The sequence below is a fragment of the Dermacentor silvarum genome, chromosome 3 (assembly GCF_013339745.2).
Source record: "Dermacentor silvarum isolate Dsil-2018 chromosome 3, BIME_Dsil_1.4, whole genome shotgun sequence".
NCBI classification, from domain to species: Eukaryota; Metazoa; Arthropoda; class Arachnida; order Ixodida; family Ixodidae; genus Dermacentor; species Dermacentor silvarum.
The window spans coordinates 171,831,855-172,120,212 of record NC_051156.1 but is presented as its reverse complement, the minus strand read 5'-3'; the positions used below and the strand labels follow the sequence as shown (position 1 = coordinate 172,120,212).

The window sequence follows — 288,358 nt, the reverse complement described above, 5'->3', positions numbered from 1 at the left end:
AAATAATACTTATGTGTTGCTTGTTCTGCCTATCATGCCGCCCTGTTGTACACTTTATTCTATGTTTCTCTCATTTTTCTCTAGCCTGCTCGGGCCCGGCTAGGGCCTGCTGTATGGAATAAATAATATAAACAAATAAACACAACACGTAGCGAATGCACTATTGACGTAAAACCTAAAATGATAACTTGAAGGAATCTTTATACAATAATAAGTGATACATAGCGCGAAGAAGAAGTATGCGCAAAAGGACGCCGAATGCAGCATAATATACGACGCATATTGCAATATTGAAATGGAAAATAAAAGTTGCTGCGCAAGAGAGCTAACCAATAGCTTCAACATCATCACATTGCAATGTCAACGTTATAATAAAAAATGGTTAAGAATGCTCGAAGCAAATAAGGCACCTCGGTCTGAATAGAACATTATACTAGCCAAAAACAAAATGCAGGATTGTTTATTTCTTAACCAAATTAGGTTACAGCAGAAGCTGCAAGCTCCATTGAGGTTTTTGCCATGTATGTAGCCGTCCACCCATACGGAGGCATGCAGGGTTGTCACACACGCCACTAAAGCATAGTGAAGTTTAACCGCGAGAAATTCACGCATGTAAGATGCGTTGAGAATTCATGAAATATTCCCAGTACAATTTTGACGCGTCCGAGCCTTGATGCACGATCGAGGGGAGCATATATGCTAGTGTATACCACCTGAAGAAACGTTAATCCAAGGTAATGAAACATGCATGTCGTCTGCAATCGAGACCCGGCTCAAAAGATGCCGATTTCTCCACAATGTAATGGTGGCGCCATCTTCCCTCGTGTTTTGTCGTAACGATGAGAGATGGCGCCCCCGTTCCATTGCAGCGACATCGCGAGCTGCCTGTGTGTGACCATAGGTGAGGACTTCATCCCTCGATATCGAGAACCAGTCTCAATAAGATCGCCGCGATAACGCCCGAAATTTGCTGCCGAGGATAGAAAGTCTACGACACCATTCACTTCCTGTGAAGGGGTACAAATTAACGGCTAGGAACTGGATTCAGTATAAACACTTAGGTCAACACGTCCGTGAAATCGAAAATACTTAAAGAACTGTTGCATGCGAAAAGCGCTATATTTGTTAAAGAGAAAAAAATGAAGATGTAATTTTTGCCTGCATGTTCACTTCGCATACACAGGGATCTCGTCGAACATGTCTGGGTTCTTTCATGTGAATGGTGAAACTTCTGCACAAGTCAACGGCATCCAGCACACCCATATTTCACTCGTATTCTTCTTGTCCCTGCCCGCAAATTACATTTAAAAAACGTTGATACAGCTACATGTTGAATTCAATTCGTTGCTTCGAGGTTTGAACACATTAGGCTTATAAATACGTATGGGGTAATCGAAAGTACTTCGTTAGATCGAAAGTACGGAAGCATATGGTTTTGTTATATTCAGGTTTCACTGTACTCTGCTGGGGAACGCGAAGCAGTTTTGCGAGGCGAAATGCCAGTAGGTGGGCTTACTTTTGTGCATAGCATTATGCAAATACCCCATCTATTTAAATGAAATGTTCTGGAAGGATTTTTTGACCTTAAGGCACTAATCGATATCTGCGGGCCTTTTACAAGTGCACGAGTAGCGTTGCAAGTTCAGAATTGGCAATTTTATTTTCCCGTGCAGCGCGCCACGCGCGTCCGTTATTGTTATTGGCGCCTTAAAAGTGGCAGAATGTCACATACCTTAAGCTGACGGCCGACCTCTGATTTGGACGTGCAGCAGCGGTGTGTCAGTCGCAAGGGTACCCTGAAACATACAGGAAGAAAGAGGCTTCACTTTAATACCTCCTTCAAATGAATGATTGACGCCACATATGTGAAACGTGCATTTTACGAAGTAGTGAGTGGTTCATAGCTAATGTGCTCAGGGTGCGATACCCTGTTTCGTTGTGATTGTGACAGTGAAGTGGAAGCTACGGCTGGTACTGGCCAATAAAGAGCATTGAATTGCGAAACCGTGTGACCCTCTGCCCGAGAGCGTCGTCATGCACTCCGTTCAGAGTGCAGTCTCGAGTACACAGCGCAACGTTATTTTGAACTTACATGCTATAGGCAGGTAATTTTCATTGGGGGACGCTGATGGTGACGATGGAAGCACTTGCTTATTGTGGGGGACGCAATGTTATCCTAAAGGATCAGGTAAAAAGGAATTCTTGCTTGCATGTTTTGTATTCCTTCAATCGTTCCTCCCTAGTTTTTGTCGAATAATTATTCACAAGTTATGCGAAGCACGGATTAGTTGCTACACTGCCAAAGCAATTCATTATTCGTCGACGCACGTCTACTTAACCGGCTCAGAAGGCAGTGCAGGCCGTTTTTGGAGGCAGTGTGGCAGAGTGAGTGGTTGGCGCGAGCGCCTTTGACTACGCAGTGCTGTCCATGCACGTGCTCACAATCACCGCGATCTTTTCTCTCTCTCTCTCTCTCTCCCTTCTCCCCGTACCTCTTTTCCAATCCCGCAGCGTAGGGTATTCAATCGGACTCCAAACTGGTTACCAACCCTGCCTTGTTTCTTATCTCTTATGTACTCACACTCACTCACTCAGTTACCTTCACGATTAAGCCGCGAACGCCGGCTCACCCTCGCACGCTTTAATTCGCACGTACAGCATACGGCGCACGGCGCCGATTTTATCGCCCTTTAACTTTATGCGAAACCTCACGGCGACGGCGGCACCGACAGCGACGGCAGAAATTCGGCTGAAGTGCCCATTTACTTCCTATCGCAATATTAAGTGTTGGTTGGAGTTCTCTTTCTCCTTAATTCAGTTGTCCCCAGCCAGGCAGATATCTGCCGGATGTCTACCTTTGATTATCTGTTTGAATGTACACTGTAATTATCCTCGCTTTATTGTAATACGATAAAGGCCCGAATGAGCCTCGGTGGTGTTTGAATTTAAAGAAAAAGAAACATTGTATTTCGATTCGCAGGAAGGACATAGCCGCTGCACTTCAACGCGCATTGAATTCATTGAAAAATGTATCCTTGTCATCACCGAAACAGTGATCGGGTTACAAAGTACCTATGACGACGTATTTTCGAATCCACGCTTCTCGGAACGTACGTCTACAGTGCTTGCCGCGACGACGAAAAACACATAGGAGAAAGTTGCATGAACATCTGCATCGCCGTTCCGACGATTTCCATTCTGCAAACAGCCAGTGCAGAGCGTGAACCGACACAATGCTTCGCATATATGCTGTCGATCGCCTCACGGGCAGATTTGATCACTGACGCATTGTTCGTAACATTTCGGTTTATGAATCGTCGCTGCGCATTTTCTTCTTCGCTACCGAGAATTTAACAGTGACCTTTCAGCGAGTACTGGCGTTGATTCTGCCTTATGGGGTGACTGGAAAGAAAACGAACGGATTGGATTGTTGCAGCGTTCGCTAACTATCAATGAGACCTTGGTATTGTATATATGTTAAACAGCAGGCACCGCTTTGGCGATATGGGACCTTCAAATGTGCTACGGAGTATACTGGCGTTCCAGTTGGCAGTTTCGAAAAAAAAGCTTGCCTCTAACAGTTCGGGACGAACTTAACTGGAACCCTGAGGCATTTTTTTAGCAGACTTTGGCGACGGATATCTCGAAAGTGGTGCTAGTCCTACGATTTATGCTAAGCGGCTAACACTTCCCGTCTCCGCGGCTTCAATTTCGCAATTACAACATGTGCCCTAAGTATAGTAATTGTAAGGTTAATCACACCGTTATAGACAACTAGTGCAATGATTGTTGACATTTTTCTTGCTGCTAATGTTCGCCTAGCCACGTAGCCTATCAACGAAAACGGCCGGTGCCTAAACACGACAGCTTTGTCTTTTTCTTTCTTCTTTACTTTTTTCAAGTGATCAGCATGAGAAGAAACACTTTGGTATACACAACGAGGCGATATGCGCAGAAATGAAAGTGAAAAGCTTCTAAACTGTCTATACAATTAGTGTTGTTACCTTGTTGTGTACTTGTCTTCTTCAGTGATCTTATTTTAATTTGTTGTATACAATGAAATACATTTTTATTTATACAGCTGCGGTATTTACTGTAGCAGCTGTTCAAGCTGTGTTCAACCATCGGCTTACCTTGCTATTCAATCAGAGAGCACACTATACGAAAGAACTCACCAAGTAAACTTTATTAACGCCATATCGGAAGGTATTCCACAACAACCAGACGTCTCTTACGACTGAATCCGTTACGAAACTGTCACTGCGGGTGGCATAACATCACCCGGAAAGCATCAATTTCTGCGAAGGTTGTACAATTTTGCATAAAGCGCGTACGAATTAGTATGAAAGGTTATTTCATTGCCAGAAATAAAATAATGTTCGAGATGACAAAAGGGGTTACGAACAAGAGCACTTGAATACATACAAGCTTAGAGTGCCGACATGAAAACAGTATATTTATTTCTGCTTTTCATAGTAGGATACAAACATGTCGACATGTCTAAGGATAGATTGTTGTTGTTTTGTTTTTAAATAAACGCAAGGCTAACTTGGAACCCTATTCAACTGTGTCAACAGCGCTTGCCTGTGCCTGCTATTCATCCCCGTGTTTCTTCTCGTGCTGTGTATTACCAGTGTGTCAACAAACTGCGAATGTGCAATAAGTGGCTTATATAGGACACTCAAAGTGGCCAGCGGAGCATATGAATGAATCCTTTTTTTATGCGGATGGAAAGAGGTAAGAACTGTGGTAAGTACATATATTCGGTCACAATCGAATATCAGAAACCAAAAAAAAGGAATACACATAAAAATGGTTGAATATGATAACCACATTTAAAAGAGAGGCATTAGATGAAAAATCAAAATTCATATTATATATTTGTATGGCATTTCAATCCCGATAGTCTGTCAGTGCTTACCGCGTACAATCAATATCCGTCTTTTACGTCATAACATAATGTCAGAAAGAGCGCTTGAACCCAGCAGCGAGAAGCAGCGCTTTTACGCACGAATCATCTGCGGACGATAAAAATCGACAACGGACAAGGACGTGGCGGTCATGCCCTGCGTTGTTCCCGGGGCATTTCGAAAGGCATTTGAAACATCGCGTCGAGCGTATATGCGCACGAAGAGAAGAAATACACTTAGGACTCTCGCCGAGCTCGACGGTCGTACATTGATTAATATAGTGCGAAAGCTTCACATGACCGGGCTCCTGATTTCATATTCAGTTTTTCAGCTTGAATGTGCGTTATCAAAACTGTTCGGTTGACGTCAGCGCATGTCGGCGTCTGCGGCACTTTGGTGTCACAACGGAGCTGACATTTCGCTTCGAACCGATGTTTCAGAACGCAGTTTCTATTCGATTACGATTCAATTTTGTCACCAAAACCTTGGTCGGTTATTTGTGTTTCTGTGCAGCAACGGTGTTGCTAATCATTATATATATATCAACTAAGATTTTATTCGCCATTAAGACCCAGGCTGAAACGTCGAAATGAATGTTTGCTTTTGTTTCTGCACGCGCGCCTGCACTTCTTGCGAGTTACTAACAATGAGCTCCAAGAAAGAATTACTTCTGTATATATCCAACGGCGGCATTTCTCCGCTACCTCTGGCTGATGGTTGAAGGGCGCGTTCGTCGACCGCCAAAGTCCGCTGCGCGTCTCTTATCGATACGCGACAGTTTGGTCTTGCCGGTTCACCGTATAGCTTCGCTTACATCGAATCCTACAGTGCCTGGGATCTGCATGATTTTATTTTTACAGCGATAGCTGTCATGGGGCTCTCTCTCAGTCATTGTGACGTCCGTCGCTGGCGCCGGTGTTTCTCAAAGAAATCCAAAAATTCTTTGTGAGAACCTTGCAAAAAAAAAAAGAGAAATAAATGAAGAAAGAAACAAGAACTTTGGAGGCTTCCAGTGGATTCTAATTCAGGTCGCACAAAGTAGCACACAGAGGTTTTACCTTTCAGCCACATCGCCAATGCTGAAACAGAAAAAGTTTAGTCGACCTGGAAAGCGCGGCCAGTCTGCTATTGCCCGACACCAAGTTCTGCAGCTTGCTCAGAAGCTAGCACACAGGCGAAATAACTTAAGTGAAGCCAGCGGGAAAATGCGAACGGCAGAGGAGAACAAAATAGCTGCGCGGATCTCCATGTTAAAGAGCGGAGAACGCCACCTCCATCAATGAATCGAGTCGTTGCTCTTCTCGACAGGCGATTGCTCCGCGCGCACCTGCGAATGTTTACAACAGATACGCCAGAAAACTGTGAAAGACTTGCTGCACATGCTATTGCACCGACGCTACGAAAGAAAGAGGAAAATCTTTCTCGAGAGCGACAAATGGCTGACGGCCACGGTCTGCCGCTGATCAACACCGAGCTGGAAGAATTTAAATAAAGAAAGAAAGCGGTTTGAAAAAAAAAATCACGCAGAATGTTAAAGTGTGCGTATGCACTGTGCCACTTGCTCACATCTCCACGCAGCCCAGTGTGATAATCAATGTCATGAAATTTCTTGATCCGATCATTATAGACGCCAGCACTGCGGCGACACGAAGTGCCGCGGACGGCGGCGCAAGTTGAATTGACGACGCAAGCAAACTACTGCGCGTGGCGGCGTCAGGCGTGCTGATGACGTTCCTATCATTATAAGCTGATATCGGCTCGTTAGCGCCTTATCCATCAGCGTCGAACCATTATGAACCGTGATCAACCGTACTCCGACGGCGGCTGCGCATGGCGCGGCCGCCCGGGCCCTATCTTGGAGCCTTCTGCGACGGGGACAGAGTGCGCCGAGTGCAGCTAGCTTCGTGTGCGCTGTGTTCTCGCCGCTTGGTTCGCGTTGAAGCGAGACGCGCGGGCCCTATCTTGAAAGCGATCGTCTTACGTGACGGACGGGCGGACGGACGGATAGGTTTCTTCGTTGGGTAGGCATAGAAATGCTCACACATTTAAAGGAGAAATGCAGGATCTGAAACTTTAGCAAGAAGCCGCGTCGCTCCACCGTATAGCAGCGCCACATTTACAAACACAGACGACATAGACTTAAAACAGTCGACATCGAAGAAATACTTTTTCTCAAAAGCAGATTGCGCCCGCGCACTCATACGCATACTTACGCCAACAGTTATTAGACGAAACAGCGCAACACTTACTTCCTATGAAAATTGCACCAATTATGCCGTCACTGCTTCGCATTATGGACGAAACAGCAATTTCCTTTCCTTCTGTTTTTCGCGACTCTCACTTCAGGTGTACATTTCCCCCCTTCACTTCGGTCCAGGAACGGTATAATGGCAAACTTCCTCCAATTTTTCATTTCCTTTTTTATATCTCTAAGTGGCACAAATCACATATGCCGAGCGTCGACATCAGGTGAACTTCCGATATCTGTGTCATTTCTGAGAAGGTCCTGCTACTGAGTTTAAGGAAAAGAACAGTGCTTTGTACCCGTGTTTTTGATATTCCCCGTGATGATATTCTGACTATACAAAAGTAATACCAAGAAGAGACGAACGAATGACAGTCATTAAAGGCACTTGTATATATCGGAGAACTGTGGTCCGTGTTCGGCTTCGGGATATAAAGAACGCTTTTCCGCGAACACGCTATCTCGTTACGTAGCCATCTTAGAGAGAAAAAAAAAGTTGCAGTTTCTCTTTAACGCCGAGCAGTAAAGTGCGCTACCTGGCGTAACATTGTACGCAGCAAGTCTTGCAGTATCGGTTGAAGTAAAGAATTACAGATGCGAGCGAGGATTTTTTTTCCTTCTTTCTAGAAGCAGAAGAGAACTTTAGCCAATGACTCTATATAGTCCGAGTCGTCTTCGCTTGCGTCGATGGCGCTGAGTGGCAAAGGAAAAGCGGAGGGACACGACCTGTTTCTTCCTCCTCTTTCCTACACTGCATTTCGCTTATTATCGCCGGCTTACTTGTACTCTTTCACCACCGCGCAGGTTGATGGAAAAGAGGCCGAGCCCGATGTCAGCCAATCACTTCTGCGGGTGCTCGAAAGGCCAGTCACAGTATTGTCCAGGCACACTATTTTTTGTTGCTGCAGCATCGGTGGAACGACTTGACAGGTATAGAACCTTCGGATGGCAATAAGTGGGTTCGGGGTTGTAATTCTCGCGGAGCACCACGGCTTTATTTCTTCACAAAATATTACGCAGACCAAACGCAAACATTGGAATCCATCTAAAGCGAAGGCTTAGTGAAGCAGTGATTAAATGCTATAAGTTTGCTCAGTTCACTCCTGCGTTTCTAGCGTAATGGAAAATGGCGCGCGCATGTGTAAGTGCGAGCTATTCCGCAACAGAGCACCAGCACTAAACAGCCATGGTCAGGAAAGTCCGCGAGGGTTCTCAAACTTTGGCATTCTCGCGAAGCACTCTGTCATACCGGCGACACACAACAGCGGTTATCTAAACGATTAACGGAGCAAGCCCATAACGCCTATTGCTGTATAGACAGCGAATACACGCTAACGTTCGCAGTGACATGGCACTACCTGATGTCGAATAAAGTCGCGACATTCTCTTTCACGGACGTGCCTTATCTAAATCACATTATTGTCGTGTCTCGAACACCTGTTCTTGACACGAGTGTTATTTAGCTCTCCGCATCGCGTCATTTTTTTTCTGCGCATCGTCGGTATGATGCATTGACGCCTCGCGCGACGAGGTCCTTGCGTACCTGCAGTGTCCTAAAGGCCGTTGTCCCGTGAGGGACGTAGCTGCAGTGAAAGGTGGCCTTCGCGCCGCCAGATACAAACGTCGTTTTTGTTATGAAGCGTTGCATGCGAAGAGCTATGCGGCCATAGCACAGATTGTAAAAATGCTTGCTCCTGCAAGGTGCACTCAGTTGGGCCTCGACAATGGTTCTCGTAGCACGTGTAAGAGGTTCTTGGTTTTGTGTTTGTTGCCTCAACACGTGGCTCATGCCCCCGAGCGGAATATGACTATACTGGAGACAATGAAGTGCACACACAACTAAGAATGAAAGAGAGAAAAACAAGAACGAAAAACTGTAAGCCCTTCCACTGGGGTGGAGATGGAAGACCAGCGAAGCTTTACTATGGTGGGATTTATGCATTTCCAATTATGACTATTAAGATGTGATGTTGTAATTGGTTATTTGAACTAATAAATAGTGAGAAATATATATGATCCGGCGGTTTTCATTTATTTAGTGGCCACAGGGACCATGGCCTTATGGTCGCTACAGTACACCGCCATAGGGTGTACGGCAAAGGCTGGCACGTTCTTCATAAACACGTCACCAACGCCGCAGCACTCTTGAACAGCAGGACTTGCGAGAAGTTCGAGGGGGCAGCAAAAGCTTCACGATTGCACGTTCGTTTGCTGACAGCACACAGTGCAGTAGTTGTTTTGGTGTATTGAAAGGCGTTGCTGACACTTCGTTCTGAGGACCGTGAAGAGCCCAAAAAAGAAAAAAAAAAGAATAGATGAGAAATTTGTTCGTCGCAGCCAATCACTTCTTGACGACTACATTCCAGCTGAACAAGAGCAGTGTGTGGATCCGATGAAAGTTTCTGGAGCAACTACACGAATTTCAGACTTGTTTATTGCACCTGTTCTTTTGCACTAATGCCCGCCTTCATCTACTTTGTACGATACGGCACAATGACGCTTCCGTATAGGGAAGCTGTCATCATAACAATCCCGCTTGAATAACAACATATGACTTGGTGCTGGTATTTTCTTCGAACACGAATGATCAGACTAAATATAGCACAATGAATAGAAAGAAAAGTTTAAAACGATATTTCAGCATGCATCTCCATGGTGGGTAAACCACCCCGAGGGAAGGTGTGAGCAAATTCAAATTGTTGTTGTCACACAACAACACCGCACTCAATACTTATTTAATTCATTCATTTAATTTATTGACCAACTATTTTTTTCACATCATACATGTTGGATGTACGGTCTAAAAGCAATTGCGAAACTTGACAGGATCTGTATCCCAGCTGTACAAGGCAGAGTGATCGCTATGGGGCTCAACACAATACGCCAGGAGGCACGAGGGCGAATCAGAAACTCTTAGCCCCTATTTTTATTTGACAAAATAAGGTACATACAGGTAATTACGAATATACATACTATTTTATTCTACGTACCTGACACTGTTCAAGCGAAGCTTGTATATGCTAGCCTGCGCCGGCGATGTAACGCTGAAAGTACTATGGCTCATACCCGCATTGGATATCCGGGTATGAGCGAGGGATCAGCGGGTGTGATCGAGGGACAAGGAATAAAGAAGGAAAGACAGAAGGAAAGAAAGAACGAAAGAAAGGCAGAAAGGAAGAAAGAAAGAGCATGTGCGGGGAAAGCTGCGCCGGCGCCGGGTCACGTGGCGCGCGCGACCAATCAGCGTCGTTTGGTGTGTCGCGGAGAGGGAAAGGGAAGGAAACGGGGTTGGCGCGCGCTCCGCCGGGCTTCCCTCGCCTCAGATCAGTTTCGGCGCTCGGATGGGAACATATCGCGTGGTGCGTTCCGCCGAGGAGCAGGCTGCGTTTGAGCAACGGCGCCGCGAACTCGCTCGGGAAAGGGCTCGTCGTCGACGTGTCGATTCTAGCGTGAGGGCTTCCGAAGCCCAGGCGAAACGTCAACGAAGAGCCGCGGACCCCACGTTGCGGGAGCGCGATGTTGAGGCCAAACGTCAGCGAAGAGCTGCCTACCCTGAGTTTAGGGCAAACGAAGCGGAACGCCTCCGACAGCGTCGTCTTGCCACAAGCTTCTCTAACCCCCATTTCCTCGACAGGGGAAGGGCTCTTAATTTTTTTTCCACGTAGTCCCCACCCTTCTGCAGCGCACACTTCTAAAAGTGACACCTTTCCCCATTCGTGGGCTTCATTTCCCTGTGGATTTCGATGGACGTTCGTCCGCTGCTCCATAAAAAACGAATGACACTTCGTCGGTCGTACGCCATGGACGTGTGAAGCATAACCGCCATCACGAAAAACTGAAAGCAGTGCCGTGCCACGGAACTACCGGTAGATAAGGCCTTGCCGGTAAAAGAAAGGTCCACCGCTAGGAATGGATAGGTTGACTTCGAATTTACAGCCGTTTTTGACAAAAAAAGGAAAATAGGGGCAATGACTTTCTGATTCGTCCTCGTACAATGACTTCGTCGTATCTAGCACAGTGAAACACCATTTAGCAGATAAATGACAGCTGAATGCGCAGACAAATTCACATTACTTTTAGCAAGAGACTTCATGCCGAACAGGCTCAGAACACAATGTTCAACGCACTTAGTGTATTATTGTGCATGCAGTGGCGCGCGCACGTGTGTGTGTGTTTCAGGTTCAAACCGAACAAGGTACTTTCTTTTACAGCGAAGCTGTTAAGGGCTCAGTCTCCGATGGTCGTGTCCGCGTGTAGAAAAAAAACTCTAATTGGCCGTATGCTGTATGTGCGGGTGAAAGCGCGCGAGGGACGCGCGCTTTCACGGGGAGGGAACGCACGGCGGAGAGCAAACGCGACTTCTTCCGTCACGCGAAGGGCCGTGGGGGGACGGGAGGGAGGGAGGGGAGCAGCACTAACAACGCGCAGAACTGTTGTCGACGGCGGCGGCGTTTTGCCCGCTTCCGCACCGAACGCGCACGGACGGTGTGGATGACGTGTCGATGAAGAACGTGCCAACCTTTGCCGTACACCTCATGGCAGTGTACCGTAGCGACCATAAGACCATGGTCCCTGTGGTAACTAAATAAATGAAAACCACCGGATAACATATATTTCTCACTCTTTAATAGTTCAAATAACCAATTACACCACCACATCTTAATAGTCATAATTGGAAATACATAATTCCCACCATAGTACAGCTTCGCTGGTCTTAATTCCATCGCCCCCCCCCCCCCCCCCCCCTTCAGTGAAGGGCTGAAAGTTTTCTTTTTTTTTTTTAGTACAAGCGATTCCATAGGTCACACTTGTTCAGTCACTGTCTTCTGTACGCCAGGTTCAAGCTAGTTCGATTCTTTATTAACTATACTTTCTTTTAGACGCAACGGAATTGGCGAACTTCTTCGGGGCAGAGGTAGGTTTATTTTATGTATGTACGAGTGTGCACTTCAGTAAAAGCAATGGGAGTGTAGAAACTTGGGCCATATTGTTTACCAACCGTGACGTCCCAATTGAGTTGCGACATGATGATGATGATCGATGGGTTTTAATGGCGCAAGGGCATCTTTGGCCAAAGAGCGCCAAGTATCGAGCATCAAATTAAATTAAGCTGTTTTGATTATTAACGCTCTGCACGAGAGCTATTTGTCCTTTACAGGTTTCGGATCAGTTATACCAATCAATCAATCAGTCAATCAATCAATCTTTATTAATGCAACAATAAGGGAATACAATTAAACTGAATATGCAGAAGGAGGTCCCATGGTTACAAACCGCAGGCGGGACCTGCTATGTTAATAGATTAGAAAACTAACAAACCGAATATATAGTAACAAACAATTTCAAAATGTTACTCGTAACAGAGACAACGTGGAATATTTCAGTGATTACATAGAAAAACGTAATGAAAAACAGAGAGTAAAGAGAGTTAATGGAAAGCATCAGTTAGACATTGAATAAAAAAATTTTCGCTTTCGCCTAAATACATGAATAGGCATTACTTCTTTGAGTACAGATGGGAGTGAGTTCCACAATGAAATGGATGAGAAAACAATGCTCATTTTTCCATAATTAGTACGTATTCTGGGCAGCAGAAGGTTATTATGGATCGCAAATCTAGTTTTGTTTGTATTAGATAACATGACAGCAGGGAAAATATAATTCGACATAATTTTCATTTTATGTAAAATAAACGCAGCTAACACGCAGCTGAGAACTGAGACAGCCACCCCTATAAGTCAAGAGCGATCAACGCTGGCATGTAAAAAGCTATATAATATAGTTGAAGCCATCGTTGCGCAATTAAGACAAACACCAAGAACAGAGGACTGGATACAACGGGTGCTGTTCTTCCGTTAAGTTGACTGAACAGTCTCCTGTTTTTTGCGTTTGTATTAACTACGCTACAATGGCTTCAACAAATATCCTACAAATATCACCTAACTTTCCCCTATGCCAAGCTATAATATGCTAATTTCCCTCGAACCACATACAAAAAATGAGGGACTATCTAAGCCGTCTCTCGCGTACTTGATACAACTTAATAAAGTCACATGGAATAAGAACTGCAAGAGAGTATAGAGAGGAAGTGCAGTGTAAACGGCAAATAAAAATTGAGAACTGATAAGATGTAACTTGTAAGATGTACAATTATACATCATTATTATTAATAGCAATATTGTATGATATTATTCACTTAATCAACGAATGTTCAGGGACAACTGCCTCATTGTTGTTGGTACTGGTGTACTTGAAATCGGGGATGAAAATTTTCCGACCATTGCGCCACAAAACATTTCCTGGATACCCATGCGTTCAACAAGATAATTATTGGTGTGATACAGCACTTGAACATTAAACTTCCGGTTACACGTTCTGGTTCCATGTAGGATATATAGATCGCGAAGTCTTTTTCAGAACGTCGAAATGTGCGCCGTTAACTTAAGGCATGACGGCGTCGTCACAATACTAGTGTAGGGATTCCTTACCACAACGTGCCTGCTAGAAGTCGCATAAAAGGCTTATGTTTCGGCAGCAGCGTCAACTGAAATAAGCAGACTACACAAACTGCCCCTGTAGAAAAAACATGAAATTATAGGTGACCAAGAAGAGGGAAAGAAAAACATTAATTGCCATTCTACTCTGTGAAGGTGGATAACCAGCGGAGCTGCATATATGGTGATAAGCTATATTAATTTAAATAAAGACACATACCGCATCAATTGTAATTTTCTACCTTCTTTATTATTTTGTCACTCAGGTGACTATAGCTTTGTGATCGCTGTGGTAGACGGCCATAGGTTCTGTAACGACGCTGGAAAGGTTCTTCGCGAACGTCAAGTCTATGCAGGGCCAATGACGTGTGGTAGGCCCACCGATGAATGCCGAACCTTTCCAACAGAAACGCCAAGAACCACTTTCGATCTGGCCAAGACAGGTATACGTTGAAACCACCCACAATCACAAATCACCCACAATTACGATGGCCATGGTCATGGAGTCGGCTTTAGCAGCCTTCCGTCGCCGCCTTCGCGTCCATTCTCGCTTCTGCTCGAGCCGTCGTTCTTCGTAGGCATGCTCTTCTTCCTCGGGCCACACAATACGCGGCCTACCCAGCACACGGCCGCAACGCAACTGAGATAACGTGCCTATGGAGTGCGTGACGTCACCAGTGAAAGAGAGACACCCATTGGCTATTTTCGGTTTTTTGCACAACGGGGCCAACTGTGGAAGAAAATGACGACGATGAACGGGCCAACAGCGGCACGAGCGCCTGCGCGCGGTTACGCCGAGGAGCGTCAGCCAGCCAGCTGTGGAAGAAGACGACGACGCTGGAGCCATTGCTGATGATGATAGTTTTTGGTCTACGCGCTCGGTCAACGCACGCAGCGATCCGCTGGAAACTAGAGTATAACAGCTCCACTGTAAAACTGACGGCATGTGTAACCAACTACGTGACGAGGATGCCTATCAGTGTCAAAATTTCAGCGTTTAACACAAAGTAACTATTCCAGCGGAAACTTTATGCGCTTCCAGTTTCTCCCTTTTACCGGCATGGCATTGCCATCGCGTCCAGTAATCAGTATTGCGGACGTCCATATACAGTATTAAGAGACTACACAGATAAAAAAATTACACCATCTTCCCATAAGGGAATCCTGAGTAGTATGCGAAGCAGCCATGGGGTGACTCAAGCTAGTTTTATCAGCTGTATAAACTTGGACATGCAGCAGCACCACCAACGAGCAGAACTGTTGTCGACGCCGTCGGCGTTTTGCCCGCGTTCGCACCGAACGCGCGCGGCGTTGGTGACCGTTGCCGGTGCCTCTGGGGCGCCTACCGTCGCGTCTCTAACCTAAGCTGCTTCGCATCATCGCGCGCGGAGCCGCAGGTGTTGCCAATCGTTGCGCAATCCGGAGAGGAGAGGAGTGTCGGAGAGGAGGAATGCTGAGAGGAGAGGAGATGAGACAAGGAGAGGAGAGGAGGTTGAGGAGGGAGGAGAGGAGATGAGACAAGGAGAGGAGAAGAGGGGGAGGAGGATGCGCATGCGCAGTAGGGGTGCGGACGCCGCACCGCGGAGGGAGGGAGGGAGTGACATAACCCCGACCATAAGCCGCTTCGCATCTAAAAAATTCTGTTTTAAATATTTCTGCTGGTGTTCCAAAGAAACCACTGCATGTAAACACTTGGAATGGTAGGCCTTCTACTGAGCGACAGAATAGGAGATCCTTGAAAAGCGGTAGACCGTCCCTTTAACAAACGCACTTGTAATTGTGAATTATCTTCAAACGCGGCTAGACGAACGCAGCGCACCTATCGTAACAATAAGAATAAATTTATTGTTCTGCAAGCACAGTAGCAGCTTAAGGCTTCCTAAAGCAACACCACGAATTGAAGAGCAATGCAAGAAGAAAAAACGCATATTTCATATATCCAGTAGAATTGCCAGTGGAACGAATACTCATGCATATGAAGAATTGAACTCAATGCGTGTTTTATTAAAGTTCACTGCATTTGTGTCATGTGAAAGCTCGTTTAGAATCAAGGGTACACTACGAACGCTCGTGAAATTTGTATCTTAGGCGCCGCATACGGGGTAGGACAAAATGTTCTCTTGGACGAAGCTTTTCCACAAGCACAGTGAGATTCGTGGTTGCAACAGCGTGACTAGACAATGACTAAGAACCTTCACCAACTTTCCCGATTGTCCGTATTCTTAAGTATTGAAAACACAATAGTTCGAGGACTCTTTAATTTTCAGACAACCCAGTCTGCGCAAGTATTGCTGCACAGTTGGGCATACGCGGGAATGATTATAAAGAGATGCTGGCTGACGTCGTGATCATGATCATGAACAGCAGAGGTCGAAGTTATTTTCAGTATACAATCAGTATTATATTCATCCAACTGCTTCCTTGCTGGGTTTCAGTCTTTGCAATATTTCGTCTTCAACAGAGTTAGGGTGCGCGCTATCGTTTTACTGATTACGAAAGTCCATATTAGCCGTTTCGTTTTCTGTCCAGCATATCTATCTATCTATCTATCTATCTATCTATCTATCTATCTATCTATCTATCTATCTATCTATCTATCTATCTATCTATCTATCTATCTATCTATCTATCTATCTATCTATCTATCTATCTATCTATCTATCTATCTATCTATCTATCTATCTATCTATCTATCTATCTATCTATCTATATTAGCGCGCATCGCAAATCGGGTACGTATGAAAACACGTATGGTGATTAAAATAAAAGTTCGCTGAGAAGCCTGAAGCCATGCTTCAAGTTGAACCATCACATGTTTTAATTTTCTGCGATGCTCCGGCAGCACCTGTTGGGGGACAGCGGTGGAATTCGCTGTTCGTACTGAGTTGACCGCGGATCAATTCATGAAAACACCTAGGGCATTCTTTTTTATTTCTCTTATACAAACCAGGGGTAAGAGCTCATGGCAGTTCGCGCTCTAAAAAGGTACGATTCACGATCCGTCTTTTTCATGAAAGGTCGCAGTCGCGAAGTGGCGGTACAAAGCTACATCACGAGTACTCGTTGCAATCGCGGTATCTGCTGCATGGAAGGAGAGATGCACTTATTTTGCGCTCAAGGTCGCTGAACGAAATGCGGCTGCTTCAGCATTTGCGACGGCGACACTCGGTATACATGTGAACGTCAGGTACTTACGCGACAAGGTACAACGCCGCTTCTACCACGTCCCCCTCTTTCCGCAAATACGAGCGTAAGCGTGACCTTTCGATGGTCCAATTCTTGGTGTCTGCAGGCCAACAACATCCATCGCTCGTGAAGAACTTATCGCGAACTATCGTCGCATCCAGGAAAAAAATAAAGGGCTGGCTGGGCACGATTCGTTCAACATCGCGTAATTCGCTGGTGCTGTACCATTCTCCATCGAGCGCGTTTCCAATAGCGTATAAGGGTGAAAAGTGGAGGCGAAAGGCAAACGAACATCTGCGCCAGCAAGGTATACAATACAGCACTTTGGCGTGATACATTAGGCATACAATTTTTCTAAGCTCCGTCAGGACATTGGCTACACAAATTGCATGCTGTGCAATAGACGAAGCGAACATATAATTACAAACTTGCCACGGTAACATTCCTGCGGACATTTTAAAGATTCAAATAAAAGCTACCGTGCAGTAATTACGTTTTGGTTACTTTTTGTCGTCGCATGTAAAATTAAAATTGATCGCAGTAAATGTAACAAAAGGCACTTAATATTAGTCGTGGCGCGAGGTGTCCCATTATAGGCGAGAACGAACTACAATCGTACAACCGCTGCGTCATTCGTAACTTTTATTTGCCGCTTTGGCTCACACTGTCGCGTGATAAGGCAATTTAACGCCAGTCTATCTTCAACATGACAGTACGTCAAACTATAAGAATGATGTTTCTGGCAGCCCGGCAAAGCATGCGTCTATATAACGTATAATGAGACAAGCTGATGGCAATTAAAAAAAAGCGCGAGGCTTGACGCAAAAAAATTAACGAATACAGCACAACATCGGGTCAGGCGTATTATTGCGTAGCCCAAGTTCGAGTGATATGATCGAGCGAGAGAAACAAAAGGCGCAGCGTTACGTTATGTTACGTTGGGTCTGTATGTCAAAAAAAAAAAAAAAGGAAGAAAGAAAATTGAGAGATCCCATGAAGTGTAGGAACCGACTTCACACGGTGCATTTGGCTGGTTGCTGGCAGCCCAGCATCATTTAGGATTACGCAACGCGGTCCTACATGAGCCAATGAGTTAATGTACGACGAACAGAAATGTGTCTGACGCGAGCGCGTGTGCATTTGACGACAGCATGCAGCAAGACGACGGTGACGACGATCGTGCCAATGCCGACGACACGATTTCTACTCCAGCCGTTCGACGCGATCCTACGAAGTGCCTGTTCCGCGTACGTACTGGACGGGCGTAAGGGAGAGAAACACGCATTGTGACGTCATCAGCGACTACGCGTAATAAATCGCTCTTACATATATGGCTATGTTACGTGGCGTCCGTTAAAACGACGATGACAGTTGCGCTGCGGCGATGAAACGTACGGACGTATAAAGAAACGCATAAGGAAAATAAATGCATGACCGACAGTGGAATCTAACCTCTGCGTTCGACATGGACGGATCAGGAATCTGGTGCAGAAGCGCGCATTTTCTACGTAGCGTTATCTGCGGTGCTGAAAGTACTGAGGAATGTGGGCCGATCATGGAGACGGGGAAACAGTCTGCTAACAGAGGGCCTCGAAGCGCGAGTTATCAAGAGGTGAGATCACGAGAACCTGGCACGTAAACGTCTCAAAGAGCCAGTCGGCTTTCGCACGAGAGCAGTATGCGTGCGCTCGTGACCAAGTGGTTTGAGCATCGAGATTGCTGTGATCGAACGCAGAGACTAAACGTAGAGGTGCACGTTAAAGAACCCCAGGTGGTCGAAGTGAATCCGAAGTCCGCCATTACGGCGTGCCTCATAATCAGATCGCGGTTTTGGCACGTAACAACCCGGAATGTAATTTAATTATTCTGCATTGCAGTCCAAACAACGACCATGAACAGAAGAGTGATGGGAACGAGGCTATTTTCGAACTATTGAGACAGCCAACATTATGTTATTTCTTTCAAGGACTCCGTTTTAATACATTGCAGAGCACGCATATATCCAATCATCCCATTTCTTCCCACGTCTCGCCTTTCGCAAGCACTGATTTGGCAACCTTAGTTGGAGGCATTCGCCGAACGGCGGATTCTGCGAACGAGCGCTGTTCAGATGGCGCAATGCAAGCTGTGGTTTTCTCCACCGATCTAATTTTCTAATGCGAAATTTCTCGTCGTTCGATCAATAGCGCATGCTCTGTCTTTTCGCTCTCGGAACAGAACGACGGCTTGCAGTACGAAGGACAGAACGACGGCGCTGAGCGTTAGTTCGCGCATAAATGAAAAGTACGTGCGCGGGTGGCGAATATTTGCAGTCACTAAGGTAAGCATGCTGAGATGGAGATAACGCAGGCGATGTCGCGAAATTGAAACCGAACAGCCACCGCCATCTTACCCTTGGGCGCAAAAAAAAAGAAAAAAAAGAAATACCGTAAGCGTACAACGGAGAACAGAAAGTACTTGCTTCTGACTTGCTGCTAGGTTAGGATGACCAATTTTGCCAGTACAGATCCTGTTCCACGTGTTACGTTAACATATGTCTCGGAAAAAAAATTGTTCAATTTTTTCAACCTCCTTCAGAAGGAGGTTGTGATTTCCGCATCGGCATTTCAGCTATAAACGACGAACTTCTATCTTCCAATCGGCAAAACACTTACATTACCCGAGTAATAGCGCTTGAACTGTGAGCAAGCTCAAGCTGGAAAGACTGTCTTGCAGATGTGAAGTTGGGGAAAACGCAAGCTTGACCACTCCTGGTAAACAGTAATTTCTTTTACGCTGCGTGCTGGTTTGTTCCAGGCTAACACCCTTACGTTTAAGCCTGTAAATTGATTATTGAACATAACAGCTACCTAATATTACACCAGCACGAGATATGCAGTTGTTGAAGACTATGTGTACTAAATTACGACCTCCTGGTGTGCACAGAAACATCTGATAAGAGTGTTCAACCGCGATAGCTAGTAAAGATTATCTCATGCGGTGTTCGTGTCGTTTACCCCACCTGTAATCCCGTTTACTTGCACACAAAATGTCGCCAAGAAGGTAAACTTCATTTGTCCTCATCGACGATTCCATCTTAACCCTTAAGTATGACAGTGTTGGCCACAGAACCAACGGTATCTTTTTCTTTTCTCTTTTTTTTTTTTTTTTGTAGTTGGCATTTTTGCGAGTTGGTACGGATCTATAGCGAAATTAGGGTAGCGCGACAAGCAAGGACGAAGAAAAAGAGATACCACAAAACGCACCCGCAGGTACCGTTAACGTTTTATTTACGCAGGTCTCGCCTTTGTCTGCTCTGTATTATGTTCGCAATGTGCATGAATCTATAGAACATTCTTTCTTTCTCCTTTTCTCTCCTGCCGCCAATTTTCAAGACAAAGGAAATATCTGAAGTTCCACTTCGGGAACTTGAGCTATCACTAATATCGCCGGCCATTGTCTCCCTTGGGGCGTCTTCATTGGCTTTCAGCCACAGGGACGCTTTTCTTGCAATTCATAATTTTATTAGGCACACAAAACGACTGTCTTAATAAATTTTCAAAAGTACCTATACACTCTCTCACTTTATCTCTTGATATTTAGTTATTTTATCTCACTCATATTCCTTACAGCTTTCTTCTCAGTATTTTCTTTGTGACCCAAGGTTTAATATTCTAAGTATAGATATGTTTGTTGTACTGAAGAAGGAACATTACAGAATTTGTATTTTCTTTACAATCGTAATAAAGAAACACCTGTAAAACCAGCCACTTCTTGGCCAATCTCCCGCAGTGCTTATAAACCATTTTTGGCAAAGAATAAAAAGTAGGAAATTGGGCAAACGTTCGAGTACTCGGCCTCTCCGATACGAAAGTCAAATCGAAGAGGAGCAAAAAACGACACCCTTCGTACACGCGCTCTCGACAAATTGACGAAATACAACAGCGTCATAGGGGCGCGACACACGTCTTGTGCCGCATTCGCCAACCTTTTATGCACCTGTTATAACCTCCGTCGTTATATCTTAAGGCCGCTGTTCCTGTTTCATGAGCTTCCACCTCGCGCGTGCTATTGCAAGTTTTATTTTTCTTGCAATCCTGCCCTTATTAATCTTCTCGAAAGCTTGTAGTCAGCGTTCCTTAGGCAGAGGTCGTTTCCTCTTGCTAATGAGATCAAAAACAGGAGAGACGTTCAGAGGAAGATGGAGGGTTGAAGTGATTAACAGTGGTATGTTCCTTATTGTACCACTATAACTTGATCAATGCTCATCGTTTCTTCTTTTTCTTCTCTTCTACGCGGTGTGCAAAAATTCTCAATTTCGAATACAAATACAATCTGATTGCTTCTTTTTCCCGTAGAAATTTAGGATTCGAGAGTTCCGAATTCGATTTGTTTGTTCCTTATGTTATCCTGGATTATACTATATTTTTATATTACGTTATCGAAAACGGTTGTTAGAGCCTGCCTTCTTTGGAAGAGACCAGACGCATACGGACAGCCCCGGCCACTTCGAATACCCGTCGTAAGCCAGCCGATAATTGTGATTACCTTTCGACCTATATACACTTACAAGCTTCCAGTGGAACAAAATTCCACAAGGCATTGCGTGCAATAAATAAATGTAAACTTGATGTTTTTTATCCTTTTTTGCTGTCTTCACAGCCTTGTTTGCAATGGTCTGTAGAAGACAAACGAGATGCGAACAGACAGGTCAATTAAAACTAAAACAGAAACAAAAATGCGACAATTCGGTTGATGAATTTCGAAATAAGCGTGCAATCCGTCTTTCGTAATAAGAAGCCTTATATGACACGTCAAAGTTTTTGTGAAGTACACTAATATTTCTACCCTCCCCCGCGCAGTCCTGCAGTTCTGGTTTTCCGAACTGACGTCTCTCTTTTTTTTCTTTTTTTTGTGCTAGAAATTCATTTTCTCACGACAGTATACTTCTTCTTTCTCAATATTACGCGGCCTACCCATGTTACTGTTAGACCTTGCCTCCGATATGTCCGCGACTGCGACTCTAACGCTGCTTTAAAATGACACCATATGGAATCGAGGAGCTTCCACTGCTTTCTCGTACTACTTCAACATATCTATCATGATCATCATCATTATAACCATCATCACCATATTTATGTGCACTGCAGAGCGAAGGTCTCTCCTATGGCGATCTGCAAATGCCCCGCTCTTGCGCCAGCTGTATCCGTCTTCTGCCTGCGAGTTTCCTAATTTCATCACACCAGCCACTTAATTATCCATCGTTGTCGACTGCACTTCCCTTCGCTTGGCACCCACTCTGGAACTATCATAGCCCCCGGTTAATTACCCTACGCAATACATGGCCTGCCGATCTCCATCTAGTTTTTCATTCTTAATGTCAACTAGAATATGGGCTACCCCCGTTTGCTCTAAATCCACACCGCTGTCTTTCCATCTCTTAACATTACGCCTAACATTCGCAGAACAGGTAGAACATCGGGTTTCCATGATCCAACAAACGCCTCTTTCATAGATTCGCCATTAATAAGCACGCGGCGTGCTGAGAAAAGATATATACACCAGCCAGCTAGATGACCCTTGTTGTGCCATCCTCGCCAATAGACTTTGATCTGTGTGTATTACGAAGACACCAAACACTATACCGCAGCTGATAAGTGGCGCTCGAGCAGAGCGATTGCCGAATAGCTATAGGTCAGCCTGCGCCTATAGCAGCGCCCTCCTCCTCAGCAAAGCGTGAAATAAGAGAGCTTTAAAGACATGACAGAATAAACAAAACAAATTATGCTTTTTGTTAGGCGGTCTTTTCGCTACCCCGCTCATTAAAACTCGATCAGTAACCACTAGTATATCATAACCTAAATTTACTAATATACTTTTCGCTTACAACGTAACAGAGCTTGTCGCAATTGCGAAACCGTAGCTATTTGTTGCCGGTGATACGTCCATATACCGAGTTTAACACGAGTTTCAGATATCCACCCCGCCAAATGTGCAGCGAAGCTGCGTCTTAGTGGCTCTCACATCATTTTTCACAATCACACTGCTACAACACAATGTACAACGCTGAAGCGTTTCGTGTACAGTTTCCCAACCGGATACCCCGAAACCGGTTTCTACTCTGAATTTTACTCGTAGATAATGGTATTTTTATCGACGTCGAACTCCAATCCAGTAATTATACAGCATGAACGATGACGCCTCAAGCTTATATTGTATACATCGATAGCGCACCAAAACCTTAAGCTCTCTTTCGAAACAATTCCTGGATTGTTATATCCAGAAGGCACCGAAAGGAAAGTATTGTGCGTATAGTTCAAGTCGTTCTTATTTGAACTCAACGGACTTCGTAGCGCAGACAGGGTACATGCACTGAAATTTCACAACTTTTTTATAAAGAAGCTACGGTTGGAAATATTCCTACTCAATTACAATTGTAATGCCGAAATGTTCTCATTTGCTCTCAGTAAGAAGCCGACGAAGTGATCCGAAAGAAGCATGATTTAAATAGAAACAAGCAAAATAAAAGTTCCATCCAAATGGCTGGTAATCGGAGAATTTGGACTCGTGTGCCGGCAAGTTTGACAGTAACAAATTGGCAAGTAATAACAACGGAACTGGGTTTTGTCAAATTCAACAAATAGTGAGTTTAAAATAAAAGATAAAATGTGACATTGCAGTTTGAGAACACTTGTTACTTTAATTATGCGAGCTTAGCGAAAGTTAGGTTTAAGAAATATAAACGGCTCCTTAATACCTGTGCTTCCCGTCATTGCAGTACGCCTTAAATGCTGTAGTAAATTCAACTACCAAAACTCGTAACTATTCGTAGTGTCGAGAAAGTGTTTATTTTAAACTTGGCACTTGAATTATTTAACAAATTCGGCATTGCCATCTACTTTGTCCAAAATCTTAAAGGGCGGAAATCAAAGTTATTTGACAATCAGTCACTAAAATGTAACTTTGCTTTCGGATGCAATAAAGTTAAATGCGTGGTATACATCTGCCTTTATGCATTTGAACACGGTAACTGGAATGACTGGCCACGACTGGCTTTGGTACAGAACAAAGTGACCGTAGAAACAGCAGCCGGCGTATACGCTCAGCTTAATTGACAGAATTCCGCCCTAATTATACGAAAGCTGTGGGTTCAGCTCCCACAAGCGACAGAGCTATATTTCAACCCCCCATTTTCTTTTATTATTAATATGAAATTTATCGTAACGTCAACAGATTCATCTATATGAAATAATGCAGTTTCATAAAAAAGTAAAAACGAAACAATAATTTTTTCCAGAAAATGAGTTTCTTCAAAAAACCATGACACTCTCACATGAAATGGAAGCTTACTGAACCAGGGGCGCTATAACGTAAAGCTATTCCAAACTGTTTCTATTCCATTTCTGCAATCAGCCCTCCACGATTGGTCAAACATTTTTCGGGCTACCCCCGGCCGCTTCGCCTGTCACGAAAACCGCGAAAGCTCACCATCTGATATGACGTGTGTGCACTGATTATGCGTGATTAGACTGAGCAGAAGAAAAATAATTATTTCTGATTTCACGCCTATTTTCGTCATTAGCAGCCCTCCGTTACTCGTCAAATGTTCTTGGGCTGCGCGCCTACTTCGCCTTTCTGTCACGCGAACGTCCCAAAGCCACGACAACTCGCTACGTCAAAGTAACGCGTACGCATTAAAGGTAAATTAATATGCCGAACGAAACTTGACTTTCATTTTTTTTCTTTTTTTTAAGACACAGATTGCCACATTCTGAAATGAATAGACGACGCCTGCCCACCAATCGCTCTGACACTAGCTACTTGGGCCTGCCAGGGACAACGGATTTACACGCGTATAATAAACAGTTTTACGCAGCAGTATAACTTTGTCGAGCTCTTTTGGCACGTATACGAAATCGGTCTGTCACCTGCTCTTGGCTGAGGATTCGTTTTAGCGGCATTTTTAGCCTTACCATTGCACACCACCGCGTTTTTCGACCAGCCACCGCAAGCTACGCGGGGAAGCAGTAAAATCGCATAAGCCGGCACCACCCTTCTCATCCGGTTAGCTGTTTTCACTGTACTAGGTTGACCCCACCGAAGCACTCTCCACTTCTGCGTGGTTCTCACCGCTTAGATCAGAAACAAATCTATCAAAGTAGGCAATGCTATGCGCTTTGAAAGCACAGAAAATTGACCTCCTATATATATATAAACGAGGAGAGCATTTGATTGGGCGGTTCAGACAACCCTAGGGGCCACCGGTTACACAAATCTGACGTCACGAGATCCGAACAAAATCAGATTGGAATGGTTTTACGTTATACGGCCCCAGTTAGCGTCAGAGAAGAAACGCTGACGCACGCCGTGTGCATGCTCAGACGACGCATAATACCTCTACAGTACAGTTCTCTATGAAGTTGACTGCAAGCCAGTCAGCTCAGGCGAAACGCGTACGTGAATTCCAACAAAGTGTTCGTTGAAACGCGCCCTTTCCTTCTGTATGACGTTCGTTCGTTTGCCCCGGCAATATAATTTGTCTTCAACCTATTCCAGGCAAGTTAGAGAGCACCGATGGATTGAATATTTATCTAATGTTCTGGTATGTCGGTTGCAAAAGACATTGACGCCCGCAGGGCGCCCGGGCTATCAGCCGAGATTCATCCGCAAGTCGCTCAGGACACGACATTGGCAATCGCGTCAACGCTCGGGAAAAGTTCAACGGAGAAGGAAACAGGCGCGGTCACCTTGAAAACGAAGGAGAAACAACTTCCAGCTGCTCGCGCTATGCACTAACGTCATAAGCTACAAAGGCCGCCCTATGCTATACAGCTGCCGTCCGCTGCTTGCTGCTGCTTCTGCTGCCGTTTGACGGGCATTATGAGATTCTTGCATCGAAACACAATGCAGCCCTTCTCTCGGTGCGAACACCGCGTTGCGAGAAAAAGCACCGCAATAATGCAACTCACGCGCGACCTTTGTCGGTGTGTCTCGTTTAAATAAACAAAAGACGAGTTTTAGAGGTGTACGTAGGACACCCAGCAATATACCACAAACACGAGGGGGAGAGAAGACCAAAACCGGGGATTGGCAGGTCGCGAGGGTGTCAGCCGCATGCAGCTTGGGAATGACTCGGAAAACAGGCAGGCGGAGGCTTCGTGCAGGTCTATTGTAATTGACCTACGACCCTGGACTACGGCTGTTGGAAAGGAAAAAGGAAACGCCGCAGCGACGTCGCAGCCAGACAGAAAAAAAAGATATTGACCTGTAACAGCGATGGTTACGCTTATGTTAGTCATGTAGAAAATTAGTTTCGAATCCCCTGACCTTTCAGAGCTTCTAGGTTTCTTCCTTCCCCCGTGTAGGGTAGCAAACCGGACGTGCTTCTGGTTAACCTCCCTGCCTTTCCTCCTTTTTTTTCCTCCTCCTCCTAGGTTTCTTCAAAAATCCTAAATGATTTGAGCAACATTTTCGTGACCGAAAACTACGGCAAATGCTGCTGGCTGTGGTAAACGCAGGCAGGCTTTTCTTAGATGCGCCGTAGTAAACGCTAAAATTTCTAAGTCAGAACTAAGAAGAAAAAAACGCCATCTCTTCCCTTGTCGAGACAATGGAGTTAGTGAAGCTTGTCGTGTGTTATACCTGACCTACTACTTTTGCTTCTCTTTCGTACTACTTGTCCTCCCCTTTTTTTCTACTTTTTCTTCCCTTTCCTACTGGTTTTCCTTCCCTTTCGTACTACTTTTCATTCTATTTCCTACTGGTTTTCCTTCCCTTGCGTACTACTTTTCCTTCCCTTTCCTACTGGTTTTCCTTCCCTTTCGTACTACTTTTTCTTCCCTTTCCTACTGGTTTTCCTTCCATTTCGTACTTTTTCTTCCCTTTCCTACTGGTTTTCCTTCCCTTTCGTACTACTTTTCCTTCCCTTTCCTACTGGTTTTCCTTCCCTTTTGTACTACTTTTCTTCCCTTTCCTACTGGTTTTCCTTCCCTTTCGTACTACTTTTCCTTCCCTTTCCTACTGGTTTTCCTTCTCTTTCGTACCACTTTCCCTTCCCTTTCCTACTGGTTTTCCTTCCCTTTCGTACTACTTTTTCTTCCCTTTCCTACTGGTTTTCCTTCCCTTTCGTACTACTTTTTCTTCCATTCTTACTGGTTTTCCTTCCCTTTCGTACTACTTTTCCTTCCCTTTCCCACTGGTTTTCCTTCCCTTTCGCACTACTTTTCCTTCCCTTTATACTGTTTTTCCTTTCCCTTCCATACTACTTTTCCTTCTTTTCCTACAGGTTTTCTTTACCTTTCGTACTACTTTTTCTTCCCTTTCCTAATGGTTTTCCGTCCCTTTCGTAGTACTTTTCCTTCCCTTTCCTACTGGTTTTCCTTCCCTTTCTTACTACTCTTCCTTCCCTTTCCTACTGGTTTTCCTTCCCTTTCGTACTACTTTTCCTTCCCTTTCCTACTGGTTTTCCTTCCCTTTCGTACTACTTTTCCTTCCCTTTCCTACTGGTTTTCCTTCCCTTTCGTACTACTTTTTCTTCCATTTCCTACTGGTTTTCTTTCCCTTTCGTACTACTTTTTCTTCCCTTTCCTACTGGTTTTCCTTCCCTTTCGTACTACTTTTCCTTCCCTTTCCTACTGGTTTTCCTTCCCTTTCTTACTACTCTTCCTTCCCTTTCCTACTGGTTTTCCTTCCCTTTCGTACTACTTTTCCTTCCCTTTCCTACTGGTTTTCCTTCCCTTTCGTACTACTTTTCCTTCCCTTTCCTACTGGTTTTCCTTCCCTTTCGTACTACTTTTTCTTCCCTTTCCTACTGGTTTTCTTTCCCTTTCGTACTACTTTTTCTTCCCTTTTCTACTGGTTTTCTTTCCCTTTCGTACTACTTTTTCTTCCCTTTCCTACTGGTTTTCCTTCCCTTTCGTACTACTTTTTCTTCCCTTTCCTACTGGTTTTCCTTCCCTTTCGTACTACTTTTCCTTCCCTTTCCTACTGGTTTTCCTTCCCTTTCGTACTAATTTTCCTTGCCTTTCGTGCAAACTTTTCCTTCCGTTGCGTTGTGCGCTTATCTGCTCGCCGCTGTTGTCGCTTGCGTTCGATGTCTCGAGTTTGCTCGTGGCGTGGTTAGCAGCATTTGCCCGCCATTGGTGCTTGTGATTATTTGAAATTAAATTGCTTCCCAATTTAATCTGTTCGTTACGTAAGACGATAAATGACTCATACCCCTGTAAGCAATGACTCATACCCCCGTAAACGCGGCCTTCCCATTAGGAAGACAGAAGAGAAGTGAAATTCTACGCTGGAATGATGAGCGGCAGCACAGCCAGCTGTGGAAGAAGACAACGACGATGGACCCGGGAGCAGTGGCCCGAGTGCGTGCCGAGCTCGAGCGCGAGTGCAACCCGAGGAACGCCAACAAGCCAGCTGCGGAAGACGACGACGACGCTCGAGCCAATGGTGATGATGATAGTTTTCTGTACACAGGCGTTTTCGCCTAGACATATAAAGCTTCGCTTTAAAAATAAACATCACCAGCCTTTCTTCTGTCGAGAAAATGGGGGTAAGCGAAGCTTGTCGTGTGTGTATTAGACGTTCGTCAGGGTAACCTTCGGAAGCCGTCACCTCGGGATTCTTTGATCGTCGCTGACGGCGGGCCTCGGCTTCGGAAACCCTCGCCTTGGGATCGTCGGCTCTTCGCCGATGGCGAGCCTCGGATACGGAAGCCCTCACGCTAGAATCGCCACGTCGACGACGAACCCTTTCCCGAGCGGGTTCACGCCGGCGTTCATCAAACGCAGCTTGATCCTTTGCAGAACGCACCACGCGTGGCCTTCCCATCTGTTCGCGAAAACTGATCTGAGGCGAGGGAAGCGCGGTGGACCGCACGCCAACCCGCTTTCCTTCCATGTCCCTAGGGTCTCGCGACACACCAAACGAACCTGATTGGTCGCGCGCGTGTCACGTGATCCGCGTGTCAGGTGATCCGTGATCACGCGTGTAGCATAACCAATGCGGGTGTCCGCCGCACGTGATTTCTTCCTCCCGTTCTTTCTTTTTTTTCTGTCTTTCTTCTTTCCTTTCGTTCTCTATTTATTTCTCTTTTATTGCGATAGCAATTATATGGACACTCAAAAGCAGATTTCTGCCGTCGCCGTCGCCGTGAGGTTCCGTATGACGTCAATGGAGATGAAATCGTCGCTTGTAGAAATGTCCTTAGACCGCGCGCCGAACGCTGTATGTGCGAGTGAAAGGGCGCGAGGGACGCGCGCTTTCACGGGGAGTGAACGCACGGCGGAGAACAAACGCGCGTTCTGCTCTGTGCTCCCTTAAGGGCTGCAGAAGTAGGCGTCTCTTTCCTCCTCTACATTCACCATATATGTAGGGCAAACGTGCCTTCTTCCGACGCACGAAAGGCCGTGGGGGGGAGGGGGAGGGAAGGGAAGCGACGTTTAGCTGCGGCACCAAGAGCCTATTTATATCAGAGGCTCCGGCAACAGTCACCAACGCCGCACGCATTTTGAGCGAACGCGGGCAAAACGGCGACGGCGTCGACAACAGTTCTGCGTGTTGCCGGTGCTGCTGCATGTCCAAGTTTATACAGCTGATAAAGCTGCTATCATTACTCCGTATAGCTCTCTTCAAATTTGCTATCGCAATTGATGCTTCACCTTTCAGGTGAAACTGCGACAACTTTTTCTTTCTTTCTTGTCCCCGGTATGTGCCATTGAGCTTGGACCCTTTCTGCACTATCGCCAGGAGCGGCCCACTTTTCAGCGTGACACCACCACCACCGCCGAAACTTGCGAGCTTCGCTTAAGAGGAGAAGGCGGGGCCCATGTCGCATTCTTGACGCAATCCTCCGGCTCCGGTATAGGAGAACGCAGGAAAGGAATTCCCTTTGCAGTGGCTATTCGGGGAAGGAGAAAGTGTTTTTGTTGTTAGAACGTTTATTAAAATAATCATAAAAAGTTTCCGCCCCCAGGAAGTGAATCCATCAGGGCGCGGGGGGAGGGGTAAAGGGGGAGGTTCAAATATTATCCATCATTTTTTACTCTTTCTATGTTGGCGGTGACGCTCGCCTCCTGAAATCACGGGTTCGCGGAGCTTCAAATATTTCTGTCTCTGCTATTATTGAACTAATCTGAAAAAGAAATTGCGGTAGAACACTACTTAGAGGACACGTGACACGTTCCAGCGTATAACCAAAATCTGCTATGTGACCTGGCGAGGGGTCCTTTAAGGGTGCAAAAAGATCTATTACTCACATCTTTACACCTTTATGGGTGTGAATGAGACCCACAAAACACCTTTAAGGGTGTAAATCGGTTTACAGTGCACCCTCGTATTCCACGCGCTCACGCGGCATGCAAGTTTCGCTGCACCGAATAAAGATGGTAAAACGAAGTACAGGCGGGAAGACTACAGAGGTTGGGAAACGACACGCTACGGGCAAATGTATTTCAAGACGACACTGTATAAAAATAAAGGAGACGTGCTTATCACGCCTGATCACAGGTACGAATATATAGAATTTTAATGTGTATGTTACTTCCGCCTGCTGTCTAAAATCGTGCTTTCGGACAGTAGTTCATTGCTCGCTCGCCTGCACACCACTTCCATTTGTCTGCTTTAATGAAACTATTTCTCTGTCATTCATCGTAGTATAAATTTAGCTATCCGGCTTGTAAAAATAACTACGCCTGAATGTCCTTTTGGGAGAGCACGCGTCCTGGAATGTCTTTTTTTTTCTTTTTCCTTTTGGTTGCTGTTAGTCGAGTTGTTTATTTCTCGTATATTTCAGTGTTGGTGCCACCGTACGCAGTGGTATTTTGCATTTGCGCGAGCGCTCATGTGATTGTGAATGTTTTACATTTTCATCATAGTTATCTTTGCTCGGCTGGCTTTTGAAACTAACAAAAGAAGTTCACCCTTGCTAAAATTCTTGCCCCCTTTTTTTTTACTGTATTGCTGCAACATGCGAACAATAATTTATTTATTTATTTATTTATTTATTTATTTATTGTTAATTGTAACACGCACTTCTATTTTTGTATTTATTATCTATAAAATCTCACCTGACTGTACATCACACGAAGGGCAGTGCCTTGCTATTTGAGGCTGGCGCCGGTTGCCTAAGGACAAAAAGATACCGGAGCCAATATTCGGAACTAGATGAGGCATGTGTATGCTGCAGCGATACTCCGGAGACCACTCAGCACATCCTAATGGAATGCGAAGGCATTCACCCAGTGAGAACCGTAGGTAACGTATACCTTCCAGAAGCGCTTTCCAGTTACTTTTGTGCTTCAGTGCACAAAACGACGTTTTGTTTAGAAATTAACCGGAACGCAAATGCATTTCTGCGCAAAGTTCGGCAATTAATATCTCGAAACTGGTGTCATCCTGAGAATTCGTTCCGAGTGGATCTGCCTTGCGAACTCTACGGCTAGAATTTGTACTCTGCAATATGGTGCTTAACTTAATTAGTTAAAAACTTAATTAGTTAATTTTTAATTAGTCGATTATGGATTTCAATTTTTTTGTGCAAGTAATATCCGCCTCTTCGAGTAGACCAGCTCTTGAACTGGAATTGTGCTCTCTGCCACAGGCAACCTTTAAAATTTTTTGGAAGTGGTCGCTGAAACACCTTGTATATCACGGATAGCGCAAAATGCGCCAAACACTAATGCCTCAAGCACCATCTAGCAGTCGAAGGCATGCTATAGTGCAATGCGCGAAGCATGGAATATAAAAAAGGAATAAAAGAAAAGGCAAAACACAATCCAATAGTTTAAAAGAACAGAACAGTCGCCATGACTACGAGCACTGGGGAGAATAAGCAAACAGCTCTAAAAGGCTTCAAAGTCACCCCGACTTACGTCAGTGCTGACGTTAATAACGCGCCAGGCATTGGCATAGAGTGTACAAGGTTAAAAGCACAAGTGTTGCCGACAAACGCACAGCCCACTCAATGCTGAGTCAAGGGACACGTATACAACGACAGAAGAAAAAAAAAGTAGTACCGAGAGCCTATGAGATCAACAGAAGAATGAATAGAAAGAGGGTCACGTGACTGTCGTCTTGATTGCGACAGTGCAGTGAAACAGAGAGCGGGATGCAGCGCTGGGGGCGATGAATACGCATAGTTAAAGAAAGGCAAAAGTAAGTACGGAAATCAGAATAACTTCTGATTTTATACAAATCAGAAGATCATGTTAAGTATGCAAAGTTTATGATCATCAACACATCTAGGAATAGAGTTAGTATACCGTGAGGGGCAGCATCACCTCGGTTGTGCGGATAAGCCGAAAGGGAGAGAGAGAGGGAGAGAGAGAGAGGTCGGGTGTCTGGCAACAGGGTCAAAAGTAGTTAGCAAAAAGGAAAATAGAGCTATGTGTAGACGATGAAATCATAAGTTCGCTTAGCAATAAAAAGACACTGCACCCCGTGGCTGTCATGTCCGACAGCGCGAACAATCTGGGAGACAGGGCGTAGTGCTCGAACGAAGAACACGCATAGGCGAAAGTAAGTAAAATCTTCGAGAGCACAAACCCAGTTGATGATAAGTAGAAACAGCATCACGCTCAATAGTTGTCAGAAGATGGAAGACTGTTGAGATAATGCCCGGGCGTTACGGTGTTGGCATACGCTTGATCCATCGGACGGACATTTTTCGCAAGGGCATTGTCTTCCAAGAAGTCAACGAGGCCTTACGAAATGATAACTGCTTCGTGTTACTGCATGGGCGATGCAACCAGGAGGAATCAGGAATGTCGAAAACTGACTAAATCTAATTATGATACCTTTCATCTCTTTGTTCTTTTCGACGTAACTCTTGCTCTTCTGGAATCGCGCCTATTCTTTCTTTCCGTGTATCCCGTAGTGTCTTGATGTTGCCGTGGCTCGTGTGTCCGTGTTCGCGAGTGCTGTGCATGGAATGTCGTGCAAATGAGGAACCTCCTTTGCCCATTCCCAGCAACATTTGTTGGATTTAGTGAACTGCGCAGGAACATTTGTTCATGGGATTTGTTTTGCGTGGAAGCTGTAGAACTGATGTACAATTTCTAATTATCGTTTCTATAATTTTTGTGTTATCGAACAGAGCATAATAATCCTTTCAGAGAAGCGGAGTCACCAGCGATACCTCTATAGGCCCCAATATGTCCAGGAAAACAACTAAGAAAAAATAAAGAAAAAAAGGGGGAGGGGGCGAAGCCCATTGCGTCCACTCAATAAAGGTTTGTGTTAAGAGGTAAGAGCTTACACCATTGTACGTATCATATAGATTTGACTAACTTCGTAATTACTGCTCGATTTTCTAACGTAGTGCGTTCTCCTTCGCGTGGTACTAAAGTTAATCTGTAAGAACTATATAATATTACGTAAACGCGTAATAATGCATTGAAAAAAAAAAGCTCTCCATTACATACTTTACACACAATACTCTAAGCTGGTGGTCTATCTAACTCATATACTGCATTGTGTAAGTATTTTTCTTTAACACAGTGCTTTATGACAGCTGTTTTAATGAATTAGCGGCAGGATTTGCGCTTGTATAGTGATGCGAGCTTCCACTACAAAGTATGGTCACGAATTAATTACCTCAGCCCTTCTCGATGTTTTGAATAAACCCATTCCCTTGCGGGATCATTCAATGGCAGACGATCCCCACCGTTCGCAGCCAGGACTGCGGCGCTGTCCGCCAATTGCAACAGAATTCTGCGCCGCGTAAGAATACCTAGCTTCAGATAGTGCACATAAAGAGCAACCTCCGTGCAATATTTTACGGTTGAAATACAAGTGGGTGCATCAGGATAGGCTCGACAAAGTTGATGTTTTTGACACCGTAACTGAGAGAAAGAAAAAAAAAGAAAGAAAAGCTACCGCACCGGAAGTGACGCATGACTAAGAATGCACGGCTTTTCAGCGCAGGCCTCCGAGATTGCCCGCGACGCACCGAAAGAAATCTCGTAGGCGACGTGAGCTGGGACTTGCGTCATTTCCGTTAAACCTACCAGGTGCAGGCGTAGTCTGCTTAGGTGCTATTTATAGGCTGCTAATGAGAGAAAATTAGACAAATACAAGCCCTGCAGCTTAGCCAAGATTGTTTCCGTAGTATATACAACTAATTTATTACTATTTAGTCACAGTGAAACTACGGCCTTTAAAAAAACGGTCATTGTTTGTCGTTATTTGCTAAAGAGGAAAAACGCACGAGACGGTTTGCAAGTTAGAGGTACCCAGAGTCCTTGTTAATTAGAACTAATGACGCCGTGAAACGACTCTGAAAAAAAAAGAAAGAAAGAAAGAAAACGGACACGTTCTTTCATTCGCAATCCAGCATTGGATAAGTCATTCAAATAACATTTACTGCTCGCACTGTGATGTTTGCTAAATAAAAGAACCGGTATTCGGTGTCCTAAAAAAAAAAAAAACGGAAGCGAAGGATTCAAAGCAGCCACGACACGCGCGCAGCTGCCTTTAGAACGAGCGCATCGTAAGCGGCTTCGCCTTGGGGCACAGCTGTCCGTGGGCACCCATAAAGTCATGCACAGCTGGTTATGCAAATCGCGACGTGTGCGGCAGCGCAGCTCTCGAGTTCAGCCGGCAAGCTGAGCGCCTCGTGTCCCTCGTGCCATCTACAGTCTCCGCCACGTGGTCGATCGCTCAGCTGAAACGAGCCGGTCACAGTATCACACAGATTATGTGTGATACTGCTGGCGTGATACCTCGTAGACACTAAATGTGATTCTGTACACGTTTAATGTACACATTTAATGTACACGTTTAATGTGACCGATTGTGCCTTATACTAGACGCGTGTGCATCAGCGCGTGTCAACTTACTAGTAATGATGCGAATGCAGTTGCATATGTTAGCATTAATTGGTTTCACGCGAAGGAGCTAGGTGAGGCACGACTAAAGATATGCTGGGTCCATACATTCCCAAAAGTGCTCTTACACTGGAATTGTTTCGTAAGGACCAATTCCAGGTAATCCTGATACTAAAACATCTAATTTGCGGAGGGGGGACCAGCCAATGGCGACAAAAAGTTCCGTGAATTAGGCCCCTTGATGTTCTTGGTCTACACGAACACAAATTCTCGCCCCTTTCAGCCCTCTCTTTCTACTTGACTTGACTTGCCACACGTTAGTACAAGGGATCACTGATTTTTTCTTCAGCACTGCATAGTACAACTTTTCATGTCGCTTGTAAACACATACTTACGGTTTTTTTTTTCGTTTTTTCTTTTTCGTTTTTGCTTTTCTGTGCGCTTGTTTTCCTTCATATCACAGGTGTCCTTATCTTTCTGTAGACATCGAAATGTATTTTGAACATGACTTACTGTTCTGGGTTGTGTTTTCTTTTACCGGCCAGTTTCTGCCTCAGCCTCTAAATACACAACTGCAAGTCCTACGTATGAATGAATGAATGAATGAATGAATGAATGAATGAATGAATGAATGAATGAATGAATGAATGAATGAATGACATCAACATCATAACTTTGTCTTACTAGTTGGCGACCGTCAAATAAACGACGTTCAATAAAACAAGAAATTGGCCGCGAGAAATAGTAACAAGATCTGCAATGTCACGTTGCGAACATCGGTTCCACATACCCGATGCAGTATACGCTTTCTGACTACTGGTGTAAACATCCTTGGGTGTAGCTTATAACTTCGGGCGAAATTGTGGAATGCCCAGCGGACGTGGAGAACCGAACTACTGCCTTTTCTTTCGTTGTCTCCTCTTTTATATATATACTTCTCTCTCTCCTTTAATTGCACCGTCACATGTAAAGTTGTGAGCAAGAGTCCGGAGACGACATCGGGAAAAAAGAATTCTGTTCTCGCAACTATACAGTCACGTAGCAAGAAATAGTGATACAGTCTACGTCTGCGTGTTAGTCCAATGCACTACACCTATAGAGAATGCAACGGTGCATGGCGGCCCCATCACTTTCTCCTTTCTTTTCTCTCTTTCTTTCTTTTCCTTTCTTTCTTTCTTTCTTTCTTTCTTTCTTTCTTTTATTATTATTATGTTTTTTTGTTTTTTTTGCTGAAGCCATGTTCTTTGAGCTTTTACTACACATAGGTATGCGTCGTTATTTCTTGCTCGCGACATGGATGCGTTCAGAGGATTCGTATATGATGCTTATTTTTCGTTGTATGGTGCGTTCTGCTTTTTTTTTTTTCATTCCCTTATTTATTTACCTGTTTTTATATTTCCACCAAGCCGGCGTTATGTCCCTCTCGGAAGAGGATGTGCGAGCCACTCACACGCCAGACTCTAATTTACCTGTCACCAGCAATAGCTCCTCGCAAACTACCTCGGCTTGCAACTCTGTTGTCGTCACGTACGTCCACACGCCTGTCAGTACACGCATGGGCCAAGCACCTGCGTAATTGTACAATGCGTCCTCTGCGTGCCAGTGCCGTTCCCTTGCAGCAAAAACACCACCACGCAGCCTCCGCATACAAGCAAACAACGAGGCGTCGTTTAATGATCCCGGCGCTTAAATAAATCGCGCACGCCATCCAACCGCAACCATGTAGCCCCTGGCATCTCTCCTTGTACACTCCCGTGTAACCCCGCTAAAAGCGAAGAGGGCACGCGCTTGCACGGCGTGAAAAAAAAAAAAAAAAAAAAAAAAAAAAGAAGACACTAAATCGTTATTGCTGAATCGCAACGAGGGCGAAAGGGAGCGGCCAGAAACGCGCGCCTTCGTTCAGTCTCGCTCAGGCGGCCAAGCGAGACGACGCGAGCCCCCTCGCGTCGCTGGTTGCGACTTCAACGACGACGACCTCCACTGACGCCGCCGCCGCCGCCGGCGACCAGCAGCGCCAGCGGCGAACGCGCCGTCTAAGCAAGGTCGGGTCAAGAAGCGCGCGAGAAAGGGACAGTGTGTGTCATCGCCGCCTTCCCAGTTCGCGCGCGCCGAAAAACAAACCGAAAACGAGAGGGTGTGCCGCGTTTTCTTGTATGTTACTCGCGTCTTCGCATGAAGTCTTATCTTCGGGACCCGTATGGAGAACCTGTCGCGGCTTAATGCAGATTCTTCCTCCTCAAATGTAGAAAAGAATTTGCAGCGTTTTTAGGGGGGAAGCCATCTTTTGCCGGGGACAGCGGGAACTGGTGGAAATAACGGAAGTGCAACCGCGAAAACGGTCAACCGGTCAACCGCCAGCGGTCGCTCGTCATGGCTTTGTGGTCAACTCCCACTTCATCAAATCGGCGGCCCAGCATGGGCTGCACCGACAGCTGACGACACGAGTCGAGATTAAGTGCGCTTGCTTTGAAGGCGTGTGCGAGAGTAGGAGATTCTGGGCTTGTATTCACAAAAACCTCTTGCGCTAAAATCGTTCATAAGAGAAAATTCTAGCCAATCTTGACGCTGGACATATCATTACAGAATGCGGGCGACCAAACAGCAAAGAGCACTTAAGAATGAAAAGCTAGTGTTTAATTTCATTATGTTCCAAAGTTGCACAGTGAACAATGATGCACGCCTCAATGGAGGGTTCCTGTTTAAAGTTGACGATATGAAGTACCATTGTATGGTACTTGATATGGCCGAAATTTTCAATGCCAAGATTTTCACGGTCAAATGGTTAATGTCGGTAGTGCGTTGAAAATTTTACACCTGACAACAAAAGAAAAATGGCAAGCAAAAGATAAACGCGTAAGCATACGCCTTAGATAACCCGATATATCATTTAGCTGAAGCGCAGAAACAAAAAAGATAAAGAGGGGATAACGCTGGCCACCCACATGGCCCACAAGTGCAAGAAGGGCAGGTGCTACCCTATCGTCAAATAATGCAAAAGAGGAAGTATAGCGTGAACAGAGCACATGCGAGTTCTTTGAAGCCTTCGCAATTTTTGCACGCGGCGACCGCTGCGTCAGTTCTCCGTTACTTTCCCTATATACCAAAGAAATAGCACGTCTTTCGTGCTGATTGCCTTTTCGTTTTCCTGTGCAATCTTTCCGCGTGGATTAATATACCACTGCTGCAAATAAAGTAGTTGGTTGCTAGTCACTGCTCTTCCCGGTATTTCTTTTGCTGTTTCCTGTGTCGCGCTGTTTAAAACGTTATTTTACGAAAATGCATCGCCTAGGGCCACAGCAGAAGTGCAATGCAGCCTGGTACGCGCTCCTAGTCAAAGACCAAGGCTGGCAGGTGAATCGTTGACGAGGTTGGCATGGCTCCTGGGATAATGGAGGAATGGCGGATAACACACACGGGAAACGAGGGTGACCTACATGGTGGGACCATTCCCTCGAAACTTGCATCCACAGAATTACGAGGCTAGACGTAAAGCCCGTGCACGAGCCATCTTGAAGAGAGTTAGGGATGACATAGACTCTGCGGTCTTTGTCGATGCGGCGCAGTACGGGAACAGGAGCCTTAGTCATGAGCACGTTCTAAGAGTTATCAATCGCGATTTTGACTCAAAGAACGCACACGTAACCCGAAGCATACATTTAAAAATTTAATGTCCGCAGTAACAAAGAAAAATAACACCGGTGACAGAAGCAAACGTGCCTGATAACTTACGGAAACGCAACATTCACTATACACTATTCACAAGGAACATCACAATGAACTGTAATATAAAAGTAATGTTTATTAACACGAAAGTGTTCTATCCCGGGTTTCACGACTGATTTCCGGCAACGGATGTAACTGTTACGTAACGGATGTGATAGTCGCCATCTAGGAGCGGTGAAGCGAAGCACTGCATTGTGACACTAACGAGCGCCGACAAGAGCGCTTCGGTAGTCACAGCACAGCGGAGGGTTCAACGCGGCGTAGCCATAGAATAAACCAAGTATAGCCTCGCGCATTGTTTCATACAATAAATAATCATACAATAAAAAAGTTGTCGCAGTTTCACCTGAAAGGCGAAGCATCAATTGCGATAGCAAATTTGTAGAGAGCTATACGGAGTAATGATAGTAGCTTTATCAGCTGTATAAACTTGGACATGCAGCAGCACCGGAAACACGCAGATCTGTTGTCGACGCCGTCGGCGTTTTGCCCGCGTTCGCACAAAATGCGTGCGGCGTTGGTGACTGTTGCCGGAGCCTCTGATATAAATAGGCACTTGGTGCCGCAGCTAAACGTCGCCTCCCTCCCCCCCCCCCCCCCCACGGCCTTTCACGCGTCGGAAGAAGGCGCGTTTGCTCTACATATAGGTGATTGTAAAGGAGGAAAGAGACGCCTACTTCTGCAGCCCTTAAGGGAGCACAGCGCAGGAACGCGCGTTTGTTCTCCGCCGTGCGTTCAGTCCCCGTGAAAGCGCGCGTCCCTTGCGCCCTTTCACTCGCACATACAGCGTTCGGCGGCGCGCGGCGACGATTTCATCTCTATTGACGTCATACGGAACCTCACGGCGACGGCGACGCCGACGGCAGAAATCTGCTTTGGAGTGTCCATATAATTGCTACCACAATAAAACATTGTTAATATTGTCCGACGGCAGGATTCGAACACAGGAACAATGGCAAAGAACCCCGATGTTCAAACCATTACGCCGCGTACGAACGCCTCGACACGCGACATAAAACGCCCTTGTGAATGTATCATGGGCAAGCCAGTGCATTGAGACGCTTGGCGCGTTTCGATTTGGCCACCTCGCCAAGCTGAACCGTTGTAATTAGTAGCGATTGTGCGTGTTCGCAGCGTCTTTTACACTTCGAAAAGTATACATTGTTCGGAAATTTACGACAATGAAGGCATATGAAGCCCAATAAACAGTCACAGGAACGTCCAAATCCACAAGCATGCACGAAGATCAGACAAATCCATGTAGTGCTTCCCAACATTCCCATGGTAGCTGAACGATTGCAACGCCAGAGTATGTGTCCCCGTGTATAGTATAGCATGGTTTGGCCATACAGCTGTTCTGTGGTTTGGCTTTCACGTCGGATTAGCCTGTGGCACCTCGTCGCCTACGGATTGCGGCTTCAACGTGCATCAGGAGTGCATCGCCTACTGCTTCGCTTGCGATGGCACCACCTAAAGCAACTGCTGCGCTAAGCGGCGCATTAAGGCATCGACGTCGCCCGGCGAATCTCGCTTCGCTCCGGTGAGAAACACTCCAGCGTGAAGCAAAACGCCTCGCCAGCATAACGGCGCTCGCCAACAGGTCGCCGCGCGCCAAGCAAACCTGCAACACGGTCGCCGATCGACTAGCAAATCGTGCATATTGTTGTTCCTGTCTTCGTATTATATGAGCGGAGGCTTAAAATATAAATTTAAACATGTTGTTCTATCGAATATACACTCTTATCCCTTATAATTGTGCAATCATTACATTTTAGTGGTACTGACATTTGGGACAGTTACTTGGACGTTAACAAGGAAGACTGAGAAGTTAAGTAGCGCGCAACGAGCGGTGAAAGGAAAAAATATAGGCGTAACGCTAAGCGACAGGAAGACAGCTGTGATTGATTAGATATTGATTAGATTGATGAATAGAGATTAGAGATTCATTGACAGATTTATTAGACAGCAAACCAGAGTAGCAAACGGGAGAGATGAAGAAATGACGTTTGGCAGGCCATGTGAATGCGTAGGGCAGACAATCATTAGACTTACAGAATGGATAACAAGAGAAGGAAAGCGACATCGAGGACGATAGATATAATTAGGAGGTGTCAGGAAATTGGGAAACTTCGCAGACATAAGTTAGGCTAAGCTGGCGCAAGCCATGGGTAAAACTTGACATCACCGGGAGAGGACTTCGTCCTGCAGTGGACACAATTATGCTGCTGCTAAAATGACGATGATGAAGATGATGAATTCGTCTGAAATTCTCAGCCAACCTTGGCCATGATGCTGTGAAAGAAAGTACAGCGGTACGCGCGAGAACACGGGACCCGGGTGTTCGGGGGAAGGATGAAAGTGTAGAGTGCGCGTGGAATGGCACTGGCTGTCGCGGCACGGAGCCAAGAGGGAAGAGAGAGGGGGAGGAGGAGGGCAACCGTGGGCCGACGTCGACGCCCCAACCGACAACGACGCCGGCGTCCGGGCGAACGCCCTCCCCTCGCGCGCAGCCTAGAGAGCCAAGCGAGGGGCCTCTTCCGCCGCTCGCGTTTGCGATTGCCGCATGGACTGCCCGATGCAGGCCGTTGCCGCGATGATGCTGGCGGAAAGACGCGAGGCGCCGCTCTCTCGGGAATCATGGGAGGACCGCAAGTGCCGCTCGAATAAGGAGGGGGGGTCAGCGCCCAGCAATTGTCTGTGTCGGTCGGTGCTCGGCAATACGCTGGTTGGTCCTCGTGGTCGTGTGATCGTGTTCGGACGGACAGACTCACGCGGCTCCGCGGCCTGAGCATAAGTGTCTGACCGCAGACTGCACCTGAAGTTACGAAGTACTTGTCGAAGTGTGATGAGGGAGGGGTCGAGGGTGGGGGGAAAGGTTTGAAGGGTTAAGAGGAAGAAGAGCGGCTACTTGTCCTTCCCTGCGATAAACTAGCAGCGCCAGTCATAATGTTACTGCGGAAACAGATCGGGAGAGAAAACAAGGTGGCAACTAGTTTATTTTCGTCTTTTTGAAGCATTTTGCCCTGCGGTGAGGATATCTTCGTGAAGGTCATCTTCGTGAAGCGTGAAGGATATCTTCGTGTAGCAATTGCAGTATTCGCTTAGCGCACCTATTTTTCCGTGAGCCAACGCCTATAACTGTCTGTCTCATCCGCGGAACGTTGTTTGGCAGCTCTTAGAATTCTCTCTCGAAAAGCACTCCTTCCTGCATGGGCAGAGTCAGATATGCAAGTTTGCGACCCTGCATGCAGGGGAGAGGAAATGTTGAGAAGACCAGGTCAAGAATCATAGGAGAAGGTCTCAAAGAAGGAGGTCAGTTCTGACGCTACTGTGAGGTCACATAGATTCATGCTGTTCATTAATGCCCTCGGAATCCAACGTTTGTTAAGGGAAGACCATTGCCGAGTATACAATACTCATTAATCATCAAGCGCAAAGCATAAAGCGAGGACATTGTATAAAACCGGCACTATATTAATAAAAGTGCCTTAATGTACGCACCAAAACGCTTTTAGGACGTCAGTACTTATTTATTATAGAGAACCTTTGATTGCGACGAATCATCTCGGCGCCAAAGATTTATGAGGCAGTTCCTGGAGGGGACAAGAAAAGGCTGCGAAGTTCTATATCATAGCTTAAGAAGGAATATAGTAGCGTCGTCCTTTGGTTCGTGCTTTCCCTATTAATTTCTCTTGCAAAACTCGTTCAGCTCTGCACAGACAATGCGCGGATTTCTGTGTGAATAAGTGTGTCGCATTCTGCGCTCGTATTCTTCGATGGGCAGGGTATTTCTGCTGGTGCCTCTCCTCGAGTTATCATTAATCATTGATGAGCCTAGCCCTCACGCGTCCGTCCTCGTGACCTTTGCGTACTGCTCTCGTTGGTCCGGGTCTTTATAATGCGACGATTTGCTCCTGCATTCGAGCGTACGTCCTTGTCACTGATTACAGCCGTTTTATCGGGCGACTATGACGCTGAGCGCTTCGGCCCTCCTGCGTTTAGCTTAGTCCGCGCGCGCTGATTGCGAAATGTGAGTGGTTCGATTCCGACGTGTGCGCTAACAATGCGCCGCAGAGTCGCTGAGAATTGAAGTTTCAAAATTGGCTCTCATTATAACACGTGCTCTATACTGCCATTAGATCGCGCATATTAAACACACAAACACATACAGCAGAGTAGACAGACAATACGACGCAATACACCGACCGACCGACCGACCGACCGTCTATTTCCCGCCGACCGGTGCTCTAACCATGGTCGAATGGCTAGAGCATCGGGTGGCTGTGATAGGGTCCGAAACCAACCGTGGTACCACTGCCAACTGGCCATTGCTGCAAGCGGCTGCAAGCGACTGCGAGAGGTCGATGAGGAAGAAGACTCCGTCCGGAAGCAGTATCGCGAGCCTGAATAGTCTTTGTGAAGTACGTTTCCTAATTGTCGAAAATGTCTACCTTACTGTGATTTACTCTCTTTCAAGTTTCCTCTCCCTCCCTTCCGTTTAACCACCGGCTTCTCAGCCAATGCCCCGTAGTAGGTAGGCGCCATGAAATTAGCTGCAAGCAAGCAAGCAAGCAAGCAAGGCATCGCGGGATACCGTTGATGATACGCTATTGCACAACAGTATCGGAGACGTCTGCATGGGTCACGTAACATACAACGCCCAAGACATCGCCGTCGCCGCCGTCTACGTCAGTACAGGGGCCACCAAAGAGATGGTGCCGCGATCCATGTGAATGCACCTAATAGTTCGAAGCATGACTGCGTTCATATCTTGCTACTATACAACGGTCGCGAGCGAGACATGCCGTGCGCCCCTCCGCAGGACTTCAACATTAATTAACCTCTCGAAACCACAAAACGCATGGTTTCCGGCGTACATGAGGGAGGCGTTTGGTGCCGAGCACGCCTCCCTCGACATGGTTGCCACGGCAAGGACCGGCATTGTGATCGATCACATCTTTGTCCGCAGAATCAGACACGTTGGACGCCACGCGTACGCATCGTACTTCTCTATCTATCATCATGTGCTCGTCGCTTTCGGCGACAGACGAGAAGACGATGCGCTGCTGTCTACTAGCGCTGCCAAAATGATTGACATTTCGTTCTACATTGTACTGATGTACATAACATACATATCGTCTGAATGTATTAAATGTACACTATTGAATTTAAAAATGTATATAGACAGCAACCAAATCACATCAAAATAAACATTCTGCAACTGAAAACATTATGCAACCCTCTCTCTGTGTCACTAATTTTCATCCCAACGAGAATCAATCACGTATAATCCCTAATTACACACCTGTAGCGAGAAGGAGTGCTAATCGCATAACCGTCGCCAAATATCTAGCAATATATCGCAACGCTATCGATATCAATATAGTAATTCTATCGATAGTATTTTTTACACTATCAATAGTTTCAAAGAAAGATAGTTGCAAGCAACTATCAATATTATTGACAGTCAATTTATTGATAGCTTTGCATTGCTAATGCGCATGCCATCCCCTGCAGTGCTCCCATTACATTATACAACGCTTGCACGAGCACAAACAGAGCCCGAGTATTTCGACTTCGCGAGCTATTGGCGTATATGCAACTTCGTCCTTGAGCCCGACACGCAGCGAGTCCGGGGTCGCGACGGACGGCTCGTCGCGCTGTCAATGATAAGATGGATGCGCTGTCGAGTGAGGCGCTTCGCTCCAAAGGCGAATGGTGAAGGTTTGCGCGTTGAGGTCGCGTGGTGAGAATCGGTAGGTGCCTCTTGCGTCGCAGGTTCCTATAAGGCGCGTGCGTACTCGGTAAATATAACGCCAGGCCTCCAAGCTGAAGGCTCGGATGCGCGAAAATCATTAAGTTACTGCTGCTATGGAGAGTAGAGTTTGTAGAATCGCTCCTGTTTTCTCTTTTTCGTTTTATTATGATGGAAAGCCTTAAATGTTTCTTTGCGAGAAATGCTTGAGCCATAGTGTATCCCAGCTAACGTTAGCCAATCTGTTAAAAAAATGGAAAAAAAAGAGATAAAAAGGAAATCATGGCGCAAGATACAATTACAAGATGCACTGCGTTCAGTCGTCAAGAGATCTGACCACCTAATACCGTATAGTCTTAAAATCGTATAAATCGTAAGTCTTAAAAGCGCCTCGCTTTTTTAAGTCTTTCTTTTCTTTTAGCAGCTTGACTAACGTTAGCGGAACATCCGATGCGTCTCAGAAACAGGGGCGGCACCGGGATTTATCTGTCGGTGGGGCAGAGCAAGAAAGAACCTTCATTTAAGGTGGGGTTGCAGGAGGGCATTTCATCAGGTGCACTTCAGGGTGGTAAATTGGACACTATACATTATCTTATATTAGGCGTGGTTGCCTCACCTTTAGCTTAACCTTAAGTGTGAAATATGGTGTTGCATGTAAAAACGTAAGTGCGTCGACGTTGCTATTAATAGGCACTGACAAAGCACATTCGATAATCATTGTCGTTCTTTGAGCACCAATTGTGCCGTGTGCTTGCGTAGCAACTTTCCTTCGGAGAGTCAGGTGCTCACCATTCGCGAATAATGCATCTCGTTGCGCAGTTTTCAGCCTATAAATATGCCTCTACATTTCAAAACGGGATTGTCGCTAGGTATATAGTCGTTCTCTGAACAGTACGACTTACAACGGGGAAAATATATTTTATCCTGTCACCTGTAACAATATTCCAGGAACTTTATTTTTTCTGTAATGCCTTGAAAGCATTAGACTGGAAGCTGCTGTTAGGTATTTTGCAAATGAATGGCTGAATCCGTGTTCTCTACATCTATACTGGACTATCGCGAAAGACGTGGAAGAAAGAAAAGTCGCAGCTTCGCCCGAAAGGCGAAGCATCGATTGCGATAGCAAATTAGTAGACAGCTATAAGAAGTAAGGATAGTAGTTTTATCGGCCGTATAAACTTACTAATTAACGCTTACTAACTAAGTCAACAAGCATGGTGTGATGCGCGCACAAGCAAACATGAACACACCTCTCTTGATGACCGCGTAAACTCGCTGTCAAAGCGATGGAGTGAGGAATCGCGGCACAGCAGCGAGCGAATTGACCTTCGTGCTACCTCTCGCTTCAACACGAACTAAACGGCGAGAACACAGCGCATGGCGGACTCTACCCCCGTCGCAGAACGCTTTCAAGATTGGCCCGCACGGCCGCGCGCGGCCGCGCCATACGCAGCAGCCGCCGGAGTAGATGAACGCCCCCGGTGCCTTGGGCGCGACGGGAGACGGCGCGCTTCCTCCCCGCTTTCCTCCCTTGTGCGTGTGAGACTGAGCCGCCATCCTCGGCTCACCCTCGCACGCTTTCACTCGCATATACAGCATACGGTAACGGCAGAAAGACGCCTGGGGTGCCCATATAATCGCTATCGCAACAAAAGCAGCCGGTCGCGAAAAGCATCGTGTTTGAGGAGCACGCCATTCAAGATATATCGACCGGCAACGACACCTGTGATCGCGGAAGTCATGCTTCAAGATTAGACGCGGTGCTGTATTATTGCGCTGGTACAAAAAGATCAATTTGGTTCAAAGGTTGTCCAACTTGCTGTTGTTTTGCCATCAGCAGAATTCTCCATGCACTATACGAGTCCTGCATAGCATGAGTTATGTGCTCAAAACATGGCCTTCGTGATCTCAATCACCTCTGCGCTCCCGATAACAGATATAATTTTCCCAATAAAACGGTAGTTCTGCACCTTTTTCTAAGTTGTTTTTTCTTTGTTTTTTATTCATGTGAAAATACTGCGAGTCATTATATTGACCCAAGCAGGAGGGACAATATAGCATACAAGAGCAGGCTTCCATACAACACGTCGTAACTGAACATCGATACATTTGGAGGGCATATTAAGTCTCCAGTGCCAAAACATCAAAGATAAGTAACGCCCATTCGAAGGACGTACCAAACATATAAACCCACATCGGCAAACAAGTCGAGCATAACAAGCAACAGTAACAAAAAAAAAGTAAACACTTTGTACAGAAAGAACATTATATAAGATGAAGATTTCAATTGCCCTCATAGAATTTCGGGAATTAAACACGTTAACTGGCAATAAATTTCAATGAGCCCCACTTCTGGGGAAGAAAAACTGCATAATTCCCTCATTGTGGGTAAACGTAGGAGCGAATAAGTATTCGCGAAATTCCCTCGTTCTCGTTTTGGCGGCTGGCTTAACACATTCAGGAAAACTAACCTTGGCTTCCCTAGAAATAATGTTGTGCAGAAAGGCTACACCACTTCCGCGAACCTCCTGCGACGGCTAAACGAAGTGTGCGGGCGGGAAGCTAAATAACCCGCCTCAGAAGCATCGCGCAGGGCAGCGCTGGCTGCAGATGGCTTCAATGAGTCAAGAAACGGTTGCCTGATCCCGAGAAGCAAGTACTAGTCCATTGAGTGCGACTAATGTTTTCGTGAATCTGCATTCAACCACCTTCGAGTACCGTATGATCAGCGGTTGACAGTGGAGGGACTGAGATGGACAGGATGAGAAGGACATGGATTCTCCCTGTCATGAAGGTGTGGGGGGGGGGGGGGGGGGCGCCGCATGTGCAGCAGCAGTTTGTAACAGCGCTAAACAGGACGACAAAAAAAAAAAAGCACATTTGCAAGTTAGGTGCTGGTTTTGCCGCATACCTTCAAAGCGGATCTCCCATTCCAGGCCTGGCCAGGATAATTTTGACAATGACTAGGGACGACAACGGACGCACAAAGAAAAGCGAATAAAGCAGTTCGTCATTCGCCGAAGGACAAAATAATGGTTCGAAAGAGTATATACTGTTTGTTAAAGACAACAAACAGTATAACTCACCCAATTGGGCATTTTGATGTACTGTTTTGTACGTGTCCTGTGCAATGTCGCGATAAACTGAAAAATAAAAATAAAATGAGATCTAGTACAGCCAAAAGAAAATATCCTACAATAATTCGTTATTCCGAGACGGGTTCAAATGTGATCGCGGTTTGCCTATTTTATTTATTTATTATTTATTAGGCATACTGTTGGCGCGGAGGCCGTTACAGGGTGGGGTACAGCACAGAAAATTAAAAAAAAATAACATACTGTACATTACACACAATGCACGCAAATTATACATCAAATACTGTCTTTTTGAGCATACATTCATAAAGCACCAGGGAACTAGCAACAGTACAAATACAACAGCAATATGCAGAGACAATGAACACAGTCTTTTTATATCCAACATAATGTACAAAATCGTGTTTAAGACACGATTTGCTTCAGCTTGTTCTCAAATTGTGTTACGGTATCACTTTGAATAATGGTGGTTGGTAGTCTGTTCCATTCATTTATTGTTCGGGGGAAAAAAGAATTGGCGTATGTATTAATGTGTAGTTGAGATATCCGGAAATTATGTTCATGTTTACCTCTTGAGGTTCTGCCTTGTTGTGGCAGTGAAGTTGTGAGTAGTATTTATGTTAAAATGCCGTTTCCAAAGCACGAAAAGAAACTTAAGTCTGGCTACATGGCGTCGTTCTGCTAAGGAGGGTAATTTAAGTAATTGTAACATTTCTGTAACAGAATCAGTTTGCGAGTAACGAGACAAAATAAATCGAGCAGCTCTTTGTTGGACTCTTTCAATTGTGTTGATCAATCCTGTTTCATAAGGATCCCATACAATACTGGCATATTCCAGTGTCGGTCTTACGAGATATAGGTAGGCAGTTAACTTAGCGTCTTTCGAAGCAAGCTTGGGCTTCCTACGCAAAAATCAGAGTTTCATTTCTGCTGTCGAACAAATGTTTTTAACACGTTCCTTCCAACTCAGGTTTTTGGAAGTAGTTACGCCTAAAAATTTGAGGCTATCAACTGCGGCAAGTGTGAAAGAAGCCAGTGTGTAGTTAAAGTCAACAACATGTTTTGTCTTGTTTGTGACACGAAATACAAGTTTTATCTCTGTTAATTTTCCTTTTTGAAATTTCGCACCACTCTTCAACCACTTGGAGAGCGTCATTAAGACTTTTCGAATCGTCCTGGTTGTTTATTTCTTTATAAAAGAGGCAATCATCTGCGAAAAGTCGCTCCCTCATGTCTTTGTTAATACATTGCGCAATATCATTAACATAAGAAACAAGACTGGACCCAACACAGACCCTTGTGGAACACCCGATGTGACGTCTAATAATTCTGATTTGGAGCCATTAATTTCTACGCACTGAATTTCTGCCTGTTAGGTATGCACGAATCAATTGTGCTATATTGTAGTTTATGCCAAGATGAACCAACTTATCTATTAGCTCTGAATGAGGGACTCTGTCGAAGGCCTTGGACATGTCAAGACAAATACAGTCAATTTGTCCCTTGTTGTTCAAGGCCCTCTCAAAATCATCAATTGTTTATACCAGCTGCGTCAGTGTCGAAAGATTTCGCCTAAAACCATGTTGATTGGGATATAGAAGTTTTTTCGTCTTCCAGGTAGGTGTATATTGATTTCGATATTACGTGCTCAAGAAGTTTACAGCATACACAAGATAAGGAAATGGGGCGGTAATTTTCAATTTTTTGCCGGTCTCCAGGTTTGAAAATTGGAACAACCTTGGCCACTAACCAGTCATTTGGGACGCGTTTTTGTTCAAGTGATGCTTTAAAAATGATCGTAAGATAGTGTCCAATCAATTCCGCATATCTACTTAAAAAAGCATTTGGTATATAATCAGGGCCATTAGATTTTTTACATTAATGTTTAGAAGGAGGGAAAAGGACACCTTCGTACGTTATGTTTGCTTCCGGCATTTCCGAAGAAGGATGAGCAGGCATCTGTTTTTGCGACGCATCACCGCCCGACCGCGGGGAAAAAACTGCTTGAAAAAACGTGTCATAATGTGACGATATCGTCCTGTGATCGTGCAGAACCGAACCGTTCATGATAATGCTATGTGGGTTATTTTCGACCTGCGATAAGTGACGCCAAAAACGGTGTGGGTATAGGTGACCATGAAGTTGGACAAGGTTTCGGTGTGATACTTCTCTTTGGCTGTCTTAAGCTTAGTTCCTAACTGCCGTGATAACAGAGCTATTTCTTCCAGGTTCCTATTTCTCTTCCGTCTTTGGCGGGCGATCTGTCTCTTTAAGTGAATTATTTCTCGGGTTACCCACGGATAAGGCACAAGGATATGTCGGACGCAGACAGCTGATCCTCAAAGCCGTTGCACTGATGCAAAACAATAATACCGATAATAAAAATGGTATGAACTCTGCTTGTCTCGTAAGCTGCTCAATTTGAAGAAAACAAAAACAAAAGAAAATAAGTAAAGCTCATGGACTTTCCGAGAGCAACTTACAGAAGGTGACCTCCGTAGCCGTCAGAGGAAAAATGACGAAAAATTACAAAAATAAAGGAAGACAAGCTGTGACATCGGTTCAGCCTGCGGATGACAGGATAACAAACGACGCACGCCGCTAACACATGGGCTTGAGAGCCATGAAATAACAAAAGACCAATGCGACGGCCGATGTAAGTCCGTACTTTTTGCTACGGGGCTGCGTTGAAAACGGAAACTAATGAAGGCAGTATAGTGGGATAGTGCGCACCTTCGATAACAACGCTGGCAAACTCAAATACGAGTTTTTATTTGGGATTAAAAAAGTTAAGAAATACGGTCACCCCGTACTTCGCACGCTGACGACGCGTGAACACGGAAGTTTTCGCTCCGTACGGGAAATGCAATCTTCTTTCTTTCAAATCGCTGTCTCTGCCTTTTCTACGCTGACGCACAAGAAAAAAGAAACAACGGAAAAAAACACAGCCTCTATACTGGCGAGCTCGTAGTGCTCGAGCAAAAGCGAACAAATAATTACACGTAAACTAAAAAAGATAAAAATATATCGAAAGTGGTTGAATCGATAAAACCACGCACATCGCCATTCTGTGAGATTTAGCGCTGGCGTCGACACCGCCAAGCTTACTGCCGTTCATTTTCTGGCTTCACCTCAGTAAAAAGGAAAGTATCGGCTATTCGATCAGAACGATGTTTCACGATGCGTCATATTTTCCCACGAATATGTCTCTGTACAGCGCACGGGGATGTCAACGTTGAGTGGTATATGCGGACACCACAGCGGAAAGCTCAAGAAAAAAAAACAAGGGAGCACTAAGGAAAGCAACAAAAACAGAAATAAATAATGGCTGACACGTTTTAAGCTCAGCAGGGAGTTTGACGACATCTTCGCAGTAACGACGTAGTGTACTAGCCGGTCACCTTCAGGTCAAGGTCAACAAGGTCACCTTGAGTAAGGCAGGGGCCTACGCAAAGACATATGTCCTCCTTGTTCAGACCTTTCAACTCGGTTATACATAAGTAAGCTTTCTTATAATGCATCGGGCCGCATTAAATTAGAAGTCAGTTCGAAAATTTAGTTTACCACTTGCTCAAGCATCTCATCTTCGAAGTTCTACAGCGCGAGACATTTAAGAGGACGTGACGATGGTAAACACACGCGCGAAGCTTCGAAAGTATAACGAGCCACACTTCATCTTTTCGGTGTATATCAAATATGCCACGTCACACTGACAAAAGGCCAGACACTGCAGGGATGACGCAAAACATAGATGCTATGACTTTCGCTGTGATAATGTACGCGATCCGATGCAGCAATAACACAAGAGTCGAAGGACCGCATTGTTCGAGTGGACAAAGCAGCATACAGGCGAGACGTGTGAGCCTTTTGGAGCGTTATTCAGCTTTCGTTCTTATTTCTCGAAACTTGGTGTTCCTAATGTAACAAAGAAACTTGCCATGACATCTACGCCTTACATGTATTGATTGGCCAAAGATCAGCCAGTGCAACACAAGGAGACCTACATGTGCGTGGGGACTATATATATATATATATATATATATATATATAATATATATATATATATATATATATAGGAAAATCAGAAGCACAACTTCGCGGTTATCTTAGGTTTATTATTTACCCAACAGTTTCGGTCGGTGGACCAACTCTTGCAAAAGGTCGGTCCACCGACCGAAACTGTTGGGTAAATAATAAACCTAAGATAACCGCAAAGTTGTGCTTCTGATTTTCCTAAATACGCTTGGCCCATTGAAAAATCCAGTTACTACTATATATATATATATATATATATATATATATATATATATATATGTATATATAGCATTTAGTTTAACTCCTGGGAATCCTGGTGACGTATCCTCGAGGCTATCTTCTTTCGTTCATGACAGTCCATCATGCGAGTCTAAATGTGCACTTTCGCCAACATGAGTCATGAATTAGTGTTGTTGTTTGTTTGCTTCTTTGCTCACCATCCTTCCGTCCTTCTTGGTTGTACATTAGTGAATGTACGCTCCTTCTGCAGCGGTATATAAATGTGCCAACGGGAAAACGTGACAACTTAATGCCATGCGAATTGTTTTTTTCTTTCCGTGCTTCATCATTGGTCCGACCGACGCTCCGCCTACGTTATCACAGCAGCATCGGCCAGTTGTGAACAGCGGATCATAAGAAAGGGGGATAGATTCGAGCGAAATTAATCGTTACACTATTCCGGCCCCAGGCCAGAAAATTGCTTTTTTTTTCCCCGCGCGTACACGTCGATGTGAATGCAGCGGCACGGACGTGGATCAGCACGATCGTGATTCAGATTGGCTGATGCCAGCTTCCACATGCAGTGCCGCATGATTGAGAAACTGAGTGCAGCTGTGAATTAGTGCCTTTCAATGGTGCGCGGTCGCTCGCTCTTGCTGTTTACATCTAATCATCCGAGTGCTCAAGATTCTGTCACGTGCGAAACTCAGGCTGTATTCCAATTCTAGCCAGCATTGGAGATAGCCTACTTTGACAGCTTCGAGCCATATGGATAATGGAACGCATATGGAAGACGTATCTGCGCCTTGACGCCACCTCACGTCAACAACAACAAAAAAAAAAAAAAAAAAAGCTAGGAAAGGTACTTAATACCACTCTTCTTTAACCGTTTTTTTCGTGCGCGAACCTATGAAATACACAGCGTACCTTACATCAGGCGCATAAGAAAGCCTGACTAGGTTTTCTTATGCACAGACGACCAATTCCCGTCCAGTTTCCAAGCATTATGCTCAGGCGCCATTACGTTTGAAGAGCAGAGTACCGTGCATCGTTCTTCTGGACTTCAACACTGTCTTTGTGAAGCTGTCTTTTTTTTTTTTTTTTTTTGCTGGCCTCATCGGAATCGGAACGACACTTAAGATGGCCCGTGTCCAGTTAGTTGTCTTTCTAGCCTCCTACAGACCAGTACTGGAACGTCACCCCAGTCAACATCAAGCGCGCGAGAATCGATTCTAAGGCCACAACGTTCCAGGATTGCGCGAAAGCGTCCTCAAAGACGCGAACCCGCCGCAGTCTTCACCCACTAGTAGGAGTATATATGTATAAACCGAGTTCCCTCGGCGAATACCAACAGCGGTGTCTCGCGTGGCCGTCCTTAAAGGGCCCCTCACCAGGTCTGGCCATTTTTGAGCCGACAAGCGCAGTGCACACAATGCGCGCTAACGATCGTGTCTGCTAAGTATTACACCCCTATACCCGCCGCGGAAAGAGCCTTAAGTTTCAAACCAAACGCCGTTTGTCCCTTCCCCATTCGCGGGCGCCGCGCTCCCAGCCGGAGAGTCACACGACCGAAATTGACGCCGCCGCGTGGCTGGATTGCGCCACGCGCACTTCGTGACCTTGTTTATGCCCCGACGAAGGTGCTGCGAACAACAGCAAGAATACGAAAAACAAACAAACAAAAAAATCGAGAGAAGGCCACGTGGCGACGGCTGGATCTTCTCACCGCGCGATTCAAAACCGCCAAGGTTGAATTATTGCCGGGAAGGCCTTGCGGCTATAGTACACACTCAAGTATATGTAGACGCCCGCCGCACCGTCTCACCATGAACTGCGTCAAGAAATGAGTTCGTTTCGCCCTCGTCTGAGAAGTGATTCGACCTCATCCTTTTTAAGATGGTGCCCCGTAATTCAACGCCCCGGCAATTATAGGTGACCCAATCTGCATTTCCTTGGCTCGCTTCTATTCTACGCTCTTGTCTGTTTTTCTTGAGGCCGACCTCAAAACGCCATTCAGTTCGCCCGCTCCGCGCGTATACTTATAATCCATCATAGGCATACCGAGCACCGAAATCCGGTACGCATGCGATATGTGGATCACGTATGCGCAGCCCTTCAAGCTTGTGTTATGATTATGACTTTTTTTTATTGTCAAACATTCTTTGCATTATATACCAGGCACATTGCGGTATGTAGGTAAGCATATGCACCTGTCGTACATGGTTTCGGGCCCCTTTAATAAAAATAATGGTTAAAAAAATGCTTGCCTGATGAGACGATTTAACCAGGATGCCCTAGCGCGCGCGCACGCATGCACGCACGCGCGCACGCGCGCACACACACACACACACACACACACACACACACACACACACACACACACACACACACACACACACACACACACACACACACACACACACACACACACACACACACACACACACACACACACACACACACACACACACACACACACACACGCACGCACGCACGCACGCACGCACACACGCACGCACGCACGCACGCACGCACGCACGCACGCACGCACACACACACACACACACACACACACTCACTCACTCACTCACTCACTCACTCACTCACTCACTCACTCACTCACTCACTCACTCACTCACTCACTCACTCACTCACTCACTCACTCACTCACTCACTCACTCACTCACTCACTCACTCACTCACTCACACACACAAAGATGATGATTTACCCTTGAGGCCACACGCATTTCCTTTTCCTTAAGGTTACTTATTACAGAAAAAAAACATGCATGCAGTATACACATAGCGGTCGAAACAGCATTAGGCCACAGGCGCATACGTACTTCTCTCATGCCAACAAGAGTCTTATTTTTACCGCATACATATTTACACGGACTGCTCCACCAATTCCAACAACTCTACCGGAGTAGTCGCTGCTCCATCGGACGTCGTCTCCTTGCAATTTAAATACTCTCACAACACCACGTCGACCAGCAGCAGAAATTTGCGGCTCTTCAAGGTGCACTCAATTACGTGCTCCAGCAGCCACCAAATCGTTGGGCCATTTTCTGCGACTCGAAATCAGCCCTACAAACTCTGCAGTTTACCCTGCGTTATGGGTTACACGAGCAGCTATGGTGTACGAAATAAGGCAAGCTCACCACCACGCGCTCGAGAAAGGACACGACATTGTATTTCAGTGGTTGCCGAGCCACTGCAGAATTGTCGGCAACGACAGCGCAGGTGAAACTGCTCGCTCGGCTCATCAAAAACATCAGCGGGTGCCTATACCGCCCTCAAGAACGGATTCTGCGCGGCAACTTGAATCACTTGCTCGCCACATCACACTTCTACGATGGAATTCACCGTGTTTCAGTGACTCACTCTTGCACTCTCTCGATTCTAACTTGCGACTTTGCCTGCCACCTGGACTCTCCCGTCGCGAAGCAACTTTACTATGTCGCGTGTGGTTGGGCGACGCATTTACAAATTCCTATTCATTCTTAATAGGAACGGCGAACAGTGCGGGTGCGATGAGACTCTAGGGCCTTTTGTGTCATTGCTTCTGTGTCATTGGCCATCCTTTGACGCTCAACGACGTGCTTTACAAGATAGGCTCAGCCTATTAGATAATAGAGTGCTCTCGGAGGAAAAGATCCTGGGACCATGACCTGTGCATTCTTGCGTACGAAAGGCCACAAAAGCCCTTCTGCACTTCTTGAAGGCGACTGGAATGTGTGAGTGCTTGTGAAAGTGGACACTTCTCTGCGACTGACTCTGTGAATGACTGCAGTCTATATTATTTTTCTTCTCGACCCCTTCTTACCTATCCTTCGCCTTTCCCTCTCCCCAAGAGTAGGGTAGCCAACCGGGCACGTCCTTTGTTAACCTCCCTACCTTTCCCTTCTCGTTTTTTTCTCTCTCTCTTTCATGCCTACGCCACCGAGCGTTTGCGACGATGGCCGCGGTATGATATGTAGCACAGAAAAAATGCGCTTTAAAGCGAAAGTCCCACATTTCCACATTGCCTAAAGCGCCACTTTCCATTATGTCCCAGGCGCAGGAATGGGCATTCTACCGCCATTCGGTATCGGGCCAGACTGTAATGGAACACGTAGTAACGTTTCTTTGCCAGAGTACAACAAACCACTGTCGTCATGTCACGATCATCGCGGTGGCCTTGTTGCTGTCGTCACGCATATGCAGTTCTCGCCTTGCCCAAACATGGTGGTTCGTTGGCTGACGCTTTGCAGAACACAAAACGATGTTGAATAGCCAGGTATATCTGCAACATGCTCAGCATAACATTGCTTCCTACAGTTCGCGAGATCTGCACTCTTTCTTTAATATTAGTACCCATTGGAACGTTTATTTTTTCGTGCTGTGGGTACTAAACAAGCAAGCAAGCAGGCAAGCAACCAAACAAACCAACAAATAAATAAATAAATAAATAAATAAATAAATAAATAAATAAATAAATAAATAAATAAATAAATAAATAAATAAATAAATAAATAAATAAATAAATAAATAAATAATTGTTTTGCTGTCACAACAGGCGACCGTGGTTTCCCACGAATCCTGCACGTCTTTGATACAGCTGGCCAGCATTAATTTCGCCTTCCGAATTTTCTCCGGGTAGCGTTAGCATGAAACAGGATTGAGTACGTAAACCGACTACTTTAATGCTAAAGCTATGGATATAAGGACGCTCATAAGCAACATGATACGCGAGCAAATGCAGCAATAGAGCTTATTCCGTCATCGTTGTATCAAATTGTTGTCAAAAGTTAAGAATTGACCGACACGAAGACTCTGAAAGATGCCATGATCATGGACAGCACGTTCTATAAGTCACTTTTGATATATCTGCATAGAACTGGCCTTCAGGCTTACATTTAATTCCATCCTAAAGTTATGCCGCGTGGCAACCGAAGCGAACAATAAGTACAGGGCGATCATTTTTAAGTTTTATAGAATTGAAAGAAAAAATAGCCTGTTGGAGATAACATAATTCTAGTCCTTGAGCCGGATTATTCAGAAAGGCGGACATTACTTGCACGATAAATCGAAACACATAATCAACTAATTAACAAAAATGCACTAGTTATCTTTTGAATTAGTTACTTTACGGCACATGTTGCAATTTACGAACTGTAGCCAGTGAGCTTGCAAGGCGTAACCACTCGAAATAAATTTCCAGAAAAGAGAAGGAATGGAAGAACGAACGGTCAGTCGTACTGCGCCTATACCTCGTAACAAGGACCACCTATAATATGTAGAAGCGAAAAATGGAAAGCTGTGAAGGCTTCGTTTTAGTGTCTGAAGCGTTGAGACGGTCCCACGTAAATACTTCCGCGGACACTTCACTGCGGGCTGCCCCTCGCTCTTAGCAGATAAGGAGCCGCACTTATTTCGTGACTGCTGCTTACAGTGATCACTGAATCCTACGATAGAGAAGACACTCTTTCTCACTAGCTCTGCGTCTGTATAGCCAAGACCAAGCTGACAATAGCACTTCTATCGGTTATGCAAGGGCCCCATTTAAACGCCCGTTGTTTTGCACTTACTAAATACTGCACACGCAAGTTCGTAAATCATGTACAAGTTTGTCGAGTGCCCGCCGATGCTTAAGTGGTGCGCTGCTACCCTTTTTTTATAAGTCGTATGCGCATCCCAAAACACATTTTTATTAATTTTATTATTGCTCGCATTTTGTCTCTTCATCTTTTTTCAATGTATGGCGGCAGTTTCCAACCACCTACTTCGTCTTTCTGCTTCTTCTTTCTGGTTATTTGTATCTTTTGCAAATCCAATAACCACGGGAATACACTTTCTACGACTCGATTCCCGTGCTTCTTGCCCTCGTATCGAGAGCTTTGACCCTTACTGTTCTCGTACGTACTCACGTCCGGTATCGATAATTATGACGACGCGCGCAATCTTCCTCACCGCATCCGGAGATTAGCACCTTCGCGGGATGCGTCGTCGCCTTCTTCACCGAGGTTGCCGCTCCGCTGGCCAATGTCCAGCTAACACCCCCCCCCCCCCCCCCCCCCCCTCCTTGAAGCCCCCCGTACCTCCGCCTTCGGCACCATAGTCAAGGTCGGCCCTGGACCGCGACACTCGGCCCTTCTGATCCTTTTTATGGGGATCGTATTTCTTATCGGCGTGTCTGCACCCGGATTTCTTTCTTCCGCTCAAGGGCGCGTCGTAAGTACGTTTCACAGGCGAACGCACGCCCCCTGCAAGCCTAAAGTTTGTTATAGCACTAGTTTTCAGGGTGAAAAAAAAAGTCTAACAATAAAAATCGATTGGCGAGCGCCATTGTTCTCTGATTTTGTATTAGTTGTTTGCTCTAGCAATGTTTTCATCCAGAATCTCTGACAATTGAATTGTCTTCGCCTCTAAGCAAACGCATTCTACGAAAATTCGCGAGATGGATGACAATTAGGGTAACCGGGGTCATACACACAAAAATCTATGTGTACGAAGCTACAACGGGCTTATTGTACCATCTAGCTGTCTTAGTATCAGGCGGTTGACAGACGTAACAACATAATTGTAGCGTTTAGATTTCCGGTTCTTGTTCTTGCTTCTTCGATGAAACGTGAAGTTTCTTGGATGATGATCGGCGGTGATGATGAAACGCAGACAGGAAGCGATGTAGACCATTTGGACAAAAATGTTTACGGGTAAGCGTTTCTATGCAGATACATGGCAGGTGAAGTAAATGAATTACAACTTGAGCATTAGAGGCACCAGTGTTTCACTCTTCCACTCTCTCAATGACTGTTAGAGCCGAGACCCATTTTAACGTACGCTGTACGGAGCCAACCTGACCTATCAGCGATCCTGATTTCAGCCCAATGTGAGAGACAGAATGTCGTCCGGATTAATATAGCTAAAAATACAAAGAAAAAGACCGGTTGGACCGTAGGCACGTCCCACAGATGCAATTGCCAATGAGACTTAAGCGTTTTGTAGGTCACAACCCACGGGGATGGGCTTACTCTTACAAAATTATTTTCTTTCTTTATACAACTACGGTTCCCTTTCCTATTTCCACGTAGTCAGTCACAGCACGGCCGCTGGATAAAAAAAGGTGGATTTTCCTTTTTTTTTTATCCCGCGGCCGTGGTCACAGCTTCAGCGAGAAACGCTAGGTAAGCACAATTTATTGTCAGGCCATTTAAAACCTCAGTGGCGTCGCTAGCCAGCAGAGAGTTCGGAAAACGGCGCCGTAACACCGCGAACACCAGTCTCACTTGTGCCTTGCCCGCAGGCACAATTTATCACCATCGGTGTTTACAGGACGAAGTTCTCCGAATGCGTTCTTCGCAACCATACCACGTCTGTACGGCGCGCATTGGGACTCGTCACTCGAGACCACGCGAGCTTTTCTCAGCACTCAAAAACTAAAATAATATCCAAGCGTGGGCACGTGGGCAACTCGTGATGCTGTGAAAGTACACAAAACAAGCATTACAATAATATTTCAATTATTAGCGGGGTACTGCAACGTAAGCAATAAAGAAAGTGCCGACAAAAGCTGTGGCGCATGAATAAGCCGAAATTACCTCTATTCCGTTGTACTTTCCGTTGTACCATTGCGGCACCTTAATGCTCTTGCCTGCACCATCGCGTTAAGCTAAGGTTAACAGCCTTATCGGCTGTATAAACTGCTGTAAACGTTCGCTTACTAACTAAATGAACAATAACGGTGTCGCGCGCGAACAGGAAAACATCAACACACCTATCTCGATTACCGCGCGGATGCTCGCTGTACGTACGGACACTGGCGTGAAAAGGAGAGCTGCAGAATCAGTGAGCCAATTCCCCTTTGTGGTGTGTCTTGCTCCCACGCCAACTACACGCGCGAGAACACGGCGCACACGAATCCATCAGGCTTCTCGGGTGGTGTAACGTTAGCACTCCCCGCAGATTACCTCCACGATAACGCGCGCACGGCCGTGATCAGCCGCGACCGGAGTAAAAGAGTAGATGCACGCTCACCTGCCCCCCCCCCCCTTTTAGTGCGCGCGAGAAGACGGCACCGCATCATGCCACCATCCTTCTCGGCTCACCCTCGCCCATTTTCCCTTGTACCTATACAGCATACGGCGCGTAGCCACGATCTTATCGCACTTGGACTTTATACGGAACCTCACGGCAACGCCGACAGTGGAAATGCCTTGAGTGTCCGCACTGTTGCTATCGCAATAATGTTTTTGCAGTGCAAATTATCCTGGGACCGCGGATCGTGCGTCTGAGATGTACAGAGCCACGAAAGCTCGGCCGCACTTACCCTTGAGATTCATCCGCCTACATGACCGCGTGTGGCTGACTGAACGATGAACGCTTGCGCTAAAGGTACGGTTTGGTAAGGCACGGATTCGTTTCTATACTACGTAAAGAATCGTACGTACGTAGTACATTTAGCCCGCTTAGAAGTGCACGTATATATACACTTCTGCGCTTATTACAGAAGCGAATCATACCATGTCTCTTCCGTTTTACCGATTACAAGGGGCTCACCACATCTCCACTTTAAGTCAGACCCGTTCTCTACTAAACCTCCCAATCTTTCCGTTCGCTCAACCCCCCTCTCTCTCTCTTTTTCTCTCTCTCTCAATCCGGGTCTCGCTGCTATTAACATCTGGCCCGATTCAAGCGAAACCACATCTCCGCACCAAGAAGTACGTATACCGTTCGCCCATACGTGTGATCAGCGTGTCGAGTTCTCCGAACATCGCCTCTGGGGAAATCGAGTACCACGTGAAACTGACTCGGGCACGTCTGTGTCAGTGCGCTCGCCCCCACGCAGTCATATAGAGAGGCTCGCAGCAGCGACCCGCTGATGACGCGTCTATTAGCAAATTGTTTTTGAAAGCGCGAAGGGTTGACCTTCGCGCGTGACGAGCCGGAGACCTCGACGTTCCGTTTCCAGACTCTCTCTCTGCTCCGGGTATAACGACAGCCGTCGAGAGAACGAAACAAACGAACGAAAGAACAAGCACGCGCGACCTGGAAGGCCACAATGCGGCGCCAACTCGTTAGGGCCCGCACGAGAAATTAGCGTGGATGTGGTGACATATACGTGGGGTCAGTGGCCGTAGTACCCACGGGCCACGTTACCTTGCGTGGCTTCGCGGCAAGAAATATCCCGGACGCTTCGTGCGCCTGCAGCGGGAGAGCTAGAGGCCAAATTTGCACGGGTGTTCTCGTGTAGGAGATGAATGCTTCATGATTGAGCAGCGCCAGGAAACGACGCACAATAATGCTGAGTGTAATGGAACACACAGCGAAGCAACGTCCTTAACGTCAAGAGCCTCTAGGGAATGATTTCATTAAGCATTTCATTGAATGAACGCGTTCTATACTGCGATTCCATAAACTGCTTCGAAGCTACTTAGATGAAGTACAGATAATAACTGATAATGGTTTCGATTCCAGCCAGAGTGTTCAATTTCACTTGTTAGAAGCGGATAGGGCATATCGTTTTTCGCCGAGTAGTTCGCGAAATTCTCCAGTCATTCATCGCTCTTTATTAGGGTTTTTCGGCGCTCACGCATTCTTTTTTCTTTAAGGAACTTTTTTTTTATTGTCTAGTGGTGGGCTAGTATGAAAATAGTGTCACCTTTATCAGTCTTTTCATACGATTACGCCTGCACGTTGCCTCAGCAGACATATCAATTTCTATGCATAATTGACGTCAGAAAAGGCACTTAAGAGCACGAACTATTGTTTTATTAGGTTCTTAGCGTAATTTAACATCCAGCTTCATGCAAGAGATCATCCACCGTCGCAACTAGATTACGAATAATTTGTGCGAGCAATTGTGGACCCAATTGCGTCACACTGCGTGCGAATGATTCCCAGCTACCTGTGCACGTGTGCATGAAAAGTGTGGGCATGTGGTTTATTCGGTTCGCGTCCACCCTAGTGCGTATTGCCGAACGTTGACCCAACTCCGCTGTCGTTCACAGCGAGTTTGTCGTCCGAGAACCACAAAGAAAACTGGTTGCCACCATGGCAACAGGGCTGACGTCACGTGCTTAGGAGTGGACGAACTTGGAAGGGGGGCGGGTGTGTGTGTGGGGGGGGGGGGGGGGGGGCAGAAGAAGAAAAGCCCATTTTCCCTCGGGCGGGGAAAAAAGTGCTTAAAAAGCAGCAGTGAGGATGTGCGAGGGATTCCTGAGACTTTTCGAGCGCAGCGCTGATTCTGCTGCCGCAGCTCCCTCGAGAGCATTCATGTTTCTGTTCGTATTTTTCTCTTCTTGGTCCTGGTCCCTGCAAACGTGTAAAATAAACTGAAGTTAATCTTCCGTACTCGAGCGTCTGCGTCCCTTCGGCACGCTTCAACATCTGGGGACGGATAGCGTCGGAGGTTTCGAGCATCGTCATGATGGAGAGAGTTACTGGGCGAGTAGGAGGAAACCTTCCGACCTTTCCTGAAATTCAATAGTACAAAGCAGAATGCTGGCTTAGGCAAGCTGTATTTTAAAGAGAGTCATTGTTTTAAAGATTGCGTTTGACTTGGCCTTATTTTAGATAAGCCACGCGCCGCTAATTGGATATTGCGTTTTAGATAGATATGTGCAACTGCGACCGGTATCGTCGGATCATTCTGATTCCATTTAAGTAGCGATTAATAGACGCTCTACAGAAGGGCTATGGTCTGTCTTCTGCCGTGTGATTTTCAATCTCAAAGAACGGGGAATATTTTCCAGAGTGCGGCGGGCCAATCTAGGAATTAAATGCGCGGAGCTCCAGAACGGCCGAGATACTGTGGCTGGTTTAATCAACAGCGTAGAAACGCTATCTTGGATTTTTGAAGAAAAAAAAAATGGATCAGCAACGTCTCAAATGCGTTTGCTTCGTCTCAAAAAACCCTATTTGCATACGTCTTTTGTGTTTATCTTTTGTATTCATCTTTTTTTATTACTCAAGCTACTCGAGAAAAAGCAGACCACATCATCGTGTGCACGACAATAGCGCAGTTTTGACGTTTCAGGGTCACGAGTGACACGCGGACGCAAACAACAAACTGTGACAAAGAATCCCCTTAGTTTCGAGACACAAGCTGAGCGAATCTGCAGACTGCAGGAAGTCCAATGCAGAAAGCAGAACGCAACAGAGATCTTCGACCATCCCTGCCCTGTTATTAAGCGAACCTACTCTATCTAGGCGGATTTGATGACCTCACCACTAACTTTGCCTGACAGGGAGACGGACGGATATGTTAAGCAGCACTATTTTTCTGTACACAAAAGAACCATCAAAAATTGCTCATCAGAGAGAAAAAAAGCACTAGGACAAAAAAAAAAGCTACTAAAACAGCAGCTTGACGGGATTCCTATCCCGTAGTTCTCGGCGCAGGCGCAACAGACAGTGCAGATTACTGTGCAGGTAGAAAAATAGGTGGAAGAAAATTACAGTAATCGCATATCTCAGCCTGCACACTTGCATTCAAAGCATGTAATAAAATGCTCACTTGCATAAAAGAAAGCCAACATATTTTGTACAGTATCTGTACATTCAGAAACGCCACAAAGGAAAGAACAGGGGGATCACACAACTCGAAATCCAAAAGAGCAGTTCCAAGATAGTAAAACAACCATTTGCGCTGAGCTTCACGATGCCGCATCTTCCGGACTGAAAATATTGCCAAGCAGAAATATGACAGAAACAGTGACGTCATGAACAAACTAGCACACGCGAGCGTGCCTAACAGATTTTGAGGGTTGTTAAGTCAAATAGCTGATACCACGGGATTGAGTGCACAGCTCAACACACCTCCCCCCCCCCCCCCCAAAAAAAAAAAAAAAAAAAACTTTCTTAGTCTATTTTGATGAATCAGGCGTCGCTTGAAAACAGATACGTTTTTCACTTCCTTCTTGATTACCTCGATGTCCTTACAGTTCAGAAAATTGTCTACTCGCTAAGACGGTTTCCCTTTAGTTGGCACCCAATCTTGAAGCCACGGCATGGAGGCAACTCCAGACCAACACTTATCCTCACCTCACGCTCCTCCACCAATGTACCCCACCCTTTATCAACCCCTTTGTCCTTTCTGTACAGAGGGCGCTACCCTCTACCATACCCCATGGGAAGGCCAAAAAATCCCTAATAACTCCCCCAACCGAAACGCAACGCACGAGCAGTGGGAGATGGTGATGACCGGATGCGCAGTGGAGGATCAGCGAAAGCTGATCGGCAGAGCCGAAAGTGCTGCCACCGCCGCTAGGACCCCGGACTGAAGGCTCCAACCACCACGGGGATCCACCCCTCTCCGTGTCCCACCAAAATAAAGTTTCCTCTCTCTCATTGCTCTTGATAGACCACTAGTTATCTGTTCTGCGCATTGCGTGCGTAGCCAACCTCATCTCAGCCTATCATGCCCCAACTCAGCCTGTAATGATATGTATATATACATATATATATATATATATATACATACACACACACACACACACACACACACACATACATACATACATACATACATACATACATACATACATACATACATACATACATACATACATACATACATACACATGGGAGTGGTGGCGCTGGCTGACACTCCCAGGATTATGTCCAGTAGTAAAACATAAATACCCCAGAAAGTGGATGGGAAAATGGCGCCACGGTAGCTCAATGGTAAGAGCATCGCACGCGTACTGCGAAGACGTGGGATCGTTCCCCACCTGCGGCAAGTTGTGTTTTCATCCACTTTAATTTCCATTAATTTATCATTTCTTTAAATCACTTCGTAAGTACAAGTAATTTCCCCTATGTTGTCCTTGGTGTCCATGTTTATTAAGAAAAATCGGGCCCCTAGGTTACCTTTCTTCTCGTTCATATATATATATATATATATATATATATATATATATATATATATATCATTGGCTTGCGTTTCCTCTTTAATCAACACAGCCGGTACGAATTAAATCCCTCATCGTTATGTCTATAATTGTCCTTTGCGTAGCTCCTTTCGCCGTCCTGCTTTATTTTCCCCGTTTGTTTGTTGTCCTCCCAAAATCCTATCCGTTTGTATTTACAGAATACAACAATTAAATTTTGTTTCAAGGGCATTGATAAACTGACATTCACGACGGGAGTATGCGCCGCATGCCAGGTACGGTATACCACATATAGTGTAAAAGCCAACGCTATAGACACCAGAGCATTGCAGCTCCTGGAGGCTAATGCCACGGTCACTGTCCTTTGCTGGCGGCGAACCTAAAGCCCCAGTGACATTACAGGCAAGCTCTGACGACTGCAGCGCCAATACACACGGCTAAACAAGCGGCGGACTTTACACTTTTGCGACGGACAGCACTGCTACATTGACCAAACTTAAATGGAACAGCTAATTCGTCTTCTAAAGCTCCTTGCAGTTCGGATACGGGGTAAATACCTGCGGAGGACAGTGTTTGATGTCTACTCGGCGCTTCCTGGTAGATAGGTAGCCAATGCTCGCGTGCTCCTTCTCCTTCAAGGAAGCGCACGATTCCTGCGAGCTAATTGTACTTGATCGAAAATCAGTTGCTCCTCCTAAGAGTGGCCCAAGCTGTAAATTGCACTATAAGACAACGATTAGAGTTCGGCTAAATTATCAGGCTTATTATATAAGTGGTATGCTACAATTCACTAAGCAGTCACAATTAAACTTATGTCGAAGCAGGCAAGTAAACAAAATATTCAATATCTCTAGCCGTTGTAAGTGCTTCCTCATCTTATATACCTCGAGTGTTTTCCTATCAGCCGACGTTGCCACTAACCTCTAACGCACTTCGGCAGTCTAGTTTCCTGGACCGTCTATCGACATGTCTGCACGACGAGTCAATGCCGAGATAAATTGGGCAACACTGAACGTTTACAGCCGTATAGTCACCTCTGCGCATATATACAAGCGCGAAGCTTATGTCGCGTCTCAAAAAGAAAGAAAGAAAGAAAGAAAGAAAGAAAGAAAGAAAGAAAGAAAGAAAGAAAGAAAGAAAGAAAGAAAGAAAGAAAGAAAGAAAGAAAGAAAGAAAGAATGCACTGTTCGCTGAAAAAAGGAAACTGCACTTGTTTGCTTCTTCTATCCGACGTCATTACTTGATTTTCGAGCCTCAAAGTGGATAATTTCTGGCACGCATGTATTCCTCGTAATGGAATACTTTGTGGAGTCCGCAAAGGAAACAAAAACTGCGTAAAGTTCAAGCTGAGGCTAATGGAGTGTTTTGCACAATGCTCAAAGGTAACGCGAGCCTCTAATCGTTCAGGGCAACCAATGGCGAACACGTTAATCGATACAGAGCTTGGTACCGAGCATCCTATACATGCAGCTATAGTATCACAGGTAATACATTCTTAGTTACAATCGCCAGAAAATTACGCTCGAAAACGCGCTTGCAAGCATGCAGAGAGTTTCATAGTCACGCTATTTAGGTTTTCATTAGTGCATGACATATTACATCAAACTGCCACCGCTGTAACTGCTATCACAACAGTCTGTAGCAAACATAGAACATGCTCACTCAAAGAACGAACTCATAATGTATCGGGTTAACTGTTAACAAACCTGCTTAGTCAGAAAACAAGGAACTTCAGCAAACTACGCACTTATATTCAAGTGACTTTTCTTGTTACGCAAGGACACGTCCGGTGTGTAAAACCAAAGAAAAAAAAAGGGCTTCAGGTGCTCTATTTCACTTACTGCGTGATTTGACGATGAAATTCATAGAGCAGCATTCAGGCAAACTGACTAACATTCCCATGCATGTCATTTCGCTGCGTCCAGGCGCTGTAACCTTCATTAACAAAGCTGCGCCGACTTAAACTTTTCTTCCGCGCCTTATCTCAGCACTGTCCAGGCTTCCCGATACACTGGCTAAAATTTCATTTCTGTAAGTCCAAATATATTGTTATTTTTCTAACTTGAACTTTTCCCTCCATTTTTATATTTTAGATGAAAACGGAAGAGAATATGCTGTCTCACTCATTTTAATGAGCAAACCTGCATACCTCTCGGTGCCTACAATGCGAAGCAGGAACCTAAGCCTCGTCGTTCTAGTAATGTTAATGTGATCACGCCTAACCATAGCAAGTCAACTTGGAGACAAAACACTGAACACTTCTTTTTCTACAATGTCACTCGTTTCTAAAGCCACGCGCGTTCAATTTATTTGGATCACTGAGATGAATAATCTGCACTTCGTTAGCCGGCTTTAATGAGCGCTTTAGCACAGCAGCAGTTTTTTCATTCGTCAATAGCAGGTACCTGCGTATACGAAAGGCGAACCGAACGCCGAAGTTTGCATAATTTAGCGACTGTGGCCGTTTCGCAATCAGACCGAAATAGGCTTCGAAAGGTCATGGAAGAAAACAGAGAGAGAAGAGAGAGAGTGACAGAAACATGCAAACACGCATGTGCATGTACTACGCAATAATGATTATAGCGCAATGGCTGAAAGCTTTGAGTGCGTCATTGCGATGGCATTTATGTGAAAACACGCGATAGGGCGATCACTGCCTGGAGACGCTTTTAAGCAATATGTGTCTCCGTTTCTCTCTCTCTCTCTCTATTTCTCTCGCTCTCTTTCAGAACAGCACACTCATTTCCAACGTGTGGGTGTTCGCCGAATGCGCCCGAGACCCTGGAAAGAAAATATTTTCGCCTCATTCGCAGCGAAGGATAGCTGTTCCTACAATGGAGAAAAATATGTTGTTTCCTGCTGCATGCATATACATAGAAGCAAGGCTTGCGATGATTCCTTGCGTCAGGAAAAGCTGGACAGGTGTTTTTCTGCTTGACTTTGCATAATGCGCGACTACGGAATTGGGCCGTTTCCTCGCATAATGTGAACTGCATTGTGTCTGTGTCACACTGTGTTCGTGAGTGCGCACTTTCTCTGCATATGCGTAAAAGTATCTCGACCATCCAGTGTCGTACACGTGTTTATACTGGCAGTAGAAAATACGGTGCAATGACTATACGACCTTTAATTGTATCTATGTTACCGCGCAACGGCACCAAAGCGCGACAACCGATATTAGTCGATTCCACAAAGGAAGGCTCACTTTCAAAAATGCAAAATTGGCGAAGCACAACGAAGTTGCAGAGCTGGCACGAACGCCTCAGCTCACAACTTCTACAGCTACAGCGACGCCCGGAATGAATATCGGATTAGACGACAGCAATTTTAAGCGGAAATGACATAGTTCCGACGTTCGAACCACGAGAAATCGCTGCCCTCGAGATTTGTGTTCATTACTCAGAGCCAGACTTGTACGTAATGAATTACATGTAATGAATTAATTGTAACCAATTACGTTTTTTTTTGTAATGTTGTAATTTAACGATTGCTTCGTTTACTCAGGGCCGTCCAGCGAGCCGAGGAAGCCGCTTCGAGACAAGGTCTCGGAACCGCGTCCGCGGCGTGTGGCCAGACCCACTAAAGATACACCGGACTCATATCTTATTGATTTGATAATAAAGTTTACGTTCTTCGTTTACTCAGAAACGCACAGTGTAATTCAATTACGTTTTTCAGTAATCAATTACATGTAACCAATAAAAGTTTTGGCAAAACAAATAATAACAGGGGGACGCCGATTTGAGCACTCAAACTTGGCGGGTACTACAGTTTGCGAAGGAATGAAAACATGTATACATGCTATCATGAGTCACCTCCTACCCACAATCAGCATCCTGCGTCTATACGCCTAGCTCACCTGAACATAGCAGGCTTGCAGATTTGCACGCCTCACTTGGAAGTCCGACCTCTGAGATTTTCACTTATAATACATTTCTTTCTCTCGCTCTTCTCTGGAAGCGGTTTTAAGCGGCCTTCATAGGCGGCACGAGCTGCTGCCAAATTCTTCTTCGCTTGGTGCAGTCTATGACTTCTCTGATAGAGATAGAAGTGATTGGCCGTTAAGCGCAATGGTTTTATCTGTTTAATACATACGTGACTCAAGTACACCTATTTTTGAGGATTGTGACACATGAACAGTAATCTTAGGGCTGAATAATATGCAGCCTTATATTGAACTAGATTACACGATTTGGCCACCTTTTTCAAGGGACATGAACGTTTTCTGACGTCCATTACAGTTAGTCGTTAAAGACTAAATGGCACACAAGTGGAAGGCACCGGGAGGATGTCGACCAGATGTCGGTCGACAAAATGAAATGACGCTTCTGTGGCTCGACAGCGATGGTAACTTCGGCACGTTGATGCCAGGGAATCACCTATGGATGATTTTTCAGCTTCTCACGGGCGCTTATCGAGAGCGCCTTCTCCTAACCCCAGCCACAATGAAACGCTGCGCTTCAAAAAGAGCCCAGACCCGAGCATCGCGGTATTGAGTAACCACAATCTTGTGCACAAGTTGTTCGTACGTACAGGGTCGACCACATCTAAGCTGAACTCCTCATTAGTATTCGAGACATCACAGAAGCGGATGTTCAGTACATAATTCGAAAAATCATTATTGTGTTTATCGACACCATGATTACACGTCGTATAACGAACATATCACTCGTGAAGTAGAATAAATGCTGTAGTTTTACCGGCTTGAATACTAATGAGGCGTTCACCTTAGATGTGGTTGACCCTGTATCTTAGAACACAGCCCTACATTTTCCCCAGCGCTCCCATTGAGCGAGTTTCCAGTGTCGCAGCAGGGGTCTTTACAAGAAAAGGAGGGAAGGTCACCGAAGAAAATTTTTAACAGAAATTCTTAGCGAAAATAAAAGAACGCGTGAAGGGCTGCAGAGGACGCACTGAAAGAGCCAGGCCATGTCGTTCTATTTACTGCATTTGTGCAAGGTTAATGAAGGGAGCGCGGAAAGTAACGTTAAAGTAATCGAATACTTTTTAGTACTAGTTCCATTATTTTCGTAGGGCAGCGAGTGGTAGCTGTGATTCATTTCATTTTTGAAAGAAGTAATGGTAATTTGTAATCGGTTACTTTTCTCTGTAACGTGTACACGTTCGTTCTGAGATCGCTGAAGGTGTGATTTGGACACCAGCTATTGGTTGTGCCCAATGATGCCTCCGGCGCTCGCAGGAGTTTCCGGCACCTGCAAAACGGCAAAGCACGGCCTTTGGGATTAGAACGCGCGATTGAACTTTGATTTGAAACCACCGATAGGTGGCTTTCAAAACCTGGAGCCCACGACGTGCTTCTGCTCCGCATTTGCTTCTGGCGCATGCCGTCAGCAAAAGCGTGACCTTCGAGATTGGTTTCTGTTACCCGGAGGGAACTGTCGCGGGGATGCGGATTTGGGCAGCACGAAATCGTAGAATACGGCCGCTCGAACGACTGCGAAAAAGAATGAGAACAGGAAGTCCACTCGCTCTACGTGTTCAGTCGATAGTCCCTCCGCGACTATGTGACAATCAAGAAATTCAGTAAAGTAAGTAAATAAATAAATAAATAAATAAATAAATAAATAAATAAATAAATAAATAAATAAATAAATAAATAAATGTGCCCAGAGAAAGAAAGGAAAGATTCATAAAAAGGCAGGGAGGTTAACACCAATTAGTTCCGGTTGGCTACCCTACACAAGGGGATGGAGTAGACGGATAAAAAGAGAAAGGCAGCGGAAGGGGAAAAAAATATAGAACAACGCTGAGCTCTGGGTGCTGGTTAACAGAAAAGCAACAACAACAGAGAGATGGATAAACAGCTACATGTAATAATAATAATAATAATAATAATAATAATAATAATAATAATAATAATAATAATAATAATAATAATAATAATAATAATAATAACAACAGAAAGCAGAAGAAGAAGCAGATGAAGATGAGGAAGTAGTAGAAGAAGAAGAATACACAGAGGTGCAAATTTACGCGCTCGATGTCAATGTATCCTCCTATCGGTAGGGAGGTGGTGGACGTATTTTTCTTACAGGAAGCGTATGATTAATGATCAAGGGAGACGTTAGTTCCGTATACCTCGACCGATAACATGCACGAAGGTCACCTACTGGGGAATCGTTTAAGCAAGGTCCACGCTTGAACCACGAACAGGCTTACCGTCCATTATATAAGTTGGACTAAGCAGCATATTTCTTCTTTTTACTCCTGAAGAAAGGTACTATATACATAGCACGTCATTAACCAAAGGAACCGTCGCTTCCTTCCCGTAAATTACGAGTGCTCTGTCTTTACAAACGTACCGAGGTCAGCCATAAGCGCGGTGTATAAATTACAGTCGGCAAGGCTATAGGTTCATGGAATACGTGTTATGGGACGACAGTTGCCCTCTCCGCCACTATACATCATCGAAAAAAAACCAGTCATGGTGGCTTAGCAGCTATGGCATTGTCCTTCTGAGAAAAAGGTCGAAGTTTTGATTCCCTGGTGGCAGCGGCCGCATAAGAATGAAAATGAAGCGTCGAAAAACACCCTCGCACAAAGATACAACAGCGAATGCGGAAGAATTGCAGGCGGTCGAAAACAATTCAGAGCCATCACATCATAAGGTGTCCCGCACAGCCCGTGCAGGCGGGTTTTCGGGGAGTTAAATCCAACCATTTACTGTCGTTATGCGTCTACAAGAGGTACACAAGACGTATTTGGGGGTGAAAACAATGCGGGCGCTCTAAAGCCTAATGTTACCACAGTGTTAACCACAGTGAACAGGCAGTTATGGTTAGACCAAATAAGGGTGAGAAAAGATGCCTAGGGCCCCTATAACTGAAGGAGAGGAAATAGCAAGCCTGAAATATTCGGAGAAAACGAAAAAAAAAAAGAAATGTGATAATAAGGAAGACAAAAGCGTGTAGAGGTGAGAGAGGAATGCAGTGAGGGAGAACATGGAAAAGAGCTAAAGGAAGCAAGTTCCCGATTTTCTTCAATAAATTAAGATGAATTAAGGGAAAGGGAACAATTTACAGCATTTGCATAAATACCGAGCAGACGACAAAGAGGGTTGCTTATACCACAATCGCACGGGGAGCTTTCAATAGCGATCAAGCCCGATCCCGATCATATTACCCGATCGTGATTGGCTCCTTTGGGCAAACTGCAGAAGGGAGCCAATCGGGGTCGAGTAATTCGATCCCGATCGGGATTGATCGCGATCGCAAGTGCCCGCCGTGTGACCTTGGTACTAGTCTTAACTGACCTGAGCACCTACTTCTTCATTTTCCTAGGCCTTATGCATGGACCCGATCGGTTGTTGTCCAAATTCTAGCTGTCGCTTTCCATCATTTTTTTTTTCTTTGTATATAAGGAGGAAGGAGAGCAACGCTGCTAGCGGCATCGCGCCAACGCACAACTCAAGACGAAAGCGCTCAGACTCTGACTGAATGCAAATCTTAGGCCTGGCACCAGTGGTTGCGTATGCGGTGAAATAAATATCTTTGCATTGGCTTCCTCTTTCCTGATCCCTGTGCTGTTTCCGACTTTTGCTTCTTGTCTCCGCTTCACCACCCCTGCCCTTGGAGCAGCCAGAACAAACCGGCCGTCCGGTTTCTTTGGTCAAGTCGGAGGGGACCGCCACAGAAGCACTCATAATATTAGCGAAACGAGAGCACATACAAGGCAGCAACGTGTACCAGTACAATATATAGCCCAGTCACAGCAGTCGCCTTGCTCTTCGGTCACGTTCACACGGGCACAGCACTACCACACGGCCGGCGTCGGCGGGCTCGAAATTTGCCTCATCGTCATGCAAGGTCACGTAGCGCGTTTTATAGGCGTGACGTGTCTCGTTCGTGGCCGGGAGACGAATCGTTCGCGCCCGCCGCTTTAATCAGCGAGGTCAACCGGGCATGTCGGCCGCAGAAGGCCGAACGGCGGGCGTCCCGAGTGGAACTACTATACCAGCTACGTAACGGCGCCCCCGGCACCGCAGAAACATGCAATGCTCGCTTGGGAACTAATTATCCCCCGCTTGATAACAGGGAACGTGACATGCTGGGCCAAATTTGAGGTCCCACCACTTCGCTGGAACGGCGAGAATCGGAGTAAGGAGGAAGTGATAGAGGATAGTTCAGGGTTGCGAAGCCCAGACGTAGCAAACTTTTTTTTTTTTCGGGATTAGATCGTGTGAGGTTACGGGTGTCCTATACAGAACGCCATTTCTGCCTATTAGGCTTTGAGTCTCTGCAGTGCGCCTGAATGAGCAATTTAGAAGAAGACACGGTTTCTGTGAAAAAAAGAAAGAAAAATGTAATATGGTTTAAGCCTAAATTGATTACGTGCTCGAAGAGAGCATGAAGATAACAGACAGACGCGCAGTTTTTACAGTTTAAAAAAGCGATCTAGCCATGGTATGAAGTTGCCAGGAAAACGTACTGCCTCGGGGCTTCACATATCATCTCTCTATTTAGCATCTTGATTGCGCACTAAATGTTTTGAGGACACGTTGCAGCACGAAATGGGCAGGCTCGACTGAATTAATGATGTAACTTCAAATACTTTGTGTTTGTCATCACTTACTCATTGCCGATACGCATATGGCCCATCTCAATCTAATGAAACAAGGTTATTCGGAATACTAGCCTGCAATCTATAAATGTGCCCTGCTTTGCCACGTACAACATTAAGTGCTCGTTTATTAGCGGAAGCAGAGCAAACCTACAGTTCACGTTTTTTCCGATTCAAGAGACTTACCTTCCCTTCATCTTATATACTGTCGGCCCGACATAAAGACCATCCGCTTTGTAACAAGCCGCTTCGGTCGGCCCCGTCCACACGTGGCGTTGTAATACGGCGATGCTTATCGCACTCAAGTTCAAACTGTTACACATGGGAATATCAACGGCGACAGAGCTCGCAGCCCTGCGTGCTCATTAAAATAGGTCGTGCAAGATCAACATCGCCAACGGGCCCCATTCTGCGACTCTCAGCACTTGAGAGTTTGAAATTTGTCCTACGTCACAGGGGCTCGTGAAACGTTGGTACCACCATCAAGCTTTCGAGAAAGGGCATGAAATCACTTCAGTGGTTCCCGGACGCACGGGCATTGCTGCTAATGATTTTACGAACAACATGGAAGATCCCGGACTGCTTCCGATCCCCATTTCCCGAACCGACGCTGCAACAAGACGTTGCGTCCTGGCTCGAAAGATATATGACATACTCCTAACCTCTAGAACTGTCGTCTGTACACACTGGATCCTTCGTTAAATCTGCAAGTGCCATTACTTTTATTTCTTCTTATTTTTCTAATGCGACATATGTGGCGGGTCTTACTCGTTCGTCCCTGGAATGAGTGACATGCCTACTCGCATGTGCAACTCTCGTGAAAGCGAAAGAACTATATTAAACTCCTCCTGTGCTTTGCACAATCCGCCGTGGTTGCTTAGTGGCTATGGTGTTAGGCTGCTAAGCACCAGGTCGCGGGGTGAAATCCCGGCCACGGCGACCGCATTTCAATGGGGGCGAAATTAGACTGAGAGAGAGAGAAAAAAAAAACGTGCACTTAGATTTAGGTGCACGTTAAAGAACACCAGGTGGTTCAAATTATTCCGGACTGCCCCCACTACGGCGTGACTCATAATCAGATCGTAGTTATGGCACGTAAAACCTCATGTTTCTTTTTTTTTTCTGCTTTCGTTACGACGACAAGCGCAGACAGCGTCAAACTCCAGAGAGCGTCATACTGGCTGGACTCAAGACCGATTTCGAAAAACGAATCACTCTTGCACAATCTTTGTTCACGGTGTAGCTAACAGGTTTCCGCGGCACTTTCTGAACTCGGTGTGAACCTATACAAGTGCGCGTGCAACTAGTGCTTTTTCTCTCCCCTTTTGTCTGTCTTTTTTTAATCTCTTTATCTTCTTTCTCCATAGCAGGGTAGCAGTCCGAACGTGCGTCTGCTTAAACTCCCTGCCTTTGCTTTCTTCTCTCTCTCTTTCACTTCACAGAACTGGCTGGTTCGGTGGCTCAATACGAGCGCATCGGGGTATTGTGCTCCAGCTTCATCATACCGTTCAGTCTGAACCCCAGAACTCCGGTTGGCGACTTTCCGAGGCTGTCGAGACATTGATCATTCCTGGCGTTGATAAAAAATCATCTACCCAAACCAAGGGAGCGAAATACCTAGCATTTTGTCAAATGAGTCATCAACAAGATTTCTATAGATTTGTTTCTAAGGCGGTTGATCTCGGGTGAACGTTCGACGGAGACATTCTTTTAAGATAGCCGGCTCTTCAATATTTTTCTCGCATCATTTCAGAAACAAGAAACAAGAACAGCAAGAGCAGCAGCAGCAGCAACAACAACAACGGCAAAAATCACGAGAGCGACGACGACGTCAACAAACAAACAAAAACAACTTTTCATTCCTCTTCTCGGCACCGGCTAAGTCCTTGTATAAGCACAAAATACTGCGCCGAGATCTTGTTGAAAAATAGGTCCGTGCGGCTATTATTCTCGTATGCATAGAATTGTGGACACGCGGCCAGCGCTCGGCGTAAGTCAGGTGTTTGCTTGCAACCATTTGTTACGAACGCTCAATTGCACGTTGAGGAAAGCGAAGATAATGGACAAAGCACAAAGGCGTGTCATTACGCGATCCCTCAGCGGTCTAACGTCAGTGCTCGAATGACCTTGCTCTGCCCGCAATGACTTGTCTTCCCCAAGGCGAAGCGTTCTTTTCCAGCTAAACAGTAAGGCTAGCTTCTCCATCTATCGTTATGCCGAGTAACCGCGAGCAACAATGAACGTGTCAGTCACGCTGAATAAAACGGTAGGCATTTTAAAAGAGCCGTGGCCCTCGAGTGGTTCAAAGCGGTGTAAGACAAAAAGACAGCTGACGCCTGGTGGCACGTCTCCTCCATCACGACTACCAACGTCGATGACCATGAGCAACCGTCGTGCATATGGAAGCTGCACTACGCTGCACACGCTAGCACAACGCGAAAGACGAAGCACGTAACTGACACACTAATACAACGCGCAAGACAAAGCACGTAACTGAATCGTCACCGAGTCAAATCAGCGCGTACAGCGCGTCGTAATTGCAGCCTCCGCGATCAACTTCAGAAACATTTTCAGAGCTAATTTCGGAGGCCACGCTCCGCTGTGCTGAGTACGGTGAACGCCACCTAGGTGGCGTTGGTAGTGCTTCTTGATGCCAGCGTCCCTTCGAATGCTGGCCTCGAGGCGTCGTAGTGCTGAGACCACCGAAGCGTTCACTGTCGGTGCGCGTTAGTGTCATAATGCAGTACTTCTCTTTTCTGCTCGTAGGCGGCGGCACCGCCCCGAGCAAGAGCGCGGGTACACGGAGGAGTGTTAGATATATAAGGCGCGTCTGTGTAGCTCTCTGCAAATGCGTTTGTGGCGCAATGGGTTAAACGCCGGTGTAAGACAAAAAGGCAGTCACAAGGCACACTCTCGTTCTCCCAGCGCGGAGGAGTAAAAAAATATCCTGGCTTCTGAAGATAAACCTTCCATTCCTTACAGTGATTCCGTCCCACCCCCCCCCCCCCCCCTTAATTCTCAACTTCCACGTCTCGGAAATTAGTCTGCCTGACCAATCGCAGCCTGCTTTCGGGCCAAGGTCAAACGACACCGGACGTTCTGTCTTCTCTCTACAATACAATACAATACGAAATAATAATAAACCACCGTGAAAGAATTCCAGAGTATCATGTACTCCGTGCTGGATTCCTTCCTCTACATCCCGCAACCGCTAGAAGCGTACATGCTCTCTCGGGTGACAACGACGCTGCGCGGGGTGTCACATTCATTACCCACTTCGAGCGGCGACATCGCCACCGGTCTCCGGAGCTTGGTTCATTTTTCCGACAGTTCGTTCCTCCGTTTTCGTCGCGCCGCTTACTTCTTCTTCTTCTTGTTCTTGCTTCTTTCCTACTTATTTTTTTTCTTCTTTTCCTCGCCATCTGCGCCGATCGGTGGCGACCTTCGCACCGCAGCGCGGCGTACTCGGCGCTAAGGCGGAGCCTGTGGTGGCGGCGAGTGAAGGAGGTCGAAGGCTATCGGCCGCACGGCCGGAGGCAAAGACCCCTGGTCTTACGCCCCATGCCACCGTCGGTGACCCGGCGTTCGCTCAGAGGAAATGAAAGAAATAAAGTAAAAGAAGAAAGAAGAAGAAGGTTAAGAAGGATAAGGGGAAGGAACGAGGACCATCGATTTCGCCGAGCAACCGCTCGCAAGCTAAACTCGCGCTCTCGACTCTCCCGGGTTTGTGTGGCCGTCGGGTTCTTCTCCTTTTGTGTGCCTTTTTTCCTGGCGTCCGCACAGCCATCACGGAAGCGAAGGCACGAGTGAGCCCGTGTGTCTGAGGCGTGCGATAGGCGCGCCGCCTCTCAGACGGCGTCCTTCCGTGCGGGCGCAAACGCAGTCGTCGTCGTCGTCGTCGGAGAGGCCAAGTGGTGGCGGTTTGGCCCCGAAAATCAATCGCGCTCCAGTGGGTAACGCGGAAAACCCGGGTGCCAGCGCCCGGCGGCCGCGCCCCCAGACGGCTCCTTCTCGGAGCCTCGATTGCTCGTTCCGCTCTCGATACGCGACTTTATACGTCAGCAGCCCTCCTCTATGGCTTTTGGTCCGGCTGCAGAGCTGCGTTGTGATTTAATGGGAAAGAAGTAGGAAATGTTGGGAACTGTATCCTACCGCCGCGGCCTTTTCGCAAACAATACATTTTTCACTCATCACCGTATTGTAACACTAAGTTAAATGACAGACGTTTCGGCGACAAGGCACGCTTTGCAAGTGGTTAAACAGCCTTTATATAATCAAAATATACATATATCAGCAACGACACTGCACGTTCTACACTTTTTGCGAAGAGGCGCCAATCAACCAAGTCAATACAATTGTACAAAGCAAATAAACACACACAAGGACACGCTCGAGCTCAATACATCTAGATACAATATCGCTTCCAATAAAGAAGGTTTTATTAAGGCTTTTAGAGCAGATGGCAGTACTGACCAGGTACTTCATGGCCCTAGCAACTTTTCCCGACTGAAAGAACCATCATCAAGGTGATTCACTGCTAACCTGAAAGTATCTATACATATTTGCTGCTCAAACATAGGACACAACCGCTTTGCACTTTGCACAGTATAGTGTGAGCGATCACTGATGTCGCATCCGATTAGTTTTTTTTCTTCTCTCTCTCTCTCTCTTTGCATACCCTACTCGCCCTCTCCAGAAGCCACTTCGCATGCTCTAAACGCGTGTCTTTGTTCGAGCTGTCAGGTCACGCCAGTGCAGGTGCTCGCTTTTTTTATTTTTTATTTTATACCGAAGCAGAAAAAGACGCTGAAACGATTGGAGCGTCGTATTTATTTTCACGCATCGAGTGTTTGGTTGACCCACATGTTGGTTATACGGTGGTGCAGTATACAGCGAATTACTTCCAGTACAGCTAGCGATCATTGCACAGCGTTCAAGCCGAGAATGGAGGACTGACTTCCTTTTCTACCCCAGAAACGTCAGCAGTTCGATTTTGTTCGCCGACTTCTTCGAGGGAGTTCAATATGAGACAGTGGGACAACGCGTCATTCTTTTGGGGCGCAATGTTTTCTATTATTTTCGGCATTAAGCTCATTTGCAGATCACGGGGTCACCGAAGAATTCTCCTTTAGGTCTACAGTTTCCTACTTCCTTCTTCACTTCTTCCTTTCTTTCTTGCTTTCTCTCTCTATTGTGGACGTGTAAGTACACAATAGCGTGTGCGTGTGCGCACCCGCGCTCCGTATCCTTAGTGGTCAATTTTTTAGCGGTCATGATACAAAAGCGCTAAGGTCGCGAATGCGAGTAAATACATCATACACGTAATACATACATCGTAATACACGTAACAAATACATCGAACATGTTCTGGTCACCTTGTAACAACCTTTATCATCTTTTAACATCCGTAACACTAAGGCAATTATCATGCCACGTCAACAGTTAGAAAAGTTGTTACGTCGCTTCGGTAGCGCATAGCCGGCAGACCTAAACGGTATAACGTTTACGGACAAGCTAAACGCTAACGTTATACCGTTATACCGTTTACGAGTTAGCGTGTTACCAGGTTACCGGATCTATGGAAGGCAGCAGCAAAGTAGGTAGTGAATGTCTGATTACACCGTGTCTCACTGCAATGCGTTTGAAACGTTTTCCTGTTGCGAGATCTTCTCGTCGAAGGAAAATCGCAAGCGGACGACTGATTATGCCACTACCAACACTTTACTCCAGCAGTTAAATATGGTAGGTCACTGCTGCATTAGCTGCGTATGCTCTCTGGTGTTAAACCTTGCGTCACAAGATGCCACTACCAGCATATGGTGTTGCCGTACACCCTCTCCGGTAACGCCGGTATTCCGCGAACGGTGACCGGGGACCAGATATGTTGTATGAAAATATTACAACAGCAAATATACTGCGAAAAAAATAAATAAACATCAAACAATGCTGGCTGCATAAGGTGGCAACTTTGATAAATCATTGTTAGTCGCAATAATCATTTCTTTAATAACTGCTCATTGGTCACCCATCCTTGCACATTTCTTGGTCTCTCGATCGAAACGGCATCACGTACAATCTACGAAGGTCGTGACGACACGGGAGAATTAGCCTCGCTAGAGGAAAGTAAGAAGTCGGAGAGCAGACGCATGAAGAAGAACTCTGCATGTATATGCACCTCACGGTAAGCAGCAGTTTTTCGGCCGTATCAGACAAGGAGCGTCGGTGTTCGTCTGACGCTTCACAAAGCATTATTGCTTGTAAGACGCAGAAGGTGCCCGCCCTTCAGCTAGGAGCCGTCTGCAGGCATACCCCATCCCTGCTCCTTTTGAAAAACCGATATCGAATACCTATCGGAATAGAGTTGACGAGTGAAAGGCATCAACCAATCGGCTAAGACCACGCCGATGCAAAGATGCGACGTTGGTGTTACTTTGTAACGTCGATGTAGCACCATCGATGGATCGGTGGCATCGGATAATCGACCGCCATAAAGAAGACGGCGACAATTCGATCGGACCAGCTCGTCTATGAAACTGAATTTCAGCACCCGAAGCGCACGCGTAGGATATACTTCGGGGCTCACTTCTCAGACTATATGGTCCCTTTCTCGCACAGTATGCGTACATACAGTTCAGCCCGAATATAAAGGGACCTTGGAAATTGGTTCCTCTGAACAAATGTTTTCCTTAACAGAACTGAATCTGTGATCACAAAAATAAATTAAGCTAAACAGATTTGAACTCATCGATGACTTCGGCTCAACAGAGTTCATCGTAACGGGACTCTGCTCAGTGTCGAATACTACTATTTCCTTTACTTTTGGGCGTCGCCATCTTGAATGCGCCCAGATGTTAACACGAGCGTGTAATTGTTTCGCCCAATGGCGCTCTGGCGGCAACAAATTTTTGCGGGGAAAGAGTTACCGTATATAAGACTGTTCTGGCGTTTGGACCAGGCCTTATATATACAGCTGCAAGCCGACTTCCCCGCGGATATAAACCGATTATCTATTCACGTGTCACTTTGAAGAAATTTTCTGCTGCGTAAACGGAAAAGTCACTATTTGGCTCGAAAGATCACAAATGAGTGGTGGCTCTTCAAGCAGGGCTTCGACCATGTTGATTATGTGAACTCGTATGTGTATAAGTTGACCTACTGACGGAGTTTCGCATACATTTCGAGGGTGTCGTTAGAAAACAGAATGGCTGCACAGTTATGACGTAACAACAATAAATTACGCTCGCAGACACTCTAAAGCTATGAGTCAAAATCGTCTGCGCATAACAAGGGCAAAGAGTCAACAAATAAAATCAGAAGCAAAAGACGCTGACCTTTGTTGTCTTTTGCTTAGCACTAAAATTATGCTGTCAGGGGGTTGATATATAGGTCCGCCTTCCTGCCTGCATCCAGAATTCGCACCGTCCCACCCCATCCTACCTATTTTGCAGCCCTGAGAGCAGGCATATACGACGGACGCAGCCACACTGCAGTTCCGCACGTGAAACCTCTTGTGCATGTTCAGGTGGTGTACGGTCACCATAGTGCATAAACGATGCAACAGAATGCATTAAGTTACATTCATTCACGAATTAGAAAGCTTACATGCCCAACCTATGTTACAGCTAGTGGGCGTGCGTATCACGGTCTAATTTTACAATCGTGCTCGCCTGCTACTCGTAGTGGGCCCGTCTTGTCTTGCAGAGGGTGCTTGGGCACTACGGTAAAGTATTGACTCCTCTGCTTGAGGCAACCGAAACTATCCTGCACCGCTCGAGCCTGCCGTACTCGTAGATGGGTTTGGGACTCCTGCGCTTGCCTCCATTTCCAGCGCTTGCGCTGCCTTTGGAGACGTACCACCATGGTCAAAAGGGTTGGCTACTCCTTTGTCTTGGTGCCCCAGTCTCTTCACGCCATTTGTGGACCGTGCGAAGCTTCAAATGTGTGCGAAACTGTGCTCTTTCTATTTCCTTTCTCTCTCTTTTCATTCCTATACCTCCTTTCCCCAGTGCAGGGTAGCAAACCGGACGTACGTCTTGTTAACCTCCCTGCCTTTCCTCTCTTCTATTTCTCTCTCTTTTGTGGACCGTACGTGTCGAACGCGGGGAGGGGGGGAGGAATAGCCGAGCAAGCGTGAAATTTCTACAACAAATTGCGCACTTGTAGGGGCCTTTAAACTTCTGATAAGCACCAGTATGCGTTTGACAAGTTATACCTACCATAAGCCTAGTGAGCTCTCTCAAACTCGCCATTCCTGCTCGGACGCACAGCCGAGCAACGCCTTTCCGTATACGCCGCGAGCGAGGCTAAATTTAGCTCCGATAGCGTCATGCGTGGCGCGACATCAGCGCTGTCTATACGCACACGACGCATGCATGATCGAGTAATGGCTTTTTTTCCCCTCTGCACAAAGATACCAAAGTAAAGCGCACGACATCTATTCACGAATTAGGAAGATAATATGCTTAACTTATGATATACAGCTAGTGGGGGGTGCTGCGGCGTAATCTTGCAATCGTGCTTGTTGCCAATCTTGCTCGCTCCCTACGAAGTTTCCACGTCAAGAGAAAGAAAAATATGCAGACCCCACTGTGTAAGCGTGATCAGTGTAAGCGTATATCTTTGACAAGTCGACAAGACAAATCGGCACGTGACGATAAGAGACGCGCAGCAGATTCCGGCGACGATCGCGCCTCGTAACAGTCTTCAGCCACTGTGGCGGACCTTGCAGAGTTTATTCAGCATTTAAACGTGTTCAAACTTTAGATATACGACGTGCTGGACTTTGCAGAAATACGCTACAGCGCCACCACAGAGTACACGCAGCATCTAAATCTCCTACGTCACAAAGAAAGCTTCACTGTAAACACGACCACCCAACCACATACAGTTTAGTCCCGTTAACACTGTAGGCTTGGGCGTCCTTGTTTTCTTTCTGTCGCCCATGTGTAACGTTACGGTGACGGAACCACTACATTCAGGAGCAGAACGCAATAAGAAGGAAAGATTGGAATTAGATACAGATCACCTAGTATAGGAAGTCCTGGAGATAGCGGTCAGCTATGCATTCGTGAAGCGACTGTTCTAATAAAGGAAGCAGGACTTGTGCAGCTTTACAATCAGATCACCCGCGTTCTTCTCAAAGCCAGCAGCAATCAGTGTGCAGTGTGACATCTATTTAGTTAAAATCGATGGCCACGGCAAAAACACTCCCTTAATTCCAGCACAACACAGGCCCTACAGTGCGCATATAAAATGTTTTATCAAACAGCATGCCTTCATCGTAAAAAAAAAGACAATAAAAGAAAACAATACATTTATTGTTTGCAGTAAATGATGTTCGCATATTATGGTTATATGAAATGGTACCTACTTGAAGCGTACATCTGTAGAAACATCTGTACAGACGAATGACACAGGTACTCTGTTATGCCCATATTTCACCTGCACGCCCCTATATATATATATATATATATATATATATATATATATATATATATATATATATATATATATATATATATATGTGTGTGTGTGCCTGCACAAATTTATATACAGAGCTCTAGAATCACCATAAATTACGTATACAGACAGGATGGTGATCTTGGGTATAATGCGCGCATGAATAAACGAACGTCTAGCAAAATACATGTAAACCATGAGGATGGCGAACATTTGTCGTGTTTGCCAGAGCAAGTGTCACAAGGCATAATTTACTCGCTGGATTGCGACAGTCGTCGCGTTCAAACATCAGAATTTCTTTTTATTTTGCGTTACGATCATGGCGGCGTTGGGCTCCCTGTTGGTACTGGCTTTTACTATCCTTGTATAGTCTATCCACACAACTGCTGAAGGCTAAATGTTAATTACAATCTACACTCCTAATGATCAACCCTTATCAGCTTCTCTATGAATTAAAATTTTGACGTCGTGACCATTCATTACTTTCATTCATGACCATTTCAGTACTTGAACAAGAAAACAGCTTCTTTTGCGAACTAAAAGCAATGAACACGACATCTATATTAGTGTTCAAGATAAGTGTACTATATATCGACAGCCTTCGCACCTGCAACTAATCGCTATAATGTCGGAAGTTGGAATAGCCCGAGGTGAAAAGACTCTAAGAATAGCGCACTGAGAGAAATAAAGCAAAATGGCAAATGTAACGCTATGTGGCACAAAGACAGCACTGTCAATCATAGATAAAGTAGAAGTATGTAATATTCTAGATAAGATAACGGAATGAGAAAGTTGACTCTGGCTGGCAAGCTACGTATAACATACGTAAATTATACACGGTGATCGTTTTTCATTTCTTTGAATTTTTTAAAATAGACTGTTGCAGATAGCATAATTGCAGTCGTTGAGCTGGATTATTCATAGAGGCAAGCATTACTTGCACGAGAAATCGAAAGACATTCAACTAATTTACAGAAATCCGCTAATTATCTTTTGAATTAGTTTCTTTACGGCACATATTCAATTTACGAATAGTAGCCGGTGAGTTTGCAAGGCGTATCCCCGTGGAATGAATTTCCAGAATGACGCCAATTTGGAGATATGCGCCATCAAAGTTACCGTAAAATTGCACTTTTGCTCCTCTTTTTACCAAACGCTCTTTTATGCATTGAAACACAAAAGTAACTGGAACGCCCGTGCACGTATTTCGTTCCACACTTTGGGGAAATAATATCCGAAACTGGTGTAATCCTGGAAATTCATTTCAAGTGGATCCGTCTTGCAAGCTAACGGGCTACAATTCGTAAATTTAAGTACGTGCCGTGCAGTAATTAATTAAAAGTTAATTATTACACTTTCGTTAATTATATGAATATGTGTTTCGATTTCTCGTGCAACTAATGTCCGACTCTTCAACATTTCCAGGTCAAGGACAAGAATTATGTTATCTGCCACAAGCGATTCATAAAAATCCCATAAAACTTAGAAATGATCCCCCTACATAGCCGGTGGTCTAGTAGAGGTACAAGATTGGTGTCAAGAGGACAAAAAGCGCAATGAAGAGCCGCAGAGGATCATATATAGCGATAAGGTTGAAAACTTTCTCTGAAGAGGTTAAATTTAGTTGATGCAGTACAGGATTACTTGCAGATTTGTTGCAGAGGCCTTCGTCCCAAAACTCCTTCAATTAAGGATACGACAACGATGACGACGTCATGACAAAAGGCTAGGTGACCTCTCATATTACAGATTAAACAATGAGTCAAAGCCATAATAAAAGCGTGTTATTATTACCACGCATAGATTAGTCTTGCGTCCAAAAGAATAGCCACGACGTGTACGAATTTCATTATATGTTGGCATTCCCGGCAGCAACTAAACAACCACTGCAAAGTACAAGACAGACACAAAAGCAATTAAACCTAGTTTGAGGTGGTCGTCTAAGCGTAACCTAATTAATGCGTTTAGCATGGAGAAGAAATCTTTCTTGCTTTTTATTATTTTGGCTTTTAAGACAAGGAATTTTCTTGGCTTATCCAATTTTATACAGGAGAGGCGAGTCGACTGAAGCGGAAATAAAGGGGAAGGTCACGAACGCAATCTCGACCAGAGCACTCTATTCAAACCCTCGAGGCTCCGGTAATCCAGCTACAAGCCACTGCCTTTCGGTATACCAGGCCTGAAATAGAGCCATAGGGGAGGTTTAATAATGGCGGACGCCAGCGGCTTAGTGTGTACTGAAAAAAAAAAAGACGGGCCAGCGACATCGCACTATGCAAAGAACCTTAATTTCAATCCGGTTCTTTTCTATCGGGGGCTGATAGCGTCCACTAACTCTCCTTCAATGCTTGGCGAAACAAAGCGGACGGACGTCTTACAAAGACCGGTGAGGCACCCAGCCTCTCATGGCCGGAAGAATAAAAGCAAAGATACAGAAGAGAAAAGAAGACGCAAATAAAGCAAGCAAGGAAACAAGAGAGAGACATTCAGAAAGCTTGAACGCCACTGCGGCAACTAGTCAGTGAACAACATCATCGGCCGGAACGGGGACACTCATCACTAAGACTCATCGGTGTTCTTCCCAGATCCGTTGAGATCCGTATACCGTCGCGACCGCTTAGCAACGAGATCGAAAGCGGCCTGTCACGCAAGGAAGAACAAAAGAGTGCCTAAAGGGAATCCGCCAGCGCGAGCTGACGTCACAAACACGTAAAAATATAAATATCAATAAAGCATCCGCGAAGGTAAGAATAACAACAAAACCGCCAAGACCGGAGGTTTAGGCGCCGGCGTGGCGGTCATACTCGCTGTCACAGCCGTGTCTCCCTGGGGGACGACGTGTTCGAGGCAGCCGCGGGAAACCCAGGTTCGATGGGTATGACTGCGCGCGGTCGTGCTTTTTTTCGGCGATCGTTCTAACGGTCGCTCGCAAAAGAGCGAGCCAGCGTATTGTCTAGAGCTCGTGAAACACTCGTCGCGTAAAAAGATTGCCCCAAAGCCGGCAAATGACAGGTGGTAAAGGGGGACAGCTTGTAAAAAGTAAAATAAAATAAAAGAAGGGGTAGGTGGTCGGTGGACACGGCTTCCGAGCGTGAGACATTTCTAATGAAGATGAAAGAGTAACCACATTTCTTCTCTTTTTCTGTTTCGCCAGGAAAAGCAAAGCGATCGAGAACTCCACTTTCATGTGAGGTGGAATGATGCTCAAGAAACATTTCCTTCTTCTTCTTCTTTTAGATGGGAATGCACAAATATGGTGAGCACTGAAACGCACCTTTGTAGACTCAATCATGTATGGGTGCAGCATTTCGACTGAAAGGTTAGACTTTTATTGTATTTACTCGTGTGCAGGGCTTCTCGGCGTATCTGGTAAGTGTACCAAAGCGTCAATGAGCAAGGCATGTGAACAGGCCATCAATTTCATCCTGAGAGGGACAATACGCCTACCCTCTTGAAGAGGAAGTAAGAAAGAAGGCAATGAAAGAAGAAAGCGCAGCACAGAAATAGCAGACAGAGGATGATCACAACAGAGGAGAGTCCAGCCCCGTAGATTAAAGTAATGCTAGCCTAGAACACTGGGCATAAATCACCAGAAGATTGTCAGCCGTCAAACCTTTTTACTTTCTGTTTTCTTTTAATTTCAAAGCCAGGCTTTCTGTGTGCGAAAGCTTTATGTACCATTGGGTGTGTGCCCAATCCTGGTCAATCCTCAAGAACGTGCATGTCACACTGTGACAAATGAGGTACGTAATCATTAAGTTGTACTTGATACATGTCGTACATCCTTGTGCATGCAACTGTCATCATTCTTCTCTCCACAGCGCCTTCAGCCTCGTGATCTCGCTGCTTAGGTGTCCCACACTGTGCATCTGCCCGATTTATTGCGTGCATGCACATGCGAGACTTACAAGACTTACAAGAGTGCATAATGTTGAAGTTGTCATCTCTGCGGTGTATAAACGCAAGCATTGCGCCATGTTACACGTTGCGTCGAATTAATGTAAACACAATTGCACGCACCGCATTTAGCTTTAAAGCATTTAATCAATCGCTTCAGTAAAGTTTCACTTCGCATCAATTCTGTTGCTGCTGCATTTTTTTCGTCGCGGCTCTCTGTTTGCGCTCCTACGAATCTGGAAAAGCGAGCGTCTCGCAACTTGTCTTCAAGAACACGGAAATGCCCAGTGGCCGTCAAGGCCAGTGGGCTCCCAGTGTGCTTACGGGCAACCTCGCTGATAATGCAGGTGATTATCACGAGACGATACTTTAAATGTTGCCAATCGCGTAGCACTTAGTTCTTCCCCCTAAACAATTAGTACCTGCAGACGTTCATATTTATGCTACTCAGTGGAGGCGAAGGCGGAAATAACATTTATTAGCCCCAACGGAACTGAGCGCGTATAATAAAAATTCCCTAGCGGGACAATGGCAGAAGAGACAAAAGTATAAAAGGTCGACATAAGTTAACAATACTATAGATGGCTTGCATTGACGTCATCGTGGCCGCCATGTTGAGGCACTATAGCACAGTGAAACGTAAACGAGAAACTCTAGATTCGGTATGATGTACCGCTTCCTTCTACTCAATTCAATGCCACACTTATCATCCACCGTTCACGGCCGGCTGATTCCGTCGATAAGGCGGATGAAGCGCTGCTCTTACATGCGCTCTGACCACTGGCCGTCATTTTCGGGTACTATAGCACCGTTAGCAAGCTGCGTCCATGACCTCACGCGAAAACTATAAGTGTACCAGTTCCATTAATTTCGCCCTTTTCGTCATTCTATATACACAGCCGCGCCTCTTCTAAAGCAACGCCTGTTTATTTCACGTGACGCGCGATACGAAGTGCGTAGAAGACTGAAGGAAAAAAGCACAACACGAATATTTTTTGAAGACAGTCTTTCCACTGCCCCCTCGCACGCGTGTACTAACTATACTAAGCGCTAACGCGGGGCGCCAGAACCCCAAACGTAAACGGTGCGGCACACCATCGGGCTGTTTCGACACAGCCTGTTTCTTTGCCGCTTGCGCAGGGTTGGCCTCTGCCCCATGAGATTGCTTTCACAGGAGGCGGTCAGTTTGCCACGTGAACGAGGTCGGCGACGAGTTGCAAACGACGCCGCGGAGGTGGAGGGGAGGCGTATATACACGCAAGCGCTTCATTCGGGGCTCCCCCGTCGGCCCCTCCTGCTCGCCCACAACGTCGGCCAAACAAACCGCCCCGACAAAGCAGCAGACCAAGCGCTCGATGCCGGAATCGCGAGCGGAAACAGCCCAACCCCGGTGCCGCGCATGCTCTTCCGGAAACCACCCTTGGAGCGCGAGACGAGGAAGTCGTGCGGGTGTCGCGCCTTCTCGTAGAATATTTCGCCCGGGTCGCTTTGAGGGTGCCGTGGCGGCGCTTCAGAATTCGTGTAAGCGCGCAACTACACTTTATTACGAGACTCGGCCACAATAGTTTGCGCGACACGGTTTCTATGTACGACAAATGCGAATGTTACCCAGCGCCGCCCACGACCAAAGAGGCGGTGGTGGCTAACACTACTAGGACTATTCTTGTACACAAACACAAGTATTAAAGAAAATAGTTGCTGAATTGGTAAAGCGAGCTGACTCGCTCGCATCGTATAGTCACTAAATGGTCCAGTCTTAAATATTCTTCCTGATTTCGCTTTTATAACTGGAGCTAGATTTAAACGCATTTTATTTCTAAATTGTAACGAATCATCCCTACTTTCCGCAGATGATTTTGGACAACTAAATTTCCGGTGGCACACAAGCAAATGCCTTTCACGACAATGAGAGGTGACCTTATCAACTTCCGTTGTAGAGTTCCCCGCCTAAATTTTTACCTTCATAGATCTGGTTTATGCATAACTAACCTCTGCTCTTTTTTTAATGTACCAAAAATTATTGACCGTTTCTTTCTTTCTTGCTGCCGCTTCTCCTCTCTCCACAGAATGTTCCGCATATTTCCAACTACTAGGCTAGGGTTAGCGCTTACTACACCAAACATTTTGTCCTTTGGCGCCTGTCAATTAGGCACAAGCCATGGGTCGATGATTACTGCTATACAGAAGTTCATTGAAGCGTCAGGAAGGTTTCGCTGTTAGGGTACCGACCGTTGGACGCATTACTTTATTTTCTTTTTTTTTCACCGTGTATATAACCCTCTCAAAATTTCTGTTAGCATTTAGTTGCTAACGCTTTGTTTGGAATGTTTGCCTTTTCTTCCCTTTTGGTACTTTGTTAGATGCACTTTTCATTAACCCAGTGTAGGCAATACCCATGTGGGTATGATCCATGTTTTGAGGCAACAACAACAACAACAACGATTCTGGGGTTTTTGCGTGCCAAAACCACGATTTGATTATGAGGCACGCCATAGTTTTATCCGCAGGTGTAACGTAGTACGTGATCTCCTGATCAGGCGCAACTGGCCAATAAACCCCCGTATGTTACCTCACGGCATCAAGACTGCCAAATTCAAGCCCATATATATATATATATATATATATATATATATATATATATATATATACCACGTGTCCCACCACAACTTGTGCCAAAATGTAAAAATACGTAAGTAGCTGGACAGACCCAACGTAATGTTGCTTGGCGTCGCTTGGAGGAAGTCAGACTATATTTCCTTGCATTTCGCCTAATAACTTAATTAGTTATCATTCATTTATCAACTTCTTTAAACTTTATATTCGGAGCAATAGTGCCAATGAGGAAATTGTAGACCATCCTGAAAAATTCCCGATCCAGCTTTTTGTTGCTCAATACGTGCTACATGAAAGTTTTTTCCAACCCTGAAAGAAAACGCGTAAAACACAAAACGGTGCCGCGCGATTATAGTCGCGCGGCACTTTTCTCATGAACACTATTGCTCTGAATGTAATAGTTAACGAAGCTGTTTAATTATTATATCAACTAATTCTATAATTTGGCGCATAACAAAAGAAAAAAAAAAAGCCTGACTCGCTCCAACCGAAGGCAAACAACATTCACCCTGGTTCTGTCCAGCTATCCGTGGCACTGGCATGTTTTTTCTTCTAAATTTTGCCACAAGTTATACGTGGGACACATACGGTACATTACGGCAGCTTCCGAAGACAGCGTATACGAGCCTATTGACTTCTCCGTTATACGGCACACGTCACTTCTACGTCCCCGCCCCTTCGCACTCCTCACTTTCACTCAGCAATACTTAATGACCTCCGACCACAGCGGTGCGGACGCCACACAGCGCCGCCTGCCGAGCGGAAAGGACCGACGACGAGAACCGTTCTCGTCGGCTAATGGAGTCGAGCACGGCGGCCCCTTCCGTGTCGCCGCACTTTCACGAGCTTTTTTTTTTTTTTTCGCCCTCTTGCCTCCCCCGGGCCGCTTTTTCAAGGCCCCGAGGGCAACGCCCTGGTCGAGTGAGTGTTCGCCAATAATTAAATGCCTCGTTATCGGTCTCCAACCTTCTTCGCGCGCGTTACTTCGTTCTCCTATACATTAGGTTCCGACAGCTGCTGTACGCCGGCAGTGTACATCTGTCTCTAAGGAACGTCTCCGAGAAAAGCGAGAACTTGTATAAAGCCGTGATTGCAGTTTTTTTTTCTTACCCTTATACGTCCCGGTGACGGAAAAAAAAAAGGCAATTTTATTCGTCTTCTTCCTCCTCATCTCCTACTTCTTCCTTCTTCTTCTTCTTCTTCTTCTTCTTCTTCTTCTTCTTCTTCTTATTATTATTATTATTATTATTATTATTATTATTATTATTATTATTATTATTATTATTATTATTATTATTATTATTATTACGTTAATAAAACGTTCTGCATACACTTCAACAATTTCACAAGTTTTCCGCATGATCCTTATGAAAATTACAGGCAAAATATATGGAACTATTGCAGTGGCAAACCGAACTTTCTGTAGGGGACTGTTATGAAATTACATTAATTAAATAAGGTGGTCTTACGTGCCAAAATGGCGATCTGATTATGAGGCACGCCGCAGTGCGGGACTCCAGATTAATTTTGACCACCTGGTCGGGGTTTTTCAACGTGATCCCAATGCACGGCGGCACACAGGCGTTCTTGCATCCCGCCCCCATCATTTAGATGAAGGCGGGATGCAAACGCAATCAAAACCCGTGGTCGGGTTTTGATTGCGCGACGTTGTGTTTAGCAGCGCAACGCCATAACCCCTAAGACACCCATGACGGGTTATTATTATTATTATTATTATTATTATTATTATTATTATTATTATTATTATTATTATTATTATTATTATTATTATTATTATTATTATTATATAAAAATTGGTAAGCCTGTCTAAATTCCAACTATGCAGTTTCTTCGAAGGCAGTATCGCCTTACATCAGTGCGCAAAGAACACATATCATTGCATGTTCTTGCAATGCACTGCCGGCCTGAGTGCTGGCAGTGCGAAGTTTGTCCAGGCTAAAGTAAGAAACTAAAAAAAAAGAGAAAAAAAAAACATAACTTCAATTTTTATGCCCACGTCAACAATGTCCGCTCGTGCAGCAATTTGTAGCGATAATTTGATTGTTCCGATGTCTTCTTCATAAACTGATTCTCTAATACTTACGTTGATACATTGAGTGCAAGCACAGAAGCGTTCATTTCGGAAAATATTTCGGAAATTATGCTCGGTAAATATTTTCGAACACGTCATTGTCTGCAATTTGCATGTTTAATCTAGCTATATCTCATGTTGTTGCCTTTTTGTTGCACTGCGATTTATGTAACTACTTAAGTATTCAGTGAACCATTGTAAGAAAAAAAAATACTAGTGCTTTTATGTTGAAACAACACTTACACCTTTGCGAACACAAGTGAGGTACACAAGTGAGGAAACTCGATTTAACTGCGCGTGTATATAGTTCACGGAAATTGTTCTCTATAGCGCTCTAAAATGAGTCATGGCGTAGTTGTCGTAACGCCAAAAATGGAGGGAAACAAGAAAACCAGGATTTCATGCTGCAGAAAGTCGGGGTGGGGAATTATTGGGACCTCATCCACAATCTTTTACGCGCCGCCCTCCGGCAGGACAAAACCAAGCGCACCTAAGCGCGGTGCACATTTCTCGAGTACATCCTATTCGAAGACCTTTACGAATTTGCATCTACGATATAGCGCCGTCGAAAGGTACACGGCGGCGACCGCTATTTAGACCGGCGTCAACGAACTTTATGCCGGACTTTTCGCCGACGTCGTCACGTGGATTCCACAAGACCAGCACCTATATTCGTCGTTTCATATTCCCGGACGTAAGTAATTATAGCCTTAGCGCACCGCGCTGTTTAATTGTTTCTTTTTTTTTTCAATATGCGCTCATGCAAGAGGTGCTGTGAAGTTATGTTGAGCTCACACAGGAAGTGCGGTTCTTTGGAAACGAAACGCCCACTGAACACGCGCCATCAGCATAAAATGAAACGCGAACAATTGTAATTACTTATCAGAACGCCTGATACGCATTATTACATGGAAGTGCGATATGTAATAACTTTGTAGCCAGTTTCTAAGCCCGCACTATATTCCTAACCGTGCGTTTCGGAGTCTCAATTAAGCCACGCATACTGCTTCAAATGTACGTAAACCTGCCAACGGAACGACACATCAGAGTTGTTGCCGAGATGTTCGCGTTTGAATCTATGTTAATAAGTGTGTTGTGCACGCGATGCACAAACACACCGTTTTCTTTTTGAATTTTTTTTTCACTTTATCTGCAGAAACTCGCGATACCCTCCAAAACGCCCTAAAGTCGAAGCTTTCAAAATACGGTTAACGCCAGCAACAGAAGAACAAAAGCTCTCGCACTAAAACACTGCAGTGGCGCTTAAGCGACCGAAACGGCTCTCTTTCCGGTGAAACACGTACCTTTCCGCTAAAACAAAACGAAATGGAAACCCCGTAAAAGCTACGTGGTAGAGACAAGGGAAACGGCAGCCCCACGTCGGCATAGCTCTTCTTCATATTTCATTTTTTTTTCCTTCTTCTATTTTGCGCAACCGGCACTCAAAAAAAAAAAAAAAAAAAGAGGCTCAACGCATAGTGTGTCCTTCACGCAACGTCAGAGCGTCAATGCCAAGGTCGCGGTACTGCGCAACGATTTACGCAAGACGCAGTCGCTGCGCAGATGTATACGTTTCGTAAAGAATGGAAAACTGACAAAAAATAATTCGAGATAAGAAAATTGTCACAGCGAAGCAAAGCGGTAACATCTTTGCTCTCCGATTTTCGTCATCTTTGCACCAGTTACGCCATGCGGGTCAACGCAGCGACTATAGTATACAGCCCGGCGCTTGGTGCGATGAACACGTGTAAAGAAGAAAAAAAAAAGAAAAATAACAGGCGGGTGTTCTCTGGGCGAAGTACCACGCTCATATATGGCTTTGGTATGATCGCGTGGGTCGTTTATGACTCGATCATTTCGCCACCACCGGAGCACAGCTCCATCCGGACGAAGTGTCGAAGCGCGCCAATGCCTCATCGAATAGCGTTCGCGACGCGGGCGACGCAAGCCTCGGGATAACGAGGGGATAATCGAACCTGTCGCAATTGCGTCGGAATTACGTCACGGAGAGCGCGAGAACGGAATAAATTAACTGCGATCTGGATCCCAGAGGTGACCTTATTGAATATAATGGAGCGTCTTTGTATTATAGTACTTCATTCGCCACTCAACGCTGGCGCGGAGAACGGAAATTGCTCCACGCACTGTGCACACAGGGTGTTCGGAATATCACGCACCGTAAGCTTTAAAAAAGACAGATATATCATATTACGCGAGCACAGTCAAGTTAAACATATTGTTCGCATAATGACATATTGTATAACGCGAAAGGCACGATCACGAAGGAGACAGAGACACACGTCACAGGCACACGTCATTACAGTGACACGCATCACGACTTACAACAGCTAACAATAAACCTGTTAGCAGCACCTGTGACGTGTATCTGTCTCCTTTGGGATCATGCTTTCGCGGTACAGAATCTCCTCATGTAAAACACAAACCAACTCAAGTCCTCTTGCAGAACATTGTTCACAGTCAAGTTGAGCAGTCGCCAGTGACATTATTGTCAATTTAAATATGTCAGCTAATAATTATAATTCATTACTCAGAGCGTAAACTATACTGTTGGTATAATCTAGGTGTGAAAGAAGCTTTAGAAAATTATAAACAACATATAGAACTTGAATGCTTATTAAAGCGACATACTATTTTCGTGACTTCTATTTTTCACGGGCTTTCGTTTCCAGCCGCAAAAACATTCACACGGAAGTAGTGTCTTACTCAAAACATTCTTGGGTGATGTTTCTTACAATTGTCTCCAAATTATTCATGTGCACCTTGTCGGTCAGAGCGGTATTTCACGAGCTACATAATTAAAGTACTAACTAAATGCGATCAACAGCAAAATTACGGACGGCTGCCTAACTCTATTGTGAACAGTATGTACTCGTTTTCCTTTATTTTTTTCTTCTTGTTTTGGAGTAGTATGACGCACCTCTTCCTTTTCTTTTTTTTTTTGTTGGGTGCACATTAGTTGGGGCACAGGGTATATATGAGGAGACAAATTTTCTACGCGAAGGTCTACTTACAACGTCAACGCGTCACATGCGATACTTGGTATTAGGCGTACAGTACAAAGTTTAAAGCAGATAATTTATGCAAAAAGTCTTGAGAATTAGGATACAAAACACAACTAAACTCAACTTAGATTTTGAATTGCTGAAAATGCTGTAATTATAACTTTTTAAGGCAAGCGGTGAACTGATATAAGTTCATTGCATGCATGCGTAAAGCAGACGCCAAGCATGTGCAAGCACGCCGTAGAGCAGTGTATGACAATACACTTGTCATAGTGTATTTTCATCCAGCAATGATGTAAAGGAACGAAAACATCGATAAGTACCCTTCAAGTGTTTTTGCATTTTTCTTTCTGTAAGTTTACATGGTTAGTTTAGTGATGTCATCGCATGCAGCCTCAGTGCTCTCATACAATTCAAAACTCGCTGAGAATTAAGCTCGTCACCGAAGGAACGGAAGACAAACACAAGCACGTACACAAACAAACGAGGGCTCAGTCAAAGAAGAAGTATAGGTGCTGCGAACCGCAAGAACATTGTAGAGAAATACACTCACCAGGAATACGAAAGGCGCAGGCAGCTAGAATTTCCGATGCATGAGATCAGGGATGACCTTTCCACCCACGCTAGAAGACCTGCGTATAGAAACGAGGACTCCATGACCTTTTCGTCGTCTATCCTTCTGCATTGTGTTTAATTCTACAACAAGCTTCTAAATAAATGGCAGCGATGCGCACGTAATGCCCAGCGTTCTATGCAAGCACGTCAACGGCCGCCGGAGGTTCGCAGTGTGTTCCTTAATGAATTAATGCCTAAGCTTTGATGCTCGTGCCTACTGGTTACCGTTTCTTACCCAGCTATTCACTTCTCCAGCACTTTGCGCACATGTGCAGAATCTATATAGTTTTTTTTAACATATATAGAAAGCGCCGAACAATGGGTACTCACACAAACGGCGCCGTCAAAATTATGTCACTTTCGCGACGCTGACAGCGCGTTTAGCGGGTTATGCGCGTGACTTGGCCAATTTTACCCGCAACACTAAAAGCGGTGTGCCGCGTGAACGAATGGCTTTTATGAAACATTCAACGCCCTGTTGAGCACCTCGTAGCTGGCTAAAAAAAGCTGGGCTTTTTCAAACTAAGGTTTAAGACGTCGGTCCGCGGGAAACTGTGAACAGCAGACCGGCCTTTATTTCTCGCGCGATGGCTATAGTATCGCCGTAGCAGTGTACCCAGTGCGATGACATCAGTTGTGAGGAAGTAGGTCCCATAAACAATATTCTCGATCTACTATCTACTTTGAGATACGTTATATACACGAAAAACGTGTGTATAAGCTGCGGCGTGGGACTTCACAATGTGGCAAGGTGCGTTCCGGCATATCGCTTGTAAATGCAGCGCATGTTATCGAGAAGCCACACAAAAATAAACACATAATATGCGCGGACACTATACACGTCAATGATAATGCAGTGTGGGCAGTTTATAAGCGCTAGCGGCTGCGGCACGCTTAGTATAGTACGTTGCAAGTCGTCTCTGCATGCGTCTACGTCGCCAATGCGCTACAAAATGCGGTGCGATGCGTCACTGTCACATTCAGTCACGTTTACATCAACGCGACAGCGGCGCATAGCGTATATGTCATCCATATAAATGGCGGTAATGCGTCATAAAGGTGAAATTACATTTGTGCGCCAGAAGTAGGTAGATCTGGACGGTTACAACCAATGCCTACTAGATAGCAGAAGATCTGTGCACTCTGGCTTACGAGGTCATGCTATAGGCTAGAAGTTTTCATTGACAAGCCCCACGTGACGAAAGCGGTGACGTCAAAATCAACGCGGCTTACTGCGGAGCATCCGCACTGGATTACATATGACAGCCGGGACCGGAGGCACGATGTCGTGGAGTGGAGTGCACAGGCCTCGTGTTATTTATAGTAGGCGTTGGCATAACTCGTCTCACGCGGTACGTGTAAACGCTGTCGTGTCGCATTGAGGGAAAGATACTTGCGCTCCTCCGTTCGCCAGCAAAACGCGCCTCGCCCGAAACAAGTTTCGGCTTGTTTCAGACGAAAGCGGATGGACCACGTTTAAATGCTGTCGCAATGTATTACCTCGATTTGCTAACAAATGCGATACGCGATTGTCGCGCTCACGTAAAATGTAAGCCACGTCTACATGAATGTGACAATAAAGCATATCGCACTTAGCGCATCACGGGAATGCTTCAAGCCAGTCATAGCCTAAGACCGCAGATAGAGACATGTATCATTCTATACGCGGCGTCAATAAACGGCTCTTCGGCGATGCGAACAACGTAGGCGTATATAGACTGTAATGCTTAGCCTGTCTTTGCCTCAGACGCAGACTAACCTTGAAGCTGCAATAAAATATTCGCCTGGAAATTCTACGCACGTCGCCGGCGTACTGTTTCGGCAAGCAGTTTTGCGTCACTCGTCCTCGGTAGACCGTAGCGATTCTCAGGCTTTATCTTCGTATTCTTGCTCGATACACTACGAACCATTGGTGTCGAAATGTAAGACAAGTACATGGTACGTGAAGTGCCTTATAATCGCGTAAGAGACAATGCAGAACACGCAAGACACGATTACGGCTCACAGGTATACACTGTAGAATGCACTATAGTGAGGCTCGCTGTCGTGACCTACAACTGAGCACTCTTTCTCTTGGAAGGACTGAAAGTTGGGAAAGTTGTACAGGGATTCACGCTACTGAAAGACAGGCGTGCAAACATGTAGTACACAAGAAGGAACGAAGAGGACAACACAAACACCGGCATTTGTGTTGTTTTTTTTTCGTTCCTTCCTCTCAGCAACATGAATTCTTTCTCTATTATGTGAATCGATTTCCGAGACCATTGAAAAGACGACTGTAACACGTTTACAGCGATTGAAACGGTTACAAGGATGAAATTAGGATCTATTAAATCTTGGGATTTCATGCGCCAAGATCTTTTTGGTCGATCAACTGGTTGATCCGACGGAAATGCGTTAGCATTAACCCTTCGCAAGTCTCGTTTGAAGGCGTTCGTTGCTCCAACGTGCAGAAGACATTGGCGCTCCTGCCTCTGCGGGCTTTCCCGCTCGGCGTTTAGCCGGCTCCGCTTGCCCTTTGGGCCAGGTTACCTCAGTCTCTACACGTCGTAATTCGGCATATGCGTGACGCATTGCAGGGTCCACGCGACGCTTAGCCCGCTTCGCTTCAGCCTCGCCTGCTAACCGGCGTTGGCGTTCCTCCCATGACTCTACAGTATACGCTTGACTCTGCAGCTGCTGCAGCCAAGCGAGCCTTACGGGCTTCCACTGATTCTGCCTGTCGCCACCGTGGCATCGGCGACGTTCTGCAGCACGACTTTTCATACCACATCCATGTATCCAACATTTAAGCACATGAGCGTTCTTGCATTTTTTACACGAGTGGCGCGTACCCGTTTTACACGTATTCGAAGCGCTATATTCGTCGTGTAATTATTGAAAAAAAGAATCGCTCACCTGTTAATCGGTAGAGGTGACGCGCTTCGGAACCTTTCACCCCTGTTCCCTCACTTCTATTAAGCACCCACGATGAAAGCTATCGACGACTAAAACTGCTACACCTGTGGGTTTTTTTTTTTTCACAGTCGTATGCTTCCATGCGTCAGCGTGCAAGGAATAATGAGCCAAGGCGAGACAATTCACGCCCGACTCTGCGGCGCCTCGTTCGGACGTGAGCTCGCACATTCGGCCGTGGTCTGAACAGGCTATACACTCCTACCACGTCCGCTCGTATCTCTAATTTCGGCACCAGCGCACACTATTTTGACATCCACGGCTCTTCGCACAAAAAACGCCACGCATTTAAGCACAGACGTCAATTAAACTATAGTCCGGACGAAAGGCAAGACGCTATACCCGCCGTATAGGAATGTGCGGAGTGCGTGCGTCACGCAGTACTAAGCACGGCACGAGGTGTGCTTCTTGACGCCACTTTGTTTTATACGCCTCGCGTCGACGTAAGTGTACAAAAAAATGAAAAAAAGAGAAAAAAAAAAAACCTTTTACAGGGTAAAGAAAGCGTACCGGCGCGGAAGATTTCTTGGTGAGAAGACCAACACTGTAGCTCTTGACATTTCTTATAAAAGGCAGGTCAAACGTCGTATGCCAACGAAGACGCGCATACGCTGCCAGCGCGGCAAGCGCTTTCGGGTATCTCTAATATTTGGACAAAAATGTGCCGACGGAGCTCGAACGGCGACGAATGCTGCGCAACGTCGCGATCGAGCAATCATGCTCCCTCTCATACACTCCATGGACTGCCGCGAAAGCTACGAGTCACTCCTGCCAGCCATAAAAGAGAACCATGCAGAAAACAAGCTGCCTCATTGTCTGCCTCCCACCGGCGCGTCTGAATGGAAGCGTCACGGAAAGATTAGTAGCGCGCATTGAGCGAGTCCACTTTCTTTCTTTCCAACGAGCAGTCGACTCTCGTTACTGATCGGCCCGGGCATTCACTCCTCTTCATGTATAGTTATTGAGACACGGAGCTTTCAATGTGCGTGTGCGTGTGTGCGTGTGTGTGTGTGTGTGTGTGTGTGTGTGTGTGTGTGTGCGTGTGCGTGTGCGTGTGCGTGTGCGCGCGCGTGTGTGTGTGTGTGTGTGGTGTGTGTGTGTGTGTGTGTGTGTGTGTGTGTGTGTGTGTGTGTGTGTGTGTGTGTGTGTTAGCCTGTCGCAGACAGCACAAAACCTACACGCATTTGATCGCCACCGACCTTTCTCATTCGTTAAACTGCTCGGCCCTTTGCCATCGAAACAAACAGCGAAAAAGCGCTGGACGCATCATGAACATTCCTCTTAAGGCATTTCTGAAGAACATTTCTCTGCATACTAAACGATGTACTAGGTGCCACATTGCAGGTATAGTGTCACCCAGTGCCATCCATTGGCCAAGAATGTTTCCCATACCCAGCGGCACATGGCCCGTTGCACAAATCCAGTGTCCCAAATTGTTGTATAATCGGCAAAGCAACAGCATGCAGCAGCCAGTAGCCGCAGAGCGGGCAGAAGAGGTAAAGAAAGCTTTGCTTTAAAACCTCGCTGTTGTTTTTTCGTAAAACATAAGAAGGCTGCGCTGTCTCAACGTGCGGCAACACGCGAGATCGCCGCAACCGCGACCGGCTCTGACTCATCCGCGGAGGATTTGCTCGAGAACTCATGGAGCGTTGCCTCTTCGCCTGAATGAAGCCAGAAATAACAGGGCCGCAGCGAAAACAACGAACCGGCAAGGAGAGTAGGCCCAGTCAGTGATGCTAAGAATAGCCGCGGTGCCCAGACGTCGGGAGAAAAAAAGACATCACTCGCAGCGAGAAAAGCCGCTGCCTGTCTCGAGGGCTAAATCTGCAAAGTCGGTTAGCTCTCCGGTACAACGGTGCTGTTATACTGTTCACTCCTTCTGATGCTTCCGTTATTTCCGAGCTTATATAGTACGACATCCCTGGATCACGGAAAGCACTTTCCGGTAGGAGGCCGCCGAAACTTAAAAAAAGAGTTTTGAACAAATCCGCTAGTGCCGCAGACAAAGGGATTAGGGAGCACTGGATTGAGAGTTAAAGGAAACGATTTAAAAAATCGCCAGCGTGCTCGTAGAATCAAGGAATCGCAGAAACTAGAAGACAATCCTGCCTTTAAAAAAATTATGAGGGTTTAACGTCCCGAGAAACTGAACAGTGGGGCTATGAAAAACCACGTGCAGTGTATAGGGCTCCGTATTACTTTTGACCACCCGGAATATGTGACAGATGCGCTTAAACAAAAGTTACATGAGTGCTCACTTCGGCGTTTCTCGCCCAGCGAAATACGGCTGCCGTGGAAGGGAATCGAACCCACCACCTCGTGCTGATCAGCAGAACGCCACAGAACCGCCGTCGCGGTGCGGTACGTTGTCACTGCATTTCCATGCCGCACTTCGCCGATTTCTGCGCGATATTTTTTTTTTTTGTAATCACACACTTTCAGCCTCTGTTATTTAAACTGATAGTTACCGAAGTGAATAAGAGGCTGTCCTCAATCAACTCGTCATTGAAAGAATATCTCGTAGGCGAGCCGATTCATTCGGATGCAGTTCAAAACGTTATCAGCTACTTTGTCATCGGTATACGCACACTATGAGAGGGTAATGAATAAAGAATGATTCGATGAGGTGAAATCAAATCATTAAATCAGCAAGCGTTTTTAGCAAACATGCGTAAATAGTCAATTGAATGAAGAAAAATAAATTAATAAATGAAGGAACAGCAACAAAACAGCCCATGAATGTTTCAGTAGGTGGTGTCCTTCATCTGGCCTATTTCATAGCTTACAGCCTTACGCATCCGTTAGAGAGGATACGGTTGTCATTCCTCATCGTTTCTGTTCTTTTTTTTAATATTAATAAAATAATTAAATATTAGTTTACCTATAGTGGTGACGGCTCTTTTCTTTTACATGATTGCATTATAATAAGGCAAATATTGTAAAATAATTGTAACAGGTTCCGAAAAATATAGAGCGGTGTTAGCCAAGGAGAACAAATGAATACCGCATATAGTCCCCGACGCAGCGCAACTTGCACAGATAAATGTCAAGGGCAAATTGCACTACAAGCTTGATTACTGAGTCCCGACACAAGCGCAGATTTCCGACCATTTACACGAGCCCACGATGCGGTCCGTAACGAACAGGTGCACAGAAGATCGAAATGCACAGATGGCATCACACATGTACGTACAGAAACAGAACATCCAAAAGCGGGATCGATCACACAAGACGCACAAAAACGAGTATGACACACACATATTAGACAACGAGTGCATATAAGTGGAAATAGCAAATAGAAAAGCAGGTTTCACTTGCATAATTCTACCCAATGCGGCACGTATAGTGATTAACCGTCTAGTACACCTGTTTCTTTAAAGAACTGTTCAAGTGCATTCAGTGCTTTTTTTCGTGCTGTTTTCGATGGCCAATGGCAGCGCAATTTTACGAGTGAGAAAGATCAATGTCAATCAATTAATGCGGAGCTCTTGTTCTAACTGCCCTAAATGCATAGCGCGTCTGGGGCAATCGAGGACACTCACCATCACTCTCCTTGAAGCCAAGAAGCCGCATCGTGTCAAGGAACGTTCGTGGATACAGAGCCTGGCTTTTGGGGGTATTTATTTGTTCAAATTAGAGACGCGTCGCGTTAACAAGTGTATAGAATCAGACCTAAGTATACCATGCCACTCATGCTGAGCGCATCTCTAAGAAACATTTAGGCAAAAGGACACAAGATAACGGCGCAATAGCCACGGAGGTTGTACGAGCAGCGACTTCAACAGCAGCATCATGCGGCGCGAATGGACTGCATGTACGCGAGCATGCGGGTGAAATAATAATTCTGTGTTACATCAGCAGTCTATGCCATGCCGCTTTTTGCACTTCTTGTGTTTGCGTTCTGCACTGCAGGGCAGATAACCTATCAAGAACAAACATCTCTATCAAGCTTTGATTGACGCAGAAGCGTCATATAGGTTACAAAACTTTCCCAGTATACCGCACAAAGTCGTTTTGATGTCACGTCAAGCAGGGGCCCACCGCGAGATAACTGTTTAAGAGAAAGGGCAGTAACTCGTAAAGTAACGCATGTAATCCCAGGAGAAAAAAAAAAGGGGGAGTGAGAGAGAGAGAGAGAGGGAGGGGGGGGGGGGCAAAGCTTAGTGACACGTAGGTATAGCGGTAAGATGAAAGGTTTTGTTGTTTAGAGGAGAGCCAGAAGAAAGGACTCCTAACTCCTTCTTTAAGGGCGTTCTCAAACCGCGCATGCACTGATTACATAAGAATACTAGAAAGACTGCACAAAATAGAAGGACTCTCCGGTCATGCTGGTGCCAAAAAAAAAAAAGTCGCTGTATACGACGGCTGGAAAATGTTTTCAACTCAGCAGGACCGCACGGGCCCTTTTTTAGGCGGCCGAATAGGTTTGGTGCCGCTCACTCGCAGCTGTTTCTCTTCGGGAAGCGTTCAGAAGTGGAAAACCTAAGTTTCAACTCCGCACACTCGGTGTTAGCGGCGCGAGCGAATTCCTCGAAACGCGAAAAGGCAGCAGGTGCTGTGTCCCCGCTAAGCTCACAAATTGTACCGCTTGCTCGCAACGGTACGCGCCACTCTCGCGACTTCAGCATGTAGAGAAAAAAAGAAGACAAGATCCGGTATAAACGCTGGGAACGAATTTATGATTTCGTGTTTCAATTACTTTCTTGTGAATGTTATCATATATATATATATATATATATATATATATATATATATATATATATATATATGTGTGTGTGTGTGTGTGTGTGTGTGTGTGTGTGTGTGTGTGTGTGTGTGTGTGTGTGTGTGTGTGTGTGTGTGTGTTTCTATTTACTTTTCGTAAATTAGTGCAAATGAGCGCTTTCTAAATTTATAGCTTCTTTATTTATTTATCCGGCAGTTTCAATAAAGTGGAACACTCTTGAAACAGTATAGGCTAAATCCATTTTTTTTCTTAAATTCATTGTACCATCATCTCGTTCCAAGTAACAGCATTTCTTGTGCAGAAACCAGCATACCTGCGGCTCACAAGTGCGGTTTTTAGTCTACCGTAGACTCGACGTTTCAGACAACTTGATCTGAGCTTGCGTAACCATGGAGGCGGGCCACCGCCCGCCGTTGATCCTGCTTCTGACTCTGCAAATGGCCTACGCATTTTTCAATGACCAGTCACACCGCCATAGAGAAGGCAAGCCGTAACATTCGTGAAGCTGCAAAGCGATTAGCGTGCACTACGGAGCCGCCTGACCTATTTTAGACAGCCGCCTTCGTGGCTCAAAGAGGACAGAGCAACTCCACCTATTCACACTTACAATCCAGTGTGCGAGTTTCGCATGCTGTGTGGTCTTGAAAGCTGCGATTGGGCGTGTCTACAATGTATTCAGCTAAATATTACTGATACAAAATATTCCCTGTTTAAAAATGGGCCCATGAGATCGCCACTATAGCTGTGCCCTGCGGGCAACGTACTACTGCAGCCGTTTTTAAAAGTATCGGGACTGTATGAAAAGACTGTGGTCGTTGTCAGTTGCCTTCAGACGGGAGGGATCAAGGCGTTTGTGCCCAAGCAGCGAAGTCATTTTGGGGCTAAAATAATAGATCGCGGGGGACTGAAATGAGATAAGCAGGAAGGATTTCTCGTGCGGAACTGTTTACTACCTGGCAATGCCTGCAATATGCGCTCAGCTCCATTTCTACATATACCGCCGGGTAATGACCCAACTGCACATTGCTCTCGTTCTCTACAAGTGTGCTGACGACTGTTTATTGACTGCTTTGCACTCATATTAGTGCCGTTGTCACGCAAACATGGCATTTTTTGTTGTTGTTGTTGTTCTTAGCTGGTAAAGACTGAATACTTTTGGACGTATGTAAGCGTCTGAAGAAACTGACAAAAGACGAATAACTCGTCATTAAACACAGAGCCCAGAACCCACACAGGCACAAAGAAAGAAACAAATGCCAGTGGGCGCGCAGGCAACCTGATCCTCCCGTTACGACTCCATCTAACACCACATAGAGCTGGCACGTACTAGTGCCTTTACATGCGGTCATGCGCAACATATAACAAACAAAATCTCAGCACGCCAGAGATTTGTATAAGAAAAAAAAAAGGCAAGAAACACCTGTAGCAGTGTTCATTCACGCAAGAAAGCAGGTGGAAAGCCCAGCACGATCACCGGATTTCACAATGAAATAAAAAAAAAAGAAAGTAAGTTTTATGAGGCGTAACTTGCAAAGCGCGCGCGTACTACGAGTTTTTATGAGCCGTTTTACGAGCATTTCCACGCTGCTGGCTGCTGGGTGAGGCTTCTAAAGAGGGTCACTTTCTTGCAACAATGTACTCTTGCGTGATAGGCAATCACAGAACGCCGTGCCATTATCTAATTTTCGGGCAGACAGAGAGGCACCGGGTTAGGGGCTTCCTGAACTTCCTAGTTTTCGCTCCTCCAACTGACGTGGCTGTGAGAAAACGCAGGTAAATGAAGTTAACCAGGTGTATACTCTCAGACCGTGCGGCTATATATATACAGGGTGTCCCAGCTATCACGCAGCACTATTTAAAAAAAGAGGAACGGCGTTACCCGAAGCAAACCTAGTGCGTATTGTTTGCAGTACAGTGGAGTAGCCGCCAGCAATTTTTTCGTTACTGAGATTTAATTAGGTAATTGTAATTAATTATCTAACTAGAGAAGTACTGCCCTAATTATCATAGTGTCAATGATAAGATTGTAGAGCAACATGAAAAACTCCCGATACAGCTTTCTGTTGCTCAATACGTGCTACATAAATGTGTTTTTCCGAGCGTGAAAGAAGCCTGCGAATACACGGAAAATGCTTCGAGCGGCCAGTCGCGCGGCAATTTTCCGTGTATTCGCGGGCTTCTTTTACGCTCGGAAAAACACATTTATGTAGCAGGTATTGAGCAACAGAAAGCTGTATCGGGAGTTTTGCATGTTACTCTACAATCTTCTCATTGACACTTTGATAAGAGGACCACACTTCTCGAGATAGATAATTAAGTACAATTACCTAATTAAATCTCAGTAACAAAAAAATTACTGGCGGCTACTCCACTGTACTGGAAACAATACGCACTAGGTTTGGTTCGCGTAACGCCTTTCCTGTTTTTTTTTTCAATCGTGCTGTGTGATAGCTGGGACACCCTGTATATATATATATATATACAAAGTGGTGCGAAATTACGGAAGGCATTACAAACGTTGCGGCGGGAACTGTTTACAAAAGCCAACAAAGACATTTGCTGAACACAGAGCGCTGTCGCAGTGTAAGATTAAAAGTCAGCGAAAAATGAAACACAAATTAGGCTACTCAATCTCGGAAAGCAAAACCAAGTGACTTTGACTGAAGGTAGCTGTAATAACAATGCAGTAAGGTTTCAGTAAGACTTCATCTTGTCGTGATACAACTTAGAGATAAAGCAAAAGGCAGCAATTTTCCTGCCACATTAATGGCACCATACATACGTACATACAGATTAGAAGCCCGGTGTTCTACCTCTGCTCCATGCCACCACCTCAACCAAGAGAACAGGCATGGATTCAGGAAGGGATATTCCACAATGGATCACATCCATGTCATCAATCAGTTAATATAGAAATCTGCGGAGTACAACCAACCTCTCTATATGGCTTTCATATATTATGAAAATGCATTTGATTCAGTAGAGACACCAACAGACATAGAGGCATTACGTATTCAAGGAGTACAGGAGGCCTACATGAATATCTTGGAAATATCTACAAAGATTTCACAGCTACCTTCGTTCTCACACAAGAAAAGTAGAAAGTTACTTATCAAGAAAGGGGACAAGCAAGGAGACACAGCCTCCAATGCTATTCACTGCATGATTTGAAGAAGTATTCAAACCATAAGACTGGGAAGGCTTAGGAGTGAGGATCAACGGCGAATATCTCAGCAACCTTCGGTTTCCAGATGACATTGTCCTAATGAGCAACAATGGGGACGAATTACAAAAAAAAAAAGATTGAGGATCTTAACCGAGAAAGTGTAAGAGTGGGGTTGAAGATTAATATGCATAAGACAAACATAATGCCTGGCAAGGGAACAAGAATTCAGGATTGCCAGTAAGCCTCTAGAGTATGTAAAGGAGTACGGTTATCTAGGTCAATTACTCAGGGGACCCTGATTATGAGAAATAAATTTACAGAAGAATAAAATTAGGTTGGAGTGCATGCACACGGCAGGCATTGCCAAATCCTCACTGGGAGCTTACCACTGCCGTTGAAAAGAAAAGTGTACAATGATTGCGTTCTACCGGTGCTAACATATATGGGGTAGAAACTTGGAGGTTAACATAGAAGCTCGAGAACAAGTTAAGAGACCGCGCAAAGAGCGATGGAACGAAAAATTTAGGCGTAACTTTAAGAGGCCGGAAGAGAGCGGTGCGGATCAGTGTTCAAATGGGGATAGCCGATATTCTAGTTGACATTAGGATAAGAAAATGGAGCTGGGCAGGCCATGTAATGCGTAGAGTAGATAACCGGTGGACCATTAGAGTTGCAGAATGGCTGCCAGGGGAAGGGAAGCGCAGTCGAGGCCGGCAGAAAACTAGGTGGGGGGGGGGGGGGGCCCGATCCGGCTGCGTACACGTGCCTGTACGAGCGTTGATCTGTCCCTTCTGCTGCAAGTGGTGTGCCATCAACAGCAAGCGACTATCTGCAGCCTGGGCCCTGACGTCACGCACCTCAAGCTACAAAAGGAGCTGTTCACCGGTGGAATCTTCACTTGGCGGCAGCGGCGGCTAACTGCAAGCAGCAACTTAGTGCGTCTCTGCCTTTTTGCTGCAGGTTAGTGCCAGAGCGTCTGTACGATATTTCTTTTTCTGCTTTTTGCCGTCGCTGCTGCCAAAGTCTAAAGTTGTTTCTGCTTGTGAACTGGTGTCGAAAATTTGACACCATTGTTTGTGTGTACCTAGTGACATGGCTAAGGAATTGGCAAAGCTCGAAAAGGAGATGAAGGCAGAAATGCTTCGGCTTAAAGATGAATTCCGGCTAGAAATTAAAACATTACGAGAAGGCTTTGAAAGAGAGCTGAGAGCAGAAATCCGTGATTTGAAAAATGAGCATCAAAGCATCACAAAAAGTCTTGATTTTGCACATGAGTCTATAGAAGACTTGCGAAAGAAACTTGAGGCCGAAATGTCTAAAAATGCTGCGTTACAGAAAGAGAATAAAGGTCTGAGGGAAAGGTGCACATTCGTGGAAACTCGAAATAAAGAACTTGAGGGGCGTGTTGTACAAGTGGAGCAGTATTCCAGGAACTCTAACCTAGAAATAAAGGGCGTGTTGAAAGAAGACGGGGAGAACGTCAGGGACATTGTTTCCAAAATAGGAAACGCTGTTGGTGAGCCGATAAGGGAAACTGATATTGAGTGCTGTCATCGTGTCCCGACTCGTAACACTCAGGAAACAAACATAATTGTTCAATTCAAGTCACGTGCAAAACGTGAAGCGATACTAAAGAAGGCAAGGAAGGCTCGGATTACTAATTCTGATGTTGGTCTAGATAACACAGCATCGATATATGTAAACGAACACCTCTGCCCGGCTCTAAAGAAGTTGCTTGGCATGGCTGTGAAGCGGAAACATGACAACCACTGGAAGTCGGTTTGGACCTTCAATGGAAAAATCTTCGCCAGGAAGTCTGAGACTTCTGATGCCATAAAGATTGTTTGCGAGGACGACCTTGAAAAGATAATTTAAACAGTGCGTGTTTTTTTTTTTTCCGGCTGACTGTAATGGCTGTAAATTACCTAGAGTTTGTCTCCCCTAATATGATTACCTTTTGCTCTAGGTCCTTAAACTCTGTATTGCATTTTAATGTACGATCTGCTCAAGGGAAACACGACACTATTACACGCTTAATAAGTGAATTCTCTTTTAAATTCGACATAGTTATGATGACAGAGACATGGTATAACGAAGGATGTGATACTTTATGTCTTGAAGGATACAAAAATTTCTTTGTAAACCGCACAAATCGGCGTGGAGGTGGTGTCGCTCTTTACACTGATACCTGTAAAAACTTTGAAATTCTACCAGAATACTCGGAAATTACCGATGACTACGAATTTTTATGTGTAAAAAATGGCTCTGAGCTAGCTACTGTGGTGTATCGCCCTCCAAACGGCAACCTAATGTTGTTTATGAATTATTTTGAGGCAATGTTAGAATACGCTCGCTCAAATAATTTTACATTAATTTGTGGAGGTGATTTCAACATAAATGTTCTTGATGACACACCTATTGTACGTGACTTTACTACGAGGCTACTTTCATCAGGCTTTGTTAATATAATCAAAACACCTACTCGAGTAACGGTGTCCACTTCGTCTGCGCTAGACTTGCTAATTACAAACTGCGAAACTGTAATTTGTGACGCTGGTACATTAGCATGGGAAATTAGCGACCATTGTCCAATTTTTATGCGTTACCATGCTCCTGGGAAAACCGGAAAACGTCAGTGCGACGCAGTTACTGTTCAGTGTATCTCCTGTGATGCCTTAGAGGCTTTCAAATCTAATATCTCTTCGCAAGATTGGTCCTGCGTATATGAAAAAAGAAATGTTAATGACGCTTATTTAGAATTTCTGTCAACATTTACGAACATTTACATGAAGCATTTTCCTTTTAAAACTTTCAGACCATCCAGAAAAATAAGAAAACCGTGGGTAACGCCTGCACACGAAAGAGAAATAAATCGCAAAAACAAGCTTTTCCATGCTTTCTTAAAGACAAGGTGTCCTACTGCACTGAAGAAGTTCAAAGACGTTAGAAATAAGCTAAATGCGGAACTACGGCGAGCTAAGGCAACTTATTACGAAAATATTTTTGGTAACATTTCAAACAATGACTCCTCTGCAGCATGGAATGCAGTAAATAAATTTTTAGGGCATGAAAGAAAGAATGCGTCTCCGGAAGAAATTACGCACGAAAACAGAGTGTATACTGGTGATGCTCTCGCAGAATTTTTTAATAAGCACTTCATTGGCATTAACACTCCTGCTACAAATCCCCTACTCGGCGATGACTTGGCCAATATCTGCACTGAAAGTATGTTCCTTCATCCCACAGATGAAGTCGAAGTTTATAGGACTTTCATGTCATTAAAGAATACGAGAGCACTAGACATAGACAACCTCCAAATTAGACCAATCAAAACAATACTTGAATTCATAGTGCCCGTACTTGCATACATATTTAACTTGTCGATAGAACTAGGTGAATTCCCAGATGCAATGAAACGATCCAGAGTGTCTGTTGTATATAAAGGCGGAGACAAAAACGTGCCTAAAAATTACCGACCTATATCTATCATACCTATCTTTGCTAAAGCCTTTGAAAAAATCCTGCATTATCGGCTCAATAACTTTTTTCAGAGGACACAGCTTCTGTCAGAATCACAACATGGTTTTCGTAAGGGACGGTCAACCGAATCAGCATTATTAGAATTGAAAGAACATGTACTAATAAACATTCAAAAGAAACTAATAACTCTAGCCTTATTCATAGATTTCAGCAAGGCATTTGATTCACTTGACCATAAAATTTTAGCACATAAGTTATCAATCTGTGGAATACGAGGTAAGCCTTTATCTTTAATTCGATCTTACCTTACAAACAGAAGCCAGTATGTATGTATCGGCACGCACAAATCATCTTTACTAACAATAACGACAGGCGTACCGCAAGGAAGCGTATTGGGACCGCTTCTGTTTAATGTTTATATAAATAGCATAGTTAACATTGATTTGACAGTAAAGTTCATTATATATGCGGATGATTGCACCGTGCTTCTTTCTGGTCCTGATGCGACCAAACTGGCGGTTGACTGTAACAATATACTTGACAAAATTGTTCGCTGGTCTTCCTCAAACTCACTTAAAATGAATCCTTCAAAAACAAAAGTTATGTTTTTTCGAGCCAGAAACAAGGCTATTAGGCTGGAACACGTCATTAGATTTGGTAATGATGACATTGAAATAGTTGAGGAACACACTATTCTCGGCATTACACTATCTTCAAATCTTTCATGGGATTCACACATTTCAAACCTTTGTAAAAATCTTGCGTCTGTCAGTGGTGCGATGTCACGTTGTCGTGCGCTTCCTTTAAATATTAAAATTAAAATATATTATGCATTGTTTGCTTCTCGAATTAATTATTGTAGTTTGGTCTGGCTAACAACAACTAAAACGAACATACAAAAAGTTGTAATATTGCAAAAAAAAGTTATAAGACAGATCGCCAACCTTGAATATTGTGAATCTACTCAGAGCGCTTTTCAAATCTTCAACATAATTCGCATAAAAAACATGTATGACTATCGTGTTCTGGCGTCTTTTTATCATTCAAATAAAATATTTAGACGGTTCTTAGAAACAACGGCGAGCTTAACTGTACACAGACCTGTGTTAAATACACGCAGCACAGACACGTGGTTTCTGCCACGTTTTCGAACAGATTACAAATTTCAAATGCTACAATACAATCTTCCTTTACTGCTGAACAAATACAAAGAAACAAAATACATGTCGAAATCTCAGTTGCGAGCATTTTTTGTAAAAGTGTTGTAATAAATATCTTGTTGTATCAATTTTTTAAATGAAATACTCATATTTCTACCAGTTTTTTCTTGTGTATTGATGACACACTCTTTATATTTTGATCCTATATTATTTTTATTTGCTGTTTTTTTTGTTTATCAACATACACGTATGCTTAGATGTCCACTTCATTATTGCTAAGTATCTTGTTTTTGCCGTTTCGTTGTATCTGCCTTGTAACGGCTACCTGGGCCTCTGTCAAGCTGTCTACACAGCTTTTAGCCTAGGTAGCCATCCAGTACTGTCTGGTAAATAAACTGAATGAATGAATGAATGAATGAATGAAATTAGGAAATTTGAAAGCGCAAGTTGGTATCAGCTAGTGCAAGACAGGGGTAATTTGAAGTCGCAGGGCAGAAGCCGTCGTCCTGCAGTGGACATACAAGTATGATGATGATGATAAAATACGTACGTACGTACGTACGTACATACATACATACATACATACATACATACATACATACATACATACATACATACAATACATACATACATACATACATACATTACATACATACATACATACATACATACATACATACATACATACATACATACATACATACATACATACATACATTTTATAACGTCAGAATCAGGGGTTGCTAGCTAATCATCTTGAAGTATGAACGCCACCAAACAGCAAGAGGACACACACAGTGCTGTGTGCGTCCTACTGTTACCGCCGTGCCCGGAGCTGTTCAAATTTCGAGATACCGTTATCGGAATGTAGTGGAACAAAAACGAACAATTCCACCCGCATAAGTGGAATAAGCTCATAGGCGGGCCACTACAGTTACGAGACGTGCGCGCTCGACATACAGAAATGACAGCAATGCAGAGGCAAAATAATTGAACGGATAATATAACGCACGATGAGATCAGAATACAAAACGCGGATGTTTATGCGTTAGCGTTCGAACTGTTGTTCTTTTTCCTTTCTGTCTCATCGCCGTCCTACCGCGCGTTTTCTGAAATGAGATATAGTGATGGGTGCTTGAACTTTGCCGACTATACTACGTAAATGAAATGTCAACCTTGCGAACACTGATGCAAAATGGGTGGTGCCCAAATCTACGCCCCAGCAACGGCTACTTCTGCGTAACAGAACAAGATCTCGAAGGCGTTCTTTTTACTCGCTGCAGGAGGCGGAAGTGATTGAAGAAGCCGGAAATACGTCATCGTTGCCAACTTTTTAGGATCAGTTATTGCTGTGAGGGCGCACTCGTGCGTATGGGGTGTTCCAACAAAAATGTTGCATGGAAATGTCATTATCACACTTATAGGTGTTACATCAGGGTGGTTTGCTTCTGAACAGCGCTTCTCTTTTTACGTTACTTTCGCATGCCAGAAGGGTAGGCATATGTCATAAAGAAAAAAAAAAAGAATGAAACGAACATATACGAAGCAGAAGAAACACGCAGCTTGGAAAGTGTCATGCTCGCCGTAATGATGGCAAATTGCAGGCAAGGAATATCTGGTGCTTTCCAGTGAGTGGCGTGTGTAGTGGCGGAGACAGAAGAAAAGTGGGGTGGCTACATTCTGCACAATTCATCGCAACTCAGAAGAAACAGTACAAAGTACCCATAATATCACAAGGGGAAAAAGAAGTCGGGCGAAGGAAACTACCCCGACCCAGCCAACTAACAAAACACGCAGTACAGAGCGCGAAGGTCATCCAAGGTCAACCCGAAGCCTGCACGAGTTCTCTCTCTCTTTCTCTCGGAAGTTTGTATACAGATAGGCATCACCACCGCCCCGCCCCCTCTTCCGCAATACGCATAGAGGGGCACACTTCGTAAAATTTCTCGCCCCCCATGTTGCCTCCATGACGTCACACGCAGGCTGGCTTCATCCCCGAGAGTCAAGAACCCAGTCGTAAAACGGCGCACGCCAAAAAAACAAGCGTCAAGGACACATCCTCCGGGCGGCGATGCCGTGGAAAGCGTACCACGCGGGGTGGCGGGTCGGTTTCCCCTTTGAGCGTGCCGCTTCCGTCTACGCCGAGTGCGAGAGGCTGGTCGATCGCCGCCCCGCCTCCTCTCTCGGAATCCGTTCCTTCCTTCACCTTTTCTTTTGAGAAAGAGCTGCTTTCTACTGTGCGTGTCCTTTCCTTTTTCCCCCTCGTTCGCCTTCTCGCTCCAGGCCGCCGACCTCTCGCCAGCCCCAGCTTTCTACAGTCCGTGACCCGGACCGCTCTATTGTTGACGTCCGGGGCTGACGTCTGCACCCTTGGGCGAGGGAACAACTGTCGTTGCCAGCAGCGGTCGGGGCCTATCGGGGTTGCCACCGTTAAAAGTAACGATTCGGAGGTCATCTGTATTGTCACGCAGGCCTCGGCGACCGCGGTCGAACGTTCCTAAAGACGTCGTGAGACAAGCCGCAATGGATCACCGCGAGGGCAGAAGAAGTAATAAAGAAACAGCGACGGAAAGTGCAGCGGATGTTGACGTGGAAAACGCGCCCGACATTTGCGCCAGTCGTTGCTAGAGCACACTAGCCGAGCTGTACTGTGCCCTAGCAGGCCTATCCTGTAAATAAATCTGTCTCTTCTTCGTGGAAATCCTAAAGTGTCCGTCATTTCTTCAAACTCTAACGACTGGTGTTACGAGCGATCCTTGGGCATCAAAACGGTTGTAATGACATGTTTGAGCATTTTACGAAGCACGTTATAATGTCATTCGAGAGCGCCAAAAGAGAAAAAAAGATATAATGGTTACAATCCAAGATTACTCCCATATAAGCCGAAGACAAGATCATTCAAACAGGCGCGTTGTCGATCGAGACTGCGGTCGGGCACAATGGTTGACTTCCTCTTGATAAAATCGCGAGGCGTTCAAACTACGTTAACATTGGATGGAATTATGAGTTTTCCAGGAGTCAATAGAATACGCTTTTTTTAATAAATGAATTTTTGTCATCACTGCTTCACCTTCATCATCACCTCCTTCTCATTTGATTAAATCAGCCAACTCACACTTAGGTGGCCAACTTTATTTACGGTAAATGCGCTCTCTTCAACGTCACGCCCCCATTCATTATCGGAATGTCACCGCTTGTCTTCAAAGAGTGCTTCGGAAACTTCGTTAATAAGCGCTGCTTCTACATGGTGCCACGACACCAGGTTTAGTTGCATTGTATACACAAAACGAAACGTGGCCGGCCTCCTGCGTATAGCTTCCTTGCGGTACATGTGGGTGGACGGACAAGTTGAACCTCTCGATATTTTACCGAAATGATAAACGTATAATCTCTGTGCTCCACTTCCATGCGCGTACTGCATGGCAGTCACAGCAATCTACTATGTGGTTCTTACTGTTCCATTCCCATTCTTCGCATAGCCCCCTAAGTTAATGAAGAGAAGCATAGAGCTAAAAGAAACACCAAGGACGGTTTAAACCTTTTTTACAGAAACTGCACCACAACACTCCTCGTACCGCTTGTCTGCCACCGTTAAAGTCGCTGTGCTGAAAGTGCTCGCATCCAGAGAGTAATGAGTCAATCGATTTTTGTCGTCCAAAGAAGCACTGAAGGATGTAATTAACATCCGCTGGAAATACGGCGCACGAGGGGAGGGGGAGGGGGCGAGGGGAGGGGGGGGTGTTGCGGCAGCACCTAGGAACATACGAGCTCTTTGAGCGTTGACTCGACAATGTTTCGTGTTCTAAAAGCATTTCGGGTTAGAAAATTACCTGCACCTTCTTGACGATGAGAAATCGCTGCTCAAAAATGAATGCCCCTGCGTTTCTTGAACGCATGGTACGACGTTTCAACATTTCAGGAGGCGCTCACTCAATGAAACATAAAGCATACCACTATGTGTGTATACATGGGGCAGAGCAAACAATAATCTATCATTATAAGTCTTCTAAATTTGAAAACTTCACGCGCGCGTATATATATATATATATATATATATATATATATATATGTGTGTGTGTGTGTGTGTGTGTGTGTGTGTGTGTGTGTGTGTGTGTGTGTGTGTGTGTGTGTGTGTGTGTGTGTGTGTGTGTGTGTGCGCGTGTGCGTGTGTGCGTGTGCATGTGTGTGTGTGCGTGTGTGTGTGCGCGTGTGTGGGTGTTTAAAAGCAGGCAGCTTCCGCTGCCTGCATGACCATTTCCGCTGATCCCGAAAAGTACAGCAGTGCTTGCGTAATGTTGCAGAAGTAAATCTTCCGGCAAAAGCCGGTCGCCCGAGTGGTTGAGCTCACTGCAGTGAGCCAATACCTCTGCACAAACTAATACAGGCATAGGCATAGAGGTAACGAACAGTTTCTTATACTGCATATATTTTTTTAATATGCACAAATATTTTGAGATTTAGCAACACAGTATAGTATGGAGGTACAGCACCTCCTTACGGAGGAGCGCTCTCTGCGATGACTAGACAATGCTTAGGAGTTGCTTCGTAGGAGCTGGATGAAAGTGTTGTACGCAAAAAGAACAAAAATATATCTGCGCGTGCGGAACACCTCATTCGGTCACGCCAGCGCTTCCGTGTCGAAAGGAAGACATTGATTGACAGCTCGGATAGACAAAGCTTTCCACGTGCGTACGTGCAAGCACCCGCCGCGCTAGCGCAGTCGCTATGGCGTTGCGCTGCTTAGTTCGAGGTTGCGAGTTCGATCCCGGCCACAACGACTTTCGAAGAGGGATTAACTTTGTTCACCTATTGGTTCTTTAACGGGCGTTTTACCATTTCGCCCCAACCAATTTGCGCCCCCCCCCCTCCCCCCCCCTGGCCGGGATTCGATCCCGCGACCTGTGCTGAACAGCGCAACCACATAGACACACGACGGGGGGAGCGAAACGATACGAAAAAAGGGAATTACGGATGGCGACACCGCCGCCTAGGAATTCCCGCACCAATTAGCCATGACGTCAAGGATTTGTGGATTTTGCGGCCTGTGCTCGGGGCTATAGTTCACTTTTTGATCGGTAAACATGAACTAAACTATATCTTAAGGGAGTCAAAGAGTGGACGTAACAAGTTTCAAGAATATTTATATACTGCCAGTCTGCCACTATGGCGTGCCAAATACAAAAAAAAATGGGGAAAAAAAAGAAAAAGAAAGCTTTCGAAGTCTGTGACGTCGCACTGACGTACCGGCGCCGAGGGCGCGAAATTAAGAAAAATATGTGTAAGTTTACGGTTCATTTTCTCCACGATTAATTAATTGCCTCTTACCCGGAAACTGGTAAAAAACAGAGTTTTGAGCAAACACTTTGTCAGTCTAGACTGATTTATTGCTTCTGCTTAACGTCCAATTATAAGCACAAACTTATATTATCTTAAGCTGCTTACTCGAATTACGCTTCTGCAATAGCAAAGCGGCCACTCTTTTATCGTGAGACGAGGCTCGGTAAGTCAGAAAATAGGTAAAAATGAAGGAGGTGCAGTGAATTAATTAGCCGAACTGAGCTTCCTCAACCAGCTCGCCACGACGTCTTGGATTTTGACAGTGTCTAAACAGGTGTAGTTAAGTGTTTACCAATAAGTTAAATGATTTTTGCGATCCGAAAGAACCAGAAGCTCCACATATAGCAAGTTTAGATACTGTCTTATTGCGATAGCAATTATATGGACACTCCAAAGCATATTTCTGCCGTCGGCGTCGGCGTCGCCGTCGCCGTGAGGTTCCGTATGACGTCAATGGAGATGAAATCGTCGCCGCGCGCCGCCGAACGCTGTATGTGCGAGTGAAAGGGCGCGAGGGACGCGCGCTTTCACGGGGAGTGAACGCACGGCGGAGAACAAACGCGCGTTCTGTGCCGTGCTCCCTTAAGGGCTGCAGAAGTAGGCGTCTCTTTCCTCCTTTACAATCACCATATATGTAGAGCAAACGCGCCTTCTTCTTTCGCACGACTGAACGGAATCTCCGCCCATCGCTAAGCGCTCGTCCCTAGCAGGGCACCGCCTCCATCACCAGCCTCCTCCATGATCGGATGAGACTTTTGCTGCTTCTTCTTCTCTTCCCTTCCTTTCAACATCTTTATCTCCTTTTCCCCTTCCCCTGACGCTGCGCCGTGCTCCCTATTGGGCAGCAGAAATAAGCGTCACTTTCTTCTTCAATAAAATCACTACTACTCACGAAAGGCCGTGGGGGGGGGGGGGGGGGAGGGAAGGGAGGGGACGTTTAGCTGCGGCACCAAGTGCCTATTTATATCAGAGGCTCCGGCAACAGTCACCAACGCCGCACGCATTTTGTGCGAACGTGGGCAAAACGCCGACGGCGTCGACAACAGTTCTGCGTGTTGCCGGTGCTGCTGCATGTCCAAGTTTATACAGCTGATAAAGCTACTATCGTTACTCCGTATAGCTCTCTAAAAATTTGCTATCGCAATTGATGCTTCGCCTTTCAGGTGAAATTGCGACAACTTTTTTAGGCATACGAAATGTGCATACGAAATGTTATTAAAGCTATCGTTGCTTTTTTTTCCTTTCCTTTTTATGATTAGAGGTGCATATTTGTACAAATTTAGATGCCGCTTTCAAATTTCTGCAAGATGCCTTGGAGCACAGAAAAAAAAAGAAAAGCAAAAACAACACACAAACACACACACACACGAGCGCGCGCGCGCGCGCATCCCGGCATGCACGCACTTGATAGAAATTACCCTTCAAGCGTTGTCACAACCTTGACTCGATCCACTCATACAAATGAATGCAATTTTCTTCTGGTTTTTTCGCCGAGTGGCAAGCTAAAAAAAGTGCGCATACTGTTTCTCGCCAGCTCACCAGGCCGACGGCTCCCGGGGCCTCAGGGCATCGGCAAACAGGAGAAGTGCAGTGACAAAACGGTTGAAACGCTTCAATACTACAGCTTACCCGTCATCGTCGTCATAACCATCATCACTGTACATATAACGTTGACTACTTAGGACGCAACGATGATAGTCAGCGTCAAAAGCCAGTCGCATTCTCCACGCTCCGTTGCTTTTCGCGTAGAACGTCCGTCCCATTTTCCGAGCTTTCTACCGTGCGACGCAAATGGAAAAGCGGCACATAATACAGCGACAAACGCCGCGCTATGGCATTTTCTCGGAGTACCGCCGTCACCTCCCGCCATTCTAATCTCCTTTGTCGCGTCGCATCACAAGAGGCGCACACAACTTTCGCTTAAGCCGGTCGAAAAAACAGTCCGAATATTTTTTGCGCCGTCTTGAAAACGAGTGGAAGGCGTACTTAGAGAACAGCAGCGAAAAAAAAAAGAGCACGTGAAAGTCACTCGCAGACTAACACATGCACGAACTCGCAGACACTCCGTATAGGCAGCAGCTCTAGGGAGCCTACATGCAAACAGCGTTGCATGTATAGGCTCCCTGAGCAGCTCGCGTTAAGATAACGTTCTACTATACCGCTTCTTGCTTCCACCGGCTCCACGCTCAGAGCAGCAAGAGCGAGAGAGAGTGAGAGAGAGAGAGCAAAGCGTTGCCGAGCCGAAGTGCGCAGTGTACGATTGCGCGACAATCGAGTCGACGGCGCGTTGTTGATGGCGTAGCCGTGCAAATGCAGGCAGCCGCAGCCGGCGCGTTCTCTCTGGGCGCCCGCCGGACTAATTGGGCGGCGCCGTTTCGGGACGCGGCGCGAGCTGCGCGACATTCTGTTCGGGAGGCCCGGGGTGCCGCAAGCGGCTAAGTATATACCGAAGTAAAGCGGAGGAGGAAGCAAGGCGGAAATTGATGGAGGGGGCCTCGGAGGAGGGAAGAACTGGTCACACACAATGGGCCGCCGAAAGGAGGATATCGCGATAACAGAGATTCTTTGAAGTCGCCGCGCTTGAACGAAGAAGAACGTTGCTGGGGCGACTCGCCGGCGAAGAACGCGCGAAGATGGAAAAAAAAAAAAAAAGAAATGTACGAGAGAGTGACTTCTTTTGTCGATACAAACTAAGCGGGGAGATAGTAATAGTAGTTCTCAGGTCTATAAATTTCGTTCGCAACAGATATCTTAAAAGCCGGAAAGTTTATGAAAGTCGTGTGATTTGCGATCTTCACGTTATTAACAGAGTACACAGGTAAAATATAATGCTGCTGTTAGTGTATCGCTTTCTTTCTTTCTTATGGGGCAATCTTGTTGCTCTGCATTTCCATGCATTTGTGTTCGTTTTTTGTCTCGCCTATTTTGCTATATAAGATAATGTTTGCTAGATTGTAAATTGCGCTGAAATTCTTTGCTTAGTTTCCGTATTTACTCTATGTAGACCTCGGTGGGGTGCTCATACACACGTTTCACCTCTCCTTACCTCGCAATGTGAACTAGAACGCAATATAATTTTTTTTAAATTAAAGAAAAGTAAAAAAAAAAAAAAACGGGTGGCGCTGGGCCACCTATAGCGCGGAATTGGTTACGAATCCTTGGCCAATTAAATCGTAGTACACCAGTTGTATACCACAGCTGGCGTGATGAGCCTCACAGAGACCAAGCCCGACTCCGTCTAAAAAAGCCGCCACATTTACGACGTTTGTACAGCCAGCCTTATTTCAGACTGGCCCCTATATATGGCCGTGACACCACGTGTCCGCAAGTGTATATAGCGGTTACAGAAACGTGGTATGTGTAGTCATTACAGGCATGTAGCAGTGATATGGGGTCACGTGTTGTATAGCAAGCGATTACGCAGCTGGTGACTTGTGCTGTAAAACAACGGTCTTTTTTGAAGCCAAGCAATTAACAACCGCAACAATTTCACCCGTGATGCATGCCCTGCAAGATGCCTTGTTAAAACCGGACAAACTTCTCCGCCGCTGAAATTGAAAGGGTACCATAAATTTTTCTTCTCTATTCTAGAAAGACCTACATAGAGCCGATACGTGTAGTACTAATTAAGGACGCTCTAGTGAATGCTCCACTTTCCGCCTCATGTACTAAGCAGTCAAATATAGAAATATAGACATACAGTGCAATAGCGGACAACCACGCAATAGCAGCCGTCTCCAAGGAGCTCTTCAAAATAGTTTGCGACTCGCTGTTGCATCGGAGAAAATACGCTATAGGTGCTCCCGTGCCGATAACGAAAACGTTTATCTCAACATTCATACCCAAAGGAGCGTCTAAACCGGACGCCTCACCGTCAACGAGGCGCATTAAGGGCTGAAAGCAAGTAGGGCGATATAGATCATCGAAACACAACCGCGACCAACAGCCTCGGCTTAGCTGCTGCCGAGCAACGGGTGCGGACATCGCGGAACTCTCGAGGCCTAATGCCAAAGATTAAGCGTGACCCATTTCCGGGCCAAGGCGCCGAGCCGTCTCCTCGGTTCGACCTGGGGCTCTCGCTCCGTTCGAAAAAAAGTATAGGCGACCGCTGTATTGATATCCTACAATTTTTGTTGTTATTCTTGCGCTCTCTCTCTCTCTCTCTCTCTCTCTATATATATATATATATATATATATAAAGAAAGTAATAAATAGAGGTGGCCGTAAGAGCGGTTCAACGTTTCTTCGTAGCGTTGTTTTTTTTCTTTTTTTTTCACTTTCTTGCTCTCGAAACCCTTGAAATGAGTCGTCCCAGAAATACGCTGCGATTTTATTTACGTCAGCTCATATCAACACACATTCTGTGGCCTTATGTGAAATGTTTGCAAAGAAAGCCTGCTCTATGTCGACGAAAACCTGCAAAAACCAGAACGAAGTCACGCGTACTATTGATGAGATAACGTGTAGACCCACTAAACACACTCTTACACCAACGTCCGAGGGGCACTATTAAAGGTAGAGCCGAGCAATGCGTTTTAATTTTATTTACGGCCACTCGTCTCCACACACATTATGCGGGCTCACGTGACATGTCCATACTAAAAGAACCTGCTGAATATCGACGAAACTCTTCAAAAAGTAATGAAGTCACGTATATAGTATTCGTGCGGAAAGTTGTGCCCGCATTACACACATCTTACGCCAACGTCGAAGGGACAATATTTTTGCACTTTACTCGGCAACATCGCTTCGAGAAAGCACAGGCTGCGGTGACAGTGGCAGGTCCTGCAGTAAAATTTTGCAAGCAAGTTCATGACTTGCTGCCACGAAAACTGCTTCTCAATGCAACGTTCCGTCTAAAGCAGCAACACGTACAAGTAGTATAGGGATGAGAGATTTCCAGTTTCCTGCGCAATTAAAAAAAATTGCAATGAAAATAAAGGAAAGAGATGTAGTTACCATATAATGGTGACGGCTACTGTCCTTTTCGCATAGCTGAAACAACTATATATATATATATATATATATATATATGAACGAGGAGAAAGGGAACCGAGGGGCCCGATTTTTCTTAATCATATCATAAGAAGCCAGCAAACAATGACACCAAGGACAACATAGGGGAAATCACTTGTACTTACTAATTCAATTAAAGAAAATGATAAATTAACAGAAATTACAGTAGATGAAAGAACAACTGTCCGCAGATGGGGAACGAACCCACGTCTTCGCATTACACGTGCGATGCTCTCACCATTGAGCTACCGCGGAGCCGTTTTCCCATCCACTTTCTGGGGTAATTCAGGTTTTTTACAACTAGAACTCACTCTGGGAGTCTTAGCCAGCGCCACCACTCACAAACCTTCGAGCTCTCGTTCGAGTCCTCGTTCGAGCCCTCGTTCGAGCCCTCGTTCGAGCCCTCGTTCATTACATAACGATGGCTCGAATCCGGCAACATTGATGCCTTCAGGTAGCATATGTGGGTTTATTGACCAGTTTCCATCACCCAAAAAAAGATCACGTGCTCGTGACGCCTGCGGCAGAAAGGATGTTCCACATCCGCCGCTAGGTTTGTGAGTGGTGGCGTTGACTCCAAGGGTGAGTTCTAGTTCTAAAAAACATAGTGAGAGCATCGCAGGCGTAATGCGAAGACGTGGGTTCGTTCCCCACCTGCGGACAGTTGTTTTTTCGTCCACATTAATTTCTGTTAATTTATCATTTTCTTTAATTGAATTAGTAAGTACAAGTGATTTCCCCTATGTTGTCCTTGGTGTCATTGTTTGTTGGCTTCTTATGATATATATATATATATATATATATATATATATATATATATATATACTAAGAAAAGAAAGGGAAACAACGACCTAGGAGCAAAAATACACAGCACACAGTTCTATACACACATGACCATAAAGATATCACAGGAAAATGCAAGTCGCACCACAATGAGTCCGTAAACACAGTCACAAACATACACAAGCGGCCACGATGCGGACTGCTATGAGCAGGTAAACATATGAGGAATACACAGTGATAAAAGCATGCGCGCACAAAGACATCTATATGCATTAGCCTGAGCAAGCGTCACTGCTGGTGCCTTTTCTGACGCATCATTTCAATCTGAAAGAACGTCTCTATTATCTGAACGCTGGCGAACGAGGTATAGCTGATGTTAGTCAATATTATGAAAAGGTATGACAGTACCCGAAAATTAAACTGAATGAAAACGGGTTCCAATATCAGTTTTTATTTAATTAAAATGGTTTGCCTTAAAGTGTAGTAGGATAAAATAACTAATGTTATACAGAAGTAGGGTGCAATCTCACGTCATGCAAGAAGTTAGCAGAGTTGTGTCGCAGCGGTTCAATTGACATCGGCATGCTGAAGTCAGCAGGCTTGTTGAGGATCATGTGCCACCTGTGCTCGTCGACTTGTCTTTTGCCTCGGCAAGTCCATAGTAAGCGGTAAACATTCGTAATCACGCCTTTGAAGCAAAGTGTAACTATCACACCGCTTCCTCTTCGTTTCTCCCCTCAGATAATGCCGGGTGTGAGTCCTCAGCCAAGCCTCCGAAGTGTGCATTACTGCTTTGAGTGGCATCATCACTTGCATGGAACGGCATAGCTCGCAAACGGGTTGAACAATGTATACCTCTCCTCTCTTCAGCATTTGCTTCAACCATTCCATTGTCTCGGTACTCTTCGAGTATCCCAGGCTCTACTTTCTCCGTGGAGTTCGATCTCAACTACTTCGGTCACGCGATGCTCGGGAGCCATTCGCCTTTCAGTTTTTTCGATTTGATTTCCAGGGGAGCACCAAACGACGAGAAGATAAAAGCGGCGTCGACGGCGGCTTTCAACGAAGGCAACCCCACGCGTTCCGTTTTCTTAAACGAGCATCAGCGCGATTCGATCGGCCATCAGCTTTGAGAGCTATTTCGCCTCCAAGCGCGGAATTCAATCCGACGCGACAGCGCGATGTAGCGTGGCAGGCCAGTGAAGCTACAAATGCGCAGTAAGCTGGTCAGGTTGCTGCCAATGAAAAGAAAAGAAAAGGGAGTCAAAATAAGCGAGCTTTTCCGGACAAAGCAAGCACATCTAGTCCACGGAAATGTTCTCAGCCAGATGAGCATTCTGATCATTTCCGCGGAAAAAAAAAAAAAAACTTAGCTAACTCACGCTCACGAAGTGGGATATCTCCCATCAGTGGGGATTATTTCGAACTTGGGAGTAAAATATGGTGGCTTCGTGCGATTGTAACTGAGAACTAAAAATCGCGCGCCTCAGTTCTTCTTATCTATCTATCTATCTATCTATCTATCTATCTATCTATCTATCTATCTATCTATCTATCTATCCATCTATCCATCTATCTATCTATCTATCTATCTATCTATCTATCTATCTATCTATCTATCTATCTATCTATCTATCTATCTATCTATCTATCTATCTATCTATCTATCTATCTATCTATCTATCTATCTATCTATCTATCTATGTAATCTCTACTAATCCCTGTGAACGAAGAACTTCACAATAAGAAAGTTATTATTGTTGATTTATGTTCTTTGCGTTCAACCTATGCTCGCAGTACCTCGAGGTAAATGTGTTTCGGATGTATATATGCCTTATCGACGGGCAAAATTCCTGCTTCTAAAATAAATAAATAAATAAATGAATAAATAAATAAATAAATAAATAAATAAATAAATAAATACAAGAAATACAAAAAAAAAGGTATTAACGTTTTTCATCGCATGCTCATGATCGATATTTTCCCTTCCGTCATGTTATCTAATACAAACAGAACTAGATTTGCGATCCATAATAACCTTCTGCTGCCCAGAATACGTACTAATTATGGAAAAATGAGCATTGTTTTCTCATCCATTTCATTGAGGAACTCACTCCCATCTATACTCAAAGAATTAATGCCTATTCATGCATTCGGGCGAAAGCTATAAATGGATTTATTCAATGTATAACTGATGCTTTCTATTAACTCTCTTTACTCTCTGTTTTTCATTACGTTTTTCTGTGTAATCACTGAAATATTCCACGTTGTCTTTGTTGCGAGTAACATTTTGAAATTGTTTGTTACTATATATTCGGTTTGTTAGTTTTCTAATCTATTAACATAGGAGGTTCCGCCTGCGGTTTGCAACCATGGAACCTAGCTCCTTCTGCATATTCAGTTGAATTGTATTCCCTTATTGTTGCATTAATAAAGATTGATTGATTGATTGATTGATTGTTCTCGCTGATATTTTTTTTCTTCTTTTTTGCATGTGTGCGTGAAGTTTGTTTAATTTATTGGCTGCATCAAGATGTTTTGCAATCTTGTACGTCACTGCTGCACTTAATTGGTACGCGATGATTTTTTAGGCATCTTTCGGCAGATAGCTGGTAAAATACGATGAAGCAATTTACTCTATGATGGTGCTTATTTTGCGCCCTGTATACCGTGTACCAGCCGCATACACCGTCGCGCCCGACTTATAGCCACTCTTCTTTTCAATTCACCGACTTAGCCGACTATGTTCCGAATGCGTATGAAACGGCGAAATCCCTTCAACGAGGCAATAAATATGCAATGAATCGTGATTAGGCAAACATAATGCACGCATTTACTTATGCCAAGAGAGAAATAGCGAGTTTCAGCTCAAAGAAGTTATCGAAAGCAAAGGGAGACTATGCAGGCCACCCAAATCACAGTTCTCTGGGACATATGTAAATAGTGCAGTGAAGTGAGACCGCGCTTCCGTGAATAATGAAAGCCGTACTTCCTGTAACGCTGGGTCATTATTTAGCGAGAACTGGGATACGGAAGTTGCCCGACCCATATTAGACGCGCACGCATAAGTGTTCTTCAGCCACCATATTCTGTATGACCATTACAACTCAAATAATGAATGGCCCTGTTTAACGCCCGAAAGCACCTTCTGGTCTACGAGAGACGACGTGCAATGGATAACGGACTAATTCTGATCGCCGGGCTTTCTTTAACGTGCACCTAAAACTCCTTGTACTTTCTATGATCTTCCAGTTGTCTGTAGTTGTTATGGGCCTGTTGGTTCGTCAGTTCCATCACTTCTTGTTATTCCAGCTTCTTGTCCCAAATTTTTTAGATTATATCCTTTGTTTTTTTCTTCTGCTGTTGCTAATAGCTTGGAATACGTATGTAACCATTCCTTTAGCGCGGTCATGCTTCAAGCCCTTGGCAGCAAATAAACACTACATGATGGTGTCTTTGAATCGCCCGACCCTGCACTCCATTCCCTATGAAAAGCAGTCGTCATTGCTTGCTACCAATCAACTCGCGACCTCATGATTCACCATCAAATCACTTGTTAATTCAAGCTGTTAGAGAATACCCATCAACAAAAAGATAACGAAATAATTGCTATAAAATGCGTTCCCTGGACACGCAGGCACATACCTGGCAACGAAAGACTGCACTACGCTGCTCGAAAAGCCCTACAGCCGACAACAGCTGTCACGGAGTCCACCAACTGCAGAAAGAACACGACGCTGAAAAAGCCCTCTTCTAACATGCGCTTTAACGAAGACGAACTCTGGAATAGTGTTGAGAAGGTGGCAAACGCTTCCGGACTTCTCAGCCTTCCTTTACCGGGAGGCAACAAACCTATCCCACGGAACCTACGATGTGACAGGGCCCTTACTCGATCTCTAAACGCATGTTTATGTTTATTAGGATCTTAGCAGACCATTCGTGCAAACCAATGAGCAACACCGCAAACATCACACATCATTGCATAAAGAGGAAGTGAACAGAGATATCTCAATATTATTGTAATGACCATCATCCTCGTCATCCGTCCGTTTATGTCCACTCTATAAGCGAAGGCCACTCCCAGCACGCTCCAGTTTACTGCTGCCTTCCGTAACCTGATTCAACCTTATACCTGCAAATTTACTAATTTCGTCACATCACCTGGTTCTCTTGCAGCTTCATTGTGTTTTCCTTTCCTGGGTACTCATTCTGTAACAGAGAAATCTCTTTACAGGTTATTAGCAATATATATATATATATATATATATATATATATATAGAGAGAGAGAGAGAGAGAGAGACAAGGGTACAGCAGACTTGTTCCCAGAATTTTCGTAATAAGCTCAGGTCCCTCAAAGTTGTGCAGTGCGTTCTAAAACGTATTATCCAAATTCGCCATTTTTGAACAGCATCGACGGAAATATGCTCACGACAGTGTCTGCGGAGAATAATTTTGAGCTTTAACCACAGGAAAAGGAGAACGAAAAGAAAAAAGTTCAATAAAGATATTTTTCACAAAACTAACGCGAAAAGGCGCACTCTTCTGAACTCACAGTCGGCGCTGGCTGCCTCTTTTCCCCCACTTTCTTTTCTATTTTACACAAGGAATAGTGAGTTTAAATAGGTCACTGAAATAATAAAAAAAAGAAAGACAACATTGAGGTTACCTGTACATATTGTAAGCTACCATTTGTTAGCGTCCCGTAACTCTGATTATTTCACATGAAAGTAGCATTGTATAACTAGAAATATTATTGCTCACTTGTTTTCACCCTCTCCTACACGCAAAACTACTCAATTTTGTATCTTTTGTACTCTTTATAATATATTTTCTTATTTTTTTATGAGCAATATGATCTGTAACGTCTCTGACTCTGAGTCCACTGCAAATAAAAAGCAAATAAATAAATCCTTGGTAGTCCGAAACCGTTCACTTCCGCCGCCATCTGGAAGCATGCGGCGATAGCGGGACAAGGATGGGAATATATTCTATCCACGGTCCAAGAGCGCCGGCGTCTGTTTTTGAGCGCCACAAAACTGCGTTCAGCGAAAGGCACGTGTTATTGCCTCGCTTTTATTATCCAATTCATTTTTTTTGCTTTACTTTCTCGTTCGCTAAAACAAGTCAATCCCACATGTAACCGCTAGCTGGCCTGCGTCGTTCGACTCAGCGTACGTTTGCTTCAGGAAGCGGAACTCGAAATAAAAGGCTAGCTCGCACACGTTTAGCTATAGCTTGTCCCCCGTTCTCCGAGCTAATCGATAACATACTTTCCCGGTCCTTTGCGTATTCCTGGAAAGTTACCGCGACCTAACCGGAAGTCAGACGAGCTTAAGAAAGGAAGGAACAGTAATCGAAAGTGCCCGCATTAAGCAACTGGCGCGCGATGAGTATAAGTTAGCGATCGCAAAAGGTGCTTAACGAATCCGCCTTACTGCGCGATGTCTTTTTTTTTTTCAAACTTTATCCTCGCTTTTACGACATTTGCACACATTTATGAATGCAGGGATGAAAGAAAACTACACCAAGATGCGAACCACGAACAAACCCCCCTCCCGCCAGGAAATAATGTCAAGAGTAAGGCTGGTTGCTTGGACTAGTTGGTAATTCATGGTAAAAACGACGTACAGCGCGAAGGACAAGGACTGAGAGAGACGACAAACACTGCTCTGACTTCCAACAATATTTATTGCCGTTGCCACATCATGCATGTATATATATATATATATATATCGATCAATCAATCAATATTTATTTTGACGGCAAAATCAAATACAGGGTGGGTGTAAATACACATTCGGAGGTCCCGAAGTAACAACTGTGGGGGACCTCCTAACAAGACCCTGAAACAAACAAACAAACAAACAAACAAACAAACAAAAAAGAATATATATATATATATATATTATATATATATATATATATATATATATATATATACAAGAAGGGGCATGCGCAGAAAATGAAAGGCGGACAAAAAGGGGCGCTCTAACAGCATGTAACTTGTACTTAGTATATGGTCACGTGAAAAAAAAACGCACATTACTATCACTATCTGTTCAGATACATGACTTCACTAGATGTCAGCGCAATATAGGGAGCACTAACGCACAAACTACCCAGTTTCCTGTTGAAATCTGTTTCTATTATTTGTCGCGTAAGCTGTGAGCTATGTCTCGCTAAAACTTCTGTATCTTCAAGGAGGGGCACGCAGCCGACGCAGCCGCAATCACGGCAATGGATGCACAAGTGGCCTTGTACAGTGTTATGAACGTTGTTTTAGTGCTCTCTTAAGCGATCATTTAAGCACCTGCCGGTCTGTCCATCATATTTACTGCCGCAAAACAGGGGAATCTGGTCAACCACATTAGTTGCGCGTGTCACGAAACGTTTTCTGTGCGTGACAGAGCAGAAACTCTGATGTGGTGTAGGCGCATTGCCACGTTTACAGAGCCTTGCCAGCTTTTCCGGGGCTGAGAAAACCACAGTGATTACTACACAGTGCCCGATATCTTTTAGCCTATCGGAGACATGATGAACATACGGGAGCACCGCAAACCGGCGCCTTTCAACCGCGGCCGGCTCCGTGACTGAGCGGGGCTCATCACGTTTGGTGCACTTGCTGTGTGCGCTCATCACTTGCTGTTAGAGCATCCCTTTTTTTTTTTGACCACTTATAATTTTCTGCGCATGCCCCTACTTGTATATATACACATGATGCGGCAACGGCAATAAAATTTTGTTGGAAGTCTCTCTCAGTCCTTGTCCTTCGCGCTGTACGTCGTCTTTACTACGTCATGAGTTCAACCTGCTGCCGTCAGCCGAGAAATAAAAAAAAAAAGCATTCCGTCACGTGTTCCAGTGCACCGCGTGCGCACTGCGCCGAGCGGTATAGCGTTAGTAAAAAATTAAAAGATACTCGCTCATTAGTTGCCGATGCAAGATTAAAGAGAGATGGGGTGGGCAGGGGGTGGCGGATAGACCGAGGTCCTTTCTCGAAGTAGTGTAAAACTGGTAATGAGCTTGTTTTCGCTCTACGCAGTATAATCATAAATTGTTCGATCTTAAATAGAGTCAGGTTATATTGTGCCGGCTTCACGACTGTAGCCTCTCGGTGACGGGAAACGCGGGAACGCCGCGCGCGTATAGGGCACGAAAGTGCGGTTCTTGTCAAAAACAGGCACGCGCCCACACACGAAGCGTATGTACACAGGACGGGTGGTCCCAATCGATTCTCGGCGCTAAACGGTTCGAGGTCCGCCGTTTTTTCCTTGTACATACAAGCTCCGTATCGCCGTATATAGGCCTGCATTTGCATGACGTAGCATAACGATTCTTGTCGTTCCACAGCTCTGCTTGATAACCATTGTTCTTGCTCCTCGATCGCTGCTCGTAGAAAAAAAAAGAAAAAGAAAGAAGCGAACTGTGTAAGGACTAGAACTATACGCAAGAGCGATAACGGGGTTCTCTTTCACTATCTCGCTGCCGGTTGGCCGCCTGGTTATTAGTCTGTGCTGATTGACTTCGCTGCAAGCACCACCGGTGTATACATTCACTCCCGTTATAAATATCACCGCGGAGAATAGAAATCGCGGCGTTCCGGTTTCTCGTGCTTGTCGCAATTTGGCGTTACGGTTAAGCTCGAGCGTGTCTGCTTGACGCGACCACCCGCTTCGCGACATCGATTGTTTTCGAAAGATCGCCGCTCCACAATGTCCGCGGCCCGTTTTGACCCCGTTTTTCCCTTCTCTCTCTCTTCCTTTATTTCGCCAGTACAAATCGTTCGGAGTCTTCAAAACAGACAAAAAAAAAAGAAAAAGAAAAAAAAAGAAACTTTCCGTGGCTTATTTAGCTCTACCACGTCCTTAGTCTGCGGATATTAAAAAAAATCAGCTGCTTTTGAAGACCGAAGTTACAAAGTACTAAGCTTAAGCTGGTTTAAAGTACCCTATAGTACCCCGCTTAAAGTACCCTGCCGGCTGCGTGCCCTATAGGGTATACGCAACTGGCAACTATCGGAGCACTTTTCGCAGTGAAAATTGTACATTTTTTTTTCGACACGATGCAACATATATATACCCCAAGATCTGTTTATCAATCACTGCACCCCTGGAGGTGCAGATTTTGAGAAGAAAAAAAAACGAGAAAGTTCCGTAGGACAATTACAGCGAGCCCGCCAAACGCAGTGCCACACAAGAGCGCGAGGAACAAAAAAATAATAATAAAGAGCGCCCAGACAAAGCCCGAAGTCCACTAGGAGACGGCGAGACCAACAAAACACGTCGAAATTGATCGCCGAGCGTGAAGCGAAGGATATAGGCATGAATAAATAAAATAACGTGACCCGTTTCCGACCTCTCGAGCCGAACCCATCGATATATAATATTCCGAGACATTGAAAGGCGCCTAAACAGGCCAGCTTGAGCGACGGTGCTCGCGGAAGCGTCAATCTCCTGTATATCGGGACCTTTGGACCACGCGCAGAGGAAAAAAAGGGCAAATCTCGCGCGGCCGCGACCACCGGCGAACGCGGCCGCGCCGTTTTGCACAAGCAGGTGGAACCACAACATGAATAATTCAGTGGCTCGGGCAACCGAAAAGGTGGAGACCGGAAGCAAGAAAGAAAGAGTGAACGAAAGAAAGAAAGAAAAAGTAAGAAAGAAAGGGAGAATGAAAGAACGAAATATTACGAAGAAAGCAAGATAGAAAGAAGCAAATAGAGAAAGATAGGCAAGCAAGAAAGGATTAAGGAAAAAAGAAAGAAAAGATGAATGAACTAAAAGAATGAAAGCAAGAACGAAAGAAAGAAAGTATACATATTTTGGGGTTTTTGTTGCCAAACCATGATCTGATTATGAGGCACGCCGTGTACTGACGGACTCCAGATTAATTTTTACCAGCTGGGGTTCTTTTGACGTGCACCCAATGCACGGTACACGGACGTTTTTTTTTTTTTTTTCCACCCCCCATCGAAATGCGGCCGCCGCAGCAGGGATTCGATCCCGCGCCCTCGGACTTAGTATAGCGCAACGGCATAGCCACTACGCCACCACGGCGGCTGAGAAAGAAAGTACGAGTAAGAAAAACGCGGGTCGCGGACGCCGATGTTATACGAGAGCCGGGGAGCGTGGCTACACGCGAGCGCGTTATGTGCGTCGCGCTATACTTGTGCGGGGAAGCCGCGCGAGGCACGCGAACGCCACAAACGAAGTGGCAAGGCGCGCACGCACATGATGACACGCGCCATTTAGCGCCAGACAGATGTCCCGGCGTTTGTACCGCTCGCGCTGTTGGGCCGACGAAAGCCTCGCGTCGAGAGATTTCCGCGCGAGCGGTGGAGATGCGGTGAGGAGCATGCCGAGATCTGTGCTTGAAATATATTATACGCTGGCGTTCTAAAGGATCAGTGACACGAGAAGGGGACTCGAGTTTACTTCGTTAACTACCGAAGAAGCCGACAGTCACTGCGAACAACGAGGGAGAGTTACTTGTATGTAAACGTAGGGAGGTTGGCTGGTCTAATAGAATCCCGCAGCACAATAGTCTATTGTACTTCACGATCAAGGCGACTATTTATGAAGAAATAATTCGGCTGTATAGAAGAAAATAAAATGTGATTAACAAAGCAACACAATGTCAACATATATATTAGGGATCAGTTAGAAGAATACGAATGATATACACTGTGTGCACTGTGTACACATAGTAGGCAGATTGTACACACCAATCTACAGCCAGTGAGTTAATAAATAGGCCTTTCTAAGGCATAAATATGCTGTTCAAAGTCACAAATCAAAATTCACTTGACAACCAGCACGCGTGCACTGCGTAAACGAACTTGCTGCAGTGTCGCCGGTTTTATTGCGATAACAATGGAATGGGCACTGCAGGCGAATTTTCGCCATCGCCGTCGCAGTGGTGTTCCGGATGAATAAATGTGTCTATATATATATATATATATATATATATATATATCCGGCAACATTGATACCTTCAAGTAGCTTATGTGGGTTTATTGACCAGTTGCCATCACCCAAAAAGATAACGTGCTCGTGACGCCTACGGCAGAAAGGATGTTCCACATCCGCCCCTAGGTTTGTGAGTGGTGGCCCTGGCTAACACTCCCAGGGTTAGTTCTAGTTGTAAAACATAAATACCCCAGAAAGTGGATGGGAAAACGGCTCCGCAGTAGCTCAATTGTGAGAGCATCGCACGCGTAATGCGAAGACGTGGGTTCGTTCCCCACCTGCGGACAGTAGTTTTTTCATCCCGTTTTCATTTCCATTAATTTATCATTTCTTTAATTCCATTAGTAAGTACAAGTAATTTCCCCTATGTTGTCCTTGGTGTCATTGTTTGTTAGCTTCTTATGATATATATGTATGTATGTATGGAAAGATGGAAGGATGGATGTATGTATCTATGGGAGGATGGATGGAAGGATGGATGGATAGATTCAAGCACAGGTCATCTAATTAAAAAGCCCGGTACTCTAACCATTAAATCCCGGACGCCTGACTCAGCAGGCGCAATAGAAGTGCCAAGAATTTTCCGCGTGCAGGAGACGCTTCGTAGCTACCAGGTCGCTGTTCTTCCTACCCAGAAGGATTTGCTTTGCGTGCTTTCTAGCGCCAATGTTTCGTTCTCTCCTATAGACTGAACATCAATAGAGCAGTCATCATTGTTGTTGCCCATCAAACATTTGCCTCATACCAACTATGGGTTATTGATCATGAAATGGGTGAATCATTCCAAGTTATAACCACAAATAACGCTTCGGGACTGCTATACAGTAAGTTCTGCTGAAAGGTGAAATTACATGTTAAGGTGAGAGCAATAATGGCATAATCATTGCAGAACTATAATAACTTGAACGCAACAATTACACAAGCGAGCCGGTTCGCAAGACATGCGTATTTCACAGCATTACGTAGCACGTCATGTGACCAGGGATATCCGCCCGGAAAAATGCGTCGCAAAATAAATTGGAGTTCCTCGCAATTTTGCTCACGAATGCGTACACGAGTTTTTCCAGGACGAGATAACGTGGACAGCAGGACACCGTGGACGAGATAACGTGGAAACATGGCTCTCGATAAGCTTAGCATGAAATCGACACAATGTGAAGGGCGTCAAAGCGAAGTACAAGAATTAACACGACGTCCCATGCTAATTCCGTTTCCCTTCATTAGCACGAGCACAATGGAAAACGCCGATTGAAGAATTATTGGATTCAGTCATATCTTTTGGCATCGTGCGTGTGATGAAACACTATCGCTATGCCAACCGTAGATATGAGCCACTGCCTCCGCACCAATCTCGCGAAGCAGCATTCGTCTACAAAAAGTGTCATCCGACTGATTGCAGCGGATTGCGACAGCGCAACCTATTTCGGTGTCACAGAAAAGCAAACTTCGCTGTTGAAGAAATATTTGTCCTTTTTCGGGGATCGAACCAAGGACCGATGTCTTTCGAGGGCAGTCGCTCTGTCATTTGAGTCAATCGCAAACCTAGCAAATGGTCCAGTGTGAGGCCCAATAATTCAAGAAATATAAGAGATAAAAAGCAAATCAATTATGAGATTAATTTATGCGAATCAAAGTCTGCAAGTTGAGAAAGTGGTTTTTGTACGGAGATACTTTCTCAATTAGTGCGTACGTGTTCGAGGTCATTAGGTCCAGTCAAAGAGAACAGAATTAAATGACAGCTCAATATTTCCCCGCCATAGTGCCACGATTAGAACAATCGGCTAAAATAAGTACATCAACACATAAACGCCGCGAGACGGGAACAGGGAAAAAGGATACAAGGAAGCGGTTATGTGTATACCATTTCGATGTGTCGTCCTTATGCGGCACTTACTCCTGATCAAGATAGTACCGCCGAATTTTACATGACCACGAGCCTGTGCCACCTTGCTGAGAGCAGGGCTGGACAGCATCAAAGATGCGTGTATCTAGACGCTATCTCGCAAAGCAGCACTCGTCTACAAAAAGTGTCATCCACCTGATTGCAGCGGATTGCGACAGCGCAACCTATTTCAGTGTCACGGAATAGCAAACTTCGCTGTTGAAGAAATATTTGTCCTTTTTTCGGCGATCGAACCAAGGACCGATGTCCGATACTCTTTGTGTATCTTCTATCTGTATCATGACAATGTCGGCAAGACGTGTACCAGCATCTCTATTTCGATCCGCCGAAGTGTGAAGTGTCGTGTATCTCAAAATACATGACACATGTTTAGCAAGATACACGAAAACACCCAGGATCAGCGAGGCAGGCAATTGGCGGCAGGTAAAATTTATTCTAAGAGACACCACTTTTATGCTGGCAAATTGTGAATGCGATAAGCCTTCTATCTATCTATCTATCTATCTATCTATCTATCTATCTATCTATCTATCTATCTATCTATCTATCTATCTATCTATCTATCTATCTATCTATCTATCTATCTATCTATCTATCTATCTATCTATCTATCTATCTATCTATCTATCTATCTATCTATCTATCTATCTATCTATCTATCTATCTATCTATCTATCTATCTATCTATGGCGCTCTTCATGAACCTTTTTCATGTCAGCTTGGGTCACCGGTTATGTGCCACTGGATATGTGTCGCTCTTGAATGACAAAAAAAAAATATTTTAAAATTTATCCGGTGCTGGGTAAAATAGAAACCGTGTCATATGTATTTAGAAAATCTTTTCTGACACGTATTCAGACACGCGTCACGTGCGGCCTTCGAGCCGGCACCGCTACAATGCGCAGCGCGTCTCCACAGGAAAGAATGGAGGACACATTGGGGATTCAGACGTATGTGCTGATTACAACGGTTTCCTAGTTCTGGATCTGTGCAAGGAGCATGACCTTGCAGTAGTTAACAGGGAGAAGAAGTGTCATGTAAAGATAACGGGGCAATGGCGGAAATAGACATGTAGTCATGCATCGACTACGCCTTCCTCTCGGAAACGGTTTACGAACGATGACATTGAATGACGATTGATGAACAAGGAAAATATATACTGAGGAATGATGATAAGCCTATAATCTTAAACTTTGGGAGAGATACCGATGCAAGACAGGAAGCGACAGCAGCAGCGGTATACTTAAAAGCGAATGTAAAGCAAATAGCAGATATCGCAAAAAGCACACAGAAGAAAATATAGGAATTTACTACTACAGTCAGGGATCACAAGACACATGGTAGACCGCCATGCAGCACGAGATAAGACAAACACAGCGACAAAAATTGTTGGGGACACATCGACCGCACGGTGGGCGTGCGTTTTTCAAAGTAACGTTATCTGCTGTTACATTATCTACCGTTTCTTCGACTGGCGGGTACAAAGTGAAATCAAGATGCGCGTTTTGCAAGGCCATAATGAGCGGCGCGTACTGCTGTACCTCGAGCTTTAACATTCACTTATCGTTACGCGTACTTTGAACATTGGTACACACAGGCTATGGCTTCGTAATGATGATGATAATGAAGATATGAGCGTCTTAGTTGAAACGGTGCGGGGAAATATGTCACCAAGTTCGTCCTTTCAAATTTATGGTATTTCTATATCTTTAAGTACCTCGACATTGTACACAACATTTATGGTGGTTTGCTGACGCACAGAAAAGTATACATAGCGCGATGTGCTGTTTATAAACACTGTTATGTCTGTAGAACGCGCTCAGCCTTTTTCGTGCGCAATGTGCAGATTACGCACTGAAGCTTAATATGGGACAATTACGAACACGTGGAAATTAACACGCAGTAAAATAAAGCACTGACTCATTTTCTGATTGCACCATAAAGTCGTGCATTTAACTCAATGTAAAAGCGGCATGGATATATCGTTGATTAAGTAGCCTACCTGCGTTGGTCTGATGCAACCCCACTCAGCACCCCAGACTTCTGCGAAATGACAGCATGTTGATTGGGTAGAATGCCGAAACAAATTTTTCGTGTTAGCAGAGAAAATCTGGCATCAAAGAGGTCCGCTGGCGGGCGAGAAGACATTTCCGAGCAAACAACTGCGCAACGGCACTATGGTCAAGCTATTATGAGGAATTGACTGATGTATCGAAGTACATTAAGATACAAACGACAAGTATCGTATCGGATACAGCTGATTTGTCAATATCTTGTATGTGTATCTCAAATACTCATCAACTCAGTATCTTGTATCTGATTCATGATAAATTTGGAAAGTATTTTTGGCCGGCCCTGGCTGACGTCACAGAGTCACTCTGTAAACGTTGGGCAACTATTTTTTTGCACACTAGTTCAGTTCAGAGAGCGGTTTGGTTTCGCTGTTATACAAGGTTGCATAGTGGAGCAGCCACACTTCGAAATGAAATCCGTGTTAGCTAAAAACCGGCAGAAAGGCTTCTGGAAGAAGAAGAAGGAACGAGTGGAGAAGGAAAGGCAGGGAGGTTAACCAGTTCAGCACAACCGATGCTTCTGGAAGCGCTCAGGACCAACGTATTAGCTGGCGTCACTTGCTCACTGCGATGCCTGCTAGGTGTGTTCCAGTGAGGGGACACATATCGGTTCTTTATGGAAGTGTACTTTACACACTTACTCGAGAATCATTACTAAAGATTTGAGAAAGTCGACTCTTGCTTTCCACGTTGTTTGTTTGTTTGTTTGTTTGTTTGTTTTTGTCGTGTTTAACCCGTTTTTTAAACGTACTTCCTCTCTTTACAACTCTTCCGACGTCGGAAGGGAATGGGATGTGGGTTGCCAGAGTGGAAGTACCTATAGGTGGTTGGAAGGTGATGCAGGAATTTGGCTCCTCTACACTTGCCCTGATGATAATGGCGCTAACTTCTCCATTCGAAATATTACAAGGATCTCCACACGGAAATCGGGATTTTGGATCCAACTTAGGCAGGGCAGCCTCGTCACCTCCATGGTTGTTGGAGAACATTCCCCCCATCCCAGTGGGTATGTCGTTTGATTCTCCAACGGAATTGCTCGCCAGCGTCGTTGTTGTTTTTCGAAGCCCACTCTTCAGTGGCATAAGTTCATGTACTTTCGCCGCTGATAAACACAAGGAGCAACCACGAAAAGCAACATCGATACCGATCAAGTCTCCAGTAGCCCACCAGGTTTCACCAGGTTCTCACGCTGTTGTCACGTGCCAACCGCGGAGTGACGGTCCTCCGCCACTCAGATTTGTAATTTTCCTCAATTTATAGCTTATAAAAACTTCTCGCGACGAGTGACCAATTCGTTATTACGGAAGCTTAATGTCTCGATCTAGCTCGAATTACTATTTTCCTTTACTGTCCCTTTAGGCAAGGAGCCCGATGACCTACACTTGAAACACGTCCACGATTTTCGTTGCATACTCTCTCTCTCTCTCTCTCTCTCTCTCCAATTTTAAATGATTCACATGAGGCACCTTCCCCCGGAGCGCCAAGCCTGCGTATGGCTTTTATTTTACGAAAGCGCGACGTTTACGTTGTTCACAGTTCAATTAACATATAACTCTGTCGGATATTTCCTGCAACTTCGCTCTGTGGTTCAAGGCGCGTGCAACTAACTCAAACACGCAAGAATGCTCGTACGCGTTGCGCATATGGGCATCGCACGCGGGCAGTCTTTGACACAAAACGTTTGCTGTTAATTTTGTCCCACGTTGGGGAGTTGTACCGGCGATAACGAAGAGAGATAAGTAATCCACCAGATGACTCTCTGACACAAACGGTACCACTGCTAGAACAACAAAATAACGATAAGGATTGGAGCTCCGCGTCTGACATGTAAATCGTGTCATAGCATTCCGGTGTTTTCTGCTGCCCGACCTAGTAAAGCCGTCTCCATATTCCGGCAAGCAATTAACTTGCGCACCCGGAACTTGTTCAACGCGTTTTTTGTTTGTTTTTGTTTTCTTTTCAAAGAAGTTCTCTATGTTTGCGTTTGTGTCTGTCTGTGCACGTGTGTGCGCGTGTCGGATTGCGAGTACTTGCGTTCGTGTGTGCGCTTGTGCGAAGCCCCTATGGTTTGTGCACGCAAATAAAGAAAACGAGACACGTTTGTAATTAAGGCTGCGTTCACCTCTGACATTTCAAGACTGCACAGGCGCTCCTAGCAACGACAACGAGTAGTTATCGGACTCTCTTTTCAGCGAGACTCCAATTAGAGGGCCACCTTGCTGATTTGGCGCGCTATCCCCCCACGCTACCAGAAAGTCACCTTTGCGCGGACACAGATTAGAGAAGAGAAAGTAAAAGCAACGTAAACGCCTTGAAACAGCTTTCATTGCTCTGTCAAACAGGAAATAAGCTTAAATGTTTCTTCAGCTAATGTAAACGGCGAGATCTTTAAAGAGGCAAGGTCATTTCGTTGTACAGTAATTTGTCAACCTGGCGCTGCAGCATGACGTCCATCACGCACGCACGTAGAAAAAAAGAGAAGGATAGTGGGAAAAAAAGACAAGAAAAGAAAAACGTGTCGCGTGTACTTAGTGCTCACTGTATATACAAAACTACTTAACGTTCTATTTGTTTTCATTCGTTAAAGAGCAGTGAATGTTTCTCAACGTAAACTACCAAGAGTGGAGAGGTGGAGGAAGATGTGAGGGGGAAGTTGAGGCGATATTTATTTTGAAGCTTATTGTTCTCAATCAATACGGTGGCGCCCATGAGCTGCACCTAAAATGGCTTTGGAGAAAGTACCAATCATGTGGCCGAAACTTTCTCCGGTATTTTTTTTCTTCGTTCCTACCTTACGCATTTCTCAGCTGTGAAATTCTGCCGAAAAACACTGCAAAACTGACGCGAATTGAGTAGCTAAGCATAACTCTCTGTGCAACTGTATATCTAACGAGCAAATAAAATTTAAAAAAGAATAAAAGAGAGATTTCAAAAACACGCTGCAAGATACGATTTTAAGACCTACGACATTCGGTCGTCAGAACTCTGACGATCAAACACCGCAAGTCTTATAATCGTATCATGCACCCTTATCTTTTAAACTCTTTTTTATTTAAACAGATCGAGTAACGTTGCTGGGACAACATATAGACATATATCGTGCCTCGTACCAATGCTTATGCGTCAAAAATCTCTAGAGAGTGGCAACTCAGTGTTCTTCCCGTCGGGGACCTTGAAACGATGGGCACGCCACAGGGGGGACCGTTACGCGTTTTCAAGTGTCAGCTTTCGTCACGCATTTTTCTCGAAACTATATAGGATCTCGTATTAGCGTCCCGTGTTCACCGCACCCGGGGTCTACAGAAAAAAAAGCTCAATATGTTCGCAGCCTGGAATCCAGGTTTTCGGTCGGAACTTCTATACACCACAAATGTCATTGCACTGTTGCACTGGCTGCAGGGCACAGAACACAGGGGAATTCAGCTTTTCCTTCGCAAAAGCCGAGCATCGCGTTAGCTTTCGTCACCGTCTGAACGTTGCATCAAGAGACAAATTAAAGAAAAGGGGGAAAAAAAGAAAAAAAAAAAGACATAGCAAAAGGAAACATCTAAAGCCCTTGAAACGAAAAGGCTGATCGTTACCGTATGGGTCCGGTTTGGGGGACAATTATCGCTCGAAAAAAGGGCTATCCCTCCCCTCCAAGTTCCCTCCACCCCCAGTTCCCCTCTCCAGCATTACCCCAGCACTCTCTCCTCTCTTTTTCTCACCATATCTCGCGTGTCAAGAACGCGACAACGCGGAGGTAAAAAAAAAAAAAAAAAAAAAAAACTTATAAACTTTTTCACGTCGAGAACAGCGGTTCCAACGGCAAGGGGCGTCCCGGCGGCATTGGAATTCCACGTGACCGCACTGACAATGGCACCACGAACAGCGAACCGGGCGACTATGTGAAGGTCAACCCCCGGCGCTGCAGCGCCTTCGGCTACAGCCACGAAGGCGAGTTCAAACAGCTCGAGCGCGCTCCATTGTTTTTTTGATTAGCCGAGGCGAAGCGGGCAAGCGGAGCAGTGTCAAGGCCGCCTACGTTCTCCGTTACACTCGGCGGCGTCACGTGTCACGCTCGGGGAAGTGCACTTTGTTGCGCTTTTCGCTGTTGCCTTCGAACTGAGCAATGAAGCGTGGACGTACACACTGTGCGCGGAGAACGACGCACGGTGTACGGTTGCTACGATATCGCATGCGCCTCGTATACTTTACAGTTTTAACGTTCACCATCTCCTGGTGAGCGGGAGAGTATTCGAACGTTCCGCATAGCGAACCGAATATTCTGCCAATTGGCTGTGATGTTCGAATCGAATAAATGATATTCGGAATTACGGACAGGTTTATTATTTCTCGTGGGTTTGAAGTATCAACATTCATACATGACGACGGCCGACAAGCGGCAATGAATTAAATAGGCACCAACTCCCTGCTCAATCCCAAATTCGCAGAGCAGCAACTAAGAGCGAGGCTGTGTAATTTAGAACAAAAGTGTTCGAGAGATCTTCAATCTGTTTGGAAACGGCAGCGTACTAGAAAAATATTTTACAACTGATCGATGCGTATGCGATTTGGTGTCCTCGGCATATTCGACTCGTTTTCATACGGTGTGGTCACTATTCGATTTGTATTCGTCTTGGTGTCTAGGATAGGCTGTCCGTATCCGATTCGGTGTTCCTTTATTTCTAACGAGAGAATATCCTGCGGATGCTACCATGTTTATTCTAGGCCAGCGTTGAACGACGGCACGCGCCTTTCAAACTGACTACTCCAGATTCCCATGCAACGTTACTGGATTTTCTACATTTGATGATGATGATCATTATGATTATCTCCATAAATGGGACAAGCATGCTGTGAAGGATATGCCATGGATCGTGTGGAATTACAACCTGAAAAAGATGAATGAAAATACGAACGTAGCCGATCACAAAGCAAAATAAGTCAAATTACGTAATTGTAACACAGTAGTCAGCCTTGCAAAAAAAAAAAAAAAAACAGATAAAAATAAGGAGTGCGGTTAAGGGTACCTCACAGGTGTTGACCTCAATTTTATATGAACTTGTCTTTCTGGTATATGAATTTTATAATTTGAAGAAGGAGAAGTAAATTATGAAAATGTGGTATACCGAATGATTAAAACATAGAAACACTAACAATGTAATTTGTTTTTGTTTCGCAAGGGCAACCACAGATGGCTCGGCAAATGTTCCTATACGTTGTTGTGTTTTAACTGTGCCCCTGCGTCTCCACGCAAGATCAACTTTCGCCTTCCTCCATGTTTCAATTGGAGTTCGGGGCAAGTATGGCTAACACGAAACATTAACAGTTTTAACACGTTTCAATCTATGTAGCCTAGTATTGATTTGAGTGGAGCTTGCGTATGATGATGCGCCAGCTCATTTAGCCCCAACGTTAAAACTACATCAAAATGCTTCTCTTCAGGCAACTTTGGGGAGTAATAGAATGTGGGCGCTGATTTTAGGACAACGTGAAGGGTGACACTGTTTATAAAAAAAAGCGTTTACCTTGCAATAACCACATATTAACAAACATAGCGAATCAACATCAACAATTATCGCCGCAACATCGACAAGTATCAGTAACACCGTACCGGTCCACAACAGGAGGAGCTTGGCAATTACGTTAACGAACGCGGCTGACCACGACGACCAATCACTAACATTTCTTACGAACGAAGTGCTTTGCGAATTTCATGGGAGGTTTCGCAGTCGTAGTCAATATCCTATAAGCTAGACAAACGCTTTGTAAAACGGAAAGTTTAGAGGATGTATTTTTTTTTTCAAGGCAATGTTTTCTTTTGCCTACCTTCCCGGGTTTGGCGTGCTACTGCTGGGGTGCTCCGTATCTCGGCGGCTATATTTGTGGATATATATATATACAAAAAGTTATATGTGCGCCGAACGAAAATACCAGCGAACGGGCTTATATAAAGTGCAAGTATGCGCACCTCTGTTCCGCTTAAGAACAAATACATTCCCACATAATACCTGAACATATAGCTGTCGGTTCACAAGTACCTTCTAAAGCAAATCTATACCTGTTAATGTAATGGTTAATTATATTGTGACACCGCACCGAAAACGGGAGACGAGGACACGTTTACAATAACACCCTGTTTAAGAGATCAAACGTAGAGTCACACGTCTTCTTCGTCCTCGGATATTCCACACTACGAGACGCAGTTCGCTAAGACTCTCGTCTACATAGAACAGGCGTGCCATGATAATAACTAATTGATTCCTTTACTCGACATTCTTTCACTTATAGCCATTCGGTGTGTGCCACTGGGTGCGTACCTGTTTTTGACCCATCCCCCAGAATGGGTATTTGCCAGTGTGACACAAGAAATACAGAATCGTCAAGTGTTGCTTGACACGTGCCTTACTTTTCTGTACATACTGCATATGTCATCACAATTCTTCCCTGGACAAGCATCGTGCATCGCATTGGTCCTCCTGACAACGTTGGGTATAGACGTTGCATTCGCCCGAGTTAGAGTTTGTATTTCGGCATATAGCTAGTGGGCGACGTAGAGCAGAAATGTAGAAATTGGATGATAATAAGGTCGTGACTTTGGTGTCGGATAAACATAAACATTCCGTGACATTACACGTTGCATATGTACAAAGTAAACAAAATTGTACGCATCGCCGTTAGGCTGTAAAACAATTAATCGCTTTACTTAACTTCGCTTCACATAGATTCCAATATGCGTTCGATCTGCATATTTCTTTCGTTGAAATTTGATCTACCTGAAAAGCGCGAATGCAGTGTCCCATAATCACGGTGTCACGATAATCCTGCAATACAACTCTCCTGCCCAACAACTATGGTGTCACATAACCCGCCACTCGAGTACAGTGATCATGACTTTGCTCTGCTGAGGAGCACGAGGACCGGGTTTCGATCCATGCCGCGGCAGCCGCATTCATATAGGGGCGAAATGCAAAAAAAAAAAGGAAAAAAAAAAACAAAAACAAAAACAAACTCTCGTGTATACCGTGCTTTGCGTGCGCGTTAAAGAATGCCAGATGGTCAAAGCTTAATCCGGAGCCCTTCACTAATACGGCGCGCCTCATAACTCGCAGTGCAGTTTCGCGAAGTTAAACCACAAAATTCCGGATTTCGATGGTGTTACATTCGAAGGGTTTACAGCGCGCACCGTTTCTATGACGTCACAGAGAGGCGCATGACCGGGCGCTCAGCCTGCACGGAACGCCAAGCGCGGCAGAAGACCCGGAGGCATGCTCATTGCCTGCAGCGGCGGCGGCTTCGTCGTTCGGCGGCCCTTTTATTTTTAGCCCGTTTGCCTACGCACAGCTAAATCGGACACCGCCGTCGAGTCTCGGTTCGCCCCCTATCGTCGCCGCCCATCGAGCAGTGGTCGCACGCGAGGAGGGTGTCAGCTTCGCGAGCGATGGAACGAGGCGCTTCCTGACTCTCTCAAGGTCGTCCCCTCTTTGGCTCTCGACGCGTTCCTTCTAGAAGACGCCGCACTGTCTTCAGTAGGCCAGAGGATTGTGGCTGAATTGCTGCGCACAGCCTTGAACATATTATGATTATATGATTTGAAAACATATAGACATTTCACAGGAAAGGGAAAGCGAGGAGCAAGGCTGGCAACTGCCACCGGAAGGGCCACAACGCCTGTCTACTCTTCAGAAAGGAGGAGACAGAAACATAGAAATGGAAGATAGCAAGAAGTGGAGGAAACAGGAAAAAAAAAAAAGAGTAAGCGGACAAATTTCAAAGAATAAAGTAGAACACACAGTGCAGGTCACACACAGTAGGGCCGGTCACTGCAGGTCACGCCACTAAAAAAAAAAAAAAAGCGCTAAATAGAAGAAGTAGTCTCTGAGTGACAAACGTGAACCTAAGATTGTCAATTCTAGAAAAGTAAGGAGAGCGCGATGAACCTGATCGCGTCGAGACGCCACAACCACTGGGGTACAAGCGTTCGTCTAGTGTCGTACACCGCAGGCCAATGAGATGATAGTCCCTCACTATAGCGCCATGTGCCTCAAACATATTGACAAATGAAGTCATGCGAAAGTAGGCAAGACACGTCAATTTTGCCCTGCACACTGTCGATTAATTAATTAAATTGTGGCGTCTTACGTGTAAAACCACGATCTGATAATGAGGCACGACGTAGCATGGCACGCCAGATTAATTTTGAACATCTTGTGTTCCTTCGTGCGTCCCTAAATCTAAGTATGCGAGCATCTTTGCACTTCAACAACATAAAAATGCCACGCCCGGGGTCGAACCGGTGACCTGGAGCTCAGCCGCACGGCGCCATAGCCAGTACGCTATAGCGGCTCAATGCACAGTCATACTTCTTATACCATGTACTCATTGTGTAGGTTATTCCACTATACCACTAGGCGTCGCTTTCACGCGCAAATATTTGCACATCATTGGACGGACAGACTCCCCGGAATGTTCAGTGTGTGGTGTTATAGACTATAGACCATGTGCTCGTGTTGTGCCCTGAGTATGCACGCGAAAGACTCACACTGGCAGCCACCTTGAGGCATTTATATATAATAGACCACTGTCGGGGGACCTCTTGCTAGGCGCAGGGCCACAGAGTTGTCAGACAACAGAGGCAATGCGTGCTTTTTCACGCTTCTTAGGCGACACGGGCCTGGACTCACGCTTGTGATAATCATCTGTGCAATGTGTCCTTTACCCTAGTTCCTCCCATTATCATCCCCCATTGTGACCCTCTTTCTTCCCCTCCTCCCCTTCCCTTACGTAGAGTAGCAGGCCAGATGCTCCATATTCCAGCCGACCTCTCTACTTTTTCACATCAATAAACTACGTCTTCTTCCACTATACCAGGCGACTTTCTTTTAGTGGAAACAGACTTATCAAAAATCATCTAAGGTTAATGCTGCAGTGATGACAAGTGGTAACTAGAACATCGAAGTAATTAAATTAGCCACGAAATTTCAGGAAGTGTTTCTCGAAATGGTGCTCAGCACTTATTTTATGCTAAACGAATAGGGCTTCGTTACCGCACGGCTTCAATATCGCAATAGGGGTACGTGCCCTAAAGTGAACATTTACAAAGTTCGCTATTCGTACTTCGATATATAGCTGTCATGTAACTTCAATTTTTTCTTGCAATAGTGATGTCCTCCCGTTGAAACCATCCAGCTGATGTGACGTAATTGCGCTATCCGCTTATTCTTCTTTCTTCGGTTTTACGTGCCAAAACCAGTTCTGATTATGAGGCACGCTGTAGTGGAGGGCTCAGGATTAATTTTGACCACCTGGGGTTCTTTAACGTGCACTACAACGCAAGCACATGGGCGTTTTTGCATTTCGCCTCCATAGAAATGCGGCCGCCGGGGCCGGGATTCGATCCCACGAGGTCGCGGGATCAAATCCTGGCCCCGGCGGCCGCATTTCTATGGAGGCGAAATGCAAAAACGCCCATGTGCTTGCGTTGTAGTGCACGTTAAAGAACCCCAGGTGGTCAAAATTAATCCGGACAGGAGACGCCTTTGCTTGCCCAAGTGCGATGCACGTAAAAGCCGCCATGAGCGACCGAGAGCAGGCTCTAACTATTAAGTCTGCTTAGCGTATACGGCTTGACAACTCCGAACGTCGTCACGTTGTGGCCTTCAACTCTGGTTAGAGAAAAAAAAAAAAAAACAGCCGTCACTTTTGAATAACGACGCCATGTGGGATTTTAGGGATGCATGCCAAGCTGAGCCCCTCGCAAGGACGCGCGCAGAAGTGGTGATGCCGAGATAAGCCGTCCTCGTGCTGAGGAAAGACATTGCGGGCCAAAAACAAAGGCGCGGAAAAAGTGAGGTCATTCGCGGCTCTCAGGTCGCACGTCGCTAATGGGTTCTGCATTCCGAGAGGCTGTGTGTAAGTCCCTGCGTTGTAGTCCCTTGATTTACGTTACTATATAGCGCAAAATTAAACGGGGCGCAAGGAAAAGAGAGTGTTTGTGGTTTCTGCATCTTCTCTTTGTCTGTGATTTGATTTTTGCGTTCGTAACACGAATGAAGAATATATCCACGAACTAGTCCATAAAAGCCTTACGCGGGGTTGTAGGCCCATGCTCATTGAACGGACGTTTTTTGCTCTCATAAGTACATTCTGTGCGTCTCGAATAGTGCTAAATAGTAGTGGGAAATCGATGGAACTGATGAGCATGCGCGTTAGCTAACCACGAATTGCTGCATCAGTACTATCAGGAGGTCGTCTAATAAGTCCAAATATTGACCAGAGTGGCAAGATGGGCTTGTTGGTTCATCATGAAGGCTGTACTCACCCTGCTCCCCGCGAGCAATGTGGCTCACGTGGTCGGTGACGTACATCCATGACACTATATTGTTCAGCGTGGTCAAGGCAATAAACTTCATTGTTGTGAGTAGCGCATGTGTGTCCGTACGTCTCCTTCTTTGTCCTCGTCCTTACTAAGCGCTGAAATACAGCCTCCAAATATTGATCGCTGGGCAGTAACTCTTGATCCACACCTTTCTAGATGAGTACAAGGGCATAGGAAACGTGAGAACCGCATAGAGATAGAAAGAGAAGAATTAATCTAAATGATGGCTCAAGGCACACTTGGGGAACCATATAATTTGACCTGTATGTCTGTGGTAGCTATATACCACGGCCTCCAAGATCGGGAGACCTGCAGTATCATGGCCCCCGAATTTCGGAGGCCATGATTCAACCTACGGTTAGCCACAGTAAAGGCGGACGGTGCACGATACCCAATGCACGATACGGGAGCGTTCTCGACGAACGAACACCGAAGGGGGGACAGACATCAGCGCTCGTGTTTGTCTCTTTTGGTCTCCGCCCATGTGTTATACACACAAGTGCGCTGCCTTTGGAAGAATAATGGACAACCAAATAGTCCGCTAATATGTCCTCACGGATTTCACCTCCTGTGACGCCCACTTGCATGCAGTCACAGCTGCAGAACTGTGTTGCCGGCTTCAAGTGACAAGAACAGGGAGAGGGTAATGGACGCTTTGGTTGAACGTTTCGATAGTTACCAGGTCTTCGGAAGGGCAATAACCTGAGGAAGACCTGAGGTATCTAATGTTTTTTTTTTTAACCACCCCTTATGTAATACCCTTACAATGGGGTCTTTAAGGTAATAAAGTGAAGTGAAGTGAAGACCATGGCCCGGTCTTAACGTCACAATCGAAGCTCAACCATTGCATTGCACACACTAGAGCACTGCACGGGCCGATTTTTTCAGCCCGAGCCCAATCAAAACATTTATGGCGAGACCCGGGCCGGGAAATAATCTACGTTACCCGCCCGGCCATGCCCGCCACCCCTTTAGCTTAGGCCCGAGCCCGGCCCGGGCCGCAACACTCCATTTGCTAGTAGATACAGCGTTTGACCGCTGGCGCCACGCTGCGCCGCTCGCGCGTACCGCGTTTCGAGGTGGTTCCGTTCGCCGAGGGCGCTCGAACGCAATCATATGGTTCGCACGAATGCAACCCTTGGAAGCGTGGCTGTATGGCTGAGTGGTTACGGCGCTCGCTACGAGATCATGCGTACGCGGGTTCGAAACCCGCCCTGGCTAGAATTTTTTTTCTTAATATCACGCTTTTCCCTTTTTTTCCCCCTCTCTGTTTGCCAGCGCGGTCGCTTGAACCCCGGTGCCACTGGCGGCAGCCGTGGTACCGGGCGCCGACGCGAAGCGGCGGTCGTTGGGGTGTTGCGGAGCGCAGCGTAGCAACACCCCAAATAAAGAAATACTGCTCCAGTCAGGTAGACTGCTCCCTCCCTGATAGTGAGATTATATTTGGATCATCAAAACAGTGATGCGTTTATAATACCACCGATCCCAACAGCAGGCTAGTCACCACCAGCCCAGCGTTTTCTCCGTCAACGCCTCCTCCGTTCCAACGGCGGCGGCTCGAAACATGGTACGCGCGAGCGGCGCAGCGTGGCGCCAGCGGTCGAGCGCTGTACCTACTAGCAATTGGAAATACGCGCCCGGGCCCAACTCGAAACCGGCCCGAACCCGGCCCGAGACCGAAAAATATATGTTTTTCAGAGTTTAGACGCCTGAGAATAACTCGCTGCACGTTACATGCACACCACCAGAAAGCCCGAGCCCGTGCAGTTCTCTAACACACACACACACACACACACACACTTTCAAATAAGGTAATATATATATATATATATATATATATATATAATATATATACGTTTGTAATATATATATATATATATATATATATATATATATATATATATATATATATATTACAAACGTACTATAAAGCTGTTTCCATCTCTGTTTTTCGTGTTTCCGTTTCTTCAGCTCTGTTTCGGCGCTTAACGTAACACGCGGAACCAAGTTGATAGCTCGTCTCTTCGACCGTGCGGCGCATTTTCTCGAACCATCGCGGCATCCGTCGATCGAACTGGATCGAGCCACGCCGCGCATAAATATATAGAGGTCGGCCGAAGGCCGCTGCACACAATTTGAAAGGCCGTCGACCGCCCGTCCGCCCGCCGCCTGTCACTTGCGCCGCAGCCTTCTTTGTTTGCTTCGCGGCTTTGCTCAATAAACGGATTGTTTGCAAGCTTTCCTTCTGTGCCGCCAACTTCTCGTCGCAATATGCAGATAGAAAAATATAAAAAAATAAAAGATGGCCGCAGAGAAATGCCAGGAAGCTGCGACCGCCGCGGCCTGAATCCCTCTGTTTGTGTCGGTGGATTCGTCTCCAACTGCTATTCTTCTCCCCATCCTCGCCCGAATACTTAATTACACGCGCCACCGAATACGCTTTGCACCGCTTACGAGTATCAAAGCTGATTTCGGCTAAAAGAGACTGCAGGCGTTTATTCTTTGCTCCCTTATTTTGGAGTGCTCTTTCTATGACACCCTGCTCAGACGCTCTCTCTCTCTCTCTCTCTCTCTCTCTATATATATATATATATATATATATATATATATATTACATATAGTGAGCGAGAAGAAGGGAAACAGAGGGGCCCAATTTTTATTAGTCATATATCATGAGAAGCCAACAAACCAAGAGACCCTGGACACCATAGGGGGAAATTATTTGTACTTACTAACTGAATTAAAAAAATGATAAATAAATGGAAATGAAAGTGGACGTAAAAACAACTTGCAGCAGGTGGGGGCGTTAACGATCCCACGTCATTATGCACGCGATGCTCTTTGAGCTACTGCGGCGCCGTTTTCCCATCCACTTTCTGGGGTATTTATATTGAACTATATATAGGTATTTATGTTTAACTACTAGAACTAACCCTGAGAGTGTAAGCCAGCGCCACCCCTCACAATCCTTGGCGGCGGATGTGGAACACCCTTTAATCTTCTGCCGCAGGCGTCACGAGTACGTGATCTTTTTAGGTGAAGGCAACTGGTAAATAAACCTACATATATATATATATATATATATATATATATATATATATATATATATATATATATATATATGAGCACATTGAACCCGACCCCAAATCCGCTGTGCACTGATAAAACGAGCAGAGACAACAACCAATTTCCATATTTGCATTGCCCCATTACCTCGGCGTGCAACTTCAACTGCTACACAAGCGACGACACTGCGCGTTCTCGCAGCCACACTTTTTCACCATTGCGGCGCTTGTCGCTGCGCTGACAACTTCACAATTGCGCTAGTTCGCTTCGTCCGTCGAGCGCCTCCAATTTTTACGTGCGGCACCCGCCGCGCTGGCGTTGTGGCTTTAGGGTTGCGCGGCTGAGCTCGAGAGGGCGCGAGATCGAATCCCCGGCTGCGGCGGCCGCATTTTGATGGAGTGCGAAACTGCAAAAACGCCCGTGTACCGTGCATTGGGTGCACGTTAAATAACCCCCGGTGATGAAAATTAACCTGGAGTCCCCCACCACGGCGTACCTCATAACCATATCATGGTTTGAAAAAAAAAAAAAAAAAAGAAACAATATTTTTACGTGAGGTCACCTCTTTTGGTTCTTGCTTCCAGTACGCCAACTAAATCATCAGCGTACTTTTGTAGAAATCGTAACTGCGATCATCATCCAGTGTTAAATCCGTGGTGCACGCCCACCACAATGTGCTATGAGGCATTTGACGTTTTTTATTTTCTTTTTTTTGAGGGGGGGGGGGGGCAAATGTACGTAATCACTCACATCGCATTCAGTTTTTGGCGATTGAACGTTAGGCGAGCATTCCTTCCGACGGAGTCATGCGGCAGGGCTGTTCAGCGCGCCAACGAATTTGCTAGGTCCAGTATCGGGCGTACGCACACCTTCGTGAAACTATACGCGCTACACATTAGTCGAAACAGGCAAATTGTATGAATTGGTATGAACCCCGTAACAAGCTGTGTTTCCAGCACAACAAATGTTCTATAGCAACAAATGTTCCCGTCAAGCGACTGACAAACGGCTGTCGAAGAAGGAAGAAAAATGGGTGAATCTCAATGAGACCCCCTCTGACCTGTCGGATGACGTAGCAATAGGTAGTTTGAACCTGGCTTTGCAAATGAGATAATTTTTTTTTTCAGTGCGATGGAGACGCGTATAAGGCATAACGCTTGGTATGTATTACAGCGTGTGCAATACAACAATGATATTAACTCTTCTTAAAGTAAGTCCACCAATTCGCGCATATTCCGTGGTCCAAAGAAGAAATCGTATAGTTTCGCGGGTACAAGGGTACAATTGCTTGTGCTTCTTGGCATGTGAAATGACGTTAAAAATAGAAGAAGAAAGCTGCAGTAGCTTGATCGTCGGCCTTAAAATCAGGTGGCCACGGTTTAAACACCAGCTGAAATATTATTTCCTTTGTTATCTGGTAATTCGTGTATTTATGTAATAATTCAGTGGCAGTCGAGTTATTTATAATCGGACGCAGGAGGCAGTGAAGACGCTCCTCGTCAGCCTGACCGCGTCACGGAGCTTGTGGGTGAGGAAAGCAGCTTGCGCATCTATACTGCATGACGCATTCGCATAGCCTGTCCCCTTGAAAGATTTTCTTTGCTTATACGTGTTGGCGCATTGCATGGACAGTGCTTGTTCTCAGGGGGAGTCGTCTAAAGAATTAGCTGCAAATGTTGCGGGGAGATGTTGAACAAATGGTTTGATTTACACTAGGCAGTGCCAGCAAGCGAGGGCACAATGTATCAAAGATGGTGGACCGGGACACACATCATCCTCTTTTTCGTCTGCAACATTGTATAAGCACTTCCTTTTTATGCCTAAGATAAGTGGACCGTAACATTTCTAACAAAACTCTTGCTTTGTGTGCGGCGTACCCTCCATTGGGATTCCGCCCGTTTTTCTCTTCTTTCTCGCGTAATGTCCAAGCCCTTGAATCCTCAAGCGCCATCAGCTTTCAGCATGCCATGCACATAGTAGTACCTGTAGACCAACAATGGCCGCTTTTCTACGCACACCTTGGCCGGCGAACCTGCTCCCCACGAACTACAGGCATACAATTTAGCACGCAACCGCGTGTAATGACGTCGGAGCAATCCTCAGCGGCTCACCTATACTTGTCCGATCGTTTACATATGCGAGGCATGAAAGTACAAAAAAAAAAAAAAAAGACGCTCTCCTTTCGTAAGAGCACCGAGAAGCAGGGCACGTCATCGACATCACGAATGCGACCTCCGTTTCCCTTGAAACGGGAAACCGCAGTGGCGCAGATAAACGCGATGCCGAAGCACGGCTTGGCCCGTGCAACCCGGACGCAAGAGCACACGGCCGGCCTGTTGCACCGACCCGCAGACACGGCGCCGCCAACACTCGCACGCAAGCTCGCGCGAGGGCACGCATACGCACGCACATATGCATGCAGTGTACACACACGAGCGACAACAGCACGCTCTCTTCCCCCTCCCATCTTTTACCCGGCGGAGGAGTCACTCCGTTGTTCGCTTTGAGGACGACGCGGCAGCGTGTTCACCAGTCGTCTCTCTCTTTGGGCGCCGCCGATCAATCATCGACACGCCAGCGAAAACAAACGCTTGCCGCCGTGGCCGGCGGCCCCTCCATCGAAGAGCCGATGTTCTCTCGCCGGTAAAGAAAGTGTGATGGCGCATGCGTCATCATTCAGCCGCGAAGTCATCCGCGCGCGGGACAAGCGAGCGATCGTGGGGATGGCCACATAGCATTTGCCGCGAGCTCGATGCATAATTTATAGGATAAACGGGTTACGCGGGGGGACAAGAGATGAACTGGAAGGGTGATCGCGGAAACACCCCTTCGCCGTGGTTTCGATGCTTCGGGGTTTTTCCTTTTCCTCTCGTCACTGTGTAATCACGCTGGAGAGAACACGCGGATTCGCGCCCGGTCGCCCAACGCAAACCTTCGCGTTGTCTCAAACCTTTAAGGCCCGACCGCACGGGCCTTAAAGTGACGCTGATCGCTCGAACCTGGCTGCGCGTCACGCGTCCACCAGGCCGTGTACGGCGCGTGTCGGGAAACGAGCGGGCAAAGCGAATGTCCGCGCATGCCAGATATATGAGCGTACGCGCCGCCGAAGCGACAAGCTGTGCGCCGACAACACGTGGCCCGGCACGTAAACTTCCGGGCACGGGTGCTGAAACAAGTTGGTTTTGGTTTTGAGGATGCGTACATACAAAATTCATCTGATTCACAATATAGGAAATATTGTAGCGTAGTTAATATCGATAAATGAAATAGCAAAAGTATTATGTTGAAGGTCAGGACAAACTTTGCTCAAACACAAACACTTAACGATTCAGCTGAGGGTGATCTAGCATAGCGCTGTGTTACGCGCAATGAAGCGCGTAGTTCGTGCGCATAGTTCGGGCGCGTACCATGCGCTATACCGACCTTCATTTCGTCCTACGCGTGCGGATTCAGTGCCGTGCAAGCTCACGTGTTCCTACTTTTGGTGACGTAGAAAGAGACCAGTGATGAGGTTCAGCTGCAGGGTTATGCACGTTTTGAGCACGAGGATTTGAGCACGTTTCGTTCAAGTAAGGCTAATGAATATGATACCGCAGGCGCCGGTGGCAGTGTTTCCAGCAAGGACTATATATATATATATATATATATATATATATATATATATATATATATATGGGGACACTAAAGTAAATAATTATGCAGAGATATACACTGGAAAACTATAGGCGCTTCTGTAATAACTAATTCGTCATTCGTAGCGAGAACGGAGCTTTTGTAAGTAAGAAAATGACGAAAATGAAAAATCAGAGCAGCGCCACCTATTTGGGACTATGGAGTGAGGTGACGTCAACACTGGCCGATTCCCAGAGAGCGACCGAGAGGAAGGTCACGTGAAAATGACGTCAACTCGTCCGTTTTGGCACGGGCGTCTTCAAATGCATGGAGGAGTAGCAGAGGCCCTGTCGGCGGCAATTTTCTATCCAACAAAGTAATGTACTGGCACACAGAAAACGATGACAGGCTTCCAGGCGAATCGATCTAAGTGAGAACTTAATATCTTCCTTTAGTGCCGCCGTTAAGCATTAGGTTCGACGTTCCCGAGTCTCCTTGCTCGGAAACCGTTTCAGGGAAACTGGGATGCCACAATCATTAATATGCGTATCCCTCCAGGGAAACAGTTTAGCCTAGCTAAATATTATGGCAAAAGTTTGTTAAAGGAATGGACTGCTTAGGTGAATTACATGAGATTATACCCGCAGAATAGGACAGACGCCAAAACGCAATGTGACGAGCGCTTGTGCGAGTCAGTTTGCGTTTCGTCGTTCGTTGATCGATTTAGCCGCTACAAACCTATGTGTTACGAATTACCAACTATATAGTCCGAACCAACGTTTCACTTCTCCGACACACTGGCGCCAATTTCGTCTTCTTTTTTTTTTCTAAGACAGCCATATGCGCATTTTTGGTCTTCTCGCATCTGAACACTCTGACGATAGACGAAAGTAAGACGACATATTCCAGAAAAGCGCGCTGCCTCCAAAAATGTACGACTCATCGAAACGCATAAAAATCCTTGCGCACTCCCGTCACCCACAGACGGCGCGCCAAGCAGGCAATATTGCAACTATAACAAACACTGCAAAGGTCAATGCGACATCGGTTCCACCTGGTCTCGAGCGAGCGCTGCGCAAAGGAGCCCACGAGAATCGATTTTTTGCCGCGCTCCGAAAGGAGTATCCGCTAAGTGAGTCCACCAACAACCCCCCCCTCCCTCCCTCCCTCCCTCTGAGTCGGCTGGCGGAAAGGTGTTAGGCCGTTCGTTGATCGTGTCCGTGACCCGCTTAAGCGTGAACGCTGCGTGAAGCGCGCGCAGTCGGTCGGTCGGCGAATCTGCAAGGTCGACACGGAGCGCGTCGACCTCTCACGAACGCAGTATAGTAAGCACGAACCTACGGCGAATTATTATAGCCTTTGGTTAAATGAAGGCGACGGCGGGTCACAAGATCGGCATTCGCGAATGATATCCGCGGGAAATTAGTCGAATGTTTTCCTGCACGAAGTTATTGGCGGAAGGAGATCATACATAGAGCGCGTCTATCTTAATTCACACCACGTCGACCTTTCACGAACACACTGAGCACGAAACTGCGACGAATTATAGCCCTTCGTGAAAAATGAAGGCGACAGCAGTCACAAAAGTCGGCATTCGCGAATGACATTCGCGAGAAAATTTATCTAACGCTTTTCGGCACGAAGTTATTTTCGAATGCCTTCTTGAGCGGAAGAGATCATACACGAATTACGAATTGCGTTTTTTGTTTTGTTTTTAACTTCCCCAAACTGCAGCGCAATTGTTTATGAGGGAGGCCGTATAGTGAGAGCTTGAGGATTATTTTGACCGCCTGGGATTTTTTTATAAACGCCTGGGGTTCTTTCTTTGATGTAAACACTTACGCATAAGGAGGCTTGCGTGTTCTGTATTTCTCCTCGAACGTAATGCGGCCGCCGCGACTTGTAATAGAACGTGCGACCTCGTGCTCAGTGGTCGAACGAAGTAGCTCCTGGGGCCGCAGCGGCGGATAAAAAAAAAATGCTTCGGGCATGAAGGCGAGGGAGGCACTGGTATATTGCGTCGAGGATTACGTCGACAGCAGCGATGGCACTCCCTGGGCCCTACTGGCGCAATGCTTTGCCGCCTCTTTAACATGTCATGCCATACGAAGTGAGGTCAGTCGATTGTGTATAAGCCGTAAAAATGAAGCTCTCACTGAGCGAGTACGCACTTTAGCAGCTGATGCGCGCTTTGTCACAATCGCGTGGAGAGAGCATGCAGCGACGGAGAGATGTTCGCAGCCAACTCGCACTCCTGCAGGAGCGAACGACACCACGTGGATCGAGAGCCTGACACTGCGGCCTGCTGAGTCGTGGAGTTTGAAAGTGCACAGTGTATAGCTATAAGATCCTGAGGTATCCGCGAGTGTCAATTCTTTCAGATGGATGTACAATTCTCTCTCTCTCTCTCTCTTTTTTCGCTCTATTGCAGTATATCTGCCGAGGCAATTTCATTACAGGAACTTGTTACAACTAGTCCTAGCTTGACCCATGCATATCACTTTATGGCCGAGAAAACAATTGTGCCTTTGTATAGAAAAGGCTACTGCGGCGCGATAGTGGAAATATTGCGTTCCGCTTTCGTTATGTATAGCCTTTATCGCTAGTCTCGAACGCTGCCTTTATCGCGTAATATATACACACACACATATATATATATATATATATATATATATATATGTGTGTGTGTGTGTGTGTGTGTGTGTGTGTGTGTGTGTGTGTGTGTGTGTGTGTGTGTGTGTGTGTGTGTGTGTGTGTGTGGAAGAATTGTTGGACGCTCTCGCACATTCATCGCTTAGAGTGCAAGCGACGAAATGTGAGCTCTGGTTGGAGAGGTCTGCCTGCACGTGCGGAGAAGACAGCCAATCGTCGTTAATGCGGAAAAGTGGATGAGGAACAAACAGAAAATAACGTGGCTATCCTCTTCTTAAACGAGACGCTTCTCAAGGTCGGACGAGGCATGTTTCCTGAAGGTCGTCTGAGCAGAAGCAACTTCGCCGCGCTACTCGGACTGCGATTTGACGCCGCATGTTGTTTTGTCGCGCCGATCTGTGACCGCAGCTCGCAAACGACACCTTGAACGGCGTCAAGTTTGCTGCTCGCGTTCGCTTTTTCTTTCAAACAAACGGGGAGGAAACCAATGCACGTTTCTGGTAAAAGCTCAAAAAGCGGCAGAAATGTTCCAAAAAAAAAGCACGTGTGTTCTAAATTCGTGTATGATTGCAGGTTACGCCACAGTTCTCGACTACAATCAATCCTGTTTCGTCTTTCTGTGCGTGGATCAAGTTCAGTTCGCGTTAATGGACTATTTATTACTGGACGGAAACGAAATTTGACCATGCGCACCTAAATCTAACTACGCGAGAGTTTTCGCATTGCGCTCCTGTCGGAATGCGACTGCGACGGCTGGGGATTGAACCCACGACCTCGTGTTCTGCAGCAGCACGCCATGGCCACTTAGCAATGGCGGCGGGTAAGAAACAAAAGAAAAGGGAGACAGTTTTGTGCCATCAAATAACGTCAGATATTTTCTCCACCTTTCTTTTGTAATAACCCTAATTTCTGTTTCGCACGGTCGATTTCGTACTACTTTATAGCCAGTTGCGAAACGATTGTCAATAACCAGTAAGCCTGTAAAGCTTCGAAGAAACATATAGTAAAGCGGAGGACCGCGTAGATATGCGCGTCGTGTCTGCTGCCGAACGAAAAACAAAAATAGAAACGTAACCGGCGATGTCGCAAGCTATCTGTAAAGAAACCCAGATAACATACCTGAAATTACGGGGGCGCCGTCCCGCTTTCGATGATCCATATATCCGGAGACGACGCAGTCAGTAAGGAAAAAAAAATATCAAATCCAAAAAAGGAGCACGAACCGTGGCGCACCAGGAAAGCCCTGCCGGCGCGTGTTGACACCCAGACGAGTGCAGCGAAGTAGCGTCACACGTGCTCGTCGAAAGGACTGTCACGCACGCCGCAGAAACTGCGATCTTCCAGAGAGCGACGATCCGGCCGAATGCGAATGTAAACGCCACAGGAGGAGAGAATCCAGAAGTTGGCAACAGGCGGATGGAGCGGAAGGAGCGGTTATCCCAAAAACATCCTCCCTCGCCCCGACGGCGGAGTGAGGCCACTCACAGAAAAAAAAAAAAAAAAGATGCGCGCGCGCACACACGCCCACGCTCAAACACACACACACAGACACGTCAGGATCACTCGGGAGCGGCTTCGAAAGTTTCTTTTGGGGAGGAACTGGCACTAAATCACACGACGCGATGACACTGATGCAGCGCAGAACGCGCGATCACCGGGGAGCATCGTCGTTCGGCTTGCGCTCCCAACAAGAGCGAACCACCACCAACCAACGAACCAACCAACCACCGCGCCGTTTCCGTAAAGGCGTTCTCTTCGCGCGCCGCTGAGTGCGCGCCCCGACGGAAACGCCGCCGCCGAGAGCGACGACGCGCGACCACGTGACGCGTGGCGGTGACGTTGCGCCGTGACGTCAGTCTCCGGCGCGTCGTCGTCGTCGCGGTGAGCGAACGGCAGGTTCGCGCGATTCCGCGACGGCAGCGGCGGCGGCACGCTAGCTACTTTCCGCTGCCTTCCCTTCCCCTCGCGCCAGCGGCCGCCGACCACCGCCGGCACTCGCTCTTGAGTCTTGTTATTTTTATCGGATGATACGCGCGCGCGGGGCGCATTCTGCCTTCTTCGACTGGCGCACTCGACAGGATCGTCGAGTGCGCGCGCCATCTCGTGGCGTCAATTGCCGGGATGCCGGGCGCATAATTGCTCGCGTGCGCGTGCACTGCACGGGACCTCTGAAAAAAAAAAAAAGAAAGAAAACGCTTCGCGGCTGCGTAAACCTGGGCACGCAGTCTAGATTTCAGTATTGAAGCCGCTAGTGGGATGAAAATATTCAGCACACTTGCATGCTGCTGCTCTTTTACAAAACGAAACTGAGCGGAATGTGTGCGGGTCCATGCATTTAGCATAATATAATAAATATATAACAATATTATGGCATATAGAATAAAGCTACTTTGTATAATCAGTAATAATTGAAACGCGAATAGGGAAGAAATGTTAAAACAACGTGTTACGCCTAAACACAAGGGAGTGCATTGTGCAATTCCTCTGAGCTGATTTATAAGCTTGTAGCTTGTAGTAGCCCGTATTGTACGCTTTGGAACCTGAATTAGGCAGGTCCCTCTTACAAACGCCTCCTGGAAACACAAGCATGCGCCTTTCAGTCGTTCTCGACTTATTCGATTATGCTAGTAGTTACATGTGAAGTTTAGCGCACCAGAAGTTAACATACGACTCTTTAGGCAGCCGATTGGCTATGAGAGAGAGAGGGGTCGTTTAATCAAATATCGAGAGGTTTGCTTGGCGACGCGGCCTAGCATGGAAAATGCGATAAGTGATACTCCAAGAAATGCGATGATAAGTGAAATGACAGGCGCAGGACGTGACAGACACATAACACACATGATACACAAAACATAGATAAATTATCTTGTTCTAGAATAAAGTTCAAAGCCCCTGCATACCACGGGGCGCACAGGATGCAGTAGTCCATGGCCCAAGTATGTACATGTCGTATGTGCTTGATCGGTTATGACAGCAGACATCTGCGTCTGCGTGATAATTTCTAATGCGAGAGACAGAAAACATTTATTTCTTCTGATGCTTGGACCGCATTACCGTTCTATATGGACAACAGATGGTAATGAAGATGGCGGCAATGTTCTGCGTGACGTGGCTCTTTGCATACATGAAGGATGTGCACTAGGCGAGGCCAGATCTCCGGCTGAGTGTCCCGTTAAGCTTTCGTTCCACGTGGGCGAGTAAATGTGCCGAAGCTGGGTGGCAGACTCACTAACGCACAATGAATCGATGCGCGTGTTCATTTAGGTTCTCTGCAGCCTTCGCGCAGTTTGTTCGATGTGTGGTGATCCCTATGGAATGCAAAATTACCTTATATTTTTCCAGTAAAGGGAGAGGGAGATTTATTACAATAGAAGAGCTGAGAGATCGACGAGTATACTTCCCTGTGTGCTAGCCAGCTGCTCGTTCATTGGCTAAGGGGGAAAAGCAACAAAGACAGAGTGAAAAATGGCAAGATGATGATGACAAGGAGAGAAAAGTAGGTGCTATGAAGGTGCATAGCAAGTGGGTTAAATCTGCTATGAACGGCCTTTTTTTAAGAAGTTGAAAAAAAGTCAGAGGTTTGTGCCGCAACGGGCCTTGGTCGAAATACACACAAAGGCGGGAAAAGCTATGAGATTGACGTGTGGTACAATGCCCTGCGTGTGCGTATTTATGGGTAAATAAGTAGTTAAAATTTCTCAACTGTGCATTGGGATAGCCTTCTCTATTGTAGCCTACCTTCCCATCAGTGTGTAGTTTATTAACAACAAACCGCGCTGCGTTGACAAATCGAGAAAAAAGAAGAAAGGAGAAAAAAAGTGCCGGAGATCCCAACCCACAAGTTGGAATGTATTCTGTGAAGCGGTTAAGTGCTACACAGCTAAATGCGATGCGTACAGATGTCTTTATTTTCATCCTATATGCGAGTTATAATGTCATCCAACGTTTGTGCACCGGACATGCGACAACTATTATAATGTCACGCAAATATTTGTGTTTATCCACTACACCGTTGACATCAAGCTCTGCCGAAATACGAACACCAGTTCAGGAGGATGCACACTGTGAAACGTCGGCAGGATGAAAGGAGGATGAAAGCGGTGTTTGATGCTCGTTGGGGGAAGAATGTTTCTTCTGTTTCTTCCTGCGCTTGCGAATGCATGCTCATTCGATCGGTTAGCCCTAACAGCTGACAGTTTAGAAACAGTTTCAAGTTGTGCAGATTTCCTTTCAGCAACTTCAAGAACATGCGAACTTGCTCCTAGCCAACAAATAAACGTGAAGTCTCGTCCATTGATCAGAAAAAAAGGTTGCGCTAGACCGACCACCGAAATTCGCTAATAATAAGTGCATTGAATTAAGTTTACAAAGCTGGGAAAAGGGCAAGCGGGTTGTTTGAAGTTTCCCCATTAATTATAGTATGATGTTCGGATACTCAGATGTACTCGTGATTATGAGATGAACAGTCGTGATCTGTGCAAGTGCAGTATTTACCATAATGAGGAGATAAATTTACGTGTTTTTAAACAGCAACAACAACGCACGTGATACGTAACTGTTGATTTGCAGTCGGCCGATTCCTTAACAGAACGCGCGATCGTCAACTGCCCTAAAACAGCCCGGCTGGTCAGCGCCTTCAAACGGCGTGAAGCGACGAGATTAACAAGAGCAAGAGAAATCAGCAAGAGATCAGCAAGGTCTTGCTGATCCCGTCGGGTTGTGTCGTTAGAAGGCGCTGACCAGCCGGCCAGTCTAGAGAGCCTACATGCAAGCGCTTGCATGTAGGCCGGCTCCCTTGGTCAGTCGACGCTCGAGCGGTAAATCGACCTCCTGTGCGTATTCTGAAGCTATGGCCCCACGGCGTTCGGCAAATAAACAGTAAAGCGGCAGTCATTTCGCCACTGATTTAATCCCATCGAAAAGGCAGTTAACACACAACAAAGTTTATTACATGTCAATGCTGCTTAAATGAAACTTCTTTTTTTTTTGCGATGGAGCTTTTCGCCGTGCGCTGAACCATTCTGTGTCGCGAGGTCCGCCGTTCATACGGCCTGTTAATTAAACGTTACCAGTAGCAGCAGAGTCATTATCGCGCTATTCAGAAACAACTTAACGTACTCCTTGGGAAATGCTTAATGTGCTATTGGGCAAATGAACTCTATGTAGATGGCTGCGTATGCAGGAAGTGCTTGAACGTAAAGAGAGAGCTGCACGGACGCCATTCGCCGAAGCATGCTATTTGCAAGTAGCACTATAATTTTAGAAGAACAAAGCAAAGACTATACGTCTACGTCCGCGAATCATTTTTCATGTCAGTGCGAACAACAGTCATCGAATGCACGAGTGGTTTTTCTGACATGGAACGCCGCATTTATTCCCCTAATTATGCTGTCAAATTGGACGGTTTTTTCGGGTCACCGTCTACGTAGCATCGTGTACGTAAATTCGAGAAAAAGGTTACAGTCGAAGCAAGCATATCAATGGCAAGGTCTTTCTGATATGGAAAAGTGGAGTCATCCACGATTCCGTCCAACAGCATGAGAGGAGAGTATAGGGGTGGGGATTCCGGGTCACTATGCAGGGGGCCGACCCCGTATAAAGGAAGCATATTAGTGTTCCAGTGTCCATCGAAGCTTCATTTTTCAATTAACACGGGCAGTCAAATTTACATTAATAGCTGTCGTCATTAGTCGTTACATCGCGCGCTTGTTTCTCAATAACTGATAGGGCCTACTTTCCCACTTGTTTAGAAGAAAAAAAAACAAACTAGTTTTTAGCAATGTGGATGAGCAAAAGAATGGGTGATAAGCTATGACGATGCAACTCCACTCCTATAGCTGAGTGCTTGTGTATGTTACGATAATAAAGTTAATTTATATGCCTATGACAAGCCCCGCCAGGAAACTCTTACGTCCATTAGGCCAGGTTCTGCGTACTCAGGCCGATAATGTTGACTGCCCTTATTGCCCTTATTGCCCTTATTGTATGAAAATATCGGGAACCAGTCACGCTGAGAATGTTAGACAAACAACAGGCGTGTGTTAAAATGTGCGCCCTGTAAGCGAGCCGCTGAACTTTCAACTAAGTAGTATCATTAAAGATACAGGACATCATCACCTGGTAGAAGAAGCGCGTTTATGTATGCGTCGTCCTTCATTTATTATGTGAATATTTTTTTGAGAATGATTAAAAGGAGTACAAATTTCTGATAACCAAAACAATATAACTGTTCTGGGGTTCTGCAATGACGCCGTTTCTAGGTGCTTAAAGTGAATGATATCGACACCACTGCAATGATATTAATTAAATATACGGCCATTATCACTTTTCTGATACTTTCCTTGCAGAAAACAAAATGCCTCCTCACATTATGAAATTGAACACGTCACTCATTTGTCCCTCTGCAGAGCTCGGAAAATACTTTGAGAACGCGAGCTTCTCTCTTTTCTCAGTAGCTACCACTCCTCAAGCTATATTCACCTTTCTTTCCACTGCAAGCTACCACCTCGCGTCTGGTTCACTTTCGGAAAGAACTGATAAGACGCTATCTGGCACGCATTTATTATCTGCGCAAACTTCCGCCGCGTAAGCGGTACAGCGCGGACAAAAGATAGAGAGCGGCCTGCTATCCTGTTCCCATTTATAACCGCCTTGCTTGCGGCCTAGATAACAGTTCAGGGAACGCTTAGCGGAGCATTCCAAAAGAGCTCATATATCAAAGTGTGGTGGCCATAGATCGTAGAAAAAAAAAGTTGCCTCGGGAGCGGAGAACTTTGGCTGTTGGCGCGCATGTTTTCGCGCACGTAGAACAACGGAGAATTAGGCGAGCCGGAACGTTCGTGCATGCGTTCCAGCTGTAATTCCGGCAAGGACATGTCCCACGCACGTACAGAGTTGAGTTAATTGTGAGGTAGCTCAGACCTGTGCACTCCGAAAACAGGCCTCACGTTTCTTTTTTCTTCTTCCTTTTTTTATCCGTCTCCTCCATCTATTTACTCGAACATGTTTTAAAATGAGCGACGTTTTCAGCGCAACAGTGACTCTCGGCAGCACGTCGCCTGGAATGAAGACCGTGTTCCGTCTTGTCTGATAGACTCAGCGGTGAATCTAAAATTGTAAACAACTCTCAATACGCGTTAGTCTGGGCTTGTGCGTGTTTCTATATGCGTGCAGGATATCGCGGACGCATCAGTCTCAATCTCTCCTTCGATCTTCTCAACTAAGCTCTAACTTGTGCGTTATTCTGTGGGTGGAATCGATGAAGTACTCTTCAGGGGCATGGGACGCCGATATATGGATATTCGGATGGGGAAGAAAACACCTAAAATAGATCTGGACTCCTTCGTTGTTTTTGGCCGCGTGCACTATGTGTACTGTACACAATACGTCCGGTGCTAGCCACACTTGAGTAGGACCATGCCTCACCAGCAACTATATTTCCGGGAGGAGGTCCGAAGAGCCGCAGTATTTCAGTGGACCACCCGGGCACTCAGATCGAGCATAGTGCATTTCCGCCGGTTTGCGTAGACCAATACATTCTCTAATATTGTCGTCTCCGAACGGAACCTGTCGAACTTAATCAGGTGATTAGACCATGAAGCATTTTTTACGTCATCAACCATCGATGAAAATAGCAATGTTTTAGTGTTTCATTGTGACCTCACACTCTTCAGCCTCTGCCTCCTCATGACGATAATTATTACATATGCCTAATAGAAAAGAAAAACAGACTTACAATTATTGTCTTGGGGACGTACTTATCTGCATCAAATCGATTTGAATACAAAAGACTACAAGACGTATTCTGATAATCTCCTGGCCCACGATTTAATACCGGTGGTTTCAACGAGCACTATTCAGACTAGGGAAGTTCAAAGATTAACGCGAAAGGCAGAAGCTTAGTATTGTTCACCTATGATAACAGAGTTGGTTTTTCAATGATGGTATTCCCAACGTTTTTTGCGTGCTTCAACATACAGCGGATGCCTTTATTAACTTTCTTGTCGTGAAGACTGGTCAGGAGCTTGGGATGGTTCACGGGCATTGAAACACATGACAGTGATCATATCCCTATGTATGTCAAGATCAGAGGATTGACATCTCGAAGTTCATGTGGCACAATTTAACGAGTTGACTGGCCTAAATTCCAGCTTGTCTTGGAAGACTCGTTTCAAGGAACTTTATCTAAGAACCTGCACGAAACAGTGACGAGCTACAGTAGGCGACTCCACGAGTACACTTACGTGCTCTTCTTAATTCGTGTAATTTTATTTAGAATTATAGTGCCTTCGAGCAGTCCGATGTCGTGGTAAACGAAAGTACCGACATATGAAATCAACCGAGGACCTAAGAACAGTCAGACGTTTATAAAAGAATGCAGAAAAACATTTGGACAAGGTCGAGTCACAGCATTGGACCACCTTCTGCGAGTTGCTAGACCCCCGTAAGCCTCATCCCACTTATGGAGGACGGTACGAAGCTTCCACATGTCCCTCGTTCAACGGCCCCCATTCAAGGCTCTCTTCTAACAACTAGATATTGCTGTGGCAGAAGATGTGGGCGCGGAATTACCCAGCCAAGTGACAGCTTCCACTAATCTACCAGCTTCCATCAGCCCTCCGCCAACACGTGCTCTGCGCATGGGCCTGCCATTTTCCATCCACGAATTTAAGGCGGCACTTGCTTTTGCGCAGGCGTACATCATCGACGGGACCTCACGAAATTTCATACAGAGTCCTGCGCTATCTTGATTAACAGGTGCAAGGTTTCTTACTTGATCCCTACAATGAATCTTGGTGAGATGGTCTGGTTCCCCTATAGGTTGGAAGACTAGTCGTCTAGTTACACTTCTCAAGACTGGCAAGTCCCCCTTTGAACTTTCATCATACCGCCCGATCGCACTGGACAGCTATGTGGCCAAGGTGATGGAAAGGATGATCCTTGCGCGGCTGGATTGAGTGGTATCTTGAATATCACAATGTCCACCCACACACCATGGCACGTTTCCGGTGTGGCCGTTCCTCAATTTATGACATCATCAACCTGGAAATGTACGTAGAGCACCAAAAAGGCTGTAAGCGTCTCTTCGCTGCTTTATCATCTACATCAAAGGAGCGTACCACAACGTCACACACGAAGCAATCCTCGACACTCTGGAAGCGGTAGGCGTGAGTGGTCGGATGCTTCGCTAGATATACAGTTATGCCCCTCGGGTATATTTCTTTGTTAGAAACCGAGGCCATACTACTGAGCATTATACCTGCCGCGGTGTCCCTCAAGGCGATGTACTCAGCACTACGCTGTTTAATTTAACGCTGGGTGGTCTACCTTATCAGCTTCAAGGCACTGTCGACTTATCAATCACGCTGATGACTTCTGCATTTGGGCGTCCAGTGTACCACACCTGAAGGGGCATGCAAGGCTCCAGAAAGCGCCGACTCAGACATGACTATCTTCGTAATCAAGGGCTCGAATATCATCTGAGAAATATGCACTTGTGCCATATACGCGAAAGCCCACGACAGGTTACATTATATTAATCAATAGGCAAACTATACAGCATGCAAGGACGCACAAGTTTTTAGTTCTCTTCATTCAAAGCAACCTCTGGTGTAGCCCTCATTTGTCGTACATAAAGACGCGGTCCACAGGTATCTTTGCTCTTTTCAAGTTTTTGGCCGAAAGGAGATGGGAAACGTCTGTGAGCGCTATGCTGCAGTTATTTAGACATTTTCATCGGGCGAGAAGGAAAGGGCGTGGCGCGAGCCTTTCCTCTCCTTTGGCTTGTGCGAGTCAGTGTGGCGCTGCTTGAATGTGTTGTCATCGCATGCTGCAGAGCAATTTGAAGATGTTTTAGCTTGGTCTACGAGAAATTTACGTGGTTTCAGTACATACAAGGTCATTGAGGAACCCCTGTGTAGCCTTTGGGTGCAGTAGTCACTACAGTATTCGGAGTGTCTCTTGGTTCAGCCGAACAGCTCAACTGCAGCTATTGTTATTCCAATGAAAGCCACCCCCATCCATTTCAGAACATCTCGCTGGACAACATCGACACCTGCAGAACTTGCCACCGTTCGTGTCGCCCTGCGTTTTATTGATGGCGAACAACTACCGACATTGTAATTTTTTATGACTAGAAGGCGGCACTGCAGAGTTTATTGGTAGCTTTGCTTTATGGCCCACATGAACAAATGACATTTGATATTGCAGAAGTAATATGCCACTCGTCCTTTTTCAGTCGTTACCGAGTAATTGTGGCATTATCGCTAATGAACCTGCAGATGAAGCGGCTCGATTAGCCCACGAAGAAGATCAGTATTTGTCAGCCCCATTTTCAAGGACGGGTGCTGCAAGAAAACTTCGCTTATTTGCACGCCAGTGTGCGCTATCCGATTGAAACGGGCCCAACATACCAATACTTTCCCTGAAGCCGAACTCTGAAGTATCCAGGTACCGTCAGCACTGCTCCGAAGAGACGCGGCCCTTTTGTGCAGACTGTGGTTGGGCGTGGTGTTCACCAATGCCCACGCCTACCGCATAGAAATGGCCGACACCACAGCCCGTGACCACTCAGACGAAGAGGAAACCATAAGTCGTATTCTGTGCAAGTGTCCGCAGTATTGTGCATTGATACGCTCACTTATCGCTGTGCTCAACAATCTCGACGACGGACCTGTGTTGGAAGAGGCAGTCCTCCAACATGGACGTGACTCTACACATCTTATCAGAAGGCTCTTATAGTATTGTTTGCTTTTTGTGATCCACCGGAGTCAGTGAACGCCTATAGTGCTTCCTGTTTTTTTCTCTGTTTTTTTTTTTTTTCGCTCCGGCTCCCTTCGTTTTAACGCCATTTCCCCCACAGGGTAGCAAAGCATATATTTGCTTCTGGTTAACCTCCCTGCCTTTCCTCTCTAACCTCCTGCCCTTCGTCGCCTGTACATCTGGGATTGACAACGCGGAGACTTGTATCGCTGTGCGCAAAATTAGCGCGTTGATTCTCGTCTACTGAAGGGAGATGATGCACGCGATCACTTCTTTGATTCGCGCTAAATGTAGCTTCGGCCTCCAATGTATTCTCTATGCGTCTGTATTAAGAAAGAATCTAATCCTAGATTGACATGTTCTTTGATACCGTCGTGTCAATCACTCTGCAGCCAAGAACCCGCATGATACCACATTTTCTCAGCGCTTTGTCACCGACCGATCACGGGCAACGTAAAGATGGTTGTGCGTTCTAGACTTATCCCATGCTCTGCCAATTCCGCCACACACACAAAAAAAACACACACACACACAAAAACATCCATGGCCTTTAACTAAGCACGGAACGGCAGCGGTGACTGCTCACCAAGACTCCACGCCGGGAATCTCATTGTGTTACGACTCGCCCCAAGGACGATACGTGAATGAGAACGACCATGGTGACGAAATGGCATTGACCAACGCTACGTTCATTGCTTTCGCAGCCCAGCCGTTACAAGAAAGTAAAATGGCTCTTGCGCGTGGAAGCTAGCAGAACGTTGCAGCCACACCCCAGAGTAACTCGCCAGCATCTCCGGATCGGGTTTTGCCCCTACGTTCGTCGCGGCTATCGAAATCGTGCGTTGACGGAGCTTTATGCTAAGCGGACCACCGATGATCTTGTTTGCACTGTAAAGACTTCGACGCTACCTTCGTGGAAAGGAACGCGCCTGTTGCCCAGGTTATCGACCGCGCTGCTATAGAGTTGCAATAATATTGGATGTTCCCTACTAAGGGAACTATAGGCCCCTTTCAGTGGCCTAGAAGCACATAAATTCGCTTGCAAAAAGCGGATAAGGTCACCCAGGCACATAAAAGCAACATAACAATAATTGAGAAATGCCGCTAAAAGAAAAAAGCAAAAAAAGACTCGGTGCACGAATTGTGATCTGCACAAAACTTTGCCACGTCGGAACATTTCCAAGAGAGCTGGCAGTAACACAACAACCCCATTATTGAAGAAGTTTCAGTTGGCCGACACTGTACTTGAAGTATCCCTCTCTCCAACAATGGTATAACCGGCAGTTGTAAAGAGACATACACATATTTCGTAAATGTTCCTTTGAGTATTAACTCCACACAGGAACATTATACGAACAAAAGATTTCTGTAGGTATATAGGTACTATGAATATGCCAGACATCACGGCAGCGGGTTCGCATGTAAATAGCAATAAATAAATAAATAAATAAATAAATAAATAAATAAATAAATAAATAAATAAATAAATATTAGCGCCCAAGTAAATATTACAGAGAAAGAGAAAGAGAGCCAAAATTCACAAGGTCTTGATTTCTAGAAGCAGGTATATTCTTCTTTTCACCTGTAGCCACCACTCCGAGTTCGCTTAATCACGGCGTAGACGAGAGGGAATTCATGATACAAAATAACACAAATATTAAGATAACATAAGGAGTTAGAAATAAATAAATGATATTTTATATGGCTGTGCATTTTTTATATTGATACGAATTAAAAGGAGAGGTTAGCGCCTTTAGTGGCGCCGGCTACTCCTCTTCGCAAGGCAAGCAAAAATAATGATATTCAACCACGTAAAATATTCAAGAACGCCGAAGGCAGCTAAACAGCATGGACGTTTGGCAAGTTTAACATCTTAGTAGAGCAAGGCACAGAAAAGAAAGGAGCACAAGGACGCTAAGAAACATACGAACTTCCGTAAATAGAATTCGCATTCATTGGATCGGTGGCAGTGACTTGCACATTAAAGCCCTCCAGGAAGGACTTCCCAGACTTCTTTTTAAATTTGATACTGGCATGTTTATAGTGTTGGTAAAGTAAGCACTGTCAAGTGATGAGTCAAGAAATTAAGTTGTTATATGTTACAGAAATTTAAGCGACACTCAGTGGGCAACTATAGCGGAAAGCACATTCGCCAATCATAGAAATATGATCAACGGGTCAAGTGCGTCCGCTATATTTATACACGAATCACAGTACATTCCAGAATAATCACTCGAGCTCGCTGACATTCTAGAATGCACAGGAGCATTTGCATTGCGCTAGGTTATTTGACTAGACAACACAATTTCACTGAAGAATCCACGACAGCATAAACGAATTTGGGGACCAGTATGAGCGCTTTGCACCAAACGAGAAATTAATATCAGTGACAATCCGGTGAAAAAAGGCCGCCTTCAATATAGCAACACAATGTACGCGTGATAATGTTGTATTCAATTTTTGGCATTCTCAGTACTGATTATATTTTTCTGGTTTACCTGCGGGGCGATGCCACGTCACACACGGGGCGCGACTCGGGATGTCAGAAAAGCAGGCTGGTATTCGGAGCAGTCAGGGCACCACAGTCACAGTCGATGTCCAAAGTTTGGAGTTTTTGCACATCGAATTCGAAACCAGCAAACTATGCACGTTTACACATTGCGGCCTGTTGGTACACTTTCGCTTGTATTTCAGTATTTCCAGCCAGCCTTCGAATGGCGGAAACAGCAGCCAGGTTTTTAGACGACGGCTATAATTCCCGGTTGAATGGCTTTATACACTTTGATTTTGTTTTTTTCGCCATGAACGAGAAATATAGAAACCAGGTAGTATACATAACGCTACGTAGAAAACGAACATAAAGTAAATGCTTTATTGTGGCATTCTGACGCTCTTAACAGCTTAGTCGCTAATGAATGTCTTTGTTAGCCCAGCTGAAGGAGAAGAGCTCCAAAGTTGGAGCAGTTGTTGAATCTCATTGTTGCTTCTATCAGTGAAAAGAGCTTTGTACAGAAGTAAGTGAGGCTATACGGAATTTAAAAAAAAATATATTTTTCGCTTGAACTTAGCAGCTGTGGAATTCAACACTATCGCATACAGATGTCGGCATGATACAGCTATAAAGCCCCTCGTCGAAAACTAACACTGTTTAAACTCTCTTGTGCTCGTTCTTTCTTATGTACTTTGTTCCTCGACGTAAATGTTACTGCATCATGTGTTTAAATAATTGTTTCTTTTCTTTTGTGGTAGGCGAACAAAAAGATCTTGCGCAGTACAAGCGCAGTGAAAGCTTGCGGAGAAATTTAAAGCTCGAGAGGAAGATGTATTTCGGCGATAAGCAACAGACGGGTTTCCGTTGCTGTCTGAACGATTTAGATAGGCGCCTTTTCTCTGTGCAGAAAAGGCCAGACCGTGGATCGTGCCCCATGCAGCAAACAGAGATTATCTCCTAAGGCTCTACGGTATTTTCTCGTGCACAGTGAATGAATCCATTCTCTGCGAACAGAAGTTTATGTGCGTTTTTAATCTACTCTGCGTTCACGTACATGACCTGCTCAAGCTTGTGTTGTTCTTGTATTTTACGAGCGTTTTTTTTTCTCTTTATGTCCTACGCGACCTTTCCACTTGTTTTTATAGTGTTTTGTTATTTCATGATATACTTGTTTTCACAGCTGGCAGTTTTGTAATTTTATTAAATTTTTCTTTTGATTTTCTTTCTTAAGATTTCTTGGAATTGCCGATTATTTGGGTGGCTAAACTTCTCATATTTCGCAGCTAATAAAGATCTATTTTTCTTGTGATTTGCTCTGATTGGTCGAACAACAGTGTGAAAATACAACGACGCATTTTGTCCTGCATAAAACCGGAATGACAGTGTTTTAAATTATGTGTTTCCTGTTGCTGTGCATATGCAAACTTACATGAGAAATTTTTTTCACAAGTTTAATCACCGATTAATTACTGTCTTTTTCGCATGAACCAACGATGCTCTTTCTGCTGTGTAGGCGCAGAATGACACTTTTTTGGATTATTTTATGGATGACAGGACGAAATGCCAATATGCAGTGAAAAAAATTCTGATAAATGCTGATAACTATTTCATAATTGCGTTGCTTTGATGATCATTCATAATATTTTATGGCGCATGGGCACCTAGACATATTTCATGTCGATTGTTGAACGGGTTTGGTGGATTAAAAGTAGATTTCGTTAAAAGTAAATTTCGGCAGACATAATCCGATTGAAATAAAGGGGCTAGTCATAAGAAGGCATATATGGCCTACGCTGATATAGAAGAGCTTGAAAAATATCATAGTGTGTCTTACACTTGTAAATACAGGCATCATTACGCCTTAACACAATGACAAATCAAAAATCAATGGGCAAATCGAATGGGCTGCTTTTTTGAACTGCACATGTAAACTTTAAGAAAGTATCAAATCGTAGAAAAAAAATAAAGCATTGAATGTGACCGGTACCATCTATCATCGTCGTAAGGATATATCATTCGATAGACAGTGCAATGACATCGCAGATTCTGTTTTTGCGTAAGAGTGCTGGAGCTCTTCCTGGATGGCTGGGACATGTTTCTGTGGAGTTTGTGTCCATCAAGGCGGTGCCACTACAAAAGGGGGCATTAAGTCTGGTATTAAACAGTGACTTTTGAAAATGCCTATGTCAATACCTCGCTCATTGCTGTTCGCACAATATGCATTTTGTGTTCAAGGGGCACGCGCGCTCATGGAACCTTGTTTATTTCGGCGCGTACGCGTCGAAAATCACCGGCTTGTAACGCAAATGTAATGTGCCGCCCTTTTATACTGTACTTGGCACCGTGTGCATTCTATCGGCTGCTCTTTTAGGCTTAAGGGTCATGTTGACATCCAATTCAAGCCAACGCAGCTGTGACCTCGGAACGATATATTTATGCACTTCACGTGGTGCGCAGTCTTTGGAACTCGTTTCCGGTGGTCGACATCAACAAACCGCGAAAATGTGTCCCGGGAAGAGAAATTTGCGTCGTAGTGTTTCAGGACGTGGGGATTATTTCTAGTAACCATGCGGTGCGCGATCTTGCAAAAAAAAAAAAAAAAAAACACATTCAACGCACGTGTTGGAATGCATGTGAAGCAATGGTTTCGGGAAGCAGTTCATGAAATGCTACACAACAAAATGCGATGCGTGCAATTAATTGTCTTTGTTGTCATCCTATGCTACGTGTAAGACAGTGTAACTGCTTATATTTATGCACTGTACAGGTCACAAGTTTAACGCCATGCAACTACCCAGTTCTCAACAAATGTGCCGAAATTGAAACAGCAGTTAATGCGAAGCGCACCCTGAGACGTCGATGCTGTGATGTCACGAGCACCAAGGGGATGTTTGATGCTTGTCGAATGAAGAATGTTGAGAAGAGGTGTATGCAGGGTGTATGCAAGTGCGGCACATATAAGTGCATTTAGGGATGCTCTGCCCACTGTGCCACAGTGGCGCTTACCCATTCTCGGGGATCGGCCAAGAATGGGAACTATATGTGCCACTAACCCAGTGGCCCAAGAATGAGTTGGTCCACTGGGTATTCAGAGACGAAGTTGAAGACCATGCGCGCTGTTCGATTAGGAAGTCTGTGGGCTTTATGGATCATAAATATGAACCGACATTATACTTAAAAGGTATTGTGCAGGGATTTGTTCTGTGGTAAACCGGTGGCTCACTGGCACTTTTTTGTCGGTGAAGATACAGTGATAATATAAGCCGGATTCCTGAGTTTGCATCCGGCGCGTAACGTTTAGATATTATGTCCAGAAATACCATGTGCTTTTTTTAGACTACACATACTTTCAGAACTTTGCCTCAGGTGGATAGCCGAATTATAATCCTTGAACATGATTGCACAAGGAGGCGGACATTGCTCTCTCTCTCTCTCACACACACACAAAGAGCAACCTGTAACTGGATAATTCATAGCGTTTCACAATTAGGTTTGTAACTAATTACTTTACGGCCCATATTGAAATTTACGAATTGTAGACGGTGAGTTAGCAAGACATATTTACTTGGAACAGATTCTGAGCATGGCTTCGGTTTCGAGGCATGCTCCTTGAAACTTGCGGTATAATAAAGTGTACTATTGTGCAACTTGCCTTTTAATCAAAAAACGTCGTTTGATGCACTGAATTGTAAAAGAAACTGGAATGCCAGCGTATATTGTTGCACACTTTGGGAATCAATATCTCGAAACTGATACCATACTAAGAATTCTTTTCAAGGGAAAACGCCTGTATTATCACCGACTACACTTTGTGAATTGCAGTGTGTGCTGTAGCGTACCTACTTAGCTAAAAGCTGAATTAGTACATTTTTTCGATTCATTAATTGCGCGTTTTGATGTTTAGTTCATGTAATGACCACCGCTTCGATTAATCCAGCTCAAGAACTAGAATTATGCTATCACCACAGGAGATTTTTCAGTTACCTTATAATCTAAAAAAAAGTATATCTGGTGAGATACTGACCGAACGACAGACCGACAGAACCGACGGACTCGAGACCATGGTGAGGTAGTCAAAGAAAGCTTCGCGCTAAAAAGGCATAATAAACTAGTTGACTATAAATATTAACGTACATATGCATGCAAATAGATCTCTGGCGATGAACCGACCAACTCTGAGTATGCAGCCGTGCATCATCTTGCTGGCTGTGGGATTCGTTTAGCCTCTACAAAATGCAACAACTCCCATGTTACAGAAAGGTCCCTCTAAGGTTTGATGGCTTTTAATGGCGACGAAGGAACGAGTTAACGTTGCTCGAGGAGCAGCGTGGAGAGATGACTGCAGTGCTCTTCATATAACAAAGCAAGAAAACGTTTCTACAGTGGTTTCCCAGGGCTGATCTCCGACGAAATTTCATCACCCGGAGCTATTTACACAAAATTAAGCACACGTATCTATAGGCCGTTCTGATACAAATGCTCATCGGGCTGACTAAGTCACCTGGCACGTATGCATACAGCCCCCCATGATCTTGCCTCATTTTATACTTCTTCACGTTGAGATGACATGTGCCTCGATATAATGCAAAGATAATAAGGCAAAAGCCTTATATGCCTCGTTTTGAGGTGACCTTGAAAAAAGGGAAGCCAAAAGTCGGACAAAAATTGGTAAAAATTACGTTAAAAATGTATAACTCAATAAGATCATGACAAACCCCTCAACACTATATAACAATCGATAGGTAATTACATGAGGAATACAATATCGATAAATGATCCTAATAGCCATTAGATTAAACACCCGTGTACTTAGATTTAGGTGCACGTTAAAGAACCCCAGGTGGTCCAAATTTCCGGAGTCCCCCACTACGGCGTGCCTCATAATCAGAACTGGTTTTGGCACGTAAAACCCCATAGTTTTAACTCTGATAATTAGCATGACAAAGCGGTAAAACGGGTCTAAAAACCCGAGAATTGGCTAAGAACCGAGAATTAATGATAGTAATGGGTAATGATGCTGATGATAATGATGAAAATGGGTATACAGAGAGGTGAATGCGGTGAATTAAGAGTGCATTGATCGTTGCATTAAGAGTGAATTGATGGTGAATTAAGTGAGTTTAGTTGGGTGATAGGAGTCAAACGAAAGGCAATGATGAGATGGAGTAAGTTAAGATAATGAAGAGCAAATGAGAGTCAATTAAGAGTGAATGAAGGTGAATCAGGTGGTGATAAGGTGAATCAAGAGGGATGAAAATTGGAAATTTGGAGTAGTAGACCAAACCAAATGTACGTGATGGACGTCAAACCGGGATGATAGAATGGAGGTGAACCAAGCAGTGATAGGGTGAATAAAGAGTGAATAAAGTGTGAATTACGAGTGAATCAAGGGGTAATGGAGTGGGGGAGTGATTTGCGAAAATATATGTGAGATTTGAGGGTCCAATGGAGAGTGACTCAGCAAAAAAATGTGGTGAGTGACGGTTCAAGTTTGGTGTACTATAGGAATGGTGACTTGCCAAAAAAAAAACGATGATTTGCAAAAATGACTGTAAATTGTCATTTCAGAAGTGACGACGACTCAGCAAAAATAAGTGCTGAGTCACGGTCCAAGTTTGGTGAAATAAGGATGACTTGCAAAATTGAATGCAAAAAATGGGTTCGGAGTAAAGATCACTGAGCAAAAAAGTGGTCGTCGTGTCATTGAGTTAGCGACGCTCAGGCTTTCGCCTTCAAGTCTTCTTAGTTGTAGCATAAGAGACCATTAGTAAATTTTGATGTGTAGTCAGCTCGTTGACCGCAAGACGTCTATAATATATTGCGAGGAATTTTTGCCGAAAGGTAAGTGAAAGGGGGTAGTAGTAGTATAAGCCATTTATTCAGCCTAAATTTGCAGGTCGAGTATATCAATCACCTGGGCAACAAGTCGGCGCTGTCCTTCGTCCCCTTCAGCGCCAAGCCAGTCGAGCCAGGTGGGGATGGAAACGGAAGAGGAAGATTAGGAACCCGATTGCTGAGCAGCCAGGCAGTAGAATAGCCAATGGGATAGCGATTCCCAAATAACTTCTACTTCAACAAGCCGGACATCTGTTCATCAATTTCTTCTCATCAATCTTCAGGAATAAAAGTAAGAAACATATAAGGTTTCAAAATGTGGTTATTGTTCTCATTTAGCAGATGGTTTCTTTGTTTAAATTTACTGTTAGCCTTTTCATTCGCCGGAGGCTGCCAAGCAGCGTAATATCGGAATGAAATTATATACGTATAAGCATGGAGGCCTGTTTCATGCAGGTGCCCCAAAAGCTATTTATAAAATGTACTGTCCATGAGTCATCGTTCAAAGTCCTCAGGTTGGCCATTTCTGAACTTCGCACCCCTAGGTGTACTTTCGTGGACTGTCTTTGTCCCACGGCACGCCCAAAGTAGATGGCGGGCATTCGCTGCGCTTAGTGCTGGCTCAATGACGTATACTCTTAAATCTACTGTTGAGAAAACCTGCCAAGGCGGTTTACCGAGAGCGAATGCCACTAATTAGATGAGGTTCGACTTTAAGTACCACCTGTTGCCACAACCTGGGTACACTGTAAATTGTTCACAAGAAATGTACAGCCATGAGAATGTGATCGGTCATTTGAACCTAAGGTGAACAACGGATTTTCGCGAAGAAAATTAGCAAATTAAACTGAAATTTTTGAAACTGAGAGCTTCTTTCAGAGAGATAGCTGTTATGGCATATATCTTGTTCTTCATTCGAAAAAAAAAGTGTTGGAAATCATCATCGACATCGCCAAACAATTGTGCACCAACCGACGGGGTGGGCAAATGCACCCTTGAAGTTGTTGTGCAGGTGTAGGGATAACACAGGGCTCACGCAAATGAATAACAATGACAGCAGAAGGTCATCAAACGATTACCACACGTTAACGACAGAATACATGACGTGACGTGAGCCTATAGAAATATAGACTATAAACGTGAGCTGCAAGAGACTGCTCTACAATTTTACTTTTACTTCGTGTTTCATCCTCATCATCATCATCAGCTGCAGCATATTTTATGTCCACTGCAGGACGAAGGCCTCTCCCTGTGATCTCCAATTACAACTGTCTTGCGCCAGCGTATTCCAACTTGCGCCTGCAAAGTTCCTAACTTCATCATCCCATCTGGTTTTCTGCCGACCTCGACTGCGCTTCCCTTCTCTTGCTATCATTCTGCAACCCTAATGGTCCACCGGTTATCCATCCCACGCATTACATGGCCTGCCCAGCTCCATTTCTTCCGCTTAATGTCAACTAGAATATCGGCTATCCCCGTTTGTTCTCTGATCCACACCGCTCTCTTCCTGTCTCTTAACGTTAGTCCTAAGAATTTTCGTTCCATCGCTCTTTGTGCGGTCCTTAACTTGTTCTCGAGCTCCTTTGTTAACCTCCATGTTTCTGCCCCATATGTTAGCACCGGTAGAATGCAATGATTGTACACTTTTCTTTTCAACGACAGTGGCAAGCTCCCAGTCAGGATTTGGCAATGCCTGCCGTATGCACTCCAACCCAATTTTATTCTTGTGTAAATTTCTTTCTCGTGATCAGGGTCCCCTGTGAGTAATTGACCTAGATAAACGGGCTCCTTTACAGACTCTAGAGGCTGACTGGCGATCCTGAATTCTTGTTTCCTTACCAAACTATTGAAGATTATCTTTGTCTTCTGCATATTCACCTTCAACCCCCCTCTTACACTTTCTCGGTTAAGGTCCTCAATCATTAGCTGTAATTCGTCTCCATTGTTGCTGAATAGGACAATGTCATCTGCAAATCGGAGGTTGCTGAAATATTCGCCGTTGATCCTCACTCTTAAGCTTTCCCAGTCTAAAGGCTTGAATACTTCTTCTAGGCATGCAGTGAATAGCATTGGAGAGATTGTGTCTAATTGCCTGACCCCTTTCTTGATAGGTAACTTTCTACTTTTCTTGTGGAGAACCAAGGTAGCTGTGGAATCCTTGTAGATGTTTGCTAAGATATTCTCGTATGCCTCCTGTACTCCTTGACTACGCAATGCCTCTATGACTGCTGGTATCTCTACTGAATCAAATGCCTTTTCATAATCTATGAAAGCCATATAGAGAGGTTGATTGTAGTCCGCAGATTTCTTGATTACCTGATTGATGACATGGATATGATCCATCGTAGAATATCCCTTTCTGAAGCCAGCCTGTTCTCTTGGTTGGCTGAAGTCAATTGTCTTGCCCTGATTCTATTGGAAATTATCTTGGTGAATATTTTATACAATAATGAAAGCAAGCTAATGGTCTATAATTCTTCAATTCTTTAACGTCTCCCTTCTTATGGATTAGTATAACGTTGGCGTTCTTCCAGCTCTCTGGTGCACTTGAAGTTGTGAGGCATTGCGTATAAAGGGCCGCAAGCTTTTCAAGCATGATATCTCTTCCATCTTTGATTAAATCTACTGTTATTCCATCTTCTCCAGCAGCTTTTCCCTTGGTCATGTCTTTCAAGGCCCTTCTAACTTCATCGCTAGTTATAGAAGGAGCCTCTGTACCCGGTTCGTCACTATTTCGAATCAAAGTAGCTTGGCTGTTTTGGGCACTGTACAGGTCAGTATAGAATTCTTCCGCTGCTTTTACTATGTCATCGAAATTGCTGATGATATTACCATGCTTATCTTTCAGTGTATACATCTTGCCTTGTCCTATGCCAAGCTTTCTTCTTACTGATTTAATGCTGCGTCCATATTTTACGGCTTCCTCAATTTCCCCGTGTTATAATTTCGAATACCCCTTACTTTCTTCTTGTTGATCAGTTTTGGCAGTTCAGCGAATTCTATCTGATCTCTTGAGTTCGACATTTTCATGTTTTCTCGTTTCTTTATTAGGTCCTTTGTTTCTTGGGAGAGCTTACCTACCGGTTGCCTTGGTGCCTTACTTCCCAATTCAATTGCTGCTTCTGAGATCAACCTAGTTACGGTTTCATTCATTACCTCTATGTGGTCTTTATCTTCTTGTTCTAAACCTGCATATTTGTTTGCGAGAACCAGCCTGAATTGGTCTGCTTTTACCCTTACTGCCTCTAGGTTGGCCTGATTCCTCTTGACTAATTTTACTCTTTCTCTTTTCAAATTGAGAGAAATCCTAGACCTCACGAACCTATGGTCACTGCACTTCACCTTAATTGACCTTAACCTTAACTTCACCTTAACTTCTACATCCTGCGCTATGCTTGGATCGGCAGAGAGTATGAAATCTATTTCATTCTTTGTTTCTCTATTAGGGCTTTTCCAGGTCCAGTTCCTGTTTTTGCGCTTCCTGAAGAAGGTATTCGTTATTCGGAGCCTATTCCTTTCCGCGAATTCTACTAACATCTCTCCTCTTGCATTCCTAGAATCGATGCCGTAGTTGCCAATTGCTTGCTCACCAACCTGCTTTTTGCCCACTTTTGCATTGAAGTCGCCCTTATTACAGTATACTGAGTTTGAACCTTTCTCATTGCTAATTCAACATTTTCATAAAACTGTTCTATTTCTTCATCATCGTGACTAGAGGTTGGGGCGTAGGCTTGTACTATCTTCATTTAGTACCTCCTATTCAGCGTTATTACGACTACTGCTACCCTCTCATTAATGCTGTAGAATTCATCAATGTTGCCCTCTATGTTGTTACGTACTAGAAATCCTACCCCGGATTCTCTCTTATCTGGAAGACCGGCTGTAGCAGAGGACGTGGCCGTTAGTCAGCACTGTGAAAGCCTCACCAGTTCTTCTAACCTCACTAAGGCCAATAATATCCCAGGGAATGCCTGATAATTCTTCAAATAGTCCTGTTATAAGCGAGCCTCACTCGAGAGGGTGCGCGTGTTGAACGTTGCCAGGTTCAGTTTCCATCGGCGGCCTGTCCGGACCCAGAGATTCTTAGCACCCTCTGCCGCGTGGCACGTCTGACCGCCGCCTTGGTCACGTGCTCCACAGCCACTGGGGACTGAGGGCCATGACTTCGCGTTTCACAACCTGACAATTACTCGCTCTGCAAATTTCACGTAGTCTGACGTATGCGTGCACTGTGCTCATCATCATCATCATCCTATATTTATGACCACTGCAGGACGAAGGCCTCTCCCTGTGATCTCTAATTACCCCTGTCTTGCGCTAGTTGATTCCAACTTGCGCCTGCAAATTTCCTAACTTCATTACCCCACCTAGTTTTCTGCCGTCCTCGACTGCGCTTCCCTTCTCTTGGTATCCATTCACTTATTCGTATATCTTACATATCGATACATAAGATACACGAATAAGTGCCCGGTTATGTAATGGAAATATTGCTGCGACTTTTCCATAGATCCACGCAGAACTTCGGACATCTTTTGGCATTTCTTGGGAAGTCCTGAGATCGTGGAAACAACAGGAACGGAATGCAAAGAGGCGCGGCTATCACATAAAAAATAGCAAGAAATGCCTTTTTCTGGCCCTGAATTTGTCCGTCTTAATAGCCGACACTTGTCGTCCTCAACCACCCAGTCTACTTTGACATCCACGCGACGAGGCAAGCATTCTTCCGGCGCTTCGTAGTCGGCGATTGTGTGGGAAGCACAGGCGAGAGCCCCCCACTAACGTCACCGTCCTTGGCAATAACGCACGGGTGGTTCCAAAGGTTCCAGGAATCGATAAACATAGCGTGCTCGCTGTCAACCAACGCGTACTCGGAATCGGCCCTCCCGAAGACTGTGGGACGGCTCAGGAAGTTTTCGTGCTCGCCTGCCTTAATGGAAGGCTAAAATTTGGCACACAAGAAAGAACTGTGGTGCTGGTAACTCAACAACTTATTTAGCTTTTTTATTGGGGGGGGGGGGGGGGGGGGGGGGCAGCGGGAGAATGTACAAGATAATGTGGTGGCCCCTTGCACTGCTGTTTCCGTATTCCCTTACAGCGCTTTACATTTGTCCTACGATTCCCGCGAGCCTGATGTGAGAAAAAACAAAGGTTCTTTTTGTTTTATGTCATCGGTGCGAGTGTGCGTGTGCAGTCGGCCTGTAAACGTCCTTTCGAAAATGCTGACTTCACACGAAAGTTGGTTCACCACACAGTTTGAAGCATTCATTCGGCCTCTGAAAACGTAGTATACTACCATGCTAAGTGCACATATATTTATGTGGGTTGCGACTGTACTCGAGTCTTTGTGTTCAGGCCTCGTAAAAATTGTGGTTTTGCACAAGTATAGTGTCCCGTACAGTATTAACGACAATAGTAGACCCACAGCATATATACGGAGTGTTCATATTTAGGTTTTACGGAATTTTTATAAATCGTGTGTGGCAGGTAGCACAATTCTTATCGTTGAGCTGGGTTATTCGATGAGGCGGACATTAGTAGCCCGAGAAATTGAAACATATTCAACTAATGAACAAAAATTCACTAATTAACTTCCTAGTTAGCTACTTTACGACCCATATTGCAATTTACGGATTGTAGCCCATGAGTTTCCAAGACGCATCCCCTTGAAATGAATTTCCAGAATGACACCAGTTTGGAGATGTCCGTTTAAACGTGTTTGCTGGGCCAACTATAGTGGATGATAGTTCGAAAAGGAATGTTGGCAGGTAGAATGCCGGACTTTAATTAGTTTTTTCAAGCTCTTTTTTAAAAGGGAGCATTTTATTTTTGCGAACCTCGCCCGGTTGTGTGACTGTGGGCGCGGCGGCCTGACTGTTCTCTAACCGAATAGGTCACCCAATCACAGCGTAGGACGTGCGCGCCACGGGGTTCCATGTGCCACCACCAGGTGGCGCTCGCCTCCGCTCATCTGTACAGCAGGGGCTTAGGCAGGGGTGCCCTCTGTCACCTCTGTTGTTCATGCTGTATTTACAAGGATTAGAGAAAACATCAGAGAGGAGCGGACTTGGCTTCAACCTTTCCTATTTCAAGCAGGGAGAATGGATTAAACAGTCATTACCAGGACTGATGTATGCAGATGACATTGTACTTATGGCTGACAGCAAGGAAGACTTGCAGAGATTAATGGACATCTGTGGTAAAGAGGGAGATAGCTTAGGTTTGAAGTTTAGTAAAGAAAAATCGGCAGTCATGACTTTTAATGATAATCAGGGCAGCGAGCATAGGATACAGGAGGTTACGCTGGAGGTGGTGGATAAGTACAAATATCTTGGAGTGTGGATAAACAATGGGGCTGAGTACCTAACGGAACATGAAAAATATGTGACGGCTAAAGGTAGCAGAAATGCAGCTGTGATGAAAAATAGGGCACTGTGGAATTACAATAGGTACGAAGTGGTGAGAGGGATTTGGAAAGGGGTGATGGTCCCTAGTTTGACTTTCGGCAATGCGGTCCTGTGCATGAGATCAGAGGTTCGAGCAAGGTTGGAAGTTAAGCAGCGAGGGGTAGGTAGACTGGCTCTGGGAGCACACGGAAATACACCAAATCAGGGGGTACAGGGTGACATGGGATGGACGTCATTCGAGGGCAGGGAAGCCAGCAGCAAGATAGAATTTGAGGAGCGATTGAGAGAGATGGCAGAAAAGCGGTGGGCAAGGAGAGTTTTCAGTTATTTGTACATGAGGAATGTTGATACAAAATGGAGGAAGCTGACCAGAAAACTGTCAATCAAATATTTGGACTGCAGGAGGGGTGCAAACCAGGAAACAGCGGTTAAGAAAAAGGTTAAGGAAACAGAGAGGGGTCTGTGGAAAACAGGGATGCAGACGAAATCAGCACTGGGCACATACCGAACTTTCAAGCAAGAAATTGCCAAAGAAATTATCTACGATAATTCTAGGGGAAGCTCTTTGTTGTTTGAAGCCAGGACGGGAGTATTGCGGACTAAGATGTACCGAGTCAAGTACCAAGGTATAGACACGTTGTGCTGTGCGTGTGGAGAAGAAGAGGAAACGGCTGAACACCTCATACTTTTCTGTAAGGGGCTTAACCCTACAGTGCAAGCGGAGGTACGAGGTGCTCCGGGGTAGTGTGGAAAGGTGTAATGGTTCCAGGGCTTACATTCGTAAATGCGGTTGTTTGCTTGAAGTCAGGAGTACAATCAGGACTCGATGGCAACCAAAGGTCAGTGGGACGCCTCGCGTTGGGCGCCCGCGGGAAAACTACTAATGAAGCTGTGCAGGGTGATATGGGCTGGCCAAATTTTGAAGCAAGGGAGGCTCAGAGTAAAATTGATTTTGAAGAACTACTGAGGAAAATGGAAGAAAGTAGATGGGGTGCAATAGTATTCAGGTATTTGTACAGCAAAACATTGACTCACAGTGGAGGAAAAGAACTGGGAAGCTTACCAGGAAATATGCGACCGGCATGACCAGCAACATGGCAACAAAGAACGTCAAAGGCAAAGTGAGAGGCTGAGACAAGGTTATGGGTGGCGGCAATGGAAAAGAAACCTGCTATGACTAACTACCTCAAAGGAAAAAGGGAAATCAGCAAAGAAACAATTTATGATAACTCAAAGGGAAGCTCCTTACTTTTCGAAGCGAGATCAGGATGCCTTAGAAAGCGCAGTTATAAAGCGAAGTACACCAAGGACGAAGCCGCATGTGCTTGCTGTGGTAAAGCTAGAGAAACGGTGCAACATTTTCTAATGGAATGAGAAGAAATCTACCCAGCTGCAAGTCTAGGCTCCTCTGACCTCCTTGAAGTCCTTGGGTTCCGGGATACCACGGGTAAACTAAACATGTCAGCTGTAGAGATTAGTAAGAGGCGGTTGGAGGTTTGGTGGCAGAAAATTAGGGAGACCACAAACAACGCAGACGTACAGAAACAGAGTTCACAGTAATGGTTCAAAAAGGTTGATGCCTGGGATTCTTTTTATTTGTGTGTTTCTCAAAAATAAAGGTAGGACATTAGGCAAAATAATAACAAGAGCTTGGTGGCGCAACCCACCACCCCGTTTCAAAGGGGACGCTCATTGCATCCATCCATCCATCCATCCATCCATCCATCCATCCATCCATCCATCCATCCATCCATCCATCCATCCATCCATCCTGCGGCAGCGGCGGCGGCATTGCATTAGCCTCCCTACAATGCTTGAATAAAGTCTTCTGTGTCTCTTCATGCGGTCATTCAATAAACCCAAGCTCGCGTTTCGACTGTTTATGCACTCACACAAAGCTTCGCTGCATTCAGATTCCAACTTGTTGGATGTGCTGCATTTTTTAAATATTGAAGAATTATGTGCGTCAGCGCCGACAACCACTGAGTGATGCTGGGCACGGCTAATACAAAAAGTTGCTCTCCGTCCGTAAAACAGTAAGTATGCATTGAATGCCATTCGTAAGGAGCCACCGGGCCGAACCATGAATAAAATGATCATACAAAAAGAGCCTCTATGTCACCCTGCAGCCCACTCGTGCACCTTGTATACAGAGATGGCGGTTATGACGTGACTAATAAAATGACTAAGATTGTCATTTATTGAATGATCAGGAATCTAGCGAGTACCATGTGCGGCAGTAATATGGCCCGAGGGGGCAGTCACTCCACTACCTTATTGGACCAAAACCTATTCCACAATATAAAGGTGGTAATAAGCGCGAAAAGACGCTTGGCAAGCCAGAAAAGACGCGAGACCGAAATACGAGTGGCGACGCTTACGAGTGGCGGCACTTAAGGAGTAAGTTGGATGCGTTGATTAGGACAAAACTTTTCTTTCCCGGCGACATTTTTGTGGCAAGTAGACATGAGGATAGGTGCGGCAGACCATATGACTCTTGCATAAATTAAGCTTTATAGCATCACTGTCAAATTCAGGTGTAAGATATTTTGTTGCGGACTAGGTGGTCAGAATTAATGCATATTTTTAAACTACGGCTTCGTTCATGGCAGATGTAGTTTGAGCCCACTAGGCTGTGAGTGCAATAATGTTATTAGAGCCTTAAAGGCAACGAAGTTAGTAACAGGCCAAGCCAGCACCCTTAAAGGTGCAAAATGTTTACTGTTTGTTCAAGTGCTATGCGTTGCTGAAAAAAAAAGTGCCGATGCTAGCGTCCAAACAGGCATCCGCATCTTATAGAAGAATGGCAAGTTGTTTACCATAGTTTAAACGGGACGCCTTTCTGCAGCTATGTCTATGAGGATGCTGAAGAAAGAAAGTATATCCGCCAGAACAGAAGAGTAATATGATGCGCTTTCGTTACTTTAAGTATTACCAGGTATTGCTAACGCTGCACGCGATTATTGAAAACACAATCCTCGGGTGAACGAAATAATCATGCCGATTACTTTTGAAATGCACACGAGGATCGTGCATGATCTACGCTGTAGGTGTGACGCACATAACTTGCTGTTCAAAGTATTCATTCGAGCTTCTTCAGCTTGCTCATGGAAGACCATGAACTAATGCCAAATTAGTTTTCCAAGCAGCATGTGCAAATGTGGTCAACTTCTATGATGGTCGCATTACACTCTTGCCATACTCATACCCCGTGGCACAAAGATGCTGGCAACAGTAGCGCACCCAGGATCTCTGCCAGGGGGGGGGGGGGGGGGGGGGGTTGACAGTTTGCCAATACCGTCTAAACAGCACTAATTTCAATTTCTTCACGGGAAATTGTAAAACACTGCGCTTTTTGCGAATGTGCAGACGGTTGCGCGTCTTACATCTTAGTTGAAGTACGCAAATGTGCAAGGAAAGACAAGGGGTTAAACAAAAGGGGGGGGGGGGGTTAGGTCGGCCTCAGGGGGGGGGGGGTTACAACCCCCGAAACCCCTCCCCCCCCCCCCCCCCGCCCCTCTGTTGGTGCGCCACTGGCTTGCAAAGAAAAACAATTAGCGGTCTGCGAATAGTAGTTTCTGAGATCGAATCGAATACAAATCGAATAGTGAAAGAAGCCAAGCGAATCGAATCGAATATTTTTCGAATAGTTTTCAGATGAAATGCGTAGCCTTCTCACTAGCAATATCAAACAATTTTCTCGCCGTGGTATTCACGGCACTACAAACCTTCTGTCATTACACTGCACGTTTAAAAGCATGCTCTATTTTAAAAGCACGAAGCGAGCCTTAAGAATAACTAAACAACTTATTCACAACCTCAGCGCTCTTCTGAGCATACGCGGTCATGCATTATCACATTAGGTGCAGAAAGTCAGCCTTGCGGCGCAAAAAACCTTTGTTTTTACCTTCGCACCCAAACGACAAATGCGGGTCATCTGCCGCAATGGCAGAGCGAGCGAAAAGGAAAAAAATAGTTTTTTTTTTCTCTATTTCGAATGGTCACGGCAGCTGGTGCCGCTATTGCATCAAGAACGTTGCAATGAAAAGGATTCGTAGTTAATACGACTAGAGGACAGATGTGCATCATCATCATCATCATCATCATCATCATCATCATCATCATCATCATCATCATCATCATCATCATCATCATCCTATTCATGTCCACTGCAGGACGAAGGCCTCTCCCTGCGATCTCCAATTACCCCTGTCTTGCGCCAGCGTATTCCAACTAGCGCCTGCAAATTTCCTATCACCCCACCTAGTTTTCTGCCGTCCGCGACTGCGCTTCCCTTTTCTTGGTATCCATTCTCTGACTTAATGGTCCTCCGGTTATCCATCCTACGCATTACATGACCTGCCCAGCTCCATTTCTTCCGCTTAATGTCAACTAGAATATCAGCTATCCCCGTTTGTTCTCTGATCCACACCGCTCTTTCCTGTCTCTTAACGTTAGGCTTAACATTTTCCGTTCCATCGCTCTTTGTGCGGTCCTTAACTTGTTCTCGAGCTTCTTTGTGAACCTCCAAGTTTCTGCCCCATATTTTAGCACCGGTAAAATGTAATGATTGTACACTTTTCTTTTCAATGACAGTGGTACTAGCTCCCATTCATGATTTGGCCACGCCTGCCGTATATGCACTCCAACCCAATTTTATTCTCCTCTAAATTTCTTTCTCAGGATCAGGGTCCTCTGTGAGTAATTGACTTAGATAAACGTGCTCCTTTACAGACTATAGTATCCAAACAATATCCACTGCCGAATGTCAAGTCTAAACAAAATGTTATCGTGATTATTTGTTGTTTTACCGGAAAGGTCCGGCTCCCTGAGCGACGGCATGCTCTTGTACATTATGTCCGCTGTCCAAGGGATAAAAGTTATTGTTGTTTTCCTTCAATTTCATGTTTCATCGTGCGCACTCAACGACGTAAAATATTCAAAAATATTCGACCAATATCCTGGTTTTCGAACAGCGGTTAGTCGATTCGAGGACCGAATCGATAGGGGAGTATTCAACTCGTTATTCGAAAGTTTCGAATATTCGCACATCCCTTAAAAACAATATAAAACCCGTCGACGCTACGCGCATCTGAGAAAAAAATATCAAAGCAAACAAGAGACAACTTGTGTTGCCAACTGCGCAAGATTGCCAACTGCGCAAGATTGCCAACTGCGCAAGTCGAGGCTTGCGCAATATCTTACGGTACAGCACTTCGTATCTTTATTTACATTTTAGTCTATTTTGTAGTCTGTCTGTACTCAATGACTGACGAGGAGTGCGCGTTCCGAAAGCTATTTTCGTTAATACGCCACATTGAGGCGCAACACGAATGGGTTACTTTACCATTTAGAGTCATCGCGAAAGAAACTTGAGATGACTTGTCTCCAATTTTAAGACGAGCTCCGACAGACGTAGTTTTTTTGTGTGCTTTGTGGAACGCATAGGCTGTTTACTGTAGCTAACTTTATATTTACGTGCATACACTCAAGAGAAACGAAGCCACTTTGATGATGATGGCAGCCGACCCTGTCGCGTCGGTATTATTCGAAACCATGGAGATGAAGTCCGCTTATCACCCTTCGGGAACTTCACCCGGTAGAAGAACTGATCGGAACACGGCGCAGACAGGACCCAGAAACAGTTCTGCTTTTACATGGCTCCGTTTCTCACAACAAAGGCTGTACATTAGGCGACTGCACAACCTTGAGAATTCGATGAAGGCCCGTCTGTCTGTCGTGTAGAGAGAAATAAACATTGTAAAAATAAAGGAGACACAAAGCAAATGAGAAATATATATATATATATATATATATATAATGACATTTCAAGATTGTTATAATGGTTCCTAGTTTATTCTAGGACGGAAATAAATGTCACGTGCTCATGGACAACTAAGTTGGAGCGGTAAACGTGGGAAGAATCTGGTATCTAAGCAGAAGACAAGGGTGAAGTTGAATGCGTCTTCGCAACAGCGTTCACGAGAGCTAAAAATCGCCCACAAATTCTAGTATACTTTGCCGACAGCAACGTTGCCTGCGGCAAGCTCTTACTCAAGTGGGCGGTGAAGGTTGGGTAAAAATTGTCACGGACAAGACAAGCGCTACGCAGTCACTCGACATAGATACTCTGTTTGTTACTTCGCTTTTTGTCCTCGAAATAATCGAGCAGGACATATGTTATTTTACATTGTATATTATTTCATTTATATAAGTTTGCGTTCACATCTGTCCTCAAAATAAGCTAATTTTTTACCAATGTAAAATTCTATAGCGGCTCGAGGACACTTCGGAGACGCAACAATTGTTTTGTGAGGCCACTATCCAGGACTGATCGATAAGGTCACTCGTAGCAAGAAAGAGCTCGCTGTGCGTGGCGGGACGAAATAGGCCTTCTATTTCGACATAAATTTTGCAGTTGACACGTCGGACGTCTTTGCTGTCGATTAGCTGCCGCACTTTGGGTGCTCTTCACCTTGAAGGGATATTTGTCGAAGGAGTGTGTTTCTTGAGTGTCGATACCGAGAGATAGAGAGAGAAAGCTTTTTCAGAGAAATGTATAGAATGCTGCCAGCGCGTATGTAGCCGCGTGTATGCTATTATATGTACAAAAAGTGACCGAGAATAGACAGGTCCTATAGAGGAGGATGGATAATAAAAAGGGGGAGGGGGAAGCAACATTGTATGTGATCCTACAGCTGAGACAAAGGTGATGGTTTTGATGTATAAATAGGCAGGAGCTTAAACCTAGCAAAACTAACTTCCAGTGTAATCTGCTGTTATGTCCCGTTCCATTCTTCGGAAATTTTGAACTGTCACCTGACATCAGGGCCGCCACCTGACATTGACCTTGTCGTTCTGAAGGTTTGGCAAATATATTTTGCAACGTCCCCACGGAAAAGCTGCGTTGAAACAGCGGCATATCTGACCTCCTTATCTCAAAGTAGTATGTTTAACTTTTTTTGAGATAAGTAGTATGTTTAGATCTTAAACATAATAGACCATTTTCAGAGACAAAGATTCTTGAATCATGGCACCATGTGCCCCATGAATACCAAGCGACGTGGGCGTTGTTATGGTTCATGACATCCGCTGGCCTCAGTGACCGAGTGCCGGGCCGGAATAACGTAAAACCGTTCCCAATCTGTTTTTATTCCACATCCGCCATTCCAAATCCAGCCCATATGGGTGGGCGCCACGCCCATATGGGCTGAGCCTGAGCGATTTCGACCTGCCACGGAGGGTGATGGGCCGGTTTGGAATAAAAACAGATTGGAATAGTTTTACGTTATACCGGCCCAGGCGGGACATGCTGGACAACCGCCCGTCCAGCAAACCGGACGCGCGTCCGGTTGACCTCCCTACCTTTCCTTTCTTCTTTTCTTCCTCCTCTTCATGACGAAAACTCCAGAAAATAGACTTGAAAACTTGCTCGACTGAGTGGTTTATTGCGAGAACTGCGCATCATATCCGCACCTTCTGTAGGTCTCATCACCCTCTCTCTTTTTTAGGCACCTTCTTAGGGAATTTGACCCACCGCAATCAGGGTGCGAAGTTCACTCACTGGCGCTCCAACGGAGATCTTGGGCATCGTCACCGTCTCTTCTTCCGCCTTTAGTTACCGATGCCCCAGACGACTGGAAAACTGGAGCCTTGTGAACATCACCATGTCGCAACTTGCCGGACTGCCGAAATCTTGGGCGATGAAAGAGCAAGTTCGCAAATGTTCTCGGTGGTTTTCGGTATTCAATACCGATCGAGGGACAACGATGGGGTCTTACCACACCATTTAAAGGACAAGAGCCTTAACCAATCACGTATATAAAAAAGGAACCACATTTGCTGCCGGTATTACTCCTTAAATTCCTTTGTTATCTTATCATGTTGCAGTATATATCTGATAAGGCATATGCGCTGAAGTTCACGCCACTCTCCCATGGACATAATTTCATGCGAGGAAATAGCCGCATCATGATCTCTTTTTGTATACGTCGCTGAAACTGCTCATGGGCAGCAGATTGTGATTGCCATTGTGCCACAACGGAGGGTAAACGAAGTATTTACTTACCTATGAAGTATAGCATTCTCATTTTATGACGAAAAGGAGGAAGTATGAAAACGCACGAAATATATTTGGTCGGCGCCTGCAGATTTGAGGTCCTGCAGGCCGTGCGTCTTTTATGTTGGGCGTGCAACATGAAAGAAGCCTTCTGGATGGGTCACCGCTCAGATCAGTTCACAATGCACTCTATATTTCGTACATTTTTTTTGTTTTAGTTACAGAACCTACCTGCTGTATGTTCTTGTGCCTCTATGCATGGAAGCTTCATCTGTGAGTAACATTCTATGCCTGCCACTGTTGCATCGTGCCAGTTTTGCTGCGCCTCATGTTTACTGTCCTCCAGCTGTCAACTAAACTAGCCTTGCATGGCAGCAATGAAATATGTGTTTTCGTACAGAAGAACTTACGTATTCTGTGGGCCATTTTATGTTTATTTTTTTTCCGCAGGCGACAGTTTAAGCAAAGCGCGAACATGTACCGTGTACCATTACCGCACCGACAATCTGTCATACATTTCGTCCTGGCTAGTATATTCGCACGCTCCTTGTCAGCTGTATGAATGGTGTGGAATGGCTAACACGTGGGGAGGCTGGCAGGTGGACGGAATGGTTCCGGTGACAGCATCACGTAGTGCTGTGCTAAGACTTCATTTTTAACCGGGGTACCTGAAGCTTTCATGCCATCGGCATCCTCCTGTTAGCAACATGCGGTGTTTTAGCGCTCTTGCGTTGTGTGAGCTGCTTCCGCAATACGAAGTTTTAGAAGGACATGTGCATGCGTTGGAATTTGTGCGCGTGTGCGGACAGAACCTTGTCGGCATGGTTCATGTTACCGGATCGTGCATGACACTGCACTAAAACGCTCCGAAGTGTTTTAAGCTCATCACTATATTGCTGCGCCATTACCGCGACCATCTCCGCAACCTGCGAGCTTTTCGCCTGCAAGCTAAGTCACGCCACATGCGTGCTCAGCGGAGTTTAGCTAGCACTCGCAGTGGCTGACAGGATATTGTGACATTGCCCATGGAAGTAACGTTATTGTGGCAGAAATATGCTTAAAATAAATGCATTACGTGTTTGTCTATTTGTTTATTTGCTAATGGAAGGTTTCTAGCACATTCAGCAGAGTTCTGTCTGTCTCTGTCCACATTTATATTTGGTTTCTTGCTTACCGCATTTACTTCACAAAGCCTTCTTGAGTATGTGAGTTCGAAGGCTACTGGAAAGAAAGCTGGTACCGAAATCATTCAACCACCGTAAAAGATCAGCCAGCACACAGATTTTTCTTCGCTTTGGCGCATGCTATTGTTCGGTAACTCTGCATCGCGACATACTGTTCTTTTAGTGTATCTGTACGCTAGCCCCATCATACTTCTTTAGAGCCGTCAAGTGGGATGTGTCACAATTGATTAATTGCACAATGTAATTTCTACTACTCAGTTAAATCCCCACAGCATGAATTATCCATATGGCGAGATGTAGATAATGCTGGGGAACAAATGCTCAGCGTTCCGAATTATTCTTGATATTCTAGACAATTAGGTCGTCATTGGCGTGCTATAAACGGATACAAAAGGTTAATCGAGACTATTGGTTATCCTACAACAAACCTTAGATTACAGATCACCTTCCAGAAGGTAATGTAAAATTCCATAAGATCTTTTCAATCCAGAAGGGCGAGGTTTAGAAGAATCCACCTACCATGCAATCATCGTTTTTCATGTAGGCCATACACTTTTCCACTGAGAGCTCCTGGGCGTTGCCATTTAGACTTGAGCCCACGTATCCAGCCACCGAATTGCACCTCGGACAGTGACCGCATGTATGCTTTGTACGCAGGTTGAACAACAGCCCAGAGTGCACGCGTTCTCGCGACCCCGTTAAAAGTGCGCGCTGGTCACGTGCGCACGCACTGTTGACACACTTCCACTATGGCATATTTAACGAAACTCCGTGATTCAATGAAGTACCGGGTCGCGATGCACCAGCAAGAGGCAAGCTTTGAAACAAGCGACGCCGACCTTGGGAAAACGACATGTAACGGGACTCACCGATGACCTTGGCGCTCGGGAAAGAAGGAAAGCGAAGCCGACGTTCTTTCGGAAGGACGCCATTAGGCCCGTTGCAGTAATCACGATGCAATCGAGTGCAGGTACATCGATGTGGAACATAACTGCGACTACTGCTGCTGCTGCTGCTGCTGCTGCCGCTGCTGCTTTTGGTGTCTATTCGCACCTCGCGCAGCAAGGACGCGACACCGAGCTTTAGTTTTTTTACGGGTAAACGCGCGCAACGGCTCGCCCGATATGTGGCCCTTTCTGTCTGCGTGTTGTTTTTTTCTTTTCTCTGTGCTTTTGTTTCCGCCCCCCTTTCAGCGCTCAGCATTGAGGATGTATGTGCGTAGATCACGCGCAGCTGCCCTCGCACGGGCGGTAATGGACGATGTACGTGTATATACGCGACGCAAGGCACCGACGTGGAACCGGATGTTAGCTGCCGCGACACAAATCGACCACGTGTCTCAGCCTCCAACGTAACCTCCGATCTGCAGCTGCCAGGCCAGCCGCCCTGTCTGCGCGCCGACCTGTTCCGCGCGACTGTGTAGGCGGAACTAATTGCTGTCACACATTTCTTAAATTGAAAAATAAAAAAGAAACGAAAATTAGGACTGTTTGATTTCTGAACCAAACTGGGTTACCTCAGAAGCTACTGCTGCTGCTGCTGACTGCCATAGGAACAGCGAAAGTAGTCGAAAATAGGTTTGCGAGTATGTGGCACTGAAATGTGTATTACCAGTGCAAGCTGAGTATATATATTTCGACAGTACGGACCAGGAGGAGAAGGTAATATTCAGCGGCGAGAAAACATGACACAGACTTAAATCCGACAGCAGCGTTCAAACCTTCAGACACCACAAAGCTCTAGAGCGAGAGCATATGCATATCAAGTTCGGTGGCGAATGAACCAGTTTGAGCACGAAGGCGAGTGAAACAAACCAATGAAAGCTGTTCACTTTAAAACAGTGCAAGGAGCCAAGCAAATTAATTTAGTTTATTAACCGAATGATGCCTTGGAAGGGGGGGGGGGGGGGAGGGAGGCTTGAAAGCGCATATTTGTTTCAATGAGAAAATTTATGTAGGTTTTGTTATTTCCCTCCGTCATTCCGCAAAGAACCGGGCCGGCAACCACGGTACCACTGCATGCTATAAGAGCAGATGGTTATGCATATGCGCCGATTCGATATTCGTGTGTTGCCCTGCGTTGAGCCATGTCGGGCGATGACGTAAATTCCGTGAAACGGAAGTCTGCGTGCGGGAGACCTCGAGAAAAACTGTTTGGACCACTAAACATTAAATACAAGAGAAACACGATTTAGGAGTGTTCATTTTTTCTATGTGCCTCGAAACTTCCTTCATGGTTTACAAGGCTTCCGTTACCCAATTTAGAATTTCAGTCTGTGTGCACGTCCACCATTTGCGGAATAATGGAAGCACAGACGTAACGAAAAAATTGGGAAGAAGCTTAAGCTTCGCTTTTATAAGTGGAACGCGATAGCATTCAAAGATCCCTGACTGCTACTCATGGTTCCCGACGACTGCAGCTTATACTACCATAATGGTTACTGGAAAACACTGGCGGCGAACGCTATGCACGTAGGCGAACTTTCTGGGGGAAACGCGGCCTCTTGCGTGGGCCGATCCCGGAGGTAGTACACAACCGCGCCAAAGAAATTACATCATTTTCAGGTTTCCGTATTTGTTTCGCACTTTTAATATTTCCGTCTGAGAAGATTTAACATAAAAGGCACGCCCTGTGAGTGTTTTGTTTCATGTCATTTGTTTGTGGATTGTCATTCTCAAAATTCCGAGGAATAGCTTTGCCAAGAATGCATGACAAGGTATGATCAACATTAATGATAGAATGGTGTGGAATAACTAAACGTGGTTGGGGAGGATTTTCCCGGCCACGGGCGCCAATGCTGACGCCGACGCCGACACCGGATTTTGTGCGACACGGGGCCCTAAACGCTATCGCGTTTATTTAATAATGTAATGCCACTGGAACCTGGAAAGTACCGCAACCACCTCAGCGCGCGCAGGCAACGCTGTGCTGCTGTTGCCAGATTTGGTCCAACGCATATCTCGGGCGGCAGAAGCTCAGCTATGTAGCTTCACTTTCATCGGTTTATAGTATCCCAAATCGACACATTTCATCATCATTTACCTGAAAGATGAGATGGTGCATCTACTATGCGTGCGAAGCATTTCAGATAAGTACGATCGGAAGATTTTTACAGGCGTCAAATTGCATGAAGTGAGGCCGTCCTTTCGTTTTTTCTCCCTTCCCGATAAATTTTGTGCTCGTTGGGAAGGTATCCAAGGGATATACTAAATTGCTTAACAACGTGCATAATTAGGCAACATTACTGGTGTTTTAAGCATTTTATAGGTCGCAGGCCTACGTGAACCTCGGGTTTGTTTACATTGACTGTTTAATCCTCGTAGCTAACTCCTAACTATTCGACGCATTGCGGAAAACGCGAGCAGCTCTTCATCGGTTTTTCTAGGCTGGCTACAGTGAAGAACGGCACGATGGTTATCGCAGCGAGCCCTGGGAAATCCACAAACAAAACCGTATTTCGCTTAGCTAGTTACGATATATATTACATGTACTCGGAAAGTGAAGCATTCAACTGTGCGCCAACCGTTCTAAATGCAAAACGAACCCGATGATCGTGTGTCACACATTTTTTAGGCTGACTATAGGTATCAAGCGCTGCCACACATCGTTTATAAGCGTGGATGAAAACGCTTTCTAACGTGACTACTGATTAACCTGCATTCGAAACGATTGATAAACAGATCGACTTCCGCGAAAATAAACGGTCCCTGACTGCACCACAAAAAAAGGGATGCTAAAACAGAGATATCCAGGGCACGTTCGCGTTGTTTTAAGCAGTAATAAACAACACATGAGAAAATGTACATTTTATTATTCGACATTGACAGGTCAATAAATCTTTATTGCAGTGGTTTTCTCTCTACATTATGTTATTTTTGACACAGCCGCCCGCATTCCGACACTCTTCGAGCAACATTTTGCTCGGTTCTGCATATTTCTGAGCATCTCTCTTTCTTTGCGCAAGGCAAACCGCAGTCTTCAAAGCAAACGCTTGAAGAAGCTTTTCGATCACATTATGACACTTAGGCAGTTCGATGATACCGCAAGGCTTCTCAGCTTCGCGATATCATCAAATTCCCCTAGTGGGAGTGAATTTGTCACGATTTATTCGGTGCGGCCAGATAGCACGGTACTTGCTGTCGCTCTTTCCGCTTCATTGGTATCGCGAAAAGCGCTTTCCCGGTCTTCCGGCGGTTGCTGCACCCGAAAGCGCAACACCCGGACATTTCCTTTCGTTTTCTTTTAAGTCTACGAAAGTTACAAATACCCTGAGTAACCTAAAATGCAAAATCTGACCTCGTCGATGGCTCATACGCGCGGTGTGTGCGAGCCATGCTTTTGTCTGCTTGGCGCGGCGTGAGCCATCTATAGCGGAAAGTGATCACCTGATGGCAACTGACCAATCCGCGGTGCGGCGGCCAAGAGAAAAGGGCTGCGGTTCTTTACAGGTTTTAGTGACTTTAGAACAATGCTGCAATTAACGACATCTGGTGACCCAGTGTAAAAACCGCAGCATGCACGACCCTGTGCACGAGCGTTACCCTTATTGCTATGATCTACCATGTTACACTTTTCTGCCTTTGTAAACGTACTGCCTTCAGGGGCCGAATTCATAGAGCATTTAGTTCGGGAGTATTTTTTTCTCTTGGATAGCCACCTTCGCTAATAATATGTCCGGCATTACGATTGGCTGGCATCTGGCATTATGGATAGCTGTAGCATAAAAACGCCTTTTGTTTGTTTCTTCTTTTTTTTTTATCAATATGGGCTCAGAAACGTGCCACGGGTGTTCTTTTTTTGTTTCTTGGACAAAAGTACACATGCTACGCAAAAGGCACTTCTGACGACTTGTGGTTACGTGACATCGCATGTGTAATAACAGAGCGTTTGCTTAGTGGGGCCACTTTGTATACCATTACCAAAAGGATACTCTTTGCATCTACCTTCGGAAAACTGTGGGTTGTGGTAATATTGAAAATTTAGAAAACACTAACTACATTGCTGTGCAAAAATGAAAAAAAGTACACTTTCGGTGCCTGGACAAGAAGTTTCTTCAGTATTCACGCATTTATTGGCACGAGACAGCGATGCCAATCGCAGAAAAAAATATATATAACATGCTCAAAAGGTTTTGTTTCGGACTTTACTTTCCTGGATATCTTGTACCGAGTCTCTTCTTTCATGTTTGCGATCAAGGATGCGAAGTGAGAGTCCAGGAGGGCGCACGTATATTCAGTGCGCTTTTCTCACGGACCCCATATCTGTGAATGTATCAGGCTGCTTCTATCATCTATACACACGTGCAACGGCACAAGCTCGATACTGTTGTCACGTTGAGATACAGCTAGAATACTTCGCGTGTTGGTACGAGACATCGCGCTATCTGTGTGGAACTCGTGAAGTTTTAAAAACAACCGACTGCAACACTCCGCCTATGAATAACCCCCGGATTCCTCCAGCGCGATGCTACCCTGCTTTGCCGCCTATGGCTAGGAGTAGTCTTTAAAAATATCTTGCCTTCTGTATTGGAATATGACTAACAATGCTGCTTTTGATGTCTGCGGTCGCGAGCAGACACTTGAGCAGATTTTGTGTGACTATCATTGATAAAGTGCTGTGAGACAACCACTCGCGACTGTGCTATCTCGTATTCGCGGCAGACCATGGTCAGAACAAATCATTTTGGAATACTGACCGCGCAAGCCACCGCAGAAGAGGTCTACGAATGCATTGTTGCAATCCCAGCGGACAACAAACGTGCACGATCGACTTTAGCACTAACACGTGCTAACTGTTTTCCTGGGCAGTGAACAGTAGTGACTGTGTGCATGTGCACGGCCTGTTTCTTTCTTTCTATTTTCTCTTATTCTTATACGTCCTTCTCTCACACCCCCTAGTGTATAGTGTAGCAAACTAGATTTCAATTTTGGTTAACTTCCCTGTCTTTTCTTTCGTCTCATTGTCTCTTCTTCTCCCTTAACTGTGTGGGTAGCAGACAGGACTTACCTCTGGTTGACCTCCCTGCCTTTCCTCTCTCTCTACTCCCCGATGGTTCCCTACTGGATACGCATAGGGTAAGAGTTTAGCATCTCCGAGGGGGTAGGACATGCGGTCCTAGGTGAATATTAGCCGCTGTTTTGGATTCACTGACCGTCTACCGTATGGACTCGTGTAAGGGCCGCACTATTTTTCGCAATTTTCGCGAGGTGCGGCCCTTGCACGGGACTTAACATCTTGGTCAAAATGGTGCGGTGACTTGTGCGCACCCTGGATGTACCACTGCATCAGAGGTCAGCGCTCAGCTCTCGCCATCTAGTAGCGGCGTGCGGACGTAAGCAGCGCTAAAAAAATCGCCGATGCGCGCGCGTCATCGGGGTACCGAATGTGATTGCTTCTCCTTTGGAACACTTTTTTCCAAGGCTTGGGGTGACAAGTTGGGCGATCGGCGCTTTCACGCGTGCGGCCCTTACACGAGTCTATACGGTATTTTTGTTACACTCACCACCACCAGCTCATAATTATGGTTATTAATCGCTCCTTAGAATAAGATTAAGGTGTTCGAGTACGTAATATCGCCTATTGCTGTTCGGAATACCTAATCCTTGGCGTCACAAGAAGCGACATTATGTTGAAGGAATTAAATCAATTACCAATGGCCTTTATCAATTATTCACGAATATCGTGCATTATAATATGAACGAGGTGAATTGAGCGAAATGGAGCTATGCATGAGCCAAGAGGCAAATGGAGACAATGAAGCAAACAAAAAAGTTGAAAAGCAGGAAGGTTAACAAGGACAGGAAATCCGACCACCGTGATTACCTAAGAAGGAAGATAGAAAGTGAGCGACGCTGCCTATTCACTCGTGTGGAGAGCAGCTGGGTAGAAAAACAGCTTTTCATCAGTTGAATTGTGCAGACAAAAGACAGACATTCGCATGCTGGCGGTGCTTGTTCGTGCATCACCAGGCCTAAGTCATTCTGCGAAACGCTGTATACAGTTATTAGGCGACAGGATAAATTGTCAAATGTCCATTCTTACGACGAGCAGTTACAAGGTTTAAGACAGTAGGATAATATATACAGTCAGAGAAAGATAAATAAAAATGCAGCCGTGTCTCAACGCTGATATCGTGTGGTAATATTGTTATCATTGCCATTTGATAATGAATACTTCTGTAAGTAATACCGTTCTTTAAATGCTTCTAAAAAAACCTTTTGGTGCACGTCCAAGACGCCTACTAAATATATGAATGCTTAATGCCGCGTTGCACGTGAGCCTGCTGATCAGCAACGGTCCGGGTCGCTGCGCTCCATTTCCTGTCGCACAAAATTCGCGTTCTACTGATCCCGTTGCGTAAAACACTTGTTCTGTCACCGAAGTCATATGCGTCGAACCTCTACTATCGACCTATATACCGGCGAAGAATGTAAACCCATTTTGAGCCCTAAATAAAGCGCACGCAAAAGAGGCTAATGTGTGTGACCTATCGAAATCTAGGAATATTAGCGACATTGTCCAAGCTAGCAAACAATCAGAATGCTGTAAGTTCGATAAACGGAAGATGGTTTTCTCGCAACCTAGAATTTGAGAACTAAAAGGCTTGGTGAACTGAACAAATAAACGGAACATTAAAAACGTCTATGTATGCAGACAACATCTGCATATAGTACTCTGGTCACGAGCAATGTGAAATGCGCGCAATATCACAGAATTCTATGAAATATGTTCACTGATTCTATATGCACAAGGTCTTACGATGTCAGCTGATAAGTACACCGCTATTATTTTTCCTCTAAACGTGATGTTTTGCGTTGCGCCTTAAATGTTGCGCACTCTGCTATTCAGTATGCGTAGCTACGAATGTCGGACTTTCGACAGACTGGTGGCATGAACACAACGCGTTGGAACCATGCGACCATATACGCGAGCATCTTCCGCATGCTCTGCATTCGATGATGATGATGATGATGACCCTTTCCTTGGCGCATACCCACTCACGGGGATCGGCCAAGAGTCGGGCAGATTTTATATACGTGCTAAGTGAATAAATTTAGCAAATGTTTAATTTTGGTAAATATAAGAAAGCGAATAAATTCTAATACAATTCAGTGGACAATAAATATATAAAAAAGTAGGCATACAAGAGGGAATAAGGTAATGATAAATGGATTAATATGATTAACAATGGAACCGGTTTGATTCAACAATGAATTTCTCTATGGCGATGCATACATTCCTGTGTGAGTGTCCAAGCACAGAAGCTCCGAAAGACAGCAGTTCCGGAGAGTTCAATGGCAGGCCGAGCTGTCGCATTGCAATTTGCAATGTTCTTTTTCTTAGGGAGGAGAAACGCCGGCAGTCCAGTAAGTAATGGTCGATCGTTTCGAATTCGTTACAGAAATGGCATAAAGGGGAGATCGCCAGACCAGATCGGTGCATGTAGAAATTTAGGCGGGGGACTCGACATCGCAGTCTTGTTAATGTCACCTCTGTTTGTCTGGATTTGCAAAAGTTCCTGCTCCAAGGGAATTGTAAGTGGTGCAGTTCGGAGGATGATGTTAGTTCTGATTTTGATGCCATAAGGGTGTATCTTCTAAACCTGGCAGACGTTATGAAACCTGTCGTTGGAAGAAGGGAACACACAGGGCCTGTAATAGAAGCCTTTGCCAGGCTATCTGCCGCTTCATTCATAAATATGCCTTTGTGACCAGGTACCCATACTAATCGCAAATTCTGCAAATGACTTGGAACCAATGAGTGCAAATTTTTTACTATATGCGACTCGCCAGGAGCAGTAAGTGAGGTGCACAAGGATAGAGAGTCTGTTAATACTACCGCGGTTGTTGTGGGAGGCTGTAGCTTACGCAAAGCTAAGACAACAGCTAGGAATTCCGCTAGGAATATTGGAGTATAGTCGGGGAGTCGAACAGAAAAAGACCAGTCTAATGCAGATGAAAAAATTCCAACCCCGGCTTTTTCCTCACTCTGCGAAGCATCTGTGGCTATAATTACGTTTGTTTGGAGCTTGTCCAAGTGATCTTGGAGTAAGCCGTTAAGAATATGCCAGGGAAGCTGCTTCGCTCTGCATTCCCTTATGCTGGGAACGCTCTTCTTCGCTTGTACTCGGCGCTCTGTGATGGTCTCGCGCTATACGTTATTCTTCCACTACATTGAGTTTCCTGTTTCAACGTCAACGGTCTCACAAGCACGCAGGACAAATTCTTTATGCCGAAACAAATCTGGATCGCAGTAACCTCGGCAGAAAGCAGACGCCTCTCAGTTCCCATATTTCTGCTGCAGAAGTATTTGTTCGTGTGCAATGTGCTGCTGTGTCCCGATCATCCACGTTCTTCAAGCGTCGGTTCTGACGCAAGCAGCTTGCACCCACTGAACTATCAGCGCCCTTCCCTGCCGGCGGAACTCCAGTCAAAACTTTCTTCCTTGCAAATCGTCACGTCGGTGCCTCCGTTAGAGAGCTTAAGAAATGCTCCCGATTAAGCAAGCACTGACATTTTTTGGTCTTTCACCTGTTAACAACTTCGACAGTACGGACTTTCACATCTGGGGTGCTATACCGTAAAGCTATTACAAACTTTTATATTCCATTACTACAATAAGCCCTCCACGATTGGTAAAAAAATTGATTGATTTGCGCATAATAATAACAAATTTCCGTGATAGTATAACGTTGTCAAACACTATCAGCACGTACACGACATCGATCTGCCATGTTTTCTTCGCTAGAGATCCGTCTTAGCTTAATTTTTGCACTTCCGTTGCACGCCGCCGCGATTTTGCCAGACACCGAAAGCTAAGCGCGAAGAAACGGGCCAATCGCACACGCTGGAGGTCATCAGGTTATCTACTTTCACTGCACTAGCTTGCGTCGGCGGTTACGCAAGTTTGACGTCAGGAGATTTGAATGAAAGCAGATTTGAATAGATTTACTTTATAGTACCCCTGCACCGACGGTTATGCAAGACATACATCATTTTACATTCGTATGTGCACAGACTCCGTCCGCGGGTATCTCTATGGGCGCTATAAAGTAAAATTATTCCATTCAGTGGTTATTCCAAACTCCTGAAGTCAAATTTACGTAACCGCCGATACAAGCGTGAGCAGGTAGCCCCGGGATTGTTTGAACTTCATAATCAAACGCTCTACTAGTTTACAGGAGGTACCTTTTGTTTCGTTTTAAAGCGAATAGCAGTGCCTACAGTGACAGGTTTTCGCATTTGCCTCTAAATCGCCCATATAATTTTTATTATACGCAAAGAATTTAATTCTCTCCGGAGGCTCCGAGGAGCCAGCGCCAAAACGATCGGCTGGCAGCATCTTCTATTCCTTTCGGAACGGTGCAGCTACAGGCTATTAACAAAAATAGAGAAAAAATACATTCGAGGTTTTGTGACGTTGCGCGGTACACAGGCTAAGTGGGCGTCAGCCGAAGAATATGGACAAATAGCAGAGCGCCAATGGCGACAACGGCGTGGAATCGGAAATAACTTTTTTCTTTTTTCAGCCTAATCAGGCATAATCAGTGTGTACGCGTCATTTTTAAATAGGGAGTTCTCGCAGTTTTCGTGATGCCATGTGACAGACAGGCGAAGTGGGCTTTGCCCGAAAAGGTTTGAACAGTTGCGGAGTGCTAATGGCGGAATAGATAGAATGGAAGCAGATTGGAATAACTTTACGTTATAGACCCCTATATTTGTCATGCTCAGTCATTGTACTTCAGATAAAGCCACTGGCTTAGCTGTACTGCTAGCAGCTTTTGTTTACATTCGTACCAAAATTGATCACTGTTCCCTTACCCACGATTGCCGCTGCAGTCGTCGAAGGCTGCATGAGCACAAAAGCAGCTAGTCAGCGACATCATGCGCCCGTGCTCTAAAGCATGGGAACTGCATCAGATTGTTTCGTTGCAGTGGTTGTCCGGCCACTGTGTCATACAAATACGTCCACGTACGTCCAAGTACGTCCACGCTGTACATATTTTGCGGATACGCCAGTGGTTTACATCACCGAAAGTTTTCTTTCCTCATGAAGTAATTTACTGTTGCGGAAATGCCAATGACGAAGGTTCCAGTTTTTACAATCACGTAGAATAAAGCAAGAAAAGTTAGCGTTGCCAGTGAATTTAACAACTTCTAGTCTCCGTGCTATCCTCTTGACAACGTAGAAATAAGAGTTGTTTTCTTTTTCTCGGTTTTCCGAACGACGTAGCAAGACTGAGTAGCAAGCGCAACGCACGCCCACTTGCCCCGAGACAGGAGGAAACGCTTGCGGAAAAGAAAAAATGAGCATCAGCGAAAAAGAATTCGTTGCCACAAGACGTAGCTAAAGGACACGGGGTCATGGTTCTTGGGAAGGGCCAATAAGCCTGCCTTTTTCACTTGTACCACCGCCAGGTTATAGACAAACTAGATGTACCCTGCAGTGTCTATATTGTCATCGTCCGAGAGGAGGAGGACCATATAGGCACTGTACGGTCTTTCGCAAGAGAAGTTATCGGGGAAGCTGCTAAACAGTTTTTTTTTTCTGGTCTTTCAACGGCTTGCCGAGAGAGTACAGGCCGCAAGATCTTGACATTTAGGGGAAAGATGACACAATAAGAAAAGAAAAGCAAAAAGAAAGCCCGCGGTGTTTCGCCATCATGGCCCACGACATCGAGCGGTTAAAAAAGGAAGCATTCAACGAAGAAACCGCGGACAGACACGGGTACCGTTGGTCCGTGAAGCCAGAAGAATCTCAAGCAAGAAAACCATAACGAGAGGAAACGCTAACGGAGCGCGGAGCAGAAAGGGAGATGCGAACGAGAGTTCGCGAGAGAACAAACAGCGGGTGACGTTAGGGAAGGGTGGGTGGGCGGGAGGATTGCTGGGGGACACACTAAATGCAGACGCAAATGAACAGCCAAGGCGCGATGTGAGGTCTGATGCAAGCGCGCCGAGAGCGCTCGGTGACGAAAATATCCATCTCAAGGCCTCCCCAAGGTCAGCGGCAGCAACAGCAGCAGCGTAGAGAAGCGACGCTGCGCGCACAACAATCCCAGTGCCTTCGCCGAAAGGACCTTGGGGGTATTCGAAGCGTGCGCCGGCCGTCGCGCGGTGGTTTTGCAACGCCTGGGCGCATTGCACGGTGGGAGGTTAAGGAGCGCGCCCTCCCTCCTCCCCCCCCCCCCCCCCCCCCCCCCCGCCCTCCCACAGCTGCTTCCAAGGCACTCTGCTGCGATGACGAGAGTTCCGAAGTTTATTCCCAAGAACGTAGACGCGGCCGTGCAGTGACCGCAGTGCGGAAAGAGACAGACGGGTTGCGGCCGGTGACGAATCAAGAAAATGGCAATGGATCCGGATGAGCTTCCACGGAATGGATAGAGTTAGCCACGCTGCGGTCCAAACGCCGACCCTCGCTCGAGATGCGTCAGATGTGGAGCGACGCAACTGTGTGAGCGCGCTGGTACGTTTCACGGCGCCCGTCGTTTCAAAACATCAAAGGGCGCTCGAGAGTACTCGTGTGGCTCGCACGCCCTGCTTCAGTAGTTCCGCGCAGCATTCGGGAAGACTGGAAATGTTTGGCAGCGCGCGCTTCTATAGGCGTACTGCTGAACGAAATTGCGGATTGTACTAGCGACTGAAATGGAGACAGCACTTTGATGTCGGTGTCGGGCTGGATTAAAGATGAAGTGCAAATGGAATAACTCAGATTTCTAGGCCCGATCAAAGTTTGCGCGATTTTCGTGGTTCAAACGCCGAATCACCTTGAGGACCTCTTGCCCAACGCCGCGGCAGGGTGTGTGGACATCAAAGGACGCCCCTAAGCAGCGCTGAAGTGCTTCACATTCACTGCGTCGGTAATTTCTGTGCATTAAGCGGGAGAAGAAACACTGCTGGTGCAGCCTGAAATCCTGCCTTAGAAACCAATTTAATGCAAGTGAAACGTCAGGCTTATTTTAATATAATTTTATTGGCATAGCCTTTTTCTAGGGATATTATGCAGTGGCGTGTTCGTGTGCTCTACTTTTAATGTTCTTGTTTATTTCTCATGAACTTTCATAATACTGTTCCGCAGAACCTCAACAGGCACTCAAATCCTCCTCTAACTCGGATCAACGCGATCATGTATAAGCAGCATGGCATAAACCATAAAAGACAACTCGGTCGCTTCAGTTCATAGCGCATTCCTAAAGTCCTCACGTTTGAGTGGAGTAGGAGTGTGAACAATGGTTTTGTGGTTGAGGGTGACGTTTGTGGTTACTGCGTCATATTACTATATTGCGCGGATTAAGGTGTCCTCGAACATTCTTTGTCTCCGAAGCACTGCATCGAACTTTAGAGGCAAGCTGAAGGAAAGAGGACGCGTATGACGAGATCAGAGATCCACAAATCGACAACTAGCGTAAAACATTCAACGAACTCTATGATCTGTGGTGGTTGCAAGCACAAGTCGTCTCGGATCGTTCATGGAAACGTTCTCTTGGCTCTTCGCACTCTCGACGCGTTGAGCAACAGGACACTGGAGGTTGCGCAAGCGCGCTGTCACTTTTACGCTTACTGTCGTTCTGGGTTTGTTATAAACTGGCACTGACGAAATTTTTACCTAACTCTCGCAGTTTTTAGGTACCTTCTTCGCATTGCGTCGCTACTGGATGGACGTTAAGAGCTTCCAAACTCCACTCAGTCTTTCATCTCTAAAGTGTTGACGATATAATAAGCTTGTCTGTCATATGTGGTTAAATATGCAGAATTTTCCTTCCCTGACTACGTGGCTAGTTTACTTGGTTTAGCCCTTTGGAGTTAGTGCAGCCCATTACTTTACGTTGTCTATATAATTTACAGGGGCTGTTCGATAATATATGAGCGAGCTTGATGGACGCCGCTTTGAAACTTTTCATGCCTTTTCTTCTTTAGACATGACGTTACGTCTGACCACGTATAGTATCTAAAAAGGTTGGGGATTCTTGATGCTCAATAAAAGCGATCGTATAACACTGACCAGCGCGATATTGTATCATGGCGTGATGCAAGCAGCATGTATATTAACTTGCGTGCATGGGAAAGTTATCACTTCTTTTTACGCTCGCAGCTCGCAAGTGCACTGTGCGATGTGCCGTGGCGTCTGTTACTGTTTATTTATGTCCGTTTTGTCAATTGCGTGACTGCTGCCTAGTCGTGTTTAGAACATACGTAATAGAGTTGGGAAAACCTGCACAAAAACATTCTTTAAATCTGTGCATAAAATACCAAGAATTCGGGACACGTTTCGGGACAGTGCATATAGCATCAAAATATGTTCAGCTTGTTTTTATTGGCGTCAAAATGTTTATTATATCCTGCCTATCAAAACACGTGAGATGCTTTATTCTTTAAGATTTAAATAAAGTGCTGAAAACATCTCAAGTGGCTGCTCGCTAACTGTGCGCCTTTCTCCTTTAATATACTCTCAAACTTGCCTCCTGGAAAACAAGAGCTTCAATCCGGTATAAACGCATACTTATCAGTGCTTCTCGAAGTCGCTTAAGTGTAAGTGTGTATGCGCATGCGAAGCGCATATCACGCTCAGAGGTAAGGAGCTAAAAATTCTCAAAGGGGACAAAAACAAATGCTGATTTTGTTTTTTCCAAGTGCTCAACGTATGCATCATTGCGTGATTTAACAGCCAGTCCCACTGATAGCTATTCAATCACGTGAAACCCTTATATAGTGTAACTCCGCGCAGCCTACACGTAAGACAAACTATTGCGTGCCAATGCGCAGTAGTCGCATGGATTTACGGATAATCTCTGACGTTTCATAAGTGAAATCCTGGAATGAGAATGAAACTATGTAGTTACGATAGGGAAGACTTTTGACTTCAAGACCTCTTCTGTAAGCGGATGTATACCCGTCAACGACCACTGTGGCGGCTACCACATAACACTAGATGCACACGAAGTAAATGTGGTAATGACACATGTTCTTTTTTTTCAATTCTGAAGCAACGAAAGACAGTTTACAACACAAGTGATTCGTACACTGTTCGCACATAGGCAGAGGAAAGCACTAGCGCCCCCTGACAAGGTTAGAATATTGGGTGCGCGCTATATGTGACATGAATTTGAATCGCCATAGACATTAATGTTCTTTTTCTTTCTGTGTGGGCGCTTAAGATCGTCTACATCCACCCCTCTGTCACTTATCTAGCACATTTATTTCAAGGTATCAGCTTTGAGTCTCAGCCTGGAGATGAAGCCGTAAATTACCCTAGTCGCCTTGCACACCGACCACAGTGATTTGGAAATCCCCAGCTTCTATATGTCGCAAAATGGTTTGTTTTGTGGGCGAGACAAGGAGTTCGTGACCATTGATTCGCATCTCTGACAATGACAATTAAGCGCTGCCAGTGGTCAGATGTCATCCAGGCAGTTGAATTTCTCCAGCAGGTGGAGGTCGTGATGAGCGAGAACTCTGAAAAGTTGAATATAGCCACTGACGATCAGCTTCAGGTGGCAGAATGAAAAAATCAAGCTTCCTGTGCACAATGTTATTAGGAGCCACTCTTAAGTTATGGATTTATTCTCGACTACACTGCCTGCGCCACCCAAGAACCTTTGCTTGCGAACTTCAGTGACCACGTCACCCTCCAATATGGCGTCCTAGTTCCGAATATCTAAACCTGTACGCTGTTATCCACTTCAGACGTCACTGAGATGAATACTAACTAACAGCCACTAATAAAATAGCACTGAAACATATTTGGAACGAGTATACCGAATCTTGCCTTAAATATCGATGGTATTCCTGAAGTTTCATTATGTCCTCAAGTACCTCGTGCATCCGGTATTGCCTGCAGTTGAATGGCAAATGGAGCACAAGCATCTGCATTCAGTCACTGCAAACAATATAGAAAACCTGGACAACCGGACCAATCTAATTTTTCAGGACACCTAATGTAAATGCGGGACATTTCGGGACCGTAAAGTTGATGAAACCATGTGCAAGCCATTTGGTAGATGCATGTGCGTAGCTGACACTAACATCGATACATTTTATTTAAATGTGGGACTTGTCCCGGAAATCCCAGCTCCGGTACGTAAGTGTAACTAAGAGAACTCACACTAGTATGCATTCGTCAAGAGATTTAAGCTGTATTTGGCTGCCCAAAATTACTTGTCAACCATGCAGCTTCCCTTCACATATGACCTCGACGGCTTCAGGCAAGAACATTGCGTCTAATCCCTTTTCCACGCAACATGTAATTAAACGTGTGTGTAGGAGAGGTTGGCGTCATGGGTTATGCCCGCTACACCCTTCTATGTTAGGCAAACAACACATATGTGGTAAAAAAAAAAAAAAGACAGCGCAACCAACCAAATCGGCAAGAAAGACAGAGAGAGTACGTAACAAAGATGGGCCGGCTTAAACAAACAAAGGAGTAAATCAGATATAATAGAAACATAAAATGTAAATACATGCCCCGAAAGCATTAATGCAAAGTTCACGTAAAGTTCAAGCTAGCACACTGTACGCCACAACACAAAGAATTTGCACAGGAATCAAGGGGAGTTAACATTCAAGAGCAGTCAGCTTCGGTTCACTTATATTTCAAGGAAGCACAGTATACAATATAGTATGCAGGGTGATCATTTGTAAGTTCTACAGAATTTAAAAGAAATGTCTCTTGCAGAATACAGAATTCATGTCCTTGAGCTGAATTATTCAGAGAGGCAGGCATTACTTGCACGAGAAATCACAACACATATTCTACTTCTTAACAAAAAGTCACTAATTAATTTTTAAATGAATTACTTTGCGGCACATATTGCAATTTATGAATTGTAGTCGGTGAGTTTGCAAGGCGCATCCACTTGGAATTAATTCCCAGGATGACAACCGTTTGGATATTTGCGCCATCAAACTCGCCATAAAAATGCACTGTTGTCCTACTTACTTTTTTTAACAAAACGCTCTGTAATGCATTGAAGCACAAAGCTAACTGGAACGCTTATGTACTACGTCCCACACTTTGGGAAATAATATATCGCAACTGGTGTCATCCGAGAAATTCATTTTAAGTGGATACGTTTTCCAAGCTCCCCGGCTACAAATCGTAAATTGCAATAGGTGCCGTAAAACAACTAATTAAGAAGCTATTAGTGAAATTTTGGTAATTGATTGAATATGTGTTTTGATTTTTTGTGCTAGTATTATCTGCCTCTTAGAATAATCCAGCTCAAAGACAAGAATTACGTGATCTGCCACAGGCGATTTTTAAAAATTCAGTGAAACGTGAAAATTACCACCCCGTATGCTTAGTTACATCACTGATTGTAGCGAAATCAAGACCGAGGGTTCCTCGATGTACAGTGCGATCCACCGTTAAAGACAACACTCTCATGTGCAGCGCTGACATTACTCGCTCTCTAGTTGCAACTGCTGGCTGTAGTGTCAGTGCACTCGATCCAGAGGTGTGCAGGAGTTTACCAACTCCCGCAACTACAAGTTTTCTGACGCGAAGCCTTGTGACTTCCCAGAGGGGAAATTTCACATGTGCTCTACACTCGTGGGTTCGCTTTAATTAGCAGTTGACTAAACTTTAGCACGGAAAGTTTGCTCCGCCACCATGATTCCGCAAGATCACCGCGCTGTCGATGTCATGCCACACAGGCCCGTTGAACATGGTGCGATGCCACTTGCGGTCACATGGGTCACATGTTCTCAGGCGATGTCACAGACGTCATCGATATTTGTCCTAATTCATCTTGATTTATAGCGAATAGCTTTCACTCGCTTTATCGCCAATTTCTCGTGGTGGCCGAGGGTGGTCGCACTTTAACCGCCGATACAATGGCGCTGATGCGAAAGGCACGTGACCTCGTGCAACTGAATTGCGGGACGCGTTCATCGGCGAACGCCAACCAATATCGCTCTTTTGTTGTCTAGCGAGGAATTATGGGTACCTGAAGGTTTACATGCTGTGGTGGAACGCCCGGGAACGACAGCTCTCATCTTTTCTTGCTCTCCTTTGCCGCTGTCGGGGCTGTGGGAAAGGGCTTGTGTGGCGGGAGAGGAGGACCACAGTCGCCTTGCACACCGGTGGTCAATGCCGCTGGAGCGAACAAGCACATGACGAATCGGCTTATGTGTATAGCCACCTCTATACTGCCGCTACAGATGTGCTGGTTATAATGATTCTCTAAAAAATGACGACAGAAGCAACAAGCGCTACCTAAATATCCTCATTGCAACAAGTATACTCCTTCAAGCGGATCATTTCATCATTGAAATGAATAGTTTTCCAAAAGCGTCGCCGTTTGCTTTATAGTTCGCCTCGATCACCCTCTATTGCTCAGAAAAAAGAAACAAAGAAACGTCGAAGTTCTTGAAATTGGCTTTAATAAGTGCTATAAAATGTCCCGAAGAGCGTTCTCACCTAAGAAGATTTGGCAGAGCGAATAAGGGGCCGTGCCGAGCATAACGCCTCCAGGATGCTGCGAAACGGGGCCTAGAATGCAAATGCTCGCGTGAGGCTGTTCACTTGCATTACCACATCATCGTCGATGGTTTCTGCACATCTTCTTCTTTTTCTCTTTCCCTCATGTCTTCCGTTTCTCTATTTGTGTATACTTTCTTCCTCAAGAATAGACAGGCATTGTGTCCCATGCGGTGGCAGTTGCTAGCATGCTCCTTTATTATTTTTTTAAAATCTCAGATTGAAGATAACTTCTGAACTGCATGTATGTGTTCTCACACAAAAAAAAGAAGAATGAGAGGCCGGCCCAAACAATATTTGAGTCTACAGCTGTAGATCTCTCGCACATGGGAAAACACCAGGCACTGTGACCTGCGCATGTAAAATTGGACTGCGAAGTCTGCATGAGCCGTTATCGCGGCTCTAGAAGTAGAGCATCTATCCGAGTAAAGAAGGCTTGAGTAGAAGCCATTTATCGGTACAAAGACGTCTGCGAAGGTAATAGCGGTAGCAGTGGCTGTCAGTACTGGGAGGAGAAAGTACTGTGTGTAGTGTCAGTACTGGAAGGAGACGATTTGATCTCAAGATGGAGAAAAATGATGACACGATCATGGAAAATAAAGAAACTGAAGAGGGCATGGATGGGTACTTGTAAACAGCAGCAAAAACTCCCTCCGTAAAGACGAATCAACAATAAGTGCTGGTATTGCAGGTGATATGGACGCCTTTAAACTTACTGACACTGCTTCGGCACGCTGGAGCCGTAGATATGGAAGCGCGAGGTGATAAGGGAACATGACGTAATAAAGAAGAGGGGGGAAAGGAAAGCACGCGCTTTCCAAACGCATGAACACTGAATCTGTACCGCATCTAGGGTGAAGTCAGCTTACAATCAATCAATCAATCAATCAATCAATCAATCAATCAATCAATTAAACATGCAATATTAGAAAGGAGGCCGAGGAACGAAACTCAATTTTAAACGCATGAGCAATGTACGTGCTGAGCGCTATGGGTGAAGTTACCATCACACTTCAATCAATCAGTGATCTGGATCACCCAGATAACAAGTAAACCCACAGTGACAGAAAATGCTCAATGTTAGCTGTGTCTGGCAATGAGGCGTTATGCGGCCGTGTCTCGCTTGTATAGGGAAATGGTTACGCGACGAAGCGTCACGGAACAGGGTGGCAACGGAACGGCGACAGCTAACGAGCCTCTGTGCAATTTCGCAATGCAAACCACGAATGAAGTCGGTCTTCGGCGAAGCAGCGAAACAACGAAATACCTTTCCGCGAACTCATTTGCATAGAAGGTGGGATAAAGGATCTCTTTTTCAAGCGCAGCATCAAGTTGTGCGCAGGAGGGCCTAAACTAGAACCAGTATAGCTTTTCTTCCGGATAGTGCATGGCCACCGGCAAAATTTCTTTGTCTAACGAAGCGGCCGGGCAAAATTCTCGTTGTCGGCTTGGTTTTGCAATTCTAAAGGAAAATTTCCGCACGAAAGTGTTCCTCGGACTCACGAAAGAAAAAGTCGCCTTCATTTTTATCGCAGGCCAACAGCTGCCTCAAAAGGAAGCAGCACTGCTTCGTTTTTACCGGGGATCTTCTTCCAGCCGTTTTGATGTGCTGATCGCAGGGAAATTATTCATTAGTTGTCTGCTTTGTGGTGTTTGATTAAAGAGAATAGAGAGGACTCTCAGTGAAAAATGTGCTCTCAAATCTCGTTCTGATTCTTTTTTTTTCGAGATTGTTAGCATAAAAGACTGCCCTAAATTCATTTTTAGCGCTGTTATTCTGGTGGCCATGCTATCTATGCTAGTTGTCGGGCGCGCTTACCGATCCGTTAATTTAAAGCTTTCTCAAAATAAGAAGCGAACAAATGCGACACTCAGCAAGTTATATTCGCTGCACTTATACGAAACAACTGAATCTCATATTATGCGATTTATTACATTCCGCGATACCACGCGATATATTTCATAGCGTGATGGCTGGTTCGAGCGCGTTTCTCTTACGCACACACTCGCTTTTGGCACGTCTTCTCCCGATTTGCATAACCCAAAGTGTTTGCTGACGTCACCAGGAAACAGAAGTCTCCTTGCGTGCCAGAAGCAGGCAGGATTGATTCTGCCAAAGAGCATAAAACGGTGTCACTGACGTCTTTCGCCAAATATTTAAATACAAATATAGCCTGAGTGACATGGTAAACAGCTGCATTTCGTTAAAAAGCAATATACCGTCGTAAATAATAAAGAGGTGCTTTTTTTTCTTGTGATATAATTATTTTCGCTCCAACTCGGTAGTTTGAAACAAAGCGCGGTCTTACCCCACGGCAAATCTCGGGCTCTGCTGGAGCTCACCCGGCATGCCTGCAAAGTAGCGGCGGCCATTGAGGCCTTTAAGTATGAACTCAGAGCCCAGCAATCAAAAACTGAATAAAAGTTGCTTCTCTCTCTCATCGAGGAGTACTTGAAGTATTCCTAAAGGGCACTATGACAAGAAGAATAGAATCACTGTGGATGCTGTCAAGAGAACAGGAAAAAAAAAAAAGCTAAGCTCTGGCTTAAGGATAATCCATGCCAGCAAACGAGCACCACACATCCGTCTTCAGCCACTATAACCTCGTAGACTGGAAGATTGTGGCAATCCTTGTTACAGCCGCGGGGCTTATCCTCGGCCAGCATCCTGTCCTTGATGTGAACGCAATACCTGGCAAGGGGAGGGGGAGGGGGGGGGAGGGTGTTTAGTATTGGACAAAATTGGTTGGTTGTTCGACACTGAAATGGCGGCAAACTCAGTTAGAGAAATCCACTATGAATCGGATGAAAGAAAAAAAAAAAGGGGGGGGGGGGGTGTCAAGAATGCAGTAGGAATATTGTGGAGTATAACAAAACAAACAACTAGGATCTTTTAAATTAAATGTTATCTGATGCGGGTGTGGTATGAATAATACCTTACTTGGTGTCACTAAAAGCGTTTTCTCTCTTTCCAGTACGCACGTAAGCAAAATCAACCATAAAAAGTATTGATCGAACCGTTCCGCGTCGAAAAGGAAGAACGATAATCCGCAACAGAGAAAAATGTCGCATTGTCAGCCCTGTATTTCCTTGATTCTGCGAGCTTATATAATCAAATTCTTCAAACGCAGCTGTTCGGATATTTCTCGGCGTGTAACTTGTTTTCTAGTCGCGGCTCCACAACGCTGGCCGCTCGGGCAAAAAGAACGTCCTTCGCAAGTTTCAAGGTGAGTAAACAATCCTCACGCGCTCAGCGCGTGAGCCTCAACTACCGAGACTATATAAAGCAGGTTGCGACAGAGACCGGGTTGCGTTTGGCGTGCGCTGCGCGCACATGTTTTCGGCACATCTGGCGCCAATCACCGCCGAGAGAGGGAAGCATTGGTCATGTTGTCCCGATTGTGGCATTTGCATGGTATCGAGGTGATTGCCAAATTGTCGAGTCATCTTATTTTGAGAGTAATTGTCTAATAACGGGTATTTAGTGACGCTGAAAATGTGACCAGTTACCACTTTTCTTTATCCCTTTGAATCGAGAGCTAAAGTTACTGAATGGCATGCACTAAGTGAAGCAATTTCAATTCAGTACGTACTGCAGATAGAAGCTCGAAACTGATTTGCATGCTTTGTCCGTTCGCACGGTCCGTTCAGCCGTTGTTGTCATGACATTACCGGGGTCGTTGTACTCATGCTACCTTCCTCCCCGTCAGTCTTATAGACTCACCGTATTTCGAAGAAAAAACGACACTTCGCCGACCGGCACCACTGAGGAGTGTACGCGTGCAACTGCAGCAATGCGTAGTCGGGAACCGGACCCACTAACCACTCAATTACCGCGGAATTTCTTCAAGTTGGCACTTCGTGGGAGGTTCGCATAGCCGGCGCAACAGTGACTATGAAAGCGTATAGGCCGCTCGTATTTCTCTCGCGAAAGAAGGCAATGGGCTCACTTAGCATTGCTGCGCGATTAATCAATCGTTCGCAGCATAATTTTCACACAGTGGTAACTATCAGCACTTCTCTTGCAAAGATAGCTCTATTTTTTATTATCACTAATGTGTAATTATATAAAAGAATGGCTGGCACATTTGTTGGCGTTCGTGTTGGCGCCGGATACTCCTCTTGGCAGGGCAAGCAAAACTAAAAGCACAAAAAGACTAACAAGCATTGGAGACAGTCAAATATGCCGAACATTTGCGAAGTTGCGCTTACAGAAACGCACTGAAGAGACTAAACGGGTACTAAAGGAGCCACACATTCATGCAAACAAGCGAAAGTATGCAGAAGAGTCTGGAGACACACACATAAGTTGATGGTTTTATAGACGACACAGCTGACGTATACCTGCACATATGTTTACATAACAAGACACCCAACCACGTACAACAAAATTGGACTTGAGCCATACAAACACGACCTGCGGAAAATATAGAGAGAGCCCTTCGCTGAATTAGATGTTAGTGAAAGAAATATCGCCATATCGCCTTCGTCGGGTCATCGTCATTTTCATTATGGTCACGCTGACGCGCCAATGCTGTGCCGTCGTAGTTGTAATGCCACAGTCGTAATTACCAGGTGGCGTCCTGTAGTTATCATGCTGCCGGCGTCATCATCTCAGCCGTGTTTCATACCTCAGCCTTCTTAATTGTCGACATGGAGGAAAGAAACGTTTCCTTCCACCGTGGTTGTCGACGTGTTGGTACCGCTGTAAACAATTAAAACAGTTAGAAGACGATTGCAAGAATTTCGCATAAAGTTGGGCTTGTTAAGGCAGTCGGTAGAGTAACTGCTCTCGCAATATATGTGTTCAGAGTCGGATGAATCAATAAAATCTGCGAATTCCCCACCCCTCCCCTTTTTTTCCTTGGCTGAGTGATGGGACAGCTTTATGGCTTCGTCGGGAGGCAGCGACATGAAAACAAAGTGAATCAAAAGTCGGAGGCATTGTCTGAGCTTCTCTTGGATAACAAGGTTTGCAATTGTAAAAAAGAAAGGTCTGATATTTAATTACATCTTACCAGAAAGTATAAGCAAGGCCACGAAAACGCAGCAAGTCAAACATATTTCATGACACATCCATATTAATTTCAAAAGATGAGAGTAGGTATATACGAAGCAACACTGTGCATTAAAATGGGAAAACAATCAAGAACGACCAAATAAATAAATAAATAAATAAATAAATAAATAAATAAATAAATAAATAAATAAATAAATAAATAAATAAATAAATAATACGAACAATTAAAACAGCCAAAAAGAAGTAAATGTTCATTCATTTCTATATTGCTGGTTTCGATATTCTTTCAAGTACATATCAGTATGCCGGCGCATCTGCTTCTGCAGATTGTTCGGAGACGTGTACAACTAAGTTATTGGCCCGCTGTCACTTAGGATGAACATGCAACGTCAATAAAGTCTCTGTATGTAAAATTGTTGGTGCGAAAAGCGAAGCTATGGGAGGAGCCACGGCATCAAGTCACATAAAGGACCTTTCAGTGTCTGCTGGAAGCCTTTTCTCCGAAGGATTTATGGGAAGGAATCTCCAGTGGTGGGGCCTACACGCCATGACTATCGCTTTGCTTGAATTCCGTGCAGTGTTTTGAATTCTATAGGATCTATGTTGGAAGAAAGATACTGGACTCCACACAGAGCCCCTCTGCTTGTGTTCGGGTTACTGGCGTCTCTGTTGAACAAGAGAGCGCGTGAAAAAATGTAACCAGCGGGTTGCGTGCCTCAAAGAACGTAGGAGTGTTTCTAAGCGAACAGCGTTTTGCGTAAGCACTCGTGAAAAACACTTGCGGGGGAAAACCTTTGAAAGACGGCCGGGTTACTTGTCCTTTGTCTCTTTTTGCCCCTGCGATGCAGGTGCTCCAACTAGGTGTTAATTATGAATTGACACGGACTCATGCCCCCCACATGTGTGATAGCCTATGAAATTTGCGCCATCGCAAATCTCGGAGGCTTTTTTTTTCCTTTACTTCGAGCCCTACGTCTGCGCATGAATCTCGGGCAGCGGTAGGGATCACATTGCACGCAACTGTAAAACACTAAGAGACCGTGAGAACATGAGCGGACCAAAAATAATTTATACTTGCCAGATGTCTCGCGAGTTACGAAACTGAATCGTTGTCCCGTTCAAAGCCCTGTGAGGCAATTTGTGCGAGACACAAAGGAATGCCCGAGGTCACGGCAGCAGCTCGACAAAGAAGTAGTTATGGCCACGAGCAGAAGACTTAAAAAAATAAACGAAAAAGCAGACAACTAATGTCTATATGAAAGCAGAGTTGAGGGTAATTGAGTAGAGAAGAATCTCAGAGGCTGCAGATTCTAATAGATCTGTTTCCGACGTGAAGTAACTTGGCCGTAGTTGTAGGCGCTGAGCGAAATGCATTTGGCCCTTGTTGTGTCTATTCTTTCTTTGTTCTTTTTCTAGATCAAAATTTAATTTACGACGTCGACAGCAGGAGTACCACCGTTGTGAAACTGATATTGACGTGCTTGTAATGCGGAGACATGCATTAAACATTACTCTCACGCTTGCAGAAAGGAGCTAGAGAGGTTTGCCTTTGTAAGGTGCAGAAGAATGGCGAAAAAGAGTTGCTTGGCAACCGATATTACGAACGGATGTTGTTTCGTGGACGACTTAAGCGTATTTACTCAGGCCCCGCATTTATTTAGCTGGATATCGAGAACTCCCTTCAGATAACACGAACATGCCCTTCACTATTTGGCACATAAAATAATATTCCATTCTTGTCTGCTCGAATGTTCTTCCGCTAATTACCTACTTCAGTCGCTTTGTTGAAGCCTGAGCTGCCCGGTATTGCCCGCATCTCCGGGTACATAGAAACGTTTCTCAAAAAACCCAGGGAACATTGAAACTCATCCTTCTTTCACAGAACACACATAATCATTTTTTTTCATGAACCTCATTACGGAATTTCTTAAATGTGAAGAATGGAGAAACGTCCTTTTCTCCATGGTACATACTTTCACTGAAAGCTTGCGACTTTGGTATAGTGTTATATTTGTGTGAGTTTTTTTTTTTTTTTTTGTCGTGTGTGACAGCTTCTAACTTGCAGTATTTCTGATCATTTATTTTCTTTTTTTTTTAGTTTACAGCGATGATGCGTCGAGCATATTAAACTAAAGGGTCTGAAAAGGTAAGTAATAAAGGAAGCTACACTCTCAGTCTACTCAGTTTTAAATTTATTCAGAATTCCTGGGCGAGGAAAATAAAGGACTGGTATACCTTAGAGAACAAAGACTAATCTTTTATTTTTCAATAAAGCTTTTGGTAAAGTTGCTTTCACGCAAGAGCTAGAAATATAACAAGAAGTTGATATGTTTTATTCAAGTTTTGCTTCCGAATGAGCAGTATGGTCCTATTAATGGTCAATATTAATAATGGTAACAATATTATATAGCAAGGATGAGAGGCTGTAAAACGCAGATTTGTTCTATGTTATCAAATTTAGAAAAAAGCAATCTTCAAGAATGTTTTAATACAAGAACGGATGGGAAACTTTTCTCAAAAGCTACGAAGACAGGGCTCAAACAAATACATGTACTTTCTAGCATTCCAATGCCTGCACGAACTGGCGACGCACGCAGACACTTGCATCAGACATTCCTACAGCACATACTTCGTACGAAGCTCCACGGTAAAACGGAGGCCTCCCTGGACCACGTGTGTGGCTGAGTAACAAAACTTAACCGAAATGTCTTCATGTGAAGATGGGATCCTGCATAAGCCACAAGCTGTAGGCAGAAAAAAGACGGAAAAAAATCGGGGTAGCTTGCACTAGTGGCGCAAGGCTAAAGACACAGCACAGCTGATCGGTTCCTAGCTGGTCCTGGCTATACGAAGTGATGCTAAGTTATACGAAGTAATGCCAAGTAATGCTAAGTTATACGAAGTGCATAAGCATTTCCTCGTGGTCCATGGCATCGGAGAACGCCTCGCGAAGTAACAACCTCCTCCTTTTCTTTTTTTTTAATTCCTTGAATTTTTTTCGTGACTGCTTTTTCTCTTCCCTATTCTTTCCGCCTTTCATTTCCCCTTCCCCTTCCCCCAGTGCAGGGTAGCAAACCAGAACCTTTTCCAGTTAACTTCCCTGCCTTTCCCACCACGTTTCTCTCTCTCTCTCTCGCGAAGTACTTGCAGTACGAGCACACGAGTGGGTCGAAAGCTATGCACAGTGTACGGGCAGCGCGCAGCAGACGACACACTGGGATGACGTCACGGCACATGCGCAGTAGCACGCAGCTGGCGGGAGCTCGGCCGAGCCGCCGCCAGAGGCCCCTGCTGCAGTCACGCACACCGCGAGCGTTCGGCGCTAATGCGGGGAAACGGAAAAGCGCGGATGGCGTTGGCAGCACCTCTGCGCGTTGCCTCGTTGGGGCTGCTACAATTTGTTTCCCTCTGTCGCTCTTGCTCTTATTTTCTATTTCTCTCTCTCGAGCATAGCGCGCGACGCTCCGCGAGGTGATTGCTAGGCAACGCAGTGGCAGGTGGTAAACATTACGGCCGGCTTAAACAGCTCCGCTGTTAAAAATGTGCAGATCCAACGCACATGCTGGAATCTATGTGAAACAAAGGTTAATAAAGCGGTCAATTCAATGCTTTACAACTCAGGGCGATGCGCAAAACTTATTCTAGTTCCATCCTATGCAACCTATGATCTCATGGACTGTTTAACAACGAAGAAGATTACCATTTACTACCAGAACGGTGTGATTTTCAGATATCCATGATGCGACATGATAGGTTCAAGTTTTATGTAGAAATTATAGTGGAGCATGCACATTCTGAAGGAGTTAGCTAAGAGCAGGCATACGCCTAGTGGCCACATACGGAATGGCTAAATGAAATAATCCGTTAAGTATAATTCACCATTCCATTAAAAGATCGGTGTTTTAGAGATGCCTGTAAACCGACATATTATATCTTGAGGTTTTATGCAGGAATTTGTTTTTATAGCGAATATCTTTCTTTGGCTCTTTCGGCCGTTTCCGTCCCGGTTGGTCGGTGGTCGGTGCAAGGTCGCTCGGTGGATAATGGTCGGTGGTCGAACTTGGCAAAACGTTCGTTCGCTCGCTCTCTCTATTGCTATCTCTCTTGCTCTTTCGATTGCTCGTTCGATCGCTCGTTCGATCGCTCGGTTGTTCGTTCATGCGTTCGGTAGCGCGTTCGTTCAGTCTATTCACTTACTTGGACAATAATCGTCAACACTGTCTGCACATTTATTTTAGTTACACATAACAGAGGTGCGCATACTTGGTCAGCATACAAGGCCTGTGTACCCAACTTCACGATTACTTTCATATAACCTTCGTGTCGTCGTCGTCGTCGTCGTCATCATCATCATCATCATCACCATCATCATCATCATCATTATCGTATGTTTATGTCCTCTAAAGGACGAATAGATTGAACCTGCATATAGATATCCACAAATATATCTCGCGAAATAACGATTTAACAAACGGCCTGACAGCCACGGAAACCCAGGAAAGTAGGCAAATATAATATTCGTTCCATTAGCTTTAACGAGCTAATGCTAATAAAAGCAGAGGAAGTAGAGAAGACACACACGCGCTTGTGTGTCTCGCCTCCTGTGTTCGTGTCATGGTATCGCGTCATTATTACTTTTTTCGCCGTGTTACCACAACACGCCCAGTTTCTCGTCAACTCTAGGCAGAAAGCAATGCAGGCCATTCATCCTGAAGAAGCATCCGGTTCGAAACAATGCGCTGCTTTCGACCAGAAATAGACGCCCTAGGATGAGTCAGAATCACGGTCATGAACGCATGCTGCAGCTGCAACGGAAATTGTTCAGCGCGGCCTAGCGAACATAGAGAATTGCACGGTAGGTTCCGGAAGGCTTCGTTGCAATGGAAGGAAAAAGAATAGGCAAATGTTTTGATTGTGCCTATAGCGAATGATATGCGTAAACGGCATATCTTTTCTGCAATATGCTGCCACGAATTTTGTTAGACTGGAGACATGCTTGGCTTATTGTGCCTCTGCGTGCATTTGGCCCGGACCTCAAATCAGTTATTGTGTGAGGAATGGTTCCTGGTCGTTGTGGTGCATACTATGTGGATGGATGAATTATCCGTAGTGCTGAAAACACGCAGTATATAATGTATACGAATGTATATCAGAGAGGCCATAGTGGGAAAGGAGGGGAGGGGCTCTAGGTTAGCTTAAGGCACCGGACGCTCTTTCACCTGCATCCAATGCAATGCAGACGAGTTCCAATTAATTACATTCTGTCCTATAAGAACACTACCATCGCAACTGAGAAACGAACCCGCGACCTCATATTTAGCACCACAACATCGCAGCCACTGAGCCAAACAAGAGTGTAGCCTGGTTGATCATGCTTCAGCGCTTTTAACTAAATAATATTTAATATTTTAACTGAGCGTATTCAAGCGTTTGTGACATACCTTCACGGTTTGATGTTCCGGTATGATTGAATGGTGTGCGACAATGTCGTTCAGCCCATCTGCGCATATTAAATTAAAATAGCAGAGTTTGAAAGGACCAATGGGAAGAATATTCCTAAAATTATATCTTCTAAGTATTTAAGGAAGCATCATGACTCAATTTGAAATTGTGTGGCGGCTGCGTTACATTGACTGCTTTCTTCATGTTTACGTAGGACGTTATTTTGATGAACATAGGTTGAACACCACACGCTGAAATCGGAAGCTTTTTCGCACAGAACCGTGCAAAAAGCACACGAGCATACGGTGCGGTTGCATGAAGTATCACCCTTCACCTCAAGACGTATTATATGTACGCGATTCATCTGGTCCTACGAGTGTTTTCCGAAAAGTATTGTTAATTTATGCGACCAAAATTTAAAACGTCCAGTACATATCTGTGGAAAATCTGGTAAATACGGCTCGAAGTTTTGTCCCGAAATGGTAGACGCACACGCTTAGGAAAGTGTTAAGTGGAGCGCCAATAACTTTCGTAGGACACTTTAAGGTCGCATATTTCGCAAGCGGGGCTACTCAAAGCATCTCTGCTAAGCGGACACGACTTCACTACTTCTCTGCTTCAATTTCTCAATCCAAGCATTTGTCCTAAACTTAGTAAATAAAAAGTTAATTAGCACATCTCAGGTGATTAGCGAAATTATTCTTGAACGTTTGCTTGTTGCAAATGTCCGCCGAACCATGAAGCTTATCTGCAACAATGGCAGGGGACTGGATATGACACTACGCTTAAGAAGAAAACAGCTGGTGTGTAATTTGAAGAAAGATGAAAAGGCTAGTTCTTGATGGACAAAATCTGCTATTGTTGTTTCCGTGGAGATATTCTGGGTACTGTCACGTGAAAATAATTTCGGAATAATGAACTTCCTTGTGAATCTTGCAATTTTGTTCATTTGAATTTCCGACAGAATATGGCAGTTTTGCAATTGTCATGAGTTCACTTCTTTGTATGCGTTTTCACGGCTGTGATAACCCAAAGTGCATTAAAAAAACTAAATGCGTCAGGAAAGTACAAGCATGGTGCGTTGTTATGGAAATAAATAACAATGCCGCCCCAACACCGCGGCTCACGCGCCATCTCTCTCAACCGTAAGAGGATAACATGACCTTGAAAGTAGAAAATTCAATTGCTCTCCCACTTTTATGCATAACAACCATCTGCTTTCCATTGTAGCAGGCTTCCAATCACGCATTCTACAGTGAGTTCAACTCGCCCCTATATACCTCACAGCAGTGCCAGCTGCAGCTTCTCAAAAATGCATCACACTTTTGTGTTGAATCGCTGATGACGGCGTCATAGCAACACGCGTTAAATTTCTCTCGTCCCTGTAGGATGTTGGTATCTTAGCTTCGGCCCGACGAAACAAAAGTAATTCGCGCGGTGGAAAGAAAGTTTCACAGCGAATTGGGGAGATTTTTCTACTAAATAGGAGGCAGTCAGCGCCCGCGTCGACCTTACCATTAGCAGCAAGAAGCGGAAAAGCAGGAACAAAAAGAGAACTTCAACTTTGCGTGGCACCTGGTGGCATCTCTGAGAACAACAAACACATTAGCGGCATCTCTGGGATCAATAAGCGCATCAGGATGGCACGGCATTAACGGGAATTAATGCTGGCCTTGTTGCAACTAAAACAATCCTCCGTCAGCAACCATGGGTGGGGCGAACTGTTACGCACTGAGCGCAATAATTAAAGCGTTCTATATGAGTATGTCCGGAATAGCAGCTTGCACTGCTGCACATCTCATTAGATTACGCTCCAGTCATGCCGGTTATTTTCTGATAAAGTGAATTCCAACAATGCGCGTTCGAGTTCACTTTATAAGAAACTTGTTTAGTAAATAAGATACGCTTATCATGATGGCAGGTAGGACATTCATAGTTATCGTTGAGGAATTCATGGGGATTAATGTTTCATAGTAACACTGCGGTTATGGGGGGCGCCATAGTGAGGCTATATACGGAATATTTTTACAACCAGAAGTACATTAATGTCCACACAAATCCAAGTGCACGAGTGTTTTTGCTTTGCGACCCCATCGAAATGCTGCCGCCGTGCTAAGGAACCGAACCCATGTCTCCTTGCTTAGCGGCATGAAGGCCACAGCCACTACGCCACAGCGGCCTGGTAGCCTCGTAGTTCTGCACTGCCATAAGTGTGGAAAAGCTATAGAAAAGCGACACACACGCACACATCCACTCACCCCCCCCCCCCCCCCCCACACACACACGCACACACGCGCGCGCGCGCGCACACAAGCCTGCATTTTTATTTCGATCAATATATTGCAAAAAAAAAAATCACTAGCCCGTCTCCTGTCGAGAAAATGGGAGTAAGAGAAGCTTGCGGTGTGTGTATATGACCTTCGTGATGATTTTCTTTCTCTGTTTCTCTCGTTCTTTCTCTCTCTTTCTTTGCTTCTCTGTCTTTCTCTTTCTGTTTATTTGTCTCTCTTTCTCTCTTTCTGCCTGTATATTTTTGTTCTCTTTCTCTCTCTCTCTATTTCTTTCTTTCTCTCTGTCTCTCTTTTTCTTTCTTTCTTTATTGATACTGTCAGCCCTTTTTTTAGGGTCATTACAGGAGTGGAGAAAAAATAAATAAAACAAGCAAAGTCCACACATCTGATTTAGGCAGGGCGTACAATGCATCTGAATACAGGTACAAATAATAAATTGCAGTTCATATACATTGTAATAAAGAAAGCAGAAAAAAACCAATCAATATCCCTTGAGGCATGTAAAAATAAGAACAACATACACAGATAATAACAAAATCATAAAATCAGATGATTCACAAAGGCAGATGATTAACGCACCACGCTCTCAGAATAAATAACGGCATGCAAATTACTCAATTATTAACAGACTGAACTACAAAATTGGGACGCATGTTCCACTCTCTTATCGTTCTGGGAAAGAAGCTATATTTAAATGTGTCATTACGGGTTACTGGAGGGGGAATATACATGCTGTGGCGATGTCCTAGAAGATTCATTAGTAGAAATTTCAAAATAGTTTGTCCTATCAATCTTTATTTCATTGTGGATAATAAGGAAGAGGAACTTAATCCTATCATACTTAGTCTTTAATTGACTAAGTAGTTAGGATTCACTCCCCTTCAAACATAGTTTCCCATAGTCCATCACTCCCCTTCAAACATAGTTTTGAAGGGGAGTGATGTCGACCATATTTGTTGAAAATGAATCGGGAAGCTAACCTCTGAATCCTTTCAATTTTATTACGGTTTTTTTAGAGTGTCCCGCATTCGTTGCGCAGCGCGCATTACTAATTAAGGAGTATAGACTAATGGGGCTGCAATGTGCGACCCTTGACGATTGCCTTTTTCCAAGAGGGAGCGCTGCAAGACGTGACCAGGCCCATCGAGCCCTGCTAAGTTTTCTGAAGGACACTGACTTGGCCTCCCGTTTATAGACATTATTGGTATTTTTGTTTTGTTTTTGTTTTGTTTTGTTCTGTCTGTGTCTCCGTCATTTCTTTATTTCCTCTTTTCTTTTCTCATATTTTCATTTCCTCTATTCCCTCCTCCTATAGGAGTAGGCAGGCGTTGTGCCCCTCTCGGTGGCAGTTGTCAGCTTGCTCCCTCCTTAATCCCTTTGTGTCCTTGTGTGTATATGTGTACAAATCAAATAATAATAATACGGTTTTTCTCTGTTAAGGATCTTTCTCTCTCCTTCTTTCTCTCCTTCTTTCTCTCCCTCTTTCTCTCTTTCTTCCTCTCTTTCTCTTTTTCTTCATTTCTCTCTCTCTTTCTTTTTTGTCCCTTGTATTTGACATTAAGCTTAGACCCTTTCTGCACTATCGCCAGGATCGGCCCACTTTTCAGCGTGACACCGCCGCCGCCACCACCACTACCACCGCCGACAGTTGTGAGCCTATAAAGATTTGCTTAAAAAGCATGGATCATACAGCTCAACTTAACCGGTTGAGGTCGAATACCCGAAGAGGAGGACTTTACTTGCGCGACAATTCGCAATGTACCCCACCCGAGGTGGCTTCTCAAAAATATTTCCAACTTAACTGTTTAAATATTCACTTCAGGGGACACGTTCCAATCGCGATGCTGAAGCCTCGAGCAGTATTTAGAGAAGCCGTTGAAAATTCTTCTTTCTGGGGTTTTACGTGCCAAAACCAGTTCTGATTATGAGGCACGCTGTAGTGGAGGGCTCCGGATTAATTTTGACCACCTGGGGTTCTTTAACGTGCGCTACAACGCAAGCACACGGGCGTTCTTGCATTTCGCCTTCATCGAAATGCGGCCGCAGCGCTCGGGATTCGATCCCGCGACCTTGTGCTCAGCAGCGCAATGCCTTAAAAATCTTGCGCTGTTGCAATAAGAGTTCTGTCTGCTTTAGAGATATCTATGAGCCGCCGTTATCGTACGGGTGTTACGCCGTGATTTATTATTTCATTACGCAGAACACAGGTAGCGTTCACTAGCATTATACTGCCGGTCAGTATTTAGGGCTGTATAAGTTATCTATTCGACGAGAAACGTTACATACGGACACCGTGACGCAAAACGCCGGGGAGTTAGTCCTTGAAAGCTTCGCTTTAAAAATGGATAATAATTTTTGTGCGCAATGCATCGCTCGCAGGGTACAGTTATAGGGGAATGTGCTTAACCCCGGGACAGCAATTTCACCTAGTGAATCCGAGAACCGCTTCTTTCGAAATGGCAGGCTTCGCTGGTAAAGCAAATTTCAGATTCTTTTACACCAACGTTGAGAAACTGTATAAACCTCATTCATGTTACAAGATACATAACTGAAAACGCTAACGGCCAGCGAGAGTTTTCTCTGCACGTCATATGCGGGCGTGCCTGTTGCCAAGTTGCCACACATTAGGTGTGTCGAAACCGTGACAGGGAACGCGCAGTCAAAAAAAAAATAATAATGTTGTGCGAGGGTGAAAAAGAGATTGCGGCAATACTTTATAGACCCAGCGCATCGCTGCCTGGGAGCACCGAGATCGAAGTAATTCCGAGCGCCCACGTCGTGCACTCTGTTTCACAATACTATGTGTTCTGTGCTCGGCAGTGCAGAAATCTCGAGGCTGCCGCAAGGCTAACTCGTGATCAATAGCTCGATACTTTTTGTCTGGCGGCACCGGGTTTTCGTGTAAGCGTTGCTCGTGGAGAAATATGTTGCGCAAAAAAAAAAAAAGAGAGTGTTGGTTTGATGGCAGGTCGTTGCTATCCGTCTTTCATGTTTTTGAAGTAGCGAATTGCCGTCGAGCGCTCAATTGCGCCGAGGACTTGTATTAGGAATGACGCTTCCTTCCTTGGTTTTATACGCTTTTGTTAGCGGATTACCGTGAATCGACGATACATAGTAGAAGCCCTTACACCAGTAACAAAACGACTAGCGCCAGTTTTCGCGAAACACTTCTTATGCTAAGACTGCTCTTAGATACAAGTGCCAGCTAATCGAGGTGTTGTACACATGTTGGCGAAGGTTGCCAGGTTAAGACAAACATGAGTTACGAACGAAAAGCTCGGCGAATTCTGTCCCTTACTTCCACAGAAAAAGCGCGAATATGGTAGCCTTTTATACGTTATGCCGCATTGCGAAGGAGTCGCACGCGTGCTTGGTCGAAATTTTGCTACATATTCATGAACAAGAACAATCATCGTGGCGTAAGCTATCCTATCTGAAACTTTTTCATTCCTTCCACTCGCCATGCGTTTAGAGAGAGTAACACCATCAACATCGTCTGAGCAGTATGTGTTGAAACATGCAATGAAGTACAGGCTACGCCAACTTCAACAACAATGAACAATGTTGACAGACTCGAAAGCATCATTGCAAAACCTTTGCATGAAAGGCACTAGATCAAGCAATTACATTGTGGTCCACGACTAGCATACCTTCGCCACTTCACATATGACGCTGGAGATCTGATAGCATTTCAGCTGCTTCGAAGACATTACGGCATAATAGGCCAGATAAGGCAGCCCCCCCAGAGGCCGTGATCACATAAGATTTACAGAAGTGTTTTTCACTAAAAGTGAGACTGTAGCTTTGGCGAAGTGCCATGTACTCAAAGAATGGAATAGAAGATGGTCTTCCCCTTCAGGCAATTACAGTGTTTTGTTCAACATCGGCCCGGAACTTCAGCTACCACCATGCCTACCATGGCGTCTGGAGACCCTCTATTACCGGCTTCGACTAAACGTTGCATACACGAAGTAATTTTGTTCGCAATGGTAAGACTACAAGTCCATGTTGTAGCAACTGGGGCGCCGTAGAGTCTCTATAGCACATCTTTCTTGAGCGTCCATCTTACAGAGACGAGCGACATCGGTATAAAATGAACATGTGAAAGCTCGACCAAGGCCCCACAACATTGTACGGATGCTGGGTCACTGGCCTTGCCCATGAAAACAGCGCAAAGCCGTGGACTTCTTGTTCTTATATATTGAATATTTGAATATTTATATATTGAAATATTTGAATATTTATATATTGAAAACGTATGATACGCCGCTACGGCTGAAATCACACATGCATTTTCAAGCAAGACAGAAAACAGCGCTTCACAGAAGCTGTAATTAGGCTCACTTAAATTTCCTCAGCATGAATAAGTATGGTTGTAATGACATACTCTTCAGCAAAATGGTAGGTTAGTTGCCTAAAACGAAGAAAAAAAGCTCTCGATCTCTGCTAGATAAGTTATATGGTCACCGCTTATCGGAGGAGAAATTGCCCCGGACAGTCCTTCGTACAGGCGGCTCTACACGCGTTCCTCCTGTTCTTGAAGACATACGGGCTTTGTGACAGACTTCTAAGTTGTCGCACGCCTTGTATTTTCTTTATGCATGCATTCTTTCCCTTTTAATAAGGGTATTAATTAAATTCGAAATGCTGTTGGCCACCAGACCTTTCCATGATGATCGTGCACCACTAATGCGTAAAGCTTCAAAACCCAAGTAATTAGACCACCCCGAACTCTTCGCAATGTTTTATTGCCAAATTAAAAGAAATAAAAATACGTAGTTGGGAACAGCACTCATATCGTCACGTTGACGTGAAGGTGAAGAAACAGGCAGAAGTGAAAACTGTGAGCAACGAAAACTGTTTATTGGACCAACCGACGCACAGAAAAACAAGTGACACTCAATGCACGACAGCGCCGAGCGCAGTCGGCGATCGTCGAAATCTCATTCTGTGGGTCAAGAGCGTCGGCTTTTATACATGATTCGGCAAAGGTTTCCGCGTAATCACTGGTGCTCGCATACCTTCAAGAAAGTATAACACTACTCGAGTCACGCATACAATTTGGTTACACAAAATTAGGCGAGAACACGGATAACAGGTAGAATCAACGATAGCATTCGAGTAAGTTCCAAATCATGCAGGCACGCCTTGCGCTGAGAGATAACATTAAATTGTTGGCAGGTGAAGTGCGGTCCCCGAAAAAAAGGATAAACAATTAAGTACATGCGTCAATTTACATGACGTCAGGTTTTATAGGCACCGCGTGCGCACGAATGTGGAAGTACAAAGATTGCAGATCAACGAAATTAATCTCCCAACCACATCTGTGGAAACGCGTGTAATTTATACAACGTACACGCTGAACAAATTAAAGCATTGCAGGAGTAACAAATAAATTACACCACGACCGCACAAAGAGCGATGGAACGAAAAATCTTAGGACTAACGTTAAGAGACAGGAAGAGAGCGGTGTGGATCAGAGAACAAACGGGGATAGCCGATATTCTAGTTGACATTAAGCGGAAGAAATGGAGCTGGGCAGGCCATGTAATGCGTAGGATGGATAACCGGTGGACCATTAGGGTTACAGAATGGATACCAAGAGAAGGGAAGCGCAGTCGAGGTCGGCAGAAAACCAGATGGGATGATGAAGTTAGGAAATTTGCAGGCGCAAGTTGGAATACGCTAGCGCAAGACAGGGGTAATTGGAGATCGCAGGGAGAGGCCTTCGTCCTGCAGTGGACATAAAATATAGTCTGATGATGCTGATGATGATGATGATGATGATGACTCGACGGCTAACAAATGTGGAACATTAAAAAACATTAAATTCTGGTATTTTACGTGCAAAAACCGCGATATATGATTATGAGGCACGCCGTAGTGGGGTGCATCATAACTGTAACCTACACCCAATGCACTGTACATGGGTATTTTTGCATTTCGCCCCCATCGAAATGCGGCCGCCGTGGCCGGGATTCGATCCCGCAACCTCGGGCTTAGCAGCGCAACACCACAGCCACTTCGCCACCACGGTGGACAAATGTTTAACATTAGAATATCAGGGTAAAAAATATACATCTTGTTGTTGTCGTTTATTTATGTGCCAGATCAGAAATAGCAAACCTTCAGCTGGCTTTCAAAGCTGAGACGTTTTGTAAGTCTGGTGAGAATGGACACGACATCACTCAGTGATAACCGGGTCATTTCGTTGACGTGTGCAGACAAAACTGCACTGTCCACACATGGACAACATATAACCATTTAAAGAAAAAGGAGTGCTGAATGCCGACTGGGTTGCCTGGGTCATCATAACATATTACAGTAATGAATTCAGCGAACTTTATTCGACCACTTATTTACATTCGTTGGATTCATTGCTTGCAACTTAGGCCGCTGGGGCTCCGGCGCTTCGAAACGACTTTTCTGAGGAGGTTATGGCTGGGCGTTCCTTTTATGCTTCTTTATGGCTTTTGGCAATGGGAGGATAGTTCCGCTTGCTTTTCTTGCTAGTGCGAAGAAACTGTGTTCCGCCCCATCTCTGAATGCCATTTATTCGACGAGGCTTTCATTGCAAGCCTAAGCCCCTTACCACATCAATCGTTCATGGAACAAAAAGCCTAGTTACACTGGCCCTTTAGGCTGCATGCATCCAATAAAACAAACAGAGCGCTGCGTGGTTGTTGTAGAGATAACTGCACAACAACCTCTGAATGTATGGAGAACACTCGATATAGTGTTCGAGAGTGTGTGTCTTTCCTCATGTGAGTCATTTGCAGCATCGTAGGTACGCAAATATTGTCTCACCTTTTTTCTGTAATTGAAGTGCTATCGCGACCACCTAATCACATTACGTAGCCTCTATTTCTCGGACACCCAAAAATAAATCTTTTGATTATAGAATAGTTAAATGCAGCCAGTTCAAAACGTGCGTAGAGTTGAGTGCGTCTTCCGGCATGTTGAGTGGATTTCCGTGTTACACTGCGAAATTCAGAGCTCACTATATAGAGGACTACGGCGGATGTAGAATAAATTCGACAACCTTTGTTTTTTTTTTCTTTTTTGTGTGCACCTAAATATAAGCAAACGAGCATGATTGCATTGCGCTCCAATCGTAATGCGGCCTTAGCGGCCGGGTATCCAACCCGGGACCTTGTGCTCACCAGTCAAAGGTGATATAAATTATGGTTTTTGTCGCGTTCCAGTACGAGGCCGTAACTGTCAACAGTTATCTAACAAAAAAGAAAGAAAGGAAAAAGTAGGAAAAGAGAAATGAATGCGAGCGACAAAATTATAGTGCTCCTCCCATAAGGCCTCCTTCTTCTTTCCGCAATGGCAAATAGCAAACCAGTTGTGCTACTGACAAACGTCTCCTCTTTCCCTTTCCTCAACCGTTTCCCACCGTAACGGTTGTGTCAACCCAACATGAATCAGGGAAACGTTAAACTGGAACAACTTTAGCCGCTTGACGCCTCCTACAATTCTTGACGCCCAGGTAGATCTGCTGTTTCGCGAAGTTATTGTTAACAGAATGGCCCTGAACTGAATGACTGAAGGTCCATGAGGAAGGAGGAAGGAAGAAAGAAAGAAAGAAAGAAAGAGAAAGAAAGAAAGAAAGAAGAAAGAAAGAAAGGCAGGGAGGTTAACCAGAATAACGTCCCGTTGGCTACCCTACAATGGGGGAATGGGAAATGGGAACACAAAGATGACAGGGAGAGAGAGGAGGGAAGGAAAGAATGAAATTAGCGGTGAATTCGCCGACGCGTGTGGTATTGGACTATTAGTAAAATACGTTCACACAAGCCCGTCGTAAGTCCATACTCGCCAAATAATATGGGCGGACCAGTGACACGCTCTGATTGCACATTCTACGGGACCACCTACTTTAACAGGGCACTATTGTTGAGGAAGGTGTAAGAACCAGAAAAAAAAATAACACAGAAAAATGATACTGTACATGCGTGCGATACAGCGCGCGACAATTCTAGCTCAAAGTCTGTCACTCAATCTACATGTCCAGTGGTCCTCAAGAAGTGCAAGATCACGTTTAATGCCTTCTGTTCAGTCATCTTGAGTGCTCTTTAACCTCTTACCCCAGCACAGGATAGGCAGCTGGTCTACACACTGGCTAACCTCCCTGTCCTCTTCTATTTGTTGGAGAAATGCCCGTCGTCAAATATGTTTAATGAATGCATCATGGCGCTATGGCCATACAGGCGCACGCATACTCAAGCGTCAGCAAGCCACACATACCAGTGAGAACTCGTGTCATTAGGCCACGTGCCACCTAGAATAGACCAGAAAAATAAACAGCATTGACATAAAATGCTTCATAGACAAGAATTTCTCACATTTTTAAAGTTTAATGGCAGGATGCAAGAAATGCTATACCAGTCATGTAAAACTAGCGGTGAAACTGGCAAAGAAAGAAAAATTGTCAATTGATAGGGTCTCAGGTTCCAAGTCGACACCCGAGTTGTCGAAGACGCCGTACTAGAAGAGTGCTGTTTATTTTTTACTACATGGTAACTGGTAATAAAATATTCATGTACAGGTTACAAGTGTCTTACGGTCATGGTGGAAAGCGTGATGAAATTGAAGACACAGCATCATACTCAGTAACAGAACGCCCATTGTGTAAAGGAACCGCCGCGTTTAGCTATTGCGTATCAAGGCTGACACGATGGTGCCGCGTCCGTGTGTTCATGTGCCTCCCATTGCCATCTTCTGTATGCGTGACACCAGTATTCCGAGGCGGCGTTTAGAGCGGAATACCTTCGTTTTGTTTGTGCCACCTGTAGAGTGAGAAAATTCAGATGACGAATGCACGGCCTTCATTGTCACCTCCTTCGCACTTGTCCTTGAAACGCTTTCAAAGAACTTGCTCTTCCTCTTCAAAACCACAGTCTCTCTCTCTTCTTGGAAAGCGTGCGGCGTTCATTGCCTTGACATGGGATGCCCGATGTTGACCCGAAGCTACCGAGGTGGCGATAAATTTAGCGCGTGTTTTATTCATTGGTTTTAAGCATAAATTGCCTTAAGCGCATCAACGACCTCGAAAGTTAATCCTGTGAGCGTTTTGTAATGCTCACAGCAGTGGAATTCAATTCCGCAGGCCTCTGGCTTGAATCCATGCATGGTTGCGATGAGAGTGGTTCTTTAGTATTTAATACGTCATGTGACAACCTGCATTGCGCCTGACCGAGTAATATGGGTATGAACCTCGCGAAGTATGTCTGGTACTACAAAAAATTAAAGAAACAGCACAGAATATTCATGTGCAGGCTGTAGCTCCGCGCACTCATATCACCGCCAAGCCAACAGGCCAGTTTCCTCTAGACGTATATACATGAAGTACCTGCCTGAGCAAACGGGAGTCACTTCCTTTTGCAAACGCAGAATGTCCAGCGAGTAAATATTATCACAAGGCAGAGATCGCACCGCTGCAAGGCAGTCCTCAAGGTCAGAGGGTGGTCTCCACTCACTCTGGCATCACGGAGTAACGCCCGAATGCATCATGTATCACCGGTCTGACTACTGCGCTTCTTTCGCGAACTCTTCCTGCAAGCTCGGAATAAATCTTCTGCTGGGCCACTAGTAATTGAATCGCATTGACTAATCTCATCACGTCAGCGCTTCCCGTAAAGGGCAGGAAAATGCCGCCTCCATAACGTGACCGCCTGCTCATGTACAGGCGGAGTAGAACGGCGACTAGCTAAAAAAAACTCGTCGTGCATCGCGTTTCAACTGTTCTCGCTTCGGGTGCTCGACCTTGGAAGGCTTGACGTAGGTGAAGTGAGACCCGACCTTGGCTCGGCGAGATATCACGGACACTTCGCTTAGCCATTTGGAGACGAAATGACAAAGACATAGAGAGAGAGGCACATACGAAACAATTATTCGTGAGGCGGCATCAATGGGCCACGATTTATATCAGCGCCGGTCGAGTCGGTTTCGTCCAACGCGGTTCTGGCTGAACGAGACGGTTTCGACACATGTGGTCGGTGGCCGACTTCATCGCTTGCTCCCATGCAGGAAAACTAATGAAGAAAGCAAGTTCGCCTTCCTTGTCCTTGAAAAAAAGACCCGAGATTTTGCGCGAAATCAACCCAAGGACGTTTTAAAGGAAGTAAACGAAGCAAAGGGGGCGTTTCCACGCATTTCTTGCCCAACGTGTGTTAATGCAAATATTGTCCGAACGTGAGCTTGACCTGACCGGTACATGCTAATTGAGGAAGCATAGAAATATCGTGCTTGCCAGCCTTCTTTTACAACTCTGCTCCCCCGTATGGTAATGTCACTTCGTTTGTGAGTCCGATAAATCTATGAACACGAAGAAGCGCCAAGTTACGTGCCGGAAAGCATTAAACGTTATCACGGACATTGTAAGCGAGGTCATATTACAGCAGTAATTCATAAACAAGTCCGTTGTCGTCAAAAGGTATAACTGAAGTGAACTTGCTTAGCAACAATATGTGGGGTTCCACGCTAGAATAAGTAGATCGTCAATGAAAAAATGCAACAAGTATTATGGCCTTGCCATTCGTTGCTGAGATACCATGCAATTGTGCCTCTCAGCTTTTATCGCATTATAAATCGCGCGCTCTCTCTCTTTCTTAGATATTCTGGCTAGTAGCTAACAGCAGGGTGGTATCTTCTACCCTGAATATGTACATCTTCCTCTTCGCGTGAAAAAAAAAAATTCCGAGGCAATAAGAAACGATTAAGTACGAGTAATAGCATACCACTTAATTTGCGATTCAGCCGAGTAAAGCATCATTGGTTATGAAACAGACTGAGCCTGGCAAGGTCGGGAGGAGTGCAATAGTTGTGTTCTTGTTACCATACTTCTGCATTCGCTCTTGTGCAGAGAGCATTTTATTCCAAGACTTGAAAGGTGTTACATAAGCGCACGGCAGTCTATTTGGCGCCAGATACAGGGTGTACAGCTGTGAGGGCACCCCTCGTTTTAATGCGATTAGAATTCTTAGCCCAACTTTAGCCAAATGTGGCTATCCATCTGGCGCCTTTACACAGCTTTTTAATGAAAAAAAAAGTATATCCTTCAAAATTTATCCGGTGCTGGGCAGAGTCGAACCCTCGTCACAAGGGTTTCTCAAGTACAGCAGCTCAACACTTCAGCGCTGCGCCATGAATGTCCACGAGCTGCGCGGGATTAATCCTCAGCATTATCACGCACCGGTGCGCCACCAGTGCAATCTCGAAGGCCACGAAAAAGGACGAGGGCTTCGCGGGCGCGCCGTTAGATGGTGCAACATGGCCAGAGCCCGGCTGCATTACATGGCTCATACATGACGTGTTTCGGCGGTGGCAATACCACGTGTCACAACAATGCTTGAATGCTGGTCGCATTACGTCGACAGTCATCGGAATTTTTCAGAAATGTTTTGATAGCCCTTTCTTTTACAGGAAGTACTGAAACAAAATCTTGTTCTGTTTGTTCTTGCTTTTTTGAACAGGTGGCGGTTGACCCGTTATTTACGGCATGAAACCCGAACTTCTCGAGACTGCAAGTGATAATTAATTGTACCAACTATAAATCTCCACTTCCTTTCGAAGCACGCGATGAATGAAGCGTCGTTTCGAACGTGAAATGAGAGCCCACATACGTCACAGAAATCGGATGTGCTGGCCACTTGGCATAACACAACATTAACTAGTTCGCCCACGGCGTGATTGACATCTAAGCCCCTTCAGCACTCCATGAGATAAGAAGGGGGACAAGGTTTGAGGGACCCCTGCATAGCCAGAAACGTTGCAGCAAAGGAGCAAGCTTGACCCTCGTCGAACGAAGAGACCTTCAGAAAAAAATGTGGTTGATCCCTCTTATATAGGAATCGGTATAGAACACGAAAGTGAAACGTGTCTTCACAGAAGTAGTGTAATGTTTATTGCACATTGATATATAATGTCTATTGGTGTTTTGTGGCTAAAGCGCCCTTAGGCGTTGATGCACCCACGCTGACGCCTGGTGGCACGTCTCCTCCATCACGACTACCAACGTCGATGACCATGAGCAACCGTCGTGCATATGGAAGCTGCACACGCTAGCACAACGCGAAAGACGAAGCACGTAACTGACACACTAATACAACGCGCAAGACAAAGCACGTAACTGAATCGTCACCGAGTCAAATCAGCGCGTACAGCGCGTCGTAATTGCAGCCTCCGCGATCAACTTCAGAAACATTTTCAGAGCTAATTGCGGAGGCCACGCTCCGCTGTGCTGAGTACGGTGAACGCCACCTAAGTGGCGTTGGTAGTGCTTCTTGATGCCAGCGTCCCTTCGAATGCTGGCATCGAGGCGTCGTAGTGCTGAGACCACCGAAGCGTTCACTGTCGGTGCGCGTTAGTGTCATAATGCAGTACTTCTCTTTTTCGTAGGCGGCGGCACCGCCCCGAGCAAGAGCGCGGGTACACGGAGGAGTGTTAGATATATAAGGCGCGTCTGTGTAGCTGTCTGCAAATGCGTTTGTGGCGCAATGGGTTAAACGCTCGGCGATCTATCGTCGCGGACCGAGAGGTCGTGGGTTCGATTTCCAAATTTTGCATGTTTGTGGAACTTTTTCTTCTGGTTTCTTTCTTTGTATTATGTTCTATGACGTATTTCCGTGACGGAAATACGTCAGTGAAGTCTTGGTGGACCCCGGCATAAAACACTTTCGTGTTAAAACTTGTCAATTTCGCTGAAGGCGAAGCATTCAAATCGAGCGCAAGGTTTGGTGTTCAACTGAAGGTGTCTGCTGTGATGAAGAGCACTGCCAGCACTGTTGCAGATGTGGCACGTCAATGGTGAATGAGATTAGAACGAAAGACGAAGGAAAACCACCGGCAAAGCACAAAGAAAGTTTACATGCATTTTGCGCGTCGCTCACCATCTGTTCCGATCAGGTCAGTGTATGCACCGCGATGTGGCATGCGCACAGCTGCTCGGAAGCAATGCTAATGTCACCGTGACCCCGTCCTTTGCCAGGACTGTAGTCACTGTTAATTAAATTACTAAGGGTAACAGCGACATGGAGCAGTAATTGGAGATGCCCAAACTTGTTTCGGAGCCTTAGCTTTTATTCACTTGTCATTCAGGATTTTTGCAATAATATTTTTGAAAAGTTATTGTACCAGCACCGAAAGCCAGAACGCTGCCCTCGCTCCGGCAGAGCCGAATGAGCCGAGCGTGGTGGTGCATCCAAACGGCTTCGTCACTTTTGCAGACAAACGCACTGCGCATCTCTGGAGACGTTCCAACCAACCCTACCCGCGCGGGTCGCGCAAGCGTGTCGATATCCTGACAGCACGACGGCGGCGCCAACCGCGCAGACTCGCCTCGAGCGTCCGTGTAATATTAAAGAATGATGGAGCAGTCGATTTGGCGGCAGCGTGAGGGCATTTTGCTGCGACATGGTCATTTTGTGGCGTTCATGCACTGCACCCGGCTGAGAGTCGCGCTCGAGCAGTTTGTGATACCACGGGACCGCCGCTGACAGTTTCCGTATCATATCTAGCTTTTATTATTGCTTCGAGTCACATGCCGCGCTGCAGTATATGTTAACGTGGTGAAGTCGTTGAATTAAAAGTTGATGTAATTAAACATTTTCTATATGAATTGAGATTTAACAGCGCAATTACGAGTTCGCAACTGCAAAAAAATTGCATTAGAAAGATAGACGAAAAACCACGAGACAGACTTTTCGTGTCAGCACTCTTAAACGATAATAAATTTTTTTTAATTATGGGGTTTTACATGCCAAAGCCACAAACTGATAATGAGGCACGCCGCAGTGTGGGGGATCCGGAATAATTCGGACCACCTGGGGTTCTTTATCGTGCACCTAAATCTTAGTACATGGGTGTCTTTGCGTTTCGCCGCCATCGAAATGCGGCCGCCGTGGCCGGGATTTGATCCCGCAACATCGTGCTTAGCAGCCCAACAACATAGCCGCTAAGGACACTAACATTAGACAGCTGATTGCTGTGAAGGTGATTTTGTACTTACGAAAGTTCGTCCTCATGATCAATAGCGAATGTTTATCTGAACTGCGGATGAAGGCTGCTCACAGATATCTGTACTCACCCCTGCCTTGCGTCGGCTGACTTCATCCCATAATTGCAGAAGGATGTTCCACATCCGCCGTCAAGGCCGTGAGGTGTGGCGCTGGCTCACGCTCCCTGGGTTAGTTCTAGGAGATAAACATAAATACCCCGGAAAGTGGACGGAAAAACGACGCCGGGTTAGCTCTTTGGTAAGAGTATCGCACGCGTAATTCGAAGACGAAGATTCGTATCCCACCTGCGGCTAGTTGTTTTTTCCATCCGCCTTCCTTTCCAGTCATTTATAATTTCTTTAATTCAAATAACAACTGCAGATAATTGCCCTGTGCTGTCCTTGGTGTAATTGTTTGCTGGCTTCTTATGATATAACTAATAAAAATAGGGCTCCTCGGTTTCATTTCTGCTCGTTTATATATATATATATATATATATATATATATATATATATATATATATATATATATTTGATGAGAACGGCGTATTTAGTCCTGTAACAAAAGCATATCGCTGTCTCTTTTTTACTTAAGATTTCTTTTGGCATAAATTTGCGTTAAGTCGTTAGGACAGTCGTCCTCGAATCTCCTTTAGCATTTAATTGCACTGTTAGCTCTCTCCAGTATTTCCAGATTTGTATTTCACTTGCTGCGGCTCAGCACTGTTAGTGACTGCCAGATGTCTTATCAAACACAATTATAGACATGCATGCTCCTTATTTGTGTTTTGAAGAACTTTAGTAGATACACAGACCAGCGATTACGCTAAGAGATAAGCTGATCGCCAGCTAGCGGCAACCGAGTTTGCTGTTAACTTCTGTTCTTTTCAATGCTCACTGATCAATTTTTACAGCGAAGCTGTTAAGGGCTCAGTCTTCGATGGTCACGTCCGGATGTAGAAAAAAACTCTCATTGGCCGTTTGCTGTATGTGTGAGTGAAATCGCGCGAGGGACGCTCACTTTCATGGGGAGCAAACGCCCGGCGGAGAGCAAACGCCACTTCTATCGCGCGAAAGGTCGTGGGGGGACGGGAGGAAGGGAGTGGAGGCAACGTTTATATGCGGCACCAAATGCGTATGTTGCGACCGGGCGCAAGGGGAACTGGCGACTCAATCTCCCACGCGAAAGGAGGACAGCGGGTAAAGTTATCAAGGGGCGTTAACAGAGGGAAGGCAGTGCGGGAGGGAGGGGTCGCGGCTTCTGCTCTGAGAGCAACTTGTACTTTGCGCGCCGCTGGGTGCACCGTATCTTGAAGGCGATCTGCAACACGGCTCCTACCTTTGTATGCGCTGTGCTTTCGCCGCTCAGTTTCCGTTGAAGCGATAGACCGCATGAACCTTCGCTCGCTGCTGCCGGCGCGCTTGCTCACGCCAGCGTTTTGACAGCGCTTGTGTGTGGTCATCGAGTGTGATCTATATTCGTGTTTGCTTATGCGCGCTGACACCATGCTTGTTAATTCAGTTAGTAAGCCAATTGGTCCAAGTTTATGCCGCCGATAAAAGCACTATCCTTACTCCGTATAGCTCTCTACTAGTATATTTGCTATCGCAATTGATGCTTCGTCTTTCGAGCGAAACTGCGATTTTTTTTTATTTCTTACCTTTTTATCAACTGTAAAGCAATCTTATTTTTTACATGGAAGTAAATTTGAGCAGGCGGTGGTGTATTGCTTTCAATCTCTCCAGTTAGGCCTGGTTTAAAACGATTTTGACAATTTTGTACAAAGTACTGAGTCGTTAGATTAGGTCCTTCTGAAAATTAATTGACACATCTAAGCGCTCCACGTAAAGCGTGTAATGTATTATAATGTTTTAAATAGGTACATCGCTACCGATCACAACACGCCAAGCGGCTGAATTTTGTGCCCAAATGACGCGATTTGGCCATAACACGCCACTGGGCCAGCTATCCGATTGGCTGCCCAGGGCGCGTCATCGATAATTTTCCCAACATTATGGTGAACAAATGTTGTTCGTAATAGTTTAGATGTTAGTTAATTTGTTTATATAAAAAGAAACTAACAGAAAGAGGATGCACAAGGACATGCATCACTACACTAAAAGCACTTCCGGCCCACAGCTAGTGTCGTCTGCTTGTGTTAAAACGTGCTCCGTGTTGACGAGAGCTGTGCGGTCAGTGTTGGTCTTGTACTTTCTTTTCGCAAGCACCATGGTTCGCCCTTGCGTTGTGGGCTGCAAACGTAGCGATCAGCGACATGTCAAGCTGCGACATCGTGCCCCGCTGCAGGGCAGCAGACGAGCGGAGTGGCTGCAGCGCATAGGACTGACGGTATGCAAACGGCGCCAGCATCTACGCGTTTGCGACCGTCACTTCACGTCGAAGGATTGCCACAATAGAATTTAGCTTGTCCGGTATTCAGGTGGACGCAAGCGTAAGTGTACTGGCCGTTTTACCACGTTTTACGTGATGAACGGAGGGGCAAACGTGAACTGCTTGCACGGTGCAGCCACCTGGCGGCACAAAGCTCAACCAAACACAGATCTAGTATAGCAGTAACCAAGTTTTTTCTACTTTGCTGCTGGCTCAAATTTTTGGCAGGAGCGTAATCTTGAACGCGTTGTCTTTTCATATGTTTCAAATGTTTTACACTTGGTTACAAGAATATTATATCTGTATTTGGCTGTTTAAGCTCTGTGACACCAGATGGCTGGACCGTGCATGCCGATCAGGCCGCTCACGTACGTCTACGAAGCTCCTTCATCACAGCGGTATGAAGGGGCTTTAGTTTACGCCTCTGGCTATCCGTCAAAACACCCAGCTCGCCTGTGGTTACCGGAATACCGGACACGCTCGGCGCTGCGACAGAACACTCGCAACGCACACTGCTTGATCGCTCTCGTTGGGGATCGACGACCGGCGGCTAGCGGAGAGGTTGGAGAGCCTTCGCGCGCTGGCTCCAAGACAACCGGAAGTAGACGACAACGTACGTCACAACATGACGTAGAGCCAGCGAAGGCGGAGCTTAGCCCCAATCACTCGGCGAACGAGTTGAGGAGGAAATGCATGGCTAGGGAGGAGGGCAACTTGTAATCTTCCGTAGCTCTCTTAATATGAGACGCTTCTCTTAAATTGTGACGCGAATGTTTTACTGTAGCTGTACCCTACACGTCTACAAAATTTGTACGAATCGTTTCAGGGACACTTTAAGCCTATCTACCATACCTATAACATTGTTTTAGTTAATCTACCGGCCCAATGATGCAATATTCTGGTTTCTTGTTTTTGCGTCTTTACTTTTGCACATTCTTTTTTCCTCATTTGAATAACTACATAACGTACACGTCCCCCCCCCCCCCCCCCCCCCTTGTCACCCGATTCTCAGTCGACCCACCTTTGTGGGTACGTGCCAAAGCAGAGAAGCATCATCATCATCGAAGACGAAGAAAAGAATACATGGAGTCTCACTTCGACAGCGTCCAAGTTCCAGTTACGCCAGGAACAAATAACGCAGAACAACTGCGGGAAGGACGTGCAATGGAAATGAGCCGCGGCGACTACCAGCAGCTCGTCGACCTGTTGCTGAGCGCTCCGGTGCCAACTACGACAAGACTTCAAGTGAGCGACCTTCGGCGGGTCCTGGGCTGCTGCCGTACCGGAGACTTGCTCAGAGAGTACGTGGAGAGTTCCGACGCCGAAGGCAGGGACTCACTGACCTTGCGGGAATGTCGGGAAGCTTACCACGCCGGCAAGTACCTCGAATCGAGGCCCTGGATGCTGCACGTCCTGCGATTCTCGACCATACTCGTCGTGGGAAAACGCAGCCGCCATGCCGCGATTTTGAAGCGGGTTGAGAGTCTCTCGTTGGATGCGGAGGTGGCGGAACGCAGTGATCCGTTGATCAGAGTGAAGATGTGCTCTAATGCATGTGGCGTTGTCGCACACTTTCCCATCTTCATCTTGATCGTCTCGCTGGTTCAGGTGCGTTGGATGCCTGCAGAGAACTCATTATAAAGGCATCAGTAAACTTTTTAACTTCGTCCCTAATTAGCCTAAAGCTCAATCTTCAGATGATATTGGGTTTACCACTGCCTCAGGACCTAGTGGAAGATAGCCGATACCCCGGTGACTTGAACTGACTTGTATCGATGTAAGGGCAAAACAGATTTACGCTCACCCTGCGAAATTTCTGCACGGAAACAACAGTTTCGGAAGCACTGCACTTGATCAATCACTGTACGCCCCGGGAATGGGCTATTGTAATTTGAGCGTATTGGAACAGGAATTATTCATAATTGTTAAGCAGTACGTGTTAATTCACGAACAAAGTAGCACTATGTTGAGGTATGAACGCGATGTGTCTCTTAAATTCGATAAGTTTTCGCGAAGGTGAGATTTTGCCTCGGAACGATAATCTGTTTACTTTTGCTTCACGAGATACTAGCTGCATGGCTTCAGAACGGCGCAACAAGGAAGACGAAAAGACGAAATATCACACGAACACAAGCGCCGAGCCATGCATCTGTACCAACTCGCCCAATTGTCAGTGCTACTCAACAGACACTAGATGCCTTAGATGCTCTACTATAGCACTCAGCACGCGGCATTAGTCTGTGTTGGCAAGTTGTATGATTGAGCAAGCCGACATTATTGAAAATATGAAGTCGCAGTCTTTTTTTTTTGTGTGGCTGATTTACTCCGAACGAAAGAGAGAGAGAGATCGTTTTTCAAAGAAAATCTTTTTTTTTCTTTTTTTTTCTTTTTTATGCAGGTGGCCACGTTTAGCTATCACTGCGCAGTGCCTTCATGCTCCGAATTCACGAAGGCTCACCAGCTCTGCCAACTACCCTGCAACAGCTCCCTCATCTTCAACCCGCGCAAGCGACGCGAGTTGTGGCGGTTCCTGACTTATTCGCTCGTGCACGACGGTTTCCTGCACCTCGGCAGCAATGTGCTGCTCCAGATTGCATTCGCCTTCCCACTGGAAGTAGTACATTCGTGGTGGCCAGTTATGCTTGTCTACGTCGGCGGGCTACTGTGCGGTCCGCTAGCGCAGTCGCTGCTAAACCCCGACGCATATATTGCGGGCTCATCGAGCGGTGTCTACTCCCTTCAGACGGCACACTTGGCGCACATCCTGACCAACATCCGCGACATGGAACTGGTTGGGCTCAGAATATCCATGTTGCTTCTCGTGTATTTGAACGACCTGTATTCGATTGTACGGGGCCCCCAGAACCACCATGGACAGGTGTTGAGCTACGCTGGTCATTATGGTGGCGCGCTGGCTGGTTTGGTGATAGGGCTTCCGGTGCTGAACTCTGCGCGACACAGGCGCCCCTGTTTTTGACATCTATGTATGTTTCTGTGCTGGTTGACTTATTGCGTATTTAATAAAATTCCCATCCCTACTTCAGTAAGGACTTCGTCTGTACCAGCCTGGTTACATTTCTCTCGCCAAGGCAGGCAAGAGTTTGTCACGTGGTGTGTACTTCACCCCAACATTCAACTCGCTGAAGATGAAATTTATCGACACATCATAACATAACGTTGTTGCAAATCACTTCTAACAACACCCCACATATCTCATCAAATGGCTTATGCCAGATTTCGCAACATTTATAAAAATATTAGACGACCTCTAGCTCAGTTCAGAATTCTCACTCATACATTTTGGGCCCAAGCTGCAAGCATTCGCGATAGTTTGAAAGCTGTGGTCACCATGCTGGTCGTCCAATTGATATGTTCTTTTGCTTAGATGTTTGATTTTATTGGGAAATACAGACTTTACTGTAGCTCCGTGTTCTTATAACTGCATCCGTTTTTTAACAGTGGAGCTGTATATGCCGAGCGTAATAAGTCGTAGGCAGAAATCTGTGGGCCGATCCTGGAGGTCGTGCAGAAAGGGTCCAAGCGCAATGGCATATACTCCTGTGAACTAGCGGAGCTGAGCCTGGCTAAGTCTAGCTAAGCATGGTTCGCACTACTTAAGCTTAGTCAGTCATTGATAGCCAATCGATAGCTAATAATCGATAATCGATCAATAAATTCCGGAAAAATCTGGGGATAACTTGGCAGTGCTTAGCCTAGCCCAAGTACGTGGTCAATACTTTGCGATAGCCAACTGATAGCAAATAAATAGCTAATCAATAATCGATCAATAATCAATAAATTCCGGGAAATGTTTGGGATGACTTGGTAAGGTGGTAGTGCTTAGCCTAGCCCGAAAACCAGGACTAGCTAGGTGCCCGTCAGCTCCACTGTCTCTGGCGTTAATATTTTCTAAGTGATTCTGTCTTGTTAATTCACGTTGCTGACACAAAATTGTGGACATATGCCATGACCACTGCTAGGCAATATAGGTTCATGGAAAGTAGTTGGGTAAAGCTAATTTATTTACAATCGACTCGTTGATGTCTGCCATTGATTTATAGGAGATTGAGGAGGGAGGGGGGAGGTGATGCTAGACTCGCCGGCTATGCCTATTTAATACGTGACGCTGGCTCTCTATTCATATTAAGCGTTCTGGATTTTTCTGAATTTCCGCTGCGCATGTCATGACAAGATGAACCAAATAATAAAAAAAATATTGCGGCAGAACCGATCGCACGATGACTGCAGACGGCAACACGTTATCATTGAATCAATATAACGAACCAACGTATTGCCACCGTCTAAACGAGTTGTATACGAGGAGTGTACTGCAGCGAGGCTCCTCTTTCGCGCTTCCCTAAGAACACTCGGCGCCATCTAGCGCCGCTGTCGCGAAGCCTGCGCGTGGCCTCCGAAATGCGCGGCTCGCTTGGGCCTACGAATGCTTAGAAACGCGCCAGCCAATGAATTCATGGTGCAGCTCGATAAAGCGTTGGCGTGAAAGATTTGCATTGAAAACCAGTTCACACCCAGTACATTTGTGGCGCAGCCTCCTATTGCGTCGGGTTGCAGTCCACGAGGAACGTTTGTGACGTCGGTTCGTTTGCCTCAACATAGAGAAATTTGAGATCTTTTTTTTTTTATCGTTGTAGAGCGGCAAATTTCCAGTGGTGCATGCCTATAGCTACCCAAGTTGGCGTCAAAGATGTTCAATGAAGAGTGGCACAGACCGAGTGGGCACAAACACAGTGCTCCAAATCAGCGTCAAAGAGTTTTTTCGATCAGCGGCGCCTACCCAGTCCCGCATCTACAGTGAACCATGTTCGCGTAAAAGAGGTTCGTTGAATATCGGCACATGCGTACACGTTGCCACATGCTGAGTGACCCAAGTTGGTCCGACGGTTGGTTTCAAAGCGAGTTCTCTCAGCACAGCAGCCCGATACGCTGCCGCTTCATTCATCAACAAGAAGTTTGTTCATACCTGCAGCCATGTTGGCACTAAGGTGCTCACTATTGCCATGCAAGCTCTATACCTTCACAACCAATCGACAGTTGAACAAGCTATTCCTAAAACTCAAGATTTCAGTGGTGCATTCAATAAAGCATCTATGGTTACCATCCAGTTAGCTAAAGTTAGCTAAAGGGCCGAGAGGTAGCTGGTAGAGGGGGAACCGGAGATCGTGCACGTTAATAGTTTAACAAAAACGGATGCTTTCAGAAACTTTGCTGCTACTTCAAATGAAACAGAACTACTGGGCTTTCTGCAATGGTTTCTAACGCACTGAGAACAGTGTTGTAGCAACCCGTTAGAAAGAAATTAGCACCGATGAAAAAAAAATGTTGTTTTGGAAAGTTCTAAGTCACAGTTCTTTTCGCTTTAATGTATGCAGAACTTCAGAAGCGTCATACGCAGATGTCCAAAAGATAGCATCGTGGCACCTAGCACATCCCATCACCTAGCACATCTCGGCACCCTTAATAAGTTGATCAATACATGTGATCAACAAAGTGAACGGCAGCGGCACCATGCGCACTGCGCACCATAGCAACGACTGTTGTTACGTGCTCTGGCCTTCAGCAGGATCGCGCGAAAAAAATTATGAAACATTCATGAGTTCATATCTTTTTGGCGGGAAGCAAAATACGAGAAACAAAGGCGTTCTTCGTGCTTTCCGTGACGCCCTCAATAGAGGATATCTGCATATACCGTCAAATTGAGAAAGCCAAGGTGCGCCTGGCACCAGCACCTTTTCCGTCGACTCCCTGAAGCGCACTTTTTTGCCAAGGGCTTGTAACGCGCGTATCGGTCGACTGCGCTCGCTCGCCGCATTAACTGTTGTTTTTCAGGAAAAAAAGGTTTCTTTAGCTCAACGTCACAAACATGGGAAGTGGCATGGCAGCTGCCAGAAAGCAGAAGATATGGCTGGAAGAGATTCCGTTCTGGACCGATATCTACAGGAAACTGCAGCGCGGCGACAAGGTTTATGCAGTGGAGCTAATGGCGTTCCTCAAACCCATGTCAAAGTGCCCAGCCAGTGTTCTCGAGGAGCTCAACGAGCTCGTGAACGAAGACGAAAAGAGCTGGCTCACACTCGAGCAGTTCCTCCTCATCGCAACCTCTGGTCGCCCATCTACCGTCAGGCAAAGGCAATTCCACAGGGTCGTCACGGCAGCCGCCAACGTATACGCCGGAAGGTTGCAGCGTGCGAGGGCGGTGCGGATGGCCATAGTGGACTACCCGCTCTTTTTGCTCCAGGTAATGCTCATAACGCTGTAAACTATGATGGAAAGGGCGGGAGGTCTGAGACTCAGCAAACGCGACAGAGATACAGTGCTCGCTCACATCATAACGGTTCATTGGAAAGGCCACAAGGGGGCGGCTATTCGTGCCTCATAATTATCAACACTTTGGTTTCCAGCTCCAAACTAGATTCTTCGAGTCTTCCATACCAGCCTTAGAAAAAAGAAATCCGAAGGCACCTAAGCATTTCTTAGGAGTTGTGAATGCGAAAGCATTAATGTCCAATTGCCCGCGAGTTATGAACTCGCTGGGAAGCGAACGCGTTGAGATGATTGGCGCGTTTTGATTTGGCCTTACCGAGGCGTAGTTAGATTCAAGGAGGTAAATCTTCTTGGTTAGAACACGGGGGAGAGCTTGTGCGGACAATGAAAGCGCGGATAACACAAGCAACCAGAGAACAGCGTCTGCACGCGGCGTCGCGTTGCCGTATCTGCTACGATCGAGGCGCGCTGGTGACGTGGCGTCGCGTTGATGCCCTCTCCCGTCACGCAACACCTGCCGCACCAATTCGAATAAAGGTTTCTTCTTGCACGCAACGCTGCGGCATGTAGCAACGTCCGAAGCTGACAAAAGGTACGCATCCGGAATAAAGTTCTTTTCCTTGTCAATTGGATTAGTGGTGTCAACAATTGGTGGACAGCTGCCCTCCTGCAGCTTGCCGACATAATCCTTATGACGCAAGCGCATTAAAGGAAAATATTGTGTAGCTCGATCTACGTGTCCGGCAAGGCTGACATGCTCTGAACTCGATCGCCAGAGTACCAAAAGTAGCTCAGAGTGGTTTTCGTGCTATTTTCATGCTACCCAGCTATTTTCGTGTGTTACTTAGTTAATAGTGACGTCTTATTCTGAAGATAAACAAATGGAAACTCATTTCATATGAATACTTAGGTGTTATAAAGCACGAAAGCTTTAGACGCACTTGTTCTATCGTTCACTGCTGCTCTGGAACTTTAAATACAGGGTTTAATTTGCTTGCCTAGAGCATTCAAACTCCCGCTGACACTAAAGCTGTCCATTGAGACTAAGAGATGGGCTTCTCACATTCACACCCTGCTCAATTGCGACAGGGCAATTTTCCATTGTGACCATGAGTAAATGCGTTAATTGCTACGGTGTGGTTCCCGAAAAAGACGTCATAATTCGAGTAGTCCATATATACAACAGAATAAAATGAACAGGCCCGAGCGTATACTGGCCATAAAGACGGGTAAAGAAGCAGAATACGAGGATGCGATAGCAAGAAGATGAGGCGTACTTTCTTTAAGACTTGTACTTAGGCAGTTTACCCTTTAGGGATCGCAGTGAACGCAAGATTTCGGCCAGAAGTTACTGACCCAAAGTTTCCGTTATAGTTCTAGCTTTAAGTGGCTTACGAACCAAAGCACTCAAGCTGTCGGTGCCTTTTTTTTTTTTCAGGTCCTGTTCTTCGTCCTCATCTCGGTGACGCAGGTCGTCACGTACTTGCAGTACTTGCACTGGTGCTGTCCGAGCAGCGCCAGGGAAGTCGAAGACTACCTTCGCTTCAGCGACAAGCTCGTCCTAGCGGTAGAACGCAAGCGCGAGTTCTGGCGCAACGTATCGTTCGTGCTCGTCAGCTTCAACGGTCTGTCGCTGGTGGCGAGCGTAGCGGTCCAGATGCTGGTTTGCCTCCCCGTCAGCTTTTTGCACAGCCCCTGGAAGATACCGTTCATCTACCTGGCCGGAGCCTTCACCGCTGCTCAACTCAACGTCATCTGCGGCTATTGCTTCACCGTGGGTGCCTCAGCGGCTCTCTACTCAGTACTTTGGGCGCACATGGTCGACGTCCTAGTCAACCGCTCCCAGTTCGGCAGCGTGGCTGGACGCGTCATCGTGGTCCTGCTCTTCACTGCTGCCGACGCGGTTCAGACGTACTACCTGAATCCCCTGCCGAGTATAGGCACTCTGCCTCACCTTATCGGTGTTGTCATTGGCTGCACAATGGGCATCGTGATCCTGCGCAAGAACCGAGGCCAGAAATGGGAGAAGTGGGTTTATTTCATACTCAGATACCTTCACTGGGGAGTGATTCTATTTTCACTTGAGCAGGCCACAATGGGATCGACGTATTAGGACGTTTGTAAGGACAGATTGCCAGTGGTGCAAAAAAATGAAGAAATATAATAAAAATAAGCTCGTAAACTAGTACTGACTATAAGTGCACAACGTTTGAGTAGTGTGCGGTGAAATGTTGGTACTCAAACAGTGGCTCACTTGCCACCAAGGGCTAAGTCAGTCACAAAGCGTGAAGTGTCGGTAGGATTTTGTTAGATGCTGAAAAGCCTGTCGTCATTTCAATAGACTACGTCGTCGAGAGCAGTTCAATGCGGCCAGAGATCTCGACAGGGATGCGAATCTAGCACCACCCACCCTTTCGGCGAGCAGCAATGACTGTTTTCTAGGAGTATAATCCTCATGTTCCCCGTTCCCATTGTCCTGCGCAGTCTCGCACATTTTGCGTGAGACGTTACAGAATGCTTAATAAAATTTATTTGGTTAATATTGAAACGAGGAAACAAACCAACAAACGCTGTCGTTAGGGGGTGGAAAGAAACTCGGCATCATTGTACCGCATACTCGGAGCTCAGAAGAACAACAGACCACGGAATGAGCGATTTGTCCAATTTTAAGATTACATTACATACATTCACAGGTTACGCCGCATTACATGATAAGTGCGAAATAGTGTAAAGGTATGCTCCGAATTGGTTGGGTGCCGGAGCTTTCATGGAACCCAAGTATAGAAGAAACACCAGCGAGGTACTGCGCAACCCATTATACCCCTGTATTCTCGACGTGTTAAGCTGGCAGTTGGTGAGAACCATAACTCGTTTTAACCGGCTTCTCCGACAAAGTGATTTAAAAGCGCATACCTTTTTTTTATTGGAATAGACAGGCTTTATGTTTTGAGCTTTGGGAAACGCTATATACCAGACTGCATCCCATGTATCTGTATGCGCGTTGTTACGATATGATGTGCTAACAGGTGCACACACGTAGCTTATCGGCGCTTACAAATTTGTGATGGACATGTCCTCACTCGCCCAATCATCCTTGCCTCTGACCATAAAGCTTCTTGCTCAAGTGTGTCCACATAATCCCTTTGCTGTTTTTGGCTACTTGTGTGCCTTATTGTTCAGTTTCAGTGCTTGCTTGCATATCTGAGGTATTCAGTAACTATTATTGTGTTAGCTGATGTTGCTTGGCGAGGTAGTAGCCTTGTCCTTGTAAAGGCAAGAAAGCGCTTAATGGGGAGCAACTGAGAGGCGCACCATAGCAACTTCTGTAGCGTGTTCAGAATAGTTAAAAGACAAAACATACGAATGCGGTAATGAGTGCTAACTGCTAGCAAAGAGCATCAGTCAATCTAGCTACCAACATATGCCCTGATGGATGGTTTACATTAAGAGTTCATTGTTTACCAAAAGCGGCAATTGGGACTGTTTGCAGTGTCTGTTAGTGCGCTCGACAAAATGCTCACCTTCATTTGCCCATCAGAGCTGATTGTGCCCTGTTCGAGTATTGTTTCATATATATATAGAAAAATCAGAAGCACAACTACGCGGTTATCTTAGGTTTATTTACCCAAAACAGTTTCGGTCAGTGGACCGACCTTTTTCAAGGGCCCATTGAAAAATCCAGTTACCTACATATATATATATATATATATATATATATATATATAATCATTCGTGAGTACCCAGTTCTCTCTACTAAAAGTGCTTTCAGTATTCCACTCGCCGTGTTTATGCATCTGTTTGTTCATCATGATGCCTCGCGTGTGCGCTTGTAACATGCAGCACCACATTACGAAATAATAAAGAGCCCTTTCATTTGAAAGGAAAAACTTGGCTTCCAGTTTTTCAAACCGCACAGCCTTCAAACTTTATAGTTTATCATGACAACAAATGACGAAGTTGCCCAGGGGTTCACATATAGGCCAAAAAATGCCTCTTGAAATGTCATACATGGAAGCACAAGGAGGCACACGACCTGGTAGGAAAAACAGACACATAAAATGCGGCAGTTCGCATGTACGCATATTCAGAGACGCATTCCTGATCACCCCCCCCCCCCTCCCCTAGGCATTACAAACAAACAAACACAACCAACCAAACATAGGGTTAAATTTACAAGTAAATCTGCTTACACATATAAATGAAGGTTGGTGAAATAAATGCTTCAAAAAGCACGCTTCACATTTAAGACTCGCGAAGGCAGGTCTTCGAAGATCGCAATCATAATAGTTTAATTATGATTTAGGAATTCTGGAACCTGGTAAGTAATTTCCGGGATGCCATAAATGTTGACCCTTGGCGTGTTCTCTTCGTGTCAATTAGTGCACCACTATTGGTAATTGCAATCATTAGGCCAAACTGTTCAAAAAAGTACGTACTTCTGCATGAACTGTCATCTAAGTTCAGACACGGAATGAAAAAATAAAAGACGCTTTCCTGTTCGCAAAAAGAACCTTCGTGCAGACGCAGATAAAAAACTTTTTTTTCACCTTGAATTTTCAGATATACCACAAATAGAAAAGAAACAGGCCCATTGGAGTCAAGTGGTACTCCTATTTAGGAAAAAAATAAAATTGAGCCCATGCTTCCTAAAGTTCATGCTCTCTCTTTTTTTACTAATATCTGCAACAAATAAACCCTGTCGTGTTTCCAATAGTTTCTCTTTATTTCTTAGAGATTCATGCGAATAGTTATAAAATTAAATGATTCTTAAGCACTGACTCGTAAGAACAGCGTAGAATTTTTCTCCAGAAACAATGTCTTATGAAGGCAAAGTATTTTTCAAGTAGACCCTTTATCCAGAAAAGATTCTCGGGCTTCCGAGCACAATTAGGAAAGTTGCTTAGGATCCCACCATGTGCTGAAGGTAAAATAAAGCACAGTGCAATAGAGCAGCAGTTTAAGGACGTGGACATCTCTTGCTTGGGCTCATTAGCTGGCAAGACAAAGCAGAGTTCAGCAGGACCTCTCTGCCGTCTCTTAATACATTTGTATTCTTGGCCCTGTTCCTTAAATGAATTGCGCTGCAGTCTTTCCGCAGCTCAAGACCGATGCACCTGGGATTAAATACTGCTTCCGCCTTCAGGCTTTAGTCGTGTTTACTTTCGAGGCTGATTACTTTCGGATAAGCTGAACATGTTTGTCCGCGAATATATATATATATATATATATATATATATATATATATATATATTTGTCATCTGGAAAGCAATTTCAGTCTTTGTTAATGCCTGGCTGATACAAGTTGTCCCAAGCTTTCCTGACATGTCTGTTTCTTTAGCTTCGTTGGTAATTATTATTTCTTTTCGTTGGTATATGTGTCTAAATTTTACCTTATCCCAGTGATTTGGCACTGGCATGGTATAATTATATTGTCACGTGGTCGTGACGTGAAAGCACGCAGAATCCAAACTGTTAACGATCAAACTCTTTATTGCGCGATTCTGTGCCCAGCAATGAAAATATATCGCTTGACAACAAGAGCGGCGAGCGCAATTGTCGGTCGTCGACAAAGCTGATCAGCGGCGAAACGCGTCGGTTGTTATAGATGAGTCATCGAAGGTTCCAGAGTTATCACTGGTGCCCCCGTCTCTTCCAGAGAGTACTACACAATTCGCGTCACTCATACAATCAGATTACATTAGCGTCGGTGACAACAGGCACCAGATAGAAGCCTCGATGATGCTCGAGAAACTTCCGATACGTGCAGGTGCGTCCTGCGCCAAGCGATAACGCTCAACATTTGTTAGCCGGTGGAAAGCGGTCACCAGTGAAAGATGGACAAGTACTCGTGTCAATATATAATTTGCCTCACAATGCCAACGTCACCATGTGTACTAGAATTCCGCTATACCACTCCAATTACAGCTACCTTGTTTACGGAGGATTGCAATGATGGTGTGTACCAGCACAATAAACGTTATCGCATTCCAAAAAGAAAGGCTTTGAAGACATTATCGATATTGCTTTACTGCTTTCAGTGGTAGCGAAATACACTAGATGACCTTAGTGACTTGTGTTAAAGTATGCAGCGTTTCTTTTATTATTTGTTATTTGTATCTTGTTTAATAATTTTTTTCTATTAGTAGTGTTTGATACATGGACATCTAGCCCTAAATAGGGCTTTGATTCTATTTTCTACCTTTCTATATTTCTTCACTTAATAATAATAAAAAAGGTTATTTGAGGCTTTGTGATCTCTGCAAAGCATGAGCGTTCCCATACAGTGGTTCCTGATAGAGTGGATCCACATAGCACCACCATTTCATTTAACGCTGTAGCTCGTCTGATTTTTTCTGAAGTTCAATGCATGCTTCGACATATTTGTTTCGGTCTGCCTTCAATTTAGTTTTGAGTTCCGGTTCCCACCAGAACCTGTGTGCGTTGTGCTACTCTAAACGCAGATACCAACGCATGCCATATGTATCTCCCGTAGATCCGGATAAAGAAATGTTGTTTCCTTGCATTTTGAATTCAACGTAGCCCTCGCGCTCGTGATGTTTTTGCGGACAGAGATATGTCGGGGTGCAGCTGGCAGTAGCCATAACTAATACGTGAATGCAGCTTTTGTTTGCATTATTTTTAGTTAAGCGCCAGAAAGACAGAAAATTTCCGCGCGTGCGTCTACGTGCCACGGCTGCCGAAGGACGTCCGCAAAGTTGAAATGCACAAAGGAAGAAAAAAAAAACGAAAAGAAGGAAGGCGAGAAAGAACGAGAGCGAAGGTTCAGCAGGAAACATATGCTTTGCGCTGCAATAGCTGACTAAATATATGCACCTGCTGTCCTCGATAACCTCTGTTCTTATAAACGACAAACAGAGGATTGTAATTCTCCTTGCTTTCTTTTTTATTTCGGATTCGCTCATACAGCTGGCGTCAAAGGCTTATGGATCGTGGATGCAGAGAAAGAGTTGAATATTTCCGTAGGTCGGAAATTTGTGGAAACAACCTAGTGTTGTATGCGGCTTTGCATGCCACGGTAATTTGGGAAATGAAACGTTTAGTAAAAATATGTGGTCCGAAAAGTTTTGACGCCAAGTGCACGTCCCAAAAACAAAACAAAACAAACAATCCAACCAACCAAAATATGGATTTAACCTCTGTGTGTATTTGCATGGAGGCGAAAACTCATCAACAAAAAAAGTACATATTTCGGCATCTCATGCAGGCATCTATACATTGTTGTGGCTTCCTTGATTTCTGGTCACACGAAAGGAAATTGTTAGCGCCACAATGGAACAACGTCGAGTGAGACATTTGGAGGATCGAATTATTTAATTTCCCTAATTGTCAGCGCGCACGTTTCATCAGTTCGTAGCTTTCATTTGTCTTGCTTTGACAAAGCTTGATGTAGCGTCCTGACATATAAAAAATTATCTCTTGCATAGTGCCATATCAACATTACAATACAGAATTACAGCAATCTAAAGTGTGTTTTTTTAGCTGCACCAAATTTTATAAAATTGCCTGTATCAGATATCACAATTCCAACCCTTGATCAAAATTACTCGATGCGGCGGCCATTACTTCAACGAGAAATTAAAATACTTATTTAAATAATTACCATAATTACTCTAATGAACTTTTTAATAAATTACTTTAGGGCACACATTTTAATATACGAATTGTAGCTAGTGAGTTCGCATACTGTATCCGCTTGAAACGAATTCTCAGGACTGCAACATTTTCAAGATGCTAATTTTCAGTGTTCGGCGAAATTCATTGGCGTTCCAGACAGTTGCAGCAACGACAAATAAGTACATGTAAGAGCCATTTGTCTTAATAGGGATTAGAAGAAATAGGGCAACAAATAAACAATATTGCCACGACAACGTGGGGAGAAATGATGTACAGAAAATAATAAGAAAGACAAATCAATTTTACCAAAATCAGGTTCACAAGGAGAAAATAACATAGGATGGCTCTATTTACCACTTTATCATGTAATTCTTACTCAAAGCGGATGAAGTGCATTCGTTGTGCTTTGTGCATCGAAAGTGTCCAGAAAGCCTGGGAAGTGAGTCACGTATCACTTCTCGTCCATAATTTGCATTTGTGAGCATCACAGATAGCAATGTGTTTGGACTGTGGTCATGTCCTGAGGTGCAGAGGCGTGCCGTCACGCCCTTCATGATTTCGAAGTGAGGCTTTCGTCACCTCTTCTCCCGAATTGGTGAGTGCTGGCAGCTGGCTGCTGCACTCTCACTCAATGGACCGGTCCTGGACCAAGGTAAATCGGCATTGGATGTAGTGAAAATAAAGGTTTCCCGGGACGGCAGGCGATGCATACATGTATAAGTGAAGACGCGAGCTGCAACAGCAATACGAGCGTACGCCTTCGTCGTCATTTCACCGTCCTCACGCCGTCGTCATCCCCGTCTCTTCATGTCGTCGTCATATCGTCGTCTCCACTCCATCGCAGTGATTGCTCTGTCGTCAAGCGTGGGATGCGAACAATCGCGTGCCCCAAGTTAAATTGAAGGGAAGCGTTCACCTGTGAAATTGTGCCCAAATTGTCCTGTGCACTATAATTGCAAATGGACGCTAAACAAGAGCAGCGTTCTTCGCAAATACCGCTGAAAGTTGCGCCTAAACCGATTCCCACGGAGTGGTATAGATGCGCATAATTTCTTTACTGAACTTTAGTCTAATGGACGGCCTCCAAATAATATTGCCTGATCTGTCCTGTCCGCTATGTGCTTCCTTTTCATTTTCTTTTTTGAGGTTTGATGTCGCGGTTTTATTCAGTCGTGATTATGCCGAACTTGTCGTGCCGTTGTCGTCATTGCATCGTCGACATACTGTCGCGTCATGCATTCTTTATCATACCGTCGCCGTGATACCGTCGTGGTCGCCGCATTGTCGTCATTCCCCCTTCGCCATGCCATACTCATCATATTGTCGTCGTCGCGCCGTTGTTATCATACCCTCACCGTAATGCTGTGGTGGTCGTTCAATCATCCTCATTCCACCTCCGTCTTGAGATGGCTTATGCCGGTATCGTGAGATGGCTTATGCCGGTATTTCTCGGGACTGCCGGGACAGCCCCTAAAGAGGGTTGCCATGACCACGTTTCTACACGTAAAAGAAAAATAATAAATTTATTTACATATTTATTCCACTTCTCTCCGCCCATACATTCTTGTCACCATTCTTCCCACGACAAACATCACACGTTGCCTTCGTTCTCATCACATCACTGCGTCGATATCTCAAATCGCGTATCCGCATGTGCTGGTGTTTGGATTTCGGTATAGCTTATGAACCATGAGCTGTTACATGAACTTTAACTTGATGAACAGTTGAGGTTGAGAGCTGTACAATGCATAAATAGAAATATTGCACGAGAATAAACCTTACATATGATGAAAATAAAGACAATTGTACAGATTGCATTTAGATATATCACATTTATTTAATCATTTCGCGAAGGCCCCGTTTCAAATAGATTAGCACATTTTTGGTTGATCTTCCTACTTTTCTTTTATTTCGATCAATAGCACTGTAACTGAAGCCGAGTGATCGTTTGTTATGTGCCGCGTTTCGACTCTACACGAATGAGATTAAAGCAACAGTTTTCTGAAAATTTCACCGTGGTAAATAGCTCTGGTACAAAGTTGAAAGCTAAAATTTCATATCGTTAAGCATTGATTGAAACTATAGACATCATACAACTGTACTTGGCGTACTAACATACTGGAAGATATATGTAAGAGTATGTTGTCGGAGTGATCAATCGCCTAAAGCGCACTCCAACTTTGCTCCACAACACGTCTTCACAGCATTGCGTTGTGTACTGCAGTGAAGGTTAACTTGAAACCCGCTGATGTTGGACAGAAAAGCCGACTTCAAGTTTCTTTTTCTCGTTTATGAACGAGAAGAAGGGAAACAGATGGGCTCGATTTTTCTTAATCCCGACCATATAAAGCCAATGGGAAATGAAGCCAAGGAGAGGATAGGGGTAATTAGCTGTGGTTGAAATTGTATAAAATAATGAGGAAAAGAGAAATGAAAGTGGACGAAAAGATAACTTGTCACCGGGGGCGACCGAACCCACAACCTTCGCATTACGCGAAGTCTAGGCACACACATGCACACAAACACCCCAAACAGGCAGCTAGGGCCACCGGGCATGCGACACTTTGTGTGACACTGGGTGTGTGGACATTTTTTTGCCAATCCCGCAGCATTGGTATGTGCTACTGTGTAGGCGCGAAAAGACATGTAGACGAGGAGGCGAGTAGTGAGAAAGTCGGCAATAGAGAATTGAAGACGTCAACTACAGAGGGGTGGAGAAAGAAGTGAACAGAGCAGAATGAAACTATGAGCCATTGACACAGGGCAAACAAACAAACAAACAAACAAACAAACAAACAAACTAACAACAAAAACAAACAAACAAACAAGGAATGGAACTAGAGCGTGCTTTGAGGGAGGGACGTCGAGCTGCAGAGAAGTGAGGAAGTCAGAAACAGGAAATTGAAGAGGTCGGCTACACAGAAGTGATGAAGTCAGTCACAAAAGCAACCGAGTGTGGAGAAAAAGAAACAAGAAAAAAAAATGGCACGAGAGCGTGCATTTTGTCAGGAGCGTTGACTTACATGAAAATGATGAAGAAGAAGCGAACGGAAGGCAGTTCAGTAAACATAAAATAAAACTATGTGAAAGCACTGGTTAGTATGTTAAGTCACTAGTTATTTGACTGGAATTTGTGTTTCTGTGTTGTTTTTAATGCCTTTTTTTCTAGTTCATTTGACAAGACTTTTCAGACGGAATGTTCGACGTAATTATATGAGCTTACTTTCCATTTTAGTGTGATTTTATGGGATTTCGTACACGTCTGCGGCCTTTATTCATTCGCGAATCTCTGTGTGAAAAGGAGTAGTCGGCGCCAATTAAATGCGCCAATATCTCCTAAGCATCATGTACCAAAATAGAAAAAGAAAACTTGGCTTATAACCAGTTCCCGAATATGCGTGGCATCCGCCTATATATGTTACAATGAAGACGTTAGTGTGGCTAGGAACACTTGTTAATGCTTTCCTGAAAAAGAAAATCGGCATTTTTTTTCACAAAATATATATTTTGTGGTAATACCGAAAATATTGAGGGTGGTCAACAGGCGAATATTGAAGTGTGCTGGTTAATTTGAGGTTAAATGAAAATGGCATGCTCACGATTTCGGCCTGTTTAGCAGCGTTATATGAAACGCTTACAATGTGTTCTCGCTGCCCTGGAAGGACCAAAGAAGGCATCAATTTCATATTTGGAGGTAATGGGGGCCATGCTATGGGTGACGTGTGAACAATGTTTGAACTATGTATGTAAGTAAGGGGAGGGGGTTGCTTCGAAAATAATAACTGAATTCTTTCATTTGACGGTGACAAGAACTTTAATTCATCCTGAGAAACTGTGGCCAGGGGGCGCCGTTGGTGGCTCCGCCCACTGATGGCACCGGGAGGCGAAATACCGTTGCGATGTCGTGGGCCCTCTGGACTGCCTGGAGCTGGATGTGGTGGTGGTTGCCTCTAGAGGAATTCGTCCCACTGTTCCTTTTTTTGTGGCAAGTATAGAGTTTTCTATGGCTGGGCACAGCCAGAGCATATGATCAAAAGAGCATGAATCGGCTCGTAGTTGTACAGAGGAACAGAGCAGAAATCTGACGAAGAGAGGTACAAATTAGACACACACAGCTGCTCTGTGCCTGTCTTCACCTGCGTCAAATTTCTGCGTCGGTTCCCCTGTAAGATGAACAACCAAGCCCAACCGGAAACGCTGGACGTGGTTGGTTTTCCCGGTCTCCTCGGGAGTTATGTGAGGTAGGTTGTTTCAAGTTTGTTGACTGTAGGAAGCATGTTGGGGGTGACATGAGATAAACGTTAATTTGTATAGCATAATTACAGCCTTTGTAGAAGATTGCCTATTCAAGCGTTCCAGAGTGTGATACCGACATTATCCTCAATGGTTTCCCAGAGTCCTAAATCAAATGCACGTTCCACCAAGTTCAAGTTCTGCGGCATAGGGAGGAATGTTAGATGTAATGTGTGCCGAAACATTATTGTTCCTGATCTTACTGGAAGCCTTGCAAAGCATTACTTGTTACATAAAGCATTACTTTATGCGTTATTTGAGGTTTGTAGTTGATTGTAGTTGATTTCCCCGGTGTCTTGAACGAGGCGACTTGTTTAGATTTATTGAAAACAAGGGGCATGTTATAGGTGACGTGTAGGCAAAGTTCTGGTTGTGTGGGTTAACTGCGGCCTTTGTAATATATTGCATATGCAAGCTATCTGTAATATTTTAAGTGCGTTATACGAACGACGCAGAATTCAGCTCACTGCACTGGTCGAACAGTAAATGCCATCGAGATGAAATTTGTAGAAGATGGGGAGAACACTATTTCTGATCTGTATATGTGGCAGGTTTATTGCGTCGGGTTTAAATAAACCACAATGGTAGCTCCGTGCCTATTGCGTTGCCCTGCTAAGCTCAGGGTCGTCGGTTTGATTTCGGCCGCGGGGGTCGCATTTCGATGCAGGCAAAATGCACAAACGATCGCGTACTCAGATTAGATGGAAGCACTCCGGAGCATTATATGTGTTTTACGAACGGGGCCAGATTTAAACCAGTGCCCTGGAAGAATTATACATGCCACCAAGATCAAACATAGTGAAGATGCCCTAAACATTATGGCCACAGTTCTCGCGAAGTAAAATGTGTGTGGATAATTGCTGCTTTTTGAAGATTTCTTTAACAAGCACTCGGAAAGGTTATGTACGGGCAAGTTTTCAAACGGGCGAGTCATATGCGAGCAACGTATTAAAATATGTGTTTTAATTCTAAGCAATTGATATTCCTATAGCACTTGCTCGAATAAAACAGCTTCGCTGGAAATTGGGTTGTGATTCTGCAAGGTCGCACGAGTATGCTGTCTGTTTTAGGGGCGAAGCTCCTTATAGCGGCACCCGTTCGTCCCCGTCGTAGTAGGTAGCCACGTCTAGTTTTATGAATTGCTCAATAGATGGCGTTGTGTGTCCGTATATGTATACGTATAGTATAACCGGAAGCCCACTTCCGCTTCCGGTTCCACTTCCGGTTCCGCTTCCGTTTCCACTTCCGGTTCCGGTTCCGGAAGCCAGCTTCCGGCTTCCGGAGAACGCTTCCGGCGTTTTATGAAAAAAAAAAATTCCGAAAGTTGTGTCCATAGCGCGGAATCGAACCAGGGACCCCTCACTTCCGAACGCGCGGCGCGAACCACTACGCCACGAAGCGCACATAGACACACGCACCACGATGGCAATAAATACCCAACATTAACGAAAGGCCGCGTTTCTAGCGCGTTTCTAACGCGTTTGTGCTAGCGCGTTACGGCCCGTGTAAGAAGCTGGTGTAAGATGCTGTGGCCTCTCCGCCTTACCTTCAACGCGTTTCGAATGCGCTGCCGAAAGCGGTGGCAAGTCAAGTTCAAGTCGAGGAGCGTTTATGAATACGGGGGGTATACTCTCTCGGCAGTCATGTGATGGCGTCGGCAAACGCGGTGCACGTTCCGGCATGTGTAAATGGCTGCGTAAGACGCTGTGGCCGCTCCCCCTTACTAGAGAGTACTGCACGTTTCTAACGCGTTTGTGCTAGCGTCCCCTTAAGCGGGAGATCCGATGATTCCCTCCGGAGCTTCGCCCACTCATCATCATTCACCCCGTGGATATGCTGTGAATTTTTTATTGCGATAGCAATTATATGGACACTCCAAAGCAGATTTCTGCCGTCGGCGTCGCCGTTGCCGTCGCCGTTGCCGTTGCCGTGGCCGTCGCCGTGAGGTTCCGTATGACGTCAATGGAGATGAAATCGTCGCCGCGCGCCGCCGAACGCTGTATGTGCGAGTGAAAGGGCGCGAGGGACGCGCGCTTTCACGGCGAGTGAACCCACGGCGGAGAACAAACGCGCGTTCTGCGCCGTGCTCCCTTAAGAGCTGCAGAAGTAGGCGTCTCTTTCCTCCTTTACAATCACCATATATGTATAGAGCAAACGCGCTTTCTTCCGACGCGCGAAAGGCCGTGGGGGGAGGGGGAGGGAAGGGAGGCGACGTTTAGCTGCGGCACCAAGTGCCTATTTATATCAGAGGCTCCGGCAACAGTCACCAACGCCGCACGCATTTTGTGCGAACGCGGGCAAAACGCCGACGGCGTCGACAGCAGTTCTGCGTGTTGCCGGTGCTGCTGCATGTCCAAGTTTATACAGCTGATAAAGCTACTATCATTACTCCGTATAGCTCTCTACAAATTTGCTATCGCAATTGATGCTTCGCCTTTCAGGTGAAACTGCGACAACTTTTTTTATTAGGGCGATAGAAAGCCTTATATGGATCTTGAAGCGGAAAATCCGTCAAGCGTCCGGCGTTAACAACGGATGGCAAGAAGTCTCACGTGACCAAGCCATGACGTCACGTTCCCGGCGCTGGACCTACTACGGCTGGAACCTCAGGTGGTCCAAATTAACCCGGAGTCCCTCACTACGGCAGTGCCTCATAATCAGATCGTGGTTCTGGCGCGGGTAAAACCCCATAATTTAATTTTAATTTCACCAAACCTATACCGACGAATTCTTGCGAGGGCGCAAAACAGGAGACGACTGTGCTGAGGTTGTGTCAAATGCGTGCGCGGAAGGTGGACGCGCCAATGTAGGCCTTTCATTCTTTTATAGCGTTGCGTCAAGCGTGCAAGCGTTAAATGCTTTTTGGTGCTTTTTGTTTACATGGCCCTTGAAGTAAGCTTCATGTTAAGGACGGATTGGTTTGAGAGAATACGTGCCTATAATAGGTGTACTGCACTACAGTGGCAAGTTTTAGCCACGTTACCTCATATATGAGCCTCTGCGAAGTGAAATAGAGCCGATATACTGCCAGGGCGTAATTCACCCAGCTACAACCAGTGGATGTAGTTAGGATTCAATAGATAGGCGTAACCACATAACATGCTATTCATGGTGATCATATCTCCGACTCTTCAACGAATGAGACAGGTACTTGTTCGAGACTCATTCGCTGCATGTGCGCAGCATTTCATTAAGGCCGCCTGGAGCATCGTAACGTGCGAGCTAGTACTGACTGTCGCTAGCACATCACGACAAATTCAATGACAAAAAGAAATTAAAGAAAGATACTAAGGAAATGGTCGACAGTTGGTGAGGAAACGTATCATGGCGGGCAAAAAACTTACTTTCCGAAAGCGATGGCCTTTCCTCGGAGGTGTTCCTGCTATGCACATACTTCAGTGACTGCTAGATGCCTAAGCGTAACGCACAGAGAGAGTAGGAAAGAAGGAAGGAACGACTGAGAAGTTAATTTGAATTTGTTCGGTCAGCTATTCTAATCTTGCGGGAGGGGAAGTGAAAGAAAGAGACAGAGCCAGAAGAGAAACGACGTCAGTTCGACTATATGCACTAGACAAAGCGTAGCGTTCTTCTATTCGGATGCTCAAGTCCTTTGCATTCGGCATTTAAGTCCGTTGCATTCAGGCCCTGCAAAAGCGCTCATGATACTTACTGTGCTGACGAGGGCGGACGCGAGGCTCCCGAGGCCTAAACTTCGGTAAAATGTCAGCCGTTACACTCAGGAAGACCTTGAAGTGAATTCCGTGGCTAATGAATGCCTTCTTTGGGATGATGCTTTACATCAGCCAAGTTTGGGTTGTTATACGGGGCTTGTATTTTTACAGCGAAAGGCTGTATATGGCTAGGCGAAACGAAAAGCCATTCGTCCCATGTTTCGCTAAACGTCTGCATTGGCTGCGCCGTCAGTTACGTCGTTCTCTACGTCGCACCCAAGCACGCGCACCATTGGCTGCGCCATTGGTGACGTCGTTCTCTGCGTCATACCCAAGCACGCGCGCCTGCTCTGCCCGCAACGCCGCCTCCTTGGCTCGCCGTTGTCGCATGCGTTCGATATCTCCAGTTGGCTCGGCGTCGTGGTGAGCAGCATCCGCCCGCCATTGGCGCTTGCGTTCCACTTCGCGAATTTCAACGTGGACGTTTCGTCGCAGCCTGAAGCCAAAGTGTCCGCTCGAGAAACTCCTGCCGAAAGCGGGAGTTGGCCCCGGCTAACACGTTCCCTCCATTGCCACGTTGCAATGACGCTGCTCTGCCCGCAACGCCGCCTCCTCGGCTCGCCGTTGTCGCATGCGTTCGATATCTCGAGTTAGCTCGGCGTCGTGGTTAACAGCATCCGCCCGCCATTGGCGCTTGCGTTCCACTAGAAACACAAACATGTAACCAATAATTGAGAAACGCTTCAATACAGCGTTAGGGATTAACCCACTACTAAACACCATGGCCGCACGTTTCAGCTTCGCTGGTTAACCATCAAGCTTGGGCGGTGAATTTTTTGTAAACTACTCTGTTCTGGATGCTGTGGTCAAGCAATTTGAAGATCGTACAGATGCACTTTGCACCGCGTTTGCACGTGCAACTTTGCACTATGCCGTGCTTGTAACAATGAAAAACAAACTTTTGTCCAACAGAGCACTGTGTTTTCTGATTGTTGGTTTTATTCTAATGACCGAAGGAATGCTGAAAACAACATTTGCTTATGAGATGGCGAAACAAATAGCTGAATACATACACAAATTAAAGCAACAAATATATTTTTAACGCCGACACGCTTGACACAACGCTATAAAAAAAGTCACAGACCTGGGCAGTCCCACGCAGCACAGTTACAGCGTAAGCTGGTGGAGCGGCTCAAGAGTAGCTCCAATTTGGGCACCACGCACAACAGGGTCTTCGCGGCAGTCTGTTCGCCTCGTTTTGACGAGAACGAGCTGAACTGTCCGCCCGGCTCTCTGCACAGCAGTCAGCTGAGCCCGATCAAGCTTTAGAACTGCAACTTACATTTCGGGCGTGCCGCCTTTGCAGGCACCTCAACTAGATGGCGCCACCATACTGGCGGAGGCTCGGCAGCTCGGGAGCGCATTGATTGCGCGCCTCGTCTGAATCGCATATCGTCGTCTGCACCTGCGGACACTGCGTTTGCGGGCATCTTACCTAGATGGCGCCACCATACTGGCGGAGGCTCGAGTCGTCTCCTCCTGCGTGCTTGCCTTATATATGGGTATTTTCCGCGCCCCGATAGCAAGCGCTTGCGTGGACCAGTGGTAGAGTATCCGGCTCCCACGCAGCGGGCGCGGGTTCGATCCCGGCGGCAATCGGGTACTTTTTTTCACGTTTCCGGTGATATCGGTTACGCGGCCACCGGCGGCGGCATCATCAGCGACCCGAAACGGCTATTGGAATGAGCCCATAACAGCTTACGCTGTAAAATTGCTCCATCTGTCGACCAATATTGAAATGGCCTTGACCAGCGCAAGGGATTGCGCAACAGCTAGTAAGTAAGACATTAAGTGCATTTGTGCGTGCTCTAAAATAATAAGATGGCAACCGAAACAAAAATTCATGCACTTTTTGTGTAACACGCGTCATATTGGCAAACCTTGCAACACTGGCAACGACACAAAGGGATTCTTCAATGACGTCCACGCCGCTGTCTCGATTTGCATGCAAACCTCATAGCGAATGCTCATACAAGTACGGGGAATGGGCGCTAGTTTATTGCACCGTAGCAATACTTTCTTGCCTCTGGCCCAAGCGTACACAGCTGCACAATTTTGCAAGTGTCTTCGTTTTTTGCTTCTCATTTGAATAAACGATTGCTGCTTCCATGCTGCTTCTCATATTGTCTTCGTGCAAGCAATTGCGCACAGAAAGGCAAAAGCAAACGTACTATCGAGTAAGAGCTGTGCAGGCGCGACTGCTGCTGGGCAAGGGCCGACATAACCGGAGCGCAAATCCTTGCAAACACTGGAGCAAAGATAAATGAATTGTCGCTTCCTTTTGAATGGCGTCTCAGTGGGCACTCTGCGTGCGTTCTCGCTCGAACAGAAAAAAAAGATGGTGGAACTAGGGTGCCTCATTAATCACCGCTGCGCAGGGCTTAGCGAATGGCGGCAGCGCAGTGAGTGAAGAGTAATGAGCTTGAATTTTCTTTCTAGGAGAGAATATAGGCTTTGCGCAAACGCTGTACGTTCGTTGTCCCTCAAAGGCGAAATGGCGTGGAAAGTGCTTGACGCTGTTTCCATAAACAACACGGCACCTGAGATCGTTAACTTGGCGGTGCTCGTGAGTGTAATGCCCCAGCTACACCGCATTCTTTTGTAGAAAGTGTCGTTGTCATCCTTCGAAAATATCCTTCTGTGCACGTTATCTGCTCATTATGAGGATGATTTATGGCCGTGACAACATATCATCGTTGAGCTTTTGTCTCGGATGATGTTTCCCAAATAAATGTAAAAAGAAACCAGTACATCAGGTCGTATTAAAACGCTTTGCCATCTGCTGGATTGTATGCATCACCTCTGGGTTCTGCAGGAACTACGTTAACTGCTTTGACTGCGTTTTTTTTTTAATTTCCGCTGTTCAGTGGAAATAACGCTTGGTAAAACCGCATGAAGAAAGAACGTCCATTGTAGATTGTCATTACTAAGTATATATTAACTGCGTACCATTCACAGCTGTGAGCGATATGTGAGCGCTACGCTTTAGAACTAGGCGTTTGCTTGGCAAGGAAATGAAATGCGAGAAGTGATCACCCGAGTGTGAGACTTGGAAAGATTTTGCTGGTTAGCCCAAGGGTGCTTCAGGTATGGGCAGTGTTTTCTTAGAGAATTTGGTGGCCAACGGTATTGTTCACTAGTGCTATGGTATTTCCTGTGGATGTTAACTTCTGGACTTTGGATTTGCGCGTGCAAGTATGTCCGGGTTTTGTGTGGAATTTTCATTTTTAATTTTAGGCGCCTTCATATTTCATTTTAACCTTCAGCGAGATTGCTGATAGTTCATGTAAACCTTTAGGTAAACATACGAAGACTGCGTCTCCTAAGTGCGCTCAACTTTCGAAAACAGTGCGTGTATGTTATTCCAACTCTAGCAAAGTTGTATTGCCGACTGTACTGCTGTCGAATGACGACATATAATTTGACATTGTTGTGTCATTGTGCTGGTGCCATAATTAGCGCAAGTTCCTTGTGTTAACATCTTTTTATAGAATCATGTCAGTAATTTAATACGTATTGCAACCTAATAAAGGTACCAAGAGGAGAAAGAAAGCAATAAAACCATTTGCAACAATAGATAAAATTTATTGCGGTCAGTACAAAACAAGCATCGCCAACTCACAATACAATCATACAAAATAAAGAAATGCATAGTAAAATAGTCTCAATAAGCAACATCGCGATTAGGTTCACACGTATTCACACCAGAGATTTCAAAACACTCAAGGGCATGGGTCCCACTAGAGGAAGCAAACCCACGCCATATTCGCGTTCGTTGTGTCCATAGTTGCAGCGTTCATTCGCCATCATCTAGGCGTCACCACAGCCAGCTTTCCCCGCAGGAGTTAAATGTGTCGAAAAAAAAAATGGCGTCGTGTAGATGAAATATTCTTAGGTCTATTCACTGGACAGAGACAACCGGGTTGTGAAAAGTAAAACGTATACACAACGCCGCCATGACTTTCAGCAAAACGGGGAGAGATTCAGACTAGCGCAAGTGATAAACAACAACAATATCGCTACTGCATTTCAGATCTAACACCGTAGTTAACTTTACAAATGTAAGCCCCGGAAAACAATGTCTTCTTGCAAGAAACCCTGCTAACCACTCTAAGTCGTTATACGTCCGGCACCTTGATGCACGAGGACCAGTCGCATGCGCTATAAATAAATATATATGCTTTTCAACAAACTGAATATAGGCGCAAAAGAGTGCCCAAAAACAGCAAGTGTGTATACGTCGACCTTAGGAAATGCAAATAAATATTTTTTTGTACACTTCACCGCAAAACGCGTGTGGAAACGTCACCCCAAAAGCAAATGCTTGACCATCACCAGCCGCAGATAAACGCCAAAATTTGCAGAAAATAATCCGATCACATCAAATGATTGATTCTCTCGAAAGCTAAAATACAGGAGTATACGATGCGCAATGTGGTACAATTTATACAGAATGCCACAGAGAAGTCATAATCTCTTGCGCAAGTTTCTCCATACACAAGCAGACAGACGTCATGGTTTTCTGCTTTGTACAAAACATAGTAATTTGTATTCGTGTGTGTGGTCTTCCCCAGTGCTGTCTATTCGGTGAGATGAGGTGTGTGATGTTTGTCGTTAATAACGGCTGCTGCTTGAGAGAAAAAAAATTGCAGCAACCGCTGCTATTTCGCTCGCATGTCATTGGTTTTCATGTACAAGCGTGGACGTCATGTCCATCCGCCAATTGCAAAGGCTGGCTCTTGAAAACACGAGAAAAAACAGCGACGGGCTAAGGAGTGCGAATGCCCGCACAGCTCGACACGCTTTTATTCACCGACTGATTATTCGAGCCAAAGCCAGTGCAATTACCACCACGCTCTCTTGGTAACCACCACTCAAAGATTGATAAAGTGGGGTGAAGAACACATGCGTGGCAGTGTCGTGTCGGAAACGCGCTTTCCCACGCCACGCATATTTCGCTCCATCGAGAGCTTTAAGGTAGCAGTAAACTCGTAAAGTTTACAATCTTTTTCTTGTTGTGTATGTGACCTGTGTGTCCTTCTATGTCTTCACACCAATCCCGATTCCACAAGTACCGCGGCGACGAGGAACGTGAAGTAGATTGCCAGGAGCACGCCGCCGTAGAAGCGCCTGCTCTGGAAACGAGTCACCAGCATCGTGGCCATTGAAGAAAGCAGGCTGGTGGCTAGGCCAGAGAAGAGCACTGTGATCAGCTTGGTGTAGTGGAGCTGTCGAAGAAAAAAATGAAATAGAGACAAAGTCTCAGGGAAAAGAAACCAACGAAATATTTGCAGAATTCTGGAAGAGACGTAAAAAAAAAGCTCAGATAATGTCGCATCAATTCAGTTGTATTTGTAGGTCGCTTGTTCGATTCCCAGCTGCAGCAGCCGCACTTAGCGGGGGTATGAAGTGCATCAACGCTCATGTATTTATATTTCACTGCGCTTTAATGAACCCCAAGTTGTCAAACTTATTCTGCAGTCTTTCCCTACGGCGTTCCTCAGAGCCCGCTGCGTAGTTCCTTGACATTTAACCTCACAATTTTATTTAGTTCCCTTTGTGTTATATCATAGAACACGTGCCCTAAATTATTCTTGTGGCTAAAAGCATTTGAAGGGTACCGGAACGTTACCAAAGAGACCGTTGGACGGCAGAGAATAGAGCAGCCGATAATGGAAGAAAAAATTAGAAGGAATGAACAGCAATGCCAGTGTTAGTGTTGATCTAGTGCGATAAATGTTTTGAAGAAACAATAACTTTAAAGAAACACCATAGCAACACGGTGTAACCGCCTCAGTAGCGTTCCGAAATGGACGCATTGGAGAAATGCCACGATATTTCGCATACTCACCACAAGAACGTTGTTTGTTCCTGCTAGCTGAATAATGGACGGAATTCCAACACCAAGCAGAAGAGCTGTAGGTCAGTAGTTAAGGAGATGGTACGAGACAGTAATACAACGAAGAAATTCTAAGTTATCTGCAGTGATCGGTGGAAATAATTTTCTAAAACAAGAATGGAGAAGTACACTTCCATACGGAGAGCACAGGAAAAAGGGTTTGTAAATAATTATTTAGCTGGACTGCAGATGGGATTGCTGAAATAAATGGTTACGCAGGAATAAAACACCCTCTCCTTGGCATCAGCAACGTTGTCTATGAAACCCACCAGAGTTTAAGGTTTCTTTCAGATGCGCATCACATGTGAGTGCATTAAAAATTGGAACAGTGCAACGTGGTGGTAATGGATAGCGTAGTAGGGTACTCATTCGAACAAAACTGGCACATAATTCATTTCACCGGTCAAAGGATACTCAGGCAAGGTGTTCCAAAGCAGGCCGAGATTGACATTCGTGGGTAGCCTTTCCTTGCGATGTTCACGTTGGCAAGGAAGTCTGAAAAAAGAAACGTAACAAAGAAGGTTCAATATTTGCGTTTCCCTCATCCTGTTTTTCCATGCACTGAAGTAGATCAATAACTGTAGCCTCAAGAAGTTAAACGAAAAAAAAAACTTATTTGAGGCTTGTTGGTTGTTAATTGACATATTTTGATTGAGGGGTATGTAGAATACCCCATCTTGATATGTATGCTTCGGTTCCTTGAAGTTTCCGTATGCATTTTCATAATACCGGATATTCCTCGTATCATTCTTGTAAAGAATACGCAGAGGCCATATCAACATCGTGAGAGTAGTGAGAAAGCTATACACACGAGGATGCACACGACCTTGTTCAGTGGGTTTCAGTAAAGGATTTAAGAAGAAAAGAAATCGTATTTTTTAGAAACAACTTTCTGCTTAGAAATTGGTAGGATAATTGTGCAGACCCTCAAACTTTTTCAACTGTCAGACCTCTTAGAAACCACTAAAGCATGACCCATATGATGCCATGACAAATTGCAAATTCGGTTAGTACCCGGACACATCACCGTTTCTGAGACTTACTGCGTCTCGTTAGCTTACGTAGACAGCAATGATAATACTACTTACCTAGAAGGCCATTTCCCCATGCGAGTATTGTGAGTCCAAGTATGGCATCACTAATGCGAAATACGATCCCAACCGCCTGCGAATTTAAAAAAAATGAAGTTTCATTTTGGTTAATAAAATTATATGTCAGGAACAAAATTACGTTAGCACTAGATAGTTCTCAGCATAAACAATGATTCGAAACATTTTGCGTCACCTATTTCAGGTATGCCGGTGAATTCAATACAATCATGTTGTTATTGCTGCTTCTAACGACTAACAAAAACAAAGCTTCTTATTTTAATTATTTAGATTATTTTGTTTTTGGTACATACTTGAAATTAATGTAGCAAACACTATTCGTAAAGATGCTATCACAAAAGTTCAACTACTCGCAATGCGCGTTCCGAGCAGAGCACAGTGCTTAGCACATGTAGGTGCACGAAAACAGGAAGAGCCCTTCACTATATGAGATGCAAGATCAAGATGCATTGCAGCAGCCTAATTGTCCTTCTAACCTAGTGAACATGATCGAAAATTGATGTCGCATCCTGAATTTCCCCTCAGAACAAGCTAGAACCTTCTACCGCACAGCTCTTATCAGCCTGTTCTTAGTTTTTTTCGGAAACGTAGTTCTGAGGAATAACGCACAGAAACGAAGAGCTTCTAGCAAGCTCACACTTCTTGAATACTTTTCGACAATTACCTCAATTCGCGCACTGTCCACAAAAACCAACCTAACTGTGGTGTACGTACGCAAGTTAAAGTAAATGACGGCGTTACTTGACATTTTCCTGTAATGATGCTTGTGAATCTCCTTCGTCCATTAACTTCAGGTGAGCCATATACAGGGTGTCCCAGCTATCACGCAGCACGATTTAAAAAAAGAGGAACGGCGTTACGCGAAGCAAACCTAGTGCGTATGGTTTCCAGTGCAGTGGAGTAGCCACCACTAATTTTTTCGTTACTGAGATTTAATCAGTTAATTGTAATTAATTATCTAACTCGAGAAGCACTGTCCTAATTATTAAAGTGTCAATGAGAAAATTGTACAGCAACATGAAAAACTACTGATACAGCTTTCTGTTGCTCGATACGTGCTACATAAATGGGTTTTTAAAGGACCCCGCGAATACACGGAGAATTGCCGCGCGACTGGCCGCTCGAGGCGCTTTGCGTGTATTCGCGGGCATCTTTCACGCTCGGAAAAACACATTTCTGTAGCACGTACTGAGCAACATAAAGGTGTATCGGGAGTTTTTCATGTTGCTGTACAATTTTCTCATTGACACTTTGATAATTAGGACAGTATTTCTCGAGTTAGATACTTAATTACAAATAACTAATTAAATCTCAGTAACGAAAAAATTACTGACGGCTACTCCACTGCACTGGAAACAATACGCACTAGGTTTGCTTCGCCGTAACGCCGTTCCTCTTTTTTTTCAAATCGTGCTGCGTGATAGCTGGGACACCCTGTATAAATTGCCACTCCATATACGGAGTGTCACTCGGGTGCGTCGAATAAAACAACCCTCCAACAAGAACGCTCAGTTTGCGCCTGTTCTCACCTGCAGCAAAACGACAATTTCCATGGAGATCACGTATATCCAGACGACGCCGACAAAGAAGCCGGCGTAGGCAAAGGCCGAGTGGTACTTGGGCGCCTTGTCGTTCTCGGACGTGAGCAGCACGGCCACTCCAACCAGAGCACCCGCCGCGCCAACAACCGTCCAGAGGGGAACCACGCCGCCGATCTCCACTTTTCCCACTGCATGCGTTGGTTAGATAAGAGGCAGCGACCCACGTTAAAAAGTGAGAACGGAGTGGAAAATATTGTGCAACAAAGGCTTCATTGTTTTATGTCCGTATTGCGCGTATAGATATATTCTTTCTTTTTTTTCAGAGGAGAAAAGATTTTGATTCTCTGCAGAACACGCGTGTTTCTGACCATTTAGGCACAGCATAACGTAGTACTCTTTATACGTCTCTCTTAGCAACCGTAACGTTGCCATAAGTTATGCATACGTACCCAACGCGCAATTGCCGAAAACTGTTGCGTTTATATCCACTGTTATATCGTTCAGATGGTAGTCCGGACCCTAAGGTTGGCAGGCTTAAGTGGGATCCGACCTTACCTATTTTGAGTTTCGAACGACAAGCCAGTGGATGGAAATACAAAACGTTTCGGTAATTTCCCGCAGGGTATACGCATGAATTATTCGTGGCAGCGGGTTTGTTATGAGACAGACGCATGGGAAGTGCTGCGTATTGTATGTAGATATAGTTAAGAACATGCATATAAAACCTAAATTATTCGCATTATAAGGCCGACCTGCACTTCTCAGTATTTCTTTATCAAAGGTTGTTAGAGTACTAGCCGCGTACACCTGGGAGCGTCAGCGTTCACGCGTAAAACCTACATAATTTTAAATTCAAGTTTAGTTCAATATAGCGCGCCGAACATTCGCGTAAACATTAATTTTTTTATGCGCTCCCAAAAACACGATGAAAACCGCATGTTTCCTGAAGAGAAAGCCACTATAGTCAGCAGATGAGAGAGTCCATGTAATCGCTTTTTATCCATGTGTAACATGACTCCATCTTCAGTGCGGAGATCTTGTAAAAGCTACAAGAAGTTTACGTTAATGAATGCTACAGATTCTACTAAATGACTGCTTACGCCCAAAGACAAAGACGAGGAACACGGGGACCGTAACGCAGTGGATCACGTTGAGAGGGCGGCACCAGTTGTTGTTCTTCTTGGTGAGGTCCACCACGGGGGTCGTTATTGCCAATGCGAAGAACACAGGAATCTATGGGAGAGGAAAAACGGCAACAGTGCTGAAGTCATGCTCTATTCGCGGCTAAGGGAGCAACAAATAAGCACGCAAAATAAAACTTAGATCGCTGCACCATCTATATAGCCTAAGCTGCGCACGATGCCGTAAGCTGTTGTTGAGGTTGCCCTAGCTTACAGCCTACTACTATATGACGCTACAATTTCATCCTGTTCTAGAAAGGCAGCGGTCTGTGAAAATTTACTAACGATATGTCAGCACAGACTTTTCTATCGTACGTATTTGCGGCAACGTCTCGTCGAACGATAACAAAGACAAGCAAACCAATGCGATTAACTCTTTCTGCTTACTCGTATTCTATATTGCTCTATATACCTGGGGTGAAATGCACTAAACTAAATCCCATTAGAATGTAATGGTGACGTCGACAGCACCGTTTCTGTGTAAACAAGTCGGACAACATGTTAAGTGCTTTATGAGATAACATTGTGAACCTGACGATCTCAACAAAGGTGCTGTAGTGTCGTGTAATCAACCATTGTTCTACGCCATCTTCCGGAGTCGATTTATATCTTTTTTTCAGTATTCTCGTCCACAACACTAAAAAGCACTGTGCAGGGGATCATTTCTTCCAAATAAAAGCACCGACAGAAGGCACCTCAATGTGAACAGAGAAGATAAATCAAATCGATTTATGATCACTCTGCAACCATGGTTCTATTTACTGCGTAACGCGTTTCAGTCAACGTTCAAACCAAATTAGATCAACTAATGTCGGAGCAAACTTTACTCACATCACAATTAGAAATTGGTATGTCATATTCAGGAACCAATCAAGAAATACTAAGCTTCATCAAGCATGCCGGATTTATGCGTAAATTTTGAAATGAAGAACTGCCCTTTAAAAAGCTTAACTTTAACACGGCACTCGTAGCATTTCGCGTTGTTTGCACGCGCCAGCGCCGGAGCAAAAAGTAGGACAGGCAGCTAGCTACCTTAAAGATGCTGACGAGGTACATCAGGAACGGTTCCTTCTCTTTCTCGTCCAAGTTAACAGAGAGAAGCTTGTTGATCACATCTAAAACAAGGCCAGTCGAGTCCTCTTCCTCCTTCTCCAGCGTGATGCAAGGAGTCTTGTCCAGGTTTGAGCTTCGCCTTGGTTTATCGACGACAATGGTAAGTGTGTCCACTACAAGAAAAAAAAAAAACAGACATCGCTTTAAGCTTTGCCAGGCGTGGATTCTCTGGCTAAGTATAATGCAGAAGCACGCAATGTGTTCCTTTTATGCGGCAGAGATTACGAATTGACAATCAAGAACATGGCGGAAATGTGGGAAGGAATACACGTCTGTGGCATTCGTTTTTTACCAGTGCGGGATCTACAACAAATGTGATTGTTTGCCTTGTTAAGGCATAGCGCTTCCTATTTATTGGATCATTGTGTAGGTCGAAAACAGTGCCACTTTGAATTCGAAGCTATGTTGCTAGGCTTCGCTGGGAATTTTGCTTTATCTCAAACCCCGAGTTCCGTAAACTTTCCCGGCCGACAGCGAACAATATTTTTTCTTCTGTGATTGCCTCCTTCGCCAGCAGGAACAGGGACGTGGAATAGTTTCAGTGAACTTATAGCCAAATGTTAGCAGTCCATTTTCGATAACTTTCATCAGAGCTGCACGAACCTCAAGCTTTATGAGCGACATACTCTTTTCAGAATCTAATTGAAGTAAGACGATATCCATGTTCATTACGAGCTAGAAAACGGCCCTGTTTGTTTCACACTACCATAAAAAGTGCACAGTAGATTGCAATAACGAGCGCAGGTGACTATTATTTGTTAATTAAGATATTGTTAATTGCAAGTCAACGTAACTGGACCGTAGATAGGTTTTCAAGAGGGCTAATCACAAACACTTGAACTCACCATCGACTTCCTCTTCAAGGCAGTCAGCGCCGAGGTTGATGTAGTAGACCCCTTCATTGGGATCTGGCACTACGTTGTCTTTCTCGGCCACTTCAACTTCATTTCGTGGTTCGGTGTTCAAGTATCTGAAGGCTATAGACAAAGAAAAATTGGAAAGAAGGTGTCAAGCAACAGTGCTTTACAAAATACCGATATTTACAGCTTTTAGGCAGTACGGGGTCGATATTTAGATCTCTATTTCATGTATTTAACTACTTTGCCGCGCACTGTTTTAATCACTCGAATCTTATTGAAGACTATAGTAAAACATAAATAAGTGTCCTATCGCCCCACTCACAGTGCTGTGTTTTTGTCTTCAATAGCTTGACATGCGTCAAGCCATTTAATAAGAAACTCCAGTAAAAAAATTTTATTGGGCAAAATTGACTACAGCTATTTACTGGATTTCTACTCTAAAGTCAGCGGAGTTAATAGTCATTAAAAGTTACCCACTGTACGAGGAAACTCCAATACAAGATTATTTAAAGTGAAACAAGGCAGTAAGCCATTAGTGAAAACAGTAAGAAAGAAGCAAAGCAAGGACATTCGACACGAGGGGACAGATTTAGACAAATGTAGCAAAAGATAGATACGACTCGATATGGCATATCATCACAGCGTTGCGCTTTCGGGCAAGTGTGCCTTTTTTATTCGTTCAGTCAGGTGTTTCTTAAGTAATGTCCGACGGAAGATTACGAATATGAAGAAAGACTACACAGATGTCCCATGAGAGCTGTCCTATAGTAAACGAACATGTGAAGAAATTATTGGCATAAAACAACACGTTACGAAAGACTGTCGTAATTGGGAGCCTGGTAGTGTTTTAAAGAACACCGGGTACACTCACCAATTGGAACGACATAGCTGCGCTCAGGATCATCAAAAACGTGCCGTCTTCCATTGAACGTCACTTCACTTGATACTGTACAAGCCTCTGTAACCGAAAGGAAGCGCCAAAGAGTGGAACATGAAATAAGGTATGAGATGGCCGGCTACGAGTAAAATAAGGTATATTGTGAGAACAGGTACCTTCGGGGTATACCAGTGAAGATTTACCATAAACGGATCCGAGAAGACCGCCACAAGAACACGCTCGATGCACTCGCTGTCTCCGTTCGCATTTGCTTTTTCCTATAGGCGATCCGGAGAGGCGCCAGCGTTTGCGTCGGGCGTGTCCTTGCGTTGATCTTCTCGCCGTCCCTTTATGCTAAATGCAAAACACATGTCCGCGTTGCCTGTTCTTTTTGGCTCTGTAGCGATGTACCTGTTCTTATGACCAAGAATGTGGTACCTGGTGGTTTTCTTTTTTTTGTGGGTGGGTGGAAGCTTGGCCATGTGGTACGTACTCATTTGTGTCTTAAGCTCTACGGTTGGCATTTGCCAGCGTGTGTTTTTGGTGCTATAGCGCTCTTGGGCGGGACACCACACTGTGGGCGGTGAGGCGCCATCTTAGCGCTGGGGCCTGGAAGACAAAGACCCAAGAATTAAGGCATTTGTCCTGCGTTCGAGCACTTTGCATTATCTCTGAGTTCTATTGAAATAGACTAAACTTTTCGATTTCACAGTCAAGTAACTAAAAATGTCGTGCGGCGCTTCTATAACAGTTTATTTGTTGAGAAATAAAAAATGCAATTACTTTGTTATGGCAAATACCTATCATTACATGACATTCTATGTTCCGCATTCCCAACCGCTGTCCTTAGTTTACATTCCCCAAAAGAAATACGGCGTGCTTCTGGGAGCAAACTGTAATGCATTTGTCGCTCTATGTTCTACGGACAAGTACGAACAAAACAACGCAAACGTAGCGCAGGTAACAAACGGCAGTTTGAAGAAATGACATGCATCGGCATACAAGTCGGGGCTTGTTTGCCTCGTGGTAGCGCTCTGAGTTTCGGTAGTAAAATGCAGTACTCGAACGCAGGATATGCAAACGACTTGGCTGTGAAAAGTATTGGGCGGTCAAGAAAAGCACAAATCTCACAAAGCACGTTGTTCTCCATGCAACATCAATCATCCTAATGGGGTCCTTTTTTCTTGAACTGAAGGCTCAACAGGCTGTGCCAAAGTTCCGCGAACATCATCAAAAGCAAAGCAGAGAAGGTGGAAACACAAACCAGCTGAGTGACATGTTATAGTTCATAAAAGTGGTGCAGTAGAGAAGTGGCATGCCTTCATGAGTTCATGCATTGCGGTATTCGCCATAAGAATGCATTTTTTTCGACACATCAGAGGCACATCGGAATTCGCCATGCAAGACAGTGTTTTCACAACGACAAATTATTGGTTTATTATGCGTAGTAATGAAATTGAATTACACGATATTGCTTTCTTGCACCTTAATTTCAAGCATATAGACAGTGTCATGACCAAGAACCTGCAACAATGGAGTCACAAAACCAGCGATGAACACGTGCGAGTAAAAACAGCACATCTCCCGCAACAATGCATCAAATTACAGAACGAAAAGGTGTTGGAAGAGATTGATATGGAAGGTAAAAGACAGCAGGAAACACCAAAATGGGTGGGGAGAAGAAAAGAGTGTCATACACCCTGACTACTGGCAGTGCCAGTAGAATCTTCGCAACGAGCGACATACAATATTGGACTTGAAAAACAGAAACAAACGAGAAAAAAACCAGCAAGCAGAACAAGAAAGATATGAGAACTCGGAGAGCTTACGACTCTCGAGGTACTCCTGGAGTAAGGGAGACAAAGACGCCAAGGACCGTCATGGGCAGCGAGAACGCTACAGCGAAAGGAGAGATGGAAAAAAATCGAAAGGACAGCTTTGTATACCTTACATGCGTGAGGGCACAGAAACGTCGAATCCGCCTTTTAACAGCCACGCCTCTGGTCAAAGTGCATGTTCCCGACCGCGGTCTCGGAAGACCTCCTTCTTCCCGCAGGAGAAAGGAGACTTCCGTTGCACATTTTCGCGAAGCCGTCTGCCAAAAGCTCGGAGACAGGTTTCTGCATCCCACGCACAGGATCCGGTGGGCGCGTATCAGCACCGAGGTGAGGTGGCACTGCTGACGCAGAAATGGCGCCCGTCCGGTTTGGCAGTTCAAGCTACAAACCGTCAGCGCCAGAAGCACTGGTCATGTGGCGAAGCACCTACCGTTTTTCGGAGGCTTTTCATCGTGGCATGTTTTTTCTTCGTCTCGCTGTTTGCGATCCTGCTCCTTAGCCAGGTACCTCTGGTAAACTATGCCACTCACGATGACCACAGTAATGTACACGCAGTAGAGGCAGATGAAACCTGCATGGTAACAAACCAAATGCTGTGCTTCAAAACTGAATGATGGATTTCTTCCTGCCTAGGCTCAGTTGTTTTTTTTTCTTTAGGTAAGCTACTCAGTTTGCGATTTGCCACTGTTGTGCCGCCAGTTACAAAGTATTGACTTAAAGCTCTTTACTGCTTTTTTATTTGATTCTTCGAGCTTAACTTTGAACTTAACCTTTCGCAAAATTACCATTATTACGAGCTCTTGTGCCAACTACCTACTATTTTGCAGGTTTGCCGTGAGTTACGCAGAATTTTGATATATTAGTAAACCAAGAAGATTGTCCCAATGGTACATCATGCACGCTCTTAAGAACAATAGAACGACCGTTAGAACATCGTAAAGAAATGCTAATGTCAATCGTTACCTAAAACTTTATATTTCAGCATAAAGAGCAGTTATTACGGGTGATGAACCTTGGGAATGAGGTCAGTGGTTTCCTCATTTATTTTTCTCATATCGTTATTCATTATGATTTTACTCCAAGAATATTTTAACGAGGTAACTTCGCCTTACCTATAGCATGCATCATGGTGATCTCTCCCGTGTAAAACAAGTAGAAGGCCCATGCCGCGGCGGAGAAGTAGAACACGCAGTCCCTGGTGAAGGGTCGAGCTGCCAGCTTGAAAGGCTTGGCGAGAAACACCGACCCGGCTACAACTGTGGTGACAAATATCCCGCCACCTGCACAGAAGAAAACAATTTACACATGGAAAGGTTTATGCTCAAATTATTATTGAACTGCGTTATGTGGAGACAGTTGTTTATTAACAGCAAGAGCAAAACGTTTTCCCATGCTATCAACTAAGCGAAAGGGATTGCATGAACTCAGTAAAGCCTAATAATGCTGACTAGCTTGTCTAAGCAATACTGAGGAGCTTATTGTGTACGAATGCTTTTAAGAGTACTAGGTGAAGTCTGTTAGTACCTCTTGCGAGTATTTTCTTATTTATGTGTGGCACAATAGAACTAAAGTTTGCATGACTCTATTAAATACCCTTCCCCATGCTGTCGAAGGTAATTTGTTTTACACAACTGCAATATGCTGAGCATAACTGACTGATGTTTGGTTTGAAATTGGTTTTTATTTCCCAGGTTGGTTTCATTGATTAAATTTCATGACTGAATTAAAAACGAATGACTTTGGCTCTTTGTCTAGAAGAAACCATGCTTTCCTAGCGTAGAAGCTTGAAGATAATTTCTTCTGCCAAAAATTCAATATTCAAGTGCATGAATAAATCAGCTAGTCATTCACACTATTGCAAGAGAAATCGTTTCATCTAGAAACAGGAGATATTTCGCACATCTGGCTCAACAAAGGTACTTCAGAAAATTTGATTCAGATTACGAAGTTCAACCCACCAATAAGGCCTCCAATGACAAGCTCGTATGATCCTTGTCTCACTCCTGCTAGGGCAGCGAAGATGTCTGGAGAACCATTCCCGAATGCCAGGAGTGTGACGCCATGCACTTTAGTCAAGGCAACAATATATATTTTGATTTAAATCAGCGTGTTACTACACTCTAATGAACCACCCAAATTACCAAAGCACAATGGCTACCAGCTGTACTACCACACTTTTCATGTGCAGTTTGTTTTCTTTATCGAATACACACATTGAGAAATAAATACGTTGTCAGTGCTGTGAATATACGGCAGAAGTGTGCGGTAAAAGTCTAGGGAAGGCAGATCTATCAGCCACGACACAGAATTGAGCTCAAGTCATGCCAATTAAGCATTGAAAATGCAGGATGATATGCATTATGGATTAAAAGAAAACTGTACAACGAGCTGCAGTGGCATTTCATTTCATAGTTTGCTACACTGACAGATGAAAAGTTCTTGCTATGAGGACATTTAAACTATTGTCAAACATTTCTTGTAATATATATGTCGCCCGTACTTATATAATTCAAAGGATACTGCCATGTTTTGGGACATGTGTAGCGTCTTTGAGATGACAAACAACGCTGGAGTCAGGCTGGAAAAGAAAAAAAACAACAACATATTTTTCAATCGAATGCAAGATAAACCGACATAAGGAGTTTGTACCAAAGTACAGTGTTGTAAACTGTGGTAAACAAGACAAGAACACTAAATAAGCAAGAGTTACCGTAGTTGGCGCAAAACTTGCAGTATGCGCCTGAGTATATTAGAGTTGAATGAAAATGGTTGCGCTGTGCTATGAGCATTAGCGATTCAATTAACGCACTGTTATAAAAGGGCGGGAACTCGTATTTCTTTTTTTTCTTGAATTCCTCTTGGAGACAAGCAATTTGAATTCTTGTACACGTTTCCGACGCGAAACTTGAAGTAAGCGACCTGACGTATCCACTCACAATGCAGAAATTAAGTTCTTTCTGAATTCAGTTTTTCTACTATTGTTTTCACTGCCGTTTAGTGACTTCGTGTAAATCTGAAAACCGGCACAAGTATGACAAGCCATGAATTCGTCGTAGCCGAACGGACTGATGGTCACTTACAAGTCACCTGACGTAACGCCGAGGCCGACGAACAACACGAGTAGCCAGGCCACCTGTGATTAGAGAAAGAGCAAGAAAGGGAAAAATGTTAGTCCTCCAGCTCATACGTATATGAAATATCACGTAAAAGCTAACTATAATATTGTAAAACGTTCAGTGTTACTCTTTTTTATCATCCTATTGATGTTGAGCGTGTCAGGCTAACGCAGAGCTAACCCAAAAACTTCTGGTATTTCTCAACCAGGGGCAGACAGTTGTAGTTAGAGTTGTACTTTCTGTATACGTACAGTCTAGCCCCACAACTGAAGACGTTCACATGGAGAGATTCAATACAGGTGTAACGCGCAACAAAAACTATATATAGTATAATGAATTTTGTTTTGCTCATAGTTACTATTTAGAAGATTTGCACAATATCCTGAAAATTTTACGATCTTCTCATCCAGTGTTGTATGAAACGGCGTTCCTGGAACTAGTTCCTTTTGGGAGGAACGGAAGAACGCCACTGTTCCGTTAAGGGTCGGTGGAACTGTAACGGTAACTTGTTAGATTTACGAAATTAAGTTCTTTCTGAATTCAATTTTTCTACTATTGTTTTCACTGCCGTTTAGTGACTTCGTGTAAATCTGAAAACCGCCGGCAGAGGGAACAGCGTTCCTTCGTAAATGTTCCACAACACTGAACAGACGCACGCACGTATGCAGCACATCATGCAGGGTGGATAGGCGACCGCGTGAGGCGCGAACTACCGCTTGCCGGTCACGTGACTATGATGCATTTTCTTTCGTGAGTTCTCCGTTATATTTTTTTATGACTAGGCTTCAAGATTGTCACGTGACGCTCCCTCCTATAGTTTCTTTCCTCCATGCCGGCATGTCGGACACCAACATCCAGATGTACCTCTTTCTGAGTTCAAACAAGGGTCCTCACTAAATTGCGAATATGTACTTTGGACATTTTTTTCCCGCTCACACTGCAATGTTGAATCAGCATCCATTAAACGCCTATGTTTTGTTCCTTTCGATGCGGTTTCTTGTGCAATAAACTTAATTACATCCTCCTAAGACCCCTTGTACAATACATTGCACATTGCCTTCAATTTTTTTTAGGAATTCACTCGGAAGTGATTACGCAAAATATTCACTGTGGCTATGAAGTACGGTGCATGTGTAACTGTGAAGAAGAGGTTTGCTCATATTCTTGTAATCCGCTTTAGAGAAATTGGACAATAAATTGGTCAAGACCTCTGTGTTGTCCCAGACGGCCGAAAGCAACCTCGTGGAGTGTTTTGAAGTCACACAGATGCGTGAAAATACCGGACGCGGCAGCAACATGGCAATGTATTACACGTAGTTCCATCTTCATCTCAGCGTTTCAACAATGAAATGCAGTTTGTACCACAGCTAACATGAGGAGATGATGGAGGTAGTCATTTTTTTTCACGTGCATGGAGACGGAGCTTTTGACATCTGTCTATCTGTGGTATTCAAATTTTAGAGATTTTTTTTAAATTTAAGACATAACAGTACACAATAAAAACCACCTTGAAGAGCGATTATGTTCCGTTGTTGTGTTCGTGTCTCAGGAGGATGTTGGTGCCTCTAACTTTCTATTTGCAGATCTGAAGCGCAGTGTCCTGACTGCGCATGTGAAGACCGAAGTGGAAAGTGCCATATGTGTTGCACTTGTAATAGACGAGCACCAAAGTTGCATTAGACATGTCTGGAGTATGTCCGGTGCACCCTGAAAAAATTCGCCTAGGAGTGTTTCTTTCGATTCTTTTCATCTCCAGATAATCTGCCGCCCGCGATGTTCAAATTCATATAATATACGTAGTTCGATGTTAGTTTTAAATTACCTACTTTATTTCGCGTCAGGATTAAGCGACACTATATTTTAATATAAAAAATCAAATGTAATGTTGATGTAACGACACGTTCCAATGTTCGAAGTGTAACTGGAACGCGTTCCTTTCGCAATAAAGGAACTTGTAACGGGAACTCGTTCCAAGATTGGGACAGAAGGAAGAACGACCTTTCGTTCCTGTTTTAGAGGAACGTATACAACACTGTTCTCATCTTCATGAGAGCAACACGTTAGGCTCGTTTAAGCTTGTGTCAGGCGACAGCTAACACTACTCGGCGATTTCGAGGTAAGCACCTCTTGCATGTTATTGCTGAGACTTCCCGGCATCTCTTGTGCGGCATAATGTTAATAAAGAAAGAGGAACGAAGCAATTGATCTTGCAGTCCTTGTTTGTGCACTATCTTCATGGCTTGCATAGTGCGTTTGTGACGTCAAGGTGACTCGACACTGATATAAAATAAAGCTTTATGACTTGCACTTCTTTCGAGCCGATCTGCAGTTCCAATATGGACTTCATTTTTTTTCAACAACTCATCTACCGCAAAACTTCAATCTAATCATGGAAGACTACAACTATGGTTTAGAACATACTGCGATGATCATCGTAATGCATGTCTTGATAACCAAGTAGCGGCGAACACTTCCGGGTGTCTATGCTTGCTGCCGAAACACCTTTATGATGCAATATGAGCCATCAGCGTTATGCAGGCCAAGGCGTGATGCCACCTTGATACGCCGTTGCGATTGTTCTTATCTGCCAGGAAGTTTCATAGCCCGTTGTTTGCGCGCAACCGCGTAATGACGTATGTAACGCTGGCTACGGGGCATCTATAAACTTGGGCAACAGCCTGTCGCGGACTTGTGGCGCTGGAATTGTTTAACGACGTGATGTGGACAACACAGCTGCTTATTGTGTGCGACAGCATGGAAAATTTGGCTTCTATATGGTCAGGTTTCTGAAAGAGAAAGACAGCAAAACTAATCCTTCAAATGAAAATAAGAAAGAGAAGGGAGAGAAAGAAAAAAAGAACATCTTAGACTATGTACGTGTTCCTCAAATACAGTATTTATCGGTTTCATCACATCAAGGTCTGTTCCCCTACCTTCGAAGCAGCGTCAGTTCAGCGTGTAAGCTGCAAAAATATATGTAGAATTCAATTGGGCTAAACTATATCTTTTGCGAGCCGCAATGTGGCATCCATGACTAATTTTTGCAACATAGTTTTCAAGTTAAAAAAATATTTGAATTAAATTTGTGCTTCCATTTCATCTTCATTATCCCTGTTGGAATGTGCCTATGTGACGCTATTCAGCTGAGCAAGAAGTGGCAGATTTGTTCCCGGCCGGATCTCATTGGGAATGAAAAGCAGAAACAATCTTTTGCCGTTCTTTGTGTGACACCACCCAACTACGGCTGAGTTGGTTTTTGACATTAAGGCGGGAAGCCACAATGAAAAGTAAATTTTATTTGCACGATTGATTTTTTTCTTACATTTTATGTATGCTCACGCATTCAGAAACATGTTGCAAAAAATTATCGTCCTATCATCATTCGTTTGTGAGTTAAGGCGAGTTTTCCAACCAATATCCTAGTATTGAGAAGCCGAAGCCACATTTGAGTGGTTCCGAAAATCAGTACTATTTCTTTTATATAAATATTATTCAAATGACTTCTTCATTTTATGTTGTCTGGAACATTAAATGGTATTTTTGTACTTCCTTGTGCATTTGTTATTCTTTTAAAATCTAAAAACGGCACAGGGCCCCCTGTGGCCCCTATTTGTTGTTTTTTGACATATTTCACATGGTGTGAACATTAAGTTTTTCTCAAAACTATATTTTGCTCCACCTGATGTTATGCAAAGTTTGATAACTTTTTTCTGAATGAATATTTTGAAGTGAAAGCTTGCAAAACTCATTCCTCACATAGAGATGTGTGGAACGAACAAGAACAAAAGAAATTCATGCAATATGTTTTAATTTAGAGCTCATTTTGCAAATAAATTTGGTCAAACTGGGCAATATTCTTTACTTTCATTTGTTAATCAAACATTAGTTTTTAATATTTATCACTATAAGTTTATCCTGGTTCTTTGCGTAGCTCCTACACTTAGCTACATAAATGGCAGATTTTTACTCAATTCAGCGATGAATTAGTTACTCATCATTGCTGGTGCGACTAGCACTTTACACATTTTATGACAAAATTCACCTGCCAAAAATAAAATGAACCATTTCTTCCACTTTAAATAGTTGGGTAAGTTATTTCAGACATGCTTATCCAGTAAAAAAAAGTTTTTTTTTTCAATCTTGGCTTCTGATATAAAAAAATTATTTTGTGAGTGCGGCCTCCGACCTTAAGCGCCATAATAAAGTGCACAATAAAATTTTGTGAAGCATAGTGTAGCTGTTCCTCCCCGCCATCGCGGATACTTGGAAAAGGTCACTGTATTACGTATGACGCAATAACGTATGACGCAATGTTTCGAAATGTCGTCAGTGTAGGTAATTGTATTTTAAAATGTAAGTTTCCTTCTTCATGTCAAAGCTAAGAGGAAGTTGCGCACACGTCATGATTTTATTGTTCACTCAACCCTAACTCCCTTGCGGCTTTGAATAGAGCCCGTGACTAAGCCTGCTCACGATGCCTAGCACAGGATGCTAAGAACCTCGGGTGAGGCCACCGCTGGAAACTGACACCGAGAACACTCAGCTTGAAAAACCTCTAGAGTGAAGTCTAAGCTAGTTTAGCAGAGCTCTTTGAAAATACCTTTAACATTAAGAACAAGAAATGGAGTTGAGCTGGTGATGAGCCACGAAAAGATAACCAGTGGCCTACTACACTGGAAGAATTGTAAACGAAAAAGAAAAACGCAGTTCAAGTTGGCAAGGCAATACGTGGAGTGATAAAATACCATATGTGCATGTACAGGATGTATTTGGCTGTTGCAGAACAAAGGTTACTGGAGCTCTGATGATGAGGAAGGTGATGAAGATTGTAATTTACGTGTTTCACAAAAACAACAGGTGCTTTTTTGCTTTTTTGCCATGAGCCATAATGATATTTTGCCGTTTATTCATCGAGTGTACTAGGTATCTTTGCAAGGATCCCTCTCCTCCCCTTGCATAACAAAGTTCTTCCATTACATGACATTCATCGAGTGTGACTAAAGGCCGAAATATGACCAAGGAATCTAACAGGTGACAATATTTCCTCAAATACTGCACTCACCGTGAGCACGAGAGATTCCACGTAGTGCTGCGGGCCCAGGAGGCAGTAGATCACCTCCATGTAGTTGACGAAGCCCATGTTGGGTGCACATGATGGTTCAGAACGAACAAACTCACACTTGTCAGTCAGGTTCAAGCTCGTCACGTCCCGACACTGCGCGAAGGGTGTGCAGAGGTTAAACTGTGGCATATGCCATCCTGCTGTTTCGAATGGTGCAGTAAAATCAAGAATGCAAACTCTGGCCCATACCCCAAGCATGGTTTAGAAGCTGCCCTCAAAGAGTTCACACTCACCACAATGTTGTAGTTGTAAGATACAGGAAAAGATTATCGACGCTTCTGGAGAAATACACCTAAAGCTGGAGCCACTTAAACGACAAAACAAAACTAGAGGCTTTGTCCAATCGCAGTGTTGCAAATTTCGCATTCATTGTTTTTCAGAAGATTATGGTTTCTGGCACGTTAGCTAAGCTTTTATAAACGCTAGAAGTCTCAGTTACTCTTGAACACAAGAATTACTATCGCAATAACCAAAAAAGAAGAAAAAGGTTTCATATGGTAAAAAAGAAGAGGTATGCAAAACAATTGTAGCAAAGTATTTATCTGTCGAAAAATGAAACACATGAACATATAGAGCATTTAGGAATAGGAAGAACTTATCTATGCTATCCGGACTGTTATGGTTTTCGTTAGCATGACATATTGATCACACGGATAAATGTCATATTGCACAGAAACATGTAAGCAACAATCTCTGATCTTATTTTATTTTATTACCTTTTTGAAAATTTTCATGGCAAGTCCCCAGATGTGGAACAAAGTATTGTCTGACGAGATTAAGAGAACACTAAGTTCTCTTTTAACATATCTGCATTTTGTATCGCAGCCCGCTTGCTTTATGGAAGCCACACTGAATTGAAATTGGGCTTTTGAGCTGTGAAAGCCACGTCGTTTCACAATCCTAGAGGCTCGGGCTCGGAAGTAACTTTGCTTATAGCCATCATTCCACCTCTAAGATCTTTCTTTCCTATTTTTTAGGGAGGAGGAGGAGGATCAACTTATTAAAACGTAAACAGGAAACAGGACGACGACTCACCGAAACCGCCATAAACTCGACCGCAGCTGTGGACACCATTCTGGAGTATGGTAGACACTCAAGCGAGGTCTCAGACACGAAGTGGCTTCAGAGAACTGGTCGGAACGAAAAGGCACGATATGAAAGTCGCTCCAAAGTCGTTCACGCGGATGCATCGGCTGAAGGGGCGAACCCGTGCTGAGGCCACGGAACCTGGGACACCGCTTAAGTAGTGCCTCTCGCAAGCCGCTCCCGTCCCCGCCATTGGTCCAGGATGAGCGGTCACGTGGTTTCCTTGCACGTCCGGTGTCGTCCTGCGTGCCAATCACGACAGTGCAACGACGGTCCGCGTACTTTGGACCGCAAAACACATGCGACGACGTAGAGGAGGGTGGGACGCGATGATATGTCGTTCTTGTTGTTCAGCTATATGCTCCCCCCCCCCCTCTCCCATCCTACCTCCACACGCCTTCTCCCCCAATGCTCAACTTCCAGTACGTTCCCTCGGCCTCTCTATCTCTCCGCAGTATAATGCAAAAAGTGCCGTTATGGCGGATTTTTAGGAGAGGCCGTAAAAACAACGCTGTCTCGACTTCCCCCGCTCGCGTCATCTGGATGTGCATTGCGGTGCTTATCATGCACCTGGTGAAAAAAAAAAAGTGCGAACATGGCCACTTGAAGTGCGAGACGGCGAATGCAATGTCGTTAGATATGTCTCCGGACTAGATAGCAGGCATCACTCACTCGCGTTATTCCGCGTCCTGCGTCTCGTCTCGGCAGCGTCCGCTGTTTCAGTGCGCGAAATACGTAGCCACGCCCGATAAGGTGCGACTGCGTCCCGTTCTCGATCAGCTGTCTGAGAGGTGCTCCACGATACAGGAGCGTGGAATCCCTTCATTGTTCTCTGATTAAGATTTTGTTCGAGTGTTTTCCGTACTTTAGATTGCAAAACACCTATTATGACGCAGACTGGAGGCAATGAAGAAATGCTAAAAGCACGTATAGGAAAATCACGCAGGGAAATATGTCGGTGTAATATATGGTCAGGCATTGGCAAAAGAAAAAAAAATATTTGTGGTCAGGTTTGGCAGCGATCGCAGCCGTGGCATGAAATTTGTGATTTTAATTTGTATGCCTTTAAATAGTATGAAGCCATTATCTGTCAGGACTATAGTTCTAGCAAACTTTGTGCACCACATGCATTGTTTTCTTTTACGTGCGTTATCGGAGAACAAATAAATTTGCGGCGTAAGAAAGAAATGAGAAAGCACTGTATTAATTAAGGAAGCACTCTCATGAGCAGCTTATACTCTGCTATATTACATAAGAAGCGTAGCTACGAAAGTTAATAGTTGGACTGCGGTTTTAAACTGCACTAAATGTATGTCTGTCGGTGCACAGCCGACATATATTACGACATTTCGACATATATTACATATATTATGACATATATTACTATATGAAAAGCCTGTGACTCTAACACCTCAGGTTCCGCCTGTGTATGCTGTGGTGACATCGGAAAGCTGACACAGCTGAATATTACAAGCACGAGCCAAGCTGGAAAACAGTGTGACCCGGGAATTACAAAAAAGAGCATAGACCATTGCATACGTTTCTTCTCATTTTCTTTTATGGGGACACTTCCATAGAGTTCAATAATTTAGCCTACGGAATTTTGCTACGCGTAGAAAATGTAGATTTTTTTTCAGGACAGTGACTTTGTTTTCAATAGTAAAATCACTTTTAGTAAAATAAAATAGTGATAGAGAGAGAGAGAGAGAACAACAGAGAGCTCTTCCAAGAGTAAGCTCTTAGAAAATAAGTGTAAATATCTGCCAGCATTAGATTATTCGCAAGGTTTGATCTTGACAACAAACAAATTGTGTGATGAGCGACAAAAGCAGACAAAAATATAACCAGTAATGTCGAAGTAGTTGCAGGTTATGTTAGAAACGACAGGAACTGTTATATGGCAGACGCCATGCGCAATGTAATTCAATTGAGTTCATCCTTTATTTAGTTTCACAGAAGAAACCGAGGGTAGCGAGAAGAAATCAGAGTGAGTCACCGCATGACTAGCCGGCTTCGTCCTCTCGAACTTCCTGACAGTGTCAGGGCATGATGCAGGTAGATTCCTTACGGTCGTCGCGCATCCTATACGACAAAGTGCGAAACAAAAGGCGGAAAGAAAGCTGCTTCTCGAGCATACGCAATGGCAAAGACGGAGACAGACACGGGTCTGCATTTTGTAATAGTTATAAGCAACTTTAGAAAATTCCACATAAGTTTCTCTTGAATATCATATTCAACAATCACAGTTTTTAAGGCTTGGCAGTAGCGATTTAATTGCTTCTTGTAAAGTTTTCGTTTATAATATTTGCGTTTATTTAGTGGCGGCTGTATGGCTTGTGAAATTTCTATAGATTCTGTGGAGATCATGTCGTTTGCGAAAATTCAAAGCGAGAGTGCCCGAACAGGACACGAACATGGTAAAGTGCAGAAATTTGTTTCTCACTTACGAATGCAGTCGGTGTATCGAAGCTGTGCTGGCTTCCAAACCTAACACAGATACGTACACCCGATACATCAATAAACTATCGAAGTAGGAACGGTTCGCAGTGTTCTTGCAATGTCAAGGTTGCGGTAAGCGGGAAATAAATGAATGAAAGACTATGCGGCAACTTCGCTCACCAGCTTGCCAAATGGGAAATGATAAGCATTACTGATGGGAACTGACACGCACACACACACACAAAAAATTAGTCTTGCGCTCAATACTCAAACACTTTATGACTACAAGATGTTCGTAGCAGCTAATTCCGGCCAAGGCTTTCACAAACGTGCACGAAGAATTCCGTGTTTCGCGCCGGGTGACAGGAACAGGAAGGCGCAACCAAACAGACACAAGGTTATGAGTTCCTGGCAGAGAGTGTTTGCCGAGAACACTGAGTTTCGACGACCCCTCCACTGCCTCTTACTCCCCTTCCAGCCAGCCTTTTCCCGGCACCCCACACAACTGCATTATCTTCCGTTTCTTTTTATTTATATCCAGTAGACAACGGAAGTATCTGCTGCAACAGTATTGGGGAGGATGCGCCGGCGAACCGTGACCACGCGTAACGTTAAACGCCGGGACCCGAGAGAGCGTCGTGAACGCGCCTTTTGCGAACAACACTGTGGGGCAGGTATACGCAGCGCTCGCGGCCGCTGCTCATTCATGCAAGCGTCGCGGCCCCGATTCGCGCACTGCGCGTCGCGGCGAGTGCGAAGGGTGGTAAGTGATAAAAGCGACGAGACCCGCGGCGTTATCCGTCATTCCACCGACGCACTGTATAAGAGAAAAGCAAACAGGGTCGAACGAGCCAACCGCTTCGAGTGACGTGCAACGCGTATGCCCGCACTTATCTGCCTGGCGAGCTTCTCAGTTAAGCAAGGAATCCCTGGTGCGAAGCTTTTTTTTTTTTTTGGATAAGGCACGGATGTAAAATAAGGGATTATTACACGACGCTTGGATCAAAACTTGCAGCGCAGGCGCCCTGAGCAGGCATTCTTCTAGGAAGTACGAACATAGCTACAGTTAAAACGGAGGCGGACAGGGATACAGAGACTTGATCAACAATTGCCCAACAAGGGAAAGCACGGGGAATGCGGGAGATGGAAATTCAAGACGATGAGCAACACGAGGACAAGGTGAGAGCAGGAGCCAACGTTTCGACGAGTGGGCTTGTCGAAATGTTGGCTCCTGCTCTCACCTCGTTCTCGTGTTGCTCAACTGCCCAACAAGGAATTTCTCAGAGTGGTGCCTCTGTTTCTAAGTGAAGATTCGTATTTGTTACAGCAACAAGTACTTGTTGCCTTTGTTGCTTCGTTGAATAACAGACGAGAAATGCGCAAAACTCATTTTATTTCATTACCTCCATCACGCAGGGCTGCATGAGTTTACTTGTGATTCTTTATCTTGTTAACGTTCCTTCGCTACATGCGCCTTGCGCAAATTTCCCCAAATAAAAAAATTTAGGCGGGACTCATCAACGATGACTATCAAAGTATGGGAAACGCCAAAATGCGCCATGGATGAGGTGCGTACTGCAGTGGGTCGGGGCTCCTCTATCAAGCTTCCCTTGGGGCAGGCTGCGCCATCATACCTTCTGCTCCTAGCTACTGTGGCCTAAATCATTCGTTGCCAAGAAAGCTCCTCAGAGCCTCAAACCAAACTACAAGAATGACAACTAAAATGCAGACCTTCAGTAGCGCTTAGAGCATGTAAAATTCAAACTTTCCGCCTTAACCATTGCAGGGTAGTCAGCCGGGTTCAGCCTGGTTAACATCCTTACCGCTCCTCTCTCTCAAAGAAGGTGATTTCAGGGATACCGCGATACGAATGAATATTAAATGCGAAGCATTTTTTGGCGAAAATTTGCCACTTTGAGAGTGTCTGTCTGTCTGTCTGTCTGTCTGTCTGTCTGTCTGTCTGTCTGTCTGTCTGTCTGTCTGTCTGTCTGTCTGTCTGTCTGTCTGTCCTGTCTGTCTGTCTGTCTGTCTGTCTGTCTGTCTGTCTGTCTGTCTGTCTGTCTGTCTGTCTGTCTGTCTGTCTCTGTCTGTCTGTCTGTCTGTCTGTCTGTCTGTCTGTCTGTCTGTCTGTCTGTCTGTCTGTCTGTCTGTCTGTCTGTCTGTCTGTCTGTCTGTCTGTCTGTCTGTCTGTCTGTCTGTCTGTCTGTCTGTCTGTCTGTCTGTCTGTCTGTCTGTCTGTCTGTCTGTCTGTCTGTCTGTCTGTCTGTCTGTCTGTCTGTCTGTCTGTCTGTCTGTCTGTCTGTCTGTCTGTCTGTCTGTCTGTCTGTCTGTCTGTCTGTCTGTCTGTCTGTCTGTCTGTCTGTCTGTCTGTCTGTCTGTCTGTCTGTCTGTCTGTCTGTCTGTCTGTCTGTCTGTCTGTCTGTCTGTCTGTCTGTCTGTCTGTCTGTCTGTCTGTCTGTCTGTCTGTCTGTCTGTCTGTCTGTCTGTCTGTCTGTCTGTCTGTCTGTCTGTCTGTCTGTCTGTCTGTCTGTCTGTCTGTCTGTCTGTCTGTCTATCTATCTATCTATCTATCTATCTATCTATCTAGCCGCCTACGTCTTGGTGCTCTCATGGTCGTTTCGTTAATTTGGTATGTACCAAAATTGACAAAGTATGACAAGAGTGTATGACGAACATAAATGATAGGTCATGACATGAAGGTCATGACATGCGTGTCATGTAGGTCATGAAACAGCCGTCTACGTCTTTGTGCTCTAATGGTCGTTTCTTTAACTTTGTATGTAGGGGATAGCCGATATTCTAGTTGACATTAAGCGGAAGAAATGGAGCTGGGCAGGTCATGTAATGCGTAGGATGGATAACCGGTGGACCATTAGGGTTACAGAATGGATACCAAGAGAAGGGAAGCGCAGTCGAGGTCGGCAGAAAACCAGATGGGATGATGAAGTTAGGAAATTTGCAGGCGCAAGTTGGAATACGCTAGCGCATGCAAGACAGGGGT

General features: G+C 45.2%; 3 protein-coding genes and 1 non-coding gene across 4 annotated transcripts; 2 read left to right on the top strand and 2 right to left on the bottom strand.

Moving 5' to 3' along the window:
• Positions 1–120,643: 120,643 nt before the first annotated feature.
• On the bottom strand, positions 120,644–120,715 carry Trnat-ugu (transfer RNA threonine (anticodon UGU)). The gene has a single exon. It is a non-coding gene; the product is annotated as a tRNA-Thr (tRNA).
• Positions 120,716–153,418: 32,703 nt separating this feature from the next.
• On the top strand, positions 153,419–240,222 carry LOC119445025 (protein rhomboid). The gene is made up of 2 exons (XM_049663895.1): positions 153,419–154,550; positions 239,634–240,222. Exons 1-2 carry the CDS (start codon positions 154,215–154,217, stop codon positions 240,210–240,212), a joined length of 915 nt encoding a protein of 304 aa, XP_049519852.1. The 5' UTR covers positions 153,419–154,214; the 3' UTR covers positions 240,213–240,222.
• Positions 240,223–243,116: 2,894 nt separating this feature from the next.
• On the top strand, positions 243,117–245,630 carry LOC119445024 (uncharacterized). The gene is made up of 2 exons (XM_037709354.1): positions 243,117–243,491; positions 244,956–245,630. The coding sequence occupies exons 1-2, from the start codon at positions 243,117–243,119 to the stop codon at positions 245,628–245,630; spliced, it is 1,050 nt and encodes a 349-aa protein (XP_037565282.1).
• Positions 245,631–262,740: 17,110 nt separating this feature from the next.
• Positions 262,741–283,058, bottom strand: LOC119446097 (mitochondrial sodium/calcium exchanger protein). The gene is made up of 16 exons (XM_037710444.2): positions 282,868–283,058; positions 281,773–281,925; positions 276,675–276,727; positions 276,115–276,172; positions 275,553–275,655; positions 274,707–274,874; positions 274,025–274,165; positions 271,751–271,837; positions 270,865–270,996; positions 269,939–270,132; positions 268,826–268,958; positions 267,714–267,913; positions 266,164–266,239; positions 265,490–265,570; positions 265,028–265,092; positions 262,741–264,404 (listed from the first exon to the last, which is right to left on the bottom strand). The coding sequence occupies exons 1-16, from the start codon at positions 282,904–282,906 to the stop codon at positions 264,225–264,227; spliced, it is 1,863 nt and encodes a 620-aa protein (XP_037566372.1). The 5' UTR covers positions 282,907–283,058; the 3' UTR covers positions 262,741–264,224.
• Positions 283,059–288,358: the final 5,300 nt, after the last annotated feature.

What these genes read in the sequence shown, in the direction of transcription:
- LOC119446097 (XM_037710444.2), bottom strand. Translation starts at nt 282,906, where the DNA reads ATGGTGTCCACAGCTGCGGTCGAGTTTATGGCGGTTTCG. An exon ending in GGCGTTACGTCAGGTGACTT is followed by an intron (nt 276,173 to 276,674) that starts GTAAGTGACCAT and finishes TTTCTTTTCCAG; the next exon opens with CCTGACTCCAGCGTTGTTTG. An exon ending in CTTTGGAACACCTTGCCTGA is followed by an intron (nt 265,093 to 265,489) that starts GTATCCTTTGAC and finishes ACTGACCTACAG; the next exon opens with CTCTTCTGCTTGGTGTTGGA.
- LOC119445025 (XM_049663895.1), top strand. Translation starts at nt 154,215, where the DNA reads ATGAAGGCGAGGGAGGCACTGGTATATTGCGTCGAGGATTACGTCGAC. An exon ending in CTGAGTCGTGGAGTTTGAAA is followed by an intron (nt 154,551 to 239,633) that starts GTGCACAGTGTA and finishes TTTTTTATGCAG; the next exon opens with GTGGCCACGTTTAGCTATCA.
- LOC119445024 (XM_037709354.1), top strand. Translation starts at nt 243,117, where the DNA reads ATGGGAAGTGGCATGGCAGCTGCCAGAAAGCAGAAGATATGGCTGGAA. An exon ending in ACCCGCTCTTTTTGCTCCAG is followed by an intron (nt 243,492 to 244,955) that starts GTAATGCTCATA and finishes TTTTTTTTTCAG; the next exon opens with GTCCTGTTCTTCGTCCTCAT.